Source organism: Lygodium microphyllum, chromosome 1, assembly GCF_053477565.2.
Source record: "Lygodium microphyllum isolate KBCC chromosome 1, Lygodium_microphyllum_v1.1.10, whole genome shotgun sequence".
Lineage (NCBI taxonomy): Eukaryota > Viridiplantae > Streptophyta > Polypodiopsida > Schizaeales > Lygodiaceae > Lygodium > Lygodium microphyllum.
In genome coordinates, this window is record NC_141135.1 from 79,632,078 (window position 1) to 79,920,435 (window position 288,358).

Consider the following 288,358-nt stretch of genomic DNA (forward strand, 5'->3'; position numbering starts at 1 on the left):
AATGTGCTTCAAGTTGGTGGTTCACATTTTCTTCTTTGTTAAAGATTGTGGACATGTTTGTGTTCTTTTGGATGGTGTTTTGCCTTGTGCTCTTTTGAAGTCAAAGTGAAAGATTTTTTAAAATGTTGGTCTGAAGAAAATTTTCAAAATGAGATTTGAAGTTGAATGTTGAAGTGTGAAGCAGTATGGTGTCTTTGGATGGGTACCAATTGAGGTGGTCCAATTTGAAGTGAAGTAAAGTGAAGCAAAGTGAAGAGTTGTAGTTTCTTCATCAACATAAGGTGCTTATTCCAAGGAAAAAGTGTATTTTCAAAGTGTTCGCAAGGATTCTCATCACAAGATTGGGAGAGGAGGAATGTTAATCCCCAAATTTGTGCAAATAAAGGCACAAAAATGTACTCTACATGGAAACATCCTTTGCAAATTTGCATTTTGCTTTTGTACTCTCTTGTAAAAATTCAAATATCAAGCAATGTAAAATGTGTAGTCCAAAAGGCTCACATTAAAAAAATGTTGAAAGGAAAAGGATGGTCAAATACTTTTTGTCTCATTTCAAAAATAAAGGGTCTTTAGACCTTAGTCTATGTATGCAAACCCAATTTTTATAATATCAAGAAAAGAAAAGGAAGAGGCTTGTCGGGTGATTTGAGGAGGTGGGAGGTTGAGGTGGTTACAACCTCTCTCTTGCTTTATCTTCTCCTCTCGCGCTTCATTTCCCTCTCTCCCATTTTGGCACAAATCTTGCTCTCTTTCCTTTCGTGTGCTTTCTTGCTTTATTTCTTCCACGGAAGAAGGAGAGAGTGAGGATGAAGACGATGGTCATATTTCTTGTGTGCCAGATTCTTGTGTGTGTTAGCATGGTTTCTTGTTGAGAGGAAGGGTGTTTCTTACGGGTTTTTGAGGGCACATGCATTGTAGATGTCACCATGAGGCCTATTCTCTTGGTAGATTCAGTGCTGTTCTTAGGCTCTTGAGAGCCACATTGTTGCCATCATCCTGCTTCAAAGCTTTTGCTTCACATCACTTTGTCACATAGTTTGGTATAGACCAAAATGTATATGTTTTGCTTCTTCCTTATGGTTGGCATATAAATGGGACCAAAAAAGTCAATTCTCCATTTCTCAAATGGCTTTAGGGGAAGGACGGGAACTATAGTGGCATAGTGTTGGTTTTAGTAGGCTTTTCCATCTATTTACAAGCACCATAATGTTTGCAATAAACATAGGCATGTGGAAGGCTCGCCACCAATATCTTGTGAGCAAGATCTTTTTCGCCATTTCTTAGTGTCCTCCACAAGGCTCTTTGTGACATGCTTTCAGCACTATTCCAACCTTGTCTCTTGCTATACATCTTTGTAGTACTTCATCCTTGCCTTTCTTGTATAGAGTGCCACCCAACAAGGTGCAGGGGGCTGATTTCAATAGAAGCTTATTTTTCTCATGGTTGGAGATACCAGGAGGATACTGTTGAGTAGCCAGGAGGTTAGCTCTGATTGCATACCATGGGGTTACGATTTTGACTAGAAAGAGGGAAGCATCAGCAGAGCAGAGGTAGGTCTTGGTCATCCTTCTCCCCTCATCAACTGAGAGGGATCCGCGAGATAGATGATCAATGCAAGGACATGGGAGTGACCACACTTAGTAACCACTTTGAAGTCAGACTTGTGAAACAAAAGGAGCCATCTCATCATTATTTCCTTCACATCTGTTTTATTCATCAAGAAGGACAATGCCTCATGGTCCACATAGAAATTGAAATGAGTTGACACCAGGTAGTGTCAGAACTTCTCTAAGGCAAACACCATAACCAAGCACTCAAGCTTTATCACTGTGTAGTTTCTTTCTCAATTGGCTACTTTTTGGGTTGCATAATAGATAAGTTGATCTAACTTTGAGGAGCCTTTTTGGCATAAGACTACTCCTAACCCTTCTATAGATGCATTAGTGTGTACATAAAATGACTTTGTCCAATGAGAAGGTTGCAAGATGGGTGCTTCAATCAGACACTACTTCAGGATGTTGAACACTTTGTCACAATCATTGGTCTACGTAAACTATGTATCTTTCCTCAGGAGATTATGCGAAGGGGTTGTCTTTTTTGCAAAGTGCACAATGAACCTTCTCTATAATAACCCACATGGCCAAGGAATCCCCTCAATTGTTTAAGGTTGGTTGTCATTGTTAGCTACAATCTTCTCAATCTTTGTAGGGTCTATTGCTATCCCTTGTGTAGAGACAATGTGACCCATAAAAACTCTTGAGAAGAGACTCCGAAGAGGCATTTGTCAGGGTTGAGAGAGATCCCATACTCTCAACATCTATCAAAGCACTACTCTAGGTGTCCCTAATGCTCACAGATTAGGATATAGACACAGAAGTCATCTAGGTAGACATCAATGAAATCATGTAAATGATTTTTGAATGTGGCCATCATCACTCCTTGGAATGCTACAAGAGCATTACACAGCCCAAATGGCATCACTCTGTCAGTGTAGGTTCCCCATTCTATTGTGAAAGTTGTTTTGGATTGATCTTCTTCTACGATCTGGACTTGGTTGTATCCCCTAAATCCATCCAAGAGAGAATATAGCTCATGTCTAGCCACTATGTCCAATAGTTAGTCTATGAAAGGAATAGGGAAATGATCCTTCTTAGTCTTGGAGTTTAGCTTTCATAAGTCCACACATTTTCAAAGCTTTCTATTCTTCTTAGGTACCACCACAATGGGCAAAACCCATTTAGATTAGCCACTAGATAGATAAACTGAGCTTCAAGGAGCTTCAGCAATTCAGCATTTACTAGGGTGGACTGATTTGAACTCATACATCTCTGTCTTTGCCTCACAGGCTTGGAATCAAGCTCTAGGTCAATATGATACTAGCATAGTGTGGGATCAATCCCCTCTAGATCTTTATATGACCATGCAAACACATCCAAGTTTTCTTTCACAAGGTCATGTAGGACTGGTAGCTCTTCTTTTGGAAGAGCAATACCCACCTTTAGGTGATATTCAATACCATCACCATCCATGAATGTTAATTTCTTTTCACCTTCCACTTCGCAGATGAAGGTCCCTCAAACTTCTCTTCTGGGTATAGATCCAACTCCTTCAAGGGAGTGGCCTCCTCATCTAATGCACCACTGGAATTGACTTCCTATGTTAGTAGAGGCTAAGATTACTCCTTGGGATGCTGAAATGGTATCAGGGTCATTTTATATCTGATGGGAGGATTATTTATCTCTTGACTAGAGGACTCATCCTCTGAGGATGTCTCTAGGAACGTCACACAACAGGATCCTTCAGAGTTCTATTTGGGATGTAGGACTAGTGGTTGTTGGCAAGGTGCATCATTATCATCCTCTCTTGGAAATGGTAACTTTGGGAAAGAAGAGCCACTATTGAAGGAAGGTTTATTCTGCTTAATCCATTTCTTATAAAGGTTTTGCATATGGTGTGACTCATTAGCTAGTCGAAAGGGTATCATAGTCATTTTGTCTAACAGCATGGGATCTTTAGCTTCTATAACCTCTTGAACTTCTTCCTCATTTGTATCCTCTTCAAGCTAGATGGATTCTTCCAATGCACTTTTATAATCTTCTTTTGTAGTGTCATCATTGTCCTCTTCAGACTCTATTTTTGCCTTTGGATAGGGGCTCTATAAGACAAGAATAGATTCTTTGTTGTATCCTCTGTCTCTACTTGTGCATTTGTCTTCTGCTTTTGTCTCTAGCTCTACATCTGTCTTTGCTTCTATCTTTGTCTCTCTGTTATGGCCATATAAGAGGGAGAACAGTAGATCCATGCCTCTATTACACTATAAGAAGTGATTTCCAAAGTTATTCCTTGGTTAGGCAGGAGAGCGTATTCACCCATTGACAAAGACTTTTCTTCTTTTGGGAGTGGGCTTACAATGTCCACTATTAGGGATTGTGCCTCTATTTTCTTGGGAAATATCCGTTTGACAGCTTCTTCATCTCATGATGTGCCACTTGTTATTTCATTGGAGGAATCTGTGATGACTTCAATGGAAGTGGATCCATTACTCTTTTGTGAGCCATACAACTTTAGTACCGCTTTCTTGGGTCCTCTATCTAGGGTTAGGATTCCTTTGAACCAATATGTCCATGCCTTTCCTTCAAAAATCCATGGTCTTAGTAGCCAGTAGCAGAGAATATGAGGTCCCATAGGAATTTGGTTTTACTACTAGATAGGTTAGCCAATAGTCTCTTCCTACAAGGGTTGTCTTCACACATGAGAGAATGCTCAAAGGCTTAATCTTGCTTTGGTCTACTAGTCTGATAAGCCATTGCATAGGCTGCATACCTTACAAGCCTAGATCCTTCATTGTCACATTCATCATTATGTTCATTGATGAACCTCCATCAATCAATGCGTCTGAAATATATCATCCCTGAATCCACACACCAATCTCTACAAAACTAGGATCCAGAAATGTGTTAGCCACATCCAATTCTTTCATAGGTTCTAGGGGTTTATTGGACTTAGGGATAATGGTAGAGCAATCTTAGGCCTTGTCTTCTTGGTAGTATGCTTTTGTGACACCTAGGAGAACATCAGCAACTGTCGAAATGTTAGGTTTGGTTTAAAGGTGTCCAGGTCTTTGACCCAGTCATATTCTTTAATAGGATCCACGGGCTTCTCCAACTGGCTAGGAATGGGGCAACCCCCACTTTTATCTTTCTTTTGTCCTCTAACAATGGCAACACCTATTCTTCTTCTATCTAGTCCTATCTCTATAACTAGCTGTATCCTTCTATACTATTGGACAGCTCTATACTATATCATTCTATTCTATATTGTTCTATTTCTCCTTTGAAAGATTGAACTTCACCATTTTGGTAGAGGGAACATTCTCTTTTGGAACTGTGGGTTCTCTTTTCTTGGCATGCTTTATTGTGGAAACTTCCAATTCCACCAAATTGAAGGTAGGTTATTGGATCTTCTGCAGGGCATTAGGGGGGGTAGCTTTCCCAGAAGCTAGACTAGGAAAGTCTTTTGTAGTATGGCCTTCTCCTTTGCATCTACTGTATAAGGGTTTGTAGTCCATGGATCTTCTAGGATTTTGAAAATTTGGTGAGATATATCCCTTTTCTCCACATTTGTAACACTCTATCTCTGAGCACTTTTCACACATTGTATTAGTTCGCATCACATCACTTCCACCTCTTGCACGATTGGATATGTTGGTGGTATTCACCTTTAGTATATGCAGCTATTTTGTACTCATATCTTCAAGCTCCTTTGTGATTGTTACAACTGAATTGGACAGATAGTCCTTCAAATTTTGTCCTCCTCAAGTACTTGCAATAGGATTTGGAGAAGCCCCTATAATCATTGCATAGATTGGTTGGGTTAATCTAGAAGGTCCTTTGTTCTAATTTTGATTCAAAGTTTCTGTTGAGACTAGTGGTTGTTGGTTCCATTTGGTAGGGTTCCATTGTTTTTGTTGAGTTGCCAACAAGGGAACTATTTGAGGTCACTATTGTTGTGGTTGAACCATCATTTGTGATACCACCGTCAGTGGCCACTATGGATTTGGTGAACTATACTCTGGCACTATTTGCATCTAAGGGTAGGGGTAGGGAACAATCTCTGGGACTGCATTTGGTAGGTATACCATTCCTAGCATGGAAGGAGGTAGGACTCCTCTTCCTGAGGTCATTGACAACCTTGCTTCAACTTCATCATACAATCTCGCACCTTCCATTGCCGCTTGCAAGTTAAGTGGTTTTCTCAATTCCATAAATTTACAAACTTTTGGTTGTAGGTCTCTAAGAAAAACTCCCTTTTGGATGCCTTCATCCAAGTGATGGTTGGTCCATCTCTTCAGTGGATTCCATTCTAGAGACATATACTTCCACCCATTCACAAGAGGACTGACTTAAGTTCATAAAATCCTCTCACATCTACTCTTCAAACAATTTATGCCTAAGTTTAGTGAGAAAGGCTAACTTTAGGTCATCCCATGTGCTAAAAGTTCATGTGGCTTCTCCCTCATACCATTGGAACACCGTGCCTTTGAAAGTAGTAAGGAATATCAGCAACCAATGCTCGTGGGTTCTTGCATTATTGGCTACACATGCTACCATGAACTCAGCTACATGAAGATTAGGGTCTTCATTGTACTCTCGTTGAAAGATGGGTAATGGAACTATATTCAATCGCATGTCATATCAATATTTCTAGGATGGATCTAACTAGGAAGGGGACCTTGAGTCACCATGGGGATTTTCGTAAAGAGTGCTGCAAGGACATCAAAGGAGGCTTCTGTTGCTAGCTTGTTCTTAGCTTTAATTCTTGCATTCTCTCTTCTCATGTATCTCTAGACTGATTCTAGTGCTTGCCTCTTGATCGCATCATTCATCAAGGAGTTAGCTCCACCAAGTTTTTCTGTACTCAACAAAAAACAGAATCAAAAGAGCTTCAGTATTTGGAGGACTCTCTTGCCAATAATTCTTCTACTTCCTTCCTTTCAACGCCTTTGAATTTGGCCTTCAATCCACTATAGAGGGAAAGGTATTCAATTCTAAAGGTATCAAAACTCATTCTTTTGAGGATAGCGATAGTGCCATCATCCTAATAATACCAACTTTGGAGGGTTTCAATAGCATAGATTGTGAAGAACACTCTGTCTACTAGCTTCCAATGGATATAAAAAAAGAAAATAGAACAAAACAAAACCTAAACAGGCTCAATTAGAACCAATTAGAAAAAATCAGGACATCAATAGAACATATCGAAACATCATATCTCCTCTAAAAAATATTATGAGCTTATCAAAATTAATCAAACTTATCAAAAACACTCTCAAACACTTCCAAATCAACTAATCAACATAAAATCAATCAAAAAACAACCATTCAATCCTCTCAAAACCAACAAAAATCAGTCAAAAATCAAGTCATTTCAATAGTCAACATAAGCCTTGTACATAATTGAATCCAAATAAACTATGTATTTAAGAAAATATACATATTTTAAGATAATGAGGCAAATTATAAGAGAACTCTACAAAACTCAACATGTTGCAACAATGACATGTCTAGATCAACTAGTGAGAACAGAAATGGGGGACTAGGAGCTTGAATCTCTTTTTTACTTTGATTTTTCTTAATGCATAGAATCTCTTTTGTTAAGAATGGATGTGTTCTATAGGTTGAATAAATGAAGCTAGATTAGAGATTGAGAAACAATGAGACGAGACAAAATTTTCTAAACCCTAGCTTTTGCACAATTAAAAAAAATAGTCAAGAGCACATCACAACACTTTTATTTTTTAACACCGCATTAGGGCCTCGCCTATCCCAACTTTTCAACAAATTTCATAGACAAGGGGAATAAAGCACCTAATGCACCTTTTTTATGCACTAGGATGACATGAGGTCCATTCAGGCTACAGTTAGCAAACTTAGAAGCATTGTAATAATTGGGTAATCCAAGTTTCAGCTATGGTTACTAGGGGAAAATTGGTTGCACCAACTTTGCAAAGCAATAGAGGCTTAAATACCCAGACTGGACAGAAGAGTAGGCTAGCATTGCGGGCTCAATAGTATAGCATATGGAAAGAAGAGACTACCAATTTCTCCATCATGAGACAATTACTTAATCAAGAAAAGAAATGGTAATATATTTTAGCAAGGGTTTATAGGTTTAAAAGCATACATGGATTTCATTCCAAAAGGATAATCACTTAAAAGAAATACATGAAAAAAGGTAATCACTCAAAAGAAATACATGACAATGGACTAGATAATCATGGCTACCATTGCATCCAAATACAATGTATGGAAGAATGTAAGGTGATCTCAAAATTTGGGAAAGATTACAATCCAAATAGAGGGTCAAAGGAAAAATAGAGAGGAAGAAGGAAGATGCAAATATAACACTTCTTTGATCCTTTTATAGGGTTTTACGCTCATGATGTCATACAATCCATCTGCCATAATGTATTTTTATTGGATACTCTTTACGGCAGAAAGGATATCGTTGTTATCACCCTATCACAGGTGAGTCCAAAGTGAGCAAGGACGTTATTTTTTATGAGATGAGTAGTTGGTATGCATCTAGTGGTGATCCATTGGATGATCATCATCATCATGTGTCAACACCTAAAATGGGCTTGACACTAGCTATAAGCACTAGCCATGCCTTTCTATACTCAAAGAACCACACCCCCTTGGCCGCATTGGCCAGGAGAATATAAGCAACACACTGCCCTAATTGCTATCATGAATCTCGCATTTGGTTTAAATTGTAGTCCAATGATTAAGCCCCACACTCCTTAGAGGAAGTCCCTTCACATAGATCGGTATAAAATACCTCGTAACACAACATAAGGAGGCACCCCTCAAACTGAATGTCATGGCTCCACTACAGTTCTCCTACATTGAGGGGATTGGCCTCTCCATGCACCACTAACACGAATAACACAAACATAGTAAACTCCACTTTAAAATGATCTAGGAGATAATATATTTCCTCACTTAACATTTTTCCAAGGAACCCCAATGCCTAAACCTAGAGCTTAGGTGTCTCACAAATCAACGTGGGTCATGTATATAAGAAACCAATTGCAATGCATCCAAGAGTTACCATGTGATATGCACAATGCAACTCTGAATGCCATACTGCTAAAACATTTTATAAATTAGCATTGTGAAGTGTAAAAAACATTTTTCCCTATGATTTCAACCTATACATTGTGCTTTGTTGCTAAGGGTCAGCCTCTAGCATCCTCATGCTATTTAACCCCTTTCAACTTAATTTATAACCATCCTATATGGTATGAACAATCAAATAAATCAAAATTTCATATGTTTTCAGCAACAACTAATCAACATCAAAACCCCTCTTCTCCCCTACCTTTTAGATTGTGCATTGTTGATAGGTATAAAGAGCGGTTTTTCATGTGTTTTTCTTGTAAAAAGCGATAAAAACGGACTTGAACATGAAGACAAAGCTGAACTGAGGCTTATCCCTCATGCTATATCCATGCCATACATTTACAGACATAAAAAATACTTTTTCTTAATTTTCTAGTGCAAAAAACTAAATTTCCACTATTTTTCTTCATTGATTTAAATGAATGAGGATTTTATTTTTGCAAGCTTTCATTTTCATTCTTTTGCAATCAATCTCGTTTTTTTGAGCTTTTTCATGTAACATACATTCATAGCATGATTACTAATTCATAGTCATACAAACTATAGACATGAAGTGACATAAAAATAAAATTGTAATTCTTCATTATTACTAAATTAGTATGACAATTTGTATTTACATGAACACAAATTAAGAAAACAAGAACATCATGGCATATTCTCAACATAACCAACCAAATCAAATATCCTAATGCATGTGATCCCTTGGCTAAAGTAATGATAGGGAAAGAAAAACCAATATAGTCACATGCCAACAATATAGTTCAATGATATGGTGTCAACACAACCAACCACAAAGCATAATGTCAAGCTAAACAATGTAATAAGTTTGCATGGCACACTCTCACCAACCATATAGTCACATGGTATACTCAAAGATCAAACCATAATCACACAACAAAGTACATAATAAACATCTAAATATTGCAACAAAATGAGATGTCTAGAGTCTCTTAAAAACCCCTCTCTCCCTTAACACAATATCGGTCCACATACAAGGGCGGATAAACATTCCCCATAGAGCACATCATCTAGCTCTAGACACATACAGTGTCTCATCTCCTCTACACTGGCCTGTACCAAACCACCACACCTCGCAAACACATCTAAAACATAGTGGTAGTTCTTTGTAAATGTAGCCAATAACCACCTAACCATATCACCAACTAAGATACTATAACGTGTCCATGTGTCTCCTTGTAGGACACATCTTAGCAGCCCATTGGAAAGAGGGTCTAGAAAGCTTCGCCTGGCACTCCCATGGAATGTTACGGGGTTTGCGATCTAGGTCTTTCCAAGTCTGCCATGTAGCGGAAGTATTCCGGCCGACCTAAATCAGGGTTTTTCTAGTGGTCAAAATCCTAGAATGGCAGCTACGCAGAAATGCCAGGGTCGATGCAGATTCATGCTGCACTTGGTTCAAGGAGAATGGGAAACGAGAGGGATGCAAAGCTCGACCTCTCTGCCCATAAGGCATGGTCCCATTCCGTTCCCCTAAAACAACATAAATCGGAATTCCAGTAACCTGAACTCTAGGTCAGCGTTGCCTGCTGTTCATTTCCTTCGAGAAAAGTTCCTTGCTGTCCATTTCGCTTGAGAAAAGTTCCCGGCCAACCGGGAACACCCATCCGTAGGATGGACCCATGGCCACATCCATCGCACTTTCCTCAGGGTTGCTTTAGTTTTCTAATTACCTACCACATTTAGTTGGACATGCATCAAGCAGCTTCCTTAATTAGCCAGTTAGACACTGGTTCCTTCACGTAAAAGCCAAACAAGTTTCTTTTCAACAAGTTATCTTACTTATCTTTGGAATACATCCATAAAATCTAGCCCGTAGGCTAATCCATAATCCGCCCGAAGGCTATTCAGCAATCCACAAGGATTACTAATCCAAGATTCCGCCCATAGACTAGTATGCGGGCCTCCAGATCCAATCTCGAGTCATGTTGGCCTCTTGTGCAGGGCCCGAAAGGCAAGGGATTTACGGCCAAAGCCCCCCTAGCACCCAAGCGTCCTCTTGCTCCAAGTAGCGCCCAATGGAGAGACCTCTCATGGCAGGTTTGGTCCACATTCCCGGCGCGGCTAACAACCCCCTTGGTTAGGTTTAGGCAGACAGTCAGGGATAACTTATGCTACCTCTCCCTTCAGGCCTTCAACCTGAAGCCTTAATTAACTTTCCATCTTTTAGTTCCTTGAACAAACAATGCAAGCAGTGCTCCTAAACTATTACAAGCACAATCAATCCAGTGGTCATTTATTTGGCCAACTGCTAAGGAGTGAATCCTTCTCTTCGAATGCATCCAGCATTCGATCCATGATCAATTGCGACTTGGCAAAATCCCCAAGGTTTTGTTTGTTCACCCTTTTGTCCTTGGGTTAGGGCCGTACCCCGTTAACCCAACTTAACCGACACCTTAGGTTTCATAAATTAATAGTAAATCCTGGCGACCATGTCGCTCTAACATGATTGATCCTTTGCTTCCAAGAAAATACCTAACTCCCCTTAACTTGGCTAATCAGCCCAAGAAAGGTGATGTAGTAGGATGACTACTCATCCTCTTGCAAGTTAGACTTGCGCTAGAACCTGCCAACCTCATTACAAGGAGTGGCAAATCTCTCCTGTGATTAAACCACAAAGCCGTGCGACGTTGCAACTTGTTGCACAAGTGTTGCACCTAACTCATGGGATCATTTCACCCATTTAATGGCGTTTCTTGGTCAAGGAATTATGTTTAGACAAGACGTAGGGTGTGGGGTGTCTTCTTACCAACCAAACCCTATTTGTACTAGGCCAACAACGATCGATCCTAGGGTTTCCAAACTCAATTCAAGTTTTAGCATTAGGTCGAATGATCCTTAGGGTAGAAACCCTAGATTGTTGTTTGCATGAGCATCCAATTGACCCAAACATTTCGTGACTGTGGGTAGGACCTTTGGGTTTGAGGGTTTTGACTTGGCGTCCAAGTACAATACTTCGCTGCATTTCTGACGTGCCAAGAGCTTGAGGTGTTTATCATATCGACTAGTTATACGAATCCCTTGAGGGTTAGATGATTTAGCTAAATTGGACTAGTTGTCTTGCGACAAAGGGCGATCCTTTCCTAGAGATGCTAACCTTGTCTAAAGGTGTAAATATATGCTAGATACCACATTTCGTGCAAGTATACGATTTGTTACATCTATGTTCTATAAGGTATGCAATAACCCTTTACTTTCCTTACTAAAGTCACGACGAGTGATAACTTGCATGAAACCTATTAGGGTTTACATCAAAGAATCATGCCTACAACCCTTTTGTCTAAGCTTTAGAATTTCATGCTTTGATAAGCCATGCAATCTTTTCCAAATGCAACTTGATGAAATGAAATTTACGCATGACAAATATGTAACATGCGACCCTTAGATACAACATCGTTAATGAAGTTCATGTGGCATGCAACCTTCAATCCGTTCGACAAACATCTTTGCATGCAATGTCCAATGTCCATAGTTTTATTTTCATGCCGTGCAACGGAAGTTAACAATTTTCTCATGTGAGTCATAACAAAGGAAGTTATTGAATAAACGCAAGATACTCTTTCCTTCACGGTCAATGCACGTAACAATTTCCTCATTAACCCTAGTCAATATGCGTTTTAGACTTACACTTTGAAAATGCACGACAAGGCAATTTGCGACTAAGTTGAGTAAGTGATTTTCATTCATAACTTTGGAGATGAAAATGATCCAATTGCATAATATGCACCAATCCTTATCCATCGTTTACAGAGATACTTTCTCAAATGTACTTTTATCACTACTACCTGAATTAAGGATAAGCGTAAAATGCATTCTACCTATGGAATTAAGCGTGCTTAAAGCATTTCTTTATGTAGAAATAAATTCGTAGAACCTGGGCTTGTGGATCCGTGGTGATATCCTTGTGTAAGTTCGGGGAGGAACCTCCCGCGGGTGTGCCTTGCGTCTTCTTGGGAGCCATTGTTGAGAAATTGAACTCCGCGATCTCTTACTCAATCTCCGAATTTCCTTCGCTTTGGCAAAACGGTCTCCAAGCCTGCCTGCTTTCTCCCTTGCGTGCGGGGATTCAAGTTCAATAATATTTTTGAACAGAAGTATTACATTCTCTCCCCCTTGGAGGAATCGATATGTCCTCATCTTGAGAAGAACTGGGGGTATTGTTGGTTGAGAGTGCTTTCATCCATCCAAGTGGCATCCTCCTTGGGATAATATTTCCACTCGACGAGGCATTCTCTCAAGGTTCTGGATCTCAATTGTCTTTCCCTCACATCTAAGATCTTATCAGGCCGTAGCTCAAGGACTCCTTGGCTAGGCATTACAACTTGTTGATCATCAAGTACATGGCTAGGATTAGGTACATACTTCTTCAGTAGGCTGATATGAAATACATTATGAACCTTTAGGTTCTCAGGGAGTTGCAGTCTATAAGCATTGGGTCCTAGGCACTTGAGGATCTTGTAGGGTCCACAACACCTTGGAAATAGCTTCCTGCAATCTCCTAAGGATAGGGAACTCTTCTTTGGACGTACGTGAATGAAGACCATGTCTCCTTCCTCGAAGGTTCTATCTTGATGTTTCAAAACCGTGTAGGCCTTTTGTCTATCCTTTGCGGCTTGGATGTTCTGTCTTATTGTTTTCATTTGGTCATCCATATCTTCCAGCATCTGCCTTGAAGCTTCAACCCTGAAGGTTGGATCCGAGAAGTTTAAAGGACTTTGACAATCATGCCCATACAATGCTTGAAAAGGGGTCATCTAAATGCTTTGTTGGTAAGAAGCATTGTAGGCAAACTCAACTAGTGGCAAGTATTGAATCTACCTATTTGGTTCATGGCAGCAGTATGCCCTTAGCATATCCTCGATGACTTGGTTGACTCGCTCCATTTGACCATTGGTTTGGGGATGGTAAGCTGTACTAAAAGAGAGTTGAGTCCCAATAGCTTCAAAGATAGCTCTCCAGAAGTGTGATGTGAAGAGAGAATCGCGATCACTAATGACTCTTCTGGGCAACCCATGCAGTTTGAATATCTCCTTGATGAACAACCTTGCAATGTTTGAGGCTTTATAGTTTGTCTTAACAGGAATAAGGTGTACAACCTTAGTGAGCATATCAACCACAACCATAATGGAGTTGTATCCTCCCTGAACTTGGGGTAGGCCAATAACAAAGTCCATTACTGATGAATTCCCATTTCATTTGGGGAATGTCAAGTGGTTGCAACTTTCCTGGCATTTTGACATGTTCCGCTTTAATACGTTGACAAGACAAACACTCAATGACATATTTGAGAACATCACCTTTAAGCCTCTCCCAATAGTAGCTCTTTCTAATTGCATTGAGGGTCTTGGCATAGCCAAGATGTCATGAAAAAGGGGAGTCATGAGCTTCCCAAAGTATCTTTTACTTGAGTGACTGGCTTTCAGGCATACATAATCTCGCTCTATAGTAGACAATTCCGCTGTTGATAGAGAATTCCTAAAACTTAGCCTATAGCTTCGGGTCTTAATCCTTGATAGGGATCTCCCTTAGCATCTTTTGATAGGTTGGATCATGGCATGCTTCTTCTCTAGCTAGCTCAAGTATTGGGTTTTTTGGCATGGATACCTTTGTGGCTAGAGATCTAGTTGTTGATGGATTTTGCAAGATTAGAGAATTAAGGAATGACTTGTGACTAAGTGCATTGGCAACTACATTCTCCTTTTTAGGCTGGTATTTGATTTCAAAATCATACTCCTCCAGCACTTCAATCCATTGATGTTGCCTCATGTTGAGTTCGTTCTGGGTAAAGATCCACTTGAGACTTTTATGATCTGTCACTAGGGTAAACTTGTTATCCAGCAGGTAATGTCTCCAAAGCTTTAGAGCATGGATGACAACTAACAGCTCTAGATCATGGGTAGCATAATTATTCTCATGACTCTTTAGTTTTCTTGAAGAGCATGCTACAGGATGACCTTCTTGCATAATCACACATCCTAAGGCAAGCGTGCTAGCATCAGTTACTACTTCGAACTCTTTACTGAGGTCCGGAAGTTTCAGGATAGGTATTGATACCAAACTTTTCTTCAGTCTATCAAAGCTAGATTGTTCAGCAGTTGACCATGCAATCGATGTTTGCTTCTTTAGTAGATCCGTCAGAGGCACTGCAATCAAAGCATATTTTTTTATAAAGACCTTGTACCACCCAGTCAAACCAAGAAAACTGCATATTTCTTTGATAGTTGTTGGTATCGGCCACTCCAAAACATCTCTCACTTTGGCCGGATCCATTGAGATTCTTTCCGCTGACACGATGAATACAAGCACAATTAATCCAGTGGTCGTTTATTTGGCCAACTGCTAAGGAGTGAATCCTTCTCTCTGAATGCATCCAACATTCGATCCGGGATGCGACTTGGCAAAATCCCCAAGGGTTTGTTTGTTCACCCTTTTGTCCTTGGGTTAGGGCCATACCCCGTTAACCCAACTTAACCGGCACCTTAGGTTTCATAAATTAACAGTAAATCTTGGCAACCATGTCGCTCTAACTTGATTGATCGTTTGCTTCCAAGAAAATACCTAACTTTCCTTAACTTGGCAAATCAGCCCAAGAAAGGTGATGTAGTAGGATGACTACTCATCCTCTTGCAAGTTAGACTTGCGCTAGAACCTGCCAACCTCATTACAATGAGTGGCAAATCTCTCTTGTGATTAAACCACAAAGACGTGTGACGTTGCAACTTGTTGCACAAGTGTCGCGCCTAACTCATGGGATCATTTCACCAATTGAACGATGTTTCCTGGTCAAGGAATTATCTTTAGAAAAGACGCAGGGTGTAGGGTGTCTTCTTACCAACCCAACCCTATTTGTACTAGGCCGACAACGATCGATCCTAGGGTTTCCAAACTCAATCTGAGTTTTAGCATTAGGTCAAACGATCCTTAGGGTAGAAACCCTAGATTGTTGTTTGATTGAGCTCGACATTGAACTTGCCACGGTTGAAGTAATTGTCCTTAATGGCCTGTTTAAACTCATTAACTTCCAGTGGCATGCATTCCTTGTGAATAGGAAAGTGAACCTGAGCTGGAAACTTCTGGTTTGAATCTTGATATGTATTAGGCACCAGGTGCTCCTTTGGGACTCTGCTTTCTCGGCTTCCTTTGAGGGCGCTGCAAGTTATTTTTTACTTTGGTAAAAGCGAGGGGGCTGATCTCTGCTTTTTGGAGGGATGAGTCTTGGATTTTAGGGAGGGAGTTGTGATGTGGATTGTGACTATTCCAGACATCGTGTTTGCAACAATAGAGGGGATGAAAGCAGCGACGACGACTGTATACCATGCCTGTGATTGTTCTTTGCAATCGTCACCAATTGTAGAATTGGATAAGAGACAATCTCCAAAAGCATTCTGATTGATTTGTGCAGCACACTCCATTACAAGAAAAGCAACTGGAAAAGCTCGAGATTAGCTATTGTATGTGACAAAGGAGCCCTTATCCGGTTGTGCTCCGAACAACAGAGTCGGGGAGACGATGGAATTCAATTCGAACGATAACCAAATTATCGTTTCCCTAAATGAATTGTAGATCTAGTTGTTCTAATTTGTCATTGGGATCGAGACAGGCTTTTGAGGCAGCAATCTTCAGCTCCTGCTATTCGATTTGATCAACACTTTTGAGATTGAATTCTGATCAACAATTTGAGGCAACAATCTTCATGCTCCCCAGTCTACAGCTCCTTCACAGAAGCACTCGATGGATCACCTACTATACGAGCCTTTAAACTTCAAAGCATGTTTAGTGCCACGAATGAGGACCTCATTGCACATCATGGCTTTTCTGGAGCATAGCACAACAGAGAAAAGGAGGCGGCTCTACTGAAATTTCAACTGATGGCAATTATGCATCGACATCTAGTTCTGTTGATAGCTCTCCTGGTGGTAGTCAGCTTCACCGTTCGAGTTCTCTACCATCAAGCAAAGGTACTGTGCCACATAGTAAAGAGTTAAGTGAGGAAGAAGATGGTTATCGGCTAAATAATCCAAAAGGCAGTGATGGTATAGATGCAACCCGTGCAGCTTCTTGGTCTGAGTATTTTTCCACCTCGGGAAATGAGTATGCTGTTGAGGAAGCTTTCTGATCCATCTATTTTCTCTGTGTGAGAGCTTGTCAAAGGTACACCAAGTCTTCAGCAAATTGCGCAATCCAAATGTTTTTACTTGGAGTGCATTTCACTCAAATACCTCTCATAAACAACATATCTCTCTTGAAGATCTTGTCTACTTTGCTAAGGTAGTTGGAGGAGAGAATCATCACTTTAAATTTGTGGTGCTTCCCTACAATGTACGCTTGCAAGAAGCTGCCACTTCCCCGACATAATCTGTCAGAGAAAAACAACTTCCACTACTGCATGCTGCACACCAGCTTGGTCTCTCAGTGATCGGATCTGTTGCTTTAAATCAGAATAATTGTTTTTGAACCATAGCCGCCGCCATGTTGGTGGCCTATGCCTAGAGGCCGTTCGGATTTCTTCTTCTTGTACCTTGTATTTGTTATTGGCAGAAATAAAAACAGAGTCTTGGCATCGTTTTCTCGTCTTTCTTATTCACTTGATTGATCTTCTATCTTGGAATTCGTCAAGGTCCTCTATGGATGCGACTTTGTTTTCGAAAACCCTTTGACAACGTCCACCGCACTTTCCTCGATAGCTTTAGTTGTCTAATTAGGTCCTACCACATTTATGTGCGACATTTAGAATCAGCTTCATTAATTAAGCCTTTTAGGGCACATAGTTCGTTCACGTAATTTACAACACATACACAAAAACAAAACAAGCAGTCCTTTTATCAAACAAGTTCCTTAACTTATCTTTAAGTTAATCTTTGTCTCCTACCCATACAGGACAATTATGTATCCCTTCTCTCCAACAAAAGTACCCAGTCCAAATCTCATGGCACCAAAATTTCCATCCTTTATCTAGAATAGGATCTTCCAACGTCCCAGACATTGGGCTCACGGGGATCTCCAACTCCATTCTGGACAGACAAGGGGTGTCCAAAGCTCCACCTGACTCGCAAGCGGTCTAGCTCTCTCTCACAATCTTTTGGAGGGGTATACTCTCTCTTTCCCTCTCTCTTGCAGCCTTTCGGGGTCTCCTTATGCTCTCTTGTGCCTCCCCATGCCTCATATTTATAATGAATTAGAGAGGAGGGGATAAGTCTAAGAACAAGAGTAGAGAGGCTCTTACAAGACTCAGTGATTTGATGCTTAGATCAAAAGTCTGATGGTTGCATTAGCTCCAAAAGGGGGGTAAAACTCCAAGACACTTGCTTAGAAAGCTCTTAGTTCACTCCTTCTTCTTTTCTCTATTTGAAGTGCTATCTACTGCCTGTAGATTGTGATCGCAGCGCACACGATTTTGCTAGTCACTTTTCTTTATTTCTCTTTTTATAAAATCTCCAAAACTAACTAAAACATCACTTGTCTTTTCATGTAAATGACTTTTAGTTCTATCTTTTTAGGATAATATCTAAAATATAATAGTTTTTTTACCCCCAAGAGTCTAATATTTTTGGACCATTCAAACTATACACATTGATACTAGTGATTAATATGGCTCATTAGTCCCGTTCACATTGTACTTTTCGTGAAGGGTGGCTACGGTCCTTATCAATCTGAGAAAAATGTCAGATTTATGACTCTCGATTTTTTTAAATATATTTTTAATTGAATGAAAATTTTTAACTATTAATGCTAGTCGTTTTTTACCTTAGTTAGTCTTTAGTTAGTAATCTTATTAACTTATTAATTGACTAACTAACTTTCGAACTAATCAACTAACTTTTATTGCGTGGAAATATTACAATCTCATGATGAACAACCTATGGCATGTTATATCTTTAGCTCAAAGTCAGCAATCTAGAACTCCATCCAATTCTTCTAGAGTCACTACAAGATCTATAGCTCAAGATCAAATAGTTCAAGTGACCCTTGAGCAAAAGGAGAAAGATGAACAAGTCTTGTACATGATCTTTTCCATCATGTAGATGGGGCAAAGATTGCATTTGAAGCATGACATACATTGGAAACTACATATGTAACCAAAGGTAAACATTTTGTTTACTAGTCTTAAGATTGATAATTATGGTTTAAAAATTGAAGATGGAGAAATTGTTGCCTTTGTATTCAACAAAATGAAAAGCTTAAATACTCAGTTTTCCAATGTTGGAGAACCAGTCAAAGACATAGACGCTATAGCACTGATATTAGAGATTATGCCATCCAACTTTGATTGAAGAGTCAAAATCCTTAAACAAAAGTAACCAATTCCAAGCTTAGCAAGTATGATAAAATCTCTCCTTGAAGAAGAGAAGAGTATGAGATTGAGACCCTATCTAGGAGATCTAGCAGATCTAGCATATGCTATCAAAATGAGAAAGCTAGTCCAATGTGAACACTAAAAGAAGTCAAACCACTAGTCTAAATTTTTCTGAATCACAAAGTATCCTTGCAAGAATTGTGGAAGTCGGGGTCATGGAGTAAAGAATTGAAGAGCATCAAAGTAGTCTACAACAACAAACATGGTGGAAGGCAAAGAAGGAGAAACTATAACAGATGTTGATCTTGACTATGCATTTTGATGTACATTAGCATTAAAGGCTATGTTTTTATGTTAATATCTATTCTTGTAATCCTAAAATATCTAAAAGTGTTTTGTTTTGCAATCCTCGATTTTTGGTTTTTGAAATTCTAGAAGTAGTTTTTCTAGTATCCTTGGACTAGTTGTTTTAAGTTCCAAAAGTTCTTTTTAAAAATAATCATTGTCTTCATGGGTACTAGGAGGAATTCATCTTATAATCATGCATATCTTGATTTGAAATTCAAGATATTATCTTTTTAAGTCAATATGAGTACCATCTACTCTTAATATATTCTATATATGTATTACCCTATCTAAGTAATCATCCTATCTTACTCTACTTTTCCTTTGCCTAATATTTGGGCTAGGGGGGAGGGTGTCAGAATTAGGACCTTCATCCAAGCTCATGAGAAGAGACCTTTTCTTAGAACAAAATAAAAGTTGAATTCACCTATTATGTCATAGGTCACCTACCTATCCACTTGCCTTAGCCTATCAAGAGGCCATTGATCCTTCATTTGTAAAAGCATGAGAATCAATTTGAGAGTGTTAATATCAACATACTAGTGAGGATGTGAGAGTGAGCCTACATAATTTTTAATCTTTTTATACCAAATGGAATCTTGATTTAGTACATTTAATTTCTTTGAATGGTTCTCCAATTGGAAAGTTGGGTCTTTAATCTTTTCATTTTGTTGACTATAGAGGCAATAATTTTTCCATCGTCCATTTCTAAACCATAAAGATCAATCTTAAGACTAGTAATGGAATGTTTACCTTTGGTTTCAAATGTAGTCACCAATGTATTCCATGCTTCAAATGCAGTCTTTTCCCCATCTACAAAATGGACAAGCTCATGTACAAGAGTAGTCCCAACGATTCCTAGCACTTGTTTATCTTCTCCTTTTGCTCAGGGGTCACTTGAGCTACTTGATTTTGAGCTATAGGTCTTGTAGTGACTCAAAAGAAATTAATGGAGCTCTAGATTGTTGCCTTTGAGCTAAAGATATAACATGCCGTAGGTTCTTCTTCATGAGATACCCACATTAGCTTGCCAAGTATGGAAGGTTGTTCCATAAGGGTGCACTCCTGCTTGGAAGAACGAGACGTCACCTCCCTGGATAGAAATTTTTCCAGCTACACCCAATGTGTTTGTATATGGTATTCAATTAACTTGCGAATATAGTGCATGATTCATATACACTTTTCATACCTTTTGCTCAAAATTTGAGATTGCCTAATCAATGATCTCAGATTGAAACTTGCCGAAGCATCACACGTGTTCTATAGACAATCGACATTTTTATCTAATTGCCAGCTTACATTGAGAGCAAGGGCATGGGACACGTTGATTAAGATACACCTCGCGATCTTGAACATCACGATCTTCATCATTGTCCATTTGGTCTACGTTACGACAAACAATTTGTTTTTGTTATCATTCTTTTTTTCTTTCTTAAATTGTTTGAGAAGGGATTTCTTCTCTTATAACTAAGCAAAATTAATGTATGTAAAGTCTCCACCCACCCATAAATTAACATATGTTGGAGTGTTTTCCGTCTCGTGGTATTGCACCGGACCTCGCCACCACTCTCTCTTTGTTTTTTATCCATTCATTCTCTTCTCTCCTTCCATCGCTCTCTCTTTCTTCTTCCATCGCTCTCTCTTTTTCTCTTTCTTTATTATGTTGTATGTTTATTCCCTCTCTCTCACTCCTTCTTTTTTCTCTTTCTCTCCCTCTCTCATTTTCTTTAACAAAACATATCTCTCTCTCTACCACTACCACTACCACTACAATAAACAAGAAAATAAGAAAAAACAACTAAAACTACTACTACTGCTGCTGCTACTGATGCTGCTGCTGCTACTACTACTACTACAATAAACAAGAAAAGAAGAAATAACTACTACTACTATCACTACTACAATAACAAAAATAAATAAGAAAACTAAACAACAATAAACAAGAAAAGAAAAGAAAAAAACAACAACAACAAATAAGAATACTACTACTACTACTACTACTACTACTACTACTACTACTACTACTACTACTACTACTACTACTATAACCACGACTACGACGACTATCACTATGACTACGACTACCACAACAACAAACCACTACCACTACCACTACCATTAACACTATAATAAATAAGAAAAGAAGAAAAAATAACAACAACAACAACAACTACTACTACTACTACTACAACAATAACAACAAATAAGAAAAGAAGAAAAAACTACTACATCTACTACAACAACAACAATAACAACGAAAAACAAGAAAACTAAACAACAATAAATAAGAAAAGAAAAAAAACTACTACTACAACAAACAAGAAAACTACTATTACTAGTACTAGTACTACTACTACAATCATGACTACGACGACTATAACCACGACTATGACTACCACAACAACAACAAACAAGAAAAGAAGAAATTAAACAACAACAACTACTACTATCACTACCACTACCACTACTACTACTACGACTACCACAACAATAACAAATAAGAAAATAAGAAATTAAACAACAACTACCACTACCACTACCACTACCACAACAACAACAAACAAGAAAAAAAGAAAAGAAGAAATAAAACAACAACTACAATAACAACAACCTCTCCCTCCCTCCCTTCCTCCCTCCCTCTCTCTCTCTTTCTCTCTTTTCCTATTATGTTTAATGTTTTCTCCCTCTCTCTCTCGTTCCTTCTTTCCTTTTCTCTCTTCCTCTCCCTCTCTCATTTCCTCTCCCTCTTTCAATACACATGATTTTTAACAAAAACAAGTAAAATAAAAGCAGAAAAAACAAAAACAAAGCAAGAAGGAACAATGCACTCACCACAAAAGGCCCGAGGATGGATTCAGTGGCTCCTCTTCGTGACGGCGTTCCACCCCCTCTAAACCTGCGCATCCTCCGGATGTGCCAACTATCCAGGATCATTCAAGTCCACAAACAGGTCAAGTCCATCTTCTGTTTCTAGTAGATCTGTTTCTCCATCAGCTTCATCATCTATGTTCTCTGTCTCTTCTGCTTGTCTTCCTTCTACCTGCTCTTCTTTTGTCAATGCTTCAAGTGCATATTCTTCATCTTCTCTTCTCTTGAAAATCTTGACTCGTTTTCCAGCAATAGGCACCCTCAGTACTGTTCCATCTAATTCAGCCAGCTCATAGGTACCATTGTCAAAAACCTGCCTTACTTCATACGGTCCAAACCATCTTTGAACCATTTTTCTCATGCTACTATGCTGATTTTCTAGACTACTGTCGTAGACTAGAACCCAATCTCCTTCTTTTATGGCTCTAGGTCTCAAGCGATGCCTTAAATCAAACCTGTCCTTGTTTCTGAGACGGGCTGCCTTCAAACGATCAACTGCTAGCTGCACATCTTCTGTCCTTCTCTCTAGTTGACGAATCCGAAGGGCTAGAAGCTCTTCCCTTGATAAATTCTCATGCCACGGAAGAACACTCCAAGTGAGAGCACAAATTTCAATAGGCATGATAGGTTTTTGCCCATACATCAACTCCGCAGACATGTATCCAATAGTCACACTATGTGTAGAGCGATCAGCCCACAATGCAAAAGGACACTAGCAAAGTAACCAAGTCTACCATCCACTTATAATGCATACATAGTGGATAAGTCGGATGCAACTCATCACGATGTCGCACTAAAGAGTAAAGTTGGCAGTCCTTGCAAGTCTCCACAAAATGAGAAACATCTTTATACATCCCTTTCCACCAGTATATTTCTTTGATTTTTTCATAAGTAGCCCACACACCTCTATGTCCAGCCCATGAGCTCTCATGAAACTCTCGCATAATCTGTATCTGCATCGCTACATCACAAACTACTCTCAAGGGCAAGCCTCCTCTCTTTCTTGGATGCTTCCAAAGAAAACCATCTTTCAAGAAATACCCATAAGCCTTCCTTCTGATTTTCTTGAATTCATCATCTGTCCAATCAGCTCTTCGAGTCAATGAACTTAAATACTGTCCAATTTGCAGCCACTCATCAACATAAAGTTCTTCAATAAAGGCTTCAACAGTAGATACATGAAAATCATGAACAAGGACAGAAGCAGCAAACTCTGTCTCATCATCTTCTGCAAGCATTAACTCCTCATCCTCATATCTCGCTCTAGATAGCATGTCAGCAACTGGATTATCTTTCCCTGCTATGTGTCGAAATTCTGGATTCAATGATTTGATATAGGCAATCCACCGAAGCATCGCTATATCTGGAGTCGAGCAACTAGTAATCATGCCAAGCAAAGGCAAACAATCTGTTTCCACAACAACTGAAGCTCCAATAAAATATCCTTTATTACACTTCAGTGCAGTGACTACTCCCCACAACTCTCTTTTGATCTGCGGGTATCTCCTTTGTCGCTCATTAAGAACTTTAGCTCCAAAGCGGATAGCATACCTATTTCCATCAGCATCATCCTGTCCCACAGCCCAACCTATGCCAATAGGGCTAGTATCAACTGTCAACATGATCGGCCGTCCACACTGATAATCCGCCTTGCGTAGAGTAGGAGCTGATTGCAACAGCTTCTTGAGCTTACGCATGGCTTTTGAATGCTTCTCATCCCAATGAAATTTCTGCCCCTTTCGAAGCAGCTGATAGAGAACATCTGCTATATGAGCAAAATGAGGAATCCAAATTGGCAGATGAGATATCTTGTCTTGGCTAGGGAGGATCTTACAAACTATGTTGAAGGCAGACCATTGCGGACGAAGACCACCACTACAGTATGTAAATTCTTGTTGGAAGAAATATTTTGCAGGTATGGATGTATAGGCAAGATTACAACTGATCGTGGAGAGCTAGATGCAGATGAAGCTAGAGAATTCTTCTCACGGCTTGGGATTAAATTGGCTCTTACTACTGCCTATAATCCAGAGGGAAATGGCAAAAGTGAAAGAGGACATCCGCCAATAGTTAAAGCATTAGCAAAAGCTTGTAGAGGTCGGATTGGAGATTGTAAAATACACAAGCTCCCACAAATCTCCGCACCTCTGAAGTAGTCGAGCAATACTCTGCAATCCTGTTTATGGCATCCACCTTTGCTGGAGAAGGCTTTCTGCCATAATATCCAACCATATGCCCAACTATGATGACTTCATTAACACCAAAGACAGATTTCAGCCCTGAAAGTGTCAAATTTACCTCCTCTAATCGTGTCAATATTTGCTCACAAGCAATCAAGTGGTCAGCTACAAACTGTCTACATCCACGCAAATCAAGACTTTCATTATTTTCTTCTTCTGCACAACCCTTAATAGGCACATCATCTAGAAAAGGCATGGTATACTGCGGAATATAGTCTCATAAAACTCTATGCATAGCATTCATCATATGAGCAACTGAGTTTGTGGCACCTTGAGGCAAGGTACACATCCTCACAAGACCAATAGGTGTCCGCATAGTAGTAATATCCTTGCTTTCCAAGGCAAGCTGAAACTGATCATAACCTGAATACAAGTCACCTAGTGAATAGATGGCTCGTCCTGCAAAAGCCTCAGCAAATTCATCCACAACTGGACTTGTTCCCACATTCCTGATTGTCACTTTGTTCACGGGCTGCATATCCTGAATAAATCTCAAAGTACCATTCTTCTTTGGTACAGTAAACCACCTGTTAGAGTAGGGTGCAGAAGAGGGTTCCAAAATCCCCATTTTAATCTTTTCATTCAGCAACTCTATCAGCTTTGGCAAGTGTGCTTTAGGCACAGGTATAGGACGTATATTCCATGGTACATGAGGAACAGTGAAGATGACCATAGGTGCAACCAATTCGGGACTAATGCAGCCAATTTCATGTGGAAAGAAAGCAAATGCCTTACCATGACGTCCAAGCATCTCTCTAAAACATTTCTTTTCTACTGGAAGCAAAAAATCATCATTTCCAATCTTCAATTCAGCAAGAGTTTCAGCAGTAAACTTATGTCCAATATTTGCAGGGTCCCTCAACATAGGCTGCTTCATAGCTTTTTCAATCTGTTCATCACTATCAGAAGGAAGCGGGCCTGCAACCGGCTTAACCTTCTTATCAACTGTTTTATATTTTGTGTCAACCTTGGCATCATTCAAGCACTCTCTTCTTTGCTGCAATTTCTGCAAATTTTCAGTAACTTTCAACTCTGTTGGCTGAAAAATTTCAGTGTTTAGCTCTATGGACTGCATGGGTGCAGTCTGAAACTCTGTATGCAAAAATTTTTCTGCATTCAACTCTATTGGCTGAATGGATTCAGCCCTCGGCTCTATGGACTGTACAGATGCATCCTGAAACTCTGTATGCAGAAATTTTTCTGCATTCAACTCTGTTGGCTGAATGGATTCAGCCCTCTGCAATTCTATTAGCTGATCAAGATCAGCCATAAATTCAGTTTGCTGAGTTTTCTCAGCCTCTAACTCTGTTTGCAGCATAAAACCAGAAATTTCCTGAAACATATCCAAGGTTTGCACAGGTATGATCTTTGAACCCTTACATACATCAGTTTTCAGCATTGCTCTCATCTCAAACAAAGTATCTGCATAAGACATTCCTTCATACAATCCATCCACATGCTCTTCTGCTTGCAAAATACCTGCATTCTTCAACTCTTTCTCCTTACGACCAATGTACTGCCTGGTAGCTCTAGGCAAATCTGAAATTTTCTGATAACTTACTGAACTATCTGAAGAAAAACCAACAAAACTATTGGAGAAAGACTGGCTGCCAGGAGGCGAGATCTCCTCTTTTCTCCGCTCCGTACCACTGGCGTCTCGCAAGACAGCGGTACCTAATGAAAATCCAACTCCTTCGCAGGTAGTGGTGCCTCACGCAAGGAGTCCCTGTTTCTCGGATGATTTACCCCAACAGTCATAAACTGAACAGCTCACATACCATCTTTACTGCGTATTCGCGCATAAGCTAACCCGTCATCCATCACTTTTGTTTCCATTCTTGCTTCTGTAATGAAAGGCTGTCCAAGAATAATCGGATAAGAGCATGAATCCTGAACAAAGCAATGATAATCCTCTTCAACATTACCAATAGAAATTCTGATACTCGGACAAGCAGCATACATATCACAAGAAGTTTTATTGGCGGCTCTCATGCGCCAGCCATGCTCTGCATCCATAGGCCACTTGCCACTCTCATTAACACCTCGAGCAATAAGATTAATCCCAGAACCATGATCAACTAAAGCGACCAAGGGAATTTGTTTCTCTCCAATCCTTACCACTGTCTCTGTGGTTGCTCTAGCCCAATGACTTCGTGAAAAATGGCTGCGAGGAATGAGAATAGGGGTCTCATCATCTTCATACTGCATAGGCTGCACTATTTTCTCCAATTGCGGATTAACAGAAGCATTCTCAACCATCACTGCATCATCATGCTCTTCCCCAAGAGCTCCATGCCACAATCCCTGTAAAGCAGGTCCTTCCATCGCATGTCGTTTCCTCCGCAAAAGATCCTGCATCTGATCCTGTATTTCTCTTCTAGCAATCCCAAGAGCTTCGCCAACAGTAAAAGTGACTTCACTATTCAAAATTCTTTCATGAAAAATATTACTCATATCCGTTTGCATTTCAAGATCTGACAAGAGCTTGAATCCTTGCTCTTTTCTTGGTTGCCTCTTTTCTTGGTTGCCTCTTTTCTTTCTGCTTGTCTCCCATTGGTTGATCAGGACCTGATTGAGCTGGAGAACTTGACATAGGTGGAGCTGTAACATGTGGTGAAACAAAGTCACCCCCTCTAGTCTTTTTGGAGGTACTGGGACCCTCCTCATCTCTTCTTCTCTTTTCCTCAACCATGGCATCTAAACCCTGCGTTTTAGCCATATAAGCAAAAATAGAATACCTGTCAATAAGAGAATCCCATCCTGTTTCTCCTCGGATGCTAGAGCCCACACAAGTCATAGTAGATGCCTGAACTTTTCCTCTTCTCGCTATCTCCAAGGCAGAAGACCATAAAGCAGAGTCTCCATCAGATTTCTGCTCAAGTTGGACTCCAAAAGCTGAAGCATCCCCTCTAACACTCACATAAGCTGATCGCGCAGCCATATCATCAACAAGCTTCTTCATACCTCCCTTACCAAAGTTCGTGTCAAGAGGAGCGCCAGTCTCTGTCAGCCATATCTTCCCATCTTGTCCCCAGAACACTACATTCTTCTTACGTGCTTCCTGAAAAGCATCACAATCTCTGTAGTGTTGGTGCTCTGTACTATCACACCAAATACATCGTCGCCCTTTTCTTTGACCAGCTGGAAAAGCAGTCGCTGGAGCAGGTGCTACAGCAGGTACTGACATAAGTTGCTCCTTTAACTTACCAACTTCAGCTTTGACTGCTTCAATCGTCAAATCCGCCAAGCCTTTAATAACATCATCTACAGATAAGGGCACTAGAGCAGCAGGAACTGGTGGATTCACAGCAGGAGGAGTAGGCTTAGGCAAAGAAGTTGCAGCAGGGGTAGAAGAAGAAGTCTCCAAGGATTTTTCAGGAACTGATTCTGTATTTCGATGCAATCTTACTCTCCTGCGCTGCTTCTTAACAAGAGCATTCACAGCATCAATGACATGTCTCCACTCAGTCTTTAAACCTGAATCAGTAGCTTGATCTTCCAAAAGATCATCCAATTTTTCCTGTAAATCAGCATCTGCAGCTTGCAAAAATAATTCCACTTTCTGCATCTCCAAAGCTTGCTGTTCAGTCCCATCCAACTGATCATAACGGCTTTCAAACTCTCGCAAAAGAGCGGTAATAGAAAGTCCCTTATTAGGCATAGAAACCCATGCTAAAAAATTCCTGCGATTCATAAGACCTGTATCCTCCAGGAAATATTCATCTTTTAATGCCTTTTTAAATTCAGCCCAACCTGCATGTGCCTCTTGAATTTCTGCAATTCGACCTTCAAGAGCGCGCACCATGATCCGCAAGAAGTAGCGGCTCCAAATATCTTGAGAAACCCCAAAAAACTTCATCTTTTCTTCATAGAAATGCAGGTAAGTTGACACTTGCTGGCCATTAAACTGCTTCATCTCCTGTTGGACAGCTTTCAAGGCATCCATAGCATCACTGTCTCGTTTTGCTTGCTGCTGCATATACATGGTAAATGATTGAAACAGGTTCTTCATGACATTATCATCTGTCATCTCTTCTTGTGAGTCTCCCATCTTGCTGATGACGCAGCACTTTCACGTCGGGTTCACCAGAAATGTCGTAGAGTTCACGCAAGGGCTGCAGAACACGGGGTTCAAGGTACAGCAATGAAAGAGATTAACAAGAAGAACTCAAAAATTTGATGCCAAAGTTCACTATATTCCTTGTCAAATGAGTTACAAGAAGTTCATGTTCATAATAAACTGAAGTTCATCATAAACTGTTTCCATTCAGGTGTTGCCCTGTTCTTCTTTTCAGCATTTAATGTAGTGATCACCTCTTTCATACATGAAAAGCAGTTACAACAAATTGTTCATCCTTTGAGTTGTTTAGGAATGACACAAGATTGACAGCTAGTTGTGAGTCATTGACAGAAAATTCCTGTTATGTAGCCACCAGCAAAGCTAATTGCAAGCTGTATAGAATCACAAATTAAATCTTGTGTTGAATGGATTTATGGCTAAAGAATAGGATAATGTCACAGCCATTTCAGCATGTAATTACAGACACCGGCTGCTAAATAGTTTAAAGCTCTTGATCTTTCACTTGGAATCACGTAACCATATGCTGCTAGCCATGTATAGCTGTGTTGTGCTGAACTATGCTGTCCCTGTTAAACATTGACAGCTCCACAGACAACACTACTTCAAAGGTTTCTAATCCTCCATATCCATGCTGGTTTGTATTCACGATTGCTCTCTGATGCACACTAGAATCTTTGAAAGAAAGAATATTGCCAAGAAGATCAAATGAAGCTCAATACTTGTTATAATTCTCTATTCTGGTTGCTCTCAAGGAATTTCCACTTCTGTGAATAGTCACAGCCTTTCAACTTCAAGAATAAAGACACTTCTCCGCGAGATGATTGGAACCATCTGAAAGCCTCGCAATTGATTAAGTTTGATAAAAAGTAGTAGTATTAGATGCTTGTTGCATTCGTTGTATAACAGTCCTATTGAAATCTGCTGTCCACAATCAAGGAAACAACACAGAATGCATGCTTCGTTCTTTGGTTTGCCATCCAGGGTCCTTCCAGGCCTTCCTTGACAACGTCATCGTATACGGTATGTCCTGATTCGAAATTGACAAGTGCAGATCAGCCTTTGAGGAGGGTGACGAAGGTGTAATTATTCAGCTGGACATGTTCTGGATTCGAATGTAGAGGTGGAAAGCGAGGTGCAGATCGCCAGATTGTGCGAAAGAGATGAGGGAGCTCCAGCAGTGCTCGTTACGAGAGCTCATCCTACGAAAGAAACGGTCGGTATCTGGCAAACAGCCACACTCGACCAGTCAACCACACTCGACCATTGCAGGCACCAGGTAGTTGCCAAGAACTTAGTGATCTTCGAGCTTGTGGTGGCAAAGGTAAGCGTGGATCCGTTTGGCCTACGGTCGATTTGAACACAATATCGCACCTTCTCTGCTCAACACCTTGACCATACCAGCCAGAGAATCCGGATTGATCCCATGTTCAAACAAGACGATGTGAATGTCTAAGTTTTGATGATCGAAGCCCGAGATTGAACGAGATCAAGAGCTCCTCTTGCTCTCTAAAACCTTCTCCGTCATCGAACGGTGATTAATCTTGAATCTCGACCCTCTTGACACAATTGAACATCAGAGCTGCAAAGGTTACGAAAATCCCTGGGAGATAATGCATCAAGGAGACGGTGGAGGAGCTGCAGGCGACGGCATTCACCCAGAACCACCATCCGACACCAGAAACTCCTGTCCACGCTGAAGCAGCCCTATCTGCATATTCCCCTTCGTAATGCAAATACCATGAGAAAGGAAAAAAATGCAAACACGAATATTGTTTTTACATATCCATCGTCCCTGATCATTATCGCAAGAGTTCTCCCTGAGTTGCTTTTTCCAGTGCTCCTGCAGATTTTCCCCCCTTTCGATTCACAGACGGCCCCTGTTTTTAGTTTTTCCTTTTTTCTTTACTGCGTGTCCCTGTGCCAAAAATATCCAAAAGAGAAAATAGTGCCTCCCAGCATCATTTTTAGCCATCGAAATTCAAACCATTTTCAGTATTGTATTTTATTCCAAAGTCCTCATGAGGACCACCTGGATTGTGACTTGCAGTCAAAATGAAAGCACCATAAGCTTTTTCACCATTAAAATCAGCTCTGTTCCTGATGACAGCTGAAACAGCTGGTGTTAACAGCAGTCCATTTTGCCCAACCTACACTTGGCTCACACCATTTGCTGCAGCAATCTTTATTATGGTCTGAATCACTTCTTTCGAAAAGTATCGGCCGTCACCAGAGACAACAATTGTCGACCCTTTTACTTTTTCAGCAGGTAGTGCATTGATTGTTGCTTGCACAAAGTTGTATAGATAATTTAGTTGCTTGAAAACAGTAACCTTTTTCCTCAACCCTGAAGTTCCTGGTTTTTGACCTTCATACCAAGATGTGTGGCACGTGGTGACCTTAAAGACTGTCATTGCACACGAAACTAGAACAAATAGCAGCAGGACAAAGATCCTTTGGCGTTAGTTTTTTATATTTCTCCAATACACACACATCATGCATCCAAACAAAATCATACACATGCACTAAGGGAATATGTACACTGGATGCAGATTATCGAAATGCTTCACACAAACAATGAGTCACACGCAGAAATTAACACAAATGCACAACAAAAGAAATGGAGGTATATACGACTCGGATGCGCAGCAACACGACAACGGCGGCTCCTCTTCGCCCTCCGTACACTTTCTCCTCTTCTTCGCAAACGGCAGCGCGGCGGTGAGAAGCTTTCCTTCTCCCTCTTTCTCTCTTTCCCTTCCTCTCCCTCTCAAATCCAAGATGGAGTTCGCTCTTTGTTTTGTTCGTTCGCGCAAAATAATGCGCTCGGGTTTCGGCCTGCATTTTCACTATTTGCGTCACTATTTGTGACACATTTGCGACGCAAATAGCAACGCCGCTATTTTGCGTCGAAAAGCGCCGTCGCTATGCCTCCGTATCCTTGTAGTGTGTGGAAAGACTACACAATCTACTTCTATGCTTGTTGTCACATCAGCAAGATGCTCTTCTCGATGGAAATGTGGTTAGGGGTGTAGGAGCATATGGGAAAGCTTATTCCATTGCCTAGGGTTTTGTTGATGATGTGTAGGCAAGATGTTGCATTGATTAGGTAGTGATGTATTTCTTGTTGTTCTATTCTTAGAGCACTTTCAACTATTTCCTTGAACTCTTTTCTAAGCTACAATATTTTCACTTATAAAAAGGCCATATTGAGATTTTGCTCCACTAATTGTGGATTGGCAGGGCATGCTCATGGTTTGTCTTTGATGAATGGGATGTTTTGGATAATCATATTCATTAGTTGGTATGTCTGACCTAATGCCAATAAATTTCTTTGTTATACTAAGTCATGTATATCTCAAGGTTTTCCTCAATTGCTACGAGGCCATGAAGTTGGCATTTAATATTATATGACCATACTATATTTTAATCACTTATTATCTCATTCTTTGATATGAAGGGGACTCATTGGAGCAATGTGTTGAAGAAGAAACCTTTTGTTTTCTGTCTTGGGTGGAAGTCGATGAGCCTCACTTGTTTTTTATGCTTTTGCTGCAGGATTCTGTCATATGTGTCTTGCATAGTGCTAGTGACGTTTTGGTAAGCAGTGGATTTGCTAATACCATAGCTTTTGTAATACTCATAGAATGTTAGGTTTTTAAGGTTCGATGGTCTTGCACAATATAGGTTGACAAGATGTACAGTGATGCCCCCCTGACCTAGATATTTCATTCTACAAAGGATGTGTCAATATACTTAAAGGTTTAGCTTTGTGTCCTCATGATCAGAACTCGCATGTTGTTCAAGGTTGCTTAATTAGGTGAGACTGGCTTTGAGAGTATCACAATAGAGATTAGTTTCAGCTTGTTTGAATCTAAGTCTCACAATTCCAACTTTTTTGCATCTTCAACATCGATGTCTCACTTTCCCATTGGCTTTGATTTCATTGCATACTGAAGCAAATAAAATGAGATGGATGAATTTGTCATTGATTTAATGTTCAGCATACACAAGATTTGTGATTACCAAGAGTCACCATGAGTTTCCTTGGTAATTTCTTGAGATGCTAGAGGTCTCCTGTCCACAAGTTTAGTTTGGTGGAGGTTTGGTCTTTTGGAGAACTGAAATCTGGTATCTATTCACAAAGCCATCATTAATGAAATTTGCAAAGGCCTTGAAGTTGGCCATGGCTTTGAGGGAAAGGGTATTTCTCGGCAGGATCATCTCGATTGTCACAATGAAAGCTTCTATGGGGGTAGCTCAAGAGACCCTTTCTTATATCAAGGTTTGGTTATGAAGTCTCATTCACAAACCAGACATCCTCATTTTTCTTGCTGGAGGGTGGTTGTAGCAACTATTGGAGTTCTTGCCCTCTTATTTGGGAAATTTAGGGTGATAGTATAGGCATAGATGATTTTCTCTTCAGCTTTGCTTTTCTTATGGAGTCAAGGGTTGGAATTTGATATTATCTATTTGCATCGGTTCGGGATTGGTTTCTTCTTTGATTGGGGCTAGGTTTCATTAACGAGGCCTTAATTATTCTCACTTACTTCCTCTCGAACAATCTATTATCACACTGGATGGCTTACATGATATAATCATTGAGTGTTTTTTCCTTAGTCATAGCCAGCATGAGGTCCTTGATCTCATCTCAAAGACCCCATTTGAATTGGCTAATAAAATACACCTCATGATAAGTGAGATCACAAATTAATTGCCTAAGTTCAGAGGCATAAGCAGAGGCAAGGCGGTAACCTTATCGTAGCTTTCAAAGTTTTGTTTCTACTACTCAACTAGTGTCTACATCTCCAAATGTGGAAGCTGCAAAGAAATGTCTCATAGTTATGAAGTACTTGCATATTATTTTCTAAGATTGGGGCAAACCATGATAAAGATTGACTACAAAGAAAAGTCCAAATGAATCCCACCTTGGAAGTGTCATCTAGATACCGATCTAGTTCCTTGCAGATATAGAGCTTTACTTGTTTAGCAGGAATCCCTTGAACTTCGATTGGTTATCGTCGAACTTCTATGGTATGCTGATCTTGAGTTCTGTTGCTGGGAGATGATATAAACATGTGGAATCATCTGATCACTTCCTATGTTATTCTACAAGTCTCGAATCTGATCTTGCATCTCTTGAAGCATGGATCCTAGATGCATAGGGTGTTCGCTTTGAAGTTGCACGTGTCGTTCATTCAAGTCTTGAATTTGTTGTTGAAGGTTTTGAAGGGAGGCTAGGATTATTTCAAGGGTCACCTCCATGGTGCTCAATAGGGCTAGAAATTAGTCTTGCCGAATTGTTATGAGAGTACTAGACTGTGCTCGAGAGACTAGACTAGATGAAGGGTTGTTACAAGAATTCCGATTACAAGATAATCCCATGTAGGGGCACAAGGTACAAAGATAACTTAGATACAAAAAATCCAACAACCCGGGACCGTAGGTATAGACAATAGGACTTGATAGGATATGAAGGATCCCATAACCTAGGACAGTAGGTATGGATACAAGATATCAAAATTACAAGATCACCCTTGGTGGGGTGAACAAGATATAAGACAATACTAGATAAGATCTCGTACTACAAGATTACAAGGTTATAGGACAACAATAGTATAATGGAAGACTAGATACCATGACTAGACAAGAACTCGAACTAGAATTCAAAGTTACTTACTTGGAGGTCTCGTCTCCTTGAGCTCCCAAGACTGGCATTGGCAAGACTGAGGAGCTCTATAGCGAGCCCCTTCTTTTATAGGTGTTGGAGGGCAGCTAAAGATCTTCTAGGATATTCCATAATGACATCTTCGATGATGCAAATGATGACATGGCATATCTTCTAGAAGGTTTTATGATGACATGGCAAGGGTGGATTCGCATGGTTGGCTCGAGGATATCCTATTAAGGGTGTGTGTGCATGGGGTGTGGATTCATATGGCGTGACCAAGAATTAATATGTACACTTGATCATGGCATGTTTGTGACAATAGACATATATACCTATTGTAAATGTGTACATATATATATACACACACTACACGTATGTACATATATGCATATTATTAATTTTAGAATTATATATATACGTAAAAAATATATGTATATATTTACATTAATATTTATTTATTTATTTATGTTATATATATATATATATACACACACACACACACACACACATATATTATAGTTATGCTAAATATATATGCATATAAACATTTAGGATTCAATATATATTGGATCATAATATAATTCGAAATATATAAGTGTATTATGAAATGACTTCTAAATCCATAATTTGAATATTCGAGACATTTGAAAAAGATAATAAAAATATATTCTAGATTGTTTAAATTTATTTCATAATATACATATATATTTAGCATAAATTGGGTATATTATATTAGCACATGTATATCCTTTGTATATTATGGACTTAATGTATATTGGATATTTCATAATATAATTTAGATAATCTATACAAATATTGGATTCTATATTCATAATACATGTATTCATGATACATGATTGATTGTAACTTCCAAATTTGTGATATACAAGTTTAGCCTGAAGGTGGATCTCCGAGAATTCAAAAATGATGTGTGGCTACCTTGCAATTTATAGTCTCTCTCACTCTTCTCCTTCCACCACTCTATGTATGGGATAGACAAAAGAAGCTATCATAGCACGTAGGAGAAAGGACACACAAACCTATAGGCCATGATGTGAAAGCCTTTGCAACATGAGCAGTAGGGCACTTAGGGTCGACACGTGCCCTCCCACTGAAATCTCTTGTTGTCAATCATTTTTTCGTAAACTTAAAACCCCTAGAAGGACATAGGCTGGTAGGTTTTTTCTAGCTTAGTTGTTGTGTGGTTGTTTGTATTCTTGTTTTGTAGTTGGATTTTTCGTGTTTGTCTAGTTCAAGTATTGTGTTTGTCATTTTCTTTGGATTTTTGAGTATGGAGACTTGATAGACTTGGGTTGCGATTGGTATTATTAATTTGGACAAATTGTAGTTGGAGCTTATTGGTAGCTTTTGAATATCTTGGAATAGGTATATTTTCTTGTCGATACTTTTGCACATCATAGGGATTATGGGTTCACCAACACTTGACGTTGCACTTGTTCAATACGCTGCACTCAGGGGTCGTCTCTTGATTTTATCAAATACTTCAATGCCATGGAATCGGTTAATGCACATTTTGCACCATCCTTGAGCACTAGAACGGCATGATGCCCATTGTAGCTATATGTAGCAAATCCTAGATGCACACGCACTTGTGAGAGCACCCTTCATTGTGCACGCACTATTTTTTACATAGATAAGAGATAGGATATTCATCACTTCATTAGGAACCTTTGGTTGAGTGGGACAAGTGGTTTGATGAGTTTGAGGGTCGTGTGGGACACCTTTAGTTGTGAGATGGGTAGTTTCTTATCTGGTCAATATCATGAAGACCATATTTTCTTGAGTGATTGTGAGCGATTTTGGGAGGGTGGGATGGAGTACAACATTTCCTAATTGCTGAGTGATGAGAGTTGAGGTAAAGGATCGCAATTCAAATCAAGGAGTTGTGTTTGCATCTTGCACGACTCACGGGCACTTGTGGATAGCCTAGACATTGTATTTTCAATTGCATCCATTTTTTCGTGTGGAACATTGCTTGTTTGATTGCATAGCATGGATCTAACATTGCATATATTTTCAAATCATGTTTGATTGAGCATGGTGTATATTTTAAAGCATGTTCTCTAGGACACATTGCATTGTGACGAAGTATGAAAACAACAGAAGACTCAAGAGGGATCAATGGAAGAATGTTTTTTTCTTGGAGAATTGTGGAGGGAACTTATTCCTAATTAAGAGAAGTGCATGTGGATAATGAATAATATTATAATGTCAAGGAAAGGAAGAAGAACAGGATGATGACGATGACAACAAAGACAACGACAATGGTGATGAGGATGCGATGGAAGGAGCAGAGGCTTCTCCTTACCTCTCTCCTCTTGAAAGTGATATGGAAGGTCATGAAGATAATGGACATATCAAAGGGAAAGAAAAGTGTGATGAAGTCCTCATGTTTGGTCAGGGACCATTACCAATCGAGATGGCACAATTTATGATTGATTCTAGCCTAGTTCAGTCATTGATAAGTACTCTCCAAGTGCTTACAAGAGCTTCTCATTTTCTAGATTTATTGTATGCAATAGCAACAAGAGCTGACACAAATGCAGTAGGAATAGAAGAGAGTGAAATATTTACGATATTTAACAAGGGGAGGAACAAAGATAAGTGAGGAACAGATGATGCAAAGGTTACAAAAACAGCTTTCCAAGAGTTTATTCAAAAGATGGTTAAGAAGAACGAAACACAGCTTCTAGGAAAAACTCTGAAGTAAGAGCGTGTTTCAGCCTTGGGGATCTGATGTATAAGTCAAGGTTGATAACAGATTAATTGATATGCTGATAAATGTTGCCTATATTCACCCTCCTGCTAGTCAGGCACCAACAGTTGATTTTCCTGAAGGGCGTCCAGCTCAAGGCACGAACCAGAAACAATTCATGAAGAATAACTTTCTGAAGAATCTCAGCATAATTGCCATTTGGTTATTTCAAACAGCAATTCTTCCATGTTTGAGAAAACATGGGATAGCATTGCCGAACATGCAAAGACCTGTGTCTTGAACGAGACTCAACATGTCTATTATTCTGATGATAGTCATACAATTGATGTTATATTAAATATAATTTATTAGCCTCTTGGGATTGTATGAAACGGCTACTATGTACCTTTGAGCTTCTTATCACAGGCTGAACAGGTGTATATGATTGGTTCAGGAGGCTTACAATGATTTAAGAAGCTTCTGCGAATATGTAGCAGGAGTAAACAGGAGCCTGAAGAGGACAACGGAAGTACGATTTCGAATAGTAGCTAAGCATTGCGGGTTGATGAGGGTAGCTATTCGTCCTGACATAGGTCTAGTGTTAGTAATGATTGTTTACAGTGAGATTGCAGTTATTTAAACCATAGCAAAAATAGGAGCAACTTGCAGAGAACACAAAACTTTTTAGCATACTGATGCAGACAAGCTATTGAAAAGACCCCGAGTGAGAGTAGAGCCTCGAATGAGCGGAGGTGGGCAAGAAAGAGGAATCAAGAGTACTGGAACAGGCAATTGCAACCAGGATTTGATTGGCAAGACAAAGAGAATCTTAGTTGCTAATAGGGCATTGCTGCGCCGAATGCAAGCTTGTGCTAGCTCTCCAGTATGCTGTGATCATTGATGGGGATGATGCTGTGTATAATTCCTTGATGAAGGTACTTCAGGAGCGGATCTATCCCTGCACTATTGGCAGTGGGTTTTGGAGCTGCTTGTGAAACTGTTTCGAAAGAGATGAAGTTTGAAGAACTTTCTCGTAGTGAGCAGGAGTGTGAAAGCTTTTGCTTCTTTTGTGAACGCAAGTAATGACCTTGAATGCGCAAAACGAAAAAAGGAAGGATTAAAGCTTTATAAAAGCAAAATAAAGAAAAAAGTTTAAAACACAAAAGCTTAGGCTCTTGGTTAGAAGAGAGCAACTATATAAACCTTATGAGAGAAGCATTATGGGCCCTTCCCTTGATTACCAAACTTGTTTTTAGTGAGAAGAGATGAGGGTCCCATACAAGTGTATGGACACTTGTTTGTGTTGATTGAACATTTGAACACTTGATGCAGAAGGTTTGAAATAATGTGTCAACGAGTCAATGGAAACTATTATTTTTCAGACTCAATTTTAAAGTCTTGATGTTATCGATGCTCTACTTAGTGTTTGATTTTGGAATATTTGAGGTTACAAGAGGCATAATTGGTCCTTTCTGCTCGTGTATTAGTTGCATTGTGTTTGTCAAACCTTGAAAGTTTTCATTTTGTGTTGTCCTTCAACAAAGTAAATTCCCTAACTGGGCACTCCTTAATGTCTCCTTTTTGGGTTGTGTGAGAAGGTTATCTTTGCAAACGGCTCACTAAACATTTATTTTTTGGTGCCCTCATTGAGGAGTGCCGAAATTAAATTTGTCTTGGTTATTGCTTTGAGTATGATCTAGTTTTGATTTCTTCTGATTGTTGATTGATTGAAGATGGTTGATGATTTCCTAACTTTTGTGATAATTAGACTGAGGATCCCCTATTTTAGTAAAAATTGAGCTAGGTTGTTTGATCCAAAGAGTGATTGACCCTGAGGATAAACTCCAAATTCTTAGGTATCACTTGCAGGGAGAAGTACAAAATTGGTTGGTTGATTTTGAGAGAAGTCTAAAATTTAAAAGACCTTCATAGAAGTTGGACTATGAGGCCATTAGAATGCCTTTTCTATATAGGTATAAAAAAAGAGAAAGCCAGAGTGATATTTGGATAAAAATAGAAACTTGTGTGCAAAAAGAGAATGAGTGTGTTGAGGACTTTGCTAGGGAGTTTGAAAGGTTGTGGAAACTATGGAGTTTGACATTTCTAGAAGGTGAGATAGCCCCAAGTATGTTGAAAATATTGTATATTGTAAATGGGTTGAAATCACAAGATTGGAGAGTGAAAATAAAGATTACGAACCCTAAAACCTTTGAGGAGGCAGCAAATATAGCAAAACATCAAGAGAGGAAATCCAAAAGAAAGAAAGAGTTAGGATTAAACTCGGGGCTTAAAGGGCCATGGAAGAGGTTGAGCTGAATGCAAGTTGAAAAAAACGTTTTTGAGGAGAAGAGAGTTAGTTATGCCTATCCTAAGAGAGGTTGACTATATTCTCTATTTAGGAGAGATGAGTTGACTTGTGAGGAATCAATCGAAGTTTATAAGGAGAAAAGTCCTAGGGTAGTTGAGGAAAAAAATACTTGTTGGAGTGAAGAATCTAGGAGTGTGATCTCATATCCTTTCATCAGGAATACTTCTAGTCAAGTGATTGGTGACTTATTTGATGAGGAAGGATTTACATATATTACTTTAAAGTTTGAAGGCTATGATGGTGAGTTTTTGATAGATAGAGATGAGCTAAAGATGGAACAAAGTCCTAGGAAAGATAGGGAGAGACCAGATTGTTTAAACAGCCAAGATATTTCATATTCTTTGAAGGAGTATGAGAGTCTAGAAAGTTTTGACATTTCTAATGAGGAAAGGAGTGATGAAAGTTCTAGTACTCTTGGGAGTGTTGAAGACACAAGTGGCAACATAGAGAGTGAGCTGATTTGCTTTGATAATAATGAGGATATAGATGAACCTGAGTTTTTAAGAGATGAAAAGAAAATTGAGGAGGATTCTTTGAGTATTTAGAAGATCATGAGGGGAGGGCTTAGAAATTGAAAGATATAATGATGAAGTTGAGGATTTAGATTTGTTACCTACTGAGATTGATGTGGTTGAGTATGTTAGTGAGTTTCTAGATGTAAAGACCGATCAAGAGAGTATTCAGGTTATGGATTATGACTCTTTTTGTGGAGGTGGTATTGTGAGTTGGTTGATGATGGTTTGAGTAGCCTTGGAGAGGCTTTTGTTCGTGAAGTTACGGATGTTGTTTTGAGTAGACCTAACCTCATGCTTCTTGATAGTTGTGTGGATGATTGTATGGTTGATTTTGGCAACAATGAAGAAGGAAAAACTTCATCTCAAAGTCTTGCAATGAGTTTAAGTTCTCCTAGAGTTTCTGATGATGTTTGTGATGATTCTGATTGGGGTATGAATCTTGAGAGTGACATTGATGAGAATGTGAGAGAAAATTTGAGTAAGGCTTTGAAAAGAATTGAAATTTCGAGGGAGAAGAGGTTTAAAAATAGGAAAATGGAGTTGTAAGGCGTTTGTGAGGTGATAGTTGAGGATTTGGGAGTTGAGGAGTATTTCGATGAGGTTTATGACTTGAAGTTGTTGCATTGTGAAGATGTAATTTTTTATGTTGTAGACATGCAAGCTTCTTTAGTTCCTTGTGAGGCTTCCCCTGAGGATATTTGTAAGGATACTATGGGAGGCATTTATGACTCCTTGCATGTGAAAGACTCAATGGATTCATGTATTGTTGATGAGTCAAGTGGTGTGGTTTGGTATCTTGAAGTGCCCCCAGGTGTTGATGCATTTGGTTCTTATGGTGTTGTAAGTCTGAAGTTGACTCCTTTTGATGTTGTGCTTGATTTGGATATTGAGGTTAAAGATCCTTGCATAGTATCTTTTGGAGAAATTTTTCATGATTGCATAGATAAATCTATGGATGAGTTAGAGTTTTGCAGCATAGAAAGGGTCAAAACTTTGTTTAGAAACTCTAGAAATAACATGCTTATAGGGTGGATGGGTGGGATTTGAAGATTTTGGAGGTGATGCATTTTCCTTTTATGGTGATGATTGTCTCAACGCTTTTAGATAAAATAACTTTGGTGATTTTGATGAGAATTTCATGGATGATTTTTATTTAGTTGTAGATGAGTTGTTTAAGAGAGATATAACATTGAATTTCTCTGATTTTGAGTTTGTTGAGAAGCTTGCTGATAAATCGTTGGACTCGATTTGTGGTTGGCTTATAAATCTTGCATCATTTTATAAAAGCAACTACTGCGTGCATGAATACTTCCAAACTAGGGAGAGGGCTAAATATGTCAAGTGTTTTTGCATAAATTGAAAACCCCTAGATAAACTTTAGTTTGGTAATGGTTCTGGGGTTGTTTGTTTTGTTGTTTTGTAGTTGTATTTTTTGTGTTTCTCTAGTTCCAAAACTATGTTTGTCATTTTTTAAATTTTTGAGTGTGAAAACTTAATAGCTTGGTCGAGATGTGTATTATTTCAAACAAATTGGAGTTGGAGTTTATTGGTAGTTGTTGAGTATCTTGGAACATGTATATTTTCTTATCGATACTTTTGCACATCACATGGATTATGGGTTCACCAGCACTTCACGCTACACTTGTTCAATGCACTGCACTAGGGATCATCTCCTGATTTTATCAAATACTTCCATGCCATGGGTTGGGTTAATGCATGATTTGCACCATCATTGAGCACTAGCACAGCATGATGCCCATTGAAACTATATGCACCAAATTCTAGATGTACACACACTTGAGAGAGCATCCTTCATTGTGCACGCACTCTTTTTTGCATGCACAAGAGTTTTGGGATATTCATCACCTTATTAGGGACCTTTGGTTGAGTGGGATAGGTGGTTCGGTGAGTTTAAGGGTCGTGTAGGACACCTTTAGTTGTGAGATGGGTAGTTTTTCATATGGTCTCGGGGAAGTTACTATATGTATATCTTCTACATCACGTGCGTTCAAGGCCTATTTATAAATATCCTTATCTATGAATTGTTTCTAAATAAAACATAACCCTTTTCTATTCAATCTGTAAATAATCCCTTTATATTAGACCCTTCTTCTGTATGTAAAAAATTATAAAAATGGTATTTTAAAAATACCTTATTTTGAACCCACATGATGCACACATATTCATGAGTAACTTACCCGAGCATATGGTCAACATCATGAAGACCATATTTTCTTAAGTGATTGTGAGCTATTTTGGAAGGATGGGATGGAGTACAACATTTCCTTGTTGAGTGATGAGAGTTGAGGTTAAGGATTGTAATTTATATCAAGGAATTTTGTTTGCATCTTGCATGATACACGGACATTTCTAGATAGGCTAGGCATTGTATTTTCTAGTGCATCCATTTTTTTTACTTGGAGCATTGCCTCTTGATTGCATATCATGGATTTGACGTTGCATCTCTTTTCAAATCATTTTTGAGTGAGCACGGCATATCTTTTCGAAGCATGTTCTCTAAGACACATAGCATTGTGAAAAAGTATGAAAACAACAAAAGACTCAAGAGAGATCGATGGAAGAATATTTTTTTCTTGGAGAATTATGAAGGAAACTTATTTCTAATTTAAGAGAAGTGCAAGTGGATAATGAAAAATATTATAATGTCAAGAAAAGGGAGAAGAACATGATGATGAAGATTATAACAAAGACAATGATAATGGTGATGAGGATGCTATGGAAGGAGTAGAGGCGGTTCCTTATCTTTCTCCTCTTGAAGTGATGTAGAAGGTCATGAAGTTAATGGACATATCAAAGGGAAAGAAAAGTGTGATGAAGTCCTGATGCTTGATCAAGGACCATTATCATTTGAGATGGCACAAGTTATGATCGATTTTGGCCTGGTTCAGTCACTGACAAATACTTTGGAAGTGATCGGGTCATCTCGAAGTATCAAATGCAGTTTTGAAGCCATTTGAAGGGCTTACAAGAGCTTCTCAGTTTTTAGATTTATTGCATGCAATAGCAACAAGTGCTCACACAAATTCAGTACTACGAATAAAAGAGAGTGGAATATTTAGGATATTTAACAAGGGGAGGAACAAAGATAAGTGAGAAACAAATGATGCAAAGGTTACAAAAAGAACTTTGCAAGAGTTTATTCAGAAGATGGTCAAGAAGGAGGAAATAAAGCATCTAGGAAAAACTTTGAAAAATAAGAGTGTGTTTCACTTGGAGACTTGATGTATAGGTCAAGGTTGATAACATATTAATTCATATGCTTATAAATGTTTCCTATACTTACCCTCCTGCTACTCAGGCACCAACAGTTGATTTTCTTGAAATGCATCTAGTTCGTGGGGGAGTTCACCTATAACAAATCATCTATATAACGTTGTCATATTGCTGTGTATCCGAGGTGTGAAATCCACCCAATAGTTGTGTGTGTGGGATTTGATACTTTGTACATACTTAGTTGTTATGTTTGCATCTTTATTCTGCGTGGTAATATAGTAAAGAGGGGCTAGAAAAAGATCTTTTTTTGTTGGCAATGCTATAGTCGACATATATGCCAGATGTGGCTTAGTTGCAAAGGTACAAGAAGTCTTTGACAAACTTCCAGTCCGAGAAGTGGCTACATGGAGTGTGCTAATACTATGATATGTACAACAAGGTTATGCTGAAGTAGTAGTGAGTTTTTTTTTAACGGATGCAACTTGTGCGCTTTTCTGTAAATGCAATTGTGTTTGCCTGCATGTTGAGAGCCTGTGGCAGCACAGGAGCAGTCAATAAGGGCCGGGAAATTTATGCTATGATTTATATAGCAGGGGCCGCTTTTCTTTGTGCCATTTTATGGTTTTGGGGAAGGAAAAACGACGGATGCTATTTGGAAAGGGATGACTATTTTTGAAAATGGCTTTTTGGGGGGGAAGAAGCTTAATGGAGAAGGAGAGAAAAAAGCAGAGGAATGAAAGAAATTAGGGGAGCTCGATGAAAAGGAGAAGAAAAGGAAGGATTTTCGGCAATCAGAGGAGAGCTACGGAGACAAAAAGGGGATGAATTGAAATTGGAGGGGAATCTCTGCAACTTGGAAGAAGAGTTCAGGACAGGAAGAACAGGGGGGGGTCAATGCTTGATGGAGGGAGCGAATGGAAAGTGATGACAGGAAGACGGCGGACTGAGATGGTGGACTGAGGAGCGACACAGCTGCTGCAATACGAGAGGGGATTAAACACAACAGTCTGTCGCGGACAAAGGAGACGGTGAAGCTGGAGCAAGGCAGAAGACAGACATGGAGGTGACAAAGACAAAGCTATAGCGAAGACAACGAAGGAGAGGATGGCAGGAACGAGAAGAGGACTGGAAGCATCAGCGAGCTCTAGGTGACAAAAGAGAAGTCGAAGATAGACGGGAAACGATGGAGGGGTTGCCGTCAACGAATTCGACGGAGGTTCGATGGAGTAAGAGGGAGGCTGTGATTGACTATCGTGATGATCATGCCCTTTGAAACTGCTACAACGAGTCCTTACTTCTATGGCATAGAGAGGATTGTTATTAGTACATGTGGTAGCAACTAGCATCGACATCATTGATCTGTGATTAGAGAAAGGAGAGAAGCGCAAAATCAACTGCAAGAGGACATCCTGCAGCCATACAGCAGAAGAGCTCAATCAAGTTGACCCATGAAGTCGATGTGATGATCCTTTTGTTTTGGAGGCCTTTCATGGTGCTGCTTGACTACAAGCTGATACGACCAAGGGATATCACGGAGAAGACAGTATGCCTGGAATGTATGGACTGATTGATACTGCAGAACGAGATGATCGTTCGATTATTGGTCGGACCCTTTCTGGCTTGTATGATATGCAATAAACGACTTACAGAAAATGCAGATGACAGAGATGTTCATCATATCGAATTTGACCTTAAAAGTTTTGGCTTGAATAATACCTCTGGAGAGACCTCTCTGATGGCACAAATGATAAAATTTAGGCGGTTATAGAAGCTGGTGTTTGCCCGAGGCTTGTTGCATTGTTTTTGCATCCATCTCCATCGGTCCTCTTCCCTGCGTTACGAACAGTGGGCAATATTGTCACAGGGGATGATACATAGACACTGTATCTTCTCAACCACAATGTACTTCCCTGCCTTCTAAATTTGCTCACTTACAACCACAAAAGAAGCATTAAAAAAAGAAGCATGTTGGACCATATCAAATATAACTGCTGGGAACAAAGAGCAAACTCAGGCCGTTATTGATGCAAACATCATCCCTCCTCTTGTATCATTGCTTTGTACAGCAGAATTTGAGATTAAAAAAGAGGCAGCTTGGGCTATATCAAATGCTACATCGGGTGGTACACACGAACACATAAAGTACCTTATAAGCCAAGGTTGCATCAAGCCATTGTGTGATCTATTGACCTGTTTGGATCCTCGAATTGTGATGGTGTGTTTAGAAGGATTAGAAAACATATTGAGGGTTGGGAAAGCCGAGAAGGATCTTGGTAATACAGGTGGCATCAATTTGTATGCTCAGTATATTGATGAAGCAGAAGGCGTTGAAAAGATTGAGACTTTACAGACCCATGACAATTCTGACATTTATGAGAAGGCAGTGAAGCTCTTGGAAACATACTGGCTGGATGAGGAGGAAGATGAGAATGTTGCTTCTGATAAATTGCTGCTGCTTTCCGGAGACTTAATGAGTTATGGTTAGCTCTAGCTTTTTCTAACACTGTTTGACCTCAGTCCTGCTCAATTAGCAGCAGTCTGTGCAAGTCTTGTCTCAGAATTCACCATCTTCAACCATTTCTGAACCTGGCTAGCTATAACAGTTATAATCAGAAGCTTGATTATGTTTACAAAGTCGTCATTTTCAGGAGTCAAATTGTCATGATTTGAAGAGCTATTCTCAGTTTTCATACTGCTCATGAGAGGGTGGAACAGATTTGTCAACTCTTGCAATCACATATAGATGATGCAAAGCAGGCAGAAACTGTTGTCAATTGTGTGCATTTGAAATCTTGCTTCTCATAAGCTTGGACTCTAATAAGAGCTTGTATACATGGCATGAGTCAATTGCATAGATCACATGTGGTTTGTTATGATGTTTCTCTATGCTCAGAGATAACTTGACAGTAATACAATTGTTACTTGGCATCATATTTGTCTTGGTTATTTGCTTCGATTGATCTTCTGTCTTGAAATTTCTCAAGAACCTCTGTGGTTACGACTTTGCTTTTGAAAACCCTTCGACATCTTTGGTGAGCCCAACGTGAAAGCGTCGCATAAATTTCAGGATGGGAGATACTTTAGCATCCATTTCAGCCTCTTCTACAATTCCTACTTCCTCCTCAAATTCAGCTCCATTATTGACTGCTGCTTCAAGTACTTCAATGGATGATTTAAAGCAGATTTTGCAGAATATGTCTATATATATGCAGTTTCAAAATCAACAGACACAATTGTATATGCAACAGCAACAGCAATTGCATCAACAACAGTTGTCTCAGCAAAGGCAACTATATTCGGAGCAGGAGAATGCAATCAGCGCAACTAAGGCGATTGAAGCAGTTGAGAATGAGAAAAAGCTATTTGATGGCCGTAATGTTTCAGCATATTTGAAGACATATGAGATCAAGATGGGGTTTTTTAGAGTTCCAGCTGGACTTATGAGTAAGTATTTCCTTCGTCTTGTCACACCCGCCTTGAGGGCAAAAGTGACTGATCTTTTTATTCAAAATTCGCATTGGCAAGATTTTAAGAAGGCTCTGAAAGAAGAGTATTTCCTTGAGGACTTTGGGATGGCTACACGGCGGTCATTCCGAGAGTGGGTCTACATGCCAAACAAAGGTCTAGCTGCTTCAGAGTTGATTCGAGAATTTGAAGAGAGGTATAGTCAGCTTGATGCCATTGAACAAAGAGCATTGGATGTTGAGAAAGTTGAGCTTTTCTTACAAGCTGCAGATCCTGCTCTTCAGGAAGCATTGGGAGAGTCCTAGGAGTGCTCCTAGTGCACCTAGGAGAGATCGAAGGTGTATTTGGTGTGATAGTACGGACCATCAGCATTGCAGGGATTGTGAATCTTTTCAGGATGCAAGGAGGAAGAATTTGGTATTTTGGGGACAAGATGGTAAGATTTGGTTGACTAAAACAGGAGCTCCGCTTGCTACCAACTTTGGGAAAGGTGGAATGAAGAAGTTAGTGGATGACATGGCTGCACGTACTTCTTATGTGGCAGCTAGAGGAGATGCTTCTGCATATGGAGTCTAGATTGAGAAAGGATCAGAGAATTAGTCAGCATTATGGACTTATGCTATGGAGACAGCAAACAAGGGAAAAATTCAGCAAACTATTTTGACTAGTGCAGGCTCTAGCATCATATCTGAGACAGGTTGGGATTCGCCTCTTGACAGGTACACTATTTATGCCTACTTGGCTAAGTCTCAGGGAGCAGATGTACTTGTTGAGGAGAAGCGTAAGAGGGATGAAGAAAATCCAAGTGCAGCTAAAAAGACTAGAGGGGGTGAGTTTGTTACTCCACCTACTGCAAGACCGTCTTTGAGACCAGGGCCAGAACGACAGATGGAAGATGCTCAAAAGAAAGAAAAGAGGCAAGAGCCTAGAGAGAGAAAGTAGCCAGGGTCTAGATTGATGTCCGATATTGAGACATCTACAGACATGAAGAAAATCTTTAATGACAAGATGCTTGGCAGTGAGGTGACTTTTACTATTTTTGAGGTTTTGGGCATCTCGAAAAGAGAGTTTCAAGATCAGTTCCAAGAGGTCCTGAAGAGGAAAAGACATGCATTTCCTACTACTGATACACAGGGAGTTTTGATTGGGGAGTTGGATGAGGATGAGGATGAGGTTATGGTTGAGAATGCTTATGTTTTTCCGCAGATAGAGAAGAGGGTTCAGCCTATGCATTATGCTGAAACTGATGAGCCTGTCTTGATACCGCGTAGTGTCACAACTCTATAGAAACAGAATTTGTATCATTTTTCATTAATTTGTCTATATAATGATTTATTAAATTTATTTCCTTTGCACTAATTAGATATAAAGAAAAGTGCATTGGAGCTGGCCACTGATGAGTGGTCACAGGTTATGGTGGACCCACACGGTGGGTTAGAGAAAAGATAGTTCACACTTCCACCTATATGACCCGATTGGGCGCCTGTGACTAGAACTCACGCATATCAGGGTTAGACTCGCACACAGAAAGGATTAATGCCTTGAAGTGTGGGCTAGATCCACCAGAACAGACAGTTACAATCAACAAGATGGCATGATCATGAAATGCTTGTATAATGTGCATGTGTGGGCTGAAAGCTTGAAATGCACATTTCTTTGCATAGGAAAGTCACATGAAGATTCGGATACCATTTTTGCGATGTACACAGAAAAAGCTTTCATATGATACCCATATTGGGGGGGTCCCTAAATTTTAGGAGATCCCTAAATTTTAGGAGGTCCCTAAATTTTAGGAGCCTCGAATTAGCCTAAAAATGCTAGTCCTAAAAAATAGGGATGTCATTCTAAAAATAGTAAGTTTTGTACTCTGACTGTGCTTACTAAATTTGGTTGTTTCTATTCTTGACAGCATTCAACCCAAAAAGGAAGGCCATAGAGAAGAGACAAGTGTCAAGACACTTGTCACACAAGTTTCCAAGTGTCCCACCACTTGTCACATCTCATGACATGTGGCTGGACACTTGTCTTGTGCTACTCCACTTTCCCCTTTTGTACTAGCTCTCCCCTCTCCTATAAATAAGAGCTCGTTTTTCTTCATTCAACATCATTTTTCTTTGCTGTAAACTCATGTACAGCACCCACAGATAGCCAGAAACTGGCCCCATCCATCCCCATCATCCTCCTCCACTTCTCCATTATCAAATTCCTCCATATTTCCTCTTCTATCACTGTTGTTTTACAAGACATCAAGCCTGTAAATTCATTACAGCACCTCCTTCTTGAGCTCTTTCTTCCATTTTAGCTACAAGAAGCAAGCTCTATCCATGTACTGTTGATCAACGATGGACAAAGGCTGAATTCCCCTTTTTCTTCTCTCATACTGTAAAGAAATCAGTTCTTATCATTGCATAATAGATAATGCATGTGTGTTTGTACATCTTTGCATGATCTTGTGAGAGTGAGAATTACTTCTTCTCACTCTCAGGTTGATTGTAACTGAGCTCTTCCCTAAGGGACTTGGGTTGAGCAGAAATACATTCCTTCGGGGGGGGTTGCCCATCTTCAACCCTCAATCTTGTCTCCATTACTTTTACATTTTCATGGCTGTAATTTTGTGAGTAATTTTCATTTTCAGCTTTAAGTGTTCATTCTCTTTTATATTAAATCTCGAAAACAAGCAAATATCATAATTGTTAAGCATACTACGTTGTTCGGGGTGTTTACAGTGGTATCAGAGCTTTGGCTCGGTCCTCACCCCCAACACTGGTAGTGCTTACAACTATAAGTTTGTTTGTTTTCAGCCCTTGCATTGAGTGCTTGAGCATATATATTTTTTTCTTTAGTCTCAATGGATCAATCGAGTGCTATCCTTCAAGCCATTCAAAGTCTTAGAGAGGAGAATCAGCAAATTCGTGAGCAACTTCTCAAACTAGAAAAAGTTGAGAATCCCAAAGAATTCAAGGAAAGAAGCCCCTCTACTTCAAGGAGACAAAGCCATACCAATGAAAGGAGCCGATCAAGAAGTCCAACTACTTCTAAGAGGCAGTCCCATTCTACTTCAAGACAAAGAAAGAGATCGCGTCGAAGCTCATCCTCTTCTTCAAAGTCATCTGGCGCCTATTCTGATGGATCCTCTTCTAGTAATGAAGAGTCACACCCTTCTCGTGGAAGACCTCATCATCGTCAAAGGCGTCGACATTCTTCACCCTCGTCTCCATCTCCATCCCCATCAAGCACTTCATCATCTTCAACCTCAAGATCCGAGCATGGACGAAGGCATAAGAAGAAGAAGAAGACTAAGTCACTATCTCAACTTGAAAAGAAGATCAATCTCAGGGAACTCATTGACCATGCTGAGACATGGGAAATGGAGCACGATGGCAACAAATCATTCCAAAAGAATGATAAGAAGAGAGTAGCTGATGATGAGGAGTATTCAGCCCCAAATGAAGGACAAAAACAGTCGCAAAAGCAGCCATCAAATCAAAAGAAGATGAAGCCCTATGCACCTCCTAATGCTCCTCAATTTCGCTCCAATCTATACCCACAAGCAAAGCAACTTTCCGAAGAAGAAAAGCAACGCTTCATGAAAGAAGGAAAGTGCTTTAAATGTGGACAAACAGGCCACATAGCGAAGCAATGTCCAAACAAGGGACAAAGCAAGGTTTCTGACAACAAGCCTAAGTCGCCAGTGAAAATCAATGCTATCAGTGATGTAGTTGCAAACACAACTCACACTCCAGAGACGCGCAAATTATTAAAAGCTTGGGGACAGTTACAAGGTAAGCAAGCACTATTCTTGATAGATCTTGGGGCGAATGAAAATATCATTTTCTTGCAATTAGCTAAAGAGCTTGGATTAAAGAATGAAGAGATGGACACTCCGGCAGAAGTTCGCCAAGCTTTGAATGCTGATGAAGGTGACACAGTGAAGACTGTGATACCCTACATTGGCAAGCTCAAGTTTCAAATTCAAGGCTACAGTGACGAAGATACCTTCTGTATCGGAGACCTTGATGGTTGCGATGTGATTCTTGGCATGCCCTCAAATCATAGAGTAGATTCAACCATCTTCTCTCAGAAAAAGAAGGTAGAACTCACCAAAAAAGGCAAGAAGTACGAGATCCAAGCTGGAGTTTCTGGAGACACCATACCTATGGTAAGCCATATGCAAGTCTCTAGAGCAATTAAGGATTGTGTTCAATGTTGTCTGTTTTATGTCACTGATGTAAAAGATAATATGAATGTTGAAAACCAAGAGCAACTTCAGCTCTTGGAAAAGTATAAAGATTGTTTTTCGGAAGATCTTCCTTATCAGCTTCCCCCAGAAAGGCCAGAAGACCATCATATTGATATTATTCTGGGCAGTTCTCCTCCTAATATAGCACCATACCGTGTGAGCCGTCCTCAACAAGAAGAAATCAGAAAGCAAGTCAAAGACCTACTCAACCGTGGGCTAATTAGGCCAAGTAGCTCACCATTTTGTTCACCGGTTCTTCTTGTTCAAAAGAAAGATGGCACATTCAGGATGTGCATTGATTATCGAGCCCTCAACAAAATCACTGTGAAGAATCGGTTTCCTATTCCCAGAATTGACGACATTTTGGATCGTCTAGGAGGCTCAAAGGTTTTCAGCCGCATTGATCTAAAGAGTGGTTATCATCAAATTAGGGTAATACCACAAGATGTACACAAAACTGCTTTCCGCACTTCATACGGTCTTTATGAATTCTTGGTGGTTCCTTTCGGATTAACCAATGCACCAGCCACCTTTAATCGAATGATGGAGCGCATCTTTAGAGAGCATCGACAATATGTTGGTACTTTCTTTGATGATATTCTTGTCTTTAGCAAGAATGAAGAGGAGCATCATCAACACTTGGAAATTGTTCTACAATTACTACAACAAAATCAACTCTTGGTAAATGGTAAAAAGAGTAAAATTTTCATGCATAAAATAAATTACCTTGGGCATGTCATCTCTTCTGAAGGGATTCAGATGGATCCTGAAAAGATCAGGATAATCCAAGAATGGCCTCATCTTCGTGATGTACATGAGGTGCGATCGTTTCTTGGCTTATGTTCTTATTACCGCCGCTTCATCAAGCATTTTGCACATATGGCTTCTCCACTTCATGACCTTACAAAGAAGAAGATCTCTTTCCAATGGAAGGAAAAAGAGAAGGCAGCCTTCACAAGGCTGAAAACAGCTCTTACTTCTGGACCTGTTCTTATCATTCCAGATCTGGTAAAACCATTTGTGGTGGAAGCAGATGCTTGCGGTGATTGTATTGGTGCAGTGCTAAATCAAGAAGGCCATGCCATAGCCTTTGAAAGCCGCCGTCTAAATGATGTGGAGAAAAGGTATGACATTTATGAAAAGGAGCTCTTAGCAGTGGTTCATGCTTTAAAGATATGGAAACATTATCTTTTAGGCAATGAATTCCTTATTAAAACCGATCATCAAAGCTTGAAGTATTTCAAGACTCAAAAGCATTTGCAGGAGAAACATGCAAGATGGGAAAATTTCTTGTCTATGTTTCATTTTCAAATTATGTACACTCCAGGGAAACAAAATGTAGTTGCTGATGCACTTTCTAGAGTGCCTCGCATTGCAACTATTACAGTGGCTCATCATGAAGATTTTCAAACGATGAAGAATACTTATGATGAAGATACTGACTTTGCAGCAATTTGGTCAAATTTACAGCAAGGAGGTTCTCATCCAGATTATTCCATCAAGGACGGTTACCTTCTCATGAACAATCGCCTTTGTGTCACTCTTCATGTTCGACAAAAGGTGCTTAAAGAAAGTCATGAACCCCCTTATGCAGGGCATAGAGGGAGGGCAGCCACTCTAAGTGCAATTGAGCGCTACTTTTATTGGCCAACATTACGAAAAGATACACATAACTTCATTGAGGCTTGTCTGGTATGCCAAAAATCCAAATATGATAGGCAGAAGATTCCAGGATTGTTACAACCTCTTCCAGTGCCCAAAGATCCATGGGAATCTATCACAATGGATTTCATCTCAGGTATTCCAAGAACACCTCAAGGTCATAATATGATTTGGGTCATAATTGATAGATTCAGCAAACAATCACATTTTATTCCATGTCATAAAACATTGAAATCCGCACAAGCTGCAAGACTTTTCATTCAACATATCTTCAGATTACATGGTATGCCTTCTGAGATCATTTCAGATAGAGACTCCAAATTCACAAGTAACTTTTGGCGTGCTTTATTTGAGAATTTGGGAACCACTTTAAAGTTCTCTTCAGCTTTTCATCCTCAAACTGACGGCCAAACAGAGGTGATGAATCTCACTCTTTTGGATATGTTGAAAGCTTATGTTAGTGAACATAAGTCACAATGGGAGAAATATCTTCCATTATTGGAGTTTGCTTACAACAATACAGTGCACTCATCCACAGGGAAAGCTCCAAATGAAATAGTACAGGGTAAAGTGATTCCTCCTCCAATTATTCGCACTAAAGATAAGATTTTTGCTGCTGATGAGTTTGCTTCAGATTTAAAAACTGCAATGGATCAAGTTCGAGCCACTATCAAAGTTGCCCAAGAGCGACAAAAGAAGCAAGTAGATAAACGAAGAAGACATTTGGCTTTTGAAAAAGGCCAATATGTCTTGCTAAAGTTTGATAAAAGCAGGCTCAAACAAGGTTCTGGTCAAAATTCATCTTTTCCAAAGCTCTCCAGTAGATACTTTGGACCCTTCAAAGTGATTGAGAAAATAAATGAAGTTTCTTATCGACTTGAGCTTCCTGCTCATTGGAAAATACACAATGCTTTTCATGTAAGTTTGCTAAAACCTTACATAGGACCAGAACCAAAGGAGCCCATTACTGAAGATCCCCCAGAAGTTGAAGAAACAGAGCAACTCTTGGAACCTGAAAAGATTTTGTTTCTCAAGGATCGAACCACGAGAAGTGGCCTTGTGACGAAAATTCTTACTAAAATTCAAAAATCTACCCACAACAGATGCACAGTGGGTAGATGAAAAATTCATGAATGATTACCCAAATATTCTACAGCAATATCAAGAAGCTTTTCAGTTGAGGACAGCTGAATAAAAGCCAGAGGGCTGTCACAACTCTATAGAAACAGAATTTGTATCCTTTTTCATTAATTTGTCTATGTAATGATTTATTAAATTTATTTCCTTTGCACTAATTAGATATAAAGAAAAGTGCATTGGAGCTGGCCACTGATGAGTGGTCACAGGTTATGGTGGACCCACACGGTGGGTTAGAGAAAAGATAGTTCACACTTCCACCTATATGACCCGGTTGGGCGCCTGTGACTAGAACTCACACATATCAGGGTTAGACTCGCACACAGAAAGGATTGATGCCTTGAAGTGTGGGCTAGATCCACCAGAACAGACAGTTACAATCAACAAGATGGCATGATCATGAAATGCTTGTATAATGTGCATGTGTGGGCTGAAAGCTTGAAATGCACATTTCTTTGCATAGGAAAGTCACATGAAGATTCAGATACCATTTTTGCGATGTACACAGAAAAAGCTTTCATATGATACCCATATTGGGGGGGTCCCTAAATTTTAGGAGATCCCTAAATTTTAGGAGGTCCCTAAATTTTAGGAGCCTCGAATTAGCCTAAAAATGCTAGTCCTAAAAAATAAGGATGTCATTCTAAAAATAGTAAGTTTTGTACTCTGACTGTGCTTACTAAATTTGGTTGTTTCTATTCTTGACAGTATTCAACCCAAAAAGGAAGGCCATAGAGAAGAGACAAGTGTCAAGACACTTGTCACACAAGTTTCCAAGTGTCCCACCACTTGTCACATCTCATGACATGTGGCTGGACACTTGTCTTGTGCTACTCCACTTTCCCCTTTTGTACTAGCTCTCCCCTCTCCTATAAATAAGAGCTCGTTTTTCTTCATTCAACATCATTTTTCTTTGCTGTAAACTCATGTACAGCACCCACAGATAGCCAGAAACTGGCCCCATCCATCCCCATCATCCTCCTCCACTTCTCCATTATCAAATTCCTCCATATTCCCTCTTCTATCACTGTTGTTTTACAAGACATCAAGCCTGTAAATTCATTACAGCACCTCTTTCTTGAGCTCTTTCTTCCATTTTAGCTACAAGAAGCAAGCTCTATCCATGTACTGTTGATCAACGATGGAGAAAGGCTGAATTCCCCTTTTTCTTCTCTCATACTGTAAAGAAATCGGTTCTTATCATTGCATAATAGATAATGCATGTGTGTTTGTACATCTTTGCATGATCTTGTGAGAGTGAGAATTACTTCTTCTCACTCTCAGGTTGATTGTAACTGAGCTCTTCCCTAAGGGACTTGGGTTGAGCAGAAATACATTCCTTCGGGGGGGTTTTGCCCATCTTCAACCCTCAATCTTGTCTCCATTACTTTTACATTTTCATGGCTGTAATTTTGTGAGTAATTTTCATTTTCAGCTTTAAGTGTTCATTCTCTTTTATATTAAATCTCGAAAACAAGAAAATATCATAATTGTTAAGCATACTACGTTGTTCGGGGCGTTTACACGTAGTCACTTTTCGCGGAGTCATTGGGCCAGGGCAACTACAGAGACGATGGTAAAAATTGGAGAGAAACAGGTGCCTTATGCTGCTTTGGTGGATCATGGTTCAGAGATTAATCTCATAGTTCGTGGAGTTTATGAAAGTAACAGATGGCCTATGGATGTAGAGCATGGGTGGTGTATGAGAGCCGCCAACAACACTGTAGGTGATTTGTATGCTGCCTGTCCCAGTGTCAGGGTTTCTATTGGAGATGTAGAGGAGGATTTCCATTTCTTTGTGCAGGATTCATGCTCTTAACCTGGATGAGGCCATCTTGGAGGAACCTGCAATCAAAGAATTGGTGGACAGATGCCACCTCCACAAGTATGTGGAAAAGGTGGGGCAGGCCATGGATTACAACATGTGTGCTGAATTTCTGAGGAACTTTGATAAGGGCAGGAACTGTGGCACTGTTACAGTGAGGACAGGGGAGGAGGAAAGAAGAATTGAAGTGCCCCTCAATGCGGCAATCGTAGAGAAGGCCTTGGGGCTTGTACCCAAGAAAGAGAGGCAGCCGAGAAGGGATGTTTATGCTATACTGGGGGTAAAGAAAGAAGATGTGCATACCGTGGATGGAATCAGCTTGGCTGACATCCCAGATCCAGCAGTGAAATTGCAAGTGAAGATGATCCACACACTCTTCTCGGGCCAAAGATACAATGCATTGATGAACAGGATCGGGGTCCCGTTAGAAAGCATCGCAGCAGGAGTCCCTGAGGAGGTAGATTGGAATGGGTTTGTGTAGAAAACCATTCAAAGCTCAGTTGCCCTTCTCACTCCAGCGGAAGCACCAGTAGGAGGAGAATTCCCTGCCTCAACTGCATGCTCCAGAAGGAAGAAACCTGCCTCAAAGGCAGCCACAATTAGATATGGTGGTGTTTTGACAGCCATCATAGATGAAGCAATGAAGGATGTTGGAGTCAGGGAAGAGCAAGCTGCACATCAAAGCCCACCTCACCACGAAGGAGAAGAATCAAGCGAAAGAATGATAAGTGACAAGGGAGAACAGGAGGTGCCGCCTACACAAGCAAGCGGACCAAAAGAACAAAAGAAAGGGGACAGGAGAGAGAAGGAAAGGAAAGAGAAATTAAGCAAAGAAGAACGAGCTGAAATTAAGAGGGCTCAAAGAGAGTCTAGGAGGGCTGAGGAAGAAAGAAGGAGGAAAGAGGAGGAAGAGCTTGCAAAGATAAGAGAAGAGTCAAAGAAGGCAGAAGAGGACAGGAAAAGAAGGGCGGAAGAAGAAGCTGAAGAGCAGAGACTGAACGAGCTGGCCGAGTTGGCAGAGGCTACATGAAGATTTGTGGAAGAGACCCACGGGGGTGGAGAGCTCAAACCCATGAGCGCCCGTCATAAAGCCGAAGCTAGTGCAAGTGTGGAAGCAGCTCCAGTGGCTGTAGGCAAGGGCAAGTCCCTACTACATCCACTTCCTTCCTCTTTTGTGCCTGCAATGACTGAAACCACGACTGCAACCACCACACAGCCCACACCTCCCCTCGACACGGCACAGCTAATGAACATGGTGCAAATGCTAGTGATCAAAGTGGCCGAGATTGTGCCAGAAACCAGATTGAAAAGGCGTGCTGCCGCAGATGTAGAGTCACGGCAAGACCCTAAAAGACAAAGGCTGGAGGCATCAACCACCACACCCCATACTCCCATGCCTGCCGACACTGACTATGACGCATATGTGGTTGAGCTACTGGCACAACTGGACAAGGCGAAAGAAGAGAAGAAAGTGGCCTTGATGGAGCTAGAAAAAGAAAAAGAAATGTCAGCTGCACTTAGGCTAGAAGTCTCAAGGGAGGGAGCCAACCGATGAAGAGAAATGAAGGCCCTACAGGACCAGTTAGTAGCAAAAACAAAGGAAGCCGAGGACAATGAAAGCCGCCTTAGACAAAGGTTGGAAGACGAAGAGCAGAACCTGGTGGCAGAGCAAAGGAGTTTAAAGCTACTAGTGTAGCAATACAATGATCTACAACAAAAGGTCGCTCAAGTGGAAATACTAAGATAGGAGGTAGAGGAAGGCGAAGCCAGTATACCACAAGAACACACCATGGAGCTCCGTTTGTGGCAGGAGCTAGAAGAAAAAAATAGATTAATAAGTGAAATCAAGTTTTTGAAGAGTGAAGGGCCAAGAGTCTTAGCAGCAGAAGCAAAACGACTACAAGATGAAGTGCAAAGATTACAAGATGCGCTGGAGACCTCCCAGGAAGATGTAGAGGCCCTCATGGCCATGGCTTTCAATAAAAAAAGGCTACTCCTGTTGCTGAGATCCAAAGCCAAGAACAACTGGTGTAGGAAAAATCTGAAGTACTGGCCGAGTTGCACCAAATGCTCAGCATTGTAGATCAAGCCAAAGGGATTGCTGAAGAGCAGTTGGCTCAGAAGTTAAGAGAAAGGAACCAGTTGTGGATTTTAACAAATGAGCAACAACAAGTAGTAACCACCCTGGCGAGCCAACTGGAGGAAGAGAGAAAAAGGCTAGAGGAAAGAACTATGGAGTGGGAAAGGAATAATTTTGACAGGGTGAGGGACTTGATAGAACGCTTGGCAGTGGCAGAATGCGAAAGAATGCTTGCAGAAGCCAAGGTTGAATCTGCCGAAATAACTACTAAAACACAGCGACATGCCTTCCTCAACACGGTACTCCATGTCACACAAGTTGAGGGCGATGATCCAGTGGAAAAGGTGAAAAGAAAGCTGGAGCTAACCACCCGAGCTCTAAGATATGGTCTTCAAGAGCAGGAGCTCCCAACGAGTACAAGGATCACTATGGAGCAACAATTCCGCTACTTATGTTGTACGGGCCTTTCCACTGCTGAGCTCAAGGAGCTAGGTTTCGAGGAGCATGAACAGCCACCACCACCACTGCTAGTCATCCCATCTGTGGTTGAGCGACATGTCGAAGAGGGTCCGGATTTCGAGCAAGGTGATGAAGAAAAGAAACAAAGAATACCGAGTCCGCCTCAACCCGATCTCCCACAGGAAGAACCTGCAGATGCCCATCTACCTGAGCACATAGTTGCAGCAAGGAGAAGAAGACAAGAATTAGCTGAGGAGGCCCAACGGCGAGCATGCACAATTCCAAGATAACTTTCTGAAGAGCCCATGCCACTAAGAAATGATACACATCGTGTAGACTGGCCCCAGGAGTTGGTCATCTGGCGTCAGTGAGAGTTCCATAAAAGGCCGTTTGAGCTTTCATTTTCTTTCCCATGCTCTCTGGACCGGGCCCTGCCTCTAGGAGTCTTAGCCAAGATCAAGGATCTGGCTAATGAACTTGAAAACAGGTGGATAGAAGAGAGGAGCATGATAATGACTAGGTGGCGACAAGAGCCAGAGAATTACTGGGAAGATAAGGTCAATCTAGTTCCCAAAACCGTCCAAGGCTACAAGGCACAACCGAAATGGCAGAGGAGGATTTGGGACACCAATTTTGATGCATAGACCGCCTTTTGCAGTTTACTCCCGGAAGAACACAATGATCTTATCTACATGCCCTACCCCCGTAGGCATGGAGTGGACTATGATAGAGACTCGCATGGGGATTACGACTTCCCAAAAATATATAATGTAAATGCTAGGAGCCCTGAGGAATGCTTAGTGTTTAGGTTAGAGGATATACTTCCTTCTATAAATTGTTTCCTTGTAGACTTCTCTTCTTGCCCAGATCCAGCGTTTTTGACCACTTGTAATTACCTCCGACGTATCAAATTCCTGCTACAAAAACCCACAGCAGAGGAAGCCCATCTCCCCCCACTCTTCTTTGATATCAACCTAGGAATGGATAGTAGAGCTATGACTAGGTTAATGATGCCGGCTACTCTCCTTCCTTCCTTCTGTCTAGAGCTCTTAGAAAATATGAATGACACCCGCTTTGCAAGGTGTAATCACCCTTTCTTGTCAACCACTCCTCTGAGAGCTAAGGCCGATATTAAAGAATACCTACAAAGTCGTGCATTCTTATCTCAATGCCTGCGACCGCCCCGTGATTAAATGGGTGTGATAGGCCTTGCCAATTGTACTCCCTCTCTCATTCTTTAAAAAAAAAAAGGCCACAAGGAAACAAAGACAAGGTGACTGGAGAGAAAGACAAGAGTAAAAAAAAAAAGCAAAGTTGAAAGATGAATCTACTACTAAGCAGGTTAACAAGGAGAACACTTCACATGTGCTTGCAGTCTCCCTTCATTATTATTGTGCACCACACTCACTGCATCTAGGGTTCTCCCTAGCCCCTTCCCCACTTCACACTTAGGGCACATCAAGGGCAGGACTTTCAGACCTGTCACCCTAAGTTTTGCACCGCACCTCCAACAATGCACGAGGCATCTCCCATCTCCCAGTTCCACTGGCACGGGCACCATGTACTACACAGTGAGACAGACACACCCCCAGGAAGTGCACAACTTTTCTTGCAGGTTATGTTCATGGTTCAAGAACTGGCTGCTTGGCTGAAGAAGATCATTCACTACATCCTCCAATGACAATGAATTTTTCCATGAGTCGGACATGACTCTATTACTGCAACTTTAGGAGTTTTGCTGCGAAGGTCTAAATGGCTCAACAGATTTCATGTTGCTAGCCATCTGCCTGTGCTGATGGCTACCATGATTGAACAAAGTCAAGGTAGAACTGCCATTGGCATAGATCTTGGAGCCTCATCGTCCAATGATCCATGCCCAATGCCTCAAGATCTACGGATCGCTTATTGATTCCATAAGCCTGAAGACTTTCAACTCAAAGACAAGGATCTTCAATCAAAGCAACAGATTTTCAAGGAAAAATGCATTCGGGGGGTTTCTCCAGAATAAATCCCTCCAATACCACCCTCCTAAGAGATTGCTTATTGCTTCAAGCGTTTCTCACCCTCAAAAGATGACCGGCTACATAAGGTGCGCCACAACAGTGTGAACGATGCTGAGTATCTTCATGGAGCCTAAAGCACGCCGGAATCTCTCTTGGTCATCGTCAGCAAACTCAATCACTTCTCATTCACAAGCATCAGTGTCATCTACCCCCACCAGTTCCACCTAGCAACAGCATCATCTATCCCACTACTTCCCACCATAGTGCCATGGGACTGGCACTTGGCTAGGAGGGGGGTAATGTTTACTGCAACACAGAGGAGTGGGAAATGGAAAAAAGGAAATAGCAAAAGGTGCAGGAAAAAAGGAAGAAAAAGGTGCCTTAATCGGTAACCAGACCCTGAAAAAATTAAAAGCATGGGCACGACCCTCAAGAAGTCTTAGAGTCACCCAAGGAAAGTAAAAGAGTAAAAAGCGCACCATTAAGTGTGAAAGTGCTCCCCAATCCTTGTAAGAGAGCGCCAGGCTCACTCCTATGCAAATTGTATGCATTAGTTGGGAATAGGATAGACTAGAACGGTGGGAAATGAGAAAGGGGCCTAGGCTAATGGTCGGCCATGTAAAAAAGGGGATGACTGCCCATGAAAAGTAGGGCATGTATATAAAGTTGAAAAGTGAATGAGAAGCTCATTCTTGTGTGCGGCCAAAGCTTCTTCTTCTTCTTTTCTTGTTTCTTGCCTTCTTGCTTGTGCTTGAGAGAGGGATTGAGAGGGTGTGAGGGAGTGATTGTGTGAGAGTGAGGGATCTTGGAGAAGAAGCTCTCCATCTTCCCTCTTCATCTTCCCCTCTTCTCTTCTCTTCTCTTGTCTCGCACATGGCTATGGAGGATGAAGCTCATGGGAGAGGGTTTGAGGTTGCTTGAGATTGCTTCAAGGATCGTGGAACTACCAGTGTGCAAGAAAGAGGAGGGTACTCGATCAAGCATCAAGGTAAGCTCACTACACCCGTAAGGTAGGCATTGTGTGTCGGCTATGTGAGAGGTAGCCATGGCCGCTCGTTTCGAAACACTTGAGCAATAAGTGGTCCGTAGGTCTCTAGGTAGAGCTTGTAGCTCCCCTTCATTAGAGTAGATGTTCCCATAGGTGTGACAAATCCTACAGGTGACACGCCTCCACCAAAATGATGAGATTAAGACATTGCATGTGCCTCGAGAACAACCATAGCTACCCTTTCTAGCATATGTATGAGAGCGAGAAGCAGCAACCCTATCTGGAGCCAACTACATGGTCTCAAAGCATCCACATCTCCATAGTACCCGCCCATAACCACTCCCTCCATCCAGACCCAGTTTGGAGCGTCGACCTCACCTATTAGAAATCAAAGCATCGGAGTGTTCCGAAGTAGATCTAGTAGAATGGCCCAATGGTGTCGAAGACAGCTCTTGGTCCACCATGTCTCTTATCTGATCTAGAGACATACGTGTGAATATCTCATGCAACTCCTCGTCCCTCATTCCTTGGCTCATCCTGCTCTCCAAATATCATCAAAGGTAACCTCCACAGTGAAAGGGAAGTGAAACCCAGGAGGAAGAAGATTGGCGGTGAGAGCTATGGTGGATGGAGAGAAGGAGCCAAGAGAGAAAGAGACTCAAAAGTGGAAACTCTAACAACCACAATGTGCGGCCAAGCCTTCCTTTATTCAAACTATCACTAAAAGAATAAAGAATAAGTGACTGTGACAGGCGCCCACCACCTACAATGTGTAGTGGCGGATATTGTGAGGTGTAAGGGGTGGTCAACTAATGCTTATTACCTTGTTCATCACAAAATTGCTAAAAAACAAGTGATACATACTCACCCCCATTATCTGACCTTAGGCATTTGAGCCTTTTCCTAGACTAGTTCTTTGCCAATGCAAGCCAACACTGAAATGTATCTAAGACATCGAATTTTCTCTTTATGGGATAAGCCCAAACCTTACATGAGTAATCACTGATGAAAGTAACAAAGTACTTTGCCCCACCAAGTGACTGACAGGGCATGGGCCCACATACATTTGAGTGCACAAGAGCCAAGGGCTCACTCATGTGTTTCTTACCAGACTTTTTATGCGTATTTCTAGTCTGTGTGCCACACAAACAATGATCATAAGAATCAAAATGCGAAGAGTCAAAAGTCGGAAGATACTACAAATCACAGAGCATTTTCATTTCTTTAAGAGACATATGCCCCAAAAGAGCATGCCAAAGGGATACATGGAGAATAGAACCCAGAGACAAAATATGATCCAATGTAGCTCCAGATACAAGTAAGGAATAGAGGCTGCCAAACTTGGCACACTTGCAAGTACAAGCCTGCCATGAGTAATCTTCCATACAGAGTCTTCAAAAGACACAAAATACTCTGCATCATCAAGCTGTCCAGCTGACATAAGGCTGCGAGTCAACGTAGGTACATGGCAAACATCATGCAAAACAAAAGAACTACTAGAAGGAAACTACATCCTAACATCTCCAATGCCCACAATGTCAAGAGACCTATCATCACCAAGATGCACAGAACCAGACATGGTACAATAGGTATGAAACCAATCTCTACAAGGTGTCACATGAAAGGATGCACCTGAATCCAAGAGCCAGCATTGCGCATACATAGAATGTATCTCAGAAGTCTATAAGGCATCGCATGAAGAAGCTGCAAGTATGTAATCATCATCTCAATCAGTGGCCTGCATGACATTAACCTCTTCTATCTTCACACTATATTTTTCAAGTACAATACTCCCCTTAGAAGACTTTTACTACAATTTTTCCTTTCCCTTTTCCTTGCGCTTATCATCACAAATTTTATGGCACTATGACTTAATATGTCCTGCTTTCCCACAATAATGATAGGTAAGATTATACTTCTGTCCATGAGACTGCGAACACGTGACTTGGACCTAGACTTCTGAGAGTCCCTACCCTTATGATCATTATCATGCCTACCATGTCTGCCACCTCTAATGATCAATGCATGTTAATATCGAAAAGCATCATTGTTTCTCCTATTGATTTCTTCAGTCAATAAAGCACTCTCAACATCTTTGATTTTCAGCCCATCAAGCTTGTTCATGCATATGGCACTATGGATGGTGCACAGATCAGATGCCATAAGCGCGCGTAGTGAGCGTCAGAAGGTCCCCAAGAACAAAAGAACTCTACTTTTTGCACACAAATCAATGTAGAAAGCGTGCACGATGTGAACAAGAGACCAATTGGGTGCAATCTCTCCCCATGCCTTGTGTGAGCGCTCCACAAAGCATGTATTTTATGTATTAATAATCTTCAAGCTCAAATAATAGCCCAAATTACAAAATAGCACGCTTTAGCTTTTGAGTTTGCTTTTGTGCCAAATAAATAATTAAAGCTAATGGGTGCCCAAGAAGTCAGGCATACCCAAATACAATGTCCAATACAAATATCTAAATCGTGCGCCCATGCGCATACAAAAAAAATAAATAAATATCAAGCGCCTTGATAAATAAGTGTGACAAAATATAGGCACCATGCCTAAGACACGCGCCCATCAAAATATTGACGATAAATTTGAATACACGCTATCCTCCAATGCTTTCCACTGCCACCGCTGCTATCTCTACACATCAACTAAAGCATTCAAAATCGTTAGTAAAATAATACAATTAAACCGACAAAAGTGAATACCTAGCAGTCTTCAGCTACATAAATAAATTGGTTAGAAATCAATCCTAACCTTAATTTATCACGAGTGCGCACTCTAAACTCATAAACGTTTATTAATTTAATATGTATTTTGCGGAATCACCCGCTATGGAATCACCCATGTACACACAAAATTAACAAAATGCTCGAAAAGGATAGGTGCCCCCCTCGACTTCTCGCACAAAGAATCCACTTTTTGTATGAGCCTTGATAATAAAATCTTATGGAATCCACCGTAAAACCTCACGAAATCCACTGTGGCACGGAATCCACCATGTAATATGTCTTCTAGCATCATACCCCCGAGTGGGATAGCAATTGTCCTCAATTGCTATTAGCTCAATGTGGAGCTAATAGAGTGGGGAAAGCATTTAAGTCTCTATGCATCCATTGGGCCTCTTCAACAGGATGGTTTTTAAACTTGACCAAATATCTAGAGTATCTACGACCAGTTCTAGTGGTCATAACGTCAGTATCTATAATAGTTTCAGACTCAAGGATTTCAGTCTCTTTATCTAGCAAAGGTGGGTTTTCATAGACAGGGTATACAGGTAATTGGCCTCTAAAGGTTCGTAATAAACTAATATGAAAGGTGTTGTGGATTTTCCAATGTTGTGGTAGTTCTAGTTTAAATGCATTATCATTGATTTTGTGTATGATCTTGAATGGTCCATAGAATCTAGGTGTTAATTTCACTACTGGTGTTTGTCTACACTTTGTAATCTACATTTTTCTATTCGTAACCAAACATAATCATCAACTTTGAAATTCATGGCTTGCCTTTTCTTATTTGCTTGTTTTGTGTATGATAGCTGGGCTTTGGCAATCATATCTTTAACTTCATCAAAGATAGTGGCATGTATGTTAGCAATATCATCAGCAATCTGAATTCTTTTTGATAATGATGCAACAGGTGTAGGCAATCTATATCCATAAATAACTTCAAATGGTGCTTTTTTTGTAGCTGTGTGTGGTGTATTGTTATATGCATACTAAAGTAAATGTAGATGTGTATCCCATGTGTGTGGTTTTGAAATAGTGTAAGCACGTAAAAGATCTAAAATAGTACTGTTAGTAGCTTCTATTTGATCGTTTGTTTCAGGATGAAATGCAGATGAAAAATCAATCTTTGTTCCTAAGTTAGCAAACAAAGTAATCCAAAAATTATTACAGAATCTATAATCACGATCAGAAATAATAACCTTTGGTAAACCATAATTAGTAAACACAGTTTTAAAAAACAATTGAGCTGCTTGAGATGCAGTTAAAGTTTTCTTGCATGGAATAAAATATGCTTGTTTGCTAAACCTATCTACAACAGTCCAAATCATATCATGGTTAGCTTTAGTGTTAGGTAAACCAGTGATAAAATCCATTGAAATTTGTTCCCATGGTCGTGATGGAATAGATAAGGGCATCAGTAAACCATATTGTTTACCATGGTGTCTTTTCACTCGTTGACAAACTAAACATTTAGATACAAAGTTAGATACATCAGTGTCCATATGTGGCCAATAAAAATCTTCAGTCAATGTACGCAAAGTAGATATAATACCTCTATGACCTTGATATGGAGGACAATGAATCTCATGCAAAACAAATTATCTAAATGGAACTGTCACACATAATCTCTTTTCATAAAACATGAATCCATTATTGTAAGATAGTAAATCAATAGGAATCCAATTATTTGCAACTAATTTAATCCAATCAGCTTGAAAAGTAATATCCTGATGATAAGTATCTTTCATAGGGATAAGGGAATCAAATAATATCATAGAGATATTATGAATTGTGGGTCTTCTAGTCAAAGCGTCGGCTACATCATTTTCTTTTCCTGGTTGATATTGTATAAGGGGATGAAAACTTTGAATAAAAGCTGCCATTTAATGTGTCGATCAGATATTTGGGGTTGACTAAGGAGATGTCTAATGCTTTGTTGGTCAGTTTTGATCATAAACTCAGAACCCATTAAGTAATGTTTCCATTGATGTAAGGCTTGTACTACAGTTAGTAATTCTTTATCATATGTAGAGTATTTAAGTTCAAATTGTTTCAGTTTACAGCTAGAATAGGCTATGGGATGATTATCTTGCATAAGGACGGCTCCTATTCCAGATCCACTAGCATCAGTAACTACTAAAAAGAATGATCTATTGAAATTAGCTAGTTGTAATACAAGAGCATGGGTTAATGCATGTTTCAATAAATCAAAAGATTTTTGTTGATTATCAAACCAATTATAAACAATACCCTTCTTTAAAATTTTAGTCAAAGGTAATGCAAGTAATGAGAATTTCCTTACAAACTTTCTGTAAAAACTAGCAAGACCTAGAAAAGAACGTAACTCATGCACATTTTTGGGTATGGGCCAATTTAACATTTCTTCTATCTTTTTAGGGTCAACTTTAATACCTTCTGATGAAACAATGTGTCCTAGATATTCAATTTCTGTTTGGAAGAATTCACTCTTTTCTGGATTAGCATACAATTGATTATCTTTTAACAACTTGAAAACTAAAGACAGATGTTCATAATGCTCATTCTCATTTTTACTGAATACCAATATATCATCAAAGAATACTATAACACAATGCTAATATTTTAGAAATATGCGATTAATCATTCGACTAAATGTAGTTGGTGCATTAGTTAGCCCAAAACGCATCACTAGAAATTCATAGTGTCCAAATTGTGTTCTAAATGCAATTTTAAATATATCAGATTTATCCAATCTTACTTGATGATAACCAGATTTAAGATCTATCTTACTGAATATGGCAGAACCTTGTAGTTTATCCATGAGATCATCTACCCTAGGTATCGGATATCTATTCTTAACAGTAATTTTATTTAGGACACGCTAATCAATACACATGTGATAAGTATTATTATTCTTCTTTACTAATAAAACAATGCGCCAAATGGAGAACTACTAGGTCTAATTAATCCTCTGTTAAGCAATTCCTCTATTTGATTTTGAATTTCTTTTTGTTCAATTTGGTTATGCCTATATAGTGCTTTACATGGTGGTTATGTACCAGGAATTAAATCTATTCTGTGATCTTCAGGACGTGAAGGTGGTAGTCCACGTGGTAAATCATGAGCAAAACAATCTTGAAATGGAGCAAGAAATTGTGTATGCCTAGGATGCATTTGTTTTTCTTTAGCTTGAAGTTCATTCACCCATATTAAATAAGATTTGCTACTTTTACATAATGCACGTTTAGCCTGAGTATGAGTAAGTAGTGGAAAATTATTAGAAGCGTGCATACCATGCAATGTGATTGGTTTTCCTTGAAAATAAATTCTAATTGAATGCGTAGAATAATCTATGTCAGGATTATACTAATGACGCCAACGCATACCTAAGATAATATCACTAGACTGCAAAGGTACAACTAGAAAATTTCTTCGTTCAATATATTCACCAATTTTAATTTCTAAGTTATGCACTTCTTGTGTTCCATTATATCTTGTGCCTAGGAATGCAGCTTTAATGTGATAATGTGTAGAAACAATTTGTAATTTCAATTCTTTCACTAACTTTGTAGAAATAAAGTCATGTGTGCTACCATCATCATATAAAATAATCTTTTCTTTACCATGCACAAAACATTTCATTGTCAACAAAGAATGTGGAGTTGGCATACCTGGCAAAGTATCCGAAGTAGTACCAATGTCGTCATCATCTTTCGTAAAGTCAATCATTTCCTCACATTCTTCTTCTTCCATTGCTCCAAGATAATTGATATGGAGAGGTGGCTTTTTCGATTGACAATTGGCTGCTAGATGTCCAGGTTGATGGCATTTGTAACAAACTATGGGTTTGGCTTTAGATACATTGTTAGTAATGGTAGGAAGTCTAGGAATGTTGGGATTTGGCTGTGAGGATGGCTTAGGGTTTTGATTGGTGTTTGATGGCAAAACAGGTGGTCATGTCCAAGACTTACGGAATGAAGATGGAAGAAAATGACTTTGATTCAATCTTCTAAAATTTGAATTGAATTGTTTGGAACCATAGTTACCATTAGCTTGAAATTGTTGTGGTCGCTTGTCTCTTCCGCAAATCTTGTCTTGAGTGTCATGAGCTAAGGAAATTGCATCTTCAAGGGTTGTTGGCTTGAACATATTGACTTCCACATAGTAATGTGTAAGTCGGCTAGACATAAAATTGCGTTTGTGAGTCGCTTCAGGTACATCTTTAAGCATGCGTAGTTGCAGTAGGGCATTCCAAAAATGTTCAGTGTATTGGGAAATAGGTTCGAGATCTCTTTGCTGTAGAAGATTCCATTGCTTTATGGCTTTTTCATGGAATTGAGGAGGAAGGAAATTCTGCAAAAACTTCTTTTGGAAACTCCCCCAGGTATTGGGACAATCAATGCTCTTGCGGATCACAATCCACCATAAAGATGCTTGATCGACTAAATGATTAGTGACACATTTAATTTTATCTTTCTCAATAATGTCTCTTCATGGAAGTAATCATCAAATTGACTGATAAATGCAAGTACAGTCTTTCCATCTCGAGATCCATTGAAAGTACGAAATTTGAAATTTCTTTTACTTATCTTTGTTTCTTTGCAAATGGATTGAGCTTCAAGTGTCGCATCGATGGTACGTCGTATAAGATCTATGGGTTGCAGTCCATCTTTGTCGGTGGTAGATCATTGCAAATTGGAAATTGAACTTGCAAATCTTGTCAGGATCTTCGTTCTTCATCAAGCTACATCATAATCAAATCCAACTTTTGCTCCATCGTTGGTTCGGGCAAATCACCTTCAGCCATAAAATCATCCATATTTTGTTCCGTCATCCTGAAAAATCCAAAAGACCTCACTCTCTCGAAATTCGATTAGCGGGATGAGCATAGCTCAAAGTCGGATATACAAGGCTTATATATTTTTGTTTAGCTTTTATGGTCTTTGTCCTTTGCGATTGCAGTGTTCGTTGTCTTCATAGAAAGTGCGTATGACCTTTTGCGTTTGCTGGAACTGGTTCAGCAAGTTTACAAATAGGAATAGGGTCTTCCAGAGAGCAATAAACCGATTCTGTGCTTCTACGTGTGAACAGCCTTTATGGGAGTGGTTGAAGTAAGTCTTTTATTGACTTATGTGACTTGCAGGACTTGGAGATTGCTTAGTAGACTTGGAAAACTTAGTAGATTTAAAAGCTTAAGTAACTAAGCTTTAGGAAATCTGAACTGTCGATGATTCGTTTTTAGGAGGGGAGCCGTTTTTCGTCGCCGATTCAAACATGTACATGCCGCTACTGCCAGTCGTCAAATTCTTGGGTTGAAGCTTTTTAAAGCTTCTTATTAGCTTACTAAGCTTTAATTCAAATCTTTAAAGCTTTAAGTTATGGATCTTACTGTCTCTGTTTGAAGATGACTTGTAGAAGGAGATGTCTACGTGGTCCTCCGCCTCCTCAGGCCGGTCCTTCGCGATTAGAGAGTGCAGAAGGGGGTTCTTGACCGCGAGGAACACACCGGTATTGACCGTTCGTGACGAAACTGACTATAGATCTCGATCATTCCAGGAGCTCTGCCTTCACGCAAGATGGTAAGCGATTGGAAGCTCTCGATCTCAGCTTCGCTCTGATACCACTGATGCACAGATCGGATGCCGTAAGCACGCGTAGTGAGCGTCAAAAGGTCCCCAAGAACAAAATAACTCTACTTTTTGCACACACATCAATGTAGAAAGCTTGCACAACATGAACAAGAGACCAATTGGGTGTAATCTCCCCCCATGCCTTGTGTGAGCGCTCCACAAAGCATGTATTTTATGTATTAATCACCTTCAAGCTCAAATAATATCCCAAATTACAAAATAACATGCTTTAGCTTTTGAGTTTGCTTTTGTGTCAAATAAAGAATTAAAGCTAATGGGCACCCAATAAGTCAGGAATACCCAAATACAATGTCCAATACAAATATCTAAATCGTGCACCCATGCGCATACAAAAATAATAAATAAATATCAAGTGCCTTGATAAATAAGCGCGACAAAATATAGGCGCCATGCCTAAGACACGCGCCCATCAAAATATTGACGATAAATTTGAATACACGCTATCCTCCAATGCTTTCCACTGCCACCGCTGCTATCTTTACACATCAACTAAAGCATTCACAATCGTTAGTAAAATAATACAATTAAATCGACAAAAGTGAATGCCTAGCAGTTTTCAGCTACATAAATAAATTGGTTAGAAATTAATCCTAACCTTAATTTATAACGAGTGCGCACTCTAAACTCATAAACGTTTATAAATTAAATATGTATTTTGCAGAATCACCCGCTACGGAATGACCCATGTACACATAAAATTAACAAAACGCCCGAAAAGGATAGGTGTCCCCATAGACTTCTCGCACAAATAATCCACTTTGTGTATGAGCCCCGATAATAAAATCTTACAGAATCCACTGTAAAACCTCACGGAATCCACCGTGTAATATGCCTCCTGGCATCAGCGGAAGACATCCCATGATTCAGTCAAGGTGCCAAGTAGAAACAATGGGTGCAAGTTGTCTTTGAACTCAATACCCTGTGACAATAAACTCTTGACGATAGCATGGAACTAACTGAAATGAGATGAAAGGGATGTCCCCTGACTATGTATCAGCAAAGAGCTAAAGAGGAAAGCACTTGAATCGATCATCGGGAGTCAAGAATTAATGCTGGGGAGTCAAGAAATGCTCAGAAAGGTTGCCAAGAGTGCCAGGAAGCCGAGGAGGAGTAGGGAAATGCCAGGGAGGAGCAGATCAACCCAACCCCCTAAAAATGCGCCGAAAAATATACTGGCTATTCTTGGGGGGACTGGGGGGTCTTCAACAGCCCTCGGGAGCACTTGGCAATGTCGAGGGGGCTCTAATGTAGCCCGAGAAGAAGTTGATGAAGGTCAGGAAGCTCGAGGAGGAGGCGAGAGATCAAAACAGACATGCAAATGAAGGTGCCATGGCTACCATTGAAGCTCAGGTTGAAGCTCTTCAAATTTGGGCTGAAGAGAATGTCGAGCAAGATCCAATGCCTTTGCTCTGATACCAGTTGAAAGGGAAGTGGAACCCAGGAGGAAGAAGCTTGGCAGTGAGAGCTATCACGGATGGAGAGCAAGAGCTAAGAGATCTTACTTGACCAAATCCTAGAAAGTCATGTATGGTTCACATGAGAATGGCTCGTACGTAACAAGGACTACAACATAGGCCACACATTGTAAGAAGTTGAGCGGAGACCAAATGGATTCATGCCATCCATAGCAAGACCAAGCCAAATATTCCTTGGCTATCGTGCAAAGTGTAGAAAGGTAAAGTCGATGTGGTTCCATGCGCATGAATCGGCTAATATTTGTTGGACTCCATCTATTGATCTATTTTGCGCATGCCACGTTGTCAAGCTCGCCATGCCCGCATACAAAACATGTAACGTATACGCGGGATAAGCAGAATGTGTCTAAGAACTTTTGGAGGGATGGTTTGCCCTTGCAAGTCGTGTTGATACTTGTGAGAACCACACTTTTGACATATCTCCATAGTCCCGTAGTCTCCTCGAAACATCACATAATCATTGACACATGCATGGATACTACTGTAGTCCATGCCAAAAGCTTTTGCAAAACATGTCACCCATCATCACAAGACTCAAGTATGGTATGTCCAAGTGGTATATGATACTTTGGAAACCTTAAAAAAATTCATAAAAGACCTTGAAAAAGCACAAGTGTTTTTTATAATGGAGTCAAAAAAATCAATGGAGTGTACATAGAATGTACTTGAACAATTCAGTTACACTCACATCACTTGACCCCTATTTTGCATGCACACTTAGGAGCGCAAGCAATGTCTTCATGCGAGATACTCGGCACCCATCATATAATGGTATGGATACTTCCTCTCTTAGCGGATTGGATGACTCAGTATCCATGGGTATCAATGCATCGATCATTGCCTCCATCTCAAGCTCCAAGATTGGAGGAAGATCCAAAAGGCTAACTGTCTCCTTTGGTATTAAGGATATAGACTGAGTCGTGCCTTCCAAGTGGTGGATTGGCTCAGCCACTCCATCCATTGCACGCCCACGAACTCTTCTAACTGGCCGCAATAGGTGCATTCCTCCTTGGGATGAGACATCACCTCCCTGCATAAATTTTACAGGTATATCTAATGTTTTTTAATATGATATTCAATTAGTTTGTAAAGAAAGGCATGATTGATACACACTTTTCTTACAGTTCGCTCAAAGTCTAAGTTCACCTAATCAATGATCTCAGATTGAAACTTGTTGAAGCGTTGTATGTGTTCTATAGACAAGTGACACTTTCGTCTGATTGCCAGCTTGCATTGAGAGCAAGGACACATGACACATTGTTCAAGATACCCCTCGTTATCTTGGACATCATGACCATAATCATTTTCCATTTTGTCTACATTACGACAAACAATAGGTATTTATTCTCTTTCTTGTTTTCTTTTTTTATTTTCCTCCCTTTGTCCTTCTTTGCTTCTCTCTCCCCTTCTATTTCTATAAATGTTTATTTATCGCCCCTAGCTTCCCTCCCCACTATCACTTCTTCTCTCTTTTCCTTTCCCTCCCTTCTTTTCTCTATGTCTTTCTCTTATTTCCCCTTCATTTGCACTCAATGCATCTCGCTAAAATAAATATAAAAAACAAAACATAAAAAACTCATGAAACAAGTCATTGAAAGGCTCTCTCCCCCACCCCTCTTTGTGCCTCTCTTTCCCCTCTACCATTCTCTTTCTATCATTTTTTTTTCTCTAATTCTCTCATTGTTTCCATTTTTTCTCTCTTTCAGTCGCTCTCTATTTGTTTTTTTTCTCTATCTCTCTTTTTCTCCCTATTTTTTCTCTTTTTCTCCAATTCTCTTTCTAGCTCTCTTTTTTTTTTGGGATGCCTTCTTTTTTTTGGGTTCAGTCCCTAGAGTACCTTCTTTAATCTACATAAATTTTTGGGATGCTCTAAATTCTCATAATTTGCTAACTACTCCATATACATATTTTCTTGCAATTCACAATGCAAGAAGGCAATCTTTACATCCATTTTCTACAAACTCCAACCTTTGGCTACTGCCAAACTAATCACACATTTAACAGTTGCCATCCTAGCAATTCAACTAAATTTCTTTTCATAATCTTTGCTTCATGTTTGAGCATAGCCTTTTGCAACCAACTTGATCTTATACCTACTAATAGAATATTTGTATTATATTATGTTGAATTTTGTATACCCACTTGCATCCAATAGCTTTCTTACTCTTAGTTAATGGTACGAGATCTTAAGTCTTGTTGGCCTTTAATGTAGCTTATGGACTAGTACAAGAAATGTACTAAAGGTCAACTTATTGTTCTATTATTAAAGGTCATGAGTAATGATGAGGACCAAGAATATTTACAATTTATTGAGAATTGATTGATGGCTCCCTCATTGTCCATATGATACTCTTATGAGTATTGAAAAGATTTAAAAATCATATATCTTATTGATCCAATGTATATTTTGAAGAACATTGGATACTCCCTTTGAAAAAATCTTATTAGCCGAGATATCTAGAATGATTTTGAGGAAAGAAAACTAAAGATGAAGAGAGATATAGAGGATAGTCAAGAGAAAGACGATCTCCTAAAGTTGGAGTGATGCCAAGAGGCATATTTCACGGTGGATTCTGTGCCACGGTGGATTCCGTAAACTTTATTGACTGGGGCTCATACACAAAGTGGATTCTTTGTGCGAGAAGTTGATGGGGACGCCTATCCTTTTCAGGCGTTTCATTAATTTAGTGTCTACATGGGTGATTCCATAGCGGGTGATTCCGCAAAATACATATTAAATTAATAAACATTTATGAGTTTAGAGTACGCACTCGTGATAAATTAAGGTTAGGATTGATTTCTAACCAGTTGATTTATTTATGTAGCTGAAGACTGCTAGGTATTCACTTTTGTCGGTTTAATTATATTATTTTACTAACGATTGTGAATGCTTCAATTAATGTGTAGAGATAGTAGTAGTGGCGGAGGAAAGCATTGGAGGATAGTATGTATTCAAGTTATCACTTATATTATGATGGGCGCATACCTTAGGCATGGCGCCTATATTTTGTCGCGCCTATTTATTAAGGAGTTGGATATTTATTTATAATTTTGTATGCGCATGGACGCACGATTATGATATTTGTATTTGGACATTGTATTGGGTATGCCTAACTCTTTGGGCGCCCGCCCATTAGCTTTATTTCTATTTGGCACTAAAGCAAACTCAAAAGCCAAAAGCGTGCTATTTTGTAATTTGGGCTATTATTTGAGCTTGAAGATGATTAATACATAAAATACATGCTTTGTTGGAGCACTCACACAAGGCATGGGGGGAGATTGCACCCAATTGGTCTCTTGTTCATGTCGTGCATGCTTTCTACCTTGAGTTTTGTGCAAAAAGTAGAGTTCTTTTGTTCTTGGGGACCTTTCGGCGCTCACTACGCGAGCATACATCATCCTATCTGTGCACCAATGGTATTAGAGCAAAGCTGAGATTGAGAGCTTCCAATTGCTACCCATATTGTGCGAAGGCGGACCTCCTAGAATGATCGAGCCCTACAATCAGTTTCATCGTGAACGGTCAATACGGGTGGATTCCTAGCGGTCAAGAACCTCTGTCTACAGCCTCTGATCGCGAAGGACCGGCCTGGAGAAGTGGAGGACCACAAGGAAAGCTCCTTCTACAAGTCGTTTACTTCTCAACAGTCTGATAGTAACTCCATAGCTTGAAAGCTTAAAAAGCTTAATTGAAAGTTTAAAAGGCTTAATAGTAAGCTTTAATAAAGCTTACTCAATCAAAATTTTCAAGCGGCGGCGTTAGTATATCCTCACCGTAAATTTCGCAGTTGAAAATGGCCCCGCCCTAAAAATTCATTGTGAGCAGCAGATTAAGCTCCAAGCTTAATCAACTAAGTCTCAAGTCACAAAAATCTTCAAAGTTGGTCAAGTTCCTTAAGTTCTATAACTCTGCAAGTCCTGCAAGTCAGCAGAGGTCAAAACTGACTTATTCCAAAAACTCTCATAAGGACTGTTTCTGCGCGCAGAAGCACTGAACTGCAAAGTTCTTCCCTGGAAGACTCTGTTCGCATACGCAGATTTGCTGAACCAGTTTCAACATATGCAGAAGGTCATACGCAGATTTTACGAAGACTTCAAATCTCGCAACCGCAAAAGTCGAAGACCGTGAAAGCCAAACAAAAATCTATAAGCCTTGTATACCTGACTTTAAGCTATGCTCATCCCGCTAATTGGATTTTGAGAGTGTGAGGTCTTTTGAATTTTTACAGGATGACGAAACAAAGTATGGATGATTTAATAGCTGAAGGCGATCTTCCTGAACTTACGATGGAACAAAAGTTGGATTTAATTATGATGCAGCTGGATGAAGAACGAAGAGCCCGGCAAGCCTTGCAAGTTCAATTGGCCAATCTACAACGATCAACTACTGACAAAGATGGACCACAACCCGAAGATCTTATCCGACGAACCATCGATGCGACTCTCAAAGCTCAATCCATCCGCAAAGAAACAAAGATAAGTAAAAGAAATTTCAAATTTCGTACTTTCAATGGAACTCGAGATGGAAAGATTGTTCTTGCATTCATCAGTCAGTTTGATGATTACTTTCATGAAGAGACATATGCTGAAAAAGATAAAATTAAGTGTGTCACTAATCATTTAGTGGATTGAGCATCTCTTTGGTGGACCGTGGTTTGTAAGAGCATAGATTGTCCTACTACCTGGGAGAGTTTCAAAAAGAAGTTTATGCAGAATTTCCTTCCTCCAAAATTCCATGAAAAAGCCATAAAGCAATGGGACCTTCTTCAGCAAAGAGATCGTGAGCCTATTTCCCAGTACACCAAACGCTTTTGGAATGCTTTACTCCAACTACGCATGCTTGAAGACGTACCTGAAGCGACTTACAAGTGCAAGTATATGTCTGGATTACTTGGGCATTACTACGCTGAAGTCAATATGTTCAAGCCTACAACTCTTGAAGATGCAATTTCTTTAGCTCATGATACTGAAGACAAGCTTTGAGGAAGAGACAAGCATCCACAACAATTTCAAGCAAATGGTAACTATGGTTCTAAGCAATTCAATTCAAATTTTAGATGATTTAATCAAAGTCGATTTCCTTCATCGTCTTTCCATAAGTCTTGGACAAAGCCACCTCCTTTGCCATCAAATACCAATCAAAACCCTAAGCCATCCTCACAGCCAAATCCTAATATTCCTAGACTTCCTGCCATTGCAAACAATGTATCTAAAGCCAAACCTATAGTGTGTTACAAATGCCATCAACCTGGACATCTAGCAGCCAATTGCCAATTGAAGAAACCACCTGTCCATATCAACTATCTTGGAGCAATGGAAGATGAAGAACATGAGGAAATGTCTGACTTTACAGAAGATGAGGACGACATTACTACTTCTTCGGATACTTTACCAGGTATGCCAACTCCACATTCTTTGTTGACAATGAAATGTTTAGTGCATGGAAAAGAAAAGATTATTTTGCATGATGATGGTAGTACACATGATTATATTTCTGCAAAGTTAGTCAAAGAATTGAAATTAAAAATTGTTCCTATGCATTATCATATTAAAGCAGCATTCTTAGGCACAAGGTATAATGGAACACAAGAGGTGCATGATTTAGAAATTCAAATTGGTGAATACACTGAAAGAAGGAATTTTCTAGTTGTACCATTACACTCCAGTGATATTATCCTAAGTATGCCTTAGTGTCATCAGCATAATCGTGACATAGTTTATTCCACGCATTCAATTAACATTTATTTTCAAGAAAAACACAATACATTGTATGGTATGCACGCATCCAATAATTTTTCACTGCTTACTCATACTCAAGCTAAACGTGCAATACGCAAAAGTGGTAAATCTTATTTAATTTGGGTGAATGAACTTTAAGCTAAAGAAAAACATATGCATCCTAGGCATAAAGAATTTCTTGCACAATTTAAAGATTGTTTTGCTGAAGATTTACCACCTGGACTACCTCCTTCACGTCCTGAAGACCACAAAATAGATTTAATTCTTGGTACACAACCACCCTGTAAAGCACCATATAGGCATAACCAGATTGAACAGAAAGAAATTCAAAATCAAGTTGAGGAATTATTAAACAAAGGATTAATTAGACCTAGTAGTTCTCCATTTGGCGCACCTGTTTTGTTGGTAAAGAAGAAGATTAATACCTATCGCATGTGCATTGGTTATCGTTGTCGAAGGGTTTAAGAAAGCAAAGTCGCGTCTTCAAAAGACCTTGATAAATTTCAGGAAATAGATGAATAAGCAAGATGAGGAAATAAGGCCAAGTAACAATTGTATTACTACCAAGATGTTTACAAAATATAAGATGAATTCCGATGTAATTAATCCACTGGTTTTAGGCCACTCGATTTAATTCTGCAGCATTTGTAGATCCTTCTGCTATAATGATCATATGGATCTTCGAAGCTCCTTCTTACATATCAGCATGAGAAAAAAAACGCAGGCAAGCTTCTCTTGACGAAATAAAGACAAGTATTTGTTCCAGCATGAAAGAAAGATACAGGTTTTCTAACACAAGTTGGTTTATTTTTCCCTTTTTGTCTTCTTTAATGACTGAGAACTCCAAGATTTAGTCAGAGCTGCCCAATGCTGGTTACCATAGCAAAACTGTTGCTTCAGATGCATCATATATCTGAACTTCTTTACATGCTTGCCAGAAACCAGCAAGAATTTATAAGCACAGCTGTAGATGGCATATGACTTACAAATATGGTCATGCAACTGACCCAGAAGTTCATGGATTCAAATTGCTCTTTATTGTCTATTCAATGTTGAAAATCAACCATGAAAGTACGATAAGGTAGCTGGATTTTGCTTTCACTCTTATGCAAGTAGAGAGCTTTGTCAACTAAAACAGCTAAGTGTATTTCTTTTCTGCCATAGTTCTGGGTAAACATAATCAGCATTGGCTACTATGTCCAGGGTTGGCCTCGAATATGAGCAAACTTCTAGAGCATTGAGCAGTGGATCAGATCATGACAAAACTGTAAAAGCTTCTCTGTGGTAGATTTTTCAGGCGCCTTTGCATCACGAAAAGCCAATAGATTTGGTGTAAGATTCAATGTTCCTGACATGGATAAGGTCAGAAGGACCCATGCAAGGACGAAGACAGAGCATGCCAATCCCAAGCAGTACATGTATTAACATATTGTTCTTTGTGTTCTTTGGAGCTTTAAAAGCAGCACTCTTCCGTCTTGGATCAGCGAAGATGCGCCTTTGCCAATTTAGATCATCGAAGATGCACCCCCCCATCTTGGATCATCGAAGATGCACCCCCCCAAACAGGATTCCCCCAGAATCAGGTACCACTTACAGTCCCCATGCTGCTATGTTCATCACGGGTTTTTTTTAACTAAAGAGCTCCTCCCATTTTTAGTCTCCATTCTTTCATATGCCTCCATTTTTTCATATGCCTTTCTACTAGAGACTCGTTTTTTTATCTGTAAAAGGTCCATGATTGTTGGGTTATCACACCGCTCCTCGCTTTCATTATCCCTTGTCCTTGAAGAATGGCATTTGGCGTCCCTTGTTCCACTAGACCTTATTAAGAGATGCATATTTGCCTCCAGCCTTGTTAGAGTAATCTTCTTTATGGACTTAACAAGCCTATTTAGATTCATCTACGTGGCTATTATAATGTAGAGTGTGTTTCTGGAAACGAGTTGTTTCAGGTTTGATCTCAGCACTGGATTGCTCTTCAATGGCTGAACTCCTCTTCAGCACATTAACATTGGAATGCTTAGAATCTCCTACATGTGAATTCTTAGAACCTCCTGCATGTGATGATGTCATTTCTCCTTCCGTTTGAACATCTTCCAATCCTTACTGCCTTCCCACAAATATATTCACTTCCAAACCCTTCTCCACTATGCTGGCACGCAAAATAAGAATGCAAACACAACAACTAAATATGTACAAAATATCAAATCACACATACAAGTTTTGGGTGGTTTTCACACCTCGAATGCGCAGCAATACGACATCCACCCCCTCTAATCCTGCGCATCCTCCGGATGGGCCAACTACCCATGATCGTTATCATCAAGATCCACAAACAGATCAATCTCTTCATTATGCATTTCCGGTATATCAACAAGATTATCTGTCATATTATCTGTCTCTTCCATTGGAGTTTCTTCTCGTTGCTCTTCTCTTGAAAATTCTTCCAATGCATAATCTTCATCATCTCTTTTCTTGAAAATCTTGATTCTTTTTCCAGCAATAGGCACTTTAAGCACTGTCCCATCCAATTCTGTCAGCTCATATGTTGCATTACCAAAGACATGTCTAACTATGTTCGGCCCAAACCATCTTTTCACCATCTTCCGAAGTGCAGTATGCTGATTTTCAAGGCTGCTATCAAAAACCAATACCCAATCTCCCTCTTCTATTGCTCTAGGCCGCAAGCGATGCCTGCTGTCAAACATGTCCTTATTTCTTAGTCTAGCAACCTTCAACCTGTCAATATCTAGCTGAATATCCTCAGGTCTCCTCTCCAACTGTCGAATCCGAAGAGCTAAGAGCTCCTCTCTCGTCAAATCCTCCTGCCAAGGTAAAACTGACCAAGTCAAACCACAAGTCTCAGTCGGCATAACAGGTTTCTGACCATACATCAACTCTGCAGGCATATATCCTGTGGTAACACTATGAGTCGTACGATCAGCCCACAAAGCAAATGGTAGAAGTCTTGGCCATTCTCCAATCCGTCCTCTGCATGCTTTGGCTAATGCTTTCACTATCAGCGGATGCGCTCTTTCACTCTTCCCATTTCCCTCTGGATTATATGCTGTAGTTAGAGCCAACTTGATTCCTAGATGAGAGAAAAACTCCCTAGCTTTATCTGCATCCAATTCACCACGATCCGCAGTGATCTTACCCACACAACCATACCTGCAGAAAATTTCCTCCAATAAGAACTTACACACTGCACTAGTGGTCTTCATTCTCAAAGATCTGCCCTCAACATGATTGGTAAGATCCTCTCTAGCCAAAACAATGTACCTCATCTGCCATAGACCCATAGGCATGGTAACCAAATCAACTACCCACTTATAATGAATGCATAGCGGATAGGTCGGATGAAGCTCATCTCGATGACGCACTACTGAATACATTTGGCAGTCTCTGCAAGTCTCAACAAAGTGAGAAACATCTCTGTACATGCCTTTCCACCAATATTTCTCCTTGATTTCCTCATAAGTAGCCCACACTCCTCTATGACTAGCCCAAGGACTTTCATGAAACTCCCTCATCACCTGTAACTGTGTCTCTCTATCGCAGACAACCTGCAAAGGTAATCCGCCTCTTTTCTTTGGATGCTTCCAAAGAAATCCGTCCTTGAGAAAATAACCATAGGCTTTCCTTCTGATCTTCTTAAACTCTTCATCTGTCCATTCATCTCTTTTGCTTAGTGTACTAAGGTACCTGCCAATCTGCAACCAATCTCCAACATAGAGTTCTTCTGTGAAAGCCACAATATCATAGACATGACAAACATGATCAACCATAGTGGCTGAAATTTTTGCATCATCTTCTTCTGCAAGTAGAGTCTTCTCATCATCATATCTGGCTCTAGACAACATATCTGCCACTGGATTATCCTTCCCTGCTATGTGTTTAAATTCCGGATTTAATGACTTGATGTATGCAATCCATCTCAACATGGCTATATCCGGAGTAGAGCAACTCGTGATCATACCAATCAATGGCAAGCAATCTATCTCTACCACAATTGAAGCTCCAATAAAGTACTCCTTGTCACATTTGAGAGCCGTAACAATCCCCAATAGCTCCCTCTTGATTTGCGGATATCTCCTCTGTCTCTCGTTTAGGACTTTCGCCCCAAACCGAATAGCATACCTATTTCCATCTGCATCATCTTGACCCACAGTCCAACCTATGCCAATTGGACTAGTGTCAACTGTCAATACAATAGGCTTTCCACAATTATAATCCGCTTTCTTGAGAGTAGGAGCATTCTGCAATAACTTCTTCAATTTCCGCATGGATCTAGTGTGGCTCTCATCCCAATAAAATTTCTGTCCCTTTCGAAGCAGCTGATACAAACAATCTGCTATGTGTGCAAAATGAGGTATCCAAATCATATAAAACACACAAGCTCCAATGAATCTCCGTACCTCTGAAGTGGTAGAACAATACTCCGCAATCTTGCCTATAGCATTCACCTTATCAGGTGAGGGTTTCCTGCCATAATATCCACACATATGTCCAACAATGACAACCTCATTCACTCCAAAAACAGATTTTTGCCTTGAAAGTGTCAAGTTCACTTCTTCTAACCTAGCCAAAATCTTCTCACATGCTGAAATATGATCAGCCACAAAGTATCTGCATCCCTGCTCATTTAGACTCTCATTCTTCTCTTCTTCTGCACACCTCTTGATGGGCACATCATCCAAGAAAGGCATAGTAAGCTGAGGTATATAATCACGAAGGACCTTATGCATGGCATTCATCATATGCGCAATGGAATTAATGGCACCTTGAGGCAAGGTACACATCCTGACAAGCCCAATAGGAGTTCTCATGGTGGTTATGTCCCTGCTTTCCAAAGCCAGCTGAAACTGATCATATCCTAAATACAAATCACCTAAAGAATAGATGGCACGTCCAGCAAATGCCTCTGCAAACTCATCCACAACTGGACCTATACCAACATTCCTGATAGTAACTCTGTTCACTGGCTGCATGTCCTGAATAAATCGGAGAGTATCATTCTTCTTTGGAACTGTAAACCACCTGTTTGAGTATGGTGCAGATGAAGGCTCAAGGATTCCCATCCTGATTTTCTCATTCAATAAATCAATCAGCTTTCGCAGGTGTGCCTTAGGCACTGGAATAGGTCGGAGATTCCATGGAATATGAGGAATAGTAAAAATGACCATAGGAGCAACAATATCAGGATTCACACATCCAATCTCATGCGGGAAAAAAGCAAATCCCCTTCCATGACGCTCAAGCATCTCCTGAAAGCATTGCTTCTCTATGGGTAGCAAGAAATCACCATTTCCAATTTTCAATTCAGCAAGAGTCTCTGCTAAAAATTTATGACCAATATGCTCCGGACTCCTCAAAATTTGATGTTTAGCAGCCCTCTCTATTTGTTGATCACTGTCAGGTGGAAGCGGTACAACAATCGGCTTCACCTTCTTATCCACAGTTTTGTATTTCGTGTCAACCCTGGCTTCATTATGCTCTTCTGCATTACATAAATCTTGCTGTAAATCAGCAATTCTGCACTCCAATGGCTGAATATCCTCAGCCCTCTGCTCTATGGACTGCATAGAAACAGTGCTGAAATATTTTAGCAGTAAACTCTGTTGGCTGAAAGTTTTCAGCCCTCTGTCTCTCTGAAAGCTGATCATAACCAGCTAGAAACTCTGTTTGCTGAATTTCTTCAGCACTCAACACTCTTTGCTGAGTTACCTCAGCCTCTGACTCAATCTGTGACATAAAATCTGCAATTTCATGAAACATGTCCAGGGACTGCACTAATACATTACTGTGACAATTCTGCATATCAGTTTTCAGCATATCTCCCATCTCTGTCATCGTATCTGTACAAATCACACTATCATACATCCCATCTATGTGCTCATCATCCTCCAAAATTCCTGCATTTTTCAAAATTTTCTCCTTCCTGCATATATACTATCTGGCAGCTCTAGGCAACCTAGAAGTCTTCTGATAACTCATCGAACTATTTGCTGAAATCCCAACAAAACCGGAGGAGAAAACACCGCTGCCAGGAGGCGAGAACTCCAATCTCCTCTCCTCTGTACCACCGTCGTCTCGCAAAACGGCGGTACCTAATGAAAACCCGAATCCCTCACAGTGGGCAAAGGTGCATCTCTGAGAGTATCCCTGTTTCTAACATGGTTCACACATACAGTCATAAACTGAACTGCTCTCATACCATCTTTACTGCGAATCCGTGCATAAGCAGATCCATCATCCATGACCTTTGTTTCCATGCGCATCTCTGTGATGAATGGCTAACCAAGAATTATGGGATAAGAGCATGAATCCTGCACAAAGAAATGAAAATCCTCCTCTACATCACCAATAGAAACCCTGACACTAGGACAGGCAGCATAAAAATCACCTGCAGTGTTATTGGCGGCTCTCATACGCCACCCATGCTCTACATCCATAGGCCATCTGTTACTCTCATAAACTCCACGAACTATGAGATTAATCTCTGAACCATGATCCACCAATGCAACATAAGGCACCTGTTTCTCTCCAATCTTTACCATCGTCTCTGTAGTTGCCCTAGCCCAATGGCTCCGCGAAAAGTGACTACGCGGTATCATGACAGGCTCATCAATTTCAGCATAATGCATAGGCTGAACCCTCTTCTCTACCTACGAAAAAACAGAAGCATTATCAACCATAACCTCATCCTCATCCTCATCCAACTCCCCAATCAAAACTCCCTGTGTATCAGTGGTAGACAATGCATGCCTTTTCCTCTTCAGGACCTCCTGAAACTGATCCTGAAACTCTCTTTTCGAGATGCCCAAAATCTCAGAAATAGTGAAAGTCACCTCACTGCCAAGTATCTTGTCATTAAAGATTTTCTTCATGTCCGTAGATGTCTCAATATCGGACATCAATCTAAACCCTGGTTGCTTTCTCTCTCTAGGCTCTTGCCTCTTTTCTCTCTTTTGAGCATCTTCCATCTGTCGATCTGGCCCTGGTCTTGAAGACGGTCCTGCAGTAGGTGGAGTAACAAACTCACCCCCTCTAGTCTTCTTAGCTGCACTTGGATTTTCTTCATCCCTCTTACGCTTTTCCTCAACAAGTACATCTGCACCCTGAGACTTAGCCAAATAAGCATAAATAGAGTACCTGTCAACAGGCGAGTCCCAACCTGTCTCTGATCTGATGCTAGAGCTTGCACTAGTCAAAACAGTTTGCTGAATTTTTCCCTTGTTTGCAGTCTCCATAGCATAAGTCCATGGCGCTAACTGAGTCTTTGATCCCTTCTCAATCTGGACTCCATATGCAGAAGCATCACCTCTAGTTGTCACATAAGAAGTACGCACAGCTATGTCCTCCACTAACTTCTTCATTCCACCTTTACCAAAGTTGGTAGCAAGTGGAGCTCCTGTCTCAGTCAACCAAATCTTTCCATCTTGCCCCCAATATACCACATTCTTCCTCCTTGCATCTTGAAAAGATTCACAATCCCTGCAATGCTGATGGTCCGTACTATCACACCAAATACATCTCCGGTCTCTCCTAGGTGCACTAGGAGCACTGCTAGGTGCAATAGGAGCACTAGAAGAAGTAGTAGGCGCAGTCGAAGCAAACTGCTCCTTCAACTTTCCCACCAACTCCGCTTTGACTGACTCCAGTGTCAAATCTGTTATGCCTTTGATTATGTCATCAAGAGAGGTAGGCACTGATGGAGCGGATGGTTTTGGAGCAGAAGGTGTAGGCATCGGTCGTGGAACAGGAGGAATAGGTGGAGTGGAAACAGTAGGCACTGGCATAGGCCAAGAAACTGGCTGAGGAGGAGAAAAAATAACAGGGATAGAAGCAGGCATAGGAGCTGATGATGGTGTAGGTGTCATGGAACCATTCTGTAGGCGAGTCTTCCATATCCTCCTCTTGGTCAAAGTCGAGACTACATCCTAAGCATCCTGCCAATCAATTTTAAGACCCATAGGCTTCGTGCGATCCTCAAGAAGCTCACCCAATTCTTCTTGAAGAGCAGGATCAGCAGCTTGCAAGAAAATCTCAACTTTTTCAACATCCAATGCTCTTTGTTCAATGGCATCAAGCTGACTATACCTCTCCTCAAGTTCTCAAATCAACTCCGAAGCAGCTAGACCTTTGTTTGGCATGTAGACCCACTCTCGGAATGACCGCCGAGTAGCCATACCAAAGTCCTCAAGGAAGTATTCTTCTTTCAGGGCCTTCTTAAAATCAAGGAATTATTGGACTACAAAACACAATAGAAAATGAGCCATATTGGAATTTTTATTTCTGAAATTGTACGAATTTGTCTTTTTCCCATGTTTTTTTTGTAGATGTCGTATCCTGGTTCATCTAGCAATGACCCAAATTTGGATCGCATGAATGATACATTGGGCTTGTTCGGCAGAGGGGTCAATGCATTTTTTAGAGGTTTTCCTAGTAGGGAAGACTTCATGGGAGAGATAACTAGACACCTTGGACACTCTCCCACAGCAGACGAGGTATTCAGCGTCATGTCTGGAACGCCTCTGACGTCTTTGGCTGGCACTACTTCCCAAACTCCAATTCCAGGTACTCCATGTGTAGCACCTGTACACACATTGGTTGAAGCACAAGCGTCAGCCAACACACATGCATCTGCAGAAGCACGTGCATCTAGCGAGGCAGAGGGTAGTCGACAGAGAGGGAGGAGGGAGAGTCGAGGGGGAGGACGAGGCTTGTGTAGGGGTTGCCTAGGAGGTGGCGAGCGATCACGTAGAGGAGCCAGTACGCCAGTACTATAGAGTTACAGATACTGGTGGCATCTTCCATGATGATGAAGGAAGGGATGTAATGGCGTACATGAGGAGCGTCGTGCATGCGACGTATAAAGATTGTTTCGTATACTTCAAAAATCAGAAAAGCGGCTTGTGGTAGGAGGTGTTGAGGGCATTCCATAGGAGGTACCCAAATCCTGAGGATCAGCGATTCTCATATGATTGGGGATACACAAAAGTGAGGGATTTGCTTCACAACAACAGATCCCACCTCATGACACGCGCCAGGGACTCACTGCGGAGACAGGAGGAGGGGCGTGGAGCCTATAGCCAACCACCTATGTGCCACCTCATAGAGTGGAAGAAAGCCAAGAAGAAAGCAGTAGAGAAAGTGAAGAGTCGCCAGCACGCAGAGGCGCAACGCATCCAAATGGAAACCATGGGATCGTCGCATTACGGATCGGGCGGCAGAGAGTCGTGGGAGGCAGAGTTTGTAAGTATATTTTGATTTCTAGTTTTTTAATATTTATATTTCTTTCAATTATTTATATAATTTGTTCTAATACATTGTGTCTCATAATTATTTGTATATATCATAATTGTTTTGCAGACTACTATCGTTGGTAGGATACCTACTCTTAGAGAGGTAGGTTACCATTGAGGCCATAAATGCGCAGCCACATGGCTTCACTTCTATGAGGAGGGTCTCATCAACTGAGGACCAATACAACCAGGCTATGAGGATTCGACAGCCCGAGGAGGTATGTTTTTCTTACTTTCCTATTAAAAGTATAGCTAATTATAACTTTTTCTCCACCATGCATACGTAAGCAACCTTGATCTTTTGTGTGTGTAGGCGAACCCCGATGTGGAGCATAGCGAGGAGGGGGATAGCGACGCTAGTAGCCATGGTGGTGCTAGCGAAGATGTTTCTTTTTCAGATTCGGAGAGGAGCACCATACCTCCTCTATGGCCTTGTTTTCTTGTATATCTATTATCTATCTTTGAGCCTATTGCTTGTGGCCACACTTTAGGTCACAAGCACTTAAACTCCCCATGTAAATGCTTTTTATCTATAATGAATACATGGACTTTTGTTTTCAATTCTCGTGCTTTCAGATCCATTATGTTTCCCAAATACACAATTTGATGTATGGGAGGGGGGAAAAAAAAACCAGAGAGCAACCACATGCTCAGCAACCACAATATGCTCTCTGGTTTTTTTTTCCAGTTCTATTTTGCGCGTCTATCTACGCGTCCAAATTGCAAAAAACGTGTGTTTATAAGTGCGTCTAAAATGCAGAGTACACGCGCTCATACACGTGCTACATAATTCAAATTTAAAAAAATAAATTAAATATCTTTTTTTTTAATGAGTTTTTTTTTTGCATTCACGTCTATGGGTGCTTGTAAAAGCGCGTCTATGGGTGTGTCTATATGCCCGTCTAATTTGCCATGTAGACGCGCTGGTAGATGCACAAAAGAAATTAAATAAATAACAATTTTGGTTTTTTTGTGCGCTTGTATTCACGCATGTATATGCGCATCTATTACGCATCTATTTCTGCATGTAAATTTCTTCATACATGTGACTATAGATGCGAGTTTGTAGACGTGCAAATAGACGGGCGGGTAGACGTGCCCGTAAGATTTTCTCTCAATTCAAAAATCGCGTCTAAAAGTGCGTCTAAGAGGCCTTTTTATTGTAGTAGACTACTACAGAAATAGCAAACAAGAAAATAAGAAATTAAATAACAACTACCACTACCACTACCACTACCACTACCACTACTACCACCACAACAACAAACAATAAAAAAAGAAAAGAAGAAATAAAACAACAACAACAATAACAACAACCTCCCTTCCCTCTCTCTCCCCCTCCCTCTCCCTCTCCCTCTCCCTCTCTTTCTCTCTTCCCATATTATGTTAATGTTTTCTCCCTCTCTCTCTCGTTCCTTCTTTCCTTTTCTCTCTTCTTCTCCCTCTCTCACGATTTTTAACAAAAACAAGTAAAGGCATGAGGATGGATTTGGCGGCTCCTCTTCGCAACGGCGGCTCCTCTTCGCCCTCCGTACACTTAAGCCTCTTCTTCGCGAACGGCAGCAGTGGCGGTGAGAAGCTTTCCTTCTCCCTCTTTCTCTCTTTCTCTCCCTCTCCCTCTCAAATGCAAGATGGAGTTCGCTCTCCCTTTCACTCTCTCTTTCATTTGTTCGTGCAAAATAATGCACTCGAGTTTCGACCCCGTTTTTTCGTCTGAGCATTATCGCTATAGCGACGCCACTATTTTGCATGGGAAAGTGCCATCGCTATGCCTCCGTATCCTTGTAGTGAGAGCAAAAAAAAGAAATGAAATTAGAAGCATTTGCACACTAACTAGAAGTGTTGCTTCCTGATACATCCGTAGATGCCATGTAGGCCTCATTCTCCAGTTTGTGTACATTGTGAAATGCATCAGAACTAGCATCAAATTAGCATGACACAAATATCATTGTTTATGGAATGAAAATAAATGTAGAATAAGTGAGGCTCATAAAATGCATTGCATGTGAGGGGCTCAACAATTTTAGGGCCTCATCACAAAAGCTATGTATTTCTAGTACTATCATTGAAGATATGTCACATAGCACCTTTCTTTGTCTCTTAACATAGAAAATTATATTACCCGTCCATAATATCTTTAATAAAACTTTCAACACAAGGTCCATAACTAAACAAATAAAATTCTCAACAATATACATAAGTATGAAATTATACTAAAAAGAAATCTTACTTGAGTAAATAATCTAAACTTGAATTGCTTTATGCATAGGTTGTTTGTAGATTCAAAAACCCAAGAGATGCATAAAGTATTGAGCAATCTGCATTCCTACGATTCTACTCATAGCAAAATAGGTCATGAAATGTTGTACTAATGCATCCTTCTTGATTACCTCAAGCACTAATGGTGGAGGTGCATTATCTCTACCTCACGTACCTATCTAGTATGAAAGGACTCTATCTCGTCTTGTTGGTGCTTGGCCTCCTTGCAATGAGCATGTGGTAGAATGTGGGGGTGTGGCACTATATCTTACATTAAATGAATCGGTTTGCTATTCTTGGATAATGTTATTAGAGATGTACTCTAGTAACTTCCCTTTATGGCGTCCAAGATTACCTTAACTTGTTTTGAATCCCATTTTTCTTCATGTAGAGGGAAATGAGTTGGTTGTGCACAAATATACATTCTAAGCACATTCATGATTTATATCATTGCATTATTCAAACTAAAAGAGAGTTTTTCCAGAGCAATTGTCTTAATCATGACCGAGTGTAGTGAGATTTGCAAAGGTGTAGGTTAGACATGGGCTTTCTTCTATGGGCTTTGAAGGACTAAAAGGAAGTTTTGTAGTTTGATTACGTGTAGAGAGAAACGACATGGAAGTGGGTTGATGCTACAATGTAGGAGAGCTATTATATGTGTGTGTAGGTATACGACAAAAAAGGCGTATTGTGACTCCCTTTGTGATTCACTAATTTATGCATACTCCTTTTAAGAGTTTTGACTAAGGGTTTAAAGTTTAGGGTTTATGGCTTAGGTATACGCATAGACTACGGTATGCTATGCTAGACTAGGATAAGAAATCATAGGCTAGGCAAGGAAAGCATAGGCTTAGGCATATTCTGTGCTATGCTATGTTGTGCTAGGCAAGCATCCTTATCCTAGGCTTGGCAGGGAAAGCATAGGCTTAGGCATATTCTGTGCGATGCTATGTTATACTAGGCAAGCATAGGATAGGTGTGGGCTAAGTAGGTGTTGGCATGGGCTAGGCAAGCCCACCACTATTAGCAACATGTTTTCCACAACGATGACTCGTTGCAACGATATGTATGTCGACTACCCCTCTCCAAAAATTGACCGTTCTCCTAACTCCAAACAATGCGCCTGATGCTGCACTAGTGTACTGCGCTCCCCCTCTCCAGTCAGCCAGCCTTGATGCGATTAAAGCTGCCTTCTTTTCTCAGGTGGATCGGACTTCAAAGATGGTTCCCTGAAAAGAATTCATACTGGCGACCCAGCGTTTTTCATGGTATGCCTCGATCACCACCATCGCATGCATAATTTGAGATGGGATGGGCAACCTTATTAGAACCTTTTACAAAGAGCGCCTGTATTTTATGGTGGTGGAGACCTTATTGATCTAATGGCTTACTTCTTAAATGATGCGTTTAATGCTATGGGCAGGATGTGGGAAATACAAGGTTGTTACTTCAGTAGGTTACTTTTACATGGTGTTTCACTGGTCCAGTGTTGTCGGCTAAGTCGGCCAATTGGCGAGCCAATTGGCGAAGCACTATAAAAAGGCGTCAGCTGTACGTGAAAGACATACAGAAAGACGGATTCAGAAAGGCAGATCAGAGAGGCAGAGACCACAGAGAAGAGAGAAAGCAAGATGGTGTTTTCATTTGCTCAATGGGACTTCGTTGGTGAATACGTTTTACTTCTCATCAGCGTTTCGCTGCTGTTTTGGAGTCTACGCGGGCTACGGAAGGTCTGCTTCGAAGAACTACAAGAGTACATGCAGATGCATCTGATGGACTTGGACGTTGAACAGCTCGCAAATTCACTCGACTGGATGAATGATAGGGCCTTGGTATTGGACCCCGCCGCTATGGAAGCCGCCTTGCCATCAACGATATTCTTCGCTGTGCATGAGCCAGGCTCAGTTGTCTCAAGTAGAGCCTCCGGGCGTCTGCTCCTAAACATAGAGGACTGCTCCATTTGCCTAACTGCTTTCCGGGAAGGAGACCGCATGAGAGTTCTCCCTCGATGTCGTCACGGTTTCCACCTCTCTTGCATCGACAGTTGGATTAGGGCATCTTGTGAACCGCTTTTGCCCCGCCCTTCTTGCCCTAATTGCAGAACATTGGTTTACCCCACCGATCATGTGTTTGTCCCTGCTGAGGTATAAGGCTGCAATTAGTTGATAGGGATATGATTGGAATCCTTGTCACCTTTCTGACAGCGCCATAACGCGACATATACTCACATAGGTAGGCTTCACAGAACTACATGGGCCTTAGAGCTTTCCAAGAAGGTGAATGGTGAACATGGCGACTACAATTTGCATTTCTTGTTTTGATATACAGCCTTGTTAACGTCATTCTTCGAGACACCCTGTTTTTGACAGATACCCTTGTTAATGCCATTTTTTGAACACGTGCTCAATTCTGTCATGGTAATGTTTCTAAGTTGGGTCACTTCTAAGAGCTTTTAGTTCCCCTATATTTGGATTTTATATTTTTCCATTTGGACATACTAAGGTGTGCTTGATTAGTTTTAATGTCATATTCCAAGTTTCATTGCATTCTGGGAAGTTGTCTCGAATCTTTGAAAGTACAACATAAACTATTGAATGTTAGAAACAATGGAGATGAAAGATTCCAAAGTGCAAGACTCAAATATAGAAAAATTGAAGAATCTTTTCCATAAAACAAGAAAGAGAACATCAAACATGTTGAATGTTCAATACAATGGAAAGGGGCTCTAAGCTTACACCACAACAAAAAGGCCTTTTAGACGCACTTTTAGACGCGATTTTTGAATATAGAGAAAATCTTACGGGCGCGTCTATCTGCCTGTCTATTTGTGCGTCTATAAATTCGCGTCTCTAATCGCATGTATTAAAGAATTTACACGCAGAAATAGACGCGCAACAGACACACATATACACGCGTGAATACAAGCACATAAAAAAACCAAAATTATTATTTATTTAATTTATTTTGTGCGTCTACCAGCGCATCTACCTGGCAAATTAGACGGGCACATAGACACACCCGTAGACGCACTTTTACAAGTGCTTATAGACGCGAACGGAAAACAAAAAATCTCATTTTTTTAAAAAAGATATTTAATTTCTTTTTTAAATTTGAATTATGTAGCGCGTGTATTCTGCATTTTAGATGCGCTTATATACATCAGATTGTGCATTTGAAAAAAAGACAATAGATATAAAAGCATGAGAATTGAAAATAAAAGTCCATGTATTCATTATAGATCAAAAGCATTTACATAGGGAGTTTAAGTGCTTGCAACCTAAAGCGTAGCCACAAGCAGTAGGCTCAAAGATGGATAATACATATACAAGAAAACAAGGCCATAGAGGAGGTATGGTGCTCCTCTACGAATCTGAAGAAGAAACAACTTCGCTAGCACCACCATGGCTACTAGCGTCGCTATCCCCCTCCTCGCTATGCTCCACATCCAGGTTCACCTACACACACAAAAGATCAAGGTTGCTTACGTAGACATGGTAGAGAAAAAGTTATAATTAGCTATACTTTTAATAGGAAAGTAAGAAAAACATACCTCCTGTACTATGTTACTCAATATATATCAACGTACATGAAACTCCCTTTTGTGGTTGAGCAGGATGCGGTGCCACATCCTCAGATGCTCCCTCTCGGGCGTCGAGAGGCTGCAAAACATTGACGCGAGGAGGCTGAGTCTTCAAGAAGAGTGGAGACTGACGACCATGATAGTAGCCCTCATGAAATGCCCCATCAAGTTGTAGAGGATGAGATTTTGGACAACATGGTACACCATCTATTTTCGCAACTGGTTCAGGGAGAAGGTCACTCTACGAAGCCAGATAATCCACTATACATAGTGTCATCTACTCCATTGTATGAAGGTTGTACGTACTCCATTCTTCGTGCGTCCCTCGAGATACTTAACTTGCAAACAATTTATGGATGGAGTAATGTCAATTTGGATGCGTTATTAAAGTAGGTATCAATTCAGTTTGGCTTATGAATCATAATATTAATTGTTCTATTTTGAAATCAGACAGAAATATATGTTGGTAGTTTTTTAACTCACTTTTAAAAATATATATGGGTTATTATCACAACTGCTTCCAAAAGGAAACAAATTTCCAACTAAGGGAGAGCAAGCAAGACATTACTTGACATCTCTGGGAGGCCTCGATTATGTCAAGATCCATGCATGTGTCAATGATTGTGTCTTATTTTGTAGGATTCATGAGTTCGCACAAGAGTGTCCTGTTTGTGACGAATCAAGATACGAAGTGGAGGTGAAGTCAATGGATGTTCGTCAAAAGCTTTTGCGACATTTTTCAATTGTTCCACGCATAAAACTTATGTTTAAGTGTAAGTCTATTGGAAAGCTCATGTCATGGCATGCTAGTCATCATTCAAGTGATGGAAAATGGAGGATCCCTACAGACACACCGGCATGGCAACATATAGATAATTTGTGACCCGTTTTCAAAGAAGAGCCAAGAAATTTGAGATTTGGTTTAGGTATGGATGGAATCAATCCATTTGGCATCAAAAGCACATCATATAGTGTATGGCCACGCATTGGACCCAGAGGAAAGATTGAGCTACCCCATGCACCTTGGATGTTGTCAAAGAATGAGGAAAAAATAGTAAAGGAACAAATATGTAGCTTTCGAACACCCATAGGATGTATGAGATGTCTCAAGGGAGCCTTCATAAAGAAAAAGAAAAGAGGTATGGAGCAACTATCTGGTTTGAAGTCCCACGATTGGCACAAAATGATTCAAGTAAGGATATCTCTAATCATGAATATAGTAATTAGTGGAGTAACTATGTGTAAAATTTGGGGTATGATGACTTTTTCGTCAACTAATCATTTGATCTATGAATATTGTTTACATTCAGTTCGTACTTCCTACTAGCATATCCCATTGTGTATCCAAAGATGTACATGATATCATTTACAAGATGGGAGAGCTTGTGAGGTGTGTATAAATTGTATTTTTTCATTATATATCTTTGAATTTCTACACAAAAATAAACAATTCTCAAATACATCGTGACAGATACGTGAGCTCGAAGGAAATTAATCCAAACACATTGCAAGATGCTCGAGTATTATCTATTGAGGTGGTTTGTTTGGTGGAGGAAATTTTTCCTCGATCCATTTTGACTACTCAATTATATTTACTCGTACATTTGATTGATGAGATCACACTTTGTGGGGTAGTTCATGCAAGGTGGATGCTTTTTCTTGAGTGCTTCATGAAAACCTTGAAAGATTTTGTGAGGCAAAAAGCACGGCCCGAGGGAAGCATGGCTGAGGGTTGGTTATTGCAATCATCCCTTGTTTATATCTTTGAATATCTTGCTGAAGTGGACCCCTCTCAACCACGACTATGGAAAGATGATGAAGACTTGAGGATGACCTCTATAATACCTCAAGGAAAAGGAATGAGTAAAGTGCTAACAAAAGAAGAACTTCGTAAGTTCAATAGTTTTTGTGTGCTCAATAGTGATGTAATGAGCAAATGGGTGACATTATATAATGAAGCAAGGGCAAGAAGAAAAAGCGAAAGACAAGCATTTCGCACCAGATATGGACGTAATGTCTCATTTTCAGATCATCTAAATGCGCTCCCACATCATATTGATATAGATTGGTTACATGATGAAATGGAGAGAATGGAAAAAGAGGAGGAAATTAATATATCTCAAGAAGAGTGGGAATACGCACGAGGTTGCTTATCAAAGGTGAGACATACTATCAATTAATTTGTTTCTATAAGTTATATTTTATATAAATAATTGACATGTTTGATCTTAATCTTTTACTACTAGTACACATTATTCAATACTATTTGGTGTGAGGGTAAACATCTTCGAACTCAACGTATAGATGAAAAGAGAAATACCCAAGATTGTGGTGTCCTTGCTCACTTCGAGGATGCCAATGGTACCATGGAAGGTTATTGTGGCTTGATCCAAGATATTCTGAAGCTTGACTTCAGATGATTCTTTATATATGTACTGGGTGTGATGTGGTTTAAAGAAGTGGTAACAAATGGTGAGCATTGCACAATCAGATATCATCCAAGTGGCTTTGTAATCATTGACTTTACAAAATTTCACCAAAACAAGAATGACACATTAGTACTACCTCAACAATGTGAGCAAGTATATATAGAAAAGCTAATTTTTTTATATGTATACATGTGATACATATACACAATATAATAAGTATTTAAGTTTCTTGCTTTTGTTTTTCAAATACAGGTTGTGTATCATCCAATGGTAAACAATAACCGATGGTGGTATGTCATCCCTATATCTAATCGTTCAAAACCAATATATTGTAATATTACTGACATAGAGATAGCAGATGACAATCCAACAATTAATGATGATGTACATGATGACACCATAATGGATGATATGCGTGATATAGTACAAGATGAACCTCGCGAGGATGTTCAAGGAAACATAGAAGAAGACAATAATGTGATTGTCGATGATATTGATGAAGTTATTTAGCAATATAGCAACACATCTGATAGTGGAATAGACTTATTTGTTTCGTTACCTCTTGGTAACATAGACCTAGAAGTAGATAGTTTAGCAAGGGCCGATCTCATTGAAGATGAGATGGATCATTCACTGTAACATTCTTAATTTTCTTAATGATTCAATGTGTATTCTTAATTCTATGGTTTTTATCATGCGCACACGTGCATACTCAATAATCAATAGTCAAGTTCAAAGCTAAATTAAAATTTTCATAATAAAAAGGAAGTATTTTTTATCATCTTTAAGTAGAGAAATTACGAGATACATATTGCAATGCTTGCTACTAATTGTATAATAAGGTTTCTGTCGCTTGCTGCTAATTACTTATATCAGGCTTGTCAACTGGAGGAACTTCCATTCATTAGAGAGCAATGCAAAAATAATTGTTAACTTTGGTTTTTTTATGCAATAATTCAATGTGTATTCTTAATTCTATGGTTTTTATCATGCGCACATGTGCATACTCAAGAATCAATTTCAGGTGGTTAAATAATTATTAAATCTGGTTTTTTTATTATATTAAGTTCAATTTCCGGTGGTTAAATAATTACGCGTTTGAAGGCGTGTCTATTTACGCGGATATATAGACGCAAAATTCGCATCTATTTACATGCTCTTTTACACGCACATATAGACGCAATGATAGACGCGCCCGACTTTGCGCGTCTAACATGTGCGTCTATGTCTCGTTTCTGTTGTAGTGTTAGTTATAAAAGCATCCTTTGATTAACACTAAAATGAGCATTTCATCATTCTAGTTAATGAAAAATCAAACTGAAATTTCCATCATTGTATTTGACTTACAATGAAATGAAAATTAAGAGATTAGAACGAAAATGGATGCATTAAACTCATTTGAAAATCCAAAGATAAAGGAGTTGGAGTATGCACTTTGAATGCCCATGATTTAGTAAGTTTTTATATAATGATCTCACCAAGTCTCTATCATCTATTCCTAAAGCATGCCAACTACATCCTTCATGTTACAATATGTTCTATTTTCTTGATGAGATAGTGGTGACATTGAAGAGCTGTTGCCACCCCTAGAACACCCTTATAGACAATCCTCTAACTTCATCACTCTTCGTAGTACTTTGGTGTCCATCACTATTACTATAGTCATAGGAGTATTGTGACAATGAGTACATATGAAAATATGGAGTGGGAAGAGAGTAGAGAGATAGCATTGGTGTAAATGAAAAGGGCATGTTTGAAAAGGATAAATGGCATTGGTGTAAATGAAAAGAGCATGTTTGATGATGTAGAAAGACTTAGTAGCAATTTCTATGTGGTAAAAGGACTTGCTAACAGAGTCTCTATGATGATTTGAGATTAGGATGCCAATGGTCATATAGTTATACACCTCCTTTGCAATGTAGAAGCACCCAACAAAAAATGTGTCCTTGTCATGAAATCCTCGTGGGTTGTTATATTTCTCGAAGTATCAATCATCAAGCCTACTCACACAATGCATCCATACAAGATGGGAGAGTGCACTTACCTATACTTGTATCCTTCATTGTAGTCTATGTATTGTATCCAAGTGCATGCTCCTTCGCCTTCTATCTTGCATCCTTATCACCCTAATAGAGAGGAGATACCTACAATGAGCTCAATGAGAAGAAGATAAGAAGAAAGTTTTTTGTGTGACATCCTTTACCCTCTTGCACTCTCAACTTACTGATGCTCACAAAGGTACTCACCATTATGGGATGGAGAAGAGAAGATAGTATGCAAAGAGCCTCACACTCCATGCCCCTCCCTCTCTCACAAACTCTCAACTCACTCTCCTTCATTCTCAGGCAACAATAGCATGAAGTCAAGGAAGCAAAGTTTGTGCACACATAAATAGCTTGTTGTATTCTTTTTTATCCTTTTATACATGAGTTTTAGGCTTAGGGTTTTCCCATTTCCTTTGGGTATCCATCCCTTTTGGTGGCTACATGCCCAATCACCTCTTATGGCATGGTTTTCCTAAGATAAAAATAAATAGAACCTCTTCAATTTTTCATTGTGAGCCTATTTTATTATTACAAATCGCATAGGAGAAAGCTCGGCTCTCAAATTTACAAATATCATGGTGTAAGCAATACAATTGCTTTATGATTTTGTACAATACCTTCTTGCTTTAGAATATAGTACTGTAACTGCTTGTTGCATAGTACCAATGTCAACTGTTAATGTAAAGACATAATCTATTCCTATTTCTTTTTTCATATTGCTTATTTTTTGCGATAACACTAGCCTACACCTATGCATAGCCTATACTACACTTATGCATATGCTCCTAGCCCTTATCCTTGCTTAGCTTGCCTAATCCTAGCCTTCACTTTGCATATCCAAGTTTGTGCCTACAACATGCATGGCCCAAACTTTAGGCTAGTCTATGTATATGCCTTTTAACTCAGCTTAGACCTTAGCTTAGCCTAGCCTACTCCCATGCTTACGCTTGCTTAGCATATGCATATACCAACAAGCCTAGCCTAGCTTGCATCCATATATATGCTTGAAAAGGCAAGCCAATGCTTAGATTTAACCTACTCTACAAATAGCATACTAACCTATACCTATGCCTAGCCTATATAGGCCTATGGAAGGATGGGAGGGAAACCAATTGGTAAATTTTGAGTCTTTGTCTCTTATTATCTCTAGAATTTGTATGTATATGTGTGTATGTGTGTATTACATATACACTCGATACATTTTATAGGAATGGTGGAGAAAATAATTTTACATGGATTAGATATAAAAGATGCAATGATATAGTTCACTATCATCAAATGGTAGAATACTAAGATGAATATTGCAAAGCAAGAGAGCCATAAGATAGTGGTATGATGGTCAAAATACGTATTCTTGCATTTCTATTTCAATTTTCATGTTTAAGGATCCATAGGCTTACTCTCTAAGATAAGCTTGAGCAACTATCTTACTAGCAAATATGCATCATAGGTCATGCATTGTAGTTTTATTTATAAAATTCTAAATTGTACCATTGGAAGTCATACAACTTTATGATATTTATGAGTTTTCAAAATGACTAGTGGTAATAAATGTATTTTATCAACCCTTAAGAGCTAGTTTATGATCCATTTTGTGATAAAACTAGTATTTGTATGTATCACATATGGATATATTAAATTACCTTATTAAAAACATAAACTTGCAATAAGGGATTTATAAATTTTAGAAAAAATTCACAGAAGGGCCAAAAAAATGTTGCAAAAAACATTACATAGGAATACATAAAACATGCCATGAACGCACATGATATGTAGGATTTATACATACCGACTCCCCCCCCCCCCCCCTTCCCTTGAGAGAACTAATACATTTTGGTCTATACTAACTATGTGTCAAAGTGATGTGAGGCCAAAGCTATCAAGAGAGATGATGGAAATAGTGTGGCCCTATTCCTATATGAGAACATTATCACTCGCTTTGGTAGTGCCCTAGAGCCAACTGCTAAGTCGACATCACCAATTGATTCAATCCTACAAGGATGATTGCAGCACATCATCTGAATTGTAATGATCGACTTATAGAGGCCCTCTAGGCATATAGAACCTCCCACAAGGTCACGATATGATAGACCCACTTTCAATTGATATATCATATGGAGGTTGTCTTTCCTATTGAGCTGGAACTGGCCCCTCTACGAGTGGCCATTAAGGAGCTTCTAGGAGAGGAAGAGTCATTGTAGTGTCATCTCCTACACTTAGAATGCTTTAGATGAGATACAAAGGTTGTCTTTCCTATCAAGCTGGAACTCCCCTTTCTTACGAGTGGCCATTAAGGAGAATCTAGGAGAGGAAGAGTCCTTGTAGTGTCACCTCCTACACTTGGAAAGCTTTGGATGAGATACAATAGATTGCCTTATTGTGTATGGAACTCACGCAAGCCTAGATGGAAACCGACCATGATAGCTTTATTAAGCATAAACAATTCAAGGAAGGAGATCTATTTTTAGTGTATGATGCACACTGTGGCAAGTTTCTTAGCAAACTCCAACAACAATGGATGTGCCCCTACAAGGTACTCACGGTAAATTCTAATGGCTCAAGTCAATATATTTGATAATTCTTTCCTCATCAATGGCTCTCACCTAAATAAATATTTCCCTTCTTGGAGATCTTGATAATCAAAGGAGCAAGTCCCTTTTTCATTTATGCACCACTCTCTAATGTATCCAATATTGTTGATGATAGCTATTACTCTTATTTTGGCAAGATGTAGAGTTTGTCTATCCCCTTGTCTGTAACACTTACCAAGTCTACTTCATTGTCTTTCAATTCATTCTTACAAGCATGGTGCAGATGGCTCTAATGAATGGTGCTAATGGAATGAAAAATATTATAAATAATAAACAAACAAAAATGGCTATACGAGAAAAGGAATTCGGTCCCTACCATGCCAACTTGCTCTTTAGGAAAAGGTGGAAACACCTTTATAAGCAGGGACAAAGAAAAAAAATAGGAAACAAAAAATTTATGGGAGAAAAGGAAGAAATTCCCTATCATAATAGGCCCCCTCTAAGAAAATCTGGCAACACCCTTGGGGTGGAAAGCTAGCTAAGAAAAAGGTCATGACATCTTGCATTCCAAACCCTCTGAATTAGCTATGAATCACTAATTGATTGTCCATCCCATGGGTGGAACGATCTCCAACAACTATACATGATTGGAGTTCCAAAGCCACATCCCTTAGTGTGATGTATCCTACATCTCAAACTGCTTTCTTGCAAAATGAGAGACAGTTCTTGATTTATCAACTATCTCCCTAGGTATGCCTCTTCATCAACAATCAAATTCTAATGTCATGCAACCTTGTTCATTCCATTTAACTACTAGTTTTTCCTTTTTTTCATGATGTAGTTTGAGCTACAAATTTCTAGGAATTAATTTTTGTTTATGATCTTGTGCAATTTTTGGTTTTTGTAATTGTGTTTTTTCCATGCAAATGCTCATCTTTTCAAATTTTTAAAGTTGACTTCCCACTCACACAACTCATAGTCCACCCTCACTTTTATCTTCATCAGCAACTGTGGGTAGATAACTTTGTTGCTGCCATAACAAAAGAACAAAACAAAAATAGTAATCATTTGAATTTTATTCAATTTAAAAAAATTAAAAAAAAACACTCTCTCCTCTCCTACACTTCCCTCTCGTGTTGGTTCCTCCTCTCTCATACCCATCCACAGCACATGTCTCCTCGTACCACACCCCCTATAGCATGCTACCCACACACCAGCTTACAGTGTTGCTTGTGCACACTACAACACCACTATCACCTGGTGCTGGTGCTTCCTCTCTTGTGGCTCTCTTCTTCCTCTCCTATGTCTCCCTTCTTCCTTTTCCCCCTCCATATTATCCCTCCTCCTACTTCTCCTTCTCTCTCACCACCTCCTCCTCATTCTCCCTCCCCTATGCCCCCTCCCCAAACCCCCATTTCCACCAACCCTTACATAAGTCCCCTTTCACCCCCACACCAACACCACATAGATACATAAACTTCCTCTCCCCAACCCCCTTCCCCCTCTTAGCCCCCTTTCCATCTCCTTCCACCCACATTTTTCACCCTTCCCTCCCCACCTTCCCCCCCACCAATGAAATACAAAAAAAGATTGAAAATTCCATCAAGTTCCATGTACCCACCTCTTTAACACTCTTTCTCATGGCGGAAGGGGTGCATTATTATTATTTTTTTCTTTTGCATTTGCACTTATTTCTCCACCATTCTCTACGTGGTTTGGGTTCCCCTAGTGGACTAGTATTTGTATATGCTAGTTCATCTCACTACTCTCAGGGCATTGTTCCTGTCATCATTCACGTGTTGATTAGTTATTATACTCATCCCTATGGCTTCATGTCGCTATTCTTTGTGCATAGGATGCACATGAGGGCTTGGCCATCCGAGGACACCAACATTCATGCATTGCATACCTACTAGATACCTCTTTTCGCAATAAACTCATACGTCTTTTGATAACCACATGTTTAGATTGAAAGTTAACTTGCATTTTTTTGAAAAAAAATCAAAAAAGTGGAAAAAGAGACAACACTCAAATTTGAAAAAAAAATCATTTTCTTTTTAAAAAGACCCACAAATTTTTTTGAAAAAACAAAAGAAAAAATCACAAACCCAACACAATGAAGAAAAGAAAAAGAAAAAGGGCAGTATTTGTTTTTTTGAAAACAACAAATTCATTAGTTGTTTTAAAAGAAATAAAGGAAAATAAACTTGCAAAAAAAAAAGACAAATGAAAACAATAATAAAAATTTAAGAAAGCTATTATCTCTCTCACACACTCTCTCTTTCAATGATAGAATAGAATACAATATAGTAACACTTCATAATCCTCATTTGGTCATAGAGGCACCCTCCAAGAGGTATGTCCAATCAGAAGAGGCGCTAGAACCACTATTCTAACCCTTCACAACACACAAGTGACATTAGCACTATTTAGTTTTAGTCTTTAATTGCTACTTTCTTCATTCAAGCAAGCCAATATAAGCTTGTATTCTCCTCCTTCCAACTTAGTAAAAAGCACTATCAAAGCTAAGAACGTTATGGAATACATATACAAGCATGCAGAGACTTTTACTGAAGAAATGGAATCTCAACAAAAGGTACTAGAACGTAAACAAAAAACAGTAAAACCATGTAATTCAAATCAAACCCATTCCAACCTATCAAAAACTATCCTTTATACCTTCAATCATACCTCAGGTGACTTATTCATAACCAGAATCTCTCAAGAGAACCAAAACAGAGCTCTACAAACATAATAAAGCATATCTCAACCAAACACTCACTCAACAGAACTTATTCCTCAATGATATTTTTGAACATACTCAACTTAACCTAACACTCTCAAACCAATCAAATGAAACTAACACTCTCATTTTCTACCTAACACTCTCATTTTCTATGCAAACTATTGAAAGCCACGTAAAATTAACCTAACACTCTCAAACCAATCAAATAAAACTAACACTCTCATTTTCTACCTAAAACTCTCATTTTCTATGTAAACTATTGAAAGCCATGTAAAATTATTTGATGGATGGAAGGTAGCGAATTACTTGAATGTGTACATAGAGAAGCTAGATTTCTTTGCGATACTTACACACACAATGAGTCAATACTTTGTGCAATTTGAAAGTACTAAACGGAGATACTTCACGAAAGTTGTAGGATTGATCATTTGAAGAACTTTCGTAGAGTAAGTTGTGAAACCCAACGAAGGGTGGGGTGGTAAATAGAGATTTTGCATGAGTTTGAGTGCAAATATAATCAATGGGATAATATTATAGAGTAGAAATCTTTAGAATAAAAAAAGATTGAATTATTTATTTAGCTAGCAAGTCTTTTATTGCAATTGAGACTTGAAGAGCTCTGAAAAGATGAAAGTGGTGAATAAGGATTCAAAACATATTGATAGAATGTCAAAGATGTTGTATCTATTCTTTTCAAAAGATAAAGAAGAAGAGCTAGGTTGCATATTGGGCCTCATCATGTAAGCAACCCATTTCTACATCACCTATAGTAAAAGATAATGTGATGGATGAACTAGTAAAAGGTATGCCTAACTTGCAATTGAAGTTTTCAACATGGAGGAAAAAGGATGGTCTTCTAGACCAAGGGATCCAATTCAAGAAGTCTTTGTATGAAGAAGTACTTGTATGATAGCAAAGAGCCTGGGCACGAGGGTTGTGAGATCGATAAAGATGCATTCCAATTTTCTTGAAGGATGGGATGATTCATCTAAGTAAAAAAGAATTACCACATCAATTCCAATTTTGGAAAGGGTCACATCTGGAAGCTGATTAACAACATGGCTTTGAAAAATGTGCATCTTTAAGTTAAAATTGCTACCTTTGGTTTACAAATTAAAAAGGATCTCATTTTTAGCAAGAACAAAAAAAAATTCGATACATGATTTACATATAATAGAAGAAAAAAGATTCGTATAGTGGAATTGAATGAGATTGTAATATTCCCACCCGTGAATATTGACGTCCCGCACACGACGTAAACCTTGTGCAAAGGTTATCTCTTGCATTGAAATTATTGGCAGTGTAATGTGTGACCCGCACACGTGAAATGGGGTCCTCCGCATTGGTAAATCAAAACCGGGAATTCAAAACCGTAAGTCTCACAAAAACACCCTCTTGGGAGGGGCAATTTGAATAAGTCAAGGCAAATTTTTTTATTTTTAACCCTTTTCCTCCAGCCGATGCATGGCTGGAGAAGAGGGAGTGTGGGGAGGATGGGGATATGGAAGTCGTGGCCTGCATGGGAGGGGGGGGAACCCATGCAAGGGGGGGGCCACGTAGTGGAGGCCTTCTCCCCCCCCATGCCTATATAAACACCCCCTAACTAGAGGGTGCTGGAGGGCTGAACGGCTGGACGTGCTGGAGGTGTTGGAGGAGGTCGCCGTGCTGGAGGAGGTCACCGTCGCCGTGCTGGAGGAAGCCGTCGCGCTGCAGCTGCAGTCCGCCAGTCCGCCATAGCCGCCGCCACGGGCCGCCAGACTGACACGGTCCGCCGGCCGCCTGGATCACGACCCCTTTCCCCCCCGACGTTGCTGCAGAAGCTTGGAAGCTTCTTAGAAGCTTCTTAAGAAGCTTCTAAGGGGGCTTTCTTAAGCCCCCCTTCCCACTAGATCCCCATAAGTCCATTTATACCCCCCCCCCCCCCCCCCCCCCCCGGGACTTTGAAGAGAAGAGGAATAAGCTATAAAGCCCTCCCGCAAGATCCTTCGTAAGAGGCTTCCCGCAATTAGAATTCAAAGGCCACAAGCCATCCGTGAACCCATTCCTAGCCACTCGGGTTTTTCCTAAAGAATTCATCCGCAAGCACCATTTATCCAAAGTCCCGCAAAGGAATCTCTTGCGCACGAGGAAAAAGGCAAAGATCTGGAGGCTGCATACCAAGGCAAGTAAATTCATAGACCGCAAAGGCTAACCCGAAGCCGAAACCACGCCTACGACGGCCCCTAAAAAGTCACAAGGCGCGGCAGCGGGAGGTTCATCTCCAAGCATACAAGTGGATATCTCCCCGAGCCCACAAGTCCAGGTTTTTTCGAGTTTATTCTCACATAAAGAGATGTTTAGGCACGCTTAATTCCATAAGGGAGAATGCATTTTACGCTTAATTTTAATGCATGTGGCAGCGTTAAGAATACATTTGATAAATTATCTCTTTAAACATTAGACAAGGTTGATGCATGTCATGAAATTGAAACGGTTGCATTTCCAGAGTTGTCCGCCTTAGAAGACTAGCTGCATGTTGCTATTTTGGAACATTATCAAAGTAATGAGTCTAAACATATAGGGCAAAGAAATGAAATTGATAAGTGCATTTGGTTACTGGACATGGTAGGAATAAGCGTGTGCCGCATTTTAGGCAATATCTTCCTTGTAATGATTCATGAGGAAAAGTTAACACCCATAAGATATTATCCGAAAAGAAATAGAAGAGTACGAAAATGATCTTAGGGACTTGCAAGTAGCATGTAACAGGGAATAAGTTAACACTAGCTTTAGTTTGGTATGAACTTCATTAACTACATTGTAGCTAGGGAAAAGTTGCGTGTTGCATAGTCATCATGCAGAAATTTCACTCATCAGGAGCCGTATTTAGGAAAGGTTGCATGGTTTATCAAAGCATGAGATTCTAAAGTGTAGACAACAAGGTTGTAAGCATGATTATTTGATGTAAGTCCTAGTAGGTCCTAGGAAAGTTAGTATCCAGATTATCATGCATTTTTACTATACGAAGGAAAGATAGAGTTATTGTGAACCATGTGATGCGTAGAAGCAATGAATCACATGTTTACATGTATTGCGGTAGTTGCAACTATTTTTCCTCCTTTAGATCTACTTTATTATCTCTAGGAAGGATTCATCCTTGTCGCGAGACAAGCATAGTGAATTACCCAAATCACCTAGTCACAAAGGATTCACATGGGTATGGTTCAGTCGACATGACAAATATCCCAAGTGCTCACTTGGGTCTAGTACGATAAGGAGTCGACCTAGTTTTACACTTGTTGCCAAGTCAAAACCCTCAAACCCAATGATCATACCCACATTCACGAAATGTTGAGTCAATTGGATGCTCATGCATAAAACGATCTAAGGTTTCTACCCTAAGGATCACTCGTTCAAATGATGAAACTCGGATTGAGTTGGAAATTCCTAGGACCGTGGCCGGCCTAGTGTAATTAGGAATGGGTTGGGTAAAAAGACACCCTAAACCCTGCTTCTCGTCTGGAGATAAGCCGTTCAATGGGTGAAATGATCTCATGGAATAGATGCAACACATGTGCAAAAAGTTGCAACATCGCATAGACTTGTGACTTGTCCACAAGAGAGTTTTGTCATTTCTTGAAATGAGGTTGGCAGGTTCTTGCGCAAGTTTAACTTACAAGAGGATGAGTAGTCATCCTGTTATATCACCTTTCTTGGGAAAAACTACCAAGTAAAGGAAAGTTAGGTATTTGCTTGGAAACAAATGACCAATCAATAAATTGAAGCGACATGGTCGCCAGGTTTTACTATTACCTAAGGTATTGGTTAAGTTGGGTTAACAGGGTATGGCCCTAACCCAAGGATAAAAGGGTGAACAAACAAACCCTTGGGGATCTTTCCAAGTCGCAATTTGATCCCAGATCGAATGCTGGATGCATTCGGAGAGAAGGATTCACTCCTTAACAGTTTGCCAAATAAACAACCACTGAAATTGATTGTGCTTGTAATAGTTTAGAAAGCACTGTTTGCATTGTTTGCTCAAGGAATTAAAGGATGAAAAGATATATAAATGCTTCAGGTTGAAGGCCTGAAGGGAGAGGCAGCTTCAGTACCCCCGACTGCCTACCTGACCCTAACCAAGGGGGTTGTTGACCGCGCCGGGAACGTGGACCGAACCTGCCGTGAGAGGTCTCTCCGTTGAGTTCTACTTGGAGCAGGAGGACGCTTGGGTGCCAGAGGGGGCTCTGGCCGTAAATCCCTCGCCTTCCGGGCCCTGCACAAGAGGCTAACATGACTCCGGATTGGATCTCGAGGCTTGCATACTAGTCTACGGGTAGAAGCTTGGAATAGTGATCCCTGGTGGATTACTGGATAGCCTTCGGGCGGATTATGAATAAGCCTACGGGCGGAACTCCTTGTATTTCAAAGATAAAAGGATAAAATGATAATAAAGAAGTTGTTTGACATTGTTTTCCTTATGTCCTGTGATAAGATTACGTGAAGGAACCAGTGCTTAACAGGGCTAATCAAGGAAGCTGTTTGTTATATGTCAAATTAATGTGGTAGGTAATTACATAACTAAAACAAACCGAGGAAAGTGCGGAGGATGGACCATGGGTCCGTCCTATGGATGGGTGGTCCCGGTTAGCCGGGAACTTTTCTCAAAAATCTTCGACGAACAGAAGGATGATCATCGAAACGAATAACGAGAACGACGACTTAGAATTACCTATTACCCGATTCACGCTGTTTTAGGGGAACGGAATGGGACTATGCCTTATGGCAGAGAGGTCGAGCCTTGCATCCCTCTCGTTTCCCATTCCCCTTGAACCAAGTGCAGCGAGAATCCGCTTCGGACCTGGTGTTTCTGCGTAAAGTAGTTCGCTCAGGTCTGACGCTAGTTGTTGCTAGCTAATGACCAAACAGGAAAACCTTAATTCCGGTCGATCCTAAGTGGGAAACGGCCAGGACACTTCCGCTACGTGGCAGACGCGGAAAGACCTAGATTGCAAAACCCGTAACATTCCATGGGAGTGCCGAGCGGAGTTCTCTAGACAGCCTTTCCAATGGACTGCCAAGACGTGTCCTAGAGGATTCTAGTGGACATGTTACAGTTGGTATCAGAGCAAACCAACAAAGGATTGTTTTTAGAAAATTTTACGAAGTAAAGAAAATGCTACTGTCCCAAACATTTCCTTACTTCAATGCTGTCTTGCAGAATTATGAAGCATGGAACAAGTTCTTAGTGTTCCGAGTCATGTTTATGACCGCGATGCATTCCGCGGATTATCGACAAAGGGTTGAGATGATGAACATCCTAGACCGCATTTACAATCCATCACCTGTGTACGTGGAACGGAGATGGATGGGTGTTTCAGGGATCTATTACATAACTGCCTATCAACCTGCGTACCTTCAAATTAACTTGAAGAGAATCAAGTGGATGGAGGATTTGAAGATCGTAAAGCTGTTCGTCTTTGTTGAGGCTCATGCAAACGCGACCCTACAGGCCGGAGATCGAAGGGTTAACCAGAATAAGTATGTGTACGGGGAAGTGATTCAAAGAATCCCTGCCGACCGAATCAAGGTTTTGGGACGTCATGAGAAGAATGGATATCAAAGGAAAAGATACCCTAATCTTCCAATGAACTATCGATTCCTGAAAATCGATGACCCCAATCTGTACTACTACTCAGTTCCTGTAGCTGAATGCAATAATATCTTATTCTCTTCGAATTAATGTATTAACTTGTTCCATCGCCCCAAGAAATAATTGTACCTCGAAAGGGCTATGTTGATATGAATGGAATAAAACTTTTTCTTCCGATTGTCTTGACTATGAATATTGATAAAGAAGTAAAGTGATTTGGCCACTTGGCTGAGGGAATACGTGGACGTAGTTTCTGAAGAGTTAACAAAACGTCCACTTCAAAGAGAAGTAGATCATGAGATCAAGCCAGTAATAGGAGCTGCGCCAATTACGAAGAGACCATATAGAATGTCTATATCGGAAGCAATTGAGTTGAAGGAACAACTCAAGCAACTACTAGATTAGGGCTACATCCGTCCTAACAATTCACCATGGGAAGCACCAATACTGATCCAGAAAAAGAAAGATGAAACACTTCAACTATGTATTAATTACAGGGGGTTGAATCAATCAACAATCAAGAACAAATATCATATTCCTAGAATAGATGAGCTTCTTGATAGTCTTCAGGGTGCCAAAATCTTCTCCAAGATTATCTTAGGTCTGGTTACTATCAGATAAGAATCAAGGAAGAAGATATCCCAAAGACGACCTTCAACACTAGATATGGACACTTGAGTTCTAGTTATGTCATTAGGGCTTACGAATGTGCCTGCCACATTCAATAGGTTAATGAAGGATATCTTTAGACCATATAAACTTTGTGCTCGTCTTCTTTGATGACACTCTAGACTATTCCAAACAGGAAGGAGATCATGAACCCCCAACTTCGGATTTTCCTTGAGACAAGGAGGTCATATAAGCTGTATGCTATGATGACGAAATGTGCATTCCTCAAACATTAGATTGGTTATCGGGGATTCATCATATCGGTAGAAGGAATCTCAGTGGAGCCAGCCTAAGTTAGAAATGTTCTAGGATGGCCAAATACCAACAACTGTCAAAGAAATACTCAGCTTTCTTGGATTGACAAGACGGTATGGGGTCTTTATCAAAAACTATGCTTTGATTGCAGCACCTCTTACCGACTTACTAAAAAAGCAGACTTCTATTACATGGTCAACTCCCGAACAAAATAGCTTCGACCAATTGAAGCAATGTTTGGTATCAGCACCTATTCTGAAAATTCCGGACCTCAATAAGGAGTTCGAGGTAGTAACTGATGCCAGTATTCTTGCCTTGGGGTGTGTACTCATGCAGGAAGGTCATCCAGTAGCATATTCTTCAAGGAAATTGAAGAGTCATGAAAAGAATTATGCCACGCATGATCTGGAGTTATTAGCTGTCATCCATGCTCTAAAGATTTGGAGACACTACCTGTTGGGTAACAAGTTTACTCTAGTAACCGATCATAAGAGTCTCAAATGGATTTTTACCCAGAACGAGCTCAACATGAGGCAACGTCGATGGATTGAAGTATTGGAGGAGTATGATTTTGAAATCAAGTATCGACCAGGGAAAGAGAATGTAGTTGCCGATGCACTCAGTCGCAAGGCATTCCTAAACTCCCTAATCTTGCAGAATCCATCAACGGCCAGATCTCTGGCTACAAAGGTATCTATGCCAAGCAACCCTATACTCGAACTAGCTAGAGGGAGGCATGCCATGATTTGGCCTACCAAACCATGATAAAAGAAATAGCTACCAAAGAGCAGAATCTGAAGTCACAAGCTAAGTATCGGGAATTTTCCACTGATAATGGACTTGTTTATTACAGAACAAGGCTATGTATACCAACAAGCCAGTCACTTAAGCAGAAGATATTTTGAGAAGCTCATGATTCCCCTTTCGTAGGACATCCTGGCTATGCAAAAACTCTTAATGCAGTTAGGAAGAGCTATCATTGGGAGAGGCTCAAAGGTGACGTCCTCAAATATGTCACCGAATGTTTGTCTTGCCAACGTATCAAGGCCGAACATGTCTTGATGCCAGGAAAATTGCAACCACTTGACATTCCCCAAATGAAATGGGAATTCATCAATATGGATTTTGTGGTGGGCTTACCCCAAGTCCAAGGAGGATACAACTCCATTATGGTTGTAGTTGACATGCTTACTAAGGTTGCACACCTGATTCCAGTAAAGATAAACTATAAAGCCTCCGACATTGCTAGAGTGTTTATCAAAGAAATATTCAAGCTACATGGGTTACCTAGAAGGATCATTAGCGATCGAGATTCTCTTTTCACTTCACACTTTTGGAGAGCTATCTTTGAAGCTATTGGAACTCAACTCTGTTTTAGCACTGCCTACCATCCCCAAACAGATGGACAAACAGAACGAGTAAATCAAATCATTGAGGATATGCTTAGGGCTTACTGCTGTCGGGAGCCGAAGAGGTGGATTCAATACTTGCCGTTAGTAGAATTTGCTTACAATGCTTCTTACCAGCAGAGCATTCAAATGACGCCCTTCCAAGCACTGTATGGTCATGATTGTCGAAGTCCCCTGAACTTTTCTGATCCTACCCTAAGGGTGGAAGCTTCAAGACAAATGTTGGAGGACATGGATGACCAAATAAGGTCAATAAGACAAGACATACAAGCAGCCAAAGATAGACAAAAGGCACATGCGGATTTGAAATGCCAAGAGAGGGTCTTCGGAGAAGGAGATATGGTTTTCATTCGTGTACGCCCCAAGAGGAGCTCTTTATCTCTAGGTGAATGCAAGAAGCTAAGTCCAAGGTATTGTGGTCCGTATAAAATCCTCAAATGCCTAGGACCCAATGCTTATAAATTGCAACTTCCAGATAACCTAAAGGTTCACAATGTATTCCATATTAGTCTCTTAAAAAAATATGTACCCAACCCAAATCATGTACTTGATGACCAACAAGTTGTAATGCCTAGTCAAGGAGTCCTTGAACTAAGACCGGAAAAGATTTTAGATGTCAGGGTGAGACAGTTAAGATCTAGAACCTCGAAAGAATGCCTCGTCCAGTAGAAAGATTATCCCGAAGAGGATACTACCTGGATGGATGAAAACTCTCTCAATCTTCAATATCCCCAGTTTATCACGAGATGAGGACATCTCGATTCTTCTAAGGGGGAGAGAATGTAATATTCCCACCCGTGAATTGACGTCCCGCACACGACGTAAACCTTGTGCAAAGGTTATCTCTTGCATTGAAATTATTGGCAGTGTAATGTGTGACCCGCACGCGTGAAATGGGGTCCTCCGCATTGGTAAATCAAAACCGGGAATTCAAAAACGTAAGTCTCACAAAAACACCCTCTTGGGAGGGGCAATTTGAATAAGTCAAGGCAAATTTTTTTATTTTTAACCCTTTTCCTCCAGCCGATGCATGGCTGGAGAAGAGGGAGTGTGGGGAGGATGGGGATATGGAAGTCGTGGCCTGCATGGGAGGGGGGGAAACCCATGCAAGGGGGGGGGCCACGTAGTGGAGGCCTTCTCCCCCCCCATGCCTATATAAACACCCCCTAACTAGAGGGTGCTGGAGGGCTGAACGGCTGGACGTGCTGGAGGTGCTGGAGGAGGTCGCCGTGCTGGAGGAGGTCGCCTCGCCGTGCTGGAGGAAGCCGCCGCCCTGCAGCTGCAGTCCGCCATAGCCGCCGCCACGGGCCGCCAGACTGACACGGTCCGCCTGCCGCCTGGATCACGACCCCTTTCCCCCCCGACGTTGCTGCAGAAGCTTGGAAGCTTCTTAGAAGCTTCTTAAGAAGCTTCTAAGGGGGATTTCTTAAGCCCCCCTTCCCACTAGATCCCCATAAGTCCATTTATACCCCCCCCCCCCCCGGGACTTTGAAGAGAAGAGGAATAAGCTATAAAGCCCTCCCGCAAGATCCTTCGTAAGAGGCTTCCCGCAATTAGAATTCAAAGGCCACAAGCCATCCGTGAACCCATTCCTAGCCACTCGGGTTTTTCCTAAAGAATTCATCCGCAAGCACCATTTATCCGAAGTCCCGCAAAGGAATCTCTTGCGCACGAGGAAAAAGGCAAAGATCTGGAGGCTGCATACCAAGGCAAGTAAATTCATAGACCGCAAAGGCTAACCCGAAGCCGAAACCACGCCTACGACGGCCCCTAAAAAGTCACAAGGCGCGGCAGCGGGAGGTTCGTCTCCAAGCATACAAGTGGATATCTCCCCGAGCCCACAAGTCCAGGTTTTTTTGAGTTTATTCTCACATAAAGAGATGTTTAGGCACGCTTAATTCCATAAGGGAGAATGCATTTTACGCTTAATTTTAATGCATGTGGCAGCGTTAAGAATACATTTGATAAATTATCTCTTTAAACATTAGACAAGGTTGATGCATGTCATGAAATTGAAACGGTTGCATTTCCAGAGTTGTCCGCCTTAGAAGACTAGCTGCATGTTGCTATTTTGGAACATTATCAAAGTAATGAGTCTAAACATATAGGGCAAAGAAATGAAATTGATAAGTGCATTTGGTTACTGGACATGGTAGGAATAAGCGTGTGCCGCATTTTAGGCAATATCTTCCTTGTAATGATTCATGAGGAAAAGTTAACACCCATAAGATATTATCCGAAAAGAAATAGAAGAGTACGAAAATGATCTTAGGGACTTGCAAGTAGCATGTAACAGGGAATAAGTTAACACTAGCTTTAGTTTGGTATGAACTTCATTAGCTACATTGTAGCTAGGGAAAAGTTGCGTGTTGCATAGTCATCATGCAGAAATTTCACTCATCAGGAGCCGTATTTAGGAAAGGTTGCATGGTTTATCAAAGCATGAGATTCTAAAGTGTAGACAACAAGGTTGTAAGCATGATTATTTGATGTAAGTCCTAGTAGGTCCTAGGAAAGTTAGTATCCAGATTATCATGCATTTTTACTATACGAAGGAAAGATAGAGTTATTGTGAACCATGTGATGCGTAGAAGCAATGAATCACATGTTTACATGTATTGCGGTAGTTGCAACTATTTTTCCTCCTTTAGATCTACTTTATTATCTCTAGGAAGGATTCATCCTTGTCGCGAGACAAGCATAGTGAATTACCCAAATCACCTAGTCACAAAGGATTCACATGGGTATGGTTCAGTCGACATGACAAATATCCCAAGTGCTCACTTGGGTCTAGTACGATAAGGAGTCGACCTAGTTTTACACTTGTTGCCAAGTCAAAACCCTCAAACCCAATGATCATACCCACATTCACGAAATGTTGAGTCAATTGGATGCTCATGCATAAAACGATCTAAGGTTTCTACCCTAAGGATCACTCGTTCAAATGATGAAACTCGGATTGAGTTGGAAATTCCTAGGACCGTGGCCGGCCTAGTGTAATTAGGAATGGGTTGGGTAAAAAGACACCCTAAACCCTGCTTCTCGTCTGGAGATAAGCCGTTCAATGGGTGAAATGATCTCATGGAATAGATGCAACACATGTGCAAAAAGTTGCAACATCGCATAGACTTGTGACTTGTCCACAAGAGAGTTTTGTCATTTCTTGAAATGAGGTTGGCAGGTTCTTGCGCAAGTTTAACTTACAAGAGGATGAGTAGTCATCCTGTTATATCACCTTTCTTGGGAAAAACTACCAAGTAAAGGAAAGTTAGGTATTTGCTTGGAAACAAATGACCAATCAATAAATTGAAGCGACATGGTTGCCAGGTTTTACTATTACCTAAGGTATTGGTTAAGTTGGGTTAACAGGGTATGGCCCTAAGCCAAGGATAAAAGGGTGAACAAACAAGCCCTTGGGGATCTTTCCAAGTCGCAATTTGATCCCAGATCGAATGCTGGATGCATTCGGAGAGAAGGATTCACTCCTTAACAGTTTGCCAAATAAACAACCACTGAAATTGATTGTGCTTGTAATAGTTTAGAAAGCACTGTTTGCATTGTTTGCTCAAGGAATTAAAGGATGAAAAGATATATAAATGCTTCAGGTTGAAGGCCTGAAGGGAGAGGCAGCTTTAGTTACCCCCGACTGCCTGCCTGACCCTAACCAAGGGGGTTGTTGACCGCGCCGGGAACGTGGACCAAACCCGCCGTGAGAGGTCTCTCCGTTGAGTTCTACTTGGAGCAGGAGGACGCTTGGGTGCCAGAGGGGGCTCTGGCCGTAAATCCCTCGCCTTCCGGGCCCTGCACAAGAGGCTAACATGACTCCGGATTGGATCTCGAGGCTTGCATACTAGTCTACGGGCAGAAGCTTGGAATAGTGATCCCTGGTGGATTACTGGATAGCCTTCGGGCGGATTATGAACAAGCCTACGGGCGGAACTCCTTGTATTTCAAAGATAAAAGGATAAAATGATAATAAAGAAGTTGTTTGACATTGTTTTCTTTATGTCCTGTGATAAGATTACGTGAAGGAACTAGTGCTTAATAGGGCTAATCAAGGAAGCTATTTGTTATATGTCAAATTAATGTGGTAGGTAATTACATAACTAAAACAAACCGAGGAAAGTGCGGAGGATGGACCATGGGTCCGTCCTATGGATGGGTGGTCCCGGTTAGCCGGGAACTTTTCTCAAAAATCTTCGACGAACAGAAGGATGATCATCGAAACGAATAACGAGAACGACGACTTAGAATTACCTATTACCCGATTCACGCTGTTTTAGGGGAACGGAATGGGACTATGCCTTATGGCAGAGAGGTCGAGCCTTGCATCCCTCTCGTTTCCCATTCTCCTTGAACCAAGTGCAGCGAGAATCCGCTTCAGACCTGGCGTTTCTGCGTAAAGTAGTTCGCTCAGGTCTGACGCTAGTTGCTGCTAGCTAATGACCAAACAGGAAAACCTTAATTCCGGTCGATCCTAAGTGGGAAACGGCCAGGACACTTCCGCTACATGGCAGACGCGGAAAGACCTAGATTGCAAAACCCGTAACATTCCATGGGAGTGCCAGGCGGAGTTCTCTAGACAGCCTTTCCGATGGACTGCCAAGACGTGTCCTAGAGGATTCTAGTGGACACGTTACAGAGATAAGAAAGAGAATTTGGGAAAAACTAGGTTGGGATGCTCCAATGGATTCCTTTTTTGTCAATGTATATCTTGCCAAGTCTTAGAATATAGAAGCTATTATGGAAGAAAAGAGAAAGAGGGATGATGAAAATCTAATTATGTTGAAGAAGGCAGTTATAAGGGAAGTGGAAGATCCGACTCTTATCAACCTTCACCTCCTATCTAAGTATACTATGGATGATGTGTCAAATGAAAGGTAGGAACATGAAAAAACAAAGGGAAAACAACCACACTATAAATTGCACTTTTTCTCAAAATCCTCATAAGTAAAACAATACAATTCTATTTTTTGTAAAAACGGAGCCAATCATTAATATACGACTCTTTAATGCCCTCATGACTTTTCAACATGAAAATATATTAGAATCATTCTCATTCTTGCTTCTTAGAAGGGCGAAAGTAAAAAAATTATATAAAATGACGTACATATCATATTTTAAGTTTATTTTTTTACCCAAAGACACCTTTTTGACTCGAGAGTTTCCTTGTGAATTTTTATCATTTTTGGATAAGTATATGCCTATTTCTGGGCATTTCTTCATTTCCCCTCAAAGCTCTAGTTTTGTCCAAAATTTTGTATACTCTTCTCCTTCCCTCCAAAATATTGTTTCTTGCATACAAATTCTTCTGAAGCAACACTGAGTACTATCTACAATACTCTCTACCCTGCTACAAGAAATATCAGGAGTAGTTTTGATAGCATTTGCTGAAATCAAATAATCTCTATCTACAACACTCTCTACCATGCTACAAGCAATCTTCATCTTCAATACTATGCTATAATATATCTTCCTCTTCAACAATCTATACTACAACCAATCAAGTGATAATGGAGGTATCTTTATTTTTTTAATCTCTGTGATGTTATTTTTCTTCATAGTTGCTGTTTAATCCTTAAGTGTCAATTCATAGATAGAGAGAGAGAGAGAGAGAGAGAGAGAGAGAGAGAGAGAGAGAGAGAGAGAGAGAGAGAGAGAGAGAGAGAGAGGGAAAGAGGGAGAAGGGAGGGGGGAGGGGGGAAAGAGAGGTTTGTGTGAGATGAACTAAGAAAATAAGTGATAGAGTGATAGAGAGTAAATTACGATAGAAGATAAGATGATGTTATTGTTCTCCACTAGCCAAGCTTCTGTATAAATGTGTTTAAATATCTTTGACCAAGTCCAATACCAAGCATAGGGTCATCATCTTGACCACTAGAGAGAAGATCTCATCAAAATCAACTCCCTTTTCTTGCTACTTAAAGCCTTTAGCATTAATCGATGTAGGCTTATATGCTAAGTTATGGTTACCATGAGTACTCTTCAACTTATACATCCATTTACATGGATGGTTTCCATCATGCAACAAAACTAAAATTCATGTGTGGCTCTTCTACAACAAATCAAACTCAAAGTACATATCCCTCTCCCAAGGGTAAGAATCATCTCTATAGATAGCCTCCTCATATGTAAGTGACTGAGTAGAGTTTATCACCATGACATAATCCATAGAGACTCATAACGAGAGAGAGAGAGAGTATATTGTGGATAGAACAGAAGATAAGATTGGATGCTGATTAGAGGTAGATTATAGGCAGATTAGGGGTTGATTAGGGTCTATCATGACTGAAATCAAGAGAAAGAGACAAGATCCAACTGGGTTTAAAAAAACACAGATATAGTGAATCAAAGGGGTGCAATTGTGTGATTTGACCCAATCCAAAAATTAGCTGCATACTGTTGGATTGATAATGACCTGCAACTCCTAGATATTTAGACATTCTTGCTATTGATCAGAAAATTGGCATCAACTCCTTAGTTACTATTAATCAATGGGTGTAATTGTGTAATGTTAAAATTGGCATGTATTTTTCTTTACAAGATACAGGTGCAGGACACGTACCAAGAGAAAGAGAGATATTCACTTTCAATTGGAGGATGAATATACACCAATGTTCAAAAGAACTGTAGAAAGGGATGATGCAATAATATACAAGATGCAACAAGAAAGAAATGCAGGAAAAAAAATGTGGACCTTTGGGTTGATGAGTGTATTTATCCACTCAATCGAGTCACTCAAAGGCAACTACAATTTGAAGGGCTTATATCATTTGTAAAGTTCATTTGTGAAGGCAATGAAGGATTGTATGGATACACATGCAGACTTGTCACACAAGGATTAGTAGGGGTTCATCAAGCCTTGACAAATATGCAGACAAGATTACAAGGGAATATGCAATCTTTGATGGAAAATTATAGATTATTGGTTGAGAAGGATAGGGAGAACCAGAGCCTATAACAAGCAATGTCTTTCATTGATGATGCTATGTAGGCTACACACATGCAAAATATGGAGTTACAGTCTAAAGTTATAGACTTGGAGAAGGAGAATTGAAACATAAAGAGAAAGCTCACAAAAACTTTGGAGATTGGGCCCAGTTTATAAACCAAAGAAGCACGTCGACGCATCTGATTACTTAAACCAATTCACCAATTAACCAAATGAAGTGGACAATATCATAGATGGATATATGCTCAATCTGCTACAATGAGAAATGTGTTCCCTCATGTAGAGAATGATACTATTGCAAAAATCCTAAGCAAGGATATGGTCAAAATTGCATTGGAAAATTGTAAATTAGGGACATTGTAAATGGTGTCACAAGTGAACATCTTAGGGATGTGAGCAACTTGTTTACTACTATATATGCTTAGGGATTATGTGACAAGGTGGGAATGAGTTCTGAGTCATATAGTATGCTCTATCAACAATTGGATACGAGATTTAAGAAAGTCTTCAAAATTAAGCGAGTAATGCCTCTACCAAAACCATTTCACGTAACGAAGGCTCAAAAACAACTAAATGAGAAAGTTTTAGATTTCATTGCTGAGCCAACGCATCTCAAAAGTACGTACATATTGAATTATGGTTCCAAAGAAGTTTCATTTGTATTGAAAGCATCCAACAACTTTGTATTGGATATATGTAGGGTTCAAATTGCTATGGTCAAGTTCTACAATATGTGTGTGGAATAATGTGGAGGCAAGCTTGTCCTCAAACTTGATGAGAGTGAGATTATTAAGGGGAAAAAACTTGAACGTGTGAGTATAAAACTTATGAATCGAGCATTGGATCCCAACATCAATGAAAATCATCCTTTATATTTAGTGTACAATCAAAGAATGAAATATGGTATTTGAAGTACCAAAGGAGGACCATGAAGTACTTAAAGTTTTTGTTAACGTCACTAATATACCCAGTGTTATTCAACATCAAAATAATGGAGAAATTTTACACATCGAGGGGTTTGGAGACCATCAAGTTGAATGGCATATTGTAGGTGATTTAAAAACATTGAAGTGTATGTTTGGTTTATCAAATGCAGCAAATGTAAAATTTTCGTGCATATACTGCATGCAAACTAGGAAGAAAGGGAAAGATGGAAAGAAAGAATGGATTGCCAAGGCAAGACAACAAGGTGCTCCAACACGTGATCAAAAAGTCATGAGAAATGGAATGCTGGTTCCAATGGATCCAAACTAGTGCCCTATTTTGGAAATACCACTAACAACTGTTCACTTTTGCACGTTGCATTGTTTGGTTAGAATAATTGAGAAGCTAGTATATGAATATATATGCTTTGCATACAAGATGCAGCATGTATCAGAAGCTGATGCTACATGCAAGAAGGTAGACCAAGTCCTCTCTGAAGTTGGATTATACAAGGACCAAGTAGAAATAAAAAAGGATGAGAAAAATTTGAAAAAGCATGGAAATATCCCTTGTAAACCATGCTTTGGTGGACCCAAGGCTAGGAAGTTTATATCTCCACCTCAAGATGAGGAAGGAAATATACTTGTAAAACACTTTTAATCTCTCTTCTTGTGTGGCATATACTTGAAGCACATGGTCCATACTTTGCAAATCAAGGAAGTTTGGCAGTATGGTCAGCTCAAGTCATGGAATGATCTGATTGGTAAGCTCGCTGTGCTTTTCTAAAGACAACTAATCATGGAGGTGGCATCAATGATTCCAAATCTATGAGAAAATTATTACAATGGTGGTATAGGAGATTAGAGATACGATACGAGGAAAAAGAAAAGAAGTCCAAAACCTCTCAAAAGTAGGGCAATATATGAAGAGAGAAAAGCAAGATATGAAAACAGCACATCTAGAAAGTGACACACAGAATGGTTGGAAACCCAAGAGAGAGATGGCAAGAAATGGAGACCTAGATAAAGATAATACTTTTGATGCATTTAGAGTCCACAAGAGAGCATAGGTACCTAGGATATGACACATCAATACTCCTATCTTGAACATGAGATATCTTGCAAATTTTGTTTAAAATTTCAAAGGTTTGTCACTATTTTTTTCAAAGTCGATTTCGAACTATGTTTTTAAATTTCAAAGTTTATTTACACCACAATAAGTTTAAAAGTTTCGTACTTAAGTCGTCTCTCCTTTCCTTTTTTCCCATTACTCTTCACTCTACTCTCCACCTTTCTATCCGTCATCATCACAACCATGGCACATTCCAAGCTTCCTGTCAAGAAGGCACCTGCAAGAGCAAGAGCTTAACACTCTTTTGAATCTAGTGAGCATACTGTGAGTGACAAAGGTCCCTTGGTGGCCGACAATGGTAGCCCTACTACAGCTAATAATGGTGGTGCTACTGTGTCCAAAAATGGTGGCCCTAGTGTGGTCAATAACGATGGTCTGCCATTGTCCAGAAATGGTGGGTCCCATACTCCAGCTGCTCTACCTCCCACTATTGTTGCATCTAGTAATACACGTCCTCCAACACATAAGAAGTGAAGATGGAGACCAGGCACAACTAACTGCGTGAGATAAGGACATTCCGAAGAGGGTCAACTTGATTATTCCTAAGGCACCATTCTCTAGGTTGGTGTGAGAAATACTACAACATCTGCAGTTAGGGCATCATCACAAGTTCTTTTCAAGGAACCAGGCAAGGAATATGGAGTGATGGTCAAGCCAAGCCTTGATTGCTCTCCAAGAAGCAACTGAAAGTTACCTGATTGATCTAATGGGTGATTCTCAAGTTTTAGCCATTCATGCCTGATGTATCACTATTAATCCCATAGATATGGTTCTTGTTTGTAGGATCTGCAACAACAAGGATGCATTAAATCTTAATGTCAACAATATGCTTTGAGAAGCTACCTTGTGATTGGATCTATGTTTTCAGCTCAAATTTGGTTGTAGATTGTAAGGAGCTTAGTTTTGGTTTATCTTTCTAGTAGACCTTCAAGTATTTGATAGCAATGGTCTACAAAATGGTGCTACATTTTGCCTAACTCTAGTTGTACTTGGTGCAATGCACTATCTACTTTGCATTTCATGGTTTCGTAATGCCAAATCTGATATTTGATCTTCTATTTTGCCATGATTTACATTGTGCGTATTTCCAAGTTTCTAGTTTTGAAAGTAAACATCATATTAGAGAATTTAAGAATTTTCCAAGTCCCAATTTTAAATAAGTGGTAAATATTTGACCACGTGGCTAAATCTTGATCTATATTAGAAAGTGGGATTTGGGAACATAGCTTATATATAATTTAGGGTAGACTCCATCTTTAAGGAAGACAACAAAATTTGACCATGTGGGCAAATAATAAAGGGTTTGGGGATTTCCAAAGTGCATGGAATTTTCCCAATTCCCAAGTATAGTATTAGTAGTTTTGTTAAGGATAAATTCAATGCACAATCATGCACACATCAATGATAAGCTGTACATGGGCCAATGCACTATATCTTTATTGTATTTAGTCATTTGACAACACTATATCCGATATGTGATATTCCATTAGACCCATGAATTATTTTTTGTGAATTTTTAAGTTTCCAATATTTCATGTAGTTTGGTTAACAACACATTTAATATGCAATTGCGCACACTCGGTGCGATGGTGAGTTTTTCTATTATCAATAAAGTATAATCCAGTTAATGCATTTTCAAAAAATGATTGAACCGTCAATTTTATAAATTGAAATCTAATGAAACTGTACCCACATTCTGGGCATCATAAAAACTCATGGATATTAAATGGGGATTCAGGGCCCCAGACGCCAGCCTCTGGACAGGTGTCTTAGAGACTTGTGATGAGGCCAAATTTTTTTTGGGTAGTTGATGTACCCTAGAGGAGTCCACATGTAAAATTTCATGTCAATCAAATCACTGGTCATATTTCTCCAAAACCTGGATACATTAATTTAGGTTTAAGGGTTTTTTGAAAGTTTTGCTATAAGTTTAAAATTTCACCTCATTTTACACATTTCACTTTTGAGTTTTCAGTTTTCTCTCCTAGAAGACATGGCACGCACCAAGCAAGTGGTCCAGAGACACCCCTTGGAAATCCTATGCAAAGGCCACCTCCCCCAACTCCACCACTACCACCACCACACCAGCATTGCAAGTGTCGATGGAAGCTAGACACAGTGGCTCTTCGAGAGATATGCCATTACCAAAAGACCATGAACCTCTTGATATGAAAGGCTCCTTTCCAGAAGCTAGTACATGAGATTATGGACAGCATACTCATTAGGAACAACAAGAGGCACTTGTCAGATGGAACACGCTTGCAACAACCCGATCACTGGACTGCTCAAGCCCTCCTTGCACTACAGGAAGCTAACGAAGCTTACCTCATCAACTTGTTTGGAGACTTGGTCTATGTAGCAATACATATAAGGAGAGACACCATTTCTCGTGCCACTATGGGGACACGCTGTGAAAAACTCTAGAATGCATCATCATCCAATTTTCTTATTGATCAAGAGAGTCAATGTGATCTGAGTCATTAGTACTAGTGTGAGTGGCATGTGTTATCTAAAAATACTAGAGTTTTGGATAATTTTAGCTTATATTTTATATTATTTATTGTTGAAAATCTAAAATTTTTAAAAAGCCTCTAGATTAGGATGGCATGCAAAAAGCAAGTTGCTTTTTTAGTCAGTTATGAGATTTCTATAAAAAAGATAGATTGACGAAATCATGCGCATCGCAATTACTAATTGGCAAGCTGAAAACTGTAGTTTGAACTGGAAGAGGAAGAAGAAGTGATCTGGGAGATTCGTGATCACATGTCCTATGGTTTTACCCCCCTTCCAGGGCCAACAGAGCTATCAAATTTGGGTTTCAAGTAGCAAAGGAGTTGTTATTTCTTATCCAGGTTTTTTTTCTACGAGGGAGCTCCAGGAGATCTAATGCCTGGAGAGTTCTTCTAAGTCGTGCTAGACAAAGGATTTTAGGTTTTGTTAATACATATTGATTCGCTTCATTGTACTTTGTCATTATTGTGTTTACCTCTTGTGTATTCTTTATGTTCTCTTCCATCTCCTAGCTCTGCTTCCTTCTACCTCTAATCCCTGGTGGATTCGACCTTTCGAAAAAAACCCCTACGACATTGGTAAATCGGATGTGAAAGGTCGTCAAAAGAAGGAAAGACAAGATGGGAGAACCTTCGAACACAATCTCCAGTGATGTTTTTGCAACAGTTGGTGCAAAATATGAATATGCTTATACAGGTACAACAACAACAACAGGTGATGCAAGCTTCTGCTCAAAAAGAAAGTGTTGTGATGAATGCTTTGCAAGCAGTGGAGCATGACGTGAAGTTATTCAATGGCAGGAATGCATCTGCATATGTACATATCTATGCTCAGAAGATGGAATTCTTTGGGGTGGCTCAACCTACATGAAGTCGGTATTTTATACGTGTTACTGTACATGAACTGAATGCACGAATTAATCAATTATACTTGTAGGATATTGACTGTGTAGCTTTCAAGAAGACACTCAGTGAAGAATTTTACATTGAATATACTAGTTTGATTAGGCGCAAGACTTTTCAGGAGTGGGTTTTACAACCCAATAAGGGTCTTGTGGCTACAGAATGTTTAAGAGAATTTGAAAGTAGATTTGAGCAGTTGGATCTTGTAGAACAACAAGCTCTTGCAAGTTAGAAAATTGAGTTGTTTTTACAAGCAGCTCATCTTGAGCTTCAAGAGAAACTTGATGATTTGTTGGAGCATCAGACTACAGAGGCAGGTCTGAAAACAGAGTGGAGACATGTCAAGGAAGCTGCTATTGCACTTGTGAAGAAGCACAGAAGAAGAGAAAGATTGCATGTCTCTAGCTTGCCCACTGTTACGGGCAAGACAGTTTATGTATCCATTAAGCCATCTACTTCTGTGTCTAACCCTATGGTTGTACCTACTATTGTTTCCTCTATTAGGGAAGATATCTTAGATGAATTGGTCAAAGGAATGTGAGATCTTCAATTTAAGGTTGCAAATTTGGATGAAATAGGATAAGAGGAAAGGGGACATTTAGCAGCCCCTAGAAAAAGATGTACATGGTGTGATAGTTTGCAACATGAGAGAAAGGATTGTGCTGCCTATCAGGAGGCCTTGGCATGACAACTCATCTTTTGGAAAGATGGAAAGTTCCATGCACAAGAAATTGGATTGCCTCTTGCTTTGAATTTTGAAAAGGGAGGTATGCAGACTTGGCAGTTTGAAATGCTAATGTGGCAGTACATGCTTCTACTTTTGGTCTACAGTTGGATAGAATGCATGACCAAGTGATGGTTGGTCCAAAGGCTGAATAGCAAAGATACAAAACACGAATGTACTTGTGGAAGAAAAATGAAAGAGAGATGAAGATAATGCAGGGACATCTAAAAGAATAACAAGAAGAAGTGTGGATCAACCTAAAGCTACAAATCAACCACCTCCCAAGCATGTTATGGAAGAGGTCAGTCAAGAGAAAAAACATGATAGCAAACAAGAGGGCAAGCAGCCAGGATATAAGTTGCAATACGACATTTAGACAGCCACAGATCTTAAGAACATTCTTGAAGAACAGATCTTAAACAATCGGGTGGAATTCTCCTTGGGAGAGGTTCTTGGCATCACAAAGTGAGAATTTCATGATGAAATCATTGACATAATTATGAGGAAGCATCAATTTCTTGTGATTTGGAGTTATAGTGTTCAAGTTATGACAAATCCAGAGATTTGACCACATGTCCCAAACTTATAGGAAATTCCCATATTCCCCAATATGGTGTTGGGAGGAAAGCAGTCCAATTTCTTACTGTTTGTGTTAATCATCCTAGAAATCGTGATACGCTTCGAGAGTTTCCTTTGGCTCCAAATGCAAGGGAATTCAAAGACTTGGATTTTCATTAAGCACTACTGTAATGCGAGGCTACAGTAGTGCTATTCAAAGGATGTACTCGCCTCTTGATGGAATGAAGCATGTATTTACTATTGGTTATTCTTAGTTTACAGCAAACAGTTCACTTTGGTTTAAGCCTATGGAAGCTATGTGCAAGGTTGAACACATGTTGTCTCTCCTATGGTCATATTCACTATGCCACATGTACCATGGAACTTGAGGCCTATTCCAGTGCCTAAAGCTTACTTACCAAAGCTGATGGATTTGATAAATGAAAAGATTTGCATGAAGAACTTGGAGCCCTCTTCAACCCCATAAATCGTTGATTTACTGTGCCCAAAAAGAATGGGGCTTTGAGATCTATTCACGACATGCAACCGATCAATAAAGTGACCATAAGAAATGTGGGTGCAGGTTTTGTGGTTGATGAATTTGTAGAGGCTTTTGCAAGCAGAGTGATCTCTTTGGGTGATCTTTACTCGAGGTATGATCAGTTTTTAGCTTGCAATTGAAAGTAGGGATATTACAACCATGAAGTCTCCCTTGGGGTTAGTACGGATGTGTACTCTCCCAGAGGGTGCAAAAAACTCAGTGGCACACATGACAAATGTTATGAATAGGGTACTCATGGATTTTATACAACAATTGGCAATGCCCTTCTTGGATGATGTTCCAATCAAAGGGTGTGTAGTGGATGAAAAGAATGAAGAGATTGATGCTCATGAGTGCATACAGTTTGTTGCAGACCATATTGTGGATTGTGAGAGGATTTTGATGCGTCTAGAAGAGGTCCATTTAACTCTTTTTGGACAAAAGTCTATCTTTGGAGTTGAAGAGGATTTGATTGTTGGGCATATGTGTGGGCACTATTGGCGAAGACCATCACCAGAAAAAATAGATGGGATTGATAGAATGCAAGATGTTTGCACGAATGTATTAGAGATGCGTAGATTCTTGGGAGCATGTGTCTTGTATTTGATATGGATTCCTCACTTTGCACATGTAGCCGATGCTCTATATCAACTTTTGAGGAAAGGTCAGAGATTTCATTGGGAAAGGAAGCATCAGAAAGCAATGAAGAAATTGAAGCAACTCTTAAAATATGCTCCTACATTGAGAAAGGTTGCCTATTCACATGAAAAGCCTATCATTATTACTGTGTATACAAACCCAATCGGGGAATTGAGAAAGGTTAAAAGAGAATTATGGGGAATTGTGACAGCTCTTAAATGTGATAGGGAGTATTTTATGGATGCTCATGTAGTCATTGAGACTGATTATTTGCCAGTATTGGGTATGATTACTAGTTGTGCTACCCCAGACATTGCTATGCTCCGGTGGATTGCATACATTAAATATTTGATCATTGAATTTTAGCATATTGTAGGAAGAGATAACCTAGTGGGAGACATGTTATCTCGAGCACGCTATGAGAATGAAGATGGGATGATGGATGAGGAGGAAGGAGATGACTTTCTTGCGGCTGAAAATGATGTTGCAAGAGTGAATTTAGCAATACAAGGTGTTATAGCTTTAACAGAATCTTGGACAACAAAGAGAAGACACTTTAGATATTTTGCATCTTGTGTAGAAGTGTTTCTGGAAGACAAATATGTAGGAGAGTGGCTAAGAATTGGTCAACACCTCAGTACATTAACAAAGAGAGATGAATGATCAGATGAGGAGTTTGTAAAGATTAAGAGGAAAGCCTATGGGATTTTCTTAAAATATGGATACTTATGGAAACATGCTAAAAAGAAATAGGGTATGCCATTGCGAGTTTTGGGTGACAGAGCTTCACAAGTGAATGTTATGCAAGAATTTCATGAAATCTTGTGGGTTGGTCATAGAGGTGTTTGGGGTACTTTTGCAAAGATCAAAGAAAGATATTGGTAGGAGGGTAAACATGTATGATATGTCAAATGTATTTATCTGTGAGACATCGGGATGGATTGCAGCCCACATATCCATTGTCTCTTCATTTTAAGTGGGTGGTGGATTTGGTCACAATGCCTACAGGTCTTTGGAAAATGAGGTATCTTGTGCTTGCCCATGAAGACTTGACTAATAAAATGGAAGGGAGAGCTTTGCATACTAAGACAACAAATGATGTGTGTACTTTTCTCTTAGAAGAGATCTTTTGTAGGTATGGCTATGTGGAAAAATTTACGGCATATAGGGGTGAGTTGGATGCAGATGAAGCTCATGATTTTTTTGCACGGTTGGGGATAAATCTTGCTTTAACTTCAGCTTATAACCTTGAAGAAAATGGAAAAAGTGAAAAAGGTCATCAACCTATTGTGAAGGCATTGGCAAAAGCATGTGGAGAGAAGGTAAAAGAGTGGCCATGATTGCTCCCTTATGCTTTGTGGGCTAACAGAACAACTCATAGTGACGTTATAGGATATATGCCTACAGAATTGATGTATGGTTAAAAACCTATCATTCTGATAGAAGAGATGATAGTCACATGGAGTGTGCTACCTTGGGAGAAAGAGTTGAATCAAGAGGAGTTATTGGCCTTACGCATTAGACAGTTGGAAAGAAAGTTAGAAGGCATAGAGGAAAAAATTGCAAAGTTAAGGGCAACAAGGATAGAAAACAAGAAATGGTTTCACAAAAGACATAGACAATGACCAAGAACCATACAACATGGGGATTGGGTATTGGTTTATGATAGCAGTTTAGACAACCAGCATAGTGCCATGTGTAAAGTTTCCAAAAGATGGTTTGGACCCTATGTGGTAAGACAAGTATTTGATAATGCTGAGCTGGATGGGACAGTCGTAAAACTTTTGGTAGCAAGGAAAAGAATAAAATTATTCAAGAAGCAAGAATCTACTACCTATGAGTTGCCAGAATTGGAAAAAAATAGTGGCCATGATACAAAGGCTAGCCACGAAGATATGGAAGATGAAGAAGCAAAGGATATGGTTGAAGAGGATGAGGACTTAGAATCTGGTGACAACTAGGATTTTGGCACATACCATAGGATGTGCAGATTCAGAGGGGGTGGATATCGTGCCACTATGTGGACACGGTGTGAAAAACTCTAGGATGCATCATCATTCGACTTTCTTATCGATCAAGAGAGTCAATGTGATCTGAGTCATTAATACTAGTGTGAGTGGCATGGGTTATCAAAAAATACTAGATTTTTGGATAGTTTTAGTCTATTTTTTATATTATTTATTGTAAAAAATCCAAAAATTTTAAAAAAGCTTCTAGATTAAGATGGCATGCAAAAATCAAGCTGCTTTTTTAGCCAGTTATCGGATTTTTATAAAAAAGATAGATTGACGAAATCACATGCCTCACAATCGATGTTGACAGGCTGAAAACTGCAGTTTGAATTGGAACAGGAAGAAGAAGCGATCTGGGAGATCTGTGACCAGGTGTCCTCAAGTTTTACCTTTCTTCTAGAGCCAACAGAGCAATCACATTTGGGTTCCGAGCAATAGAGAAGGAGCTGTTATTTCTGATCTATGTTTTTGTTCTACAAGGGAGCTCTAGGAGATCTAATGCGTGGAGAGTGCTTTAGAGTAGTGCCAGACAAAGAATTTTAGGTTCTATCAATACATATTGATTTTCTTCATTGTGCTTTGTCATTATTGTGTTTACCTCTTGTGCATTCTTTACCTTCTCTTCCATCTCCTATCTCTACTTCCTTCTACCTTTGATCCCCAGTGGATTCTACCTTTCGACAAAAACCCCTCCGACACCATCACTGATAGGGATTTGTGGATAATAAGGTTCTTCAAGCGATGGAAGTATAGTCCTCCCGGAGATCAACAATGATAGGGGTATACTACCAAAATATATATGGAATGTAGCTTCCAAAGAGATTTTGTAAAACCCTGGTTGTAATGGATCCCATATAAAATGTTATGAATATGAATAAAAAAATTTGTTTTATTTATGTCTTTGAGTTATCGTTACATGCATTCAAATGAATACATGATGCAGCAAACTCAATAAAGCACTACGTATTAAATTTAGGGTACGAATCGTGTTGCGTATAAATCTGATAAATAAACATAATATTCAAGTAAAAACAATAACGAATGATGTGTATGACAACCTACATTCCACGCAAATCCAACAAATATTGGTTTTCATTACTTCAAGAAAAGATTAAAAATTATATTACATTGGTGATGAGATATCATTTGGCACTAAAAGTACATCTACTCTCTCCTAGGCTTCTTTGAGCTAGACTCCCCATTATCAGAGCTATTCTTGATCATAGGCAACAATACATTTTGCCCTAGTAGTTCCTGCCTAATAACATTGCGGTCTCCAACACCATCAAGTATGCCATGAGCCATCATGGAGAAAAGTGGCCCAGACCTAGTACTAGAGAATAAGTAGAGGAGCTTCGATCGTTGAAGCAACACTACTTTCTCCAAGTTAGATTTCGTTGGGATGGTCTTGAAGGGCACATTCTTCGTTAGTGCCCTCAACTTCAAGAAGTTCTCAAAAAACGCCAAAGAGTATGCCTTATGGAATACAAAAATGTAGCTCACAAGCTGGCCGATATACTCCTTCAATGCCGAGTCCTGCACCCTTCCTTGGCTTCCAAATCGACCACCTTGTCTATATGAAAATTCGTCTATATAAACAATGTCGTGCATCACACAAGTTTAGTGTCAAGCTCATTGTGTCAAACTCACTATGCATGGAGTGTGGTAAAGGTATATACATCGGATTCCGGTAAAAATTTACTAGTAAGGCCTCTAGGGCATTGCGATTGTGCACATCAAATTTTTTCGAGATCGGGTCCCCCTGAGCTACCCTGGCTGGAGGCTCGCCTCCAACTGGACCACCCTCATCTCTCTTTTGGGAAGGTACTGCGTAGTCGGGTCGAGGTCCAAAAATTCTTTCTTGCAACTACTCGAACTCCTCATCTAAGATCTCATACTATGGTGCCGCATTCTCAATCTCCTCTTGGATGCTCACAATGGTAGAGATGTCATCGACACTCGTGCCATCATATCGAGCCACCTCATCAACATGTGTTAGTGAATCTTGTATATCAAAATCTATAAAATCATCATATTCATCACACACCATGATACAATATAGCTCTTCTTCCCTTAGCTCCAAAATTTCTAGTACATCTCCTGCATAAGTAAATATTCCATCCCCTCGATGATGATAGCATGGAGAGAAGTGAGGGGTGGCTCATCGCTTGTCGGCATCTCAACAGGGCCAAGAGATGGGTGTATAATGGCTAAGCTTTGTGCTACCTCTACTCTCGAATCGAGTGTTATCTCTTTAGGCTCCCTTTCGAAGTGCACAAAACATTTATGGCAAATACTGCATTGCACTCAATGAGATCCATGGTCTTGGGATGAGGTGGGCACTACTCTAGCATGGAAATGCTACCCCACATGTACGAGGGCTTGATTTATTACATTTTCATGGCTTGATCCAACACGTAAACTATATAGGAAATCTATGGGGACCCATCTGAGAGCAAAGTCCAAAATAGAGCAGGTGAGAGGGTTTTTGCATCATAAAACGATGCCAGTATACTAGAGCTAGGGTGAAAAGCAAGCTCTCTAGACTCAAGGTTGCATAAAACCTACGGTATATCTAGTCTCATATGTGTGCATAGCATGTGGAGCTAATCTATGTGGCGAAGGCAGGAGTGGTAGCCATGGCACACAAAGAGAGAAGGGAGAAGAGCACAAGTGTAGGGGAGTAGAGAATGAAAGTGAAAATGAGTTTGGAGTTATAGCTTTTATGTATCTAGGGTTTTAAATTAAGGTTCTTTTTTAATCCTAAAGTTTCAAATTAAAACTCTTACCTTAGTTTCTTTATTTCAATACTTTAAAGTAACCGTTAAAATCACTCATACAAACAAATGCTTCGTCTACATTATTATATCCTCGAAAATATACTTAGATGGCTAAGTATATTCAAGTCCAACTACAAAAAATATAGAAAATTTTAAAGAAAAAAAATCTAAAAGACCTTCAAAATCCCTTGGATCCAATTTAATATTTAATTTTAAGAAATAAGTAGAAGAGATGAGCTATAATATATCATTATGCAAAGATAATATTGCATAGATTATAAAACTCCATTCTACAATTTAATTATGATTTTAACCAACACGATTGACTAATTACAGTATGTATTATCGCACACTTGAATCATAGTAAACTAATATTATCTAAATTGAAAGTACTCAGAAGTTTTAAAAAAATTTATATTCGTTCTTTATAAAAAGAAATTTACAAGGATTCCACTTTCTCAAGGATATGTGGAGAAGCACATTGTTCACATGTCATGGATTGCTCACTACGAATCTTGACTTTTCTATTATCTAACTTGAATAGAAGTTGTAGAGGGGTTCATTGGACATTAATTGGATTTCTTGTCTCAGAAAAGAAATGGGTCAATGGCTCTCTGCGCTGACCACAAAAGGATTATAACCATTCCACAAGACAACCACATCTATGAGAGGTGTATGTGTCTCATCTCGGGTATATTGGTCCAAGCTAATCCACTCCCCTCGCAAAAGTCACCATCTTCTATATCAAAAGCGAATGCACAGAGTTTGTCTAGAGATGAAATACCTATAATAAAAACAAAAATAATGGTAAGTAAATGCGAATAACACAACAATTCATCTAAGCAAGACCTATGTCAATTAAATCCAAGCATTCAAAGTAGTAAAAAAGATTTATCTGAATGTGAGATCAGATTGGCTAACCCTGCATTCAATCATCTCATCAAAATGTATTCTTTTGACTTGCCAAGACTCATCCAATAGCTAACTCATCCATTACTCGAGTGGATACTTGCATTGATAAAGTAATCTTTGTTTTCTTCAGAATAGCACATGAAGCAAACAAATATGCAAACAATGAGAATGGAGTAAACCAACTAAGATGTACATCTTTGGAGCCTGTGGTGGGTTTCGTAGTGCTATTGATGTCAAATTTTATCTTGGAAACTTACATAATCTTGACAACTCCAAGCTACCAATCAACCATTCACCATTAGATAATGGTGGCAATGGGACATGTTGCAATCTCCGATTTTCTACTACATACAATGAATTATAAAAAAAGATATTTTGATTTGCAAGTTGACTTGCAAAGTTATTATCAAAGATCAAAGAGCCTATGTCTTCATGCCAGACATGTATCTTGCCATTCAAACATTCCACATTATACCATTCATGCAAAGTTGATGGATATAGTGCTATTAGTAAAAGAAGATTGAATTAAAACAATGCAAAGATTTAAAAAACAACTCTGATGCAAACAAATAAATAATGATAAAATCTAAAAATTTATTGTTTTGTTTATAATTTGTAATGTAGTTCTTGTCGTGTACATAGATTTGTTTGTGCATATCATGTTGGACCAACACTTTTGTTACTATACTTGTTCCATTAATCACTTTTCTTAACTCTAAAATTCTACCTTTTCAATGTTTGCTAGGGTTTGCAACATCCCTACACCTGTCCTTGAAACTCCCTCGAGTACTTGGGTGCATCAAAATCCAATTCAACTTATAGTACTTATCACAAATCCAATTACCACCACTATCTTTCCTATTGAAGACCTCCAGTGTAAGTATGTTACTGATGTTTTTCTATGATAACCAAATAGAAAAGTCACCTATCAACATGTGTATAATTTGCAAATATTCTCTCAAAATGAAATGAAATTTAAATGGAGTAATTTAAAAAAAACATTGTACCTGTAATTCTTTTCGCAAAGAAGCCCAGATATGTTGAACAAGAAGTTGACTTATAACAAGACTGTTGTTCCTTCACTAAAAAATTCCTAGAAGAGTGCAAAAACAAAAGAAATATTGAGTCAAAGCATTCATATAACTTACATAGGCTTTATCCAAATGATTTGAAACTTAACTAGGGAGCAACAGAAAAAAGTGGCAATATACTTGTGGCTCGCTTTGCAAACAAGCCCAAAGATATTGAAGAAGTTGAGTTTTTTAAAAATCATTATTCTCCACCCTCGAGACTTTGGGAGTACAAAAGAAAGGAAAACTCAGTATGCATATAGCTTGCATACATTTTTTCCAAACGAGATAAAATTTAACCATGGAACAGCAAAAAAAATAAGACAACATACATATAACTTTGTTTACAAAGAAAGCGTAAGATGTTGAAGAAGAAGTTGAGTGTTCAAAAGATCATTGTTATTGACTGTAAGAGACTCCTAGAGTACCAAAACAAAAGAAATTACATGTCAGATAATGCACATAACTTGCACAGGTTTAGTCCAAACAAAATAAAACTTTACCATAGAACATCCATGGAAAAGAACAATATACCTATAAAGTTTTGTGATGAAAATCTTAGGGCTTTGGTAGAATAAGCTCTGCTCTCATAAAACATGTGAAACTCACTCTGTGTTTGTGTAGAGGAAATGAAATTTCATAGGGTTATAGATAGGGAAAGCAACAATGAGGCTATAAAATTTCATCAAGAAAGAAGAAGAGGGGAAATAGATATGATAAATTTAAGTTCCGCTTAAGAAAGAGGGGGAAATTGAAAAGGGGAGAAATGAAAAGTCAAACATAAAAAAATAAGAAAATGAAAATTCGAGTCACAAACTTCCAAGAAGTGTCAGCATTGTATTCCCACATTTTCCCTTATTTTATTACTAAGGGAAGATTTGGGCCAAGATATGGGTAGAAGATTCATGTTACATGAATCTAGAACCCTAGCTCTCTCATTGGTTAGGCTTATATTTCTTTATTCACTCCTTAAGGGGCAAAAAAGAGAGTCCATATTTATCCTAATGAAGATGAAGAGGATATGGTGGAAGATGATGAAGATGCTAAAATTTCAAGAGCAACACTTCATCATGAATGTTCAATGTCTTCTATAGAAGCTTTTTCAGAGGAGTTATATGAAGATGAATGGCTACAAAAATTGGGAAATATTAAAGTACCTTGAAAATAAGGGAAGGATAGAAAAATGAAGAGTTTAGAAGGATCAAAAGAAATTAATATGGCTATTTTCTAAAGAATAGCTCTCTTTGGAAGCATCCATGGTATAAAAGAGGTATTCCACTCCAAATAATGTGTAATAGGCATACGAAGTTGTGTGGAATATAGGAGAGTTTCATGAGAGCATTTGTGTTGGTGAGAGGAGTGTGGGCTTCATTCAAAAATATCAAAAGAAAGATACTAGTAGAAAGCTGTGTACATGGATGTATTATTAAGACTTGCAATACATATCAAATGTATTCTTCTATGGGACACCATGATGGTTTGCATCCTACTTACCCTCTCTCTATGCATTACAAATGGACTGTGGATCTAGTAAGCATGTGCATGGGATTACAGTTGATGGGATATCTTGTGCTTGTACGAGAGGACCTCACAAAATCAAGTTGAATGTCATGCTTTGAGGACAAAAGGTACTAGTTTTGTATGTAGGTTCTTGTTGAAAGATGTGATATTCCATTATGGATGTGTGCGCAAAAGGTTGATGGGATATCTTGTGCTTGTACAAGAGGACCTCACAAAATCAAGTTGAATGTCATGCTTTGAGGACAAACGGTACTAGTTCTATATGTAGGTTCTTGTTGAGAGATGTGATATGCCATTATGGATGTGTGGGCAAGATCACATCTGATAGATGAGATCTAGATGCTCATGAGACTAGAAATTTCTTCTGTAGGTTGGGGATCAAGCTTGCACTTACATCCATATAATCATGAAGGGAACAAAACGAGTGAAAGATTTCACCCATCGATTATCAAGGCCTTAGCAAAAAATCGCAAAGAAAAAAATATAAGAGTGGTGGACTGATTGCACTACTCATGGCTCTATGACAAGATATATGCATGCAAACTCTGGTTGATATATGGTAAGAAGCTCATCATGCAAACAAAGGAAGTGACTACTACATAAAATGTGGTACCATGGGAAGAAGACATGAGTAGAGAATAGTTGCTACCTCTAAGGTTTTGCCAATTGGAGAGGAGACCAAATGATATCAAGCTTATAGCAGAAAGGCTCAAGGGAGCTATGCTATGAAATAAAGATAGGTTTGATAAGAGGCATAGACTTTGATGAAGAGCTATAGAAGAAGGAGATTGGGTACTTGTGCATGATAGTAGTTTGGATCATTAGCATAATATTATCAAGAAGGTCTCTAAGAGATGGTTTCATCCTTACATCATGAAACATGAAGTACTAGCTTGCAGAGCATAATAGCTCATCAAATCTTGGCAATATAATCTCCAAATGTTGCCCAAACTCGATGCCAAATGTAGCTTCAATAGTATCCCTCAATCCTACTCAAAGATACTATGAATATTAGTCCATGACTTTTTTTGTTTCTTTTTTATGCATTTTCTAATACAAAACCTCTTTTCAAGCTTATTGCACAAGCTTAGAACATTCACACACTATGCACTCATAGATTCTTCCATTTTTCTTTAGGGAGAGAACCATTGTTCACCCAACACCAATATCCAAAAACTAGCAATATCAAAATGTCTATGCATATCCATACTAAAATATTCACAAATATAACAAAATTTTTGAAGAATTAGTCACTTGCATACATAGGTGATAGGTCATAACATACCCAAATACTCTTGTTAGAGCTGATCTAGAAAAAACAAATTCTCTACCTATGGCTCACACACCAATAACATCATTATCACCAATACTTTCTCCTCCACCACAACTCAGTGCCTGCACCACCTTTGTATGATCCTTCAAATTATTATTTTTTAAAATAAAAAATATGTGATAATCAAGGAGAACAAGACCACCAGCATTTCTTGAGGAGCCATGGAACCATTTTCATTGAGAGAAGCAAATTTTATAGATGGCATGGCCTTAGCAAATGGTTTGAATGATATTTTTATTTATTTTGTTTAAATAATGCCTAAGTTGAAAAATTTTGTAGTCTAATGTTTTTTTTTTTCGAAATGTGATAGGAAGCAACATATGTCAAGCTATGAGCAACCCACACATCCCATCTAGGATGGATGGGGAGAAGGGGATTTACTACCATATTTTTTAGTATTAAAGTATGTTTTCACATGTTCTATTTCATATACATGTGGTTTTTATTAACTTGGTCTTTTTATATAAACAAACAAATAACTATGGTCATCCATGCACTCCTACACAGATATAGTTCATAACATATTGTTATTCAGAGACTTTGAATTTATGGCTAAAAGAAACTACATCTTAGGAAAGAAGAGCTTGTAGCATAGAGTCATGAATCTCAATGGTAGGAGATGAAAAGAAATAGTGAATGTACATAGATCTAGAGACAAGGAATCAGATATGCTCAAAACATGACCATAACGATCTTGTATCTCATATGACTTTGCTTCCAAACCAAGTACAACATCCATATCTACTTTAAAATGAATTTGAGTCTTTTAGTATAAATTTGGCTATGATCAATCCTTCGTGCATGTACTTCACCATACAAATGTCTAAACATCAAAAAATGCTTCTATAGGTCCAAAATAGTCTTATTCATACATAAGATCAACGCTGGAATTATTCAGCACATATATACATAATAAACTTTTTGTTGGATCACTAAAATACCTCTATTTTATCCCTATATATTAGTCTTCAACCCATGACAACATTGATTCAAGAAAGCATCAAAATAGTCCATTGTATCTCTTATTTTCAAGAGAGCCAAGAACATCAAACAATGAAGAGATTTATGATAGTAGTGGGCTATCTCAAATTGTCTATTTGCATTAATTTATAGCATTTATTTTTTGAATACAACAAACTTCAAATATCATCCCATAATTATGAAGTATGTAGTCCATACATGCAATGAATACATAAAAATAGATTCATGACAACAATATACTTACGACAACAATATACTTACTTCTAGTTCCTATTTTCCTCAATTTATAACAATACATCTCAAGATATAACAATCCATAAAGTAATCATGTTCATCTTCTAAGTATATCTCTAGATTTAGCCCATAATTTCCCTTGATTCAAACAACAAAGCAAGCATAACAATAATAGAATGTAGGAAAGCAATGTTATGTTTTAATTTAGCCCTATAAAAACCTATCTTCTTCCACAGTCATCAACCATGAAGCCTTCAATAATGAGCCCTATTCAAGCTCAAAACTAGGAAAATAAACTCTTCAATATTTAGCACACAAAGCATGTTGCCTAGCCCTATCCAAAGGAGAGAGAGAGAGAGAGAGAGAGAGAGAGAGAGAGAGAGAGAGAGAGAGAGAGAGAGAGAGAGAGAGAGAGAGATGAGCTTGCAAGATCCAATGCAAATTCCTGGGTAGTTGACTATATCTATACCCTCTATATCATGTGCATTCAATGCCTATTTATAAATATCCTTATTTGTGAATTTTTTCTTAATAAAACATAACCTTTTTCTATTCAATCTATAAGTAACTCCTTTATATGAGACCCTTCTGTATGTTAAAAATGTGTAAAAATGGTATTTTAAAAATCTCGTGTTGAACTCATGTGATACATACATATATCTATGACTGATCTCCCCATATGCAAATTGCACTCGAAACCCTGCTCATTCCACAACTACATGTGCTTCTCCTCCGCTTCAGCTCTCCTAATCTTCCCTAGATAATATATAGAGCACTCCTCCTTTTCCCCTCCTTCACTCTTAGTCCTAAATACCATCATGCAAATCGATTCATACATTGTCCTTCAATATTTTCCACTCTTCACACATGCTTGTAAGTTGGACATTTCCTTCTATCTCCTATACATTCAATTCAAACAAGTCACATTCAAAGACATATGACATTTCGCCCCCTCTCTAAAGCTACAAATTATTGAGCATGTGCTATCTCTTTTAATCTTTTGTATACTCAAGTTCTTCATTTGTACTTTCTTATTCATCTTCTAAGTCATCATTTACATGCTCGCGGTCTTGTTCTTCTTCTTCTTCACATACACTGATATCCTTTATTTTGAATAGCTTGATCCTCTTTCCTACTATAGAAGCTATCAAGTACACATAGAGAATAGGTGGCACTATCATGTATATGCTTAATAGTATATGGGCCAAACCACCTCTTTGAAAACTTCTTGAGAGTGCTATGTTGATTATCCAAACTACTATCATAAACTAGCACCCAATCTCCTTCTTCCACCAGCTTAGGATAAAGTCTATGCTTCCTGTCAAACGTATCCTTGTTCTTCAATCTAGCTTCTCTCAAGCACATTACTACAAGATCAATATCTTCAAGCCTTATTTCTAATTCCATATACATAGAGCATGAAGGTCTTCACTAATCATATCTTCCTCCAAAGGTAGTACAACACAAGTAATAGCAGTGTCTTCATATAGGAATGATAGACTTTTAACCATGCATCAATTCAACAAGCATATATCAAGTGTAATCATAGTATATGCACTGCAATCAGCCCATAAAGTATAGGGAAGTAGTCTATTCCACTCCTGAATCTTCCCTCTTGCATGCTTTAGGCATAGCCTTCATGATAGGAGGTCTCACTTTTTCCATTTCCTTCTAGATTATAAGTTGTAATGAGAGAAATCTTGATCTCTATCCTTGAGAAGAACTCTATTGCCTTATCTCCATTTAATTCTACTCTCAATGCAATCACTTTTCCAACACATCCATAGCAACATATCATGTCGTCCAAAAGAAATCTATAGATATCACTTGTAGTCTTCATTCTTAAAGCTTGTCCTTCCACCTCGTTTCTAAGATCTTCTCTTACAAATGCAATATACATCATTTTCCACCATAGACCCATAGGCATGGTCACTAAGTCAACCACCCATTTATAGTGCATAGCTAGTGGATATATTATATGTAGACCATTATAATGTCCTACATAAGATTATATTTTATAGGTATCACAAGTCTCAAAATATATAAGGCATCTCTCTAAATGACTTTTCATTAATATCTTTCTTTTATCTTTTTGAATGTGTCCCAAACTCCTTGATGAGTAGCCCCTAAACTCTCATGTTTTCATTAGTATTCTATAGTCAAGTATTTCTTTATAGTATGTAGATCCACTAGGCATGTGCTCTTTTCCCTGCAATGTATCATGATTAGTAAGGTTTTGTCTAGAGCCATCATGAGCATCTATTTGGATAAAAGTAGGTTAACCCTTATCCATTTTTGTGCTTATTAGCATTAACATTTTCAAATAATAAGGGCATTAACATGTTCATATAATAAGGGCACAGTAAAATGTCATTAGATTCTTGTTATTATAATCATTATTTTGTACAAATATTAGAACTATTACAATAAGTAAGGCCTAGATCCCTAGTTGTTAAAAAAAATCTACATCCATTGATACTATTTTCTACGCACATGCCAATGTCAATCGATATATGTGTTGATAAATTTTTTTGCACATGTCAAAATGATCGTGCAAATTAGAGTTACTATAAATTGACTATGTTTCTGAAGAATCTTTCAAGGCTTGTTCCCATGCATATACCAAAAAATTGATATTAAAGCTTTTTGCTATCATGTCTTCCAATGGCAAGGCCTATTTTTTTAAAAATAGATTGTATTTTCACCATAGATTTTGTTAGTACTTTGGACTTTCATATACTTGAATATAGATAACTATATTAAATTATATAACTAAATGAATTTGATAACTTCATTCAATAGAATATAAGTGAGCTAAATGATATATCAAAAGTGTTAACTGCATACACATGATATTATTAGAGTTTAGAGAAAAAGAGATGGAGACAAAGGCCCTGGAACTAAGGGTAGGAGACATGCTCCCTTCAATTCATTCTCCATCATCAACTCTTAACCTTATTCACTAAGTTAAACAACTGACAGAAGACAAATGAGCTTGAGTCTCAACACTCCCCCTCAAGCTCAAGTAGGATACTTCACTCCAAGTAACTCTTTGAAAGGCACAAACTTATCTTTACCCAATGACTTGGTAAAGATATCTGCAACTTGGTCTTCTGTCCTCACATGGACCAAATCAATGTCACCTGCAATCACTTTTTCCCTAATGAAGTGATAGTGTACCTCAATGTGCTTAGTCCTAGCATGATAGACATGATTACTGGCTAGGAGCACACTACTCATGTTGTCACAATAGAGTGTGACAGGCCTGACTTCCTGCATGCCCAAATCATCAAGAAGCTTCATGAGTCATGCTGCCTCACATGCAGCTAGTGCAGCACCTCTATACTCTGTCTCAGTACTAGAGAGTGCAACTGTAGGTTGCTTCTTACTGCTCTAGCTGACAATACTACTACCAAGGGAAAATGCATACCCACTAGTAGATCTCCTGTCATAGGTACTTCCTGCCTAGTCAGCATCTCTATATCCTGTAAGCTCCAAAGGCTTACCATGCTCATAGAATAGACCATAATCTGATGTAGCCTTTACATATCTCAAGATCCTCCTCACTACATCCAAGTGTGGCTTCATAGGCTTGTGCATGAACTGACTAATCAGTCCAACTGAATAGCTAAGATCCGGCCGGTCTACTAACGGTAAGGTAAATCAGGCTACCCACCATTTGTCTATACATAGTGACATTCTCAATCTCATGCCCAACATTTGCGAGTAGCTTAACATTTTGTTCCAATGGAGTGCTCAATGCTTTGCAATCCAACATACCATACTTGGTTAACATATCCTGTGCATACTACTTCTGCAACAACCAAGTACCATGAGGTGTAGAGACAACCTCAATCCCAAGGAAATACTTCAGATCTCCCAAATCTTTGACCTGAAATTCAACATGTAACATTTCCTTGATCTCTCCAATTCCTGTGACATCATCACCTGTAATGATCAAGTCATCCACATAGATGACTAATACTACATAACCAGCTCTTGTCTTCTTTGTGAATAGGCTATGATCAGCCTTGCCCATAGTAAAACCAAGTTTTTGTAAGCATGCACTTATCTTAGCATTCCAAGCTTTAGGTGCTTCAGCCCATATAATGCTTTCTTCAATCTACACACATATGTAGGAAACTCTGGATGTGCATAGCCCTCGGGCTGATCCATGTATACTTCCTCAACCAAATCACCATTGAGAAAAGCATTCTTCACATCCATCTGATACATAATCCATCCTTTAGATGCTGCCAAAGCAATCACTGTCCTCACGGTTGTCATTTTAGCAACATGACTAAATGTTGCCTCATAATCAAGACCATATTGTTGTGCATACCCTTTTGCCACAAGTCTTGCCTTGTACCTTTCTAATGTGCCATCTAATTTGCATTTCACTTTGTATACCCATTTGCAACCAATAGCCATTTTTCCTTCAGGAAAATCAACCAAATCCCAAGTGTCATTTTCAGCCAATGTTGAATATTCCTCATCCATTTCCTTACACCAATGATCATCCAAAATAGCTTCAGAAAACTTTGTGGGTTCCTTGAAGCTAGTGACTTTTGCCATATATGCATAGTGCCTCACTGTGTAGCCACTGTATGTAAGCCTATCCACAGGCTTCGTGACTCTTTCTAATCTCCTCAACTGAGGTGCAATATGAGACTCTCCTCTCTCATGAGGTGGTATATATCTATGTCTCACACCAGGAGTCACAACTGATGGAATACCAAACTCACTATCCAAGCTGTCAGTACCAGGTGAATCATAACCACACGTGAGTGGCCCTGTAACATCATCAAGTTTTCCTTTGCCTTTATCCACATCTCTCCCCCTCATTGACATACTCGTGTCAGTGGACAAAGATGCTGAAGTCCTCAATCTACCTGTCCCAGGACTAACTGATGTAGTAGCATCTTTAGAAGGCCCAGAAATTTTTGCACTTTCATTTGTACCTGCATGTACATAAGGATCCTGACAACTATAATCATCATTCATCAAAGTGATTTTCTTCTCATGCCATGATTTCAGCTCATCAAATACCACATCTCTTGAGACCAATGTCTCATGAGTAGAAGGATTGTAGCATTTGTACGCTTTCCTATCTTGTGCATACCCAATAAAGATGGCCTTTTTCTTCTTTGGATCGAGCTTCTTTCTCTATTCATCTAGAACATGTACATATGCCAAGCATCCAAAAACCTTAAGATGGCTGATGTCCGGCTTTATCCCATAAAGCCTCTCATAAGAAGTCACCTCATGTATACCTGCTATTGGTGTACGATTCATGACATACACTGCAGTCATTACAACCTTTGCCCAATATGCATTTGGTGGAAATTTCTCATTCAACTTGGCTCTAGCCGATTCCATGATCACCCTATTTTTCCTCTCTACCATACCATTTTGTTGTGGTGTGTACCTGCATGTCAATTGCCTTTTAATTCCATGAGCTTCCAAGAAGTGATCAAAGTCTTTAGAAACATATTCTCCACCACTATCAGATCTCAAGCATGAGATGTAGCAAGCCAATTCTTCCTCCACATGTCTCTTAAAATCTTGAAAAGCATCCATGACATCACTCTTGTGCTTTAGCACATACAACCATGTGTACCTACTATAGTCATCTATGAATAACACATAGTAACGTGATCCCCCAAGTGATGCATTCTGTGAGGGTCCCCACACATCAGAATGTACAAGCTGTAATGGTCTAGTAGTAGTGCTTACATGCCTCATAAATGGAAGCCTTGATTGCTTTCCAAATTGACAAGACTGACATACATGTCCCAATTCCGCATGCTTGAACTTAGGAAATCCAAGTACAACTTGCTTATGCTGCATATTCTTCAACTTTTGAACATTTGCATGTCCAATCCTTTTATGCCATATCTCAATGTCCCTTATTGCAGTGTTTTCATGTGAGTACATAGCAGCATTCAATGCTGGAATTTTCGTATCCAATGTAAACATCCTGCCATTTCTTTTGCCTTTAGCAATGAGTTTGCATCCTTGACCATACTCTTCAATGTAGCATCTATCTCTATTGAATCTAACTTGTAGATTTTGTTCAGCCATTTGTCCCACAGAAAGCAAGTTTTTGGTTATGGAGGGTACATGTAATATATCATAGAGACTCTTTTTCCTGTCACCATGCATCATCAAGGGAACAGTACCTGTATGCATAATGTCATGTTGCGTATCATCCCCTGTGCAAACATATCCATGAGCACCTTCTACCAATGTGTCAAATCACTCTCCATGAGGAGTCATGTGGTTAGATGTCACTGAGTCTATATACCATACATCATCTGCTTTGCCGTATACAGGCAACCCTTTCTTCACATGTTGCATTGCAAACAACCTGTCATCCTCCTGCATACCACTAGAAGAAGCATAATTACCATGTTGATTCCCTCTTTCTCTCTAATCATTCTGCTTTTTGTAGCAATCCTTAGCTACATGCCCGTATTTGCCACAATAATGGCAATCCTTATTTGCATTTGATTGCTGTTCATGACTCATTTGAGGCTGCTGCCAAGTGCCTCTTCCTGTAGGTGAATAAGCTCCTCTTCCACGAGCATTTGAGGCACCTCTATTTGCTTGAGGCTGCTTGTTTTTCCATCCGGTAGCTTGCTGTCCATGGGTGTATATGCCTTTCCAGCACCTCTTCCTCAAAAATTTGATCTTCCTCTTCCACCTCTACCCCTTTGATTTGAGTAGAAGACACTGTCCTTGCTGTTTTTAGACCCATTGGAACTTGTATTAAGTCCATGCTTCACTCCTTCATGCAAAAGAAGTGCTACAAGTTCATCAAAGTTAGGCTGCTCCTAACGCACTGAAATGGAAGTATCAAACTGCTTATATTCCTATCCAAGTCCATGGAGGATAGTAGCTACCAAATCATCATCCTCAACTTCAGCTCCAATTGATCCTAGTTGTTCTGCAATGGATCTGTTCTCATTGACATAGTCCTCAATAGACCTTCCATTCCTGGATATGTGGCTGAATTTTTGCTTCAGTTGTGTCTTTCTTGCATGAGTGACATGCCCATAATTCTTCATCAATAAGTCCCAAGTAGCTTTTGGGGAAGTACAATTTGCAATTTGCATAGCCTTTGTGTCTGACACACATAGTGACAACCAATGCAAGACCTTGCTGGCTTTTTCCAACCAAGTCATGTGTGCCTTCAACTGATCCTGTGTTGGAGGTCTATCTTCCGGTAGCTTGGGCTCATCTTCAAGACCTATGACTAGGTCCCAATAGCCTCTTCCAATTAAAAAATTAGACATCCTGAATTTCCATAGAACGAAATTGTTATAGTCCAGCTTCTCACCAACTATCTGAGTGATAGCATCCTTCTCTCCTGTGTTTGCCATTTTAAAGCCTTAAGCTTTGCAAAACCAATCAATTTTCCAAAAATTCCATAGGCAATATACTTCAATGACCTATAGTGCAACCAGTTTTTACTATAAAACTGCAGCAATAACCACTATTGCATTTTCAGACAGTACATGTGCTTCTGTTTCCATTCAACTGCAGTTACAATGCATCAACAACTTTGCATAAGAGAGCATCAAGTACAGATATTAAAGTTTCACTTGATACATTCACTCTTGCTGCAGAATTAGTCTCCAACAAAGCTTTTACATGCATCAACAATGGGTCTGTAGCCAATGCACCTCTGCAGATATTACCTACTATGGCAGATTTGCAAGTATCCGTATTTGAAGTGTTAGACTAAGCACTGTTTAGCCAAGCATACATGACATGTACATTTCAAGTGTGTAGTACCCACACTGAGAGCCATGAGAAAACTGCAATTCTTTCTTGCTCTGCATTTCTCTACTGTGCCCTAGCACCTCTTTACAAGTGCAATTGAATAACCCATGAACTTGTCATATATTTGTGTAGCAACAATGTGCTGCTTCTGCAATTCAGAGTGCTACCTCAAGTTATCTCTGTTTTAAGTTGCCAAGTCTTGCTCCTCTTGCTATGTTTGTCATTTCAGAAGAGCAAAAAATGGGGATCCCAGTCAATGGTAACATCAAAGGGGAAATAATAGCATCAGCCTCTATTTTGGCAACACACATGTCTTCTGTTCAGATAAATACCATATCTTCAACAGAAGTCTCTGTGATTTCTTTGACAATGAAGTGTTTCTTTTTCCTTTTCCTTTGTCCTTTTGGGAACAAAGGATAGGGAGATATGGATACAAAAATGTATCTCGAGAGGCTATTGTGGTATATATATTGTTAAGTACTTCTGCAGCCTTGGTCTAAGCTTCGGCCCTGGTGCGGAGCAAACCAGTGCTCCAAGTTAAAGAGCTTCGGAAACCTTTCTTGACAGATGGGGCAATTGGGTGACCTTCCAATCATGAAAAAAAACAGTAGAATTGAGGATTGTTTCTATCAGACCGCTACTTCCACAAATAAAAAAAGGGGCTCCCTGTTAATCTGTTGCTTTCGCAGACCAAGGGCCTGCCTACCTGTAAAGTTTGTAACAGGCTACTGCTACCTCCAATAGTGAGAATGATAAATGATCTACGACTGTTGCTATGAACAGGCCCACTAACCATCACATGAAGTCGGCAAAAAAACTGAGAGGCTGTCTTGAGATCCTGTCCCCGGATTGCTCTGGTTAATTGATTCAATAGATTGCTTCAACACAATGTTGCATTATGTAATGCAATCCTTGTTGGGTTTGCATCTTCAGGTATGTTGGAGAGCAATGGCAAACTTCATCGCATTCACTGCTTATCAAGTGAAAGCGAACACGGTTTCCTTTTGAGACACTTCTTGGTTTCTATTTGTTCCTTCACTGCTCGATTTCAAAGATTTATGAAGTCAAAGGTTGTTGCAGTACATCTCGCTCTATATTTGCTAAGAAATGTTTAAGAAGTCTACAAAAAATATTTCCTTCTGCTTCCCAATACTTGATAGCGCACCATGCTGCCCTGTAGGGCTCTGCCATTCCAACACCTACTCAGAAAGCTTCTCCTGAGCTCGAGTCCCAAGACCACGCTCCAATTCTAGCTTTACATTCTGTACTACCTCCAGGATGCAGTGCCAATGGCGTCGATTCTATCAATGTACAAGAACATGTATCACCAAAGGGTGATCCTTCTGAAAGTCCTTGTGACAAACCAGCTATTGTTTCCCCTACACTTGAATTGATGAACAGGCCAAGCACTAAATCTAAGGTGGAATCGCTGGTACGTTACTTGGTTTGCAAGTAGTGGGCTTTGCGGCAGCCATTAATCGCATGCTTCCTCCCTGGATTAGCGGCTCCCGTTCCTCTAGAGTTTATGCTTGTACCTTTGGCAATTCAGAAGCTTACCGAGTCCTGTTTTTGGTGAACCTTTCAGGATTGCCATTCATCCACAGGCTCGTCTTCCTCATTTGAGCAGGTCTCAGAGGGGATGGATGCTCTCATACCATATTAGAGTTCAAAGAAAAAGAGATGGAGACAAAGGCTCAGGCACTAAGGGTAGTAGACATGCTACCTGCAGTTCATTCTCCATCATCAACACACATTTACCCAAAAGTGAAGTCTAGAAAATTCTTTCATGAATCGATCTGCCACTTGCTTGGCTAAATATTTGACTTTGGTAAATAAGAAGTGGACTGATTTGGTGAGATAATCAACCACAATGAAACTACTATTAGAGCCTTGTTTAGTGGTAGGTAATCCTATAATAAAATTATTACTGGTATCAGTCCATTTGCCATGTGGAATGTGTAATGGTTGAAGTAGACCATTAGATTACAACTTGGAATCTTTATTTTGTTGACATAGCAAGAACTTCATAACATAATCATTGACATCTTTCCAAATTCCTTTCCAAAACAAACATTTGTGGATCTTGTCATAAATCTTAAATAATCCAATATGTCTTGCCAAAGGAGAAGAATACATCCCTTGTAAGATGTGTTTCTTAAATGATGTTTGAGGAGTCAAATAAACTCTCCCTTTGAGACAAAGAAGACCATTTTGCCACTTAAAATTGAAAAATCTAGATTCATTGCCTTACTATAATTTCTTCATTATATTGGCAATCTGCTCATCCAACAAATATTCCTCCTAAATATCTTGAATTCAACCTTTATGAAGCATGGAAATAGTAGAAACAAAACATGCCTACATCATAGATAATGCATCTACCACTATATTATCCTTGCCATCCATATAAGAAATATCAAAATCATATCCCTTTAAAGTATCCAACCACTTAGCAGAGATATTAAAATGTGAAAGAAAATACCTCAACTCTCAGTGAGATCAATCTTGACTTTAAAATAGTTACCATAAATATAATGATACCACTTCTTAATGGCACCAAGAATGGTTAACATTTCTTACTCATAGACATGGAGTTCTCTTTTTTTGTCATCCAATTTGCTACTTTTATAAGAAATTCCTCCATGATCTTAGCATTGAAAAGTCCCAATACTATGACCAATAGCATCAACAAATATGGTAAACTTCTCGGAAAAGTTTAGGCACACTAAAATAGGTGTTGGAATAAGAAGAATTTTTAGCTCATTAAAGCTCTTCGTGACTGTAGCATTCCAAAAGAAAGCTTCTTTCTTCAATTAATCAATGAGACACGTTGCTACATGGCTATAATTCTTCATCTATCTCTAATAGAAAGAAGATAGTCCTAGAAATCCCCTCAATGAAGTAGAACTTTGTGGTATGGGACAATCCTTGATGCATTGGTCTTTGGATCAACCGTGATTCCATTTTTACCTACAATGTCATCTAAATATTCTACCTCATTGGCCATAAAAGTACACTTTCTTTTCATTTTAAAAAGCTTATATCTTCTGAATGGAGTGTGACCTCATCATGGACATGCTATAAATGATCCTCTCTATTCCTATTGTATATAAGGATATCATGAAAAATTATTAAGATAAATCTATACATGAATGGCTATAAGGCCTTCTTTATGAGAGCTTGGAAAGTAGCATGTGCATTGGAAAGCCCAAGTGGCATAACCAAGAAGTAATAGGAACCTCTTTCTGTCCCAAAAGCCTTTTTGTACTCATCTCATTTCTTCATTATTATTTGGTGGTATCTTGATCTAAAGTCAATCTTAGTAGATACCTTTGCATCCTTGAGTTCATCCAACAAATCATCAATGCATGAGATTGGGTACCTATTCTTAATGGTGCTCTTATGTAGGTGTTTATAATCAATGCACATTTTATAGAAACTATCCTTCTTCTTGACAATTAGGATAAGAAAAGTAAAAGGTGACTAACTAGGCTCAATAAACCCCACTTCTAATGAGTCTTTCACATGTTTCTCCACTTCTTCCCTTTCATACTTTGAAAACTTGTCAGGTGGTTTGTTGATAGCTTTATGCCAAGTGCCAAATCAATTGTATGGTCCACATTTGGCTTCAGAGATAAAGACATAAAAGGTTGAAATATATCTTCAAAATCTTCCAAAAGTTTACATAGACATGGATCATGCTCCTTGAGTGAAAAAGTTTGCTGATTTTCATCTACCTTCAAAAGAAGAAGTGTAAAAATAAAAGAGATTGCATTGATTTCTTAATACAAGGGATTGCCTTTAAGTGTGACTTGTTATCCATTCCAAGTAAAGTCCATAAACATTTAATTGATATCCAAGGAAAGTTTTCCAAGCTTTTTGAGCCAATCATAGCCAATAATAATGTGAATAAGTCCCATATCTAAGATATTCAAGTCTGTCATTTGTAGTACAAGACTAGGATAACTCAATAGGAGTTTGTAGGTATATCTCTTTACTTATCTCTTGAGCTCCATTTGCAACATCTACCTTCAAGGATGTGTCCAATACTTGAGGTAATAACTTTACCTCATATAATGATTTAGCATTCACAAAGCTCTGTGTGCTACTTGTATTCATGAGAATATGAGCAAACTTATAATTGATAGTCCCCTTGAGTTGAAGTGTATTATCTCCTTTATATCCCATCCAAGCATCCTAGTATATGGAACACAACATAGACGAACAGGAAATAGTTCAAGGAACATCAATTTGTAATCCACCTTGATCAAATGGAAAACTATTGGTTGGCTATAAATTATCATGTGTATATTGATCATCATTTATAAATATCTCATCATAAGTAGAAATTGCCTCTACCTGTAATAGACCTTCATGTGCTTCCTCACCATCCAATTCATCTATGATCACCATATTAAACTTGGCACAATTGCCTTTACATTTTTATTTGTGATCAGGTGACTATTTCTCACCACAGTTGAAACATAATCCTTTCAATATATCATTAGAAAAGGGATATTATTGTTGATGTTATTAGATAACTGTTTGGTTCCACTTTCAACTCTCTTGAAATTACATTTTGGTTTAGCATTTATCTAAAGTTATCACCTTATTTAGAAGTATATGTTGTAGGGTAAGTGGTAATGGGTACATTTTACAACCTTTTATTCTTTCCAATGTGAACCTCCTTTTAGAATTGCATAAGGTGCACATAGATTTGAGGTGCATAGTTTAAGCCTTATATAAGAACCAATGTTTGTACATGCTTGCAGATTTCCACCTAATAAAAGAAAACTACTTTTCTCATAAGAAATTTATTTCTAGAAGTTGTTCATTTTGGAAATATTTATCTACGATAATTTTAGAATTGGGCTTGGATGGATTTGGAGGTAGACCACATAATATTTAAAAACCTTGGAGTGGTACACAAGAGTCTCCTGACATTTAAGAAAATGGTACCACAAGTATACAAGAAAGTCAATACGAGGATAATAAGATATGAAGACACCTTCTATGAAAAAACCCAAACTTGTCAATCACTTGGGGTGAAGAACTTTGAAAATGAAAACAAGAGGTGGGCCAAGCTTAAACACACATATCTTTGAGTATTTTAACAAAATACTCAAATAACTATCCCATGTGTTACATACATCTGATTTTCTTTTTACTCTCACTTATATTTATCCCTTTTCATGCATCTCACTTTTTTAGTCTATTATTAAATTAATTATGATATAATTTTTTAAATATTTGAAGCTTCATAATTAGTACATACATGAAAAATTCTTTGGGCCACCAAAAGAAAAAACGTTAACAATATATTAATGCATGAACGGATTCGTTACAAAGGCCACACCTATAATGGTGGAGGTTCTAGACTCTTCATAATTATTATTCAAACATTTTTCTCCATAAATCTCTCTTCAAATTTGGTTTCTTATCCTTTTTTAGGATGAGATCATCTTGTAAGAATTGTATATACTTTTTCACATTCTCTCTAGTACTCATTCTCTAGTAAAAGTATCCATTCCATATTGTAAAATCTCACATTATACTATTAATGGATAAGCACAACTCTCCCTCACATTTTTTAACCTTTGTAGTTTACATTTTATTTTCTTATTATTATATTTGGGAAGCTTGACTATGAAGACTTATACACACAAGATAACAAAATGCATTATGAAGAGTGACTCCATGCACTCTCTTATATCACTTTTGTATGTTAACCACTTTGGAGATATAATCAATCAAGATTATACTAGCAAATAATATAATCTAGCCTAGCGCTTATAAAAGGGGACCCTTTGAGCCTTCTAGGGGGACACACATACTCCACTCTACCATCATTTTTACTATCTCTATTCTCTTTCTCTCCTTCACCATTTTCCCATCCCTCTCCACTCCACCACCCTTCTTCTCCACTTCACCACACACACAATTTCTTTATCTCTCACTCCCCATTCATCTCCCAACTCCATCATCCTCCTTATCTTTCACTTCATTATATGATCACCCTCTTTAAGTCATATTCTCCATCCCGCCAGTATCCCCATCCTTCCCATTCCACTATCCCAAACTCCTCCACATCATCATTCTCTCCACCCCTCCTTCTCATTATCTCCCTACATCACCACCACCATTATTTCTCCACTTTTATGTGCATGTCCTCCCCATATTTTTGGGTTGGGATGCATTATTTGTAACTCTAAATATTAGTGTCTTTCATTATTTACTTTATATTGTACCATACCTTCTTCTCTCTTACTATTTCACATCATCACCATCATTACCTCTACTCATGTGTATAAAGAGTTCTCCAACTCACTTTTAATTTGGCTAGGGGATGCCCCTTTCATATATCTTAATATGAGGAGAATAATCCAATTTGTGTAAAGGCCACAAGTGGTCATTTTCTCTCTCATTAATTGGTGTCTCCATTGAGAACATTGTACAAGAAACCTTTTATTTCTCTTTTAGAGATGAAAGTTTATATTTTCTAAGCTTTTTATTGAATATCAAAATTTATGGTATAAAAAATCAACCATTTAAAAATAACATGCCATTTACTTCTTCTTATTTTTAATTAGTCCACATCATCTTTAGTAGAAAAATCAATTTTCAACAATGTATTGCTCTCATGTTTGGGCCATAAATACTAGCTTAAAGTAATGCTTTAGTGGATCCATTTCCCATCATCAACTATTAAAATTTATATGATGTCACGATCTTCATCTTACAATAGACCACTTTGTGAAAATATAATATTTATCTTACTTCTTCATCCTTTCATATTTTGAACAACAATAATCTTGCAATCATGTCATTTCAAGTTTCTTTGGTCATCCAAGGGAGAATGCTACTAAATTCATGGATAGTTTGAAAATCCATCTCCTTGTCTCTTAAGAAGGGATGATGAGCCCATGGAGCTTTGTGGTCTACCTTTGGTTCTTAAAGAAGAAGAAAGGGTTTGGTATCATGGCTTGGGTGATAAGACTAAAGCCACATAGGAGGCCTTAAACAATGTATTTTTTCTCCAATATGGAGGAGGTGATGCTCCTAAAGTTTTGTGGAGATAACTCTTCGAACTATGCCAAAAATTTCTTGAAGATTATGCTTATGATGAATCTAAGTTTGTGAGCATCTGGGCAAGATGGTTTGCTACCCTACCCACTAGAGAGAGAGCCCTTGATTTCCTTGTGAAAGAAATATTTCTGGTAGGACCTTTTCCTACTCTCCAAGAGAAGGTTAAAAGAAAATTGCTCACTACATTTGAAGAGGATATAAAAGTGGCAAGAGCTAAGGATTAAAAATTGAGATTCTAAGCCTAAGTGTGAAAGGTGGAGTAGTTGTAATCACAAACCATACCTACTTGGTTGTCCAATCAACACCACCACCTATAATTTCCACAAATTCTCCCAAGAGAATTACTTAAAAGGATAAGTAATCAACTAGATAATCATTCAATCAATTTCATGTAGGGTGTAAGGGTTTCACAACAGAAACCTCCAATAGTAGATAGTTGTGGAAATGGTTAAGCTCCATGGATACCAACGAGAATATATGTTTGATATAATTGTGGTAAAGAGGGACATGGTATGTATTTTTGCCTCTATCGAAGAAGAACTGTAGGAGATGCTTGGCCTAGAGCACGCTATCAAGCGTTATCATGAAATCAATAAATCCCTACTACAACATCAAGTAGGTATGATTTTTTTGTGTTTATTTGTGCATGTGATCATTTATTTTTATTTTGAAGCTATATTTTTTGTGTTTGATCAGATTGGGATTTTTATTTTGTCATTTTTTCATGCTTGAAAACTTGATTACCTTGGTTAAGTTGGTGTTTTCTTGGACATGTTGGAGGTAGATTTTGAGTGTAGTTATTGGACATCCTAAATCATGTATATTTTTTAGATGGCATATTTATACATCACAAGTACATCACGTTACACTTGTTAGATACCCTACAATCAAGGATTTCCTTCTAATTTTCTTAATTATTTCTATACCATGGGTTGGATCGATGCACTTATTTCACTATTGGTGAGGCACTAGCATGGCACGATGCACTTGAGTGAACTATTGGATAAGTGGGAAAGGTGGTTGGATGAATTTGAGGGTCGTGAAGGATGCCTATAGTTGTGAGATGGATTATTTACATGGTTAACATCTTGAGGAGCATTGTTTCACGGGTATTTGGGAGAATTCAAAGGTGAGAGTGGAGCTCAATAATTATTTTGATGACTGAGAGTTGAGAGGTGAGGTTAAGGACCATAGTTTAACCAAGGAGTTGTGTTCGAATTTTTCATGATGTACATGCACTTATAGATAGGCTAGACACTAATTCTTAAGTGCATTCATCTTTTCATGTATTGCATTGACTATGTGATTACGTGGCATGGATTTCAACTTTGCATTTCTTTTCAAATCATGTGTGATTATCTTCAAATCATGGTGAGTATAATGTGGACAAGAGAGCTTTGCAAAATGTCATATTCTTGGATGTAGATGATCTAGGCTAGTTCTATATGCCATGAGGGAGATTTGAATGATTACAATTGGGAGTTGTAGATGAGAAAAGAGTATTTCTTACAAGGCTAGTTGTCATGCATGGAGTCTTTTAGAAATAAAACATGATCTGTGGAGGGTAAAACCAAGCTACAACACCAATTTTAGATGCCTTTTATTATAGTGGATTGGCAATCTATCATCATCTAGGGGATTCCCCTCCCTTCTATCTATTGGATCATGGTATTCTAGGTGACACTATTTATAGAGAGGGCTAGATCACTGGATTTGATGGCCAAAATGACAATGTATTTTGTAAGATGGACAAAGCAATCTATAATGGAGGTATTAGGATTTTGATTGGAGTTGATAACATTACCTTCAGGAGATTAAAATTAAGGCTTTGTGTAGGAAAATATCTTTATCATGAATAGAAATGAGGAATATGTTCAATGTTTTAAAGAGTTAAATTGGTTGCTGCCATATGGGATTTTTTTAATGGTGTTGAAACATGAATTTTATTGTTGCTAGAGGCACTGGCTAGAGCAACTCGTCATGGCATGATAGAAGGAAAGATGGTCTGTTGAGTTACTTTCTCTCTATGGCGGTGTTTTTACTTATGTTTTCACATTGATAGCCAATTGAATAGTACTAGAAATGGATCGTCGTAGCAATCTAATATAGTAATCTATGAAACCAAATAGTTTGTGTGCTTTGAGAAGAGTTTGTATCATTTTTGTGGATAGAGTGTAAACTAAATGGAGGTGATTTGTTATAAAAAGAAGGCGTGCCAAGTTGAAAATGGTGATTATGTTTGATAGCAGAGAAGTGTTGGGTCGCTCTCATCTTGATGATTGAGAGAAAATTGCTGCAAAGCTTGTGACATATGATGTACAAGTTTAAGAAACCTGACTTGAGGTTGTATGCTATAGTGTTGCCATCACATATAAGAACAAGGGAAAGTAGTGATGATAAAAGTTTAACGACATGAGTCCTTCCAATACTACAATGATGAAACTCTCTTGTGTTCATCACAAGCCAAAGATAGATTCAACTAGCACCATGACATGAGAGACACAGTGAGAAGTGAGGAAGCATGTTGATGGATTAACAAGGCACTACTTGCATATACAAAACCAATTAGCCTAACATTGTAGCCAGTATAATGAGGAATAACTCTCGTGAAGACCAACAAAAACGAAATTATCATGAGTAGAGGTAACCTATTAGATTATAAACTACCTAGGTTGTCAAAAAATGAAGGGAATGGCTTGTCATGCATCTCTGATGATTTTGCTATATGCAGGATGTATGTATCCATCTTTGGATGTACTTGGGAAAATATTTTGAGTGTTTGGTATCACAGTTCACGGGTTTTAGGGTTATCAAGATAGATGGAGGCCAAAAGCTTCATGAGCATGGAAAGGATTAGAATCCTTCAATAAAGGAGAAAAAGACTCAAAAACTTTTCAAAAGCTAAATGTAAAAGAAAAAGCTTAATTTTTTGTTACACATGTCATGTTTGTATGTAGGAAAAAATGATATAAGAAGAAGAACTTCTTATGTGATCTAAAACTTTTTTATTGTAAGAGGGAAGGGTCACACAAGCCAAGGTGGAAGAAAACTAAACGTTTTATGTAAGATCCTTGGTCCTTAGTTCTTGCAAGGTTTCAACTTGTGGCTCAAGTTTTGGCAGTTTATTTCTATTTGAAATTTTTCTTATTCAATAAATTATGTAAACAAAGCCATATATTCAAACCGGTGTTGGAGGGCTTTTTGTCAAAAGGTCAAATCCACCGGGGATCAAAAGTAAAAGGAAGTAGAGATATGAGATGGAAGAGAAGATAGAGAATGCCCAAGTGATAAACACGACAAAAAAAAATCACAAGGAATTGAATCAATATGTATTGAAAGAACCTAGAATCTTAGCACTACTCAGAAGCAATCTCCAGGCATTAGTTCTCCTGGAGCTCCTTCGTAAACCAAAAACGTAGATAAAAAAAATCAGCTCTTTCTCTGCTATCCAAAACCCAAATCTGATGGCTCCTTTGGCTCCGAAAGAGGGGTAAAACCCTAGGACACTTGCTCACAGATCTCCTAGAACACTCCTTCTTCTTCCTTTAGTCCAATCTGCAGTTTTCAGCCTGTTTACAACGATCGAGACATGCGTGATTTCGTCAATCTGTCTTTTTTATGAAAAATCTCCTAATTGGCTGAAAAAGCAACTAGATTTTTACATGTTATCATAATCTAGAAGCTTTTTCTAACTTTTTCAGATTTTTACAATAAATAAGATAAAAAATAGACTAAAATTATCCAAAAATCTAGTATTTTCACATAATCCATGCAACTCACACTAGTACTAGTGGCTCAGATCACATTGACTCTCTAGATCAATAGAGAAGTCAGATGATGATGTATTCCATACTTTTTCACATTCTGTCCTCATAACATCATGACATCCACCCCCTTTGAACTTGCACATCCTCCGATATGTGCCAAAATCCTAGTTGTCACCGGATTCTGAGTCCTCCTCATCCTCTGCAACCATATCCTTTACTCCTTCATCTTTCATATCTTCCTCGCTAGCCCCTATATCATGGCCATTATTTTCTTCCAATTCTGGCAACTCATAAATAGTAGATTCGTGTCTTTTGAATAATTTGATTCTTTTCCCTACTACTGGAAGTTTTATGGTTGTTTCATCCAGCTGTCTTACCACATAGGGTCCAAACCATCTTTTGGAAACTTTACTCATGGCACTATGCTGGTTATCTAAATTGCTATCATAAACCAATACCCAATCCCCATCTTGTATGGTTCTTAGTCTCAATCTATGTCTTTTGTCAAACCGTTTCTTGTTCTGTATCCTTGCTGCCAACTTTGCAATTGGTGCCTCTATGTCTTCTGACTTTCTTTCCAACTGTCTAATGCGTAAGGCCAACAACTCCTCTCGATTCAACTCCTCCTCCCAAGGTAACACACTCCATGTGATTGTCATATCTTCTATCGGCATGATAGATTTTTGACCATACATCAACTCTACAAGCATATATCCTGTAACAACACTATAAGTTGTTTTGTCGGCCCACAAAGCATAAGGGAGCAGTCGTGGTCACTCTTTTACCTTCTCTCCACATGCTTTTGCCAATGCCTTCACAATAGGTGGATGACCTCTTTCACTTTTTCTATTTCCTTCAAGGTTATAGGCTGAAGTTAAAGCAATCTTTATCCCCAACCGTGCAAAGAAATCATGAGCTTCATCTGCATCCAGTTCACCCCTATCTACTATAATTTTCCCACACAGCCATATCGACAAAAGATCTTCAAAGAGAAAAGTACATACGACATTTGTCATCTTAGTATATAGAGCTCTCCCTTCCACTTGATTAGTCAAGTCTTCATGAGCAAGCACAAGATATCTCATTTGCCAAAGACTTGTAGGCACTATGACCAAATCCACCACCCACTTAAAATGAAGAGACAATGGATATGTGGGTTGCAGTCCATCCCGATGTCTCACAGTTGAATACATTTGACATGTCGTACATGTTTCCACAAAGTGAGCGACATCCTTATACATATCCTGCCACCAATATTTCTTTTATTTTTGTAAAAGTACCCCAAACACCTTTATGACCAGTCCACAAGCTTTCATGAAATTCTTGCATTATTTTTACTTGTGAAGCTATGTCACCCAAAACTCGCAATGGCATGCCCTATTTCTTTTTAGCATGTTTCCATAAGTATCCATCTTTTAAGAAAAATCCATATGCTTTCATCTTGATCTTCTTTAAATCCTCATCTGACCATTCATCTCTCTTTGTTAATGTACTGAGATATTCACCAATTCTCAACCACTTTCCTGCATATTTGACTTCCATAAACACTTTTACACAAGATGCAAAACATCTAAAGTGTCTTCTCTTTGTTGTCCAAGCTTCTGTTAATGCTATAGCAACACCTTGCATTGCTAAATTCACTCTTGTAACATCATTTTCAGCCATAAGAAAGTCATCTTCTTCCTCCTCATCCATCATTCCATCTTCATTCTCATAGCGTGCTCGAGATAACATGTCTGCCACTAGGTTATCTCTTCCTGCAATATGCTGAAATTCAGGGTTCAAAGATTTGATGTATGTAATCCACCGGAGCATAGCAATGTCCGGGGTAGCACAACTAGTAATCATACCCAATACCGGCAAACAATCTGTCTCAATGACTACATGAGCACCATAAAATACTCCTTATCACATTTAAGGGCTATCACAATTCCCCATAATTCTCTTTTTACCTGTGGATATCTTCTCTATCGTTCAATCAATACTTTAGCATCAAAGCGAATTGCATATCTTTGTCCTTCCTCATTATCTTGCCCAATTTCCCATTCAATCCCGATTGGGCTTGTATCAATAGTAATAATGATAGGCTTTCCATGTGAATAGTTAGCATTCCTCAACGTAGGAGCAGATTTTAAGAGTTGCTTCAATTTATTCATTGCTTTTTTATGCTTCCTTTCCCAATGAAAATTTTGACATTTCCTTAGAAGCTGATAAAGAACATCGGCTACATGTGCAAAGTGAGGAATCCATATCAAATAGAACACACATGCACCCAAGAATCTATGCACCTCTCATAAATTCTTGCATACATCTCGCATTCTATCAATCTCATCTATTTTTGCTGGTGATGGCCTTCGCCCATAAGGCCCACACATATGCCCAACAATCAAAACCTCCTCAACTCCAATGATAGACTTTTGTCCAGAAAGAGTTAAATGCACCTCTTCTAGACGTGTCAAAATCCTCTCACAATCCACAATATGGTCTGCAACAAACTGTCTGCATCCATGAGCATCCATCTCTTCATTCTTTTCATCCACTGCACACCCTTTGATTGGAACATCATCCAAGAAGGGCATAGTCAATTGTGGTATAAAATCCCTGAGTACCCTATTCATAGCATTTGTCATGTGTGCCACTGAGTTTGTTGAACCCTGTGGGAGAGTACACATCCGTACTAACCCCAAAGGAGTCTTCATGGTTGTGATATCCATGCTTTCAATTGCAAGCTGAAACTGATCATAACACTAGTAAAGATCACCCAAAGAATAGATCTCTCTACCAACAAAAGCCTCTACAAATTCATCAACCACAGGACCTGCACCCATATTTCTTATGGTCACTTTATTGACCGGTTGCATGTCTTGAATAAATCTCAAAGTCCCATTCTTTTTGGGCACAATAAACCAATTATTTGAGTACGGGGCTGAAGAAGGCTCCAAGATCTTCATGTGAATATTTTCATTTAGCAAATCCATCAGCTTTTGCAAGTAAGCTTTAGGCACTGGAATAGGCCTCAAGTTCCATGGTACATGTGGCACAGTAAAGATGACCATAGGAGAGACAACATTTGGATCCACACAACCTATTTCACTTGGTTGAAATGCAAATTCCTTCCCATGTCTAGCCAACATCTGCATAAAACAATTTCTCTTAGTAGGCAAAAGAAACCCTCCTGCACCAGCTTTCAATTCCTGTATGTTTCAGATGTAAACTGAGGACCTATATCTTTAGGATCCCCTAAGCTTGGTTGCCTTGAAAATTTTTCATACATACCCTTACTCTCTGCTAGAAATGGCAAAGCAATTGGTTTCACCTTTTTGTCAACTGTCTTATACTGTGTCTCCACAAGTGCTTCAGCCCATTGTAATCCTTCCTGCTGAGCAAAAAATGCTATAACATCATACATATCCAAAGAACATACTGACAACACTCTGTTTTCAGCCTCATTTTCTACATGTATAGTTGCTGAAATTTCAGCCATAGTGTCAGTAATATTCAGCCCATAAAAGATGCCTGAAATGCCATCATTTTCAGCTAACAGCCCCAATGATCTCAGTTTCTTAATAGCCCATTTCATAGATATGCATTCAGCCCTACACATAGCTTCCATAGGCTTAAACCAACATGAACTGTTTGCTGTAAATTAAGAATTACCAATAGTAAATGCATGCTTCATTTCATCAAGAGGCAAATACACCCTCTGAACAGCACTACTGTAGCCCCACATTACAACACTGCTTAATGAAAATCTAGGTCTTTGAATTCCCTTGCATTTGGAACCAAAGGAGACTCTCAAAGCGTATCACGATTTCTAGGATGATTAACACAAATAGTAAGAAACTGGACAGCTTTCCTCCCATCTTTGCTTCTGAATCTTGCATAAGCAAAACCATCATCAAGTACCTTTGTTTCCATACTCACTCCTGTAATATAGGGTTGTCCCAAAATCACTGTATATGAGGAATCATCTTGCACAAAGAAGTGTTTCTCTTCCTGTACATCACCAATTGTCAATTTTACATTAGGACATGCAACATAGGGCTCCCCTGAAGAATTATTTGCAGCCCTCATACGCCAACCATGATCAGTGTCCACAGGCCATGTACCATTTTCATACAATCCCCGCTCAATGACATTTATCTCAGACCCATGGTGAAGTAAAGCAACACAAGGAGTTTCACGCTCCCCTATTTTCACTACCGTTTCAATGGTAGCTCTAGCCCAATGATTTCTTGTGTAGTGACTTCGAGGAATAAATCCTAGAGTCTCTTCTCCATATTGTTGCATTTGCCTTACTCCACCATGCATATTGCTACAAGACAATGCATTTTCAGCCCAAATACCCAACAAACTAGTTTCCTCTTCAAATTGCACCAATGCACTAGTGGTATCACCAAGAAACTGACACTTCCTTTTAATTATGTCAATGATCTCATCATGAAATTCTTGCTTAGCAATGCGAAGCACCTCTCTCATATTCAACCACCTCCCAAATACCTCTCTCATATTCAGCATCCTGCATAGATAATCCAGTACTTACTTCATGCTCATATTCAGCCCAAATACCCAACAAACTAGTTTCCTCTTCAAATTGCAGCAATGCACTAGTGGTATCACCAAGAAAGTGACGCTTCCTTTTAATTATGTCAATGATCTCATCATGAAATTCTTGCTTAGCAATGCCAAGCACCTCTCTCAAGGTAAATTTCACCCGACTGTTTAAGATCCATTCTTCAAGAACCTTCTTAAGATCTGTGGTTGTCTCAATGTCAGATTGCAACTTATATCCTGGCTGCTTGCCCTTATTTTTGCCCTCTTGTTTGTTATCTTGTTTTTGCTTCTGACTGACCTCTTCCATAGCATGCTCGGGAGGTGGCTAATTTGCAGCTTTAGGCTGATCCAAACTCCTTCTTGTCATTCTTTTAGATATCCTTGCAATATCTTCATCTCTTTTTCGTTTTTCTTCCACACGTACATCCATGTTTTGTACCTTTGCTAAATATGCATACACTGAATATGCATCTACAGGTGATTCCCAACCAGTTATGCCATGAATGTCTTGCCCTGCATGAGACATTTCACTATTAGTGACCTTTCTCTTTTCAGCTGCATGTAAAGCATGTGTCCATATTTCAGCCTTTGGACCAACCATCACTTGACCATGCATTCTATCCAACTGTAGACCAAAAGTAGAAGCATATACCTCCGCATAAGCATTTCGGACAGCCAAGTCTTCCAACAACTTCTGCATACCTCCCTTTCCAAAATTCAAAGCAAGAGGCAATCCTGTTTCTTGTGCATGGATCTTTCCATCTTTCCAAAAGATAAGTTGTCGTGCCAAGGCCTCCTGATAGGCTACGCAATCCTTTCTCTCATGCTGTACAGTGTGACACCACATATATCTTTTTCCCGGCTTAGGGGCTACTACTCGTCCCCTTTCCTCTTGTCCTTTTTCATCCAATTTTGCAACCTTCAATTGAAGTTCCCACATCCCTTTGACCAATTCATCCAAGACATCTTCCCGAACAAAGGGAGCAATAGTAGGTATTGCCATAGTGTTAGCCACAAAAGCGGGTGGCTTATTGGATACTTCAACGGTCTTTCCCGTAACAGTGGGCAAGCTAGAGACATGCAATCTTTCTCTTCTTATATGCTTCTTCACAAGCGCAATAACAGCTTCCTTGACATGTCTCCACTCTATTTTCAAACCTGCCTCTGTAGTCTGATCCTCTAGCAAATCATCAAGCTTGAAGCTCAGGATCAGCTACCTATAGAAACAATTCAATTTTTTGACTTGCAAAAGCTTGCTGTTCTTCAAGATCTAACTGCTCAAATCGACTTTCAAATTCTCTTAACAATTCCGTAGCCACAAGACCCTTATTGGGTTATATAACCCACTCCTAAAAAGTCTTGCACGTAATCAAACTAGTGTCCTCAATGTAAAATTCTTCCCTGAGTGTCTTCTTGAAGGCTACCCAGTTAGCATCCTGCAAGTATAATTCAGTAATCCGTGCTTTCAATTCATGAACAGTAACATGTACAAAATACTGGCTCCATGCAGATTGAGCCACTCCAAATAATTCCATCTTCTGAGCATAGGTATGTACATATGCAGATACATTCCTGCCATTGAATAACTTCACCTCATGCTCAACTACTTGCAAAGCATTCATCACAACACTTTCTGTTTGAGCTGAAGCTTGCATCACCTATTGTTGTTGTTGTACCGGCATAAGCATATTCATATTTTGCACCAACTGTTGCAAAACATCACTAGACATTGTATTTGAAGGTTCTTCCATATTATCTTTTCTTCTTCTGTGACAACCTTTCACATCAAGTTCACCAATGTGGGAGGGGTTTTTGTCAAAAGATTGAATCCACCGAGAATCAGAAGTAGAAGGAAGTAGAGATAGGAGATGGAAGAGAAGATAGAGAATACCCAAGTGGTAAACACGACAAGAACAAATCACAATGAATTGAATCGATATGTATTGAAATAACCTAGAATCTTCGCACTACTCAGAAGCAATCTCCAGGTATTAGTTCTCCTGGAGCTCCTTTGTAGACCAAAACGTAGATCAGAAAAATCAGCTCTTTCTCTACTCTCGGGAACCCAAATCTGATGGCTCTATTGGCTCCAAAAGGGGGGTAAAACCCCAAGAGCCCTGATCACGGATCTCCCAGATCACTCCTTCCTTCAGTTCAATCTGTAGTTTTCAGCCTGTTTACAGCAATCGTGACGCACGCGATTTGATCAATCCGTCTTTTTTATGAAAAATCTCCTAATTGGCTAAAAAGCCAACTAGCTTTTTGCATGCCATCCTAATCTAGAAGGTTTTTCTAACTTTTTTGGATTTTTACAATAAATAAGATAAAAAATAGTCTAAAATTATCCAAAAATCTAGTATTTTTGGATAATCCATGCAACTCACACTAGTACTAATGGCTCAGATCACATTGACTCTCTAGATCAATAGAGAAGTTAGATGATGATGCATTCCATACTTTTTCACACTATGTTCTCATAACAGCACGACACCGGTACTCCCTGTCCTCTTGTTTTCGGGTTGTGTGAGAGGATTATCTTCAATCATTGCTCATGAAACAATGCCAACAACAAGTTACACCTCCTAGAGAAAAGCCTTCCACCTTGGCTTAGTCCCTTTTGCGAACCCAACCACAGCTACAAATTCTAAGACCTTGAGTAACACTTCATATACCAGTTACAATATCTCCCTTGCTAGAAGATCATGTTATGAACGTGAGTGGTTTGGAGAAAAAAGAACAAGAGAAAGGAAAAATGGTAGAGGTTGATACTATGCTTATCAAGAAAACTCAGGTTGATAAATCTCATAATTAGCACCATGGCAAGGTGGACATGGGAAAGGCACGTGAAAAGAAAGAAAGAATTGGAAAAAGAGGTTGGATCACCCTTGGCACAAGATAGGGATGAAAGGTTATGCATTAGGAGGGGAAGTTCATCCCTGTAGTCTAATAAAGGTTATGAGTTCACACAAGGATCAAGACTCACATGGCCACAACCATTACATTTGTCACCTTATGTGACAACAATGGAACCATATGGTGAGTACAAGAAGAGCAATAAAGAAGGTTGGCTTAATTAAATTTCAAGGCATTGAGGATGTGCTACCAATAATAGACACTCATATCAAAGGACAAAGAGTATCGAAGGCATATGTTGATTGGGATGCACAAATGTATGTGATAAATGATAAGCTAATGCATCATTATTCTAGAAGTAAGTGGACCCAAGCTTTCTTTTAAAGACAAACTGTCATATAATATTCCTATCAATTATGTTGGTGTGATAAAATATGTGAAGGTTAGAGTATGTTGTATTTAAGTGGAAGTAGATATATATGTGTTATCATCCAAAGAGGAGGGCTATCCAATTATACTAGGAAGACCTTGGCTCATTGCTATGAAAGCAAGGCAAGATTTTGTGTGGTACACTCATGTTGTAATGGTAAGGGTTGGAAGAGAAGGAGAAGACATTGTGTACAATCTTAGATAAGGGAGACAAGAGAGTATAGAGTTGGAGACTTTAGAAAATGAGTGCAGCTGAAAGGAATGCTCCTCATCCAATGAAGATATGTCTGAAGAAGAAGATAGGCATTCATTAGAAGTTATGGGAGTTATTGTAAAGGAACCAATTGATGGAAGTGAGTCAAGCACCTAGGTGGAACCAAGTAAAGAAGGACTAGAAAATATGTTGGCCAAGGATATTAGTACAAAGAAGAAGGAATATTAATATGATCACATTGTAGGAGTGATTGTTGTGGAACACCATATCAACTTGAAGTCAAATAGTAATACAAAAGTTATGTCGGTTGTTGGAGATCATACAACAAAAAAATCTCCTAATGCAAGTAGAAAAGCTCTTGAAGGTGGGTTTTACCTATTCTATGGAGGATTCTGAATGGATTTCACCAATTATGGTAACATCTAAGAAAAATGGAAAGTGGAGGATTTGTGTAGACTACAAACTACTTAATGTCATGACAAGGAAGGGATCATTTTCCTCATCCATTTCAAGGTGAGATTCTCAATGAGGTAGCTAGTCATGAAAAGATACACTATTTGTGATGGATAATCATGCTATTTTCAGTTTGAAAGTGCTAAGGAAGATTAAAGAAACACAACATTCACTACTCATTGGGGATGTTTGGCATATAGGGTCATATCCTTTGGCCTAACCAATACTCTTACTATCTTTGACCATTTTATGAACTATCTTTTAATCTTGATTTCATAAGTCAATCAAGGTGTTTGATGACTTGTATATCTACAGTTCTCATGAACTCCACTTGGCTAGAGTGGATGAAAGCTTAAGTAAGTTAGCACAAATGGATTGGCAACTCAACATAGATAAATGTTGCATTAGGAAAAGAAAGGTATTCATGTTAGGCCATGCGATGTTAGAAAATGGAATTGAAGCTAACCTAGAGAAGGTTCATGCTCTCTTGATACTATGGACTCATACCTCAATAAAGGAGGTAACTTCTTTCATCCAAAAGGTTAGGTACCTTAGTCAATTTATTCATCTATTAGCACCATTGGTCTTGACCCTGTAGTGACTCACTAATGCAAAAATACTTTCTTGGAATGAAGAGAGTGAACAAGAGGTCTCGAAAATAAAAGAGATCTTATCATCTCGTTCCATTATTCTATAATCCTATTGGAACTAAGATTTTTATGTGAATCCTAGTGTGGACCAAATTCTCTAGAAATAGAACTACTATAAAAGGATCCAAACATCTCACTGATGAGGCCTCACTACTTTGCTAATAGAGTAAAGGAACTACACTCCTGCTCTGCTATGCTAAGAAGATGGTTTTAGCTCTTATGGTCCTACAATACATGGATTTTTCTAATGGGATTTCGAAGTGGATGATCTAGTGGAAAAAAATTGACTTTACAATAATGGTGGAAGATTCAACTTGCGTGTGCCAAGCCAATTTGTTGACTCAAAGATACCATGAAAAGAAGGTGAAAACCAATGACAATCTTATGCCACAGCCCAAAATGGAGCCACCCAATATACTAGATGAATCCCTTGCACTCTAGTTTGATGGAGCACATAAGAGGAAGAAAGGAAAAGAAATAATAAATATAGTGGTTTTCAATCCTATGGGAGATAAGGTAATAGAAAGATGAGTTTTTCTACAAGGGGTGAGATCAAACAATGAGGTAGAGTATGTGACTCTTTATAAGGGGCTAGAATGGTGTCTAGATAATGGGATTCATAGATTGAATATATTTGGTGATTCCATGCTATTGATCAAAAAAATTCAAATTACTTAGACTTAAAGGGTAAAAATTTAGCTATTAGATTAAGGGAGGTAAAAAGTCTTATGAAGAAATTTAAAGATATACATGAATACTTTGTTCCAAGAGACAACAATCAAATTGCATATATCTTGGCTAGTTTAAAAAATGAAATATAAGATAGTGAGAGTTGCAAAGCTACAAGCTCCTAATTTTCAAGGTAGTGATTATCCACAAGACATTATTTACTTTTTAAAGATATGAGAGCATCCAAATCACTTAATCAAGGAGCAACGAAGGTGACTAGCTCAAAAGATGTAAGTTAGATATCAACCCACCAACAATGACCTCTATTGTAAAGAAGAAGACCAAATTCTTCATAAGGTCCCATATTGGAATGAAATTAGTGATGTTTTAGAACCTTGCCATAACAAAGTATGTGGTGATCATTTTTCCCATGATATCACTAGCAAAAAAATACTGTAAGAAGGATATGTTTGGTCAAGTGCACAATGAAATGTGCAATTTTAGTGCAAGGCTTGTGATGTGTGACAAAGAACATGGCCAAGGAAGATTACTTATTAACCTCAAACCCCTATTAAATTATATAGATCATTTAAAAAGCAAGATTTTGATACAATTAAATCTCTTCTATGTATTAATGCTCAAAAGAAATGTATCGTATTAAGAGTGGACTACATGACTAAATGGGAAGAAGCTATTACAACAAGTAGAATCACTACCAAATAAGTAAAAAATTTAATTTTTGAATCCATTTGTTATAGATTTGAAACTCCACTAGAGATGAATTTAGATAGAAGACCAATCTTTTGTGGAGAACCTATAAAGGATCTCATGGGGAGACTAGACAGCATTAGACATAGGTATTCTACTCATTATCCCCAATGCAATGGGCTAATAGAGAAAGTTAATGGAACGATTTGTAAAATCATTACTAAAAAATTTAATGATAAGCCTAAGACTTGAAATAAGCATTTAAGTGGAGTCTTATGGGCCTATTGCACCTCATTTAAGTAATCCTTGAGATTTACTCCACTTTATTTGGCTTATGGACAAGAGACACCCTTGCCCATTGAGATAGAGCTAGGTAGCTTGCAAGTGCTAGAGAGGAACAATATTGGATCTAAGAAAAAAAATCAAACAATTCAACTTAGACCTTGAAAGATTGTAATTAGACAAGGAAAAGACAATCTAACATTATGCTACCCAAGCAAGGAAAAGAAGAAAGAAGTTCAATAACAAGCTATCAAATAAGGAGATTATGAAAGGGTCTCTTGTGTTTAGGTATAATAACATGTTTGACAACAAAAAAGATTGCAAGTTTGAAGCCAAATGGGAAGGACCTTTTGTTTTACTAAAGATGTACTTCATGCTACCTAAGCAAGAAAAAGAAGAAATTACAAGCTATCAAATAAGGAGATTATGAGAGGGTCTCTTGTGCTTAGGTATGATAACATATTTGACAACAAAAAGGATGGCAAGTTTGAAGTCAAATGGAAAGGATCTTTTGTTGTGCTAAAGATGTACTCCAATTATGACAGTTATCAATTATAGGACATCTCGAGCAAGATGCATAAGACACAAGTGAATGGCTAGAGATTGAAATTGTATCATTGTAGGGTCTTCTACCATGGTGTGTCTTCATAGGAAGAAGACCTTGGGAACCTATTGACATTGATAAAAACATGGAGTTAAATCTAAAGGTATGAATCTCTCTCTCATCTCTCTAGCTTAAGAAGACGAGTCTAAATATGATGGGTACATTTCACAATATTTTATTTTTTCCATATGTGAATCTTCTTTTAAAATTATGTAAGGTTAATTTATATTTGGGGTGTATAGTTGAAGCCTTATATTAAAACCAATATTTATATGTGACTTACATATTTCCACCAAATAAGAGTGATCTACTTTTTCATTGAAATTTTTCTTTCTAGAAGTTATTGTTTTAAAGAATATTTATCTAAAATAATTCTAATATTGGGATTGAATAGATTTGGAGGTGGACTACATGACATTAAAAAACCTTGGAGTAATGCATTAGAGTCTTCTCACATTTAAGAAAATGGTACCAAGTATACAAGGAAGTCAACACGAGGACAAGAGGATAAGAAGATACCTTTTACAAAAAAAATTCAAACTTGTTATCAATCACTTGGAGCTAATATATTTGAGAATGAAAGGAGAATATGAAATCAAGCTAATCTTTTTCTTTCTATTATATTTTTTCTCTTTTTATGCATCTCACTTTTTCTAGTCTATTACTAAATTAACTATGATACTATTTTTAAAATAAATATTTGGAGTTTTATGAATGGTGCATGCATGGAAAAAGCTTTGGGTCACCAAAAGAAAAAATGACAATAATATATTTGTGCATGAAGGGATGTGTAATTACAGCCCTATCTACACTAGTGGAGATTTTAGACTCCTCAATTATTATTCAAAGCCTTTTTCTCCATGAGTCTCTCTCCAAAGTAAGCTTCTTTTCCTTTTGGATAATGAGAATATTTTGTAAGAAGTATACTTATTTTATCACATTCTCTCTACTCAAACCCTTGTAAAAGTATACATTCCATATTGTAAAATCTCACATTATACTATTAATGCACATACACTTCTTCTCACATTTTCCAACCTTGTAGTTGACCTTATCTTTTCTTATTATTTTCTTTGGGAGACTCAACTATGAAGACTCATTGACACCAAGCAAAAAAATGCATTGTGAAGGAAGACTCCATATATTTCCTTACATCACCTCATGTATTATCCCATTTGGGACTCTAATCAATCAAAATTATACTTGATTAATTGGGATTAGCAAATAATATAATCTAACCAAGTGCCTATAAAAAAGGAGACCCTTTGACCTTTTAAGGGGGACACATATACTCTACTCTACCACCATTCTCACTAGCCCTACTCTCTTCCTCTCCTTCACTATTTCCCTATCCCTCTCCACTCCACCATATTTCTTCCCCACTTCATGAGAGTACACACCATCTCCCTTTTTCCCACTCTTCCATCCATCTCCTAACTCCATCACCCTCCTTGTCTCTTGTTTCATCATACCCTCACCCTCTTCCTCTATTCTTATAGGAAGTGAAATCGTAGCAATTATGCATGGGAATGGTGATAAACCATCATAATATCCTTGTTCTCCAACCCTCCATTATCCCCATCATCTTCATTCCACTACTCCAAACCTCTTTGCACCATCCTTCTCTCCACCCCCTCCTCCTCTTTGTGCTCCTACATTGTCATCATCATTATTCCTCTACTTATGTGTGCCTATCCCCCTACCATTTTTAGTTGTTGGGATGCATTAGTTGTAACTCTAAATGTTATTGTCCTGAATTATTTTCTTCATATTGCACCATACCCTTTTCTCTCTTTCTATTTTACATAATCACCATTATTACCTCTACTCATATGTGTAAAAAATGCCCTAGCCTCCCCTTTCACATCTCTTAATATAAGGAGATTTATCCCATTTGTGTAGAGGCCACAAGTGTTTATTTTCTCCCTCAGTGAAAATCTTATTGATACATCTAATGCCATGTTTTATTGTCTATAACATTCTCTTTGTTAGCCAAATTGCTATCTAATTCTCATTGGTTGATACAAATGATATGTGACTCCAGTTTTGGGCTAAAAAGTGTTAAAATCCCTTCTATATATTTGACTATAACATTCAACACATGGTGTGGAAGTAGATACATTCATAGGCTTTGGTACCCCAACCTTTGCTAAAAGGTTTGGATTAAGACCAAAAGTGTATTGGTTCATTTTTGCTAAATCAAATATGCCCTTCACATACATAGAAAATTTGGCTACAATACTCTCTCGCTATGGAGCCTCTTTCTCTAAGATCATACTATTTTCTTTCTAATCTCTCTTATTCAATTGGAGATATGAAAACTTAAGTCATGATTGATTTAAATTCTTTCCAAATTCAAAAATTTGTTCAATTTCTCTCATGTATCTCTACTAAGTGCATGCATATCCTTCCAGGTATAAGCTTACATTACAAATCTTTGCTTTATAACTGCATGTGGAGAGAGTAAAGTACATTTCTAACTTGTTGATATCTTATTTTAACCCCTTTGGGAAAGGGTTATCTCTTTTGAATTATGGTAGAATAATATTTCCCATATATTATTTGGTAGAATGATAATGTTAATCATTATTATTGCGTAAACCAATTGAATGTTGCCTATGAGAGAAGTTACCCAATGTTTGTTGTCCAAGATTATTATAGAAGGAGTGCTATCAATTTTTCTTATTGCCAAAAGAATAATAACACAATGAACTAGTCCCATGTGGTGGATGACTTTGGTTGGGTTGAACATGTGGCAAAATTTCATCTAAATCTTCATGCTAAAACATGTCATCCCTTTGTGGCTCTTCATGTATGCATTGATCATACCCATTTCTAATATTAGGCACTTGAGCACTTTTGTGGATAAAAATGTTTGTAGAAGAGATGACAACCATAAATGTTATCATCTCTAATAGCATGTTGAAAAAATGGTCTTGCTATCCATGATTCTTTGGAGAGTTATAGAAAGGTCTTCTCCTATCCTAAGAATTGGAAGGGTGTTGAACTATTTGTTTAACTCTAAATGGGCCACCATGTTCATAAGTTAAGAGTACAAGTTGATTGGCTACCTTTGGCTTCACATTATTATTTGGGATTTAAATACCATTGTCATTGATAGATTGATTAATTTTCCATTTACTACCTAAATTACTGAGACTGGAATCATTTGGTCAAACTTTGCATCCAATGAATGGTTATGCTATCCAAACTTCTCAAAATTGAAAAATAATTCGATCAAACTATCATCAATTGTATGATTCAATTAAATGATACTCTCATTCATACTATCAATCCTTTGCAAAAGTTGTTGGTACTCATTAGAACCATGTGCTCAGTCCTACAAGTGCTAGCAATTGAGGCAAACATTGATTCAAAGTCCCTTCACTTGGACCCCTAATATTATTGGGTGGTGTAAGTATTGAGTTATATCCTGTTAGTATTGCATTTGGCACCATCCCAGCCATTGAGAGGGCTTTTCCTCTTATCGCATAGGTAGCCTGAATTCTTGACTTGACTTCCTTTTGTTATTATTATACCTTCATCTACATTATTTAGTGTAGTATTACTGGAGTGTAGTTGGATCATGAAATCCAGCCATCTTCAGAAAAATTGTAGTTGAGTGGTAGGGGGTAACTAGATAGTATTACCCAAACACCAAAAGACTTCATGTAGCTTTTGAGCATATGCTTTTACACTATCATTGAATTCTTGTCGAGTCTCATTTAGGACATGCATCCAATATTGGATCCCCTTTTCAAGAGATAACTCTCTATGAAATGTAGTATAAAATGCATGCATAGTAGCAATCGAATGTGCTCTAAGTTGATAGTACCATTGGGTTGTATTTTCCTTCAAAGTCATGTTGAAGAACATCAATTGACATGCTTTCTCATCAACTTTATACTTAAATATAAGTTTTTGGATGTTTAATATGTAATTCTACATCTTTTTTTGGGCTGCGGCATGGCTACTAGGATTCCTATTTCTTGAGGGGATATTAAGGGTGGTTGTGTCATCCCTATGAGTATAGAAATATGATTAAGAGGGATAACTACAGTGTTGATAATGGCACCACTAGATGGTGATGTTAATCCACCACTTTGGCTAGTCCTAGAAGGAATCGACAACCTAGTTTTAGGTAAGATTCCACTTGTGCATATACTAAGACTACTCTTACTATGAGGAGTTGTAAGGCACCTAACTTTAAGGGATGCTCAATTAGTATGTTCCAATAAGTATTTGAAAAAATTTACACTCATTTTCTTAATCATTCTTCATGTGGCTCTTGCTAAATTCGAGAGATCTCTATCTTGCCCTCATGTTCTTGTGTTAGTAGCTCTTGTTCTTCTTTTGAGTGAAGATTCATATACTTAAGAACCAAGTCTTAGGACCTTACAAGGATCTAAGACTCCCGAAAAATGCACCACCTACTTGACACTAGCTCTAATGGCTTTACCTACCTCCTAAATACACCAAATAATCCCACATTGCCCCATGGTGCATGAGGTGTATCTAGATACTATAAACTATTGTTCTAAGCTGCTACATTTGTAGATATAATTTTGGATTGTAGTCCAAATAATTACCCTTCTTGACTCCAAGAAAATGAGTTTTTCAAACATAGATGACTATCTTACCTCAAATCACATACATAAAGGGAACCCTCTAGCTAACTGGTGTGGCTCCATGCAACTCTTTTACAACCCAAGGATTGGCCCCAAAATGTGTTGTCTAAAATATATAGAATATCGTAACAAAATAATCTCTTGATATTTATTATTCTAGGAGATTTTTTATAGAATCACATAATTTTCCCCCAAGAAATAAACATGCTAACCTAGAGTTAGGGATCCTCTTTCACTCCACACAGGTTAATGGGTTTACAGAAAATCACTATGTATTTAGGAGATTCGTTCAAATACCATGCTTACATGCATATGCAATGTCTTGTGCCACATGGTACTCACTAACAATTCTAACTAATAAAAGAGCCACTTGATGTGCAAAACTATTCTTTTCTTGATTTATTCTAGCATAGTGTGACACTGAAGAGATAAACCTTAGCTAACCCATACTTTCACTCCTTTAAATGTTCACCATGACCCTACTGGTTCTTTATTAGAGAGATATAAAAATTCAATATTCATTTCATGTGTATGCCTTGTATATATCGAATTTTATATTTTATGTGTCTTTTTTCATAAAACTTATCCTTACTCAACCATTTTTAAACAAAAGCGACCATAGACTGAGAACCCATACAACAGACAATGGAAATGATCTTCTCCAATTTTTCACTCCTCTTCGCTGCTTGTTGAGCAGAAAATGGCTACCTTGTGAAGAAGCTAGAAAACTAGTCTTTCTCTGTCCTCCCTCCTCTTGATGGCTATTCACACGTGTGATTCTATGGAAGAAGGAGAAGGAGTTGGATGCAAGGTGTTGATGGAATAAGGAAACCAAAACAAAGGAGATCATAGATCAGAGTTGTTGGAGAGAGCATCAACAACCATAAATGAGCATCTTCAGCTTGCCAACCATTAAATACATGCCTCCAAAATCGGGTTTATATGCGTAAGCAATCATTTCATTTGTTTTATGATAGATGTTTGATGAGATTGTTTGTAAATGGATGCCTTTGATTGAAAATGCTGAAATTTATCACAAAATATTGAAAAAAACTAAAAAAATTAGTCATTTAACAATTTTTATCAAAACATGCAAAATCCGTAATTATGTAGTTTTTATCAAAATGATAAATTTTAGGAGTTTTGTTGTGATTTTGGGGTTCATATGGAGTGGAAACAAATATATAATCAATGCTCAGTGATTGTGATTAGTTCTGACTCATAAATTAGAAATATCAAAAGTTTTATCTAAATAAATGAAGAAAAATAGTGAAAAAATTTTAAAAATAAAATTTTACGCTGGAAAATTAAGGAAAAATATGCTTGATGTTCATGAATGTATGGAAGTGCTATAGCATGATGGATAAGCCTCATTTAAGCATTTTCTTCATGTTAAAGTCTACTTTTACAAAAGTTTTACAAGAAAAACACATAAAAATCAACCTTTACACTTATCAATGATGGATAACCTAAATAGTAGGGGAGAAGAGGGTTTTTGATGTTGGTTAGTTTCTAATAACATTTGAAATTTTGATCTATTTTCTTGTGCATACCATATAAGACTTTTATAAATTAAGTTAAAAGGGGTCAAGCAACACGAGAATGCTCGGTCTGACCCTTGGTCCTGACCCTTAGCAATGCAACATGATGTGTAGGCTGAAATCATGGAAAGAAATGTTTATTGCACTTCACAATGTTGATTTATGAATCATAAAATATTTGAGCACTATGGCATTCATAGTTGCATTGTGCATAACACATGGTGTAATTTTTGGATGCATTGCAATTGGTTTCTTATACATATGACCCCCACGCTGAGTTGTGAGATACCTAAGTTGTAGGTTTAAGGTTTGGGTTCCTTGGAAAACTGTTAAGTATGGAAATATCTATCTCCTAGAACGGTTTAAAATAAGAGTGGATTTTGTGACACTTGTGGTATTTATGTTAGTGGCTCATCGAGGGGCCAATCCCTGATATGTAGGAGAGCTACAGTGGGGCCACAACATTCAATCGAGTGGTGTCTCCTTCTGTTTATGCTTAGGAGGTGTTTTTACACTGCGATATATGTAGGAACTCCCTTTGAGGAGTGTGGGGAAGGCCTAATCATTGGACTACAATTTAAAACAAATGTGAGATTCACGATAGAAATTAGGATAGTGTGTCCCTTAAACGCTCATGGCTGTAGGACTGGGGGGTGTTTTCATTGAGTGTAGAGAGGCCAGGCTAGTGCTTAGAGCTAGTGGTTGGCTGTGGTACATTTGTTGGAACCTACTAATAAGTGGCTATCTTCGGACTTTGGTAAAAAAGGCACTTAAAATTTATAACCCTATCCATTAGGAATGCACTAAAGTATCTATAAAATGGGGTTTGTCCAAGGTTTCCAACACTTGGCTTTCCCCATTCAAAGTCTCCTAATAGACCTAATTAATTATGTAGAGACTGAATTCTCTACAATAAATGATTTATGTAACATGGAAAGTACGCCTTTAGCGGCTAGTCCGTTCTCTGGCATGATGGCATGGGCCAAGCCTTGCTGCAGTCTCTATTCAAGAAACATTGTGTACCACCATTCATCAACCTAGAGGATATGCAACAAGCATGTTGGAACCCATGGCAGTCATGGCATTGACCAATGATCATGTTGGAACCTAGAGGATATGCAACAAGCATGAACTCATGGGATTCATGGCATCGACCAATGATCATGCCAAAGCCGTAACACCATGGGATAGTAACGATATACAATGGAATTTTCTTGTGGCTAAAACGTCCCATGTGGTGGGTCACATGATGAAATATTAGACTTCACAATGACATTAGAAGTGCTAGTTGTTAAGGGAAAGCCGTTACTCAAAAGGCCTGACCCACAAGCTTTAAAGAGTTTTGATATATGTGTTTTAGATGAAGGAAAGAAGGTCCTGTATAAATCCATTGTGGAATGGCCTTTGAATGGGAAAGGTTTGGAACATCCTCTGAGAAAGGATCAGAATGATATCCTAAAATTTATAGGACTCCCTTGACCACTCTGTGAGTTGGCTGTTCTTGTGGAAGTCCATGGAGCAAGTACCCTTCCTACACCGATAAAGGTGGAAACAGAAGAGATTAGGAGTCCTGAGATGTTAGAACTAGGTCAAGATGAATATGAAGACCTTGATGACCTAGTGTTGATCCCAAAGAAGAGAACTAAAAGCCCTCCTCCTTATAGGGATCTCCTAGTGTTTCATGGGTTGCTAAATGAGGATCCAATGGCACATTTGAAAGAATATGGTCTAACTTCCCTTGCAAGTGGGTTTGACGATCTACATCAGATGCTTGTATTCTCAAATACCCTAAAGAGAGAGGCCATGAAATGGTATTGGAGCCTCCCAAGCAGGTCAATCAAATCATTCGAGGAATTATGTAATAGATTTTAGGATGAATATGAGAAGAAGGTTCCCATGACCCAGGTCTTAGGATAGCTTATGCAAACTTGGCAAGAGTAGTATACCTCCATCAAAGAGTACACGAGAGCCTTTGATGACATTCTAAAGATTTGGCCAAGGAAAGTCAGTCAATTACCAAAAAACGTGCTTGGTGAACTCTTTGTCAGTGGCTTGGAAAGAAATACGTAGTTCCAGGTTAGGATGAGAAACCCTAAGTCACTGAAGGAGGCAAAAGTTCAAGCACAAGATTATGAGAGATGTATTCAGAGATGTTGGGAGAGCTATTGGATTTTTCCTTGCACACTTGAAATCCATAAGGATTGGCAACATTTGTTGAATATTAGTTATGTTGGAGGTGCAAATGAGAGGTATACTAGGGAGAATCCTAGCATTAACTATAATGATCTTGAGCCTGACATCCTAGTGTAGTCAATCCCATGTTCTAGAGCCATGAGCTAGATAGAAATGGGTGTAGACCTAATAGGGGAAGCGGAGTGTTTAAGCAATCCATCAGTGGTCTAAGTTTGAAACAAAATCATGTCAATGAGATGATGCTCCACAACATAGCTGATATATGCTACCATGTGGAGGCTATCTCAACCATTGAGAACCAGGGTAATAGGGAACCTAAGATTTACAATGGTAAAGATTGATAGAGTTGAGTCTAGTAGGAGGATCTGCTTCAAGAGAAGTGATAGGCAGCAAGTGAGCTGAGATGGATCGGTCATCATGAAAGAATGTCAAAATAGAAGGAGTTGTGGTAGTCAATCAAACCATGCAAAGATTAGAAAGAGATGTGTTTGGAGGCCCAAATTCTCTAAAAGTGTGACTAGTGTGCTGAATCACAAGCAAAGAGTTCCAGGTGAATATACTATGGTTAATTCCCAAGTGGATGAGACCAAAGGCCATAAGGATATATCCAACAATGTGCATTGCTTTGAGATGCATCATTGTGATGGGCCTAGTATTCAATCCCTACCTAATTTGGGTGGTAACAATGACACATTCAAAAATCCAAATAGGAAAGGGTTAAATGAGCCAAAATCCATGGATCTCTCTATAGGAGAGGCCTTTGGAAAGCTGGAACAACAGTCTATTTGGATGATAAGACACTCGAGCCTAAGGAGATCATTCACTCAACTAATAGCACACAAAGAGGAATAGCCGATACTGAGGTTATATCAGTAGAAAGGCTTGGACTTGTGACTTTGGTTTAGATTGGTTACTTTGACAAGATACAATTTACATACCAAGTAGACTATATTTGTTTAGAATAAAATGGTTTATGTTAGGCCAAGAGGGCCAGTTTGGTTGGTTGTGAAATGTTATATCTCTTTAGGCCAAGAAGGCCATAGGTTTGTTTGGTGCATGTATGTTTAATGGTTTTCTATTTTAGTGATTGCATTACACAGGTTGGACGAAGTGCCTGGAGGAAGCCTTTGCTACGCGGAAGATTCTTGTGGTCATTCTAGGTGATGTCGTCACCTTTTCGAGTTTTCCTCTTAAGATAACAATGTTATATGTGTATGTGGGGGTTATTTTCTTTTCTTTTGTGGAGATTGGTAATCATGGCATGATGTCCTAGGGTTTAATTAAGTATATTTGGGGAAGATTTGCATAGTTTCCTACCTCCTGTTAGGACATTGTCAAGCATTAAAGATCTATGATAGAGGGTAGTCCTTGTGACCCTGTCCTTTATGCTTGCTAGGAAGCTATCCTAGGAGTCCTTGCTAGTGTGAGAGGTAGTTAGAGAAGCTTTCGAAATAGCAAAGAAGAGCAAGTTCTGAATATATCCAAAGATAAAAATTACATAGGTGTGTAAAAAGGGGTTCTAACTCCTCAATCAAAAAAGGAAAAGGAAAAGGAAGAAAATTCCTACATGCAGTTGATTATCACCTTGCGGAGGCTTGGTAGGTACCCTGGGATGAGTCACCGATACCTTCTCTTCCTAGGGGTAGTAGCTAGGCTTGTTTTGGGATGTCAAGTCGGGTAGGTAGGATTTTACAGATTCGAAAGAGAGCACTGGACGAAAGAGATACAGGAAGCTGAACATCGCAAAGGTTAAATGGACCAACCAAAGAGTGGAAAAGATTGGGCATGGCCATTTAGGGGGCCTATTGGCCCCAAAAAAATTTGTGATGGGGGGCAGGGCATTTTTTAAATGGCGGTAGCCAAAAAATGACGCCCTCTTTGCATTGATTTGTCGAGAGGAGGGGTTGTAGCATGCAAAGAACCCATGCAACAAACAATGGCAATGATCTTCTCCAAATTTTCACTCCTCTTCGTCACTTGCTGATTAGAAAATGGATGCCCGATGAAGAAGCTAGAAAACTAGTCTTTCTCTCTCCTCCCTCCTCTCTCCTCTTGATGGCTGTTCACACGTAGGATTCTATGGAAGAAGGGGAAGGGGTTGAATGCAATATGATGATGGAATAATGGAATTGGAACAAAGGAGATCATAGATTAGAGTTGGAGAGAGCGTCAGCGGCCTCCTAACCATTAAATACATGCCTCCAAAACTGAGTTTCTATGCCTAAGCAATCATTTCATTCATTTTATGATAGATATTTGATGAAATCCTTTGTAAATGGATGCCTTTGTTTGAAAATGTTAAAATTTATCAGAAATATGGAAGAAAACCAAAAAATTTAGTCGCTTAGTAATTTATATCAAAACCCACAATTATGTAGTTTTCATGAAAATGATAAAATTTGGGAGTTTTGTTGTGATTTTGGGGTTCATATGGAGTGGAAATGAATATAGAATCAATGAACACTGATTGTAATCAGTTACAACTCATAAACTAGAAATATTATAATTTTTATCGAAATAAGTGAAGAAAAATAGTGAAAAAAATAGAAATTTTAGTTTTTTGCGCTAGAAAATTAGGAAAAAATATACTTTATGTTCGTGAATGTATGGCATGGCTATAAAATGAGGGAAAATACTCATTTCTATCTTTTTTTCATAATAAAGTCTATTTTTACCTTTTTTTTACAATAAAAATACATGAAAACTGCCCTTTACACTTATTAATGATGCATAACCTAAACAGTAGGGGGGAACAAGGGTTTTGATGTTGATTAATTATTGATAAAATTTCAAATTCTGATCCATTTCATTATGCATACCATGTAAGACATTTACAAATTAAGTTAAAAGGGGTCAAGAAGCACCAGGATGCTCGATGCTGACCCTTAGCAACGTAGCACCACGTGTAGACTGAAATCATGGAAAAAAATCTTTGTTGCACTTCAGAATGGTTTTTAATGAATCATATAATGTTTGAGCACTATGGAATTTATAGTTGCATTGCGCATAACACATGGTGTAATTCATGGATGCATTGCAATTGGCTTTTAATACATATGATCCATGTTGAGTTGTGAGATACCTAAGTTGTAGGTTTAGGCATTTGGATTCCTCGGGAAACTATTAAGTAAGGAAATATCTATCTCTCGGAATGGTTTAAAATTAGAGTGGAGTTTGTGATGCATGTGCTATTTATGTTAGCGGCACATCGAGGGGCCAATCCCTTTGAGGTGTAAGAGAGCTATAATGGGGCCACAACATTCAATCGAGGGATGCTTCCTTTTGATTGTGCTTGTCAGGTGTTTTTACACCAAGATATGTGTAGGGACTCTCTCTAAGCAGTCTAGGGGAGGCGTAATCATTAAACTACAATTCAAAATAAACACGAGATTCACGATAGAAGTTAGGGAAGTGTGTCCCTTAGACGCTCTTGGGGGCCAGGCCAAGGGGATGTGTTCTTTGAGTTTAGAGAGGCCCGGCTAGTGCTTAGAGCATGTGTTAGGCCCGTTTTAGGTCTCGACACCTACTAAGTCAAATTCTGTATGACTAACCATACTAAAATCAACTAGTGCTATAACTATGACAATTATAGGTAGACAAAACAAATTAAATATAACAAGTGATAAGGTTGATGGCCATGTAAGGATCATAATGACCATTCACTTACTAAGTATAGATGTGTGGATCCATTTAGCCAAGCGGTGTCGCAGCGCATAGGATTGAAGGTAACCACAGGAGTTTGGCAAGAAAATTGGACAGGATAGATGGAGATGTGTCTTCAAGAGATAAGTAGATTACAGTGAATATTTAAAGATTCAAGAGGTACTTCACTGTCAATCACAGTGGTTTGAGAGAAAAGAATGTATGGGGGTTCAAGCGAATGTTTAAAGATTCAAGAGGTACTTCATAGTCAATCATAGTGGTTTGAGAGAAAAGAATGTATGGGGGTTCAAGAGCTTAGACTTTTGAGATGATAGAGATAAGAGAAAGGTTGAAGCTTTCAATCCAAGTTCTTGAAGATGTTAATAGAGCTTCCAATTGCATTGTTAGCAAAGATCACAAGAGTATCATCTCAAATCAAGCTTGTTTTCTTGACTGTAAGAGCAATCACGAGTTATAAAATCAGGTACAATATGCTCTCATGTATCATAAACAACTCTGCATTCCATCATTCATACATGATGGCATAGCATGAATCAACTTTGCATAATTACATTCAATGTGGACTATTAGGGACAAAAGCTTATGAGTCAATTACAAGGCTTGTAGGGCCAAGAGACTTGCTTCAAGAGAGATTCAAATTGATTTCCTGATAAGGATAAGTTACCACAGCTAAGAAATAAGAGAAAAAACTCCTCTTAACTCAAATCAAAGCATCTATGAATCTATAAACATTGCCCTACCATACAGGCACATAGTACTTGCATATTTTGACAAGATGTCATCTGTAAAGTAAGAAGTGAATTAAAAGAACAATGTTGTAGCTAATTCTCTGAATATGGTTGAAGATATCAACCCCAAATCCATCCAAATATCTTTTGGAATTCACCTCAATGATAGCATAAACTTCCCCTAACATGGTGTCGGAATGTTTGGTCCGAAAAGTCCATTACGAGAGTAAGAGACAACAAGGTGAAGGGAGATTCAAGGAGAGGAGTAGACAGAAGAAAAAGATTCCAAGAAATAGAAGATGTAGAAGAATACTCACACTTCTTCATCTTTCTTTCTTCTTTTGTGCATCTCCTTCAAAGAGCAAATATCTTTTGTATGGTTCTTCCTTAAACAGTACAAACAGAAGGCTCCAGTAATGGTTGGTTTTCGGGTACATTCAGTGGCTAAATGCCCTGCTTGATGGCACTTTCCACACCTTTTTGCTTTAGGTATAGCACTAAGCCCACCATTATTAGTATCACTATCATCATATTCTCCTTCTCCTTCTCCACCTCCATCTCTTTTACTATATAGCTTGCAAAGTATCTTTTAACGATGTGAAGTAGGATCTTGCCAAAGAACCTTTTTTAAAAGCACCAAAAAGGCGCAAAATATTCTATATATTCTCAGCAGCAACCATGTATAGTATCAGCTATACTGTTTAGCTCAAATTTGGGAGGAAAAGTGGTACCATCCAATAGCTTTTGCTAGTCGAAAGTTGGGCATATTGGAAATTAACTACACCTATATGGAGAAGTGCCTTGCAATGGTATTTGCGACCAAAAAGTTCAGGTACTACATTCTTTATGAAAGGGTGGTTTTTTATATGAAGGTGGAAGGGATTCGATTGTTGTTGAATAAGTTACAGCTGCCTAACTGTTTAGCAAAGTGGTTAATCACTTTGCAGGAATTTGATTATGAGATTAAGAGCAAGCCACTTAAGCTTCAGGGCATTATAGAGTGCCTTGTGGATTTCGAAGAGTCAAAAGAGGTCTTGTCTAAAGGAAGTGACATGGAGACTATGTTCAAGATGGATATGACATCTATTTCCTCCTGGTATGCTGCTATAACGCACTATCTTTCTATGGGAGAGACTGGAGCTACTTTAGCAAAATTGGAGAAGAGGAAGATTAAACAGCAGGCATTGAAATTTTCGTTGATCGCAGGCACATTATATCGGTAGGGTGTTGATGATATCTATCGCCGATGTGTGATGCCTGACGAGGTTCCCTTTATTTTGGAAGAGTGCCATGACTCCGCTTGTGGAGGGCACTTTGTTGGGCAGTTAAAAACACAAAAAGATTTGAGAGTTGGATATTGGTGGCCATCCATCTTCCAAGATTCCTTTGAGTACGTCAAGAGATGTCATACATGTCAAAGACATGATAGTCGAGAGAATAGGAAGCGTCCACTTATGCCTATCATGGCTACCCTTCCATTTGAGAAGTGGGGCATTGATTTTGTGGATCCTATCACCCCATCGTCTACTACTTAGAAGATGTATATCATAGTAGCAACTGATTACTTTACAAAGTGGTCAGAAGCATGGACGACAAGGCAGGACAATGCAAAAGAGACTGCCAGTTTCCTACTTGAGCAAATTATTTGTCGTTTTGGTCTGCCACAAAGGAAATAGTATCGAACCGTGGAACTCACTTTTTAAATAAAGTGATTAAAAGTCTAATTGAATCTTGGAAAATCAAGTATAACAAGATGACCCCCTATAATCCAAAAGCAAATGGACAAGTCGAAAGTACCAATAAGCAGCTTGTGGGTATCCTATCCAAGTTAGTTTCCGAAAAGAAGTGGGACTGGGATACAAAATTATATGTGGCGGTTTGGGCGTATAATACGATGTTTAAACGAGCCACTAGCTACACCCCATTCAAATTAGTTTATGGGGAGGAGTGTGTCTTGCCCTTAGAAATTGAGTTGCGGACCATTAGATTCGCAATCAATCATTCTTTGGGTAATGAAGATGCCCTATTTGAGCGGTTTACGACTATAGCCCACTTGGACGACCTCAAATTGCAGAGTTTGTTGCACCAGGAGGTAGCTAAACGTCGGATGAAATAGTTGCATGATCTGAAAGCGAAGAAATATACTCTTAAAAAGGGGCAGTTAGTTCTATATTATGATGCGCGTAGGGAGCTATATGCAGGAAAGTTGGAACCTCGATGGGATGGCCCTTACAAGATAGTTCGGATAGGTAAAAATAATTCCACAGTTCTATTAGCTGATCTACAAGGGGTGGAATTTAAGAGTAATGTTAATCTTAATAAGATCAAACCTTACTATTTTTAAATATGCTAACGCGAAAAAATGCATTGCAAGTCCATGCTGGGGGGCTGATTGGAGACCTACAAGAGAGCTTAAATTGGTTGCACTCCAAGAGCTACTTCTAACACTTAGGTTACAAGAACCACTGCCACTGATTTGTAGTGGGCTATTTCTTTGAGGAGAATAGTATCTTACAATCTCCAACCGCCATCTAGCCCTCTCAGCATGTTCCTCTTTTTGTATTTCGGCTTGACCGTTCTTGTCAAAGGACATAAATCAAATACTTGGTCCCTAGAAACCCTAGATTTCGAAACCACAACTTGTTGGTGGCTCCCGACAAAGGCACCACTGATGGGACCTAAAATGGACCGGCACTGGCTATGGCACTACCTCAACCTCATGCACAACAGACAATCCCACCACACATACAAGGCCTCGCAGTCCATATGCATTTGTAATAACTAAATGCACACTAGATACTTCTAAGATTGCGTTTGTAGTTGGATAAGAGTCCAATGGCACCTTTCCCATTCCTTCTCCTCAGAGGGAGATCCCATAACATATTGGCAATAACTGCCACGTATCACATACATAAGGAAGCACCTCCGGCTAATTGCCATGGCTCCACTGCGACTCTCCTACACCTCAGGGATGGATTAGCCCCAAGATGCATCGCATTTACATAAAAACACATTCTCACAACACTCCTCTCTTTGTCAGCGAGATCTAGGAGATACCATGTTTCCTCACCAATAATTTTCCCCAAGAAACGAACGGCTAACCTACGACTTAGGGAAATCTCACCCTCTCAAGCGTGGCTCAAATATAATTCAAAACAATTGCTATGCATTTCCAAAAGTTGATACCACATGTATGATCAATGCAATAGTGGATGTCTCATCGTGCACAAATAGTTATGTTTTGAAATCAGCTTATGTGCTAGTATGCAAACAGCCTTTCCATGAATTCCAACTAATACGTATATGCTTCATTAACACCATATTGGGGAATATGGAAATTTCTTATAAGTTTGGGACACACGGTCAAATCTTTGGATTTCTCATAACTTGAATATTATAACTCCAAATTGAGCTTTTCAATGATAGGTCACTTCATATGGTTTTGAGAAACTTATGAGCATGTTATCCGGGTGCCACCTTTTTAGTATTCAAAAAATGGGAATTGGGAGATTCCCAAACTCACTAATATTATGTTCGTTGCAAGAATCTAGCACCAAGGCAAACCATATGCTACTAGATCCCTAATTTCCGAATAGGCTATTTCCTAAATGCTATTCATTAAAAAAACCAATCATAATTTATATTAGTTCAGCCCTCAAACTGCTGCACAATATCCTGTTTTGCTTCCTTGCATAGGTGTATAGAGTTTATTTTGTTACAACTATATATATCATCTCTCACTTGACTTGGGTCTCACCTATATATACTAACTCTACATCAATATGAATCATTCTTTGGGAGCATGTCTTGTGTATCTCTCTCGTACTCTCTCTCTCTCTCTCTCTCTCAACATGGTATCAGAGTTATGGATGCGTAGCAACAACAAGGAAGATAAGTTGTTTCATTGTTTATACTTGATTGAATTCTTTGCACAAGTAATGATTTGATACATGAACTTGTTCAAATTAGAAGTATTAGTTAATTTTGTGATCGTTCGGTCCCCTTCTTCCAAGGACAAGGCTTTCCTGGGTGGAAAGCAAAGATGATGCTAATTCTTGAAGGTGACGAATTATTTGATATTGTTTTGGGTGACCTGTCTTGCCCAGTTCAACCTATTGATGTGATGAATAACAATTCTGTGATTACTGATGGTCCATTATTTGAACAATGGAAAATTGATCATACTGATTGGATTCGTCGTGACAAAGCGGCTCGTCGTTATATATTGTCTGCACTTCCTGACTCACTTATGTTGGATGTCTTTCATCTGGAAACCTCTCATGCTATTTGGGAGTATCTTATCTCAACGTTTGAGAAGAAATCAGTCACCGAAATTTTATATCTCCAAACTTGTTTGAAGAATCTTCAATATAAGGTTGGTATCCCTATGCACTCTCATATCGAGGCTTTTAAAGATATTATCAATCAGCTTGGTGCTGCCGCGCTCCTGTTGCTAAAAATCAGATTGTTACTCAACTTCTTCATACCATCAAAGATCCTTTATGTGACAATATCATCACTATTTTGTCTAACAAGGATGATATCCACTTTGACAAAGCATGTATATCTCTTATTGAATATTCTCAACGTCATGAGCATCATTTGGAAAAATCTGATGCTGTTTTGGTCACTCGGGAACAAAGGGATTTTGATGCTGCTTTTGTTGCTCGCAAGCGTCCTGCTTCACGTTTTCAGCAGGGTGGACGCCCTAATCCAGGTAGTAAATCTTCTCGTCTTGCTTATCCTAACAAACATTGTTCTTATTGTGATAAGAAAGGTCATGTGGCTTCTGATTGCTGGGCACGTCAATATGATGAGGAGCATGGAGTTACTACAAAGCAACCTCGCTCGTCCAAAAGTTTTCCTCCTTGTGATTATTGTGCACATACAGATCATCCATCTCGTCGTTGTTATAAACGTAGATATGATGAAGAACGTTCTCGAGCTTATATTGTTCAACAAACTACAACTGATGACGATCATACTCATCAGGAGGTCAATTTCATCCATTATGATATCTCTCCAGAAAAGGTACTTCATGTTCATGATGGTTCTCTATTCATCGTTGATTCAGGTGCCACTAGAAACATGACATACCAATTGCAGTGGCTTCACAATTATCATTCTCTTCCTGTCAAGAAGTTTGTTTACCTTGCGGATGATACGACTTCTCAAGTCAAAGGAGTGGGTGATTTATATCTGGGGACTGTTTCATCCACTAGAATATTAAGAGGAGTTCTTCATGTTCCATATTTGCAAAGAAATCTTCTTTCTGTTGCTCGTCTAGTTGATCTTGGTTTGTTTGTTGGCTTTGATCATAATCAATGTCGTATAGAGAAAGACGGGCAAACTATAGCAGTGGCTCCTCGACATGGTAATCTATTTGAGCTATCATTGAATGATACAGTTGCAAATGTTGTTACTGCCCCTGGAGATGCAGATTGCAAATTATGGCATCAACGATTTGCACACTCCGATTTTGCCAAAATTCTTGATCTTCATTGTCATGGTCTTGTGCAAGGTATGGATCTTAAATCTCATCCACGTATGGGAATATATGAGTACTGTGCACTTGGAAAACACCATCGTTCGCCTTTCCACACTTCTACTTCATCACATTCCTGTGCTCTATTGGATTTGGTTCATACCGATATTTGCGGTCCTTTTCGTGCCTCAAAGTCTCAATATCGATATTTAATAACTTTCATTGATGATTTCTCACGGTACACACATGTCTATCTTCTTCGACATAAGTCTGAGGCTTTATCTATATTTAAACAATACAATATAAGTGTGGAGCTTCAAACTGGATTTTCTGTAAAGACGCTTCGCAGTGACAACGACGGTGAATATGTATCCAATCTATTTGATGACTTCTGTAAGGATCAAGGTATTCATCATGAGTTTACAGTTCCTTATTCTCCTCAGCAAAATGGTGTTGCTGAGCGCAAAAATCGCACGATTCTTAATGCTATACGTTGTCGTATTGCTGCGCATTCGAGGTGTGAAAACCACCCAAAAGTTGTACATGAGATTTGTTACTTTGTACATACTTTGACGTAGACATTGTGCTTTGCTTTGCTTGAACATTTTTCTTTCAGTTGGTTCATGATTCAATTTTACAGAAGAAACAAGCGTAAGTTCCTTAAGAGGCGATCTGTTCTTCCTCACAACTGAGAATGGAATGGTGGATATCTTGTTTATCCGTCTCTTTCTACATTACACACACTTGATGCTCACACAGCAGGTTGTTATTGATTTGCCATTGATCCGACTGGGAGGTACTTTGCAATGGGGAGTGCAGATGTTCTTGTGAGTCTTTGGAGACTTTCTGAGATGCTTTGTGTTCGTACTTTTACCAACCTTGAAGCAAAGCAAGAGACCTAGAGTTGAAGGGACATGCAATGTGAAGAGGAAAAGATACTGCTTTCCTGTGTGTGTAAGAGAGGAAAGTGTGGCTAAATAAGTGGGCTTTTTCTGGTTCATAAAAAGAAAATAAAAAAGGAAAAAGAAAACATTAATGAAGAAAGTTAAAGAGGGATTTTCAAAAGAGCTAAAGAGGGATGGAAAAAAGAGGTCGAGGCTAATCGGGGGAGGGGAGTATTACGAAAAATCTGAATTCTGGAGGAGAAGAATGGACAGGAGAACAGTCCACACCCAGAAGAAAAACAGAAGATAGTGGACAGGAAGGCCCATCTGGGAACATACAGAAGAGCATTGGGAGGAAGTTGTCATTCGTGGAACCATACAAATGATTGCTCCTCTCTTGCACCTCCTATGGAATATCGATGCAATGCCTCAGCTTTGCAAAACCCCAGAGACTCTCACACGCAGATTTTACTGGTTTAGCTCCATGAAGGAAATGCTAAATTGGGGAAAAAAGGCGGCTTTTATGATGGCGTATGGGGGAAAAGCCTGAGAAAGAAAGCATAGGAGAAATAGAGGATTGGAAGGGGAGTTTACGCTGAATCAGAGAAAGAGGAAAGAACAGAGCATTAGAGAGAAAAAAACAGAGAGGATACTCTGAAGCTAATGGGGGGACTGAAACAGAGAAGGATGAAGATGGTACTCTGCGGCTCCAGGGGGGGTATTACGCTGAATTGAAGAGCCCGAAGTCTGATAGATAGTTTATTTTGAGAGGGAGAAGCTGTTAGTAGTGCCTATGTGATAAGAGAAGAAACGAATCCTGAAAAGCTTCTGCAACGAGGAACTTCGATAGTTTGATACCTCTAGCCTGAAGAAGCATTCGAGTACTCTGATCCAATTCGCGTTCATAATCTTGTGAAGAGCTACTCTCAGTTTATCTTTTTCCCCATTTATATGTGGGTTTAAAAGACTCGTACAGTGGAGGACACCGATGCTGTTACTGAAGAGGGATTGACTGAGGAGAAGGCAGTTGCAATATATACTACTACCGTGCATTGGCTGGAGTCCAGAAAATTTTCACCTATTCCATTCCCTCCTCTCTCATATAAGCATGATACAAAGCTTCTGATTCCTGCGTTAGAACAGTTGAAGGAGTCGTATAGTGTGGCTGTACGATTGAATCAACAACAGCGCGAGGAGCTCTACGACAGAGAAGACGAAGGAGGGGATAGTTCAGCGGCAGGAAGAAAAATTGCGGATTTTTCTGGCATCTTGGCTTCATGTTAAACTGATAATGTGGTCCTCTTTCAGCGAATCCGACGTGCAGGCTTGCAATAGCCGTGAAGAAGAATGAAGACCTTGGTCCTTTAACAATTCTGGTTCATGTAGGAAAACAGGGAAATCATAGCGAATCCATAAACTCTGCGAATCATAGCAGGACATGGGAAAACTGCAATGACTTTATAGGGCTTTGTTAAGGCGATAGAAGCAGTAGGACTATCGTGAGCAGAGAGATCAGAGGTGGCTCTCATTGTTTCCAGCTATCAAGGACTTAATTTCTTTGACTGAGGCTGTCGCAGCTATAGGTCACTGAATGAAGCCGATGAAGAAGTGAGGACGATGCCATTCCGGCAGGACCTCCTCCAGTGGTTCTGTTTCTTTTTCTACTGCGAAAAACCATGGCTTGAGAGGGAAGTGTTGTGAAGGACATCGCTGGAGGAAACTAGAGTGTCTAAAAGCTTACATGAGATAGCAAGATGGATTTGAAAGGGTGTTCTTTTTGAATTGAAATGACAGGAGATAAACCCACCATTAAGACCTTGAAACCAGATATGGTGTTGATACTAAAGGGATGCTGCTATTCGCTCTGAAAACTATAGCAAAGCCGCAAAATTGAGAGATGAAATACGAGCTTTACAAGAGGACAACAGATCTAGAGTTCTTGCTGCAAATGCAAAATTTTATAAGGCGTTTGCTTTTGGAAATATGAAGATGATGCAATAGTACTTGCTGCACATGATTTCAGTTATTGTTCATATGTTAAAAATACTAACATGAAAGAGAAAAATGTGCTTTACATTGCCACAAATCAGTTTGTCGGCTTATGGAGAATGTAAAAGAATATATGGTTCTTGATCATTCCGTGTCCAACCCTCTTGATCTTGGAAAGGAGCCACCTCTGAAAGGGTAATGCTAATACTTCTGTCTGAAGCTGATAACCAGATTTGTATTAAATGTTTCAATATTGAAGGATGAATTCTATGCTCAGCTGAAAACTTGCTTTTAGTCTTATCATTGCTGTAAAGACGAGGTCTCGTTGAAAGCTTGGTGGACACAAATCCTTACATATTGCTTATTCATTTGTTTGATCTTTTATCCTGAAATTTATCAAGGTCTTCTGAAGACGCGACTTTGCTTTTATAAATCCTTCCACATCTTTGGTGAACCCGACGTGAAAGCGTCGCAGAAATTTCAGGATGGGAGATACTTCAACCTCTATTTCAGCTTCTTCTTCAACTCCAGCTGCATCTACTTCAGCTCCATCAATGACTGCTGCGTCAAGTACTTCAACGGAGGATCTAAAACAGATTTTGCAGAATATGTCCATGTATATGCAGCTCCAAAATCAGCAAACACAAATGTATATGCAGCAGCAACAACAATTGCATCAACAGCAGTTGTCTCAGCAAAGGCAACTCTATTCAGAGCAGGAGAATGCAAACAGCGCGACTAAGGCTATTGAAGCAGTTGAGAGTGAGAAGAAGCTATTTGACGGGCGTAATGTTTCAGCATATTTGAAGACATATGAGATCAAGATGGGGTTTTTTGGAGTTCCTGCTGGACTTATGAGTAAGTACTTCCTTCGTCTTGTCACACCTGCTTTGAGGACAAAAGTGACTGATCTTTTTATTCAAAATACACATTGGCAAGATTTTAAGAAGGCCTTGAAAGAAGAATACTTCCTTGAGGACTTTGGTATGGCTACTCGACGGTCATTCCGAGAGTGGGTCTACATGCCAAACAAAGGTCTTGCTGCTTCGGAGTTGATTCGAGAATTCGAAGAGAGGTATAGTCAGCTTGATGCCATTGAACAAAGAGCATTGGATGTTGAAAAAGTTGAGCTTTTCCTGCAAGCTGCAGATCCTGCTCTTCAAGAAGAATTGGGTGAGCTTCTTGAAGATCGTACGAAGCCTATGGGTCTTAAAACTGATTGGCAGGATGCTCAGGATGCAGTCTCGACTTTGACCAAGAGGAGGATATGGAAGACTCGCCTACAGAATGGTTCCATGACACCTACACCATTATCAGCTCCTATACCTACTTCTATCCCTGTTATTTCTTCTCCTCCTCAGCCAGTTTCTTGGCCTATGCCAGTGCCTACTGTTTCTACTCCACCTATTCCTCCTGTTCCACGACCGATGCCTACACCTTCTGCTCCAAAACCATCCGCTCCATCGGTGCCTACCTCTCTTGATGACATAATCAAAGGCATTACAGATTTGACACTTGAGTCAGTCAAAGCGGAGTTGGTGGGTAAGTTGAAGGAGCAGTTTGCTTCGACTGCGCCTGCTACTTCTTCTAGTGCTCCTACTGCACCTAGGAGTGCTCCTAGTGCACCTAGGAGAGATCGGAGATGTATTTGGTGTGATAGTACGGAGCATCAGCATTGCAGGGATTATGACTCTTTCCAAGATGCAAGGAGGCAGAATTTGGTATATTGGGGGCAAGATGGTAAGATTTGGTTGACTGAGACAGGAGCTCCACTTGCTACCAACTTTGGTAAAGGTGGAATGAAGAAGTTAGTGGAGGACATGGCTGCGCGTACTTCTTATGTGACAGCTAGAGGTGATGCTTCTGCATATGGTGTACAGATTGAGAAGGGATCAGAGACTCAGTCAGCGCTATGGACTTATGCTATGGAGACTGCAAACAAGGGGAAAATTCAGCAAACTGTTTTGACTAGTGCAGGCTCTAGCATCAGATCAGAGACAGGTTGGGACTCGCCTGTTGACAGGTATTCTATTTATGCTTATTTGGCTAAATCTCATGGTGCAAATGTATTTGTTGAGGAGAAGCGTAAGAGGGATGAAGAAAATCCAAGTGCAGCTAAGAAGACTAGAGGGGGTGAGTTTGTTACTCCACCTACTGCATGACCGTCTTCAAGACCAGGGCCAGATCGACAGATGGAGGATGCTCAAAAGAGAGAAAAGAGGCAAGAGCCTAGAGAGAGAAAGCAGCCAGGATTCAGATTGATGTCCGATATTGAGACATCTACAGACATGAAGAAAATCTTTAATGATAAGATACTTGGCAGTGAGGTAACTTTCACTATTTCTGAGATTTTGGGCATCTCAAAAAGAGAGTTTCACGATCAGTTTCAGGAGGTCTTGAAGAGGAAAAGACATGCATTGGCTACCACTGATACACAGGGAGTTTTGATTGGAGAGTTGGATGAGGATGATGATGAGGTTATGGTTGATAATGCTTCTATTTTGCCGCAGGAAGAGAAGAGGGTTCAACCTATGCATTATGCTGAAATTGATGAGTCTGTTTTGATACCGCGTAGTCACTTTTCGCGGAGCCATTGGGCTAGGGCAACTACAGAGACGATGGTAAAGATTGGAGAGAAACAGGTGCCTTATGTTGCATTGGTTGATCATGGTTCAGAGATTAATCTCATAGTTCGTGGAGTTTATGAGAGTAACAGATGGCCTATGGATGTAGAGCATGGGTGGCGTATGAGAGCCGCCAATAACACTGCAGGTGATTTGTATGCTGGCTGTCCTAGTGTCAGGGTTTCTATTGGTGATGTAGAGGAGGATTTTCATTTCTTTGTGCAGGATTCATGCTCTTATCCTATAATTCTTGGTCAGCCATTCATTACAGAGATGCGCATGGAAACAAAGGTCATGGATGATGTATCTGCTTATGCACGGATTCGCAGTAAAGATGGTATGAGAGCAGTTCAGTTTATGACTGTATGTGTGAACCATGTTAGAAACAGGGATACTCTCAGAGATGCACCCTTACCCACTGTGAGGGATTCGGGTTTTCATTAGGTACCACCGTTTCGCGAGACGACGGTGGTACAGAGGAGAGGAGATTGGAGTTCTCGCCTCCTGGCAGCAGCAGTGTTTTCTCCTCCGGTTATGTTGGGATTTCAGCAAACAGTTCGATGAGCTATCAGAAGACTTCTAGGTTGCCTAGAGCTGCCAGGCAGTATATATGCAGGAAGGAGAAAAATTTGAAAAATGCAGGAATTTTGGAGGATGATGAGCACATAGATGGGATGTATGACAGTGTGATTTGTACAGATACGATGACAGAGATGGGAGATATGCTGAAAACTGATATGCTGAATTGTCATGGTAATGTATTAGTGCAGTCCCTGGACATGTTTCATGAAATTGCAGATTTTATGTCACAGATTGAGTCAGAGGCTGAGGTAACTCAGCAAAGAGTGTTGAGTGCTGAAGAAATTCAGCAAACAGAGTTTCCAGCTGGTTATGATCAGCTTTCAGAGAGACAGAGGGCTGAAAATTTTCAGCCAACAGAGTTTACTGCTGAAATATTTCAGCATTCAGAGTTTGGGGCTGTTCCTATGCAGTCCATAGAGCAGAGGGCTGAGAATATTCAGCCATTGGAGTGCAGAATTGCTGATTTACAGCAAGATTTATGTAATGCAGAAGAGCATAATGAAGCCAGGGTTGACACGAAATACAAAACTGTGGATAAGAAGGTGAAGCCGGTTGCTGTACCGCTTCCATCTGATAGTGATCAGCAAATAGAGAGGGCTATTAAACAGCAAATTTTGAGGAATCCGGAGCATATTGGTCATAAATTTTCAGCAGAGACTCTTGCTGAATTGAAAATTGGAAATGGTGATTTCTTGTTACCCATGGAGAAGCAATGCTTTCAGGAGATGCTTGAGCGTCATGAAAGGGGATTTGCTTTTGTCCCACATGAGATTGGATGTGTGAATCCTGATATTGTTGCTCCTATGGTCATTTTTACTATTCCTCATATCCCATGGAATCTCCGACCTATTCCAGTGCCTAAAGCACACTTGCCAAAGCTAATTGATTTGTTGAATGAGAAAATCAGGATGGGAATCCTTGAGCCTTCATCTGCACCATACTCAAACAGGTGGTTTACAGTTCCAAAGAAGAATGGTACTCTTCGATTTATTCAGGACATGCAGCCAGTGAACAGAGTTACTATCAGGAATGTTGGTATAGGTCCAGTTGTGGATGAATTTGCAGAGGCATTTGCTGGACGTGCCATCTATTCTTTGGGTGATTTGTATTCAGGATATGATCAGTTTCTGCTGGCTTTGGAAAGCAAGGACATAACCACCATGAGAACTCCTATTGGGCTTGTCAGGATGTGTACCTTGCCTCAAGGTGCCACTAATTTTGTTGCGCATATGATGAATGCCATGCATAAGGTCCTTCGTGATTACATACCTCAGCTTACTATGCCTTTCTTGGATGATGTGCCCATTAAGGGGTGTGCAGAAGAAGAGAAGAATGAGAGCCTAAATGAGCAGGGATGCAGATACTTTGTGGCTGATCATATTTCAGCATGTGAGAAGATTTTGGCCAGGCTAGAAGAAGTGAACTTGACACTTTCAGGGCAAAAATCTGTTTTTGGAGTGAATGAGGTTGTCATTGTTGGGCATATGTGTGGATATTATGGCAGGAAACCCTCACCTGATAAGGTGAATGCTATAGGCAAGATTGCAGAGTATTGTTCTACTACTTCAGAGGTACGGAGATTCATTGGTGCTTGTGTGTTTTATATGATTTGGATACCTCATTTTGCACACATAGCAGATTGTTTGTATCAGTTGCTTCAAAAGGGGCAGAAATTCTATTGGGATGAGAGCCACACTAAAGCCATGCGGAAATTGAAGAAGTTATTGCAGAATGCTCCTACTCTCAGAAAAGTGGATTATAATTGTGATAGGCCTATTGTATTGACAGTTGACACTAGTCCAATTGGCATAGGTTGGGCTGTGGGTCAAGATGATGCAGATGGAAATAGGTATGCTATTCGGTTTGGGGCAAAAGTCCTAAACGAGAGACAGAGGAGATATTCGCAAATCAAGAGGGAATTATTGGGGATTGTCACGGCTCTCAAATGTGACAAGGAGTACTTTATTGGAGCTTCAGTTGTGGTAGAGACAGATTGCTTGCCATTGATTGGCATGATCACGAGTTGCTCTACTCCGGATATAGCTATGTTGAGATGGATTGCATACATCAAGTCATTAAATCCGGAATTTAAACACATAGTAGGGAAGGATAATCCAGTGGCAGATATGTTGTCTAGAGCTAGATATGATGATGAGGAGACACTACTTGCAGGAGAGGATGATGCAGAAATTTCAGCCACTATGGTTGATCATGTTTGTCATGTCTATGATATTGTGGCTTTCACAGAAGAGCTCTATGTTGGAGATTGGTTGCAGATTGGCAGGTACCTTAGTACACTAAGCAAAAGAGATGAATGGACAGATGAAGAGTTCAAGAAGATCAGAAGGAAAGCTTATGGTTATTTTCTCAAGGACGGATTTCTTTGGAAGCATTCGAAGAAAAGAGGCGGATTACCTTTGCGGGTTGTCTGGATAGAGAGACACAGCTACAGGTGATGAGGGAGTTTCATGAGAGTCCTTGGGCTGGTCATAGAGGAGTGTGGACTACTTATGAGAAAATCAAGGAGAAATATTGGTGGAAAGGCATGTACAGAGATGTTTCTCACTTTGTTGAGACTTGCAGAGACTGTCAGATGTATTCAGTAGTGCGTCATCGAGATGAGCTTCATCCGACCTATCCACTATGCATTCATTATAAGTGGGTAGTTGATTTGGTTACCATGCCTATGGGTCTATGGCAGATGAGATACATTGTTTTGGCTAGAGAGGTTCTTACCAATCATGTTGAGGGCAGATCTTTGAGAACGAAGACCACTAGTGCAGTGTGTAAGTTCTTATTGGAGGAAATTTTCTGCAGGTATGGTTGTGTGGGTAAGATCACTGCGGATCGTGGTGAATTAGATGCAAATGAAGCTAGGGAGTTTTTCTCTCAGCTAGGAATCAAATTGGCTCTAACCACAGCATACAATCCAGAGGGAAATGGAAAGAGTGAAAGAGGGCATCCGCTAATAGTGAAAGCATTAGCCAAAGCATGCAGAGGACGGATTGGAGAATGGCCAAGACTTCTACCATTTGCTTTATGGGCTGATCGTACGACTCATAGTGTTACCACAGGATATATGCCTGCAGAGTTGTTGTATGGTCAGAAACCTGTTATGCCGATTGAGACTTGTGCTTTGACTTGGTCAGTTTTACCTTGGCAGGAGGATTTGACGAGAGAGGAGCTCTTAGCTCTTCGGATTCGACAGTTGGAGAGGAGACCTGAGGATATTCACCTAGCTATTGACAGGTTGAAGGTTGCTAGATTAAGGAATAAGGACAGGTTTGACAGTAGGCATCGCTTGCGGCCAAGAGCAATAGAAGAGGGAGATTGGGTATTGGTCTTTGATAGCAGCCTTGAAAATCAGCATACTGCACTTCGGAAGATGGTGAAAAGATGGTTTGGGCCATACATAGTCAGACATGTCTTTGATAATGCAACATATGAGCTGACGGAATTGGATGGAACAGTGCTTAGAGTGCCTATTGCTGGAAAAAGAATCAAGATTTTCAAGAAAAAAGATGATGAGGATTATGCATTGGAAGAATTTTCAAGAGAAGAGCAACGACAAGAAACTCCAATGGAAGAGACAGATGATATGGCTGATAATCTTGTTGATCTACCGGAAATGCATAACGAAGAGATTGATTTGTTTGTGGATCTTGATGATAATGATCATGGGTAGTTGGCCCATCCGGAGGATGCGCAGGATTAGAGGGGGTGGATGTCGTATTGCTGCGCATTCGAGGTGTGAAAACCACCCAAAAGTTATGCATGAGATTTGTTACTTTGTACATACTTTGACGTAGACGTTGTGCTTTGCTTTGCTTGAACATTTTTCTTTCAGTTGGTTCATGATTCAATTTTACAGAAGAAACAAGCGTAAGTTCCTTAAGAGGCGAACTGTTCTTCCTCACAACTGAGAATGGAACGGTGGATATCTTGTTTATCCGTCTCTTTCTACATTACACACACTTGATGCTCACACAGCAGGTTGTTATTGATTTGCCATTGATCCGACTGGGAGGTACTTTGCAATGGGGAGTGCAGATGTTCTTGTGAGTCTTTGGAGACTTTCTGAGATGCTTTGTGTTCGTACTTTTACCAAGCTTGAAGCAAAGCAAGAGACCTAGAGTTGAAGGGACATGCAATGTGAAGAGGAAAAGATGTTGCTTTCCTGTGTGTGTAAGAGAGGAAAGTGTGGCTAAATAAGTGGGCTTTTTCTGGTTCATAAAAAGAAAATAAAAAGGGAAAAAGAAAACATTAATGAAGAAAGCTAAAGAGGGATTTTCAAAAGAGCTAAAGAGGGATGGAAAAAAAAGGTCGAGCTGAAGACCTTGGTCCTTTAACAATTCTGGTTCATGTAGGAAAACAGGGAAATCATAGCGAATCCATAAACTCTGCGAATCATAGCAGGACATGGGAAAACTGCAATGACTTTATAGGGCTTTGTTAAGGCGATAGAAGCAGTAGGACTATCGTGAGCAGAGAGATCAGAGGTGGCTCTCATTGTTTCCAGCTATCAAGGACTTAATTTCTTTGACTGAGGCTGTCGCAGCTATAGGTCACTGAATGAAGCCGATGAAGAAGTGAGGACGATGCCATTCCGGTAGGACCTCCTCCAGTGGTTCTGTTTCTTTTTCTACTGCGAAAAACCATGGCTTGAGAGGGAAGTGTTGTGAAGGACATCGCTGGAGGAAACTAGAGTGTCTAAAAGCTTACATGAGATAGCAAGATGGATTTGAAAGGGTGTTCTTTCTGAATTGAAATGACAGGAGATAAACCCACCATTAAGACCTTGAAACCAGATATGGTGTTGATACTAAAGGGATGCTGCTATTGGCTCTGAAAACTATAGCAAAGCCGCAAAATTGAGAGATGAAATACGAGCTTTACAAGAGGACAACAGATTTGGAGTTCTTGCTGCAAATGCAAAATTTTATAAGGCGTTTGCTTTTGAAAATATGAAGATGATGCAATAGTACTTGCTGCACATGATTTCAGTTATTGTTCATATGTTAAAAATACTAACATGAAAGAGAAAAATGTGCTTTACATTGCCACAAATCAGTTTGTCGGCTTATGGAGAATGTAAAAGAATATATGGTTCTTGATCATTCCGTGTCCAACCCTCTTGATCTTGGAAAGGAGCCACCTCTGAAAGGATAATGCTAATACTTCTATCTGAAGCTGATAACCAGATTTGTATTAAATGTTTCAATATTGAAGGATGAATTCTATGCTCAGCTGAAAACTTGCTTTTAGTCTTATCATTGCTGTAAAGACGAGGTCTCGTTGAAAGCTTAGTGGACATAAATCCTTACATCTTGCTTATTCATTTGTTTGATCTTTTATCCTGAAATTTATCAAGGTCTTCTGAAGACGCGACTTTGCTTTCATAAATCCTTCCACAACGTTGCATGCTTATACACTCTGGTTTGTCTCGAAAGTTTTGGACTGAAGCACTTCTAACAGTTGTTTTTATTCAAAATCATCTTCCAACTATTGCACCTACTGGTAAAATTCCTATAATAATTTGGACAGGGAAGACACCTTCAGTCTCTCACTTTCGCACATTTGGCTGCATTGCTTATATTCATGTGCCCAAGGACACTCGACATAAGTTGGATCCTCCAGGTTTGAAGGTTATTTTTCTTGGTTATTCAGATCATTCCAAAGGTTACAAATTTTATGATCCTTCTTCTCAAAAGGTTATCATTAGTCGTGATGCTATATTTGATGAGAAGACTATGGGTGGCACATGGTCTTCAGATGTTTCAGATGATACACAATCTTTGCTTAGTGCATTTCCTTACTTGCTTTGTGATTCTACTAATTCTGATGATCATAAACCTCCTTCACCTCCAAAGAAGATTGATGAAAATTTGGAGATCTATGTTGATCTTCCTATTGAGATAGAGCATGGATTCTATTCTATTGAATATGATGTCTTTGATGATGCTATGTCTGTCCAAGAGGATCCAATATCGTATATGGAAGCTATCAATTCGTCTCAAAGGGATCAATGGCAAGAAGCTATGCAAGCTGAGTACGATTCTTTAATCTCCAAAGGTACATGGATTCTTACTGAAATCCCCCAAATCGTGTTCCTATCAAATGTAAGTGGGTTTATAAAACCAAGACCAAAGCTGATGGCTCGTTTGATAAGTTCAAAGCACAACTTGTTGCAAAAGGTTACTCACAGATTGCAAGAGTAGATTATCAAGAAACATTTTCTCCCGTTGTGCGCTCCACAACTGTTTGTATGATTTTGGCTTTTGCAACACTATTTGATCTAGAAATTCACCAAATGGATGTTAAAACGGCTTTTCTCAATGGAGATCTTGAAGAAGAAATCTATATGGAGCAACCTGAAGGTTTTATGATTGTAGGAAAGGAGCATCTTGTATGTCAACTTCATCGTGCATTATATGGATTGAAGCAAGCCTCTCGTGCTTGGTATATTAAGATTGATTAGTTCCTCACATCTAAAGGTTTTGTTGCATGTTTTGCTGACCCAAATCTTTACATCAAAAGGGAGGACAAATATTTTATTATTCTTTCTCTATATGTTGATGATACTATTCTTGTGTCAAATAATATTGCTTTCTTGGAGGCTATGAAGAAGCTTTTATCGACTGCATTTGAAATGGTGGATCTTGGTGAGATACATTCTTGTTTGGGTATTCAAGTTCAACGACACCGACAACAAGGCATTCTTCTTCTTCGCCAGACAAAGTTTATTAATGATATTGTTAAGAAGTTTGGGTTGACAAATGCGCACTTTGCTAACACTCCCATTCTTTCAAGCTCTACCAAGGGTACATCTACAACACGCAATGAAGAATCAGCCATTCATCAACCTTTTGCTAATCTTGTTGGTTGTCTTCAATTTATTGGTTTAAACACAAGACCAGATATTTTATTTGCAGCTAACTTTTTGGGACAGTATCTTTCTTCCCCTTCCACTATTCATTGGAGTGCTGCAAAACGTATTCTTAAGTACCTCAAGGGTACTAAGGAATTTGGTCTTATTTATCGTCGTCGAGAGGATTCTTCTTTATCTTCTTCAACTTCTCTTGACCTTATTGGATATACAGATGCTGATTGGGCAAGTTCACACTTATCCATGCGATCTACAAGTGGGAATTGTTTCTTTGTAAATGGATGTTTGGTTTCTTGGTCCAGCAAGAAACAACGATGTGTTGCGGTTTCTACAACTGAAGCAGAATATGTTGATGCATCATTAGCAGCTCGCGAGCTAGTTTGGCTTCGACAACTACTTGCAGATTTGGGACATCCTTCATCATCTAGTACACCTCTTCGATGCGATAACCAAAGTGCTATTAGTCTTACCAAAGACTATATACAACATAGTAAATCAAAGCATATTGCTATTCATTATCATTATGTTTGACATGAAGTCAAGAAAGGTTCCATTATGGTGGAGCATTGTCCTAGTGATCAAATGGTTGCAGACATCTTCACAAAAGCTCTTACTGAAGCTCGCTTTAGCTCATTAAGACATGAACTTGGTATTGTTCCAAGTTCTTGTCTCACTGATTGAGGCATGTATCATTGTATTCAAGAAAACTTTATAGTAAATCATTTTTGTATCGTAGGTATGTGTAGGGGCTCGGGTTTTTCCCTTGTTCTCCCCAAAGGTTTTTTCACTCGCAGCCAGAGACCTTTGTTTGAGTGGGGATGTTACAACTATATATATCATCTCTCACTTGACTTGGGTCTCACCTATATATACTAACTCTACATCAATATGAATCATTCTTTGGGAGCATGTCTTGTGTATCTCTCTCATACTCTCTCTCTCTCTCTCTCAACATATTTTGTCATGGTTTAGTGTATAAAAAGCAATAAATCACACACTATAACAAAATGATAGGGCAAACTGAGGCCAAACCTCATGCTTTGCCCTACCATACATCCACAACCACTTATTATGAAAATTCACCAACTGTCGTCCAGTGGCTCTTTTAAACACTTTTTGGACATTGCCGCTTAAAATCATACTGATTGCAACCGCCGCCTTCAACGAAGTCTATTTTTTCCCTGAAATTTAGAATTTTTGGCTATTTTTAAGCACTTCTTGGCATCGAAAATCATCTGTCATTGGTGACCACGGGATAGGGCAACTGAGCCCATCGAATCCCACGAATAGATCTCCACATAACACAACCACAAAGAGCATCAAGCTGATACAAAATATAGGCAATAAAACACATCACAACTCTCTTCCTACCCTTTGACAAAACCAAGGCATGAAATCCACAAGGAGTAGGCCTAGCATAATCTGATAAGAGGCCAGAGCTACTCACTGACCAACTGTTCCAACAAAGCCAATATAAAATCAACTATCAAAGAGTTCATCTTAAGTGGTGGTGTGAACTACCTACCTAACTAAGGACAACTCAACCAGGAGCTCCTACTAGGTGAGGACTCCTATAGCCTGATCAAGGAATAGCTTTTTTAGCACATTTCTCTTTTAACCTCTAACTTTCCATACTCGGACATGTAAAAAGGAGGGAGTTGAGCATAGTGACCAAAGGAGAACAAGGCATCGGCCTCAGGTCCTATCTCGATATCTAAGAACCTACCAAGCCCTTGCAAGGCGACACTGAATTCTTTTTTGACGCTCACTTTTATTACCACTCCAATTGTCTCTTATTCTTATTTTTCCACCTAGATGCCACCCCTAGGAAGACAAAGTATCGGCCGCGGGTCTGACTTGTCCTAGGAACCTACTAGGCCTTTGCAAGGCGATAAACAATAGCTCAATGATTTTTCTTTCTTTCCTTTTCTATAATTATTTTTATAGGGGTGAGACCCCTTTTTACACACTCCGTACATTCATATATTTTCTTTCAGATATTTATGGTTTTGCTTCTTTACATCATTATTTTAGTAGGCTTCCCTAATTTTCTCACAATTAACAAAAACTCCTAGAACAGCCACCTAGCAGGTCAGTAGAATAGGGTTACTAGAACTACCTTCGAAAATAGGTCTTTCAGTGTGTGGCAATGCCTTTACAGGAGGCAATGACTACTCAAACCTCCCATAGACATACATAACCTAAACCTAGAACTTCATGCCTCGATTGCGGGTCCCCAACAAACAAAAGAAAGTAGCCCTTACACACACATATAACATTATTTGCTTAAGAGAAAAACTCGGAAAAGGGACGAAACCACCTAGAATGGCCACAAGAAGCTCCACCGCAGCAAAGGCTCCCTCTAGTGACTTCATCAACCTATATGATGCAATCATTAAAACAACAAACCATTAAATGCACTGCACCAAACAAACATTGGGCCCTCCTGGCCTAAAGAAATAGCACATTTATACTGCAAGCTAATTGGCCCTTTTGGCCTAAAGAAATCAAACAAATCAACTCATATAGATCCCTCCTTGGAAGAAGGAAGATATATGGAAATACACTCTATTCCAAGGAAAAAAATAGGGCCTTCAGCCCTAAACTAAATGCATCAAGTTGTGGCCCATACCTCCTGCATATATAGCAAGAGGTGTATGGATTACATGTCATCTGATAAACCTATGGGTCTAGGATAATAGTGGTAGATGGGTCTTGGTCACTCTTTGCATTACTCATATCAACCATCCCCTGCCATATAATGCATGGTGTGATAACATTCCCCACAAACGACCAGGTCCCATTTCATTATCAAAAGCAACATCGGAACTAGGACCACAATTGAAAAAGAGGTCCTCCTCATAAGAAAAATTGGCTAATGAATCTACAAACTGATTCCAATAATGTGGGATCAACTGAAGAGATACACTCCCAAATTCATCCAGTACGGTTATAGCAGTTCAATGATACATACAAGGGATAGGATTCCAGATTGTGTATGTCTCAATAAGTTGATTTAAGATCAAATGGGAATCCCCTTTTACTAAGAATCACCGAATACCACCTTTCTTGGCAATATTTAGTTCCATAATCAAGGCTTTATACTCTCCCATGTTAATGAATCTTACCCCAAGATAAATAGCTAATTTCAATGTAACTCTACACCGGGGATCTCGGATGACTACTCCAACACTGCCTTTCCTATTAGGTGCCCTGGGACGCTCCATCAAAGTATAACATGTACGTCCATAATGGGTTTACATAGCTAGCCATTAGGAACTCCTCTATTTGTAATTATGGTAGTCAAAGTTTAACATATTTAGCGGATGAAGTGACGGCTCCATCCCACCTTCTTCATTAAACTCAACAGGGATGCTTTGTCAAAATCTGCAAACAATGATGACAGAAGACCTTGATTTTCCACACAAAGTTATAGTGTTCTTGCTCAATCACTTTATATCCTTTGTTCCACCAGATAAGCTTCGCTTGATGATATCTTTGCTCTAGATATGGGTGCTCCAAATAAGGGATCAGTTGACCAATCAATCTCTATCATTATTTCCTTGCAGATGTCTGATCAATCGTGCATAAACCTGCAAGGCACTTATATCATTAGCGCAGTTAGAAATAATAAGGTTTAATCTTATTAAGATTAAACTTATTCTTAAACTCCACACACTCAAGACATACCAATAATTCTGTGGATTTACTCTTCTTGATCTTGACAATCCTATAAGCACCATCCCATTTAGGCTCCAACTTTCCTGGAAATAATTCTCTACACACATCATAGTACAACACTAGGTGTCCTTTCTTAAAAGTGTATTTCTTTGCTTTTAGGTCATGGAGATGCTTCATCCGATGTTTAGCCACTTTGTGGTGCAACAAACTTTGTGATTTGAGCTCATCCAAGTAGGCTTTAGTTATAAAATGCTCAAATAGGGCATCTTCCTCGCCGTAAGAATGATTAATGATGAATCTGATGGTCGCCAACTCAATTTCTAAGGGCAAGACACGCTCCTCCCCATAAACTAATTTAAACGGGGTGTGGCGAGTGGCAAGTTTGAACATCATGTTATAGGCCCATACCACCACGTATAATTTTGTATCCCAGTCCCGTTTCTTATCGAAGACTATTTTGGATAGAATATCCACAAGCTGCTTATTGGTACTCTCAACTTGTCCATTAGCTTGCAGATTATAGGAGGTAGTCTTGTTATGCTTGATTTTCCATTCTTCCATTAGATATTTAGTTACCTTGTTCAAAAAATGGGTTCCATGGTTCGATACTGTTTCCTTTTGCGGACCAAAACGGCAAATGATCTGCTCAAGTAAGAAACTAGCAATCTCTTTTGCATTGTCATGTCTCGTCGCCCGTGCTTATGACCACTTAGTAAAGTAATCAGTGGCTACTATAATATATCTCTTCTGAGTGGTAGATGATAGGGCAATCGGACCCACAAAGTCGATGCCCCACTTCTCAAATGGAAGAACCGCCATAATAGGTGTAAGGGGATGCTTCCTATTCTCTCTAGTGTCATGTCTTTAACATGCATCCCATTTCTTAACATAGTCAAATGAATCTTGGAAGATGGATGGCCATCAATATATAGCTCTTAAAGCCTTTTGTGCCATCAACCGCTCACCAAAGTGCCCTCCACAAGCGGAGTCATGGCACTCTTCCAATATAAATGGAACCTCGTCCAGCATCATGCATCGGTAATAAATATCATCAACACCTTGCCGATAGAGTGTTTCTGCGATCAAGGAGAATTTGAATGCATGCTATTTAATTTTTCTCTTTTCGGATTTGGATAAAGTAGCTCCAGTCTGTCTCATAGATAGATAGTGTGTTATAGTAGCATACCAGGAGGGAATAGACGCTGTGTCAATCTTGAACAAAGTTTCTATGTCACTTCCTTCAGCCAAGACCTATTTTGGCTCTCCCAAATCCACAAGACACTCTACAATGCCATGTAGCTTGAGTACTTGCTCTTAATCTGGTAATCAATTCCTACAAAGTGATTAACCACTTTGCTAAACGATGAGATGGCTATAGCTTATTCAGGAACAATCAAAGCCCTTTCGCCTTCGTATAAACAACCACCTTCTCATAAAGGATGTAGTGCCTGAACTTTTTGGTTGCAAATACCATCGCAAGGCACAACTTCTCCATGTAGGTTTCGTTATTTTCTGATACACCCAATTTCCAACTAGAAAAAGCTATCGGATGGTACCACTTCTCCTCCCAAATTTGGGATAAGCAGCAACTAATACTATACATGGTGGTTGCTGAAAATATATAGAACATTTCACCCCTTTCAGGTGCTTTTAATACATGTGCTTTGGCAAGCTTCTGCTTCACATCATCAAAAGATACTTTGCAAGCATCACTACAGGGAAACTAATAGTTAAAGAACAATAGGTACATCAATGGCAATGTTCTTTCTACCAGGGCATTGATAAACCTTCGATAATACCCTAATGATGACAAAAATCTATGCACTTCTTTGGGAGTACGTGACAAACTCATGGCGACTATGACCTTGATCTTTTCAGAATCAGTTGCAATCCCTATTGAACTAACCACATGCCCTAATAATAGCCCATAAGGCACTCCAAAGACGCACTTTTGTGGGTTAAGAGCTATGCAAATTTGCCTGCAATGCTCAAAACACTTCCGCAAAATGATCAACTGTCTATCCCTTATAGTGGCTACCCCCAGATCATCGATAAATATCTTTAACTCCTTTGGGGAGATGTCACCAAAGGTCTTGTCGGTTGTTCTTTGCTACGAACCCGGTGCATTACATAAACCAAATGCCATCACATGGTACGCAAAGGTACCAAAGACAGTGATAAATGTCATTTTAAGCTTGTCTTCATCTGTGATCGCCATATGGTTATACCCTACAAAGCACTCCATGAACGAATATACTTCCCTACCCACTAATTGATCCAAAATTTGGTCAATAAAAGGCAACGGGTAGTAGTCCTTCATGACACTCAAAAGAAGCATTAAAAAAAGGCACAAAAGAATCCAAGCATGCATCATATTTTTATGTTTTGTCAAGAGAATAATACTAAATTGTTGCAAAATCACTAAAATAATATCCCACATAAAGGGGAGGGGGGGCACATCTATTAAAGTCAATTGTATGCTTTCAAGTGTTACGTGCATGCATTTGTAAAGGGTAGAAATACTCAAAATTAAAGGCTAAAGGCCTTATAGTATCAAATGTATCAAAAAATTCAAAGAAATAATAAAATACGAAGGGTTGTGCCTTTTGGGAAAGAGGTGGGGTGGAGTGCACGAGTGGTTATGTGCATCTTTCCCTTCCCTCTCTTCTCCAATCGCATATTCTCTTTTTGGTGGTGCCAAAAATTTGTTCTCTCTCCTCTCTCCTTTGTCTTTTGTGCAGAAATTCATATTTTCTCTTTTTTTATTGCATAATGATTGAAGCTATGGATGAAGATGATGAAGATGGAAAATTTGTTTATTATTAAGAGAGAGATTTATGGTTTCTTTTTAGTTTTGAGATTAATGGCAAAGCCATACACATAGATTTTGTGTGCTTTGTCCCTGGTTTTGTGGTTGATTATGTTCGTGGGAGGGTTGACTTACATTCTTCTTTTTTTTAGGTCGCGAGGACACTTCCTTTCTAAGTGTGGGGATATGTTGAGAGTGGAAAAAGACTGAAATTTTGATTGATTTTTGTTGTTTTTGAGGTTTGAATGATTGATTTTTGATGGATTTAGAGTGATGTATGGTTGTTAATGGAAGTGTTTTAGAGTGTTTTGGATGATATTGATTATGTTTTGGAAGTTTATGATCATTTTTAGTGGAAATATGAAGTTCTGTGATGATCTCATAGGTTCTGTTGAGGTTCTGATTGGTTCTGATACCTTCTGTATAGCTTCTATTTTGTTCTGATTTTCTTTTGTATGAAGCATGGATTGATGATTGATGAAGGTTGAAATCTTATTGAATATTTTTTGATAGTTTGGAATGGTTTTAGTATGAGTTATGAGAATTTTATGTTCTCTAATGACCTTCTGTAACCCTCTATAAACCTTCTGTAGAGCCTCTATCTCTGCTCTGTTCCTGTTCCTGTTCTATTTTGTAGATCTTCTATAAGTGTTCTGTAGAATGTATGTGTGACTTTGGGAAAGTTTTCTAACTTTTGGAAAGGATGAATCTAAGTTAAAAAGAGCTAAAACAAATGGAAGAAGTAGCTGTTGAAGACTGAAGAGAAAACTGGAGTGACAGTGACAGTAGTGAGCTATGAAGAGACATTGTAGTGGCTCTGGTGCCTCTTCGAACTAGACATATCTCTTGGGAGGTATATTCAAAATCTAAGAAGGATTATTGAGAGTCATTATTGATTATTTTAGTGAGGAGATAATGTACTATTAAGAGAGAGAGAGAGAGAGAGAGAGAGAGAGCCAGAGATAGCCAATTCTATCAAAACAATGTATTTGTATATGAGAGATTGAGAGAGAGAACTATGAAGACATTGAAGATGAATAATATGTGATTGATTTTCGTATATTCTTTTATGTTCATTGTTCTATTGAAGGATTTTGTGAAGAAGTTGAGGATTATGGTTGATTCTATCAAATCCGTGGGAGATATCTACTATGATGCTGTGTGAAGATTTGCTGTTTTCTTTGTTTTGGTCATCAAAAGAATGAAATAAAAGCTTGTTGATGTTACAAGATAGATTTTGTTACAATAGAATCCATTTTTCCTTGGTGTTCCTCTTGGGGCTCCAGTCCTTAACTATTTGCTTGTTTAGCTCTCTAAAATCCACACAGAGCCGGATTTGATTATTCTTCTTCCTCTTGATCACAACTAGTGAACACCATTCAGTATGCTAAATGGGGAAGATTAAACCCGCTTTCTGCAACTTTTGTAGATCCTCGAACAACCCGTCCCTTAATTCAAAAGGCATTCGCCTTACTTTTCTTCCTTTATAGGAATAGTATGCATAGCTAGACTAGGAGGGATACCTCTAAGTTCATCATAGCTCCATACAAAGATGTTGCAGAATTCTTGAATTAAGGACACATAGTCCTCTCTCTCATTCGAATTGAGCATGGAACCCAATTGGATTGGCCGCGAGTCATCAGGCGTGCCAAGGTCCAACTAGATTACGTCCGCGTCTCTTATTCAATCTTGAGGCTCTATCGGCTCATTCAATGTTATCTGATAAATGTCCTCCGTAGTGGACCCTTCTTTAGATCCATCGCTCGAACATCTCAGTACCAAATGGATCATTTGTTGTTTCTAGTTCAATAGAGGATATAGGAGCTCTCTCACTTTGAGGAGACTCATGGTAAGCATCCACTATTACACGATGGGCACCTCTACCTAGAATAACTTGTCCAGTGGGTATATTGACTTAATAGTTTGTTCGTAAAATCCATGGCCTGCCTACCAAAACTCGATAGCTAGGACGCCCTACAAACCTTATTACCCTAAAGTCCAAATAGCATTCCACGCTTGCAACAGTAACATGAACTTTAGTAATGCAACCTTTTGGTTGTCTTAGAGTGTCATCCACCATCCTAAGAAGTGTAGAGCTATCTTTTTGAATTTCGAGACCTAGTCGCTCCATCAAGTCTGAACTTATGATATTGAGGGAGGATCTAGTGTCCATGATAGCATGCTCTACTAATATTCCATCCATGTATGTTGGAACTCTAGGGCAATGCTTTTCCGCATGATCGAACCAATCTTATCCCACTCGTGCTATGCCCAAAGGCTCTACAATATATCCAATATGCAGGATTTTCTTGAATTCCTTGCGTACTCCTGGAGAAATTTTAATCAATTGCAGGAGATTCACATCTAGTTTCACTTCGCAAAGAGAACTTGCTAGGTCAAAGTCGTGGTAGTTAGCCAAAGTTCCCTTCTCGCACCAAACCATTCTCTCCTTTGATGTTTGGATTGGCTTTGGTGCCTCTTTTTTAACTTTTGTCTTCTTTCTTGGCGATTATTTATCCCTCCCGTGATCGACTTTACTATCAGTAAGTCTTAGTGGTCCACCTTCCCTATCAAGATTCAAAACTTACTTTTCCCTAGCATCTTGCTTAGGGTTTCCCTGAAGAGGTTTTACAATTCATTTGTCTCCCTCTTTAATCTTTTAGCCTCTTGTTACGGCTCATAGATTAGAATTTTCAGCGTCATTGACACATACAGCCTCAATAAGCCCGACTCCGCTACCATGAGGCAACTTCTCCATGACAGCCTTTTCTCGTTGTAGCATTTGTCTTGGTCCCTCATCTTGTTGGAGATTATTTCCTTGTGCGGGATGATTAATTGGACCAGGTTGTCTACTCCCTTGTTGGAGAGAATTGATCTTACTTCAACAGGTAGTGGCTAAGTGGCTAGACTTTCCACAAATATTGCATTTGACATTCGGATAGTTTCTAGGGGAATATTGGCCACCACACCACTTATAGGTGAGTCTTGAGGGGGCACCCTCTTCCAAGCGTCGACTCCCTATCAAGTTCTGATGCTTAAGAAAATTAATATCCACAGCTATTTTTCTATATTGTTCAGAGATCATATCGGTATAGTGCTTCATCATGTCTTTAACTTCATTAAGGACATTAGAGGCACTCAACTCATAGCCACGATCATCTATCTGTCATCCCATCGGCCTAACCACTTCATTAAGAATTGGCCACTGACATATTGGGACAATATTTGGGTTTGTTGTTTGGCTTCCACCACCTAATGGGGCCGTCTAACTAGCCATTGATACAGTCATACTAGGAGGAGGTGGTAACATAGGCACATTTGGCATGTTACTCCCTCTTCCATTCGCATTTGACATGGGGTCACATTGACTCCCATTGGTCAGTGCCAAATTATTACCATTCCATTTTATCATTTCCACATAAGCCACTTGCAAGCGTGACTCTACTCCTTCTGCTTGGGTAATAGCAGTGTCAATGTCGACCAAAGCGACAGTAATAAGGTGCACATGGATATTGAAATCCAATCCATGTAGGAAATATTGCAACTGTGCAACGGCCGTTGGAATGGGGATATAAGTATTAAGTTTGCAAAAAACATGCTGCAGTTTCTTGGCATAGGCTTGGACATTCTTGTTTGGTTCTTGGCCTGTTACATTCAAGATATGCAACCAATATTGTCCACCCCTTTCAAGGGTGAACTCTCTACCAAAAGATGTAAAGATTTGGGCACTGCTAGTTATGTTTTGGGTTCGAGACTGTGGTACCATACTGTTGCTCTTCCTTTTAATGTCATATTGAAGAACATCATTAGGTATCCTTCGTCTTGAATCCAATAATTGAACATGATTGTTTGAAACTCCTTAATGTGGAGTTCTCCATCTTCTTTTACTAACCCATGGAAAATGGGAGATGATGCTCCTAATGTCGGTAAATCCAGTGTCCTTGCTAAAATTGCGATGGGTTCTGTCATGGCTACAGTCGGATTGACAACAGGAGTTTTGTGTAGGTGAAACTACAATCCCACTTGTTGTGGGTTGATTAACTAGAAGTAGGGAAGTACTAAGACTTCCACTTGCACTCGAAGAGCTACTTGTAACACTTAGGTTACTAGAACCACTGCCACTTATTCGTAGTGGGTTGCTTCTTTGAGGAGAATAGTGCCTTACAATCTCCAACCGCCATCTAGCCCTCTCAACACATTCCTCTTTTTGTATTTCATCTTGACGATTCTTGTCAGAGGACATAAAGCGAATACTTGGTCCCTAGAGACCCTAGATTTGGAAACCACCACTTGTTGGCGGCTCCGGACAGACGTACCAATGATGGGACCTAAAATGGGCTGACAATGGCTACAGCACTAGCCAAACCTCATGCACAACAAACAACCTCACCACACACACACGGCCTCGTGGTCCAAGAGGGTCTGTAATAACTAAATGCACACTAGTTACTTCTAATATTGCATTTGTAGTTGGATAAGAGTCCAACGGCACCTTTCCCATTCCTTCTCCTTAGAGAGGGAGATCCCATAATATATTGGCAATAACTGCCACCTATCACACACATAAGGAAGCACCTCTAGCTAATTGCCATGGCTCCACTCCAGCGATTAGCCCCAAGATGCGTCGTGTTTACATATAAACACATTCGCATAAGACTCCTCTCTTTGTCAGTGAGAACTAGGAGATACCATGTTTTCTCACCAATAATTTTCCCCAAGAAACAAACGGCTAACCTATGGCTTAGGGAAATCTCACCCTCTCAAGCGTGGCTCAACTATAATTCAAACAATTGCTATGCATTTCCAAGAGTTGATACCACATGTATGATCAATGCAATAGTGGATGTCTCATCGTGCACAAACAGTTATGTTTCAAAATCAGCCTATGTGTTAGTATGCAAACAACCTTTCCATGAATTCCAACTAATACGTATATGCCTCGTTACAAGAATCTAGAACCAAGATGAACCTTATGCTACTAGATCCCTAATTTCCAAATAGGTTTTTTCCTAAATGTTATGCATTAAAAAAACCAATCAGAATTGATATTATTTCATTCCTTCAAACTATTGCACAAAATCCTACTCCCCCTCACCGTTTAAGTTTTGCTTTGTTGCATAGGTGTATAGAGTTTGTTTTGTCATGGTTTAGTGTATAAAAAGTAATAAATCACACACTATAACAAAATGATAGGGGACACTGAGGCCAAACCTCATGCTTTGCCCTACCATACATCCACAACCACTTATTATATTTTTCCATATTTTTCTAAGGCATATACCTATTTTTCTCTCATTTTTTGTATTTTTCTCTATTTTTCCAATAAAAATAAAGATGTATTTTTAGAGCTATGGCTCTTGGTTCTTGTATTTCATGTATCTTACGAGGCATTTGCAGATTCCTGATGAGGAGGATTTGAATTTGTATATGGGACATGTCATCTTACAAGTAGTGATGTATGTGCACTCAGTTGAGCTCCTGCTAGTCGATAGTTTGAAGCATTATCATAAGCAGATGTCTTGGTGTAGAGGACATGCTTGGCATCTACCTTTGGAAGATGTTGCTTTGGAACCTCGTCGTCTCAGGGGTGTATTCCACAAATCTGATATCCAGCCTTTGCAAACTCAACTATTGCGTCATATTGTTGATCATCGATTATTCACTGATTCTTTTTTCCAAGATCTTGCTTATGGTTTCTCTTTTTACCCATTATATCCCACTGATCTTTTGTCTTATTCTCTTATGTCCTATCATTTTCTGTTGTATATTTCCCTTCTTACTTCCAACCCTAACACCATTCCTCCATTGTCTTTTACTCCTTCTAATTCCCCTCACATTTCTATTTTTACTTTTTGTCCTTTCATTGCCGATCCGAACATTATCGCCTACCCCTTTTGAACCTCCTCATGTAGTTCCTCCTGTTTCTTCTATTTTCTCAACAAATTCCCTTCATATGTTTTTGCTGAATTTTCCATCTCTTCCATCTTCCTTATCTCTTCATTTTCCTTATTTTTATGATCTATCCTATCCTCCTTTACAATGCTCTCCTCTTATTCCATTCCCCTCTCCTTCCAATTATATTACACTTCCTCCTCAAACAATGCTGGATACACTAGGGTATGATAGTGACATACTTCGTTGAAGACAATGGACACTGCACAATTCTGTGACACGACCGGTGTCTAACTGCCTAGCCTTTCATTCCAGGGTCCTAGGATACCTCTACAGCATGTTCAAACTCTTATCTTCATTTTGCTCGGGTGCATGCTCATTCTGAGGATACCTCTATACGTCTTGCAGCTCAGTTTTATTGGTACCTTGCTTTTATGCATCAACAGTCTAATCTGAACACTCATAAGTGTATCCCCCGTTTGATCATCAATCCGAATGTGGATGTGACTGCTGCATAGATGGATATTCTGTATTACTTCGCACAAGCTTTCCCTACCAAGTTTCTTATTTTGTTGTAAAGAATGTGCTATATATAGTTCCTTCAGAATGTGCCTTTGCATTTTGTACATGAGAGTAAAACTCTAGAGCATCTCAAGTCTAGCATGCAGTTTAAGGAGAAGTGTCTGCATGCTACAGTGGAGTTATTTTTGGATGTATCAGTTCTTTTTCTTTGATGGAAATCTTTTTCTGTGCTCTCCAATTTTTTGGGGGCATGTGCCATTCAGATAACCTGGTGTTGTGTTTGTGTGAGTTGTATATGTGGTATGTATATATTGTTTATCTTTGTTGGATGGAGTTGAAGTTGAAGATGGATTGATGAAGAAGATATTGGACTACAAGCTAGCAGAAGATGATGCTGATTCAAAGAAAACTCTTATATCCTTTATGACTTTGTGATTGCTAATATATATATATATATTTAATGGAGATAATATCCAAAAGGGTGTTTTCCTTTCATTGTAGTATTATCAGAGATACATGTGATAAGTTAGGGTTGTGGTGGAGTGATTATTGAAGATACTAAAGAAGATCAAATTGAACTCTTTACTAAACTCACATTCTTCTTTTCCTTAGGTTGCGAGGACACTTCCCTTCTAAGTGTGGGAATATGTTGAGAGTGGAAAAAGACTGAATTTTTGACTGATTTTTGTTGTTTTTGAGGTCTGAATGGTTGATTTTTGATGGATTTAGAGTGATGTATGGTTGTCAATGGAAGTGTTTGAGAGTGTTTTGGATGATATTGATTATGTTTTGGAAGTTCATGATGATTTTTAGTAGAAATATGAAGCTCTATGATGTTCTAATAGGTTCTGTTGAGGTTCTAATTGATTCTGATACCTTCTGTAGAACACCATATTAGAGATTTTGGGAATTTCCCAAGTCCCACTTTGAATGAATGTCTTACTTTTGTGAATGAAAGAGAGCACTATGTTTATGTTTATCTTTAAATGGCACTTTGTATGTTACAAATATGAGATCACACATCTTGAGAGCTTAAATGATGAATGTAAGCTATGTGGCTGTTATGAGATTTGGATTTCATCTCTATCTTTTCTAGCATACTAACAAAATATGATGATGTATAGTGGTGGAAATATCAAGGAGGCTTAACTAGTATATACCTAGGAAATTTCCAAGTTTAATGTAATAATACAAAGGTTTGATGGAGTGGAGAGAGAAATTAGAATACAAGAGCCTTAAACATTGTATGAAAATATGTTCTCATGGCCAAAATTTATAATTTTATGGATTTGAAGATATTATAATACGAGTTTTTTCTTTTAGATATAGCATCATTTAAAGTGACATGTATAAGTTTCATGACTAGGACCTTAAAATAGTCACTTAATAACTTGATCTAATACCATATTGTAATAAGTTTGTATAACCTATGATGTGATGGTTCTTTTCTTGTGTAAACCAATAGACATAAGTATATCAAATAATTGCTCACCCCATTTATATTTTTTGTATGTATATGCATGATATATAAATATCTTTTATTAAAAATTTCTATCCATCTTGACAATATATGGACAAGATGGATATTGACTTTGGTCAAAATTAACTAGCTTCACACTTTGACCAGCTAAATGAATTTTCATATCATAAAATAAATACTTATATACCAAGCTAGAAGTTTATGATTTTTCTAAGACTAAAGATTTAGCCTTTGACCAATGGTTTGTGTTTCCAAAGAAATAGACATAAATTTTATTATTAATTAAGACTTATTTGTTAGATAAGATATAAAGTACAAAATTGGACTTAAACTACTTTATAAGAAATTTCAACACAATTAACTAATGTTATTGAAAGAATAAAAAACATTAAGTAGATTCTCTCATTGATATTGGTGGTGTTGAAAAACACCAAGGTAACTACACAAAACACTTTAAATTTTTAACAAGCATATATTTTACAGCCATGCAAAAGCCCTTAATGTAAGGGATATATTTACTATGGAAGTCAAAATTAGTCCATATAGAGTCACTGTCTTGTTGCATCATGTATATTGGAAAAATACAACTTTTGTAGATAGTTGCACTATCATTTATGAAATGTTTGTGATATCCTAACTCATGAGCAAGTTGCATTGCTTCCATATCTTTCAAAGTAGACACTAAAGGAGTCTTCTTCAACATGGATAATTGTGAGTTGTTCAATGTAAGTGATAGATGATGTGAGGCATTTGTTGAGTATGCTTGTATAGTAGATGGTTATAAAGTACAAAATAGGAGTTAAACCACTTTATAAGAAATTTCAATACAATTAACTAATGTTATTGAAAGAATAAAAAACATCAAGTAGATTCTCTCATTGATATTGGTGGTGTTTAGAAACACAAAGGTAAGTACATAAAACACTTTAATTTTTTAACAAGCATATATTTCATAGCCATACAAAATCCTTTAATGTAAGGGATATATTTATTATGAAAGTCAAAATTAGTCCATATAGAGTTAGCGCCTTCTTGATACATCATGTATATTGGAAAAATACAAATTTTGTAGATTCTGTATAAAACATTTAGCTACACTACCATTTATAAAATGTTTGTAATATCCTAACTCATGAGCAAGTTGCATTGCTTCCATATCTTTCAAAGTAGAGACTAAAGGAGTTTACTTCAACATGGATAATTGTGAGTTGTTTAATGTAAGTGATAGACGATGCGAGGCATTTGCTAAGTATGTTTGTATATAGACTATCATAAAGTACAAAATAGGATTTAAACCACTTTATAAGAAATTTCAACACAATTAACTAATATTATTGAAACAATAAAAAACATCAAGTAGATTCTCTCATTGATATTGGTGGTGTTTAGAAACACCAAGGTAATTACATAAAACACTTTAAATTTCTAACAAGCATATATTTCATAGCCATGCAAAAGCCTTTAATGTAAGGGATATATCTATTATGAAAGTCAAAATTAGTCCATATAGAGTCAGCACCTTCTTGTTACATCATATATATTGGAAAAATACAAATTTTGTAGATTTTGTATAAAACGTTTAGCTGCACTACCATTTATGAAATGTTTGTGATATCCTAACTCGTGAGCAAGTTGCATTGCTTCCATATCTTTCAATGTAGAGACTAAAGGAGTCTACTTCAACATGGATAATTGTGAGTTGTTCAAAGTAAGAGATGGATGACGTGAGGCATTTGTTGAGGATGTTTGTATAATAGATGGTCTCTTGAAGCAAGAAGTAATTGAAGGTTGAACATATATACTATCTTTATCAATCATGGTCTTGTGCGGTGCTGATGATGAAGATGAAATACCATCTTTCTCTGCTCTAGTCCATTTATCAATGACAACCTTGAATTGAGCATACAATTCATGTCCATATTGAACTGGATCCTGTCCATATCGATCAAACTTGATGACTTCACGTGCATCATGGTATTTGCTTAAGCAAGTCAAGTATGGTAGAAGTTCTTTGATCAAGATAGGGTCTTCACGATCAATATTGAATGTTTTTGGATAAATGCAATTCTCAACAGGATTTGGACATCCTTTGAGATCAAGTATTACACATAATTGCATTGTATTTCTTATCAAGGAAACATCAATCACATCATCGTGCTCTACTGTTGTTGAATCTGTTAGATATCCAACCATAGATGTCTTAGTTGAAATTACAAAGAAGAAAAAGAAGCACATTAGATTTATTTACTTCCTCATTATTCTACCTAATGTTTGAGCTATAAACTGGCATAGAACACTAAAGCAATTTAACTTCACATTGATAAATACATAAATAGGTACTACTTAAAAAATGATGTCTTAAGAAAAGAAACATTTGACCATGTGGTCAAATCTAATCAAAAGTAATATCATGAGGTGAAAAATATATATATGATGATTTTTTCGAAGTAAAATCTATTCTAATAAAGTCATTTTTCCATACCTACTTTTTATCGCTAGTTATAAGTATACTTGAGATACTAACAATAGATTCTTATAATTAGTTGCACAAATTATATTATCATTATAATATTTGACATACTCAGTTTTTAAAAAGGCCTTCAAAATGGCATGTACAAAGAAAATGTTTATTAGTCCTAATTATTAAAAGAAAATTAAAACATGATACTTTTGACCATGTGACCAAAACTATGTCACATATAAGTGACACATGACAATTTAATTGAGATAAGTTATACTCTATTTGAATAAGTTTTCATAGTTTCTTCTTAAGGACTAACCATTCTATTTTTGAACTAGTTATATCCCATAGCTATTTAAACTCACAAATTGTAACAAGGATTTTACCTTAATATTCCATATACACATCTCAAAAGATACATTGGAGAGAAATTTTTGTTGCAATATTTATTACTGAGGTAAAACTCCTTTGGGAGGTGCAATGAATCTTTTTTGGGGTGTGAAATATATTGTTGGCTTTCTTATCCTAAGGTACATGCATAGACATACACTAGTGATGTAGTAAAAGAGGCTATAAGAGATAAGAGATTTGACCATGTGGGCAAATCTAACCAAAACTAACATGACAAGATCATAACACAACACATATAAGAGTTTAATTGAAATAAGATCTACAATAGACTTAAGTAAATTTTGCATAGCTAGCTCAAACTTTTCATTATGATAAGTATTCTTACACACTAGATTACAATTAAAAAGTTATCCTTACAAAGGATGATGAATTTTAATGAGCTCTTTAATAACAATTTGGTAAAATATTTACTTAAATAGATTTTTTAAACCAAACATACTTGGTACCTTTTATAAAAAATTAAAAAACCAAAGATAATTTCTTTAATTAATATCATCAAAGAAAGAAAATATTGCAAATGCAAATGAAAGTAACTTCTCAAGAAAAAAATCCGAATTACATCAATGTGTCTTTCTTGATGAAAGGAGAAGGAACGGAGTTTAAACACCTGAAGTAGCCCTTAATTTCTCTTTCATAATTAGACTTGCTATATCTTGGCTTGATTCTTCTATGCCCTCGGGTGGTACTTCAAGAACTTGAACTTCAGTAGGAGGAACCTCTTGGGAGTTTGAATTTTGTTTGGCACTCTCATGGACCCTCCACAATTGGGCTTCAACCTCTCTTTGCTCTTGAGTATTGCAAACCACTGCAATAGTCTTCATATGATTTACCAATGCCACCTTAGATGCAAGTCCACTTGCATATACATCAAATACAACCTCATGAGCATCATTGAATGCTTTGATTATAGTTTCCATAACTTTCATTTTCTTTCTCAAAACGGCCTTTGCAATCCTTTGTTCTTCTTCAATCTTCATCATTGCACTTCTTGTCCAAGCCTTCAAAGTCCAAAATGGAAGGCTTGTTGACATTGTTTATATATCGCTCAAAATTGATGAAGCTTTTCTCCATAGTCACTAATGTCAAAACCACAAAAGAATCTATAGATCCAAAAGCAAACGTTCTATCCATTGGTAAGAAGTCAACACTACCAACTAGCATGCGATACTTGCAAGAAATGCTTTCAAGAGCATTTTCCAAAGCTGCCATTTGCTTTTGATCAAGAAATGATAACAACATGAACTATTTAGGTTCACATGTCATTTGTAGTAGAGTGGATACAACCTTTCCAAACTTTATAGAATCCCATTTCATTCCCTCAACCCCATGTGCTGTATCTAGAACAACAACCCCAATGGTAATTGGATCTCTGTAAACATTATGTATAAGATCAAAGGTTTCTAGATTGCATCCGACAACATATACACGCCAAGGGGAAGTAGTGGAGGATTGAAGAGGATTTTGCTTTTTTCCAATTAGGAAGCTCACAATATCTTTTGCTCCATTTGGTAGGGACCCTGCATCAGCCCCACGTGTGAGCTTCTTTGATACCCAATCATTGCAAATGCCTAAAATCTTTGTGTAGACTTCATCATTGATATCATAATCATCAACAAGCTCTTCCCAAGTCTTCATCACAGCGCTACTTTTTGGAACTGAAGCATTGAAAAGAGTGGCTAATTCCTCCTTTAGGACCCTATCTTGCTTGATTTGCTTAGCCCTTGTTTCCATGTCAATCATATCTTCCTTATCCCATTTGTTTCTAAGAAAAATGATATGACCTTCATTGATCTCCTCTTATAGTGTAAGGATGTCTCCATCCTTTAAACCCATAAGGCAACGAAATGCAGTAGGAGAAGGTTTCCTTCCCTTTTTTCTCGAACTCTCCTCTTGGGATATAAGTTCACCTCTAGAGTATCTCTTCATGATTTTGATCCAACTATCAAATATTTCTTGGGAGCTAACAATCATATGGCAATCTCTAGATGCACAATTTTCTCCAATGTATGCCACAAATCTTTGCAAAAAAAAAGATCAAAATAGTGAGCATAGAACAAAAGAAAGAGCATCACACTAATCTTCACAAAAAAAGAAGGTAAGCTTATATGTGATTACCTGCCATGGTACTCTTTGAGAGCTTGTCTTAGAAAGCCCTTGTTGGGGTTTTGGTGGAGAACCAAATGCTAGCCATTGATCTCTTAATTTTTGAAGTTGCTCAACATAAGGGGCATTCTTCATAACATTATGTGATTCCATATTTGTCATTCGTGAAAGCTCAATGCACATTTCCGCAGGACAATCAACTAATATTCTAGCATCTCTTGTGGTGTATAAATGCTTGGTTGCTAGACAACGTGTAGTATTACTTTGAATATATATCTTTGCTGCATGAATTGAGTGAAGCCCTGATATAATCCAATTACTATAAGTGTCCAAATTATTAGCATCCACCTCATCACGATGCATGGGTCTCTTCTCATTGTTGTCTTGTACAAAAGGCATAAGATATGCTATTGTTGCTGGGTTCATGGGAGTCTTTATGAAAGACGTGGTTAGCTTCTCTACATAATCCCAACATAGTGACCTATAAGCATACAAAGGAGGTGCCTCATAACACCTATCAACAAGAATAGGAAATTGTGTTGTTGGACCAAATGGAAAGAAATTTTCAAACATGTGAAATCCTGATTCTTCCTTCTTTCCCTTCTTCTTAACTATTTCAGGAAAATCGAATGTTCTTTCTACTCCCTTGACCTCAAGAGAAATTATTGGCTTTGCAGGTGTAACTTCTAACATGGAAAGTAAAGTGGCATCATTCTTAGTAGTGTTAGCAGCCATACTAATAACAAGAGCTTGTGACAAGGAACTTTGTTGAGGTGATTTTGACTTTGAGCTTGTGGGATTCCATGAATTATTTTCTTCTTGAGGAGAAGGTGAGGATCTCAAGTCTATTTGTTTATCTTGGAGCTTCATTCTTTTGTTGGGGCAATCACATTTTCTTGATAGGGAAAGTAGCTCACTATTTTGAACAGCTTGGAATGCTAATATGATGTCTTCTGTGCCCTTTACCTCCTCAAATAAGGTCCATCCCATTGTTTTCAAAGAGTATTCTTCAACCTCTTTAATACGGGCAAAGTGAAATCACAAAGGATCAAGTTTGTATACTACATTTTTCCCCTTGATCTTAACAAGATTACATGGTATTCCCTCTTTCCCAGCACATCCATCTGTTATCTTCTCTATGACACCATCTTGTTGAAAAAATGCAATATCACTCTTTAAAGTGAATAAGAGAACATTGTCAGCCCTTTTTCCTTGACTATCATAAACATCCACATACCATGGATACACAAAACCACCACTAACTCCATCAATGGTTTGGGTCTCCTTTTTGGATGTGCTATCTTTCTTTGCCATTGAATAGTTCTACAAAGAGAAAAAGTTGTTAGATAAAAGTGGATTTAAAAATATTCAAAATTCACAAAACCCAAATAAATGTATAAGATTTCTAAGTTGAAAATTGAAAACACAACAACACAAGATTTTACGAAATACAAGACAAATGTACTCCAAAGGGACTCTTCCATAAAATGAAATATTGAAATTTGAGATTAAGTGTGGTATGAGATCCAACCATAAATATGTGTGCTTATGTATCAAATCTCATGGATTATCCTGGCCCTAAGTTAGCATTAATTATGTTTCTCTTGCAAGAATCATATAATAAAAACTTTGCCATGGACTTCGGTGAGAAGATCAAATTCTATTAATAGTGAGACTTGACTATGGGCTTAACCAAATGGTCAAGTGATAATGAAATTTTGAGTGTGAGTGTGGTATGAGATATAGTGAAAAATCATTGTGGTTATGTAGAAAATGTCATGGATGATTTTGTCCCTAAGTTAATATTGGATTTCTTCTCCATGTAAGTTTCCTATGCAAGGATCATACTCTAGGAACTTTGCTAATATTTTTGGCCATGTGGTCAAATCTTATTTAATCAAAGAATGAGATTTAGTCCAATATGAGACCCACCTATATATCAATGTGGTTATGTAGCAATCTCACAATTCCATTTGGCCCAAATTTAACATTTTAATTACTGCACACGTAAGTTTCCCTTGAAATGAGCTATATTGTAGAAATATTGTCATTGGTTTTAGCCATGTGGTCGAATCCTATTTAGTCATAAGACTTATCTATAAGATTAGAAACTTTGCCATGGTTTTTTACCATAGGGTTTTTAAAGGCTAGTTAAAGAGAGGATGCGGTTTATTGTGATATGAGATTCACATATAAACAAATATAGCTATGTAGCAAATCCCATAGATATCAATATAAGATAAAGTGAAAAACACTTGAAAGGTGGAGATTTGACCTCATGGCGAAACCTACAAGATAAGACGATTTCGATAAACTGGTTTTAACCATATGGCCAAATCTAGTTTCATAACCATATGAAGAAAGTGATTCATTTGTTATAACATGCTATGAAATTGGATTTGACTATATAGCCAAATATTGTTTTATAATGGAATGAAAAAGTGGTCTCATGGTTTGCAAGATTTATGAGATTAGATTTGATCATATGGCTGAACAAAACAAGAATGGGGGATTCTTGGATGCTAGCATTGATAACAAAATGAAATATTTGACCATATGACCAATTTTTATTTTGTAGTGAAATGGAAAAAGTGGCTAATTTGTGGCAAAATGATATGATATTTATAGGAAGTTATGAAAAATTGAAATGAAAGAAATAGTTTATGGAAACAAAGTGGTTTGTTTGTTGCACAATAAGTTCTGACCACATGGTGAAACTTCCTATAAATATAGTAGGTAATCAAGGAGTTCCAAGTAGAGCATGGTCTTCCTTTTTTGGAGATAATATAGAAGATGTTTTTCTTAGAACATTTTTCCATACAACCAAATCTATCATACCCAAAATTTGTGTGATTGAACCCACCATACATTTAGTCTTAATTTTTTAGGATCAAATTCCAAAAAAGTGGTTTGTTTGTTGTAAGACAAGATTTGACCACATGGCCAAACTATAGAAAGTAAGAAATTCTAAGTAGAAACTAGCCTTTTCTTTTGGAAGTAAGCAAGGGTTGATAATATAAGAAAGCATTTGACCAAATGGCAAAATGTCATTTTTGTAGTAAAATGAACAAAGTGCTTGATTGGTTGCAAGATATTGTGATACTACAAGAGTCCTTATTTTGGCCAAGAGATAGCTTAAGGAGAAGATTTGGCCACATGGCAAAATCTCACAGTACATTAGAAAAAAGAACATAAAGTACTTCTTATATTATAAGAAAAGATTTGATCTCATGGCCAAATCTCAAATTGTATTGAATAAAATAACAATAAGTACTTCTTATATTGCAAGAAATTTTTTGACCATATGGTCTAATCTATAAATTGATGAAAGATCATGATATGTGTTGTTAGAAGATCAAATTACATCCTATGGAAAAATCATATTGAGTATTTGTAAGTATTGTATAGCCATATGCTTATTGCAAAATTATAGAGTGTAACCATAAAATCTGATGGTAATGCTTTTACTATGAAAATACAGTATAATGGAAAGTTCTATATAGTAAAGTATAATACAATGTATAAGAACTTGATAAAATGCTCTAATATTACGGAACGATAGAACAAATATAAGGCTAGGTTTAGCCTTGAGGAAAAATCTTGAGGTACATAACATAACATAATAGAAAGAAAGGCTAGTATTTTGAAAGCACTCATCATTGATAGAAGCATTGCACAAACCATTTATTCCATATTCACATCTAAGAGACTTTTTTAAACATTACACAAATCATATATTTCATGTTCACAACAAAAAGAGTATTTTCAACAGTGCAAGAAGTCATGTTTTCAATATTGACGTAGAGTGAAGCTATCACTTGCAAGTAGTGATTGGACAACAAAAAAGACAAGCGCTCCAGGAGATCAATCAAGCAATTGAGAAGAAGAAGAATACATTGAATTCTCAAGAGTGAGTGCCTAATCTCATTGCTACAGAAATACATATTGCATTTAGTTTTCATACATGATTCTTATTTAGAAAATGCTTTTGGTGTTTGATCTTAATATTATTCAATACTAATCATACAAAAGAGTAGTAGTGTGATTTGTAGTAATTGTATGGATTGAAATGGTCATATACAATGTAGTTTAACTCAAAATCAGAAATGAAGTAGGGAAAAGTTGAAAACCTGTTGTAATTAGTAGGTCAATAATGTGTGCCAACGTAACAAAAATCACCCGTAAAGTAGGAGCAGGATTGGTGTAGACTAGCGATCATTCACTGCCTTGTTGAATTGCTGAAGCCTTGGAGCAAGATTTCTGATTTGAAGACACACGTAGTTTTGGTCATAATACCCTGATTCGAACCAGAAATTCACTGCCTTGTTGAATTGCTGAAGCCTTGGAGCAAGATTTCTGATTTGAAGACACACGTAGTTTTGGTCATAATACCCTGATTCGAACTAGAAATTGCACTGCACAATCTGTTTCAGTTTGAGAAAATGAAACAGTGGAGAGTAGTCAAAGAAGAGGAGGGGGATAGAACCGCCAAAGATTAGGGCTGCAACACCTGCAGTAAGAAAGGGGCGACAGGAGCAGATATAAAAACGCAGAGGATCAGAGATGCGAAACCTGCAACTGTAAAAACGCAACAGAGAAAACCCTCAGGTTAGAGAGTTGCGTGGAAGAGAGAGGGAGGGGAAGAGAAACTCATTTTGAAAAACGTCATGATTAGTTGTAAAGACCGACTCATGAAACGAATCATTTAATGTATCACGCTATTCGAATAACCATAACTTGTTATGGAATACGAGTAGATTTAGATCTTATTTTTGTGTGTATTTTTTAATTTTATTAAAGATTTCAAGTCACGATTTTTTCAAAAATCACGTAATGGCTATATCGTCGGCCCTTGGACCCCGCGGTTGGGGGCGTTGCCCCCAAATCCCCACCGAGGGCGCTGCCCCCAAACCCCCGCTGGGGGCGTTGCCCCCAGACCCCCACAAGGGGGCGCTACCCCCTCGGACCCCTCGTTGGAGGCGTTGCCCCCAAACCCCCACCGAGGGCGTTGCCCTCGAACCCCCGCTGGGGGCGTTGCCCCCAGACCCCCACAAGGGGGCGCTGCCCCCCGAACCCCCCGTTGGGGGCGTTGCCCCTAAACCCCCACACCGGGGGCACTACCCTCGAACCCCCACTAGGAGCGTTGCCCCCAAACCCCCATTAGGGACACTGCCCCCAACCCCCTACTAAGGGTGTTGCCTGCATACCCCCACCAAGGTCCCTACTGCTTAAACCTCCCATTGGGAGCTTTGCCCCCAAATTCCTACAACGCGCGCTATCCCGAAACCCCAACTCGAGGCATTGCTCCCAAACCTCCATCGAGGAAGACATTGTCCTCAAACTCTTACCAGGGGCATTTCTCCTAGACCAGCTTCTTCCCCCCCGCCCCTCCTTAAGAACCCACCATTGGGATATTGCCCCTATTTTCATAGCTAGAGATTTTGCCTACATACTCTGTATCCTACCCTACTAGAGATTCGACTCTCGAATTATCACTAAGGTGGGTTCAAAATCCTCAATGATATTACACATTACATATTAGATACATTTAATATACATAATCTTACAAAATATGATTTAATATATTTAAATTATTATTTATTAATTATTAATAAATTAATTTAATATATATATTTTTAAAATATATTTTGATAATATATTCCATAATATGCACACAGTACGATATACTAATATAACATGATTTAGACTAAAATAGTATAACTTAAAAATAAAATGTAATATGATGCACTTTACTATTATCAACAAGTAGGTAGTATAAGATTTATAAATATTTAACCATGATAAAAATTATCTTTCCTTCTCAAATAGCTTCTAATTGATGCTAAAATTTCCTCAATATTTATAACATTGTGTCATAGGGAATGAAATCTCCTATTCTTTAGAGGTCATTGTGGTTTCAACATTTAAGCACAAGGTCAAAGTTTCTAAAGAATATCTTTATCCTTGTTGTCATTTGGAATACATGAAATAAAGGTTTTGATCATTTGATCAAATATTTTCCGATGGAGATCACATAAATTATTTATTCTTGTTGGCATACAATAAAGGCTTTGAACATTTGGCTAAATCTTGTTCTATGGACATCACAAAAAATTATTATTCTTGCTATTATCTAGGTTAAATACATGTTTTGACCATATGGCTAAATCTTTTCTTGTGGATATCACAAAAAATTTTAATCCTAAGGCTTGTGTAAAATAGTTGCAATAGAGGTTTTGACCATCTGGCTAAATCTTTTTCCATAAAGATCACAATGAACTTTTATCCTTGTTATATGTATTTGGCTTGAGTTTTGACCATTTGGCTAAATAGTTTTATATGGAGACCACAATGAGCTTTTATCCTTTTTGTTATGTGAAATACATACAACAAAGGTTTCAATCATTTGACTATGTTTTCCCCTATGGGGATCACAAATAATTTTTATATTTGCTATGGTATGGAATGCATACAATAGATTTTTGACCAGGTGGCTAAATCTTTTCCTATACACATTATAAATAATTTTAATCATTGTTCTCGTGTTGACTAGATATAGTACAAGTTTTGAACATCTGCTATATCTTTTCCCAATGAGAACACACAAGGAAGTTTTTGCTTACTCAAAGAGTAGCTAATAAAATAAAATAAAATTAAGGCAACTAAAAATAATAGAAGAAACTTTTCTTATTTACTTTAGGGTGGCACAGTTCATGAGAAAGTTTTTTTTTGGCCATATGGTCAAATCTATCCCCTTCTTTCTGTACGATGTTTCCATTAATACTTTCTATTATGGAAGTTAGACTCATTCTATCTAATGTTTAAGTACTTTTCTTGTTTCAATGAAATTTGATACTTCATTGTATTTAGCAATTTCATCACTATTATCTTCTTTATGAGAGGTGACAACATACAAATGATAAAATCTCTGTTTTCTCACTTGTACAGGTATCATGAATAACGAATTTTATTTTGGAGAAACTGTGAATTTGCTAGTTGATTATGAGATTGTTGCACTTAATAGAGTGCATGCAATACATCCAAATGAGACATGCCATGGAGAAACACTTGAAGTTGGATATATTTCAGTGACTATTGATAAATGTTTAAATGTAGCAACGTATTTGCCATTCCCAACAATTGATGCAATGAAGGTTCATGAAGCTGTAGGTGGTTTTGCAAAATGGGGAAAGAAAGATGTGGTGGTTGTTTCGAACTCAATAACAATTCATGACGGAGGAGATGATTACAAATCAGACCATGTCCTACCTTCTGAGGATATTGATGTGCTTAGCATTCGTGAAAGTTGGAGAGAACGTAGAGTGATGCTATGGACAGAAGGCAACACTGTGTGTGTTGGGATAGGGGTTATATTATTGGCTTTTCCATATGATGTGATAAACTTTGAATTCCTAGGAGAAGAGGATGTTGGTGTGGTGGTAGATAAAGCCCTTGATCAAACCACAGGAACATGCATAGATGACAACCTCCACTTTGTCACTTTGGAAAGATGGCCTATTAAACAAGTGACCTTTGATGATGGAACATCACTGCTACAACAACAATCATACATGCAATTTGTCTCTACAAATGCTTGTGCCAAAAACATGGAAGATACCAATGAAGATTATGTTTCTGCAAAAAAATCAGTTTTTGTTTAGAAGAGATCATATTGTATGGTCAATAGAAAGCCTCGAATTATTGCCCCTAAAGGTGCAAACTTGAGGACTTCTATGGACTCCATTTCACAGGTTTCCATGATTGATTGTTGCCAAGAAAAGTGTTGTCAATTTGCTGATAGAGAAGCAATGCAACAATTACGTAAATACTTTTGGGGATTGCAATTTGAAGATCGCACAAACTATGTTTATGACAAGTTTGAATCATCATGCAGGATTGATTACTTGGGAACAAGGAAGTACAGCTTTATCTTCAATGGACAAGTGGTACGTGGAAGGGCATGGTATGAGATTCATGGAATCCCAAAGACATCTTTTTACAGGTACAAAACACAATTTGAGCATGGCGTGAGGAGGGCAATGCATGGAAACAAGGGGGTAATAAGAGCAGGTTGGGATCACACAGAGATGGGAAGAGCCATCCTTAGAGACTTTGTTAAGAAGAATGCAGAGCAAATGCCACACAAGAGTAGAACAATGCAAGATGGATCAAGGGAGACACAATTGGTCATCCCAGATGTTTACAAGCAGGTAGATATATGGGTAGAAGTAAATACAACATTGAGTGGTATTGGATGTAAGCAAATGTCCTTGTCCACCTTCAATCGTATTTGGAACACAGAGTTCAAGCATGTAACCTTATCAAAGACAAGTGAGTTTTCCAAATGTAGTATTTGCTCAGAGATCAAAGAGCAACTTGCAGCAACAAAGTGTCTTCAAGAGCGAAATGTGCTTCTAAAGAAGCGTCAATGTCACATGCTACAGCAACAAAGTTTTCGAAACATATACTACAGTTGGCGCTTGGCCTCAGCATTAGATCCAGATAAAAACTTGTGCATCATACATGATAAAATGGACCAACAAAAGACAACTATCCCCAGGTTAAGGCTTCGATCAAAAGAGACTGAAAGATCTACTCAACTACCAGTTTCTTTAATAGACATGATTACACATGGACATGGAGAAGGTAGATATGGACATTTCTCACTCGATCTATGGCCTCATGATCCTAACTTCACAATTGCCTCATTGTCATTGTGCTTTAGGAACTTGGAGCGACTACATAGGCATGCAAATGGGATCTACAAGTAGATGGAATGCCAAGATCAACCTCTGTGCTACTAAATGCCCTCAACTCGAAAAAAGCACTAGACCACCATCAAGGTGTTGCAAAAAATAAATCATGCATGGAAGATAATACACCACAGGATGACCATCATCATTTCAAACGATTGCCAGAGAACTTACTACTCCAACTTGATAATTGTGGGTCAGAAAACAAAAATCGCTATCTCTTTGCATATCTATCATTGCTTGTTACACGAGGAACATTCAAGATGATCCAGCTTGGGTTTCTCATGGTGGGTCATACACATGAAGACATTGATGCAATGTTCAGCAAATTTTCAGAGAAACTAAGGACGAGCATGACCTTCACTTTTCCTCACCTTATGCAACATTTTCAATCATGCCAGATGACTAGTCCTACACCTTTCTTATTGACACATATGCCTGACTTTAAGAGATACATTGAGGGATACTTGTGTGATTCGAAAGATACACCTTTTGGTCACTCAAAACCTCTTCAATTTCGGTTTTATATGCAAGGAGATACACCTATCATGCAATACAAGATGCATCCAAAGTCCCCTGACTGGTTACCAAGAGAAGGTGGCATTGAATTATGGAAGAGAGACCTTGCAGGAAAGCCTTCTCTTCCAAAGGGTGTTCCAATGTTGCTGCCCATGTTTGAGTACGTTAAGGATCATCAAGAAGTAGTAAGTGGAGTTAAAGATTATTTGAAGTACTGGGAAAGATGGTCAAATGTACAAGGACCTGAAGCAGAGTTCACAAAGTTTATAACACCAGTGATTGATTATTGGAAACATATGATCTACGCTCTTCAAAATCCAAATGTCCAAGAAGATTTATTTTTCCTAGATTTTTTGCCAAGAACACAAAGTGATGTAACCAATGTAGATGTAGATAATGCAGATGACTTCATTGGATTGGAAGAGTTGAATGATTACTATTGTGGTCCTCTGAGCAAACGACCCAAACATGCATTTGAACCAATGCTTGATGTTAAGAAAGATGACTTTGTGCTTGTTAGACCTTCAGATCCAGTATATTCAATATGGCTGGGTGTTGCACAAAGTGAGGTGGATACAAATAGACATTCCAAAAACTTCAACAAGGTACGTATACAATATTGGGCACCAGTTTGTAATCGTCAAAATGCTACAGATGCAGATGTGTATTTTAATTGTTGGGATAAATATTGGATGTGCAACAAAAAAGATCCTGAACGATGGGAAACAATAGATAGTATTGTCTTCTCTTGGATGAAGAAAGGTACAAAATCTCCCAAAAAATTTAAAATTCCCCCAAAGGTTGTATTGAATGTTAAAGAAAGTCTACAAGAATCCATCAACTGAAGATTTTCCTTGAATATTTCAAGGATATTAAAACTAAGGTGTTTATTAGCACCACCTTTTTGAGTTTTTTTCAATCTCTTGGAAACAACCATAAGCAGAAATATGTTTAATTGCACCAAGTTCCAAATTAATGAAATTCCCAAAATTCATGAAATCCATTTTGATTTGGTTTTCCCATATTGATGGGAAATTCCCAAAATCCCGAATATGGAGTTTGTAGTATAGCTTCTGTTTTGTTCTGATTTCTTCTGTATGAAGTATAGATTGATGATTTATGAAGGTTGAAATCTTTTGAAAGTTTATTGAAGAGTTTTTGATAGTTTGGAATGGTTTTAGTATGAGTTATGAGGATTTTCTGTTTTCTGATAACCTTTTGTAACCTTCGGTAAATCCTCTGTAAACATTATGTCTATGTTCTGTCTCTGCTTTGTTTCTATTTATGTTCTGTTCTGTTCTGTAGATCTTCTGTAAGTGTTCTGTAGAATGTTATGTGTGACTTTGGGAAAGTTTTCTAACTTTTGGAAAGGATGAATCTAAGTTCAAAAGAGCTTAAAAAAAATGGAAGAAACAGTTGCTGAAGACTGAAGAGAAGACTGAAGTGACAGAGACATGAGCGAGATATAAAGGGTTACTGTAGTGGCTCTGGTGCCTCTTCAACACAGACATACCTCTTGGGAGGTGTATCCACGACCTAAGAAGGATTATTGAGAGTCATTATTGAGTATTGTAGTGAGGAGATGTTGTATTATTGAGAGAGAGAGAGAGAGAGAGAGAGAGAGAGAGTCAAATATAGCCAATTCTATGAAAACTATGTATCTTTCTATGAGAGATTGAGAGAGAAAACTATGAAGACATTGAAGATGAATACTATGTGATTGATTTTCATTTAAAAATGATGTATTCTTTTTTGTTCTTCGTTCTATTGATGGATTCTATGAAGATGTTGAAGATTATGGTTGATTCTATCAAATCCATGGGAGATATCTACTATGATGATACGTGAAGATTTGTTGTTTTCTTTGTTTTGGTCATCAAAAGAATGAAATAAAAGCTTGTTGATGTTATAAGATAGATTTTCTTGCAGTAGAATCCCCTTTTCCTTGGTGTTCCTCTTGGGGCTCCCAAAATCTCAAAAAACACATAAAAAATTCAAATATTCATTAAAATTTATTTAAAATCCAAAAAAATTACGAAAGAATTTCCTGAAAAATCTCCAATATTTTTTGCAAACAATTGAAATATTTTTCAAATTGAAAATCTCAGAAAAAAATTGCAAAAATTTCAAAAGTTGGAAATTCTTTTCAAAAATTAAAAAAAGACCAAAATTCATTAAAAATTGATAAAAATACTAGAATAATTTCAAAAAAATTTAAAAAATTTCATAAACTCCCTTGTATATTTTGAGAATATTTGACCAATTGAAAATGCTTTTCTAAGTGGCCGTAGTATTATTTGAAGACAAAACCTTGATTTTGATATCCAAATTCATATAAAACTCATTTTAAATGTAAAAAATAAAATGAATAATGTGAATCAAATTTGATTAATACTTGATACTCATGATTGGTTGTTGAAATTTCATGTTCACATCGTTTAAAAATAAATAAAACACCAAAACATATTATTTATTTTTTTAAAAAAATATAACCATAAATCCTAATCAATTCAATATCCCAACATATCCATCTTTTTGTTTTGGTCATATGTATCATTTGTTTCATTATTTTTGGTTAATGTGTTAGTTGTTTTTTCGTTTTTCTGTACGACAAGACGACTAGTTTTAGTCGACCTTTTGTCTGTTGTGTGGAGTATTTGTGGATTACGCCTTTCCTTTTTTTTTGGAGAACGTGGTATCAAACTTTGCAGACAACCCCACACGTTGCCAGGTTTTTTCTCTTTTTTCCTCTCTCACATTGCACCGTAATACACATGTAATTGTAATAAAATCAACTGACCGTTGCACCCACCAAATAAACAGAATGCACTTCATTAATTTTTAATTTAAAAGGAACCCGATTGTTAATTGTAAAAGGAACCCCGCTGTTGCACGAGCACATGTCATAATAACCCACATAATTTTCTAAAATAAATCCATAATTGTGCATGTGCACACGTACTACAAACATAATTTATTTGTAATTAAAATGAACCCCCGCCATCACGCATGCATGCGCTTTGTGCCACAAATCATGTAAGTTATAACAATGAATTGCATTTTAGAGACCCCCAGTCAGTTAAGTCAGTCTAAGTAGCGGTTGGGATTGCGGAATTGACTCACTATGCATTAATGGTTAATTAATAACGAACTGCAATCTGATTTGTACATGGTTAAAATGAATTCGATAGTGTTCACCCATCCATGTTCACTGCACCATAGGTTTATGTAATGCGTTTACGGGGGTTGAGATTTGTTAAGTCAGAGATGTCAGTCTTGTTCATCTCTCTTTATTCTATTGGTCCAAGTCTTGGATTGTATTTGAGTCTGGTCATTATCTGGGGTATGGTGTGTTTGCATTTTTATTTTTGATTGCTTGATTCTACGGGGTCTTGGGTGCCTGCTTGTTGCAGAAGCTTTCGGTCGCACGAGTATGTAGGTTATGTCAAAATTTTTCTATAGGATGTGGATTGTTTGGGGAAGTCTGGTCCAGTCTGGTTTGGTTGTATGTCTTTTGTTTTGATATTCTTCTCAGTGATGATTTGTCTAGGTCTTGCAAGAATTTTTTCGTCTTTTTCCTTGGTTGTGTGTGTGGGTTTTTTGTTGTAGTCTGAATGGCATCTACCTCTATTCCTTCTAATATTGTCATTCAGCATGTGCCGTTGCTGGTGCATGACTATGCTCTTCTCCTGGAGGTGGACTGCATTCGTCATACTGGTCTTCGTCCTTAAGTGGCTTTGAAGTTTTCGCCAGTGGACAACACGATTTGCTACTCCTTGAAATCCTACAAGAACTAGTCGGACTTGGTTTATAACTGACGCTTTTGCTTGTCCACTGCCAATATTGGTGATGCGTTGTGTGCCTCTTTCAGCGTCTTTCGTCCCTAGTGGAAATCAATTATTGACTGCAGCTGAGGAGATTCTTTCTCTCTTGCAGAAAGAAACCTCTACTCCTTTGGTCTCTAGCAAAGTTATCACCAGTTGTGGGATTTCTGTAGCTCACATCTGCTCCCCGGTATGGAAACAACTTTACCAGTTTCTGCAAGACAAGTTCATGTTAGGGAAGCCTGCTTCCAAATGTCTCTCGAAGGAGTTGTTCATTGCTTTTGTTAGGATCCTAGAGGGAGCCAAGTTCAATTGGGTAGCATTCATGCTCGCGAAGATGGATCATCATTTTCAGAGAGTTCAGAAGGGTGAGGACAATAATGTTTCCCACGGTGTTTTTCTTCAAAAGATTATCTCCCTTACACCTCCTCCTGGTAGTGTGCTAGTTCCTGATCCTGCTCCTCTTCCGAAGCAGCCTCCACCTTCTATTCCAACTCCTCCTTCATTACATCCCAATTATGATTCGGAGGATGAGCCCTTGCTAGATTCTCTCGCAGTAAAAGAATACGTACTAAAGGGCCCCTTAACCCTGTTTCTATTTGAGTTTCAGATTCTCCTGCACATGACTCCATTCCTTTTGTTTCCACTAGTTCCCTTCCTTTATTCTTGTCATGACCTAATCTATTTACAGCAAAAAGAGATGGGCAGTTGGATAAATAGATCCCTGCTTCCTTACAAACAATGTTAGCTAGACCTTTGCTTTCTCAGCTAGTTTTTCAGGTATCCAGGCTACATTAAAGACTTCATTGATGACTTGTCTTCGGTCCATTTACACAAGGGTGTATACTTCCTTGCAAGACAAAGTGGATTCCCTGACTAGTCAATTGAGTAAGGCTTTGGAGAATCTAGCATCTGAGAAAGCCACCCTAACGCATATCAATAGACAAATGACTAAAGCTACTACCCTGATGGATTCCCAGAAGGCCACCATTTAGAAGTTAGAAGATCAAGTAGTTACCCTCGAAGCAGAGAATATGTCTTTGATTAAAGAGAAGAATTCTGCCCTTGAGGAGATGATTGACTTAGCCAGTAGGCTAGGTACTTGTGAGGGTCAGCTACAGTCTTCTCAAGAAACAGTTGAGTCACAGAAGAAGATGATTGCAGAGCTTAATCAGAAGATTGTTACTCTTTCTGTTCCTCCACCTCTTGTGGTTTCTTCTGTAGTATCTATCAACGAGGAGCTTGACCAGTTACAGCAGAAGGCAAAGTTGTGTAATGGTTTTTCTGCTAAGGTCAAATGCCTTCAACAACGTTTTAATTGTGTGCAGGATGATTTTACTAGTTATGCTGAGCTGGTGTCACCCCCACCGTCTTTCTTGATCAAGTATAGTCAGCAGCATTTTGCCTTGTATATCTCTTTGAGCAATGTGGATTTAGAACCTGCAGAGGATGGGTGGCAGAATTTGTGGTCTGAGATTTATTGAAGTCTGTGTTTGAAAGATTTGTTGATGAGCTGATTTCCCATGAAGTACAATTGTTGTATTTCATGTATCTTACGAGGCATTTGCAGATTCCTGATGAGGAGGATTTGAATTTGTATATGGGAGATGTCATCTTACAAGTAGTGATGTATGTGCACTCAGTTGAGCTCCTGCTAGCAGATAGTTTGAAGCATTATCATGAGCAGACGTCTTGGTGTAGAGGACATGCTTGGCATCTACCTTTTGAAGATGTTGCTTTGGAACCTCGTCATCTCAGGGGTGTATTCCACAAATCTGATATCCAGCCTTTGCAAACTCAATTTTTGCATCATATTGTTGATCATCGATTATTCACTGATTCTTTTTTCTAAGATCTTGCTTATCGTTGCTCTTTTTATCCATTAGATCCCACTGATCTTTTGTCTTATTCTCTTATGTCCTATCGTTTTCCATTGTATATTTCCCTCCTCACTTCCAACCTTGACACTATTCCTCTGTTTTCTTTTACTCCTTCTAATTTCCCTCACATTCTTGTTTTTACTTTTTGTCCTTTCATTGCCAATCCGACATAATCACCTACCCCTTCTCAATCTCATCTTGTAGTTCCTCCTGTTCCTTTTTCTTTCTGAGCAGATTCCCTTCATATGTTTTTACTAAATTTTCCATCTCTTCCATGTTCCTTATCTCTTCATTTCCCTTCTTTTTATGATCTATCCTATCCTCCTTTACAATGCTCTCCTCTTATTCCATTCCCCTCTCCTTCCGATTACATTACTCTTCCTCTTCAGAAAGTGCTGGATACACCAGGGTATGATAGTGATATACTTCGTCGAAGACAATGGACACTGCACGATTCCATGACAGGACCGGTGTTTAACTGGCCTTTCATTCCAGGGTCCTGGGATACCTCTGCAGAATGATCGAACTCTTACCTTCATTTTGCTCGAGTGCATGCTCATTCTGAGGATACCTCTGTACGTCTTGCAGCTCATTTTTGCTGGTACCTTGCTTTTATGCATCAACAGTCTAATCTGAACACTCGCAAGTGTATCTTCCGTTTTATCATCAATCCGAATGTGGATGTGACTACTGCTCAGAAGGATATTCTTTATTACTTCGCACAAGCTTTTCCTACCAGGTTTCTTATTTTGTTGGAAAGGATGTATTGTATACAGAACGAGGGGCAGTAAAAAGGAAAAATAACTGGACAAATAAAATCTTCAAGGCTCCCACATCAAATCGTAGTTCCGCTGGGGTTAGAAGGCGTTCACATGGAAAAAGCAAGAAAATGGAGCTTAAAAACACCAATAAAAATCAATAACAAAAAATCCAAAGGGCAAAACAGGGCAGAGAAAAAAAAGATAATTGTGCAGAAGGGTGTCCGGACAAGGCTATCTAGTTAGAATGGAATTCAAAGGAGAACATGGTAGGTTCACATGAAAAAAAAGTAAAAATACCCACGAAAAAGACACGAAAACTCGCAAAAATTAATAATAGACAACCCGTACACTGGAAGGACAGGGTATAAAAAGAAAATATGTCCAAGGGAAGGCCTAGGACAGGGCTGGTATGTTAGATTGCTATTTTGAAACGAGAAGGACACGTTCACATGGAAATATATTCAATTAGCAGAAATTGCTGAAAAAATTAATAACTGAAAAATAGTAAGCCAGAACAAGGGGATGTAAAAAGAAAAAGTGTGTCAGTCAAAGGAACAAACTAGGTTACATAATCAGATATCAGGTCCAGTGAACGTAGGATACGTTCACATGAAAAAACATAAAACTGTTCAAAATGGGATAGCGAATGAACCGTAAGTCAGAACAAGGGTGTACAAAAAGGAAAAAGGGCCACTTCGGAGGAAGGAACAAGGCTACAAGCTTGGATGTGAGTCTCAGTGATTGTAGGGTGCGTTCACATGGAAAAATGGAAAAACAAAGGATAAAGGCAAACGGACAAGGAACAACCCTGGGGACAGGGTGAAATAGAACGGATGAGTGGGGTAGGGACCCAATCAGAGCATAGAAAATGAATTTCTCCATTTGGAGGTGGATAGATGTATTTTCATTATGATATGCAAAATAGATGCGCAGGGACGCATCCCCACACTTAAGACCTTACCGGGCAGGGTTAGATGCAGCAACATAACCTAGGACTCGTCAACCGATTGAACTCTCGCATCCCCACACTTAAAACATAACATACACTTGCAATCATAACGATAATGTTAGAAAGACTTGGCCCATTTCGCATATGGTCGAAGAAACCGTTGTCGTACTGCTGCGCATCCGAGGTGTGGAATCCACCAAAAAGTTGTGTGTGTGACATTTGTTACTTTGTACATACTTAGTCGTTGTGTTTGCATTTTGTTCTGCGTGGGCAGTATAGTGGAGAGGGGGTTGGAGCAAGAGTAACTTATTTGTAATGCTCTAGTTGGCATGAATGCCAAGTATGGAAACCTAACATATGCTAATGCTTGTAGAAATATTCATCTAGACATGTTTATTGAGGGTACCATGATCTCTATGTACGGCAAGTGTAGAAGCATTATGGAAGCATAAAAATGGTTTCACGGGCTAGCTGAGTGCGACATCGTTCTTTGGATTTCATTGCTGTCTGTTTACTTAGAGCAAGATTTGGAAGAAACCTTGTTTCAAGCTTACAAGAAAATGCATGAGGAAGGTATTAGTCCAGATCATCAGACATTCTCCATTGCCCTTCAAGCTTGTGGTGCACTAGTACAGAGTGAAAGAACTTTGGCAGTTGTAAACAGCTGTCAAGCCAATATGATGCCTTTGGACATTGTAGATCATTAGATGTTGATGCACAAAGGTGCAGTTTTCTCTTACAGAAGTTTGGGCGAGAAAGGGTGCTTGATACACCCATTACCGAGGCAGGATTTACAGGCATTGGTGTAGGGGCAGCTTTTCATGGCCTAAAACCAATTGTAGAGTTTATGACATTCAACTTTGCCATGCAGGCAATTGATCACATCATCAATTCAGCACCTAAAACAAACTACATGTCTGCAGGGAAAATTTATGTTCCTATTGTCTCCAAGGGTCCCAATAGAGCAGCAGCTGGTGTTGCTGCACAGCACTCACAATGCAGTTTATGACATTCAACTTTGCCATGCAGGCAATTGATCACATCATCAATTCAGCAGCCAAAACAAACTACATGTCTGCAGGGAAAATTTATGTTCCTATTGTCTCCAAGGGTCCCAATAGAGCAGCAGCTGGTGTTGCTGCACAGCACTCACAATGCTTTGCTGCATGGTATGGATCTTGTCCAGGTCTTAAGGTTCTTAGCCCGTACAACTTTGAAGATGCACCTGGTCTGTTGAAGGCAGCTATCAGGGATCTTGACCCAGTTGTATTTCTAGAAAATGAGCTTATGTATGTGTGGGGAGTGGGTGGGCCCGCTTTTTTGGTCAAAAAGGGGGGTTATTGTAGGCCGTCTGGGGAGGAGAAAGCAATGAATGGAAAAAACAGGGGAGATAAGTCCAAATAAAAAAAGCAGATGGAGTTTGCCATCAAAGAAGTGGGGGAGGAGGCTTTCAACCGGCTTTTGGGGATTACTGTTGAAGGGAAACAACAACTTACTCATCTAGAAGAGAGCTAGTCGGCTGAATCATTGCGCAGTGAAGGCAACATGTGATAATCACATATGACTGGATGTTCTGAAGCAACCTGGATAATTGGAAGCACGTTTTTTTTATCGAAGCTATCATCCGCTTTAGCGAATTTTGCGGTGCTGGTCGATGATGCTGTCGACCCTGCTTTAGTGCAAGCAGCCAATGATAGAAAGGTAGCAGAAGAAGATGCAGCCCAGGAAGCCCAATTTCTGTGGATCCCTCTCTATTGACTCCTACCGAGAACCTTGACAAAGAAGAGGAAGCCGCCTATGCACGAGAAGAAGCCATAGTTGTCTAGAAATTGCACCCCACCTGGAGCTTGCATCATTCTTTTGCAAGCTGGATGAATTAATCAAAGCCAAAGGAGAAGTCTACGAGAACGAAGCTTATGAAGATGATTCTTTTGGTGTCGACGAAGAAGATTTTGTCATTGTTACCTTCCTTAGATGCCTACTACTGCATACTCTTGCTAGTCTAGAAGTCCTTCCTGTGATGTCTGATGATGAAGAGGCCGTGATTATTCAGTCCGTTCTCACTGCTCAAGGCCTTGACTCACCACAAGCAGAAAACATAGGAAAGGAGTAGCAGCAGTCAAAGAAGAAGTCACAGCCTTTGGGGATCCCATACGTTCTAATCTACAGATGAAAGACCTCGAAGGAGATGGAGCCCATGATGCGAGCTCGTGCCCTCCCTTATGGCAGCCTTGATCGAATGTGAGAAGAAAAAGAATGTAAAATATACACGGCGCAGCGAACAGAATCTGAGAAAGAGATAGAGAGTACACAATAGATAAGAGGAGAATCAGTAAATTCTTTAACTCCAAACAACTGATACAAAGATGGCTCTGTCCACCCGTGCGCTTCCACTATGTGAAGCTTAGATGGCGATCTAGACAGAAGATAGGTGAAGAGCTTAAGGCTAGCTGGAACAACAACTCTAACTGGGTGAAAGATGAGTGAGTGATGGCTGCGAAGGGGTTTAGCTTTTATAGCCCGTGAAGGTCGTTAGGTCGGGGCCTGCTGACCGACCTACCATATGAGCCTCCACTAGTCGGCCAGGGAATATTCCAAGGAATATTCCCTTACCTCGCAACTCAATGCAATGTGCCTCGAGTTGCTACCAGCTTGACCTCATCTGATATACAAGTCAGGACTCAACCAATGTCCGGGCTCACATTTGGCTTCTCCTCATAATGGGGGCCTTACAACTTTGAGCACCATGGATCATTGGTAGCACCTAATGAGGTGGGGCATTGATCATATCTAACACCCCCCCTCAATGTCCACCCATAGGTGAACTATCTCCTCGGCCCAATGCCGAGTCTCTAAAGATGAACTTGAAGCAAATCCTTCGTAAGTGCTTTGGTGAAGATATCTGCTCCATTCTCCTCTGTTGGACAGTAGACCAATTCCACTATCCCATCCTCCATCAAATCACGCACATAGTGATACTGGATCTCTATATGTTTGGTGCGTGCATGAAACACTGGATTTTTGGCAATGGCGATGCTACTCTGATTGTCACATCTCAGCACAGTTGGTTCTTCATCCTGCACTCCCATATGCCATAGAATCCTTCTCAACCATACGGCCTCACATGCAGCAAAACAAGCTGCCTTGTACTCTGCTTCGGTAGAAGACAATGCCACTGTTGGTTGCTTCTTACTAATCCAAGAGAAAATTCCTGAACCCAAAGAGAAACAATAACCAGAAACTGACTTCCTGGAATCAATGTCTCCTACCCAATCTGAGTCACAGTTCCCCACAAGAGAAGTTCCGAAACTGTATATGATACCATAGTCAAGAGTTTTCTTCAAGTATCTGAGCACCCGCATCCCAGCCTTCCAATGACTCTCATGAGGTTTGTTTGAGAACCTGCTCAAAACACCAACAGCAAAACTGATATCTGGTCTGGTGTTACACAAGTAGATCAGACTGCCAACCAACCTCCTATACCTCCCAATGTCTGCTAATGCTGATGTATCCTCGACGGATAACTTTGCATTCACCTCCATAGGTGTAGCTATCTCCTTGCACTCGGTCATGCCAAATGCCTTCAAGATCTCCCATGCATACTTCTTCTGAGAGATGAAGATCTTTCCTGGCTCTTGCCAGACTTCCATCCCCAAACAATAGTGCAGCAAGCCTAAGTCTGTCATTTCAAACTCAGAGCTCAAAGCCTTTCGAGTTTGGTTGATCATATCTTCATAGTCACCTGTAATAAGAAGGTCGTCCACATATAGGACAATCACTACAGACTTTTTACCATCCCTGTAAACATACAAGTTAGCATCTGAGGCACATCGTTTGAAGTTTAGGTTTAAAAAGAACCTATCTATCCGCTGGTACGATGCTCTGGGGGCTTGTTTCAGCCCATACAATGCCTTCTTCAGTTTACACACTTTGTTCTCAGAATGGGGGGCCTCAAACCCTGGTGGTTGAGCCACGTACACCTCCTCCTTGAGGTCACCATTTAAGAACACTGACTTAACATCCATTTGGTACACTGGCCACTTCTTGTGGGCAGCCACTGCAAGTACTGTGCGAATAGTGGTCATTCTGGCAGTTGGGGCAAATGACTCTTGAAAATCAAACCCTTCAACTTGTGAAAATCCTTGGGCAACCAGTCTAGCTTTGTACTTTTCTAAGGTACCATCAGCCTTGTACTTTACCTTCCAGATCCACTTGGTGCCAATAACCTTCTGCTTTGCTGGTCGATCCACTAGCATATTGACTATGTGAGCAGAAGCCCTCCTTTGCTCCTCTATTCTCTGAGACCTCCTTGGTCCGTCTGCCTTCTCCTCAACAGATGCAGGCATAGGATTATTGTGGTCATAGAGCTGCTTCACCCAGCGCGGCAATGGCTTTTCCAGTGGGGTGATGTCAGGTTGGTGAACTTTTTCCTCATCATCTGAAGATGATGCTTCCTCCTCCTTAAGGATAGGGATAGCTCTCGGGACAGGCTCATAGTGGACTACTTCTTCACTTGATGATAAAGTGGAAGAACTTGCCTTCTCCTCCTCCACTGTATGCGGCTCCTCCTTGAACACCACATCACGGCTCGCGATGATCTTCTTTGCCTCTTGGTCATATAATTTGTAAGCCTTCTGGTCATCACTATAACCCAAGAAGATACATTTTCTGCTTTTTGGTTGTAACTTGTTTCTCTTCTCATTTGGAACATGTGCATAACATTCACATCCAAAAATTCTGAAATGTGAGACAGATGGTTTCTTACCAGTGTAAGCCTCATGAGGTGTTTTTCCCTTGAGAGCCTTTGTATAGCTCCGATTTAGAATGTAGACTGCAGTATTAACAGCTTCAGCCCAAAAATGGTTAGGCAATCCCTTGCCTTTTAGCATGCATCTTGCCATCTCCACAATGGTGCGATTCCTGCGTTCCACAACACCGTTCTGCTGAGGTGTGTGAGGCGTCGTCAATTGACGCTTGATCCCTTTGCTCTTGCAAAAGCCTTCAAACTCCTTTGAGTTGAACTCACCACCACCATCTGTTCTAAATTTCTTCACACTTTTCCCTGTTTCATTCTCAACAAGTATTAGCCATTCTTTAAACTTACCAAAAGCTTGAGCCTTATCACGAAGGAAGTACACCCACATCTTCCTACTGTAGTCGTCGACAATCAACATAAAATAAGAAGATCCTCCCAAGGCCTATGTAGGCATCTTACCACACAAGTCAGCATGCACCAACTCTAGAGGAGCCTGTGCTCTATTCTTGCTTTCTTGTGGAAATGCCTTTCTTTGTTGCTTGCCCATCATACAAGCTTCACATGGTTCCTTCAATTCAGTTATTGTAGGTAGGTGAGCAACCATACCTTGCTTTTGCATCTCCTTCAATACTGCAAATCCGATGTGTCCAAACCTTTCATGACAAAGCTTACTTGTGCCCACTCCAGTGGTGGCTGTAAGAGCACTTAGCTCATACAGGTTGTTCCTTCTTTCTCCTTTGCCAACAATTGTGCCAGCACTATCAATAATTTCTGCACCTGTCTTCTTGAACCTCACTTCATGACCAAGATCAGTTATGGCAGCAACTGATAAGAGATTTCTCTTGATTTCGGGAACATACAACACATTTGAAAGCTTTTTGACTTCACCATTTGCAGCAACAAAAGAAATAGTACCTGTGCCCGCAGCAGGGCATTTAGCATCATTTCCAACCGTCACAGTGATGGATTCTTGTAGAGGCTGCATAGAACTGTATAGACCTTTCTTGTTGGTCATGTGACGGGAGGCCCCACTATCCAACACCCATGAGTCAGTGGTAGATTCTTCTTGCACCGAGGAGCACACTTCCTCAATGGTCGCCATGAATAATTCCAACTCTACTTCAGCTGTATTGGCTGTCTCTTTCCCTTTACTTTTAAGGGTACCATTCTTTTCATCTGCCTTCTTGACACGACAATCTGCAATTGCATGTCCTTTCTTCTTGCAGTAGAAGCACTCTCCTTGAAACTTCTTCTTGCCGCCCTTCTTCTTTTTGTCACCATCATTTTTGGTGGAGGAAACACCTTTGCCTTTTGCATTGGCAAAGAATGCAGCATCTCCATTGTTGCTTCCTTCTCGGGCTTTCAGCCTCAACTCCTCCTCCATTAATAATGCACAAAACTCCTCAAAAGTCAAAGCTTGAGGTCTCACGTGAGTATTAAGGGCAGTTACTAGTCCATCAAACTTTTGTGGACAAATCCGAAGACACCTCCGAGCTAGCTCTTCGCTAGTCTTTTGTATCCTAGCGCCAGCCATCTGGTCGCGTAGATTCTTAATCTGAGTGATGAATGCTTCAACCGTCTCTCCTTCAGCAAACTTCTCCATTGCTAGTTGATTCTCCAAGTTTTGAATCCTTGTTTGGTTTCGCGTTTCGTACTGACTCCTTAGTACATTCCAAGCCTCTGACACTTTGGTTGTATGCTGAATCAGAGTCAAAACACTGTCAGAACAGCTTGTAACTAAGGCACACAATGCATCTGCATTCCTTCGTTTCCAAGCTCGTAGAAGATCTGCATTCGGAGGAATCATCACACTAGGATTTGATGGGTCGAGGGTAGGCTGTGGTTCTGCGTCAGTCCCAGCACAGTCTCCAGAAGCTCATAAGAATCAAGGATAGTTGTAATTTTGAACTTCCACAAGGTGTAGTTTGTACCATCTAACTTGCCTTCGCTGAAGGTTGGTGGACGAATCCTCAGTGTTTCAATAGCCGGTACAGCAACACCACCTCCTGCACCGCTTTCGGAAATCGACATAGTTTCTCTTTTCTGTTGAAGCCTTTGCCTCTTGCACACTCTCCGATCTCTAGAGCCCCCTGGGCTCTAATACCATGTAAAATATACACGGCGCAGCGAACAAAATCTGAGAAAGAGATAGAGAGTATACAATAGATAAGAGGAGAATCAGTAAATTCTTTAACTCCAAACAACTGATACAAAGATGGCTCTGTCCACCCGTGTGCTTTCACTGTGTGAAGCTTAGATGGCAATCTAGACAGAAGATAGGTGAAGAGCTTAAGGCTAGCTGGAACAACAACTCTGACTGGGTGAAAGATGAGTGAGTGATGGCTGCGAAGGGGTTTAGCTTTTATAGCCCGTGAAGGTCGTTAGGTCGGGGCCTGCTGACCGACCTACCATATGAGCCTCCACTAGTCGGCCAGGGAATATTCCAGGGAATATTCCCTTTACCATCGGGCCGGGGCGCTGCCCCCAGACCCCCGCCAGGGGGACCGCTGGCCCCCCTGGGATCCCTCAGCCAGGGGCCACTTCCGCGGCCCCCAGACCCCACAATAGGGGCCCCTTTTAACTCCCTTACCACGCAACTCAATGCAATGTGCCTCGAGTTGCTACCAGCTTGACCACTCTGTCTAACCCAAAGATTAGACCCACAACAGTCACCTTTTTGCCATCCGGTCACATAGACCTCATCTGATATACAAGTCAGGACTCAACCAATGTCCGGACTCACATTTGGCTTCTCCTCATAATGGGGGCCTTACAACTTTGAGCACCATGGATCATTGGTAGCACCTAATGAGGTGGGGCATTGATCATATCTAACAAAGAAGCAGTAGAAGAAGCCGATGTAGTGGAAGAATAGGAGGCGCTTGTAGCTCTCCTTGCTACCTTTAATGGAATTAGTCTTATGCCGAACAATGAAGGAGGCGATCATGTTGAGGACAACGATGTTGTCTCTGGGCCATTCTGCACATGCAAGAGATAGAAATCCCATTTTTTAATCATGATGACACTAATGTTGACACAGATATGTTGAACCCTGTCTATGCTCCTGTTCCAGTTGTAGAAGAAAGGAAAACAGTTAAAAACAAGAAGTCCAATAGAGCTAGTTGTAGCTTTTGGTTCACCATGATCAAATGGGGAGATTAATGTGAGTGTTATTGAGGCACAAATTCTTTCTCAATTCAAGCTGGAAATGATTGGAGATCCTAGACAAGTTGGGAAGAATTTATTTTGAGGTCTCGTACTTCTGAACTGTGCAGGGCTTTGAATAGAAAGGATCTAACACAGGATGATCCATTGATTCGTCTATTATTACTGATATTTCTTGCTATAGAGTATCTTTTTCAGAGGCATCGTGTGGCAGATTTCCTGTTTAAAAGATTTAGATAAAAGGAGAATATCAATGACCAACAGGTTAACATATTATATAAGCCTTCAACCGAACCTAAAGTAATAGACATTTTTGTCAAGACGTTTACTAGAGATGCTCCTAATCAGATGTAGCTGACTGTATGTTTCATATTATCTAAAATTGAGATTTCAAATTGAATCTTATCTCGATAGATTGATCTTCTATCTTGAAAATTTTCAAGGTCTTCTGTAGACACAACTTTGCTTTCGAAAACCCTTCGACATCTTTGGTGAACCCGACGTGAAAGCGTCGCATTTAAATTTCAAGATGGGAGATACTTCAGCATCAGTTTCTGCCTCTTCTACGATTCCTGCTTTGTCCTCTACTTTGACTTCATCATCGACTTCTGCTTCAAGTACTTCTACGGATGATTTAAAGCAGATTTTGTAGAATATGTCTATGTATATGCAACTTCAAAATCAGCAAACACAATTGTATATGCAGCAACAACAAGAGTTACATCAACAACAGTTGTCTTAGCAAAGGCAACTATATTCGGAGCAAGAGAATGCAATCAATGCGACTAAGGCGATTGAAGCAGTTGAAAATGAAAAGAAGCTATTTGATGGCCGTAATGTATCAGCTTATTTGAAGACGTATGAGATCAAGATGGGATTTTTTGGAGTACCAACAGGACTTATGAGTAAATATTTTCTTCGCCTTGTCACACCCGCCTTGAGGGTAAAAGTGACTGATCTTTTCCTTCAAAATTTGCATTGGCAAGATTTTAAGAAGGCCCTGAAAGAGGAGTATTTTCTTGAGGACTTTGGGATGGCTACACGGCGGTCATTCCGAGAGTGGGTCTACATGCCAAACAAAGGTCTAGCTGCTTCAGAATTGATACGAGAATTTGAAGAGAGGTATAGTCAGCTTGATGCTATGGAACAAAGAGCATTGGATGTTGAGAAAGTTGATCTTTTCTTGCAAGCTGCAGATCCTGCTCTTCAGGAAGAATTAGGAGAGCTTCTTGAGGATCGCACGAAGCCTATGGGTCTTAAAACAGATTGGAAAGATGCAATGTGGTCTCGACTTTGACCAAGAGGCAGACATGGAAGACCCGCTTACAGAATGGATCCATGATGTCAATGATGTCTTCTACTCCTATGTCTGCTTCTACCCCTATCATTTCTTCTCTTCCTCAGCCAGTTACTTGGCCTATGCCAGTGCCTACTATTTCTAATCCTCCTGTTCCTCCTATTCCAAGATGGATGCCGGCTCCTTCTACTCCAAAACCATCTGCTCCATCGGTTCCTTCCTCTCTTGATGATATAATCAAAGGCATAACAGATTTGACACTAGAGTTAGTTAAAGCAAAATTGGTAGGAAAATTGAAAGAGCAATTTTCTTCGACTGCACCTACTATTTCTTCTAGTGCTCCTACTGCACCTAGGAGTGCTTCTAGTGCACCTAGGAGAGATCGAAGATGTATTTGGTGTGATTGTACGGACCATCAGAATTACACAGATTTTGAATCTTTTCAAGATGCAAGGAGGAAGAATTTGGTATTTTGGAGACAAGATGGCACGATCTGGTTGACTGAAACAGGAGCTCCGCTTGCTACCAATTTTGGGAAAGGAAGAATGAAGAAATTAGTAGATGATATGGATGCGCGTACTTCTTATGTGGTAGCTAGAGGAGATGCTTCTGCATATGGAATCCAGATTGAGAAAGGATCAGAGAATCAGTCAGCATTATGAACATATGCTTTGGAGATAGCAAAAAAGGAAAAAATTCAGTTGATTGTTTTGACTAGTGCAGGTTCTAGCATCAGATCTAAGACAGGTTGGGTTTCGCCTATTGACAGGTACACTATTTATGCCTACTTGGCTAAGTCTCAAGGAGCAGATGTACTTGTTGAGGAGAAGCGTAAGAGGGATGAAGAGAATCCAAATGCAACTAAAAAGACTAGAGGGGGTGAGTTTGTTACTCCACCTACTGCAGAGCCATCTTTGAGACCAGGGCTAGAATGACAAATGAAAGATGCTCAGAAGAAAGAAAAGAGGCAAGAGCCTAGAGAGAGAAAGCAGCTAGGGTTTAGATTGATGTCCGATATTGAGACATCTACAGATATGAAGAAAATCTTTAATGAAAAGATACTTGGCAGTGAGGTGACTTTTACTATTTCTGAGGTTTTGGGCATCTCGAAAAGAGAGTTTCAAGATCAGTTCCAGGAAGTCCTGAAGAGAAAAAGACATGCATTGCCTACTACTGATACACAGGGGGTTTTGATTGGGGAGTTGGATGAGGATGAGGATGAGGTTATGGTTGAGAATGCTTCTGTTTTTCCGCAGACAAAGAAGAGGATTCATCCTATGCATTATGCTGAAACTGATGAGCCTATCTTGGTACCGCGTAGTCATTTTTCGCAGAGTCATTGGGCTAGGGAAACTACAGAAACAATGGTAAAAATTGGAGAGAAACAGCTGCCTTATGTTGCTTTGGTGGATCATGGTTCAGAGATTAATCTCATAGTTGGTGGAGTTTATGAAAGTAATAGATGGCCTATGGATGCAGAGCATGGGTGTCGTATGAGAGCCGCCAACAACACTGCAGGTGATTTGTATGCTGCCTGTCCTAGTGTCAGGATTTCTATTGGAGATGTAGAGGAGGATTTCCATTTCTTTGTGCAGGATTCATGCTCTTACCCCATAATCCTTGGACAGCCATTCATCACAGAGATGTGCATGGAGACAAAAGTAATGGATGATGGATATGCTTATGCACGGATTCGCAGTAAAGATGGTATGAGAGCAGTCCAGTTTATGACTGTGTGTGTAAATCATGCAAGAAACAGAGATCTTCGAGATGCACCTTTGCCCACTATGAGGGATTCGGGTTTTCATTAGGTATCACTATCCTGCGAGACGATGGTGGTACAGAGCACAGGAGATTGGAGTTCTTGCCTCCTGGCAGTAGTTTTTTCTCCTCCAGTTTTGTTGGAATTTCAGCAAAGAGTTCGATGAGTTATCAGAAGATTTCTATGTTGCCTAGAGCTGCGAGGCAGTACATATGCAGGAAGGAGAAAAAATTGAAAAATGCAGGTATTTTAGAGGATGATGAGCATATAGATGGGATGTATGATAGTATGGTTTGTGCAGATACGATGACATAGATGGAAAATATGTTGAAAACTGATATGTAGAGTTGTCACAGTAATGTATCAGTGCAGTCCCTAGACATGTTTCATGAAATTTCAGATTTTGTGTCACAAATAGAATTAGAGGCTAAGATGACTCAGCAAAAACTATTGAGTGTTGAAGAAATTCAGCAAATAGAGTTTTCGGCCGATTATGATTAGCCTATAGAGACACAAAGGGCTGAAAACTTTCAGCCAACAGAGTTTACTACTAAAATATTCCAGCATCGAGAGTTTAGGGCTGTTCCTATGCAATCCATAGAGGAGAGGGCTGAGGATATTCAGCCACCACCAGAGTGCAGAATTGCTGATTTACAGCAAGATTTGAGTAATGTAGAGGATCATAATGAAGCCAGGGTTGACACGAAATACAAGATTGTGGATAAGAAGGTGAAGCCGGTAGCTGTACTGCTTCCACCTGATTGTGATCAACAAATAGAGAGGGCTGCCAAACAGCTAATTTTGAGGAATCCAGAGCATATAGGCCATAAATTTTCAGTAGAGACTCTTGCTGAATTAAAAATTGGAAATGGTGATTTCTTGCTACCCTCAGAGAAGCAATGCTTTCAGGATATGCTTGAGCGACATGGAAGGAGGTTTGCTTTTTTCTTGCATGAGATTGGATGTGTGAATCCGGATGTTGTTGCCCCTATGGTGATCTTTACTATTCCTCATATTCCATGGAACCTCCGACCTATTCCACTGCCTAGGGCACACCTACCAAAGTTAGTTGATTTGTTGAATGAGAAAATCAGGATGGGAATCCTAGAGCCTTCATCTGCACCATACTCAAATATGGTTCCAAATAGGTGGTTTACAGTTCCAAAGAAGAATGATACTCTCTGATTTATACAGGACATGTAGCCAGTAAACAGAGTTATTATCAAGAATGTTGGTATAGATCCAGTTGTAGATGAGTTTGCGGAAGCATTTGCTGGACGTGCCATCTATTCTTTAGGTGACTTGTATTCAGGATATGATCAGTTTCAGCTGGCTTTGGAAAGCAGGGACATAACCACTATTAGAACTCCTATTGGGCTTGTCAGGATGTGTACCTTGCCTCAAGGTGCCACTAATTCTGTTGCACATATGATGAATGCCATGCATAAGGTCCTTCGTGAGTACATACCTCAGCTTACCATGCCTTTCTTGGATGATGTGCCCATTAAGGGGTGTGCAGAAGAAGAGAAGGATGAGAGTCTAAATGAGTAGGGATGCAGATACTTTGTGGTTGATCATATTTCAGCTTGTGAAAAGATTTTGGCAAAGCTAGAAGAAGTGAACTTGACACTATCAGGGAAAAAATCTGTTTTTTGAGTAAATGAGGTTGTCATTGTTGGACATATGTGTGGGTATTATGGCAGAAAACCTTCACCTAAGAAGGTGGATTCTATAGGCAAGATTACGGAGTATTGTTCTACCACTTCAGAGGTATGGAGATTTATTGGAGCTTGTGTGTTTTACATGATTTGGATACCCCATTTTGCACACATAGCAGATTGTTTATATCAGCTGCTTCAAAAGGGGCAGAATTTTTTTTGGGATGAGAGCCACACTAGAGCCATGCGGAAATTGAAGAAGTTATTACAGATTCTTTGGAAGATGGTGAAAAGATGGTTTGGGTCGCACATAGTCAGACATGTCTTTGACAATGCAACATACGAGCTAATAGAATTGGATGGGACAGTGCTTAGAGTGCCTATTGCAGGAAAAAGAATCAATATTTTCAAGAAAAGAGATAATGAGGATTATGCATTGGAAGAATTTACAAGACAAGAGCAACGAGAAGAAACTCCAGTAGAAGAGACAGATGATATGACAGATAATCTTGCTGATATACTGGAAATATACAATGAAGAGATTGATCTGTTTGTGGATCTTGAGGATAATGATTATGGGTAGTTGGCCCATCCGGAGGATGCGCAGGATCAGAGGGGGTGGATGTCATACTGCTGCGCATTCAAGGTGTGGAATCCACCAAAAAGTTGTGTGTGTGACATTTGTTACTTTGTACATACTTAGTCATTGTGTTTGCATTTTGTTCTGCATGGGCAGTATAGTGGAGAGGGGGTTGGAGCAAGAGCAACTTATCATGAATGCTCTAGTTGGCATGAATACCAAGTATGGAAACCTATCAGATGCTCATGCTTGCAGAAATATTCATCTAGACATGTTTATTGAGAATACCATGATCTCTATGTACGGCAACTGTGGAAGCATTATGGAAGTAGAAAATTTGTTTCACGGGCTAGCTGAGTGCGACATCGTTCTTTGGATTTCATTGCTGTCTGTTTACTTAGAGCAAGATTTGGAAGAAACCTTGTTTCAAGCTTACAAGAAAATGCATGAGGAAGGTATTAGTCCAGATCATCAGACATTCTCCATTGCCCCTCAAGCTTATGGTGCACTAGTACAGAGTGAAAGAACTTTGGCAGTTGTAAATAGTTGTCAAGCCGATATGATGCCTTTGGACATTGGTAGAGCATTACATGCTGATGCACAAAAGTGCAGTTTTCTCTTACAGAAGTTTGGGCGAGAAAGGGTGCTTGATACACCCATTATTGAGGCAGGATTTACAGGCATTGGTGTAGAGGCAGCTTTTCATGGCCTAAAACCAATTGTAGAGTTTATGACATTCAACTTTGCCATGTAGGCAATTGATCACATCATCAATTCAGCAGCCAAAACAAACTACATGTCTGCAGAGCAAATTTTTATTCCTATGGCATGGTATTTTCAAGTGGTAATATATGATACTTCAGTAATCTGAAAAAAACCATAAAACACCTTGAAAAAGCATAAATGCTTTTAATGATAGTGCCAAAAAGAAATCTCCTCTCCCTCTCGCGTTTCCCTCTCACGTTTCATTTTGTCTCTTCCTCTCCCTCTCTCATTTCCTCTCCCTCTCCCTCTCTCTCCCTCTTCCTCTCTTTCTCTCTTTCCCTATTATGTTTAATGTTTTTTCCCTCTTTCTCTTGTTCCTTCTTTCCTTTTCTCTCTTCCTCTCCCTCTCTCATCTCCTCTCCCTCCCTCACCCTCTCCTTCTCTTTCTCTCTTTCCCTATTATGTTTAATGTTTTTTCTCTCTTCCTCTCCCTCTCTCATTCCCTCTCCCTTCCTTATTTCCTTTTCTCTCTTCCTCTTCCTCTCCCTCCCAAATTTCCTCTTTCTCTCTCTTCCCTCTCCCTCTCCCTCTCTCATTTCTTTTTCTCTCTTCCTCTCCCTCTCTCATTTTCTCTCCCTCCCTCTCCCTCTCCCTCTCTTTCTCTCTTTCTCTATTATGTTTAATATTTTCCTCTCTTCCTCTCCCTCTCATTTCCTCTCTCTCTCTCTCCCTCTCCCTCTCCCTCTCCCTCTCCCTCTCCCTCTCCCTCTCCCTCTCCCTCTCGCTCCCTCTCTCATTTCCTCTCCCTCTCCCTCCCTCTTCCTCTCCCTCTCTCATTTCCTCTCCCTCCCTCTCCCTCTCCCTCTCCCTCTCCCTCTCCCTCTCCTTCTCTCTCATTTCCTCTCGCTCTCTCAATACACATGAATTTTAACAAAAACAAGTAAAACAGAAAGAGAAAACACAAAAACAATGCAAGAAGGAACAATGCACTCACCGTAAAGGCTCGAAGAAGGGTTCGGGAGCTCCTCTTCATGACGGCAGCTCCTCTTCGCCCTCTATAAACTTCCTCCTCTTCTTCGCAAATGGCAGTGGCAACGGTGAGAAGCTTTCCTTCTCCCTCTTTCTCTCTTTCTCTCCCTCTCCCTCTCAAATGCAGGATGTTTGCTCTCTCTTTCACTCTCTCTTTCGCTCTCTCTTTCGTATATGCGTGCAAAATAACGCGCTTGAGTTTTGGCCTGCGTTTTTTTCATCTGAGTACCATCACTATTTGCGTACATACTAAGATGTATCTGTTCTACTTCTGTATGGTGGGTGGATCAACGGGACCCACAAAATCAATCCCCAAATTCTCAAATGGCTTTAGGGGAAGAATGGGTTGCAGTGGCATATGCATCCTTGTGGAGGGTCAGCCACCAGTATCCTGCCAACAGAGCCTTCCTGGTTGTGGCTTCTCCTGCGAAGTGTCCACCACATGGGTCATCGTGGCATGCTTTCAATACTATGCTGATTTCATCCCCTGCAACACATCTTCTTAGCACTTCATCTTTGCCTCTCTTGTACAGTGCACCGCCTAGCAAAGTATAGGGGGTTGTTCTAACAAAATCTTCTTCATTTCACGGCTTGAAATGCCACGAGGATACTATTGATTTGCAGGAGATTGACTATGTCTGCATACCAGGGAGTAACTGTTTCAACTAGAAACAAGGAAGCATTAGGAAGGTCTGGATCATCCTGTTTCTCTCTTGCAATTTGAGGGATCTGTGATAGATGATCGCAGCTAGGACATGGGAATGGCCAGGCTTAGTGACCACTTCAAAATCAAACTCCTAGAATAGGAGAAACCATCTCATCAGTTTTCCTTTAACATCTGCTTTGTTCATCAAGAAGGACAGGGCTTCATGATCCACGTAGAACTTGAAATCCATTGATGACAGTAGATAGTATCTAAACTTCTCTACTGCAAATACCATTTCCAAGCACTCAAGCTCTGTCATTGTGTAGTTCTGCTCACGGTCGGTTACTTTTTGACTTGCATAATAGATTGGTTGATCTAATTTAGAGGGGCTCTTTTGTAACGTTCTAAAAATCTTTTCTTCGCGTGGACTACCTCTTATAGGAAATAAGGATAATGATATAGCAATTTTTTTTTCTTCTTTCTTTTCTAAGGATAATGGGAATTTTTTTTTCTTCCTTATCCCCCCCCTAGCCGACGGTCATGCTGGAGGGGGAGAGGGGAATAGTAGGTCCAGCAAAGCTCCTTGCTGGAGCTTGCTCACATTTGAAGGCCATGCAAGTCGACACATAGGAGGGGGGGGATCCCCCTCCCCTCCCCTATTTAGATAGGGTATCCTACCGCCAGTGGGAAGGAGGGAGAAAAAGGGACGGCTTGCTGCTACCAGTTAGAGGAGAAGAGGCTGACACTCTGTAGCATCGTGAAGGGAGAAAGAGATCGAGGACAGATTCGTTGCTGCTTCCGTGAGTGGGGATGAGGCGCTGATTGCCGCCGACGGCCAGGACGGCATCGCCTCTACTGTCAGTCCGCGCCTTCATCAGCACACCGTCGAATCCTTCTGTCTTTTCCCTCCCTGCCCACATGGATTAGAAGCTTAGAAGCTTCTTGGGGGGAAGCTTCTAAGGGGCCTCATAAGCCCCCTTAGCCCCCTTCCCATGGTTTTTTGGAAACCCCCCCATGTTTTAAATTCCCTTTTCCCCCCAAAATAACTCAGACCTTAAAAGGTCTTATCCCCCCTCCCCCCCCCCCCCCCCCCCGTGTTTAACCTATAAGCCCCTTTTCCTTGCGTTTAAAAAAAAAACCACCCTCAACCCCCCCCGTGTGTAATCCTTAAGCCCCCTTTCCCTTGGGCTTCCCTCCGAGTTTAAACCCTTGGCCCCTTCCCTTGTGCCATTTTGGAAACCCCCCCCCCCCCCCCCCTTTTTTTATAAATTCCCTTAGGCACTTTTCCCTTGGAACCACCCCCCCCTCCCCCATGTCTTAAACAAAAAACCCCCTAGGGCCCCTTCCTGTGGGATTGGAGATTTTCCCCCATAAAAGGGTTTTTGACCTTAAAGGTCTTATCTTCCCAATTTTTATTTCCCCCTTAGGGCCCTTGCTCATTATAACCCTCGGACTACCCCCTTATATCTTCTCCTAAGGCATCCTTAGGCCCCCTTTTCCAATAACCTTTAAGGCTACTTTCCCCCCCTTGGAGTTCCTCCCTTAGAATTCTATAAGGCCCTTTTCCCCCCAAGAGAATTTTTCCTTAGCCTTTCCTTCAAACTCGCAAAACACCTTGGAGTTTTTTTCTTCTTCCCCCACTTGTAAAAGGGAAGAGAGTGCTGAGTGTTTTTTTTTAAAACACCTTCCTTTCCCGCTCTAAAGCCTCGAGGGAGCCTTCTAAAACTACTTTCAACGGAAACGGTGCAAGGGAGCGACGATGGAATTCCGAAAGAAGTGTAAAGCTGCTTCCACGTTCGACGGACTACAATTGCAATGCCTCCTAAGAAAGTCCAAGGCGTAGCCGCGGGAGGATCATCTCCCGGTATCCATGTGGATATCTCACCCCAAAACCACGTTTTTCTTCTTGGCTTTAATTCGGTTTTAAGTCAATCATGCAAAGAGAAATTGTTAGGGATAGGATATATTTGTCCGAGTTATTTGTAATGAAGGAGTTTAGCTTATTTGAATGAATGATAATGTATAGAACTTAGTTTCCTTCGAATTGCATCAAGCATTATAAATTACGAGCAAGATTATCCATTTACTATAGTAGTATATTTTAGTTAAATCCTAAAGGTATAGAAATTATATCTTGCACCATTAGTCTTATTCCTTCTCAACGAATCATTGTAAATGATTAAATTCATGAAAGGTTTCTTTCGTTGCTCAAATTACTAGGAAGTTATCATTGCTAATTGCACATCTTAGCAAGGGAAATGTTTGTTATTTGGCATGAGTTCATCTGCAAGGAAAAATGAAGTTTAAATTGAACTGTATTGATTGAAAAGTAAATTGTCACAAGGATAGCAAAACCGTGACAAGACGATTAATATTACCCTCCAAAAGATATCCAAACCAGTCTAAACATAGAAATATTCATACCCTAAGCACTTGACTACTTTCCTTATTGTAGGGTCAAAAAAATTTCGTAAAGATAAAGAACTAGGGCTGTTCCCAAGATCCTTAAAAAGAAACCCTAGGCCCGACCTACGTCAGCTTAAAGGATCTAAAATGGATTATTCCATCGCAGGACTTGCGCGGCAAGTACGAAATCATTTAGTCTTGTGATTGATTCACAAGGAGAAAAGGAAAAAAAAAAAACCTCAACAAGGATGGCAGATCCCTATGCAAGTTGTCTTGCAAAAAGGACGTATTTTTGGATATCCTTCTAAATAAGGAAAGTTGTAAACCGAAAACTAGCATATCTAAGGAACTTTAGGGTTAACCAAGTTGGATTAATAAGGTACGCCCTACATCAGAATGTAAAGGATCTTGCCAATTTACAAGACACCTTGGGAACGAGTGCTGATACACTCAAAAGGAAAGAACACTTCCTTAGCAGTTTGCCAAACAACATGGTTGATTAATGGAAATGTTTGTGCTTGCTAGAGATTTTAGGGCTCTGTTTGAATTATGAATTACAAATTAAATGAGTACCTATACTTCAGGTTAAAGGCTGAAGGAAGAGGCAGTTTCAGTTACCCCCGACTACCTGCCTAACCCTAACCAAGGGGGTTGTTCACCGCGCCGGGAACATGGACCAAACCCGCCGCGAGAGGTCTCCCCGTTGAGCTCTACTTGGAGTAGGAGGACGCTTGGGTGCCAGGGGGGGCTCTGGCCGTAAATCCCTCGCCTTCTGGGTCCTGCACAAGAGGCTAACGTGACTTGGGATTGGATCTCGAGGCCCGCATACTAGTCTACGGGCAGAAGCTTGGAATAGTGATCACTATGGATTACTGGATAGCCTTCGGGTGGATTATGGACAAGCCTATGGGCGGAAATCCTTGTATTTCAAAGATAAAATGATAAAATGTTAAAGAAGAACTTGCTTGATATTGTTTTTCTATGTCACGTGATAAGATTACGTGAAGGAACCAGTCCTTAACAGGATTAATTAAAGAAGCTGATTGTTATATGTCAAATTAATGTGTTAGATAATTACATAACTAAAAAAAACCGAGGAAAGTGTGGAGGATGGGCCATGGGTCCCGTCCTATGGTTGGGTGGTCCCGGTTAGCCGGGAACTTTTCTCAAAAATCTCGAAGAACAGCGGGATGATCATCAAAACGAATAACGAGAGCGATGACCTAGAGTTACATCTTACCCGATTTACGTTGTTTTAGGGGAATGGAATGGGAGTATGCCTTATGGCAGAGAGGTTGAGCCTTGCATCCCTCTCGTTTTCCATTCTCCTTGAACCAAGTGTAGCGTAAATCCGCTTCGGACCTGGCGTTTCTGAGTAAAGTAGTTCGTTCGGGTCTGACGCTAGTTGCTGTTAGCTAATGATCAATCAGGAAAACCCTAATTCCGGTCGATCCTAAGTGGGAACGGCCAGGATACTTCCGCTCTAGATCGCAAAACCCGTAACATTTCATGGGAGTGTCGGGCGGAGTTTTCTAGACATCCTTTCCGATGGACTGCTAAGACGTGTCCTGGATGATACTAGGGGACACGTTACAGTTGGTATCAGAGCCGACCAACAATGGAATTGTTTTTATGAGATCTCAATAAAATGAAGTTAAGAAATTGTTGCTGTCCAAACATTTTCTCATCTTCAATGCTGTCTTGCAGAATTATGAAGCGTGGAACAAGTTTTTGGTATCTCGGGTCATGTTTATGACTGCAATGCATTCTCCCCTTTATAGACAAAGAATTGGGATGATGAACATCCTGGAGCAGATTTATAATCCATCACCTTTATACATAGAACGAAGATGGACGCGGTCTTCAGGAATCTACTATATAGCCGCCCACCGGTTTGCTTATCTACAGACAAACCTAAAGAGGATCAAGTGGTTGGAAGACTTGAAAGTCGTGAAGCTGTTCATTTTTGTGGAAGCTCACGTAAATTCGACTTTACATATTCAAGGTCGGAGGGTTGAAATGAACTCATATATATATGAGGAAGTAACCCGTGTAATCCCAGCCGACAGGATTAAAGTGTTGGTCCGCCATGAGAAGTATGGATTCCAACGGAAAGGGTATCCTGAACTTCCAATGAATTATCGATTCCTAAAGATCCATGACCCAAAACCCTACTATTACACAGTTCCTGTAGACAAATGCAATACAACGTTGTTCTCCCCAAACTGAATGTAATGATTGGCTTATCATCACACGAAACGTTGTATTCAAAAAGGCTATGCCCATGTAAATACAAATAAAGACTTCTTTTTATCAATATCTGGCTATGCATAAGAGTTGTTAAAAAGTTAAGTAGCTACATTGTTTACGAGATAGCTGAACTAAAAATGAAAGATAAGCTAACGTCGATTATCATATAATAATGTTAAGAAAACTTTTATCCAGACACAACCCCAGGTACAGGTTCCAAATTCGCCTCCTACATCAAGTACTGCTGTGACCCAGGAGAAGAAGTTCCTCCTCAAGTAGATAAAGCCACCCGAGTTTGACGGGAGAGGCAAATTCGTCCAGGCTGATGCTGAAATTTGGATTGAATCCATGGAGGATTACTTTGAAGCAGCTAGTACTGCACCTACCAATCAGGCCATGCTCGCCAAGTTAAAGCTCACCGGCGAAGCCAGACTTTGGTGGAAGCAATGGTGCAGGGATCAAGGGATTTCAGAGGGGTCCGTTACCTGGAAGAAGTTGAAGAAAGCCGTGCAGGGAAGATATTTACCACCTGCATATCGTACGCAGAAAATGAATGAGTTCTACGAGCTAAAACAACTAGGACTCACTCTTGACGCATACTACTCTAAATTCGTCTCACTTTTAATATGCACCACAGATGGACATGACGCAGCAGGTGTCCAAATTTTGTGCGGGCTTAAATCCACCCGTAAATACCCGTCTCGAATCCATGCGTCCTTCAGATCTTTAGGATGCACTCATTCGAGTGGCGCCTATAATTCACGAGGTGCAAGCTAGACTAAGGGGTAACAAAACTTGGTCCTATAGTGACCCAAACAGAGGAGCATTCAGACCTCAAATGAAGAGAGTTCAAGGTCATAATCAGGGACAAAGGAAGAAAACGTCAACAACTTTGTTCCTACTCAAAGTAACGACCGAAACCTCTGTTGTTTCCACTGCAACGAACCCGGTCACTTCAAGAGGCAATGTCCCAAGCGCAGCGGAGGACATCGTCAAACGCCTTTCCAAGGTGCAGGCCACGGTCAAGGAGCCGTTACCCGTGGAAGAGGAAGAACCGCTTGCATTGCCAATAGGCAAAGATGCGAAGAAGAAGAAGAGGAAGATCCAACTATGGAAGCTGAATTCGAAAAAGCGACAGTCCATGCCGCTTTACACAAGAAAGGGCCGAATCGCCAGTTCTCGGTGATTCCGACACCGTCTGACTATCAAGGTAAAGGTTTCAAAACCTTGATTGATTGTGGCAGTACACATTCCTTTATCTCACCAGCATGTGCAAAAAGTTTAGGAATAACCACAGTAGAAGCACCTACCCTGCTTGTGGAGTTGGCAAACGGTCGTGAGGTAAGTTGTACTAGGCAAACTACTAAGGTGGAATTCTTTCTAGGAGGAAAGAAGACTTCAGTCAAATTCAGAGTCATGAATCTAGGTATCCATGAGTGTCTACTCGGGATGGATTGGCTTAAGCCCAACGACGCCCACATCCATTGTGAAAAGGGTCAAGTTTCCTTTCGAAACTTTGAAAGGGAATTTGTCACAACTCAAGGTGAGGCAGGAGTACCAAGAATCCAATTAGCCAAAGTATCTCGGATCATAAAAGGAGTCAGAAAAGGATTACCCATTTACCTGATCAAACTCAACAAGTTGGATCAAAAGCAAGAGTCTCATGAGGGACCTTCTTGGCTAAAGGAATACGCCGACATATTCCTTGAGGAATTAACTGAACTTCCGCCTCAAAGAGAAGTAGATCATGAGATTAGGCTAGTACCTGGAGCTGCACCAATTGCAAAGAGACCTTATAGAATATCCATACCAGAAGCAATTGAGTTGAAGGAACAACTCAAGCAACTGTTAGATCAGGGTTACATCCGGCCTAGCAATTCACCGTGGGGAGCTCCAGTACTATTCCAGAAAAAGAAAGATGGGACACTTCGACTATGTATTGATTACCGAGGGTTGAACCAATCAACAGTCAAGAACAAGTATCCTATTCCTAGAATAGATGAGCTTCTCGATCGTCTTCAAGGTGCAAAGATCTTTTCCAAGATTGATCTCAGGTCAGGTACTATCAGATAAGGATCAAGGAAGAAGATATTCCAAAGACGGCCTTCAATACAAGATATGGGCACTTTGAGTTCCTGGTTATGTCATTCAGGCTTACAAATGCACCTGCCACCTTCAATATATTAATGCAAGATATCTTTAGACCATATCTTGATGATTTCGTACTTGTCTTCTTCGATGACACTTTAGTCTATTCTAAACAGGAAGAAGATCATGAACCTTAACTTTGGATTGTCCTTGAGATAATGAGGTCTCATAAGCTGTATGCAAAAATGAAGAAATGTGCATTCTTCAAGCGTCAGATTGAATATTTGGGATTCATAGTATCATCAAAAGGAATATTAGCTGACCGAGCCAAGGTCAGAGATGTGCTTGAATGGCCAATACCAGTATCCGTCAAAGAGATACGTAGCTTTCTTGGATTGACAGGATGGTATAGGGTCTTCATAAAAAACTATGCTTTGATTGCAGCACCTCTTACAGACTTACTAAAGAAGCAGCCTTCCATTACATGGTCAACTTTCGAACAAAATAGCTTCGACAAATTGAAGCAAAGTTTGGTATCAGCACCTATTCTAAAACTTCTTGACCTCAATAAGGAGTTCGAGGTAGTAACTGATGCTAGCATTCTTGCCTTGGGGTGTGTACTTATGCAGGAAGGTCATCCAGTAGCATACTCTTCAAGGAAATTGAAGAGTCATGAAAAGAATTATGCCACGCATGATCTGGAATTACTAGCTATCATCCATGCTCTAAAGCTTTGGTGACACTACCTGTTGGGTAACAAGTTTACTCTAGTAACCGATCATAAGAGTCTCAAATGGATTTTTACCCAGAACGAGCTCAACATGAGACAACGTGGGTGGATTGAAGTATTGGAGGAATATGATTTTGAAATCAAGTACCGACCAGGGAAGGAGAATGTAGTTGCCGATGCACTCAGTCGCAAGGCATTCCTAAATTCCCTAATCTTGCAGAATCCATCAACGGCCAGATCTCTGGCTACAAAAGTATCTATGCCAAACAACCCTATACTTGAACTAGCTACAGAGGAAGCATGCCATGATTTGGCCTACCAAACAATGATAAAGGAAATATCTACCAAGGAGCAGAATCAGAAGTTGCAAGCTAAGTATCAGGAATTTTCCATTGATAATGGACTTGTCTACTACAGAACAAGGCTGTGTATACCAGCAAGCCAGTCACTTAAGCAGAAGATATTATGGGAAGCTCATGATTCTCCTTTCGCAGGACATCCTGGCTATGCTAAGACTCTTAATGCAGTTAGGAAGAGCTACCATTGGGAGAGGCTTAAAGGTGACATTCTCAAATATGTCACTGAGTGTTTGTCTTGCTAACGTATCAAAGCCGAACATGTCATGATGCCAGGGAAACTGCAACCGCTTGACATTCCCCAAATGAAATGGGAATTCATCAGTATGGATTTTGTTGTGGGCCTACCCCAAGTCCAAGGAGGATACAATTCCATTATGGTTGTGGTTGACATGCTTACCAAGGTTGCACACCTGATTCCAGTAAAGACAAACTATAAAGCCTCCGACATTGCAAGATTGTTTATCAAGGAGATATTCAAGCTACATGGGTTACCTAGAAGAATCATTAGTGATCGAGATTCTCTCTTCACATCACACTTCTAGAGAGCTATCTTTGAAGCTATTGGGACTCAACTCTGTTTTAGCACTGCTTACCATCCCCAAACGGATGGCCAAACAAAGCGAGTAAATCAAATCATCGAAGATATGCTTAGGGCATACTGCTGTCGAGAGCCGAAGAGGTGGATTCAATACTTGCCATTAGTTGAATTTGCCTACAATGCTTCTTACCAGCAGAGCATTCTGATGACTCCTTTCCAGGCATTGTATGGTCATGATTGTCGAAGTCCCCTAAACTTTTCTGATCCAACCCTAAGAGTTGAAGCATCAAGACAGATGTTAGAAGACATGGACGATCAAATAAAGTCAATAAGATAAGACATACAAGCGGCCAAGGATAGAAAAAGGCATACGGAGATTTGAAACGTCAAGAAAGAGTCTTCGAAGAAGGAGACATGGTCTTCATTCGTGTACGCCCTAAAAAGAGTTTTCTATCCCTAGGAGAATGCAAGAAGCTAAGTCCAAGGTATTTTGGGCCGTACGAAATCCTCAAATGCCTAGGACCCAATGCTTATAGATTGCAACTCCCTGAGAACCTAAAGGTTCACAATGTATTCCATATCAGCCTATTGAAAAAATATGTACCCAACCCTAATCATGTACTTGATGACCAACAAATTGTAATGCTAGTCAAGGAGTCCTTGAACTAAGGCCGGATAGGATCTTAGATGTTAGGGAGAGACAGTTAAGATCTAGAACCTTAAGAGAATGCCTCGTCTAGTGGAAAGATTATTCCGAAGAGGTTGCCACCTGGGTAGATGAAGGCACTCTCATCCATCAATATCCCCAGTTTATCTCGAGACGAGGACATCTCGATTCCTCTAAGGGGGAGAGAATGTAACGTTCTAAAAATCTTTTCTTCGTGTGGACTACCTCTTATAGGAAATAAGGATAATGATATAGCAATTTTTTTTTCTTCTTTCTTTTCTAAGGATAATGGGAATTTTTTTTTTCTTCCTTATCCCCCCCCAGCCGACGGTCATGCTGGAGGGGGAGAGGGGAATAGTAGGTCTAGCAAGCTCCTTGCTGGAGCTTGCTCACATTTGAAGGCCATGCAAGTCGACACATAGGAGGGGGAGGATCCCTCTCCCCTCCCCTATTTAAATAGGGTACGCTGCCGCTAGTGGGAAGGAGGGAGAAAAAGGGATGGCCTGCTGCTACCAGTTAGAGGAGAAGAGGCTGACACTCTGTAGCATCATGAAGGGAGAAAGATATCGAGGACAGATTCGCTGCTGCTTCCGTGAGTGGGGATGAGGCGCTGATTGGCGCCGACGGCCAGGACGGCATCGCCTCTACTGTCACTCCGCGCCTTCATCAGCACACCGTCGAATCCTTCTGTCTTTTCCCTCCCTGCCCACGTGGATCAGAAGCTTAGAAGCTTCTTGGGGGGAAGCTTCTAAGGGGCCTCATAAGCCCCCTTTCCCCCCTTAGCCCCTTTCCCATGGTTTTTTGGAAACCCCTCCCCCCCATGTTTTAAATTCCCTTTTCCCCCCAAAACAACTCAAACCTTAAAAGGTCTTATCCCCCCCGTGTTTAACCTATAAGCCCCTTTTCCTTGCATTTAAAAAAAAAACCACCCTCAACCCCCCCGTGTGTAATCCTTAAGCCCCCTTTCCCTTGGGCTTCCCTCCGAGTTTAAACCCTTGGCCCCCTTCCCTTGTGCCATTTTGGAAAACCCCCCCCCCCCCTTTTTTTATAAATTCCCTTAGGCCCTTTTCCCTTGCAACCACCCCCCCCTCCCCCGTGTCTTAAACAAAAAACCCCCTAGGGCCCCTTCCTGTGGGATTGGAGATTTTCCCCCATAAAAGGGTTTTTGACCTTAAAGGTCTTATCTTCCTAGTTTTTATTTCCCCCTTAGGGCCCTTGCTCATTATAACCCTCGGACTACCCCCTTATATCTTCTCCTAAGGCATCCTTAGGCCCCCTTTTCCAATAACCTTTAAGGCTACTTCCCCCCCCCCTTGGAGTTCCTCCCTTAGAATTCTATAAGGCCCTTTTCCCCCCAAGAGAATTTGTCCTTAGCCTTTCCTTCAAACTTGCAAAACACCTTGGAGTTTTGTTCTTCTTCCCCCACTTGTAAAAGGGAAGAGAGTGCTGAGTGTTTTTTTTTTAAAACACCTTCCTTTCCCGCTCTAAAGCCTCGAGGGAGCCTTCTAAAACTACTTTTGACGGAAACGGTGCAAGGGAGAGACGGTGGAATTCTGAAAGAAGTGTAAAGCTGCTTCCACATTCGACGGACTACAATTGCGATGCCTCCTAAGAAAGTCCAAGGTGTAGCCGCGGGAGGATCATCTCTCGGTATCCATGTGGATATCTCACCCCAAAACCACGTTTTTCTTCTTGGCTTTAATTCGGTTTTAAGTCGATCATGCAAAGAGAAATTGTTAGGGATAGGATATATTTGTCCAAGTTATTTGTAATGAAGGAGTTTAGCTTATTTGAATGAATGATAATGTATAGAACTTAGTTTCCTTCGAATTGCATCAAGCATTATAAATTACGAGCAAGATTATCCATTTACTATAGTAGTATATTTTAGTTAAATCCTAAAGGTATAGAAATTATATCTTGCACCATTAGTCTTATTCCTTCGCAACAAATCATTGTAAATGATTAAATTCATGAAAGGTTTCTTTCATTGCTCAAATTACTAGGAAGTTATCATTGCTAATTGCACATCTTAGCAAGGGAAATGTTTGTTATTTGGCATGAGTTCATCTGCAAGGAAAAAGGAAGTTTAAATTGAACTGTATTGATTGAAAAGTAAATTGTCACAAGGATAGCAAAACCGTGACAAGACGATTAATATTACCCTCCAAAAGATATCCAAACCAGTCTAAACATAGAAATATTCATACCCTAAGCACTTGACTACTTTCCTTATTGTAGGGTCAAAAAAAATTCGTAAAGATAAAGAACTAGGGCTGTTCCCAAGATCCTTAAAAGAAACCCTAGGCCCGACCTACGTCAGCTTAAAGGATCTAAAACGGATTATTCCATCGCAGGACTTGCGTGGCAAGTACGAAATCATTTAGTCTTGTGATTGATTCACAAGGAGAAAAGGGGAAAAAAAAAACCTCAACAAGGATGGCAGATCCCTACGCAAGTTGTCTTGCAAAAAGGACGTATTTTTGGATATCCTTCTAAATAAGGAAAGTTGTAAACCGGAAACTAGCATATCTAAGGAACTTTAGGGTTGACCAAGTTGGGTTAATAAGGTACGCCCTACACCAGAATGTAAAGGATCTTGCCAATTTACAAGACACCTTGGGAACGAGTGCTGATACACTCAAAAGGAAAGAACACTTCCTTAGCAGTTTGCCAAACAACACGGTTGATTAATGGAAATGTTTGTGCTTGCTAGAGATTTTAGGGCTCTGTTTGAATTATGAATTACAAATTAAATGAGTACCTATACTTCAGGTTAAAGGCTGAAGGAAGAGACAGTTTCAGTTACCCCCGACTACCTGCCTAACCCTAACCAAGGGGGTTGTTCACCGCGCCGGGAACGTGGACCGAACCCGTCGCGAGAGGTCTCTCCGTTGAGATCTACTTGGAGTAGGAGGACGCTTGGGTGCCAGGGGGGGCTCTGGCCGTAAATCCCTCGCCTTCCAGGTCCTGCACAAGAGGCTAACGTGACTCGGGATTGGATCTCGAGGCCCGCATACTAGTCTAGGGCAGAAGCTTGGAATAGTGATCACTATGGATTACTGGATAGCCTTCGGGCGGATTATGGACAAGCCTACGGGCGGAACTCCTTGTATTTCAAAGATAAAATGATGAAATGTTAAAAAAGAACTTGCTTGATATTGTTTTTCTATGTCACGTGATAAGATTACGTGAAGGAACCAGTGCTTAACAGGATTAATTAAAGAAGCTGATTGTTATATGTCAAATTAATGTGTTAGATAATTACATAACTAAAACAAACTGAGGAAAGTGTGGAGGATGGGCCATGGGTCCGTCCTACGGTTGGGTGGTCCTGGTTAGCCGGGAACTTTTCTCAAAAATCTCGAAGAACAGCGGGATGATCATCAAAACGAATAACGAGAGCGATGACCTAGAGTTACATCTTACCCGATTTACGCTATTTTAGGGGAACGAAATGGGACTATGCCTTATGGCAGAGAGGTTGAGCCTTGCATCCCTCTCATTTTCCATTCTTCTTGGACCAAGTGCAGCGTAAATCCGCTTCGGACCTGGCATTTTTGCATAAAGTAGTTCGCTCGGGTCTGACGCTAGTTACTGTTAGCTAATGACCAATCAGGAAAACCCTAATTCCGGTCGATCCTAAGTGGGAATGGCCAGGATACTTCCACTACATGGCAGACACGAAAAGACCTAGATCGCAAAACCCGTAACATTCCATGGGAGTGTCGGGCAGAGTTTTCTAGACATCCTTTCCGATGGACTGCTAAGACGTGTCCTGGATGATACTAGGGGACACGTTACATCTTTTGACATAGACAACACCTAGCCGTTCAACTGATGCATCTGTGTGCACATAAAACTCCTTCGTCCATTCAGGAGGTTGCAAGATAGGTGCTTGGATAAGGCGCTGTTTTAGTGTATTAAAGGCTCCTTCATAATCATCAATCCAAAGGAAATCCGCATCTTTTCTTAGGAGCTTGTGCAGAGGGGTTGCCTTGGTTGCAAAATGTGCAATAAATCTTATGTAGTAGTCCACATGGCCAAGAAATTCTCTCAATTGCTTGAGGTTTGTTGGTGCTGTCAAGGCAACAATCTTCTCAATCTTCGCCAAGTCTGTTGCAATCCCTTGTGTAGAGATAATCTGGCCCAAAAGAACTCCTAATGAAATGCCAAAGACACATTTTTCGGGGTTGAGAGATATCCCATACTCTCGGCATTTATCAAAACATTGCTCTAGGTGTCCCCAATGCTCTCGAATTAAGCTATAGACACAGAAGTCATCAAGATACACCTCAATGAAATCATGCAAATGATTCGGGAAGGCAACCATCATTACTCGTTGGAAGGTGGCAGGAGCATTACAGAGCCCAAATGGCATCACTCTATAAGCATAGGTCCCTTGTTCTATGGTGAAGGTTGTTTTGGATTAGTCCTCTTCTACAATTTGGATTTGGTTATATCTATTGAATCCATCTAAGAGGGAATACAACTCATGGCCTACAATTGTGTCCAATAGTTGGTCTGTAAAAGGGATAGGGAAATGATCCTTCTTCGTCTTTGAGTTCAACTTTCAAAATTCTACACATATTTGAAGTTTCCCGTTCTTCTTCTTCTTAGGTACTACCACAATGGGCGAAACCCATTCACTGTTAGCCACGGGCTAAATGAACTCACCTTCAAGAAATTTCAATAATTTAGCCTTCACCAGAGCAGGATAATTAGGATTCATATGCCTTTGTCTTTGCCTTACAGGTTTTGCATCAGGGTCTAGGTCAATGTGATGTTGGCATACTGTGGGATCAATCCCCTTTATGTCTTTGTATGACCAAGTAAACACGTCTAAGTTCTCCTTTAGTAAGTCTTGCAAGACCACTAGTTCTTCTTCTAGAAGATTGAGACCCACTTTCGGGTGACATTCGGTACCGTCAGTATCAAGGAAGGTCACTTTCCTTTCACCTTCCACTTCGCAGATGAATATCCCATGGATTACTTCTCTGACTCTTTCAAGGGAGTAGTATGATCGTTTGATGTTCCACTAGAACCAATGTCCTCCTTCTGAACAAATGACTCATTTGTCTGTTGAGATTGTTGAAAGAGTATCAGATCTTTGTTTGCTTCTATGCGAGTGGTGATTTCTTCTCAACTTAGGGATTCATCTTCAGAGGATGCATCTAGGAATATCACATAACACGGACCTTCTAGAAGCCGTGGCTCTAATGGCTCTGGCTTCTATTGACAAGGGGCATCATCATCATGTTTTCTCCAAAATGAATGGTCAAGGCGACAGGAGTCACTAGTGAACTTAATTTTTATTCCTTTGATCCATTGCTCATGCAGATGCTACATACTTTGTGGTCCATTGGTCAACCCAAATGGAACCATGGTCATTGCCTCCAACACTCCAAGATCTTTGGCCTCTGAGGTCTTTGTAGGGACATCAACAAGATTGTTCGCTATCAGAGGAACTTCTTCATGTGCACTTTCATAACCTGCTTCATTTTCTTCCTCATTATTTTCATCCTCTTCCTCTGGAGGCTCTATCTCTGTTCTGTAGAGGCTCAGTAGGAGAAGAAAAAATCTTTTGTCTCTATGCCTACTGCTTCTGCTTTTGTCTCTAGCTCTGTCTCTGCTACTGTCTCTGCGACTGCCATGTAACAGGGAGAACAGTACATCCATGCTTCTATTTTGCTGTAAGAGGTGATTTCCGTAGTCACTTCGGGTTGAGGCAGGAGGTATTCTCCCATGGACAAGGACTTTGCTTCCTTTGGTAGTTGGCTTACAGTACCCACTATTAGGGACTGTGCCTCTATTTTCTTGGGAAAGATCTTTTTAATAGCCTCTTCATCTCGTGATGTACCATATGTTTCCTCATTGGAGGAGTCAGTTATGACTTTGATGGATGTGGATCCATTGCTTTTTTGTGATCCATACAATTTCAACACCACTTTGTTGGGTCCTCTGCCTAGGGTTAGGGTTCCTTTGAACTAGTCGGTCCTGGCTCTCGCTTAAAAAATCCAAGGTCTTCCCAACAGTAGAGGGTATGAGGTCCCATAAGAATTTGGTTTGACCACCAAATATGTCAGCCAATAGTCTCTTCCTGCAAGGGTTGTTTTTACGTATGGAATGATGCCCAATTATTTAATTCTTCTTTGGTCTGCCAATCTAATAAGCCACTATGTAGGTTGAATTCCTTGCAACCCTAAGTCCTTCATTGTCACATCCGTCATTATGTTTACTGATGAGCTTCCATCAATCAATGCATCTGAAATAAAGCATCGTTTGATCCATATACTAATCTCTAGGGTGTCCAGGATCTAAGAAGGCATTAGCCACATCTACTTCCTTTACAGGCTCCGGGGCCTTATTAGTCGTGGTCATTGTTGAAGGAGCAATCCTTAGTCCACGTCTTCTTGTCAATATGCTTTTGAATTTCTTTCTGCAGCTGGGAGACATCATCACCAACTGTCGAAATGTTAGGTTTGGTTTAAAGGTGGCTAGGTCTTTGACCAAGTCATAATCTTTGATAGGATCCACAGGCTTCTTTAGCCTATTGGGGAATGGGGCTACACCCATTTTCATCTTTCCTTTTTCTTCTAGCAATGGCAGCATCGGCACTTTCTCTGTTTCTGGAGATTCTTCTATATCGTCTATCTCTTGGACCTCTGGTCTTGTTTCTGGGACTATCTCTGTGACTCTCTGTGGCACTATAGTGCTCTGTACTGCACTGTTCTATCATGTATTGCTTTGTCCCTCTGTTGGCATGTTGAACTTCATAGTCTTAGTAGGGGAATTATTTTCATTCTGGACAACTGGTTCCTTCTTCTTGGTGCGCATGATAGCGGCAACTTCCAACTCTACCAAATTGGAGGTAGACTCTTGTGCCTTCTATTGGCTATCAGTGGCATTGGCCTTGACAAGGGCTGGACTTGGACAGTCCTTTGCAGTGTGGCCTTCTCCTTTACATCGGCTGCATAAGGCCTTGTAATCCACAGATTGTCTAGGGTTTGGACAATTCAGGGAGATATGACCCTTTTCTCTACACCTATAACATTCCACCTTTGATCTCTGACCACCGCCAAACTGTTGTCCTCTGTAATTTTGAGAGGAAAACCTCCTTGGATTGAAATTAGGACCAAAATCCCTCGGCTTTGGTCCAATATCCTGTGTTGTCATTTTGGATTCTAGCAAATTGAATCTTGCATTTTCATGTTTCTGTCTTCGTTCATGCATCTCTTTCAGAGAGCAAATATCCTCTGTATGGTTCTTCCTAAAACAATAGGAACAAAAGGCTCCAAGAATGGTTGGTTTTCAGGTACATTTGGTGGCTAAATGTCCCGCTTGATGACACTTTTTGCACCATGTATTAGAACGCATCACATCTCTTCCAAATCCCACAGAACTAGATATATTAGTAGTATTCACCTTGAGCATCTGTAGCTGCTCTATAATCACATCCATAAGCTCTTTCTTGATACTTGCAATTGAGTTGGATAAGTAGTCCTTCAAATTTTCACCTCCTGAAGTACTTCTTGTAGGGTTTTGGGAAGCTTTTGTAATTACTGAATATATAGGTTGGGTTGATCTAGAGGGTCCTCTGTTCTTGTTCTGATTTAGAGCTCCTGTTGAGACTTGGGGTTGTTGATTCCAATTGGTAGGGTTCCACTGTTGTTGAGTCTCCATTGGAGGAATTGTTTGAGGCCACTGTTGTTGTGGTTGAACCATCATTTGAGGCACTATCATCTATAGCGACCATAGTGGGTTAGGTGCACTATACTACGGCATTATACTGTAGCACTGTTTGCATCTGGGGATAGGGGTAGGGAATTGTCCCTAGGACTGCATTTGGTGAGTATACCATTCCTCGCATGGGAGGAGGTAAGACTCCTCTTCCTAGAGTCATTGACAGTCTTGCTTCAACTTCATCATACAATCTTGCACCTTCCACTGTAGCTTGCAGATTGATTGGTCTTCTCAATTCCACAAACTTGCAAACTTCTAGTTGTAGGCCTCTAAGAACCACTCCTTTCTGGATACCTTCATCCAAATGATGGTTAGTCCATCTCTTGGGGGGTTCACTATATATATATTCTCTATATGACGTGCGTTCATGGCCTATTTATAAATATCATAATCTATAAATTTTTCTTGAATAGAAAAAACTCTTTTCTATTCAATCTGTAAGTAATCCCTTTATATAACACCATTTTGTATGTAAAAAATGTATAAAAATGGTGTTTTAAAAACCCCTTATTTTGAACTCAGGTTATATATATATATATACATGAGTGACCCCCCCGAGGTCCATCTCTTCAAGATGGATTCCATTCGTGAGACATAAGCTTTTACTCTTTCTCCAAAGGACTTAGGTTCATGAACTCCTCTCGCATCCGCTCTTCAAAACCTTCACGCCTGAATTTAGTGAGTAAGGCCAACTTCAAGTCGTCCCATGTGCCAAAAGTTCCTACTGCTTGTCTCTCATACCACTGAAATGCTGTGCCTTTGAAAGTGGTAGGGAATATTGCTAACGAATGCTCACGGGTTTTGGCATTGTTAGCCACACATGCTACCATAAATTCTTCTACATGAAGATCAGGGTCTTCATTGTACTCTCCCTTAAAAATTGGCAATGGGACTACATTTGCTGGCCTGTCATCAATATTTCCAAGACGAATCTGACTAGGAAGGGGACCTTGAGTCGCCATGGGGACGTCTCTAAAGAGTGCTTTTAGGGCATCAAAGGAGGCTTTTACTACGAGCTCGTTCTCAGCCTTGATTATTGTCTTGTCTCTTCTCCATATCTCTGGACTCATTATAACGCTTGCCTCTTGATTGCGTCATTCATCAGGGGCTTGGCTCCAACCAGTTGTTCAGTACTCAACAGAATAGAATCAGAGAGGGCTTCAGTCTCTCGGGGATTTTTTGGCCAACATCTCTTCTACTTCCTTCTTTTCAACATCTCTAAATTCCGCTTTCAAACCACTACAGAGGGGGAGATATTCTATTCTGAAAGTATCAAAACTTATTCTTTTTAGGATCGTTGTTGTGCCATCATTATAATGCCAGCTTTTGAGGGTTTCAATAGCCCACGTATATTGCTGTTGAGCATCCACGAACAAATTCCAACTTTTTTCCTTCTTGTTTTCGTGAACTTCCACTGACCACGTTTCTTGAAGTTTATTCACGATCTCCCACTTAATGATGTCTAGAAACTTCTCAATGAATACCAAATCTTCCATGGATGGTCATTCTCTCTATTTCTATGTTTTAGTTTGTTCCCAAACAATTTGCCACCAAGATGCACGTCTCTGTTGCTTCAACATGAAGAGGAAACAGTCCACCGCATAGAGCTTGCATCATGATGGTAATATCTTTCTGCCATTGTGGGATGAACTTCTTGTGGAAAGTGGTATTGATAATGAGAATCTCCAACTCTTCAATGGAAGAAGGAACTTTGCAAACATCCATTGAATTCTCCTCTTCTTGGCAATGCCATTTCCTTCATTTTCAACCTCTTATGATGCTTGTTGATGGCAAGTTTCCCTGGCTGCGCACCAAAAACATGGAGCCCCAAGGGGAACACCAAGGAAAAGGGGATTCTAGTGCAAGAAAATCTATTTTGTGACATCAAAAAGCTTTTATCTCATTCTTTTGATGACCAAAACAAAGAAAACAACAAATCTTCATGCAGCATCATAGTAGATATCTCCCACACGGATTTGATAGAATCAACCATACTCTTCAACGTCTTCATAGAATCCATCAATATAACAAATAATACAAAATAATACACCATTTTTGAATGAAATGAATCACATAGTATTCATCTTCAATGTCTTCATAGTTTTCTCTCTCAGTCTCTCATAGAAAGATACATAGTTTTCATAGAATTGGCTATATCTAACTCTCTCTCTCTCAATAATGCATCATCTTCTCACTAAAATACTCAATAATAACTCTGAATAATCCTTCTTAGGTCGTGGATACACCTCCCAAGAGGTATGTTTGTGCCGAAGAGGCACCAGAGCCACTATAATAACCCTTTATATCTCGCTCCTATCTCTGTCACTTCAGTCTTCTCTTCAGTCTTCATTAGCTCCTTCTTCCATTTGTTTTAGGTCTTTTGAACTTAGATTCATCCTTTCCAAAAGTTAGAAAAATTTCCCAAAGTCACACATAACATTCTATAGAATACTTACAGAAGATCTACAAAACAGAACAGAACAGAATAGAAACAGAAACAGAGCAGAGACAGAACAGAGACAGGAGGTTTACAGAGGATTTACAAAAGGTTATATAAGGTTATTAGAAAACAACAAATCCTCATAATTCATACTAAAACCATTCCAAACTATCAAAAACTATTCAATAAACTTTCAAAAGATTTCAACCTTCATCAATCATCAATCTATGCTTCATACAAAAGAAAATTAGAACAAAATAGAAGCTATACAGAAGGTATCAGAACCTCAATAGAACCTATCAGAACACAGAGCTTCATATTTCTACTAAAAATCATCATGAACTTCCAAAACATAATCAATATCATCCAAAATACTCTCAAACACTTCCATTAACAACCATACATCACTCTAGATCCATCAAAAATCAACCATTTAGACCTCAAAAACAACAAAAATCAGTCAAAAATTCAATATTTTTCCACTCTCAACACCACTACCTTTTTTGTTCAATACACAATAAAGATACATTCTAAACTCACTATAGTGAGAGGGTTATAACACCACTACTATTGTTTAGTACCCAATAAAGATACATTGTCACCCTTTAGGTCATTTTTCTATCACATAAGTATATGGAATACAACCAAGTACTTTCAAATGCGATACATGGAGTTTCCTACCTCTAAATCATTCTTGAGGAGTCAGATCATGAACTACATGTAAAATATTACACGGTGCAGCGAACAGAATCTGAGAAAGAGATAGAGAGTACACAACAGAAAAGAGGAGAATCAGTAAATTCTTTAACTCCAAACAACTGATACAAAGATGGCTCTGTCCACCCGTGCGCTTCCACTGTGTGAAGCTTAGATGGCGATCTAGATAGAAGATAGGTGAAGAGCTTAAGGCTAGCTAGAACAACTCTGACTGGGTGAAAGATGAGTGATCGACGGCTGTGAAGGGGTTTCGCTTTTATAGCCCGCGAAGCCTATTAGGTCGGCCTGACCGACCTACCATATGAGGCTCCACTAGTCGGCCAGGGAATATTCTAGGGAATATTCCCTTTACCATCGAGCCGGGGGCGCTGCCCCCACGGACCCCCAAGCCAGGGGCTGCTTCCGCGGCCCCCGAACCCCACAATAGGGCCCCCTTTTAACTCCCTTACCGCGCAACTCGATGCAATGCGCCTCAAGTTGCTACCAGCTTAATCACTCCGTCTAACCCAAAGATTAGATCCACAACGCTCACCTTTTGCCATCCGATCAGACTCAACCAATGTCCGGGCTCACATTTGGCTTCTCCTCATAACGGGGGCCTTACAAATTTGAGCACCATGGATCATTGGTAGCACCTAATAAGGGTGGGACATTGATCATATCTAACACCCCCCCTCAATGTCCACCCATAGGTGAACTATCTCCTCGGCCCAATGCCGAGTCTCTGAAGATGAACTTGAAGCAGATCCTTCGTAAGTGCTTTGGTGAAGATATCTACTCCATTCTCCTCTGTTGGACAGTAGACCAGTTCCACTATCCCATCCTCTATCAAATCAGGCACATAGTGATACTGGATCTCTATATGTTTGGTACGTGCATGAAACACTGGATTTTTGGCAATGGCGATGCAACTCTGATTGTCACATCTCAGCACAGTTGGTTCTTCATCCTGCACTCCCATATGCCATAGAATCCTTCTCAACCATACTGCTTCACATGCAACAAAACAAGCTGCCTTGTACTATGCTTCGGTAGAAGACAATGCCACTATTGGCTGCTTCTTACTAATCCAAGAGAAAATTCCTGAACCCAAAGAGAAACAATAACCACAAACTGACTTCCTGGAATCATTGTCTCCTACCCAATCTGAGTCACAGTTTCCCACAAGAGAAGTTTCGAAACTATATGTGATACCATAGTCAAGAGTTTCCTTCAAGTATCTAAGCACCCGCATCCCAGCCTTCCAATGACTCTCATGAGGTTTGTTTGAGAACCTACTCAAAACACGAACAGCAAAACTGGTATCTGGTCTGGTGTTACACAAGTAGATCAGACTGCCGACCAACCTCCTATACCTCCCAATGTCTGCTAGTGCTGATGTATCCTCGACGGATAACTTTGCATTCACCTCCATAGGTGTATCTATCTCCTTGCACTCGGTCATGCCAAATGCCTTCAAGATCTCCCATGCATACTTCTTTTGAGAGATGAAGATCTTTCTTGGCTCCTGCCAGACTTCAATCCCCAAACAATAGTGCAACAAGCCCAAGTCTGTCATTTCAAACTCAGAACTCATAGCCTTTCGAGTTTGGTTGATCATATCTTCATAGTCACCTGTAATAAGAAGGTCGTCCACATATAGGACAATCACTACATACTTTTTACCATCCCTGTAAACATACAAGTTAGCATCTGAGGCACATCTTTTGAAGTTTAGGTTTAAAAAGAACTTATCTATCCGCTGCTGGTACCATGCTCTGGGGGCTTGTTTCAACCTATATAATGCCTTCTTCAGCTTACACACTTTGTTCTCAGAATGGGGGGCCTCAAACCCTGGTGGCTGAGCCACGTACACCTCCTCCTTGAGGTCACCATTTAAGAATGCTGACTTAACATCCATTTGGTACACTGGCCACTTCTTGTGGGCAACCACTGCAAGTACCATGTGAATAGTGGTCATTCTGGCAGTGGGGGCAAATGACTCTTGAAAATCAAACCCTTCAACTTATGAAAATACTTGGGCAACCAGTCTAGCTTTGTACTTTTCTAAGGTATCATCAGCCTTATACTTGACCTTCCAGATCCACTTGGTGCCAATAACCTTCCGCTTTGCTGGTCGATCCACTAGCTCCCAAGTGTCATTCTTCATTATGCTGTCATACTCCGCTTGCATAGAAGCCTTCCATGTTGGATCTGCAAGTGCTTCTTCTAAGTCAGTTGGCTCCTTTACTTCAGTTATTGTAGGTAGGTGAGCAACCATACCTTGCTTTTGCATCTCCTTCAACACTGCAAATCTGATGTGTCCAAACCTTTCATGCCAAAGCTTACTTGTGCCTACTCAAGCGGTGGCTGTAAGAGCACTTAGCTCATACAAGTTGTTCATTCTTTCTCCTTTGCCAACAATTGTGCCAGCACTATCAAGAATTTCTGCACCTGTCTTCTTGAACCTCACTTCATGACCAAGATCAGTTATGGCAGCAACTGATAACAGATTTCTCCTCATTTCGGGAACATACAACACATTTGAAAGCTTTTTGACTTCACCACAACAACAAAAGAAATAGTACATGTGCCCGCAGCATGGCATTTAGTATCATTTCCAACCGTCATAGTAATGGATTCTTGTAGAGGCTGCATAAAACTGTATAGACCTTTCTTGTTGGTCATGTGATGGGAGGCCCCACTATCCAACACCCATGAGTCAGTGGTAGATTCTTCTTGCGCCGAGGAGCACACTTCCTCAATGGTCGCCATGAATAATTCCAACTCTGCTTCAGCCGTATTTGCTATCTCTTTCCCTTTACTTTTAAGGGTACCATTCTTTTCATCTGCCTTCTTGACACAACAATCTGCAATTACATGTCCTTTCTTCTTGTAGTAGAAGCACTCTCCTTGAAACTCCTTCTTACCGCCCTTCTTCTTTTTGTCACCATCATTTTTGGTGGAGGAAGCACCTTTGCCTTTTGCATTGGCAGAGAATGTAGCATCTCCATTGTTGCTTCCTTCTCGAGCTTTCAGCCTCAACTCCTCCTCCATTAATAATGCACAAAACTCCTCAAAAGTCAAAGCTTGAGGTCTCACGTGAGTATTAAGGGCAGTTACTAGTCCATCAAACTTTTGTGGACAAATCCGAAGACACCTCCGAGCTAGCTCTTCGCTTGTCTTTTGTATCCCAGCGCCAGCCATCTGGTCGCGCAAATTCTTAATCCGAGTGATGAATGCTTCAACCGTCTCTCCTTCAGCAAACTTCTCCGCTGCTAGTTGATTCTCCAAGTTTTGAATCCTTGTTTGGTTTCATGTTTCATAGTGACTCCTTAGTACATTCCAAGCCTCTGATGCTTTGGTTGTATGCTGAATCAAAGTCAAAACACTGTCAGAACAGCTTGTAACAAAGGCACACAATGCATCTGCATTCCTTCGTTTCCAAGCTCGTAGAAGATCTGCATTCGGAGGAATCATCACACTAGGATTTGATGGGTCGGAGGTAGGCTGTGGTTCTGCGTCAGTCCCCAGCACAGTCTCCAGAAGCTCATAAGAATCAAGGATAGTTGTAATTTTGAACTTCCACAAGGTGTAGTTTGTACCATCTAACTTGCCTTCGCTGAAGGTTGGTGGACGAATCCTCAGTGTTTGAATAGCTGGTACAGCAACACCACCTCCTGCACCACTTCCTGATGCGCCAGAACCGCTTCCAGAAGTCAACATGGTTTCTCTTTACTGTTCAAGCCTTTGCCTCTTGCACACTCTCCAATCTCTAGAGCCCCCTGGGCTCTGATACCATGTAAAATATTACATGGCACAGCAAACAGAATCTGAGAAAGAGATAGAGAGTACACAACAGAAAAGAAGAGAATCAGTAAATTCTTTAACTCCAAACAACTGATACAAAGATGGCTCTATCCACCCGTGCGCTTCCACTGTGTGAAGCTTAGATGGCGATCTAGATAAAAGATAGGTGAAGAGCTTAAGGCTAGCTGGAACAACAACTCTAATTGGGTGAAAGATGAGTGATCGACGGCTGTGAAGGGGTTTAGCTTTTATAGCCTGCGAAGCCTATTAGGTCGGCCTGACCGACCTACCATATTAGCCTCCACTAGTCGGCCACGGAATATTCCAGGGAATATTCCCTTTACCATCGAGCCGGGGCCGCTGGCCCCTCTGGGACCCCCCAGCCAGGGGCCGCTTCCGCGGCCCCCGGACCCCACAATAGGGGCCCCTTTTAAATCCCTTACCCCGCAACTTGATGCAATGCGCCTCGAATTGCTACCAGCTTAACCACTCCGTCTAACCCAAAGATTAGATCCACAACCATCAACTTTTTCCATCCGGTCACATAGACCTCATCTGATATACAAGTCAGGACTCAACCAATGTCCGGGCTCACATTTGGCTTCTCCTCATAATGGGGGCCTTACAGCTTTGAGCACCATCGATCATTGGTAGCACCTAATGAGGGTGGGGCATTGATCATATCTAACACTACAAATATGGGATTTTTGTTCTTATTGGATACAACATTATGAACATGCTTAGACAAAAATACTTTGGTATTTTCTTTTTACTAATCAAGGCACATAAAATTTCTATTACATGCCTATTGTTTGTAATCCTAGTTTATATGGAATATGTTTGCAAACTAAATTCTTGTTTTATGCCATATGACCTGAACAAGTCACTAGATTCATTATGCTAAAAGAAAGTGCAACATTAGTAATGCTAGGTTAGTGTTGATTTTCGGAGTGTCACTATTCAAACTGTAAGAGTTATTTCATAGCAATGCTAAATGTAAAAGGCATGTTGTTATTAGCATATCTAATAACAAGGCTAATAATAATGCTAAATAGTTATGCTATTAGCAATGTTAATAGAGATGCTATATAAGGGAAGAAAAGGACTAAAATCTTTGTAGCATGTTTTTCCATGACACTTTTTTCATACTTTGAGAGAGAGAGAGAGAGAGAGAGAGAGAGAGAGAGAGAGAGAGAGAGAGAGAGAGAGAGAAGATCACAAAGAAGAAGAGCTTGTGCATCTTCAAGCCTTGAGAGAAGTCTATTTATCCTTCCCTCTCTCTCTCCTTTCTACATTTTGTGGTGTATATGAGAGAGAGAGAGAGAGAGAGAGAGAGAGAGAGAGGAGAGGGAGAGGGAGATTGAAAGAGGGAAAGAGAAAAGGGGAGAGAGAAAGAGAGAGAATGAAGGACATGGAGAGAGATAGAGAGAGGTAAGACAATGAGAGAGCAAGGAAGGGAGTGGCAAATGGGAAAAAAGGGAAAGAGATGGGAAAAGGTGATGGAGAGTGAGAAAGAGAGAGAAATCTATGAGAAATTCAAAAAAGAGGAAAATAGAGAGAGGAAAATAGAAAGAGATGGTGAAGGGATAAAGAGGGAGAGTGATAAAAGTACAAAAATTTGGAAAAATAGTGAAAGGATGAAGGGGGAAGAGAGAGAGAGAGAGAGATACAAATCTCTAGTATGAAATGTGTTAATTTAGAAATTCCAATTATGTATAAGAAAGATGGAAATAAGAGAGAAAGATAATTAAATTTTTTTATAAAAGATAAAGTTATTTGAATTATTTTTTATTTTAAAAAATACATTCTTCAAATAAATAAGAGAAGGAGAGAGATGATAAGAAAGCGAGAGGCACAAATAGAAAAGGATAAAACATGTTATTTTCTAAAGACACAAAATGATTTAAAAATGTCTATATCATGAAATTAAAATTTTTAATAAAAAAAGAGAAAAAATATTTAAAAAATAAGAAATTTCAGAGAGAGAATGGCTAAGAACGAGAGGAAAAGAGTGTAAGGATTAAAGAGAACAAGAGAGAGATGGAAAAGGCAATGACAGGAAGAGTAGGAGACTTAGAGAGTATGAATGAGAGAGAATACATAAGAGAAAAAGGAAGAGAGAGATATAGGAGAGAGAGATCAGTAAAGGGGAGAGAGAGAGAGAGAGTGTGTGTGTGTTTGTGTTTGTAAGTACGAGAGAAAAAGAGAGAGGAAGAGGGAGAGGGAGGGAGAAATAGTAAGTCAGAGAGAGAAAGAGAGTCAGTGCGAGAGATTAAGAAATTGAAATAGAGAGAGAGAGAGAGAGAGAGAGAGAGAGAGAGAGAGAGAGAGAGAGAGAGAGAGAGAGAGAGAGAGAGAGAGAGAGAGAGAGAGAGAGAGAGAGAGAGAGAGAGAGAGAGAGAGAGGAAGGGGAGAGTGACATGGAGGCAGGAATAGAATAAGTGAAAAGGAGTGAGTAGGAGAAATAGATAGACTAGAAATGGGGAGGGAAGATAGGGAGTGAGTGAGTGAGAGTGAGGAATCAGGAGTAGGTAGGAGAGAACCATAGAGAAAGAAAGAGAGTAAGTGAGAGATAGAGAAAGAGAGAGTAAAAGAGAGAGACAAAGAATCGAAGAGAGAGAGAGAGACAGAGAGAGGGTAAAAGGAGAATAGGTAAGAGCAAAAGAAAGAGAAGCAGAGAAATAATATAAGAGATGTTAAGAAAGACAAGGGGAAAGAGACAAAGTAAGCGAGAAAGAAAGAAGTAGAGTTAGAGATAGTAAGAGAAAAAGAGAAACAAAGAAATAGATAGACACAAAGAGAGAGAGAGAGTGTGTGTGTGTGTGTGAGGGAGGGAGAGAAGGCAAGAGAAAGAAAAGGAGAGAGAGAGAAAGTAGGAGAGAAAGAAAGAGTGAGAGTAAGAGTAAGAGAGAGAAATAGAGCAAGGAAGAAAGATTAAGAAAGCTAGAATGAGAAATAGAGAAAGAGAGAGACGTATAGAGAAATAAAGAGAAGATAAGATAGACAATAAGAAAGATAAAGGGAGAGAAGAGAGACTTAGAGAGTGTGAATACTCAGAGTTTGTAGTCAGAAGGATGTGCACAAGGGAGATGGGATCTCAAAGTACAAGAACAAAATCTTGTTTACTAAGTTCCTTAGATTACAACTTGGGTATGCTCTCTCACAACTGATAGTGACCCATAGGCTATTGATATAGCCTCTGCCAAGCTAGAGTTAGGGTTTCCCTTGCCCCTTAAGGCCATTCACATACATCTACCCTTATAGACCCTTGCTTAGGGTGGATTCCCATGCCTACATTCTAACACCCCCCTCAATGCCAAGGTGGCATTGCCTCACAAGACATGCTAAAGTGCCCCCCCCAATTAAATGGGATGCCTTTATAAATCACGATACAAGGATATTCATAGGTAGAGGATGTTACAAGACTCAAAAGAGGAGGTCATGTGTGGATTGGGAGGCAAATTTAGCCTCCAATTCCTTAGTTACTTCTAGAACACGGGGACACTTACTGGAGATATGCCCGGTCTTTTTGCATTTATTGCACCTCATTTTGTTAGGGTATTTCTTCCAGAAATTGCTTACAATGTGCCATTTTTTGTGACAGAAGGCGCACTTAGTAGAAGTGGTATGGAAATGAATGCTGAAGTTCCTTCAGTATGGTTTCTCTTCTCTTCATCCAAGCAAGATTGGATGGTACTTGCCAAGGTTGGGTTTGGAATGTTAGTTAGGGTAGCCACAAGGGTTGGAAAAACCTTCTTCACTGATTTCAGAACGATGGCAATGACATCTTCATCATGAATGGGTGCTTGAACGAAGGCAAGCTATGCCATAAGCTCATTCATATGTGAAATAAACTTGCTTAGATCTTCTCCCTATTTGTATTCCAAGCTGAAAACTCAATCTCTAGAAAGATCTTGGATTTTTTTCTTGTAGCACCGTAGAGCCTTTCAAGTTCATCCGACTTCTCCTTAGCAATGGAGAGTTGGTCAATCTGATGAATTAAAGATTCATCTAAATGAAACATGATGATGGCCTGAGCTCTTTCATCATCTTCTACATCAAGAGAATTGGATGGGTCAATAACTTTGGTTCCTTTTATTAAGGGCCAATAGCCTCTTTCCATCATTTTGTATTATACAAGGACTTGCCAAGGATGGAAATCTTTTCCATTGAACTTGCAAATTTTAGGCCTTACATCTGCATTGGCCATGGCCATTTTAGGAAGGTCTTACCGATTGCCTTAAGCAATGGCAGTGTCTAGTCCTTTACAGGTGGCCAAGTAGAAGCGAATAGTAGAATTGATAGCCAACGTTAAAGTTGTAGAGTTGAAAACAATTAGACATCATACATATGCAATATCTCAAGATAGGATTTAGGAGGTCCTGTTCTTCGAACAACTCTTGATTTAAGATTTACTACTTTTCCTGGGTTTCAACAAGGTGAGCTTTGACTTGACTTTAGGCTCTTGCTGATAATGTGGCCTATTTGAGGAGTTCTTGGTGGAGTATGGCTTATTGATAAAATCTATGCCCTTGGATGAATCAGAGGAGAGTACAATAACATGCAAGCATCAGATTAATATTGGGATATGGTCTATGTGTTTATAGTTGTACACATAGCCTTACAACCAAGTAAGAAGAGATAAATGAGATAAAGCACTTAACGGATTTAATTTTTTGATAAAAAATCCTTGTGTTGGGGAAGAAGTCCTCAGTAGAATTTAGGAGCTAAAATGCTCTCCTTTGGCTTCCCTAGGTCCTCCAAGGTCACAGGGTCAAGGTTTTGGCTATGGAGGTAAGAGGGAAAAGATAAAGATGATGGAAAATCATGTGCACTTAGTGAAGCTAAGGATAGAGGAAGTTCAAGGAATTAGAGAAGGATTTGATACCATGTGAATACTCAGAGTTTGCAAAAAGAAGGATGTGCACAAGGGAGATGAGAGCTCAAAGTACAAGAACAAAATCTTGTTTACTAAGTTTCTTAGAGTACAACTTGGGTACACTCTCAGAAAACTGATAGTGACCCATAGGCTATTTATATAGCCTCTTCCAATAGGGTTTCCCTTGCCCCTTAAGGACATCCACATACATCTACCCTTATAGACCCTTCTTAGGGTGGATTCCCATGCCTACATTCTAGTAAAAAAGGAATAAAAAAAGAGAGTAAGAGGAAATTAAAAAGAAAGAGAGATATATAGGTAGAGAGGTGGAGAGAGAGAGAGAGTAAGAGGAAAAGTAAGAGTAGGAGAGAAAGAGAGAGAGATAAAAAGAGAGAGGGAGTAACTAAGAGAGAAAAGGGGAGAGAGAGAGTAACTAAGAGAGAAAAGAGGAGAGAGAGAGAAAGACAAAGTGAGAAATAGAGTAAGTAGAAGAGGGAAAGAGAGAGATAAAAAGGGAGAAAAAGAGTAAGAAAGAGAGTGCAAGAGAGAAAAAGATTAAGAGAGGAAGAGAATAGGAGATAAGAGTAGGCAACATAGTAGAAGAGTAGTCAAAACTTCTTCGATTATTGTAGCAAAAAGGTAGATATAAAAATTGCTACATTAGAGATTGAGAATCAATGTGTCCTGTGTCCATGGAGTTACTGTTAGTAGGTAATGCATCCAAAGCATCGTTTTCCCATAGATCATGTGTGACACTATGGTGAGTTCGAGCCAGAAATGATTGATCAAGCAATCATACACTACAAGTTAGTGGTGACTAAAATGCAGATATTCACTACAACATATAAAGGGCATGCCAACCAAATTTAACATGCAAAAATGTGTGAAATTATTTTGAAACATTGGTCTCTTCCATTGGAATATGTGTTGTTAAAGACTATGTCTTATTATATAAGTACTATCATTAGAATAAACATCAAATATACATTGAAAAATAGCTTACTAGTGTACATATTGGTGCATATTTGGGATGTTATAGCAATGAAACTAGGAAATTCCTTTTGATTGACATGACAAAATGTGCAAGGGAAAGAAATAGTGGGGTCAAATATTTTTCTATGATCCATATCTGCTACCATGTCAGACAAGCATGATATATTTGATATACATGCATATTAGAAAATGTTCAATTCAAAACTAGAAGTTTAGTGGGTAGTAGAGTTATTTCAGATTATACATGTGATACAAATATGTTATACATGATTCCATCTAGATGATGCACGAGAATCTTGCTTTCATGAAGGGCTCATTAGCATGGTCCACGAGGATTCTCATGTGAAGATATATGCATGGTGTATGGGATGAGAGGATGTCCTTCCAAAGTCAAGACTTTCACTCTCAATTACTCTTTTTAAAATTTTCGCTTGCACGACATGATACTCTTGCAACTTTCAAAACCATTGTGACAAAAATGTATACAATCATATGATTCTCCATATTGATGTATATTTTTTCTCTCTCTCTCCTTTGTCTTTGTATAGCTCTCATCTTCCCTCCCTCTCTTACTCTCTCTTCTTTTTCATTGACTCTTTCACTCTTAATCTCCCTCTTTCTCTCCCTCTCTTCTACTTATTTCTCTCATTTTCTCTTAATTTATCTCTCCCTCTCTCTACCTCTTTCATCTTTCCTCTCTCCACCTATCTCTCTTTTCTAATAATCTCTCTCTTTCTCTTTCTTTGTCATTTGTTCTCTCTTCCCTCTTGCTCAATCTTTCTCTTTTGATTTCTCTCTCCCCCTTTAATCCCCCCCTCTCTCTCTCTCTCTCTCTCTCTCTCTCTCTATATATATATATATATATATATATATATATATATATATATATATATATATATATATATATATATATATATATATATATATATAAACTTGTCTCTTCCTCTCTCTCTCCCATTTCCCTCTCCCTCTCCCTCACTCTAGTATAAACACTTAAAAGTACTACAAATTAAGAAAGAAGAAGAGATTGGTATTTCTTACATTCCTCATAGTGATTTTTAAGGGTATTAAGACAAGGTGAAACAGCCTCATCTCTACCTCTATACATGTGCATAGGATCCAGAGAGGGATGTCCTTGATGCATCCCTTGAATTTTGGCAAGTTGAAATCCTAGAGCTAGCATTGACATCCAAGTTCATGATGGGTTGTTTGTTGATAGAATGTGGGAATGGCTCTTAGGGAAAACTCACATGAGGGGACAACTTGGTGGCTTGCCCAAAGGTGGAAAATCCTTGGTTACATATGTTTAGAGGTGTTCTGTCTAGAGGTGGGAAATCCATGGTCACATAGATTTAGAGGCATTTTTTATAGGATGGTCATGTGTATTATTGTTAGACATTGTTGATTAAAATTAAGAGCTACTATGGTTTTTCTCTATTTTAGAAAATCAGATATGATTGACATCAACATCATGTCCTCTCCAAAACACCTTGGTGGTGGCTTGATCACCCATAGCTTGGATATCCATGGTCCTATTTTGATGATCATTTTCATATATCCTAAGATTAGTCCTTATCATTGTATTGTATAAGATTACCTCTTGACCTAAGTGATGGTGTTAGCAAATATAGTCAATTCATGTGTGTGTCTTGTGTTAGTGGACTCACCATTTAGTGATGTGGGCCACTATCTTGGTGCTTGATTATTTTGGTAATTTTCTAGTTGGCCAACTACATTTATGACTAGTTGACCTATATTTTTAGGCATTGAGTTGTGAAGCTGATTTGATCATGGTTTTGGGATGATTTATAGGCTACACACTCCCTTGGGAGGTTACTTATAAAAATATGTATGTATCAAGACTTGGGTTTAATATAAGGTATTTTTTAATTCCATTTTTACACATTTTTTATAGGTTGAATAGAAAAGCATTATATTTTTATATCAAACACTCACACATAATAGTATTTATAAAAATCCCTTGACTGCAAGTGATATAGATTATATATATAGTGCACCCCTTAATCATATTGTCTCATCCATTCATCCATTGATCCAGATACCTTAAGTTTTCCCAAGAATATTTGATTGGAGAGAAGGAGCATGTGCCGCTATCCACATAAATAGTGATTCACTATTGTATGTGTCTATCTCACATTTGTCTTCAATTTCATGAGCATATCTCTAAGTTCACCTTTATAGTGTTCTTGGTTTTTCTCTCTCTCTTCTCTCTAATGTTTTTCACTCTGTTAGAGCATTCTCCTACTCTTCCATTACTACAAAAACTTTTGAGATGCTGCCCCTCCAATTGTCTTAAGAATGCTTGATGCTCCTTTTATAGGAGATAATTGAAAATATACATTAAAATCCATGTGACTGAGCTTAGGTCCCTTAAAGATAGTGATAAATCAAACTGCAAAGGGGCTTACTTGTTATTACAAGTATTGTAAAGGAAGATGTCCACTCTTGCCCTATGTGATGTCAAAAGTCACCTCTAGTGAAAGGTGTGTCTACGTGCAAGCCTATAAGCCAATATAGTAGATTAAAAAAATGTTATATAAAGTAAGATGTCTTATCCTCTCTCATTCTCTAATGACATCTGTTTATTTAGTTCCCACTCCCTTTCTATCCATATATCTCTCTCTGATGGACCAAAAAACGGGCCGGCACTGGCTCATGCACTAGCCGGACCTCGTCACTACACAGAAGACAACCCCTCGGCCTCACGGCCAGGAGCGTCTAGCAAAATCTCTGCCTTCCTAAACATTGCATTTGTAATACGTTGTAGTCCAACTGATCCTAGCCCACTACTCCTTAGAGGGAGTCCCTTTCACATAGCCAAAAGGCTCGAATCACATACACATGGGGTTCCTCCTACGGCTGAATGCCGTCAACCCTCTGCGACTCTCCTACACCTTGGGGATTGGCCCCTCAGTCCGCCGCTCCACATTTAGACATTTCGCACAAACGTCGCTCAAGGTACCAAATAAGCGTGTCCAGGAATGTACCATTGTCCTTACTTGATTTCCCCTTTAGGATCCCACGACTAGCCTACAGCATGGGTATCTCACTGCCTCTCAACGTAGGTCATGTCCTCATAAACCAATTGCAATGCGTGTCCAGGAGCTGACTTCTGATACTTTTAAATTCTTTTTCATGCTCCATGCAGTTGGTGGATGCCTAGTGCTCAAACATTTAGCAAAACAGTATCGTGCACAAGTGCAAAAACATCCTTTTAATGGTTTCCAACTGCCGTTCGTGCTTCGTTGCATGGCATTTTACGGCTTTTTCCCTTATTTTTCATATCAAAAGCGGACAAAACCGAACTAAAACACGGAAGCAAGGCTGATCTGAAGCAAATATTCATGCCTCAGCCTCATATACATTCACGGACATTACTCATAATTTTCCCAATTTTTCGGAAGCCCAAAATATAATTTTCCCCTATTTTTTAGGGTTTTTCCACCATTTTCTTGCAAATTTTCCCATTTGCTCCCATTTTTTAATTGCTGAAAATTAATTTCAGTTTATGGGCTGTGGCCCTTAGTTCATTTCAGTAGAAAAAGAATTTTTGTAGGTGTGGATTAATTTATTGCATCATTTTTAGCCCAAAAAACCCTATTTTCCTTCATTTTTATGGTTTTTCGTGTCTCGGTTTTCTATTTTCTGCTATCCCGCACATGTTTTTCTGATTTTTAAATGATGAACAGCCAGAAAACAACTCAAAGCACGACATACTCAAAACTCAATCCATATGAACACATTTTTATCAACCAAATTTGCATCAAAAGGCCATTTTCTTTGTAAAAATAATTATTACCGTGTCTTGCGGGTTTTTCCATTAAATTTGGCACGTCCCACGATTAATTTCCAGCCATGAATTCTGCTTGGAATCAGCAATCTACAATGATTTGGCATTGCCCTTCAATCTCGTCAAGAATCGGCATCCATCCGGCCATCCATTTCCATTCTACTCTTCCACGTACGAACGGGGGTTAAGAGGAGAGAGAGGGAGGAGAGAGAAAGACTGATTTTCTCTCTCTCCAACCAGGCCACCATCTTGCGTGCGAGAGGAGGCGATGCGGAGCGTAGACTGGAGGCAGGAGCCTGGCATGATCTCTCATGGCTTGTGTATAGAGGTTGCCATCTTGATTATGGGGGGGGGGGGGGGCGCGATTTTTTCGGCGGCTGCAAAAACAGCCGCCGCCCCCCTCCTACATCACGATTTTTTGGAGGGGGGGGTGCCAAAGGTCACCCCCCCTCCCTTACACCTCTTGGAATTTCCCAAATTGGGCCCCCCTTTGGGCACCCCGGCCGGTTTCGGGCCATCTTGCGCGTACGGAACCCGATCGTCCCTTTGAAAATTTCTATGAACTCGTCTCAACATCCCGCACTGACCGGCAGCTCCACTGACTGGCACAGGCGCACGAAAAAATTATGAAAATTCTCGGAGTGTCGTACGGGCGCCCGTTAAGCACTTGACGCTTAAAATCGTCCTAGGTCGAGCTGCCGCCTTCGTGGTTGAGCATTTTCCCCCGCATTTTAACATTTTTCTCCTATTTTTAGGCACGTTCCGAGGCCTAAAATCCATCCTTCATTGGCGACCACGGGATAGGACGACTCAGTCCGTCGAACCCACGAACATATCTGCACATAAACAACCAAAGAAGCATCAAACTGATACAAAACAAATATATACTAAAACTCAGCACAATGCTCCCCCTACCCCTGGACAGAACCAAGGCATGACATCCACAAGGAATAGGCCTAGCATCATCTAATAGAAGATCCGAAGTGAGTCACTAACCAATTGCTCCAACACAGCCAAACTAAAAAACCTATCAAAGAGGTTGCCCTAAGTGGTAGTCTGAACTACTTACCAACTAAAGACAACACAACTAGGAGCTCCTACAAGGCGAGGACTCCTATAGCCTGATCAAAGAGTGCTTTCTTTCAGTACATCTCTTCTTTTAGAGTTTATATTGGATGAACAGACTTGGGCATGTAAAAAGGAGGGAGCTGAGCGTAGTGACCCAAGGAGAACAGGGCATCGGTCTCAGGAACTATCTCGGCACCCAAGAACCTACCAAGCCCTCGCAAGGCGACACTTAATCCTTTTCTAACGCTCACTTTTATTTTCGCTCCAACCTTCCTTGTTTTGGTATTATTTTTCCAGCAAGAAGCCACCCCTAGGAAGACAAGGTATCGGCCCCGGGTCTGACTCGTCCCCAAAAACCTACCAAGCCTTCGCAAGGCGATGATCAACTGCTTATATATTTTCATTTCTTTTCTTTTCTTTGATAGGGGTTAGAACCCCTTTTTACACACCTTCGTATTTATAGTCATCTTTTAGGATATACAAAGTTTCTGGGCATCATCATTATTATCTTCTGGCAGGCTTCTCTAACTGCCTCTCTACTAACAAGAACTCCTAAAACGGCTGCCTAGCAGGCTAGCAGGACAAGGCCACTAGGACTTCCTTCTAAAACAGGTCTTTCAATGTCTAACAATGTCGTTGCAGGAGGCAATGACTACTCCGACCTCCCTCAAACATACTTAGCCTAAACTTGGGACTTCATGCCTTGGTTGCCGATCCCTAACAAAAATCTATCCCCTTGACAAGTACAGATACACATATAGCAGGAAAGAAAGGTACTCATAAAGGAGAAATATCACCTGGATTGGCCACAAGAAGCTTCCATCGCAGCAAAGGCTCCGCCAAGCTCCACCAAAGTCCATGAACCACGAAATCTGTCCAGCACAACACTAAAACAAAAACCCAATTAAACGCACCTGCACTAGACAGGGAAATGGCCCTCTTGGCCTAATGAAATCAAACATGACTATGCAGAACATCCTCCTGGAAACAACTATGATAGACAGTAAAGCATACCATTCCCAGGGGAACAAAGGCTCGTAGCCCTAAACTAGGTGCATTAGATTATGACCTATCCCTCCTGCGTATATCGCAAGAGGTGTTCGCATCACATGTCGTCTAACCAGTCTGTGGGTCCAAGATAATAAAGGCAGATGAGTCTCGCTTACCCTCTGCATCACCCAAATCAACCATCGTCTGCCAAAGAGGGCATGTTCAGAAAGCATACCCCACAAACGACCAGGTCCTGTCTCACCATCAATAGATATATCGGGACAAGGGCCACAATTAAAGAAGATGTCCTCTTCATACGCAAAATTAGCCAAAGAATCGGCAAACTGATTCCAATTCCGTGGAATCAGCTGAAAAGACACTCTATCGAATTCGTCTAGCAGGGCTATGGCAGTATGATGGTACATACAAAGGATGGGGTTTCGTACCATGTACGTCCCAGTGAGTTGATTTAAAACCAACTGAGAGTCCCCTTTCACCAATAACTGACGGATACCACCCTTCTTCGCAATATTCAAACCCATTATCAGGGCTTTGTATTCTGCCATATTATTGGTAAAATTCACCCCGAGATAAGCAGCTAACTTCATGACAATGCGTCGTCGGGGGTCTCGGATGACAACTCCTACACTTCCTTTTTTGCATGGACCCCTGGACGCCCCATCAAAGTACAAGGTGTACGTCCATAAAGGGTTTACACATCCCGCCATCCAGAACTCTACTCGTAATTATGGTAATGGAAATTCAGCATATTCAACGGGTGGACTGTAGGCTCCATCCCTCCATCATCATTGAATTCAACAGGGATACTCGTCAAAATTTGTAGGCAGTGATGGCAGAAGACCTTGACCTCCCAAATAAATGTCCCGCCTTCTTGCTCAATCACCTTGTATCCTTTGCTCCACCAAATGAGCTTTCCCTGATGATACCTCTGCTCTAAATATGGGTGTTCTAAATAAGGGATCAGACGACCCATCAACCTCTATCACGATTTCCTTGCAGATGTTTGATCGATCCCGCCTAGACCTGCAAGGCAGTCATAGCATTAGTGCAGTCAGAAATAATAAGGTTTAATCTTATTAAGATTAACCTTATTTTTAAATTCTATCCCCTCAAGGTCAGCTAACAACACTGTAGATTTATTCTTTCCTATTCTAACGATCCTATAGGGCCCATCCCATTTGGGTTCTAGCTTGCCTGGAAATAATTCTCGTCGTGCATCATAATACAAAACAAGCTGTCCTTTCTTGAAGGTGTATTTCTTGGCTTTGAGGTCGTGTAGCTGCTTCATTCGGCGCTTCGCCACTTCTTGGTGCAATAAGCTCTGCAACTTAAGCTCATCTAAATGTGCCAGTGTCGTTAAGCGCTCAAAAAGTGTGTCTGGATCGCTCAAAGAATGATTGATGGCAAGCCGAATAGTTGGCAGCTCACCAATCTCTAAAGGCAAGACACACTCCTCCCCATATACTAACTTGAACGGGGTATGGCCAGTGGCTCGTTTGAAAGTCGTATTATAGGCCCACACTGCCACGGATAACTTTTTATCCCAATCTCGTTTCTTTTCCGATACGATTTTGGACAGGATGCCCACAAGCTGCTTGTTGGTACTTTCAACCTGACCATTGGCTTGCGGATTATATGGGGTTGTCTTGTTATGCTTGATTTGCCACATCTCTGTCAAACCTTTGATCACCTTATTCAGGAAATGGGTTCCGCGGTCCGACACTAATTCTTTCGGCGGACCAAACCGGCATATTATCTGCTCTAAAAGGAAACTAGCAGTTTCTTTAGCATCATCTTTCCTTGTTGCACGTGCTTCTGACCACTTTGTGAAGTAGTCAGTTGCGACAATGATGTACCTCTTTTGCGTAGTCGACGACGGAGTAATAGGAACTACAAAGTCTATTCCCCACTTCTCAAATGGAAGTATCGCCATAATAGGGGTGAGTGGTCGTTTCCTATTCTCTCGACTATCATGCCGTTGGCAAATATCGCATCGCTTAACATACGCAAATGCATCCTGGAAGATGGCAGGCCACTAATAACCTGCTCTTAAAGCCTTTTGTGCTGTAAGCCGTCAGCAAAATGGCCATCGCAAGCAGAATCATGGCACTCTTCCAAAATGAATGGCACCTCGTCAGGCATCACACACCGGCGATAGATATCATCAACCCCTTGCCGATATAATGTACCTGCGATCAAGGCAAACTTTAACGCTTGCTGCTTAATTTTCCTTCTCTCAGCTTTAGATAATTCGGATCCCGCCTCTCCCGTCGATAAATAATGCGTTATTGTAGCGTACCAAGAGGGAATAGATGCTGTATCTATTTTAAATAACAACTCCATGTCACTACCTTCAGCCACAGATTCTTTCGGCTCCCCAAAGTCCACTAGACATTCCACGATGCCTTGCAACCTTGGTGGCTTACTCTTGATTTCATAATCAAATTCCTGCAAAGTGATTAACCACTTTGCTAGACGATCAGGCGGCTGTAACTTATTCATCAAAAGTCGAAGTCCCTCCGCCTTCGTATAAAGCACGACTTTCTCATAGAGAATGTAATGCCTGAACTTCTTGGTCCCAAAGACCATCGCTAGACACAACTTCTCCATGTAGGTGTAATTGATTTCGGATACCCCCCGCTTCCGACTAGCAAAAGAAATCGGGTGGTACCACTTCTCCTCCCAAATTTGGGCTAAACAGCAGCTGATACTATACATCGTGGCTGCTGAAAATATATAAAACACCTCACCTCTTTTAGGTGCTTTTAAAACGGGCGCTCTTGCTAGCTCTTGTTTCACATCCTCGAATGCTACCTTACAAGGGTCACCCCATACAAACGAACAGCTAAAGGACAATAAATTTGTAAGCGGCAACGCTCTTTCTGCTAAGGCGTTGATGAATCTACGGTAGTAACCAACCGAAGACAGAAAGCTATGCACCTCCTTCGGAGTACGTGGTGGACCCATGGCAACTATAACTTTAACCTTCTCGGGGTCTGTCGCAATTCCTACCGAACTGACCACATGACCCAGCAATAGCCCATAAGGTACTCCAAAAACACACTTCCGTGGGTTTAGGGCGATGCAAAATTGTCTACAGCGCTCAAAGCATTTTCTTAGAATGATCAACTGCCTTCCTCTTAAGGTGGCAGCCCCTAAGTCATCAATAAACACCTTCAACTCTTCAGGGGATATGTCACCGAATGTCTTATCTGCTGTTCGTTGCCACGAACCAGGCGCATTGCATAAACCAAAGGCCATCACATGGTACGCAAAAGTACCAAATACAGTAATGAAAGTTGTTTTCAACTTGTCCTCTTCTGCAATTGCCATTTGGTTATATCCTGCAAAGCAATCCATAAACGAATATATCTCCCTACCCACTAATTGATCCAAAATCTGGTCAATAAATGGAAACGAGTAGTAGTCCTTAACTGTCTGCTTATTCAGCTCTCTAAAGTCTACACATAAACGGATTTGATTATTCTTCTTTTTCCTAATCACAACTGGCGAACACCATTCCGTGTGTTGCACAGGAAAAATCAAATCCGCTTCTCGAAGCTTCTGTAACTCTTCAAACAGGCCGTCCCTCAATTCGAAAGGCATACGCCTTACTTTCTGCCGTACAGGACGACTGCCCTCTTTCAATGGAATTGTATGAACAGCAAGACTAGGAGGAATGCCTCTCAACTCATCATAACTCCAGGCAAAGATATCACGGAATTCCTGGATCAAGGCCACATAGTCCTCCCTTTCTGCTGTACTGAGCATAGAACCTAATTTGATTGGCCGCGAATCATCAAGCGTACCAAGGTCTAGCTCGATAACATCTGCATCTCTTATACGATCTTGGCCCTCTATCGGCTCATTCAAAGTGATTTGATAGATGTCTTCCGTGGTGGATCCCTCTTTAGACTCATCACTCGATGATGTCTCACTGGCAGATAAATCTTTTAATGTCTCCAATTCTGTAGAAGATAGAGGAGCTCTCTCACTCTGCGGGGACTCAGGATAAGCATCAACTACCACACGCTGGGCACCTCTGCCGAATATCAGTCGACCGGCAGGTATATCTACTTGGCAGTCCGCTTGCAAGATCCAAGGTCATTCGAGTAATACTTGGTAACTTGGCCGGCCTGCAAAACGAATCACCCTAAAGTCCAACAGGCATTCTACATTTGCAACAGTGACATGGACCTTAGTAATGCAGCCTTCTGGCTGTCTCAAACTATCATCTGCCATTCTGAGAATTGTGGAGGTATCTTTCTGAATCGCAAGACCCAACCTTTCCGTCAGTTCAGAACTCATAATGTTAGCAGACGATCCCGTGTCGACAATGGCATAATCTACTAATATCCCATCGACATAGGCTGCAACCCTTGGGCAATGCTTCTCAGCATGCTCGAACCAGTCGTCGCCAACTCGCGCAATACCCAAAGGTTCTACAATATACCTGGTACGTAGAATCTTTCTAAATTCCTTACGTACTCCTGGGGAAAGCTTAATAAGCTGTAAGAGGTTCACATCCGGCTTGACTTCGCAAAGAGAGCTCGCCAAATCGAATTCATGATAGTTCGATAGAGCTCGCTTTTCACGCCAAACCATCCGCTCTTTAGGTTGCTGACCCGGCTTTATTGCCTCTTTCTTAACTTTTACCTTCTTCTTTGGTGGTTCCTTATCGGCTTTACTTTCTACGGGCTTCAAAGGTCCCCCTTCCATGGCAGGATCCAAAACTTGCGTTCCTTTGTCGCCTTGTTTAGGGTTTCCGTCGACAGGCTTATCCTTGTCGGCTTCTCTACCCTTTTGACCTCTTGTAAGAACAGCTCGTAAATTAGAGGTTTCAGCATCGTTAACACCTACAGCCTCAATCAAACTAACCCCACTACCACTTGGTAGCTCCTCCACTGTAGTC

The 288,358-nt window shown here is 39.5% G+C and overlaps 1 pseudogene; it reads left to right on the forward strand.

Annotated features, from left to right (window-relative positions):
• Positions 1 to 232,766: 232,766 nt before the first annotated feature.
• LOC148041302 (pyruvate dehydrogenase E1 component subunit beta-1, mitochondrial pseudogene) lies at positions 232,767 to 233,368 on the forward strand (annotated as a pseudogene).
• Positions 233,369 to 288,358: the final 54,990 nt, after the last annotated feature.